At 41.3% G+C, this 268778-nt stretch overlaps 5 protein-coding genes across 15 annotated transcripts in view; 4 read left to right on the forward strand and 1 right to left on the reverse strand.

Annotated features, from left to right (window-relative positions):
- The window catches only part of rgcc (regulator of cell cycle), a 5711-nt gene extending 3305 nt beyond the window's left edge, over positions 1-2406 (forward strand). The window contains exons 3-5 of the mRNA XM_004572977.3: positions 1-17; positions 154-216; positions 1694-2406. The exon at positions 1-17 is cut by the window's left edge and continues 94 nt beyond it. Coding sequence (XP_004573034.1) covers positions 1-17; positions 154-216; positions 1694-1701 — 88 coding nt within the window. The 3' untranslated portion in view covers positions 1702-2406. The remainder of the gene's footprint in view (positions 18-153; positions 217-1693) is intronic.
- Positions 2407-27268: 24862 nt separating this feature from the next.
- On the reverse strand, positions 27269-120159 carry vwa8 (von Willebrand factor A domain containing 8). 2 transcript variants are annotated; one of them, XM_014410552.4, is made up of 45 exons: positions 119893-120159; positions 118189-118266; positions 117969-118099; positions 117092-117202; positions 103188-103355; positions 102340-102504; positions 101920-101969; positions 101723-101831; positions 101519-101623; positions 101265-101393; positions 93358-93492; positions 93196-93273; positions 90795-90955; positions 90432-90545; positions 80631-80814; positions 80265-80342; positions 79833-79948; positions 79523-79623; positions 76360-76466; positions 74999-75070; positions 74114-74190; positions 71026-71101; positions 69210-69345; positions 68607-68726; positions 68238-68443; positions 63198-63349; positions 60961-61069; positions 60484-60622; positions 58555-58742; positions 53223-53342; positions 52940-53004; positions 52733-52858; positions 52546-52655; positions 49805-49956; positions 49236-49440; positions 49065-49146; positions 48254-48458; positions 41172-41280; positions 40271-40427; positions 36208-36316; positions 33095-33220; positions 32442-32600; positions 30971-31069; positions 30508-30746; positions 27269-28669 (listed from the first exon to the last, which is right to left on the reverse strand). In XM_014410552.4, the coding sequence occupies exons 1-45, from the start codon at positions 120029-120031 to the stop codon at positions 28561-28563; spliced, it is 5706 nt and encodes a 1901-aa protein (XP_014266038.2). In that variant the 5' UTR covers positions 120032-120159; the 3' UTR covers positions 27269-28560. The 2 variants fall into 2 exon arrangements, with proteins under 2 accessions (XP_014266038.2, XP_076731490.1); XM_076875375.1 differs by lacking the exons at positions 102340-102504; positions 103188-103355; positions 117092-117202; ... (1 more) ...; positions 118189-118266; positions 119893-120159 and adding an exon at positions 102248-102312.
- Positions 120160-123191: 3032 nt separating this feature from the next.
- Positions 123192-203474, forward strand: dgkh (diacylglycerol kinase, eta). 6 transcript variants are annotated; one of them, XM_004572980.4, is made up of 30 exons: positions 123192-123560; positions 124603-124893; positions 137166-137276; positions 149546-149626; positions 166783-166887; positions 168050-168182; positions 174471-174577; positions 174813-174938; positions 176064-176166; positions 179037-179199; positions 179336-179444; positions 179785-180006; positions 180272-180363; positions 181016-181115; positions 181269-181578; positions 181717-181842; positions 183483-183617; positions 183737-183854; positions 184023-184133; positions 184781-184877; positions 185797-185904; positions 190022-190135; positions 190228-190362; positions 192883-193043; positions 193152-193257; positions 193921-194013; positions 194593-194712; positions 195265-195370; positions 196627-196757; positions 200216-203474. In XM_004572980.4, exons 2-30 carry the CDS (start codon positions 124615-124617, stop codon positions 200300-200302), a joined length of 3789 nt encoding a protein of 1262 aa, XP_004573037.1. In that variant the 5' UTR covers positions 123192-123560; positions 124603-124614; the 3' UTR covers positions 200303-203474. The 6 variants fall into 6 exon arrangements, with proteins under 6 accessions (XP_004573037.1, XP_076730710.1, XP_004573040.1 ...); XM_076874595.1 differs by having other exon boundaries at positions 124729-124893; XM_004572983.4 differs by lacking the exon at positions 196627-196757.
- A 2238-nt stretch (positions 203475-205712) lies between these two features.
- akap11 (A kinase (PRKA) anchor protein 11) lies at positions 205713-232557 on the forward strand. Of its 5 annotated transcripts, none has more exons than XM_004572984.3 (12): positions 205713-206013; positions 208871-208979; positions 210100-210210; positions 210296-210349; positions 210498-210629; positions 211587-211851; positions 213053-217406; positions 217653-217793; positions 221343-221429; positions 224835-224881; positions 225327-225526; positions 228997-232557. In XM_004572984.3, the coding sequence occupies exons 2-12, from the start codon at positions 208917-208919 to the stop codon at positions 229174-229176; spliced, it is 5634 nt and encodes a 1877-aa protein (XP_004573041.2). In that variant the 5' UTR covers positions 205713-206013; positions 208871-208916; the 3' UTR covers positions 229177-232557. The 5 variants fall into 5 exon arrangements, with proteins under 5 accessions (XP_004573041.2, XP_012780686.2, XP_004573042.2 ...); XM_012925232.3 differs by having other exon boundaries at positions 221346-221429; XM_012925231.4 differs by lacking the exon at positions 205713-206013 and adding an exon at positions 206102-206268.
- A 20986-nt stretch (positions 232558-253543) lies between these two features.
- Positions 253544-262423, forward strand: tnfsf11 (TNF superfamily member 11). The gene is made up of 4 exons (XM_004572987.3): positions 253544-253968; positions 256446-256481; positions 259734-259857; positions 260611-262423. The coding sequence occupies exons 1-4, from the start codon at positions 253765-253767 to the stop codon at positions 261042-261044; spliced, it is 798 nt and encodes a 265-aa protein (XP_004573044.1). The 5' UTR covers positions 253544-253764; the 3' UTR covers positions 261045-262423.
- The last annotated feature ends 6355 nt before the right edge of the window (positions 262424-268778 follow it).

A 268778-nucleotide genomic window follows, 5' to 3' on the forward strand; every position in this document is an offset into this window, starting at 1 on the left:
CCTAATGTCACCAAAACGTGAGTAAAAGCCCTTGAAAACTCATGGACATAAACAAGCTATGTATTGTACTGTATATGTGGTAATGAGTGATTGAAGAAGCTTATATTTAAACTGCTTCAAAATCGTGATTCTTTCTGCGTGTCTCCATTGCAGCCAAACTGGGCGACACTAAAGAGCTGGAGGACTTCATCGCTGACCTGGACAAGACACTAGAGAGTAAGCACTAATGCAATCTGGCTGTCAGAGCCCCATGATAAATTAGCCTGCATGCTGGCGCCACCCGCTACTCGGGATTAACCGGAGCGTTTGTTCCCTGTGTCGGCTGTGTTAACAACTGCTCATAAAATGCCATGAGAGCCACCCCGCAGGTTTCTATGAAACAATGATGTGTCAGGATTATGAAGTGGCTGAGGCTTGCTATATGGACCTCCAGGCCTCCAGGGCCACACTGGAGAGAAAGGCTGCGTATCCCTTTTCACCTGTCACTCAGCTTTGAAGTGCAGATCATACACAGTGGAACGCTGCTTTATAAATTTCATCCTGGTCTATTCTTCCCCTATCTCTTTCCGTGTATACAGTGCATGGTACATATACCCTGTACGGAGGCATTTTCCTCTGGGCTTTTGTTCTTTATCCAAATTGATCCTCTTAGTGTAGAGCAGGGGTGTCAAACTTATTTTAGTTTGTGGGTCACATACAGCCCAGTTCAACCCTCCAAATCATTCCTATTACTTTCTTTTCTTTTCATGTAAAGTGTAACTCCAATGTGAAAATATCTACAGGTAATAAAACATCTATTTGTAATGATAATGATGAGATGTCTTTAGAAAAACAAGTCAGTTTGAACAATATGTGGTGGTAGTGAAGCAAAGAAACCCCCACCTTACTCTCGTGTAGCCTTGAGTGATGTCAGGATAAACTGCAAACCCAGCAGTGACCTAAATAACAGCTGTCATCACACCATTCATTCTTATCAACTAGCAGCGCAGTTCTTCCAAATGTAAAAAGCAGTGAAAATTCCAAAATTTATGCCCTCCTTGTTGCAGTCTTTGCACTCTGCAAAGCCATTCAGTGGGCTGAATCTGGAACCTCTGCTGTATATTTGGCAACCCAGAGGTAGGGAATGTTCCGTGGTGTATGCAAATTTGTCATCTCTAGCCTACTGGGCTTTAATAATAATATTTGACCTGAGTTGACTTGGAATGCACAAATCTGTAACCTGAGAAGGCAATTTGGTAGCTTACACTATGTTAGGCTAATAGACGGCTGGTTTGTGCTGCGCCTCCTCTTTGCTCAGGCCTTGTCAGAGTTGGAACTTGCATCAGAGAATAAGGAATGTGTGCCGGGTAAACCCTGTCGGAAATTTCAACTTTAAATGTCAGTATTGGAAAGAGACAGGGGTGGGAGTGAGGAACTTTTCTTATTTCCATGTCTGTTCCTTGGGCTCCCTACTCTGTTTTAGCCACTGCACATCCGTCTTTCGCAGACATCCCGTCTGTCTGTAAAGTTGGACATTCAATTAGCCGTTCAGGCAGTCAGCCAGCTCCTCTGTTAGCAACGAAGTGTGGTGTGTTTATTGGGGCCACCAGTGTTTACGATGAGCAGCCTGTAAAGTTGAGCGTCCACCATTCTGAGAATAGAACCAGGAGCCAGGGAGTCCTGCTCTAACCGTGTCCGTCTCTGTCTGGTCTAGGCATGTGACACAGAGGCCCACAGTCAGCTTGGAGCCTGGCCATGAGGGAAGGAGGGAGTGTAAGTCTGGAGGACCCCCCTTGAACAGTTAACATGCACCTGCCCACCCCTCACAGAAAACCACCCAACAGGATGCAGCTGGATGGCGGAGCAGCTGCCAAGTAGCTCGACCACAGCATCAGTTCCAGCCGCTCAGCGCTCCCAAAGTTAACCCAGCACTAACTTCAGACCACATGGCTGTAAAGACTGCAGTCAGGGTTAAGATTAGCTTTGTAGGACAAGAATACTGCGCAGCCATGAAGTAATGGACTCCCATTAAAGGTGCATTCGTTGTTTGAATTACAATTCATCCTGCCACAGACCAGATTACACTCCCTCGTGCAAAACTTGAGCTGGAAGAGTTATTTTAAAAATGGCTTTTTATAACAGAAAGATATTTGTATTTTATAGAGCTTCTTATTGTAAATATATCTCTCTTTTATTGTGAAATCTATTTTTGTATCATATGTAAATAATAACTGCTTCAAATTCTATTTACCTTTGTTTTGACAGGACAGTCAGATTAAGATTTGACAAGTTGACTGGAATAAAGTTGATCAAATGTGAACTAAAGCCGTAACCCACTCTGAAAAAAACTGGAAAATAATGTGTGTATTTATACAGCTACTACCTGCCTGCGATAACATAAAACGATTAAAAATTGTTCTTTTATTAGCACGTGTCTTGTCTTTTTTTTTTTTATTCTGAGCTTCAGTTCACATCTGAAATTAATCTGCTTTTGGATTTAAAAAATCCTGGAAACTCCCCTGCAGGGAGGTGTTTCCAGAGGTAGGCAACCACACTAGGTGTACCTGCTGTCTTGCAAACTCTACTGGTAAAGCAGTGTCGATCTGTCAATGGAAGACCACCAACACCACATGCACAAATGGCCCTGTGTGTTTCAGTGACCTGATCACTCACTGTTTATCTCTGAAATTAAAGCCATTGTAGGCAAAACAAACAAGATCTACACTGAGTGTCAAATGTTTCTTGGAACATCGACATAGTTCTCTTAATGTGATCCATCAAAGTGAATCACAAACATAGACTACATAAAGAAGGGCAGGAAGAGCCTTCACTTCCTTCTAAGAATGTAATACCTACATGCAAAACTGCAGGCACAGTGAAAGATGTGTTACAAGTCTCTTGACTTCTGTGCGCATGAATCAACCACTCGGCAAAGCTGAGTGGTTGATAACTTCTTAAGCAACACTGTGTCTATTTCCAGAGGTGGAAGGAGATGGGAGGGCGTGACCCCTTTCTGGCTCAGTGGCAGCTGTGACTAAAGGAATCTGATGTCTGCTGACCAGTAGAGGTCAAAGGTCAATAACTACGAGTAGATATGCCTCCTTACTGATAGTGCCGCAGGTGTACACAGAAGCAAGTCTTTACACTTACTAGGCATCTCTGGGCAGTTAACTGGGCAGGTTTTTTGTTTAAAATTGGAGTCCCCAACTAAATGACTTCAGTGGTCAAACAGGCATAAAAAACACGTTCACTTGTATTCTTTGCTCAAGAAAATGTTTAAAAAGATTTTCCCATCAAGTTATACACAAGATTATATGATTAGGTTACACATTATGGCGTTATTTATGGGTCCGTTCAGAGCGCCATAATCAACAGACCACCAGAGCACTGAACAAATGCTGTGCTAATTCATGGTATGAATATAGAAAACCAAGACTAAAGCACTTCATGTTCTTTCTATAATATGGCTGCTACTACACAGTTATTGGCTCTTTAAGGGGACGGGGAGGATAACAGAATTCACCAAAAGATGTCTATTCAGGATTCCTCGAGTCCAGCCTTTCCCCCTCTCTGTCTTTGCCATTGAGATGATATTATTTTTTTCTATTCTGATCTCACATTTCCTATAATCTAACTAGTCTTTATTGCTAGCGGGTTTTTGATACAAGGTTTCTGTTATAAATTGTTACCTCCTGAGCCAAGGAAATCCTGCTTGCATTACTGCAACATCAAGATCCTTTCTGTGATTTGAGAACAGGATTACACAACAATATGAGGCTTAACTTTACCTCTAATGACCCATCTGGAACATGTTGCACAGCTACAAAGTCTAAATTAAAAAGACTTTTCAAAGTAAAGTCATTAAAAGATTTCATTTATTTTTCTAATACAAAGTGAAGTAAAGAGAAAAATTCTCAGAAAGTCAGCATTTAGTGTAAGACAACAGAGTTCTTCTGAACTCTGGGTTATCAGTCTTGGTTATCAAATCCACTTATCAGTCTGACTAGGACTATCTTTCACTCATGGTATGTTATCATGATAAGAATCTAAACATCTTAAGTAGCTAAAAGTTCAGCACAGAAGTCCACGCGCACACACGCAGGCTGTAGCTAAATGTAAAGAGATACGCCTATGCCCCCACTCCCACCTTCAAATAAGTGTGCGGATGTGACCAGACTACTGTCAGTCCATGCCAGTCTGTATTAATGTGATGGCAGGAAGCTGGCACTGCGACACCCGTCCATGTTGTTTTTTCAGTACAGTTGGCACTGGGAAGTTGCCACAGGGAAGCTGTGGGTACAGTGCCACTGCCACTGGATGGTGTTTGGAAGACAGCTGGCACTGATCTAGCAGTCCTTGTTGACATAACACATAAAACAACCTCCCCCCCTTGGCAGCAGCGAGCATCTTTTTGGCCACATGGGTCAATCCTGTAGAAATGTTGGCCTTGGCAGTGTGGACAGCAGTCATGTTCACAGGCCTGGAAGTGTGGGAAAGTCAGGGAGTCAGGAGCAAGGAGGACACAGCTGTGGAAAAGGGGCTAGAACAAGATAAGGCAACGTAGCAAGGTGAAAGGATTAAGAGGCTTCCAAAACAGAAAATTAAGATGAATAAAGAGGTGCATAGACAATGGGAGCAAGATGGGCAGCATCATATCAAACAAACTAAATCCTTCTGTATGACATCTATACATTCACACGGATTCCCATGGGAGGCCCCTCGAGCCTGCTCAAGTGGTTGGTCTATGAATAGGCTGGGCAGAGACCCACAGATGTGCATCCACATCACAAAGAGACAGAAATACACGAATCCAAATATCAGATTCAGCTTTCTACCGAGTCTTCACATTACTGGTGTCCAGATGTCACTGCTAACACTGCAAGAAGAGGGAAACATTAACTGATATGTTCAGATGTCTCTGTCTTTAATCTACCCATCCTGTTTGCACTGTTGCCTCATAAAAGAAAGGTTTGAGTCAGCTTTTTCTGAGTGTTGGTCACAGATTCTTTTTTGTATTCTGCTTTCCATCCAAACTAAGGAAAGTCAAGTGAATGAGATTTAATTTCCCCCATGTCTGGATAAGTCCTAGCCTATAATACAAGAAGTAATACAATCTCCCTTGGTTAGAATTTTTTTCAGTGATGTGACGTGGTTAAAAGATCCTCCTAAAAATTACTGTAAATGTCCCAGTTTACTTTTTTTTTTAGATATGACATGTTCGAGATATTAAAGGGATATCAGTCATTAAGGGATGTTCCCCAAATTTGGTGATGTTTTGAAAACAATGTGATGAACTTCATATGACAGAGGCATGCACTAAAGACCTCCCCTCCAATGACAAGCTTTCAAAATCATGAGCAAGTTCAGACTTCCTCAAATGAAGATGAACAACTAGGTTTAGCTGTCATTTGGGTAATTATGATTGCGTCTCTCTGACCTTATCATGTCCCCTAAATTGCACATTCATTATGATCATCACCACTATTACACTGACTCATCTATGACCTGAATGACAGTGTCCTTTGACTGCAGTCAACAGTGAGAAAGATTTTTCACAGATGGAGAACATTCAAGATAGTTTTTATTTTTCTCATGACTGGATGTCCCAGCTGGATGTCTGAAGAGAGAAAACGCAAAAAACTCAAAAGCTAAAAAACGCCCAAGAACAAACCCCTACATAGCTTCTGTCAATGTCTTAGGGCGGATGAGATGAAAGCGGAGATGTTTGGCCAAAAAGCACAAAGTCGCTATCGGTGAAAAACAAGCCAACATATCAGGATAAATAGCAACTGTTGATCACCATATTGGAGTAGGAAAATTTTGGCTTTGCAGTCAATGAGTTGACCAAAAGCTCCTCTGTTTATCAAAGTGTTCTAATGTTGAATCTCTCAAGCTTGGCCAAAATTGGGTCATGTAATACGACAAAGGTCCCAATCACAGCTAACAAGAAGAATGAAGGTGTTGCAATGGGCCACTCAAATTCGCAGACCCCAGCCTAATTGAAATGCTGTAGTACAGGGGTGTCGAACTCCAGGCCTCGAGGGCCGGTGTCCCGCAGGTTTTAGATATCACCCTGTTTCAACACACCTGAATCAAATTATTAGTTCGTTAACAGGCTTCTGGAGCACTTCAAGACATGTTGAGGTGATAATCTAGCCATGTAAATCAGCTATGTTGGATCAAGGACACATCTAAAACATGCAGGACACCGGCCCTCGAGGCCTGGAGTTCGACACCTGTGCTGTAGTAGGACCTTAAGAGACTACAAAACTATAATGAACTGAACCAGTGTCATTGTGATGAACTGAGCAGTGAAAGAAAGTCAGGCACAGGTTAAAATCCAAAAATGTTTTTTTTTTTTGTTGAACCCAAAAACATAGTTGGTTAAATCATACAAAAAAAAAATCAAAATCTTGGGCCCATAAGAGAGGTCAAAATAACAGAACTCTACTCATAGATCAATCAAATAATACTGATAACTCAAACAAACTGACCTCTCTAAACGAGCCAAAGGGGAAACTTAAATAGTGGCTGATCAGCCCACAAAAACACAAAAAGGGGTAGAACACACAAAACCTAACTGAAACTAACATAACAAATCCCAATTCCCCCCCCTCCATGATCAAGAGTTATGGTATGAGCCAATTTGCTGTCCTCCATATATGCTGGCTCCGCCCCTTTTCCACCTCTTGGCTCGTCAATCAAGGGACTGGAGTAGCTGCAACTCAGTTAACTCAGAAAACAAAGAGATTAAATCATACATAACAGTGTAAACTAAAATGTGCGCACTTATTTTAGAATGCAGTGTTATGTGGATACGTGAATTAATTCTAAACCAAAACCAGTTATTATCCTGTAAATTAAACCCTATTTAAAGAAAGAAAAATGTTAGTGTAGTGTTATGTATAAGCCTCTACACTAATATTTGGTGGATATTACCACTGTGGAGCTGTAACTGCAGCCATCACAGTTATATAGAAAAGTGTCCCAAAATTTCTCCACAATGATGTGAGTGACTGATAAAGTCACACAGAAAACGGTTACTGCTAAAGCTGGTTCTACGAGCTACTGAACTTGGCTTTAGTTTTTCACAGGGCTGTATGACTAAAATGACTTTGAATGGCCTATCCATGAAGATGGAGTCTTATCACCACCGTGGGAATTATGGGTCACTCTCTGGTATGAAGGCAGATATTTCACACATACAGAACAGAGGCACTGCCTGCTTGGAAATCGGAACAATATGTGGGTGTGTTGGTGCTGACAGATGAGTAAATTTACTGCTGTCAAAAGCTAAGCAGCAGACGGTTTTCTAGAGACTCACATATTAAGGAAGAATGAGACGTTTTGGCTTGTTTAGTTACTAAGAAACAATGTTGAGTGGAAAAAGAGTTAACATTTCAAATCTGACTAAACCCATAACACAAAGTATTATGACAACAGACTACAGTCAGTTATGTAATCGTTGTGGGCCTTCTACTTTTTTCTAATCTGGGTTTGAATGTTCTCTCATTGAGCTCTGTGAGAAGCTGAATCATGTTTCTTTTTTTTAGATGAATCCGTGTCCACTGGACAAATTTTGGGTGGCTGCAATTTAAGTGGTGCAAAGAATTGGCCATTTGCCTTCAGACTAGAGTTTTCTCTCTCACTCACTCGCTCACACACACACACACACACACACACAAACCCCAGTCGTTTTCATAGAAATATGTTTGTTAACTTATTAATTTTACATGCCAGGGCAGTTACAGCTTTCTATTCCACTGCAGTTCTTCAAGTGGCCACTTGAGACTGTGCACAAAAAACAGGTTAAAATTCCCAAATTTAGAGCAGAAATAAACATGTTTACAGAAAACAAGTTTTCTCTGTATAGCTATCTCAGTTTGTGTGTTTTCCCTGTTCTTCAACTTCGTCCCACAGTTCAAAGGTTAATTTGCTATCCTAAGTTAACCATAAATGTTAATGGTTGCCTGCGTCTCTCTGCATGCATCCTGCATCCTTGGGCGAGATACTAACCCCAAGTTGCGCCCTGATGCATCAACTGAAGTATTAATGTGTGTGAATGGTAAATAGGAAGTACTTGTGTGAATGGGTGAATGAGACAAGTTGTGCAAAGCACTTTGAGTGCTTTTAGATATGAACCAGTCCATTTACCATCTGTCATAGTTCTGCTTTTCAGGCAGACTGAATTAACCGTAATGTGGAAAACATAAATAAATTAAACATAAATAAAATAAAAAGCTGAACATTGGCTTCTCAGTGCTTTGTCTGCTTATGAATAATTTAATTTAAAATCTTACGTGACTTTAATATAAGCAAAAATGTGCTTATATTTTATTCAGTAACTGAAGTCTTAGCACATACAAAGCATTATAAATTTGCTCATCACTGCAGGTTGCATATGTGGCTGTAGCAAAGCACAACTAGCGAGTTATAAAGCTTTGGCACACTCTGATATCACTGGGATTCGAGCCCACCAAATCCCCAGCCAAATTTTAGGCACAGCTGCCTTCCTTGGCTGCTCTTAACTGAGTCTGTACTTCCTCTGAGCCTCAGACAAACTGGAAAGATTTAATGCAAGGAATGCAAATGACTGGTGTGTTTTAAAGTAATACTGAAGAGAACCAGTTTTGTAGTAGTTTTGCTTCACCTTCATTTTGATGGACTGTATCAAACTAATATTTTGTCCTATTGAAACAAAAACTTTTTCTAGTCTACAAAGAATCCAACTATCCAATTTGGTAATAAATACCAGATATGGCTCATGAATCACGCCGGATGCCTACGTGGCTGGTGGACCACAGTTCGCAGACAGACTCTGAGTCAGGGTGTATGACCATTACCATGAAGTGTGACCCTGTATTTCCATCTGATGAGTCACTGGAGTGTTGCACATATGCTGGATGGGCTATCCCAAAGAGCCAGTATGACGGCTGCATTCTGCATTCATCAGTTTACTTTGCAAACATTAATCAGAGGTTTGTTATTAAAGTGTTAGATATTTCCTTTCTCCCATGTGAAACACAGAAAAAGTCATTAATAAGCAAACACCAGAAAACACAATACATAGACAAAAACAGACAGATTCCAGATGGCCCTCTGTGACCATACAGCTCTTCCTATGTTGTCAGTTTATGCTGTCTGGTTCCCATCTGTTCCACTCTCTATTTCCTCCCATTTATCCATCTGTCTGTGTCCTAGATCCATAATGCATTTAACAAAACCCTTTCGTTCCCACTTCCTCTCATTTGCCACACCCCTTTTGTCATGCCCACTTTTGATAAGTAGATTTGGAGGGATCTCTGACAATGAAGAAGAAGAAGCAGATATGGGCAAGAAAATGGAAAGACCTTCAGAATGAGCAAAAGTAATTTGAAAGCAAGCGAGCAAAAACAAATGTGACATGCATGTCAATGTTTGCTGGAGTATGCAGCTTCGTTTCAGATGTCCCCATTTACCTGCACTTTGTTAGTTCTGTGTTCTTTTCTGTGTTGGAGGCAGAGTCATGCAGACAAATGCTTTTCTGCTGAAATGAACTGACTTCAATTCGGTTCATTTCACTTTCAATTCAATTTCATCATACTCATTATAATTTTCATCATATAGTGACAAATCACAACAACACTCACCTCACAGTGCTGTATAGTGTATGGTAAGAAAAGTCCATAAAACCGGGCTCAAGCAGAGGCAGCCATCTGCTGGGTGTGATAGGAAGGAGACAGGGCACAACACACACTGTGGAAGACTCACCAATTAATAATTGGAATAAAAGAAAAACAAAAAAAATATCCTTTAAAGTCAGGACTCTTAAAAGTAGTTCACGTGTAGCCACTGTTAGCAACTGATAACATTTTGTTACCACATGTCATACCAAGCAGCACAACAAGATACCAAGGACATGTTTCCACTCACTGTAGCTGACTACACCTTCCTCACTTTGACAAATACACAAGACTTTAAGAAACATTAGCAGCTATGTCAATAGCAGCTAAACTATAAACTAGCAGAAGAACAAATGTGTGTTCTGCAGGAGGAGTTATTGAAAGGGAGTGGCTGCAGGGGTAAAAGAGGATGCCTTTGTTGCTGCCCCATACTGTATCATATCATATTATGAATGTACTTCACTTATTACGCACATGACAAGTAAAACAACAAAGCAAAGAACATTACCCAAATGCCCGTCTGAACAGATGGGCTGTAAGCTGTTTTTTACATGATGCAAAGAGAGAGCAGCAAACACTTTCACAGATTTGGAGCTAAGGTCTGGAATGGACAATCCCTCTTACTTTTTAGACGGGTAGAAGGCTTCCAGGAGTGGAACTAAGGATCAGGCTTGGAGAGCAGGAGTGGAGTAAGTGATAAATGGGTGCCTCACCTTGTAAGGCCATAAAAGTAAGAACCAAGATTTTAAAATGATACCTAAACTTGAAGCATGTGCAGACACTTTTTAACATTTGGGTGATATGAGATAATTTATAAGGGTGAGTTAAAAGCCTTGAAGCAGCATTTTGGACAGACTGGAGGCGATTAATAGACACTTTAGACAGACAAGGAAATGGAGCATTGCAGTAATCCAAGCGGAAGGAGATGAAGGCATGAACAAGTTCACTTTTTGAGACAACAGTCCTGAGTTTAGCACTATATTTTTAATGGAAAAAGCAAGAGTGGGTCATAGACTCTATGTGAGCATCGACAGTCAAAAACTGATCAAAAATGAACCCAAGACCGAGTAAAATTTAGTATGAAGAGAACAAACAGACATTAGAGAGAAAATGCTCTGTTTAATGTTTGATCTGTATCATCTATACTCTGATGTTATCTAGTTGATTCTCAAATGAAAGCACATTTTTACTGTAATACGTTTTGTGAAGGCACACCAGGATCATTCACAAACATCTGCTGAAATAATGATAGCAAAGAAGTGTTTGTGAAAAGGCATCATATCAGAATTTTCTAATTGGTTTACATCCTGTTCATTAATTGGGAATCAGCATGTGCTGTGACTCGAAGACTAAATGCATACTTCAGATTAACACACTATAATTAGTTACAGCAACGGAACTGACAAAAACTACCCGTAATGCAATAATCTAGTGTCAAGCAGGGAAAAATGCTTAAATACAGGCTCTTTTATATGCCATATTTAAACTGTGCAAATGTGATGCACTGAAACATGTTTCTTTGAGCAGAGCTCTAATTTCCTTACACTAAATATTCATCAGCAAACACTGTGAATAATCATATTAATCTGATGCAAGTAAACGCTATTACATAGACAAAGGCCGCTGTTAATAATTAAGCATCAAAGAGATGCTAACTCCTCTAATCTCTCCTGCTTTCACTTCTCCTCCCATCTTTCTGTTCTGTCTGTGTATCCTCCACCTGCTCCTTTTCACAGCTCCTGCAAACATGTGTCTGTCTATTGTCTTCTTGTCACGCTTGCCTTTACCCACACTTATTCTCCTTTGGGATTTCTTAGAAGAGTTGACTCTGCTTCTGTTCCTCCATCTCAGACCTCGTTACTCCCGTCAGTATCTCTGTCTCTGTTCCTTTATACAACCTGCCCCTTAGCCAGATTAGAAATGTGGGTTAGTGTTTAGCTTTGGGCCTTCACCAGGACTCCTTCAGTAAGGGTTAGTTTACGTGAAACTGCACTTTCCTGATCACTAATATAAAACTGACCTCACAGCCCATTGTTCGTCAGTGGTGCTAGTTTCAGTCATTATGCAGATGCACTGTTTAAAAGGTTGGGGAAACCTGCAGTCAGCTCAGACTGAAGGAGTCACTTGGATGAGTGACAACACATTTCTCCCACTGAAAACGTTACGCCCAGGTGAGCAGAATCAACTTTTTGAGATGATCCTTTCTTGGATTAAGCAGGAAACAAGCTACTGGAAATACTCCTTGTAATTCAAGTGAGCCGCTTGAACATCCCTCCCCAAAATACTACATAATAACTATTGATTTACATCAGAAAGGGGAGCAATTTCCCCCAAAGTACTCATATCAGCACTTTGCACTTACCTAAAGCTCCTTCTTCACCTACTACCTCAGGACTTTTTTATTTTCCTAGACTGTTGCTGAACAAGTGACTTTCATCCTCAGGAGAGCTCAAGGGGAATCACCTCACACAAGGAGAATGCTGTCTTGTCTTTCACAAAAGGCAGATGCCTTCAAAGCCCTTTGCTTTCAACCTTAACCTGTTGTGTTTGTTTTATGCTTTCTTTCTTTGCTCTGTGATTCATTTTCTCCTCATTCTTGATGAAGTATTGTTTCCATTTTCTCAGGCAGTAAGGCGGAGTTAAACAGGATTTTAAAATGTGCATGAACTTGTGTTTAAATCTAGCTTTCTCTCTGTGTGTAGGTGCACATCCCAGTGCTTGTTATCATTCATAAATCAAATGAGAGAGGTGGTAGCCAGGATATGTCTCCAATCCCCTAGACTTCCTTTCTCAAATTCACTTTTTATTAAATAGATCTTGGCTGGAAGGATACTAAATGACTGTCAAATCAAAACATTTAATTACTGATAAGATAAGATAAGATAAGATAAGATAACCTTTGTTAGTCCCACACGTGGGAAATTTGTTTTGTCACAGCAGGAAGTGGACAGTGCAAAAATTATGAGGCAAAAATTAGAATACAATAAGAATAAATACAGTACACAGCTGTACAGAATAGAATAAAATAATATACTATATACAGTAGAATAAAATAGAATAAAAATATACAATAAGATAAAAATAGAATACAAATACAAATACTATATACAACTGAGTAAAAATACAACGATGCCAGAAAAGATTATTGCACTTAGTATTATTGCACATGTGTGGATGTGTGTGTTTGTTCAGTTAAAGTCTTTGTTGTGGAGTCTGACAGCAGTGGGGAGGAAAGACCTGCGAAATCTCTCCGTCCCACACCGTGGGTGCCGCAGTCTCCCACTGAAGGAGCTGCTCAGTGCTGTCACAGTCTGCTGCATGGGGTGGGAGATGTTGTCCATCAGGGATGACAGCTTAGCCGCCGTTCTCCTGTCACTCACCACCTCCACTGGGTCCAGAGGGCATCCTAGAACAGAGCTGGCCCTTCGGATCACCCTGTTCAGTCTCTTCCTGTCCCCAGCAGAGATGCTGCCGCCCCAGCAGACCACACCATAAAAGATAGCAGAAGCCACCACAGAGTCATAGAAGGTCTTCAGGAGTGGGCCCTCCACCCCAAACGACCTGAGTCTCCGCAGCAGGTACAGCCTGCTCTGCCCTTTCCTGTAGAGGGCGTCTGAGTTATGAGTCCAGTCCAGTCTGTTGTTCAGATGAACACCAAGGTACCTGTAGCTGTCCACAGCCTCAATGTCCATACCTTGGATGTTCAGTGGTTGCAGTGGAGAATGCTTGTGCCTGCGGAAGTCTACCACCAGCTCCTTGGTTTTACTGGCGTTGATCTGGAGGTAGTTCAGCTGGCACCAGTCCACAAAGTCTTGAGTCAGTCCTCTGTACTCCTTGTCGTCCCCATCAGTGATGAGGCCGACTATTGCAGAGTCATCAGAGAACTTCTGCAGGAAGCACTGGGTGGAATTGTGGGAGAAGTCTGCAGTGTAGATGGTGAAGAGGAACGGAGCCAGAACCGTTCCCTGTGGGGCCCCCGTACTGCAGACGACCCTGTCCGACACACAGCCCTGAGTCCTCACATACTGTGGTCGGTCGGTGAGGTAGTCCAAAATCCAGGTAGTGAGGTGATGGTCCACTCCAGAGTTCACCAGCTTGTCCTTCAGAACCGAGGGAAGAATAGTGTTGAAGGCACTGGAGAAATCAAAGAACATGATTCTCACAGTGCTTCCAGCGGTCTCCAGGTGAGCGAGGGAACGATGTAGGAGGTGAATGACGGCATCATCCGCTCCAATGCCAGGCTGGTAGGCAAACTGAAGTGGGTCCAGTGATGAGCTTGTTAGGCGCCGAAGCTGAGCCAGGACCAACCGCTCCAGGGTCTTCATCAGGTGGGATGTCAGAGCCACCGGCCTGTAGCTGTTGAGGTCCTTGGGGCGTGAAGTCTTTGGCACTGGTACAACACAGGAGGTTTTCCAGAGCTGTGGGACTCTTCCCAACCTCAGGCTCAGGTTGAAGAGGTGCTCCATCACCCCACACAGTTGGTCCGCGCAGGACCTGACGACCCTCGAGCTGATGCCATCTGGGCCCGCTGCCTTCTTGCCATTAATCCTCCTCAGTTCCCTCCTAACCTGGGTGGTTGAGAGAGACAGGCTGGAGCCTTGTGTTGAGTGTGTATTGGATGCTGTTGTTGGGGGTGGGGAGGAGTGAGCAGGGTGAATAGAGGAGGTGTGAAGTGTCTGAGGTGTCAGAGGTGGAACAGCAGCAGTGGGGGTGGGTGAGTCTGCAGCCGATGTTGTAGACTGTCTCATGGTTGAATCAAATCTGTTGAAGAAATGATTCAGTTCATTTGCCCATCTCACATCCCTCCCAGGCAGAGAGTTCTGCTGTTTGTGGCCTGAGATGGTTCTGAGGCCTCTCCAGACTTCACCAACGTTGTTTTGCTGAAGCTGGTTCTCCATCTTCTGCCTGTAGCTGTCCTTCCCATTCCTTATCAGTCCCCTCAACTCTCTCTGCACCCTTTTCAACTCCTCTTTGTCTTTGGATTTGAAGGCCCTCCTCTTCTGCTTGAGGACAGCTTTAATGTCATGGTCCTGGGTCGGTGACCCAGCGCTTTTAGTTATCATTTTCTAGTTTATGATGATGATGATTATTATTGTTTGAGTTCTGTGTGTTATATTTGGTCTGCCTTTGAGTCTGTCTCTGTCTATGGTGTCACCCCATCTGTTTGTGAATCTGTCTGTTTAGTTCAATGTCTTGCCTGGTTCCATGTGTCTGAGTTTCCTGTTTTATTGTGAAGGTTTGTGTCATATGTGAGTGTGCTCAGTTACGTTTCCCCTGTCTCGTCAGCTGTGATTTCTCCCAGGTGTGTTCCCCTTCTGTCTCTCATCCCTTGATTACTGCCGTCTGTGTATTTAAGCCCTGTGTTTCTCTGTGTCAGTGTCGCGTCATACCCTCAACTAGCTGTGTGTTCTGCTTCTATGTTCCTAGTGTTTGGTCTCCTGCTCCAGTTTAGTGTTTCTTTCCAGTGTTTCAGTCCTTGGTTCCTCTGTTCTGACTTTTGGTTTTCTTTTGGTGAGTTTAGTTGTACGAGGTTTTTCCCAGCAATAAAGCTGCGCCTTAAGTTTCACTTCCGTGTCTGAGTTCTGCATTTTGGGTCCACCACTCCTGCTTGCCTGCCACACAGCGATTCATGACATTTAATTTCTGGGGTAATCCAAGGTTTGTTGTTGGAGAAACACCGTACAGTCCTGGTAGGTACGGTGTTATCCACACAGAAATTAATATAGTCAGTAATGCATGTAGTAAGGCTGTCGATGTCCTCTCCATGGTCGTCACAGATCACCTCCCACACAGTCGACTCAAAACAGTCCTTAAGAGCCTCCTCGCTCTCCTCTGACCATCTCTGCACTGTGCGGGTGGCTGGTGGCACCCTGCGCACTAAGGGCTCATACACAGGGACAAGGTGCACCAGGTTGTGGTCAGATTTGCCCAGTGGAGGGAGAGGTGATGAACTGTATGCCTCTTCAGCATTGGCATACAGTAAGTCCAGTGTTTTATTGTCTCTGGTTGAGCAGGTCACATACTGGGTGAAGGTGGGCAGTGTGGAGTCCAAAGAGGCATGATTGAAGTCCCCTGATATTATGAGAAGGGCTCTCGGAGATTGTGTTTGCAGTCTGCTGACCACTGAGTGGAGAGTGTCACAGGCTGCATCCGCGTTGGCCGAGGGGGGGACATACGCTGTTGTTGCGATAACATGCGAGAACTCCCGGGGCAGATAGTACGGACGCATGCTAACGGCTAACAGCTCAATGTCTCTGCTGCAGAGTTGTTCTTTCACAGTGATGTGCCCAGGGTTACACCATCTGTCGTTCACAAAAACTGCCAGTCCCCCTCCTTTCCTCTTACCGCTGTCTCTCGTCCTGTCCGCTCGCAGCATCTGAAATCCCGGTAGTGTCACGCTTGTGTCCGGAGTTAGCGATGTTAGCCACGACTCCGTTAGCATCATGATGCTACATTGCCGGTACTCCCTCTGTGACCAGGTTAGCGACGTGAGCTCATCCATCTTATTGGGCAAAGATCTTACGTTTCCAATGATTACAGAAGGAAGAGATGGTCGATAACGTCTCCTTCTCGGGCGACGGCGCTCCTTCCCAGCACGACACCCCCGTCTTTTCCTCCTCAGCTCGCTGGGAATGTCGGGTCCAATGATCCAATAATAGCTTCTATCACCCGCTCCTCACTCCCAGCACAAATAAACAGAAGGTAGCTCAACAAGACACTGCATGTCTTTGAACTGTATGGAACATTTTTCATGAGCAGTAAATCATGTCGAGTTTAACTGAGAAAAGCTGTAAGTCAATAGCTGAAGGGACTTACAGATCTCTGATATAAAATATTGCTCAAGTCAAAGCAGATGCTTTTAAAGTGAAACTCAGAAGAGATTCATTGGACAGCACCATAAATCCAAGCAACTATCAATGGGGCTGAAAAATGAAGCTAATGCGGAGCAGCCAAAAACTGCAGTTCCTCAAGTGGCCACTTGAACTTGAAGTAAAAAAGCATGTTTCCAAACTGGTACAAAAATTCGCTTTGGACTCTGTGGATTGCACCCCTATTCATAAAAATTAGGAATGAGGCTGCTTTGATTGACAGGTGTGTTGACAGAGGCAGCTGTAGCTGCTAGTCATCTGCTAGGCTAGTCACTGGACCCTTTGTCCGTGTTTGTCCTGCTGGGACGATTTGGAACATTTTGGATTGAACAGTCTGATAATGTATCATTTTATGTGGAGTAGCTCATTCAATATACTTTGTATTCTACTTTACAAGACTCTAATTGTAGTGTTTTATTATTATGTCATTTAGCACTTGCTAGCAGGTATGTGTTGCAGCTAGTATAGCTTGCTAACATAAGCTTATAACGTAGCATTTTATCTTCTCATCCAAATATGATCCCTTCCAGGTCTAATATGTTGGCAAAGGAAACTACTCCAAAGTAGTATTTCATCCATTTTCCATATACATAGTGTATCTACACACTATAAACCTTATAAAGGTATTTTTGCAGGAATATTAAACTTGTTTTAATACCCCTTGACACGAAATGTTTTTTTTTAACTGTTTTACAGAGATTCATATTCATCATTTAATTTTTTTTTTCTGCTACTTTGATCAAGTTTTGTGGAAACTTGTTTTTAAGAATCTACACTTTTAGCACTGCATTAAAACGGAGAAGACTGCAGCCAGGAAGTTCAGAGCTGTGAACTGAAATGTGAAATTATGCCTTTTAAACAAATTAGAATGAGAATATTAGGCTCCATGTAGGGCAGCCAGTTGGAAACCAACAGGGGGTCATTACTTCCATTACATAAGCCACTGGCACAGAGGGGAAGTCCCCGTAAGCTACTTTGTTATATGCATCGATAATCACCAAAATCTCCAACTCTAGTCTGTTTCATTTGAAAGGAAACTGACTGATTTGGTTGACTATGATTGTTCTCATTGGTGTCATATCCAACAGCAGGCGGTTTTTGCATTCAGATAAATCTACTGCTTACTCACAGCATAGCAAAGAACAAAAACAAAGGACAGTAGAACATTTAGTTTCTAAAGCGTCACATGCAAGCTCTGGGAGTTGGTTTCTAAAGCTTGCAAAAGTGACTCCAAACAAATAATAACAATACTCCGTCTCCTGGTTGTCTATATAGAGAGCTCATATTACCAATATGTTTGCCAGCAAAATTTTAGGCAATAATTTCTCCTTGATTTAAACCTGACTGGATTTTTCTTTTCTTTTTTTCCTGGTAGCATCACTAATTTGTTATTAATAAAATAATAAAAATGTGTTATTTTGTCAACATGCTTCTGAAGCAGCCCTTGAAACACATGAACATGCAATACACAGTTAACAGCTGCTTGAATATTGCAGTCTGGCAATCTTCTCTCAGTAAAAACATAAATTCTGCATATCATTGCATTCCCCATACAACTTTCTAAAAAAAAAAAATCCCAAAGGCATCAGCGCATAAATTTGCAGTGTGATCACAATAAAGTGGAGTGAAAAACCTGTAGTCCAAAACAAGCTTTGACTCCGTTGTCAAAGCTAATTACCCCAATCAAGGCTCCAGCATGCAAGAACAACAGACTCTAACTGTGGATACACTAATTACTGTTCTCTCCCTCTCACTTTGAAGAACTGCAAGTGAGAGAACAGGAACACCCTATAACTGCTACTCCATTTTTTTTCTTTTCCCAGCCCATTAAGCAGCAGAATAATATTGCTGACTATTATTAGACAAGAAAGAACTTTTCAACAGGAATTACGTGGGTAATGACATTTAAGCAGGGAAGCTGAGAGGTGAAAAATATCTTCCCCTGTTATTCCAAAACAGGTCTGAATGCTGGTCTGTAATGAAGTTCCTGTCCTCAGTGGAGTAAGAGTCAGGAAACGCACGCACGCACGCAATCCACCACTATGTCTGCACTGTCTTGGAGAGGCAGATTCTTGAAAGGAATGCATGCGTGGGCTAAACTGTAGGGGTTTTTTATGATACAGAAGATGGGTGATAGGGCCTCCACAAATCTGCTCCTACCTGTCACAGTTTCAGAGCTTCATTCATCATCATTATGGCCATTACTGCGTTTTCCCTCAGGGCTCTTGCTGGCAAAAAAGCCAGCTCAGACACTGTCTGTGAGACACTGAGGCTGTGAGGTCAGCTGTGATACCTCCACCCTTGTTTTTTGTTTCTAGGAATCAAGATCGGAGAGACATGGATGAAGCATGAACACAATAGGTAAAGCCACAAGAGAGGCAGAGTGAGGAACCTCAGTTGCCTCTAGTGACATCAGTCCTTTCTTTGTCATTCATTATGACACTCCAACGGGTCTGAACCAGCTGAGTTATCGCATCAGATCTGTGGCACACAGTGGAATGTAGCTGGAGGAGAAAGTGACAGAGACAAAAGAGAGAAAGAGAGTACGGGAGAGAGAATGGTGGGGGTGGTTGAAGGTCTTGCCAGAGCAACTTGAGTTAGACAACGTGATGCAAGAGTGAAGCAGAAGGGAAAGAATGAGAGAGTGGAATGGGGGCAGAGAGAAAGGAGCAATCTGCAAAACAAATCAGGGTATATAGGCACACACACACACACACACACACACACACACACACACACACACACACACACACACACACACACACACACACACACACAAGCACACTTAAATCACCATGCAGGAAGTGGAACAGGCAACAAACAATAAACAGCAACAACCAAAAAAGTCAGTTCCAGCCTGTAGCCAAGGCAACAAGTCCCCAGCCAGATGTGCATCCACCACCATGTGCAAAGTCAGCAAGTATGCAATTCTCATATGACTATGAGCTGGCCTGTGGATGACTCTCCTGGCTCAATATTTTGAGCCTCTGATAAATTAAGCGTAGCCCACAGCTAACTCCACAGTGGGCTGATTTAGCCACAAAATAAACTTTCAGAAAGCATGGAGGAGACACATGGAGAGAATTATACTAATCAATACAACTAAACTGGAATAAATGTCAGGATTCTGCATTTCCAGAATAGTTGATTGGCAAAGACTTCTTTTTGTGCTCAGAAAGTTTTTTTTCCACAGGGCTCTATGCAGTCCTCTGAGGAAAAAAAAAAACCCCTTACAGTTTCCATTGCAATTAACAGGGCAAGTATCATCAAGGCGATGAGGCCACTTGTCTGACAGCTAACTCTTTGTCCACACTAGATCACACCGGACTGCCTGTAAATCTTAATGTACTGAAACAACGTTGCAAAAAATTCCTCCACACCAATGTGAGAGACTGATAAAGTCATATAGAGAAACTTAGCATATGTGTTTGTATTTCAAGTATCTAGCACAACAACAAGTCAACACATGGCAGCATACAGACAAACACTGTTTACTGGTAGTCATGGATGACAGCCTTATCAGATCTGTTTGGAGTGCTGACCACACTAACACTGTGCCAAAACCACATCCTCTGCATGACGTAAGATGCTTCATAGGACCATATGAAATTGGATGCATTACTAATGGGGGATTCACTGACTCTGATGTCTGATTTTACTGATGCCTTCATTTATTTCAGATCATATGATATCAGTAGCCACATGTACTGTATATAAGTGATGTGAATGTAGGATGTGTACAGATGTAGAGAGATTTCAAATAGCAGTCTGTGGTAGCAAGAAAACTAGAACAATGCCAGTTTTCCAAGCTTGCTCTCTTTGTGTTTCACTGGCCTGATATTACTTACACACTCATGCACAGAACCTTGCTTGTGTCTGAATCGGCTGTTATCATTACAAATGTTCCACTTTGGTCTGGCAAGACTTACCTGAGTTATTCAACAACTAAGCACATGGTTTCAGCAGAAACAAATAGCTTTTCCAGAGAGACTATGGAGTAATCTGTTCAAACTTTAACTACCTGACAAAGTCAGAGAAAACAGGGGCACTGTCTGAGTGCATGTTGTACATACAGTGTGTGAATGTGTGTGTGAATGGGTGGATGACTGGATATGTAAAGCGCTTTGGGGTCCTTAGGGACTAGTAAAGCGCTATATAAATACAGGCCATTTACCATTTTTACCATCTCTTCAGTATAGCTCATTTACTTACATATCAAGCTGTAATTTTACACAGCTCCCCGTGAGTTCATTACAGACCACAATTATGTTGCACCCTGCATTTTGTCCACTGTATCAAATAAGAGCGATGTGGCCGAAATACTTCTTTCCTTTAAATGCACTCTGATTAAGAGTTTGTGACACAGTTCAGGTAATTTTCCTTGGAGATCAGAGGACACTACCGTAAATTTCCTCATTGAAATAATCCATAAAATTTCATTTTGAACTCAGTCAGTGTAGTGATATCTGCTAACTATCAAACTAATCATTAATTGCGTGGCACACACAAAACAGCCGAATCACAAATGAACCGATCTACACACAGCAATTTTTCCCCGGGGAAGCACAGCATAGATACTAATGGGAAAGCACTGAACTGTATTCAGCAATGTAAATCTTAATCAGCGGACATAAGTGGATGAATATCACTAACTTGGTTTCCTCTTGGAAATATTTTTTTTTCATGCTGTATTTATACATTTAAAAACAGCTAACAGCAGGCCAAACAGTAAGTTAATTTCATTTAACTTAAGAAAAGTAGGAGATGACATTGCAACACTGGGGCAGGGAGTAGCCTTGACCTGATGATCTTCAGGTTTGGACAGTGCAGGCTTCTCCACTGCAGAATGCTGTTTTTAGGTTCCTGTTTTTAATTTACCCTCAGGCAGTCGATGAGGCTACCCAGTCAGATGCCAGAACTTAGAAGTCATCTGGCTCCTATCATATCCAAACCCCCAAATGTTTTTAACAGCATGGTAAGAGCTGGAGGATCCAGCTGATTGTCCAAAACACATGAGGCAAACCAAAAATGTAATAATATACCTAAAAAAACTCCAGTCCTTTTGGCTTTCCAGTACTTTCTTGGGTCTTAGCCAGGTATCTCTATTTGACCCTTAAAACACTTTTGGGTGTATTGGGTCTGTTTGATGTTCACCATAGATCAGGCGATCAAAAATCAAAGATGTTTGAGGATTAGCTACAACTACAAAGTCCTGCATATGACAACGTGGCACCTGTAATGGTGATCGATCACAAAATTCTGAGTTAAGGCATTTTTTAAATTTATTTATGATCAGGTAACAGAAAATAAACTGCTGTTCAAAAGCACAGACCCAAGCAGTGATACTAAGGAACCTAACCACCTGTTCAGGACGTTGAAACAAACAAGAAGCTGTCTCTTCCTGTGCCTGTCATGTAGTTATTCGTTCTCATTGTCTGGGAAAAATTCCTCTCTCCGTAATATATTGGCACTAAACCAGTGACTGGAAGTGACTGGGGCACTCTGGAAAAACAGAGACTATCCTTAGTTTTAAAATGTTGAGTTTCCTTCCATAACCACTAGAGACAGGAATCTATACTGACCAAGCGTTTCATTTCTGGAGCCACACTTCAGCACAGAGCTACTCCTTTGACTAACAGCCTGCTGAAAGTGAGATTCCTTAAAACCTTACCTTTGACCAGCAATCACTACAACAATGCGGTACTGACAGGGGTGGGATGTCCCAACTACATGGTAAAAAGAACATATTAATGCTGAAAAACTGCACTTAAAACTAATTTGTTTCCCACAAAAAGTACATTAAAACTAGTTAGCATTAATCGTATTTATATCTGCATATAACACTGACATACTGACATGCTAAAAACACATTGCCCGGGTTATATCAATAATAGGTTTGCCTTTAATCATTTCATCAACATACACTCATGTTTGGAACAAAAATTGTGTCAGGAGAACTTGAATGATGTGATGAAATAAAGACGTGTAATCCTCTCTGTACCGCAGTTTGTTTTTCATCACTGCTCCAACAGTCTGACTGGCGGCCCATGTGTCTCCGTATCAGCATTTCTATGTGTCAGGTGCTCCGCCACTCTGTCTTTGGGTCTGTCAGCAGCACAGCTCATAAAGCACCTCCCGAGATTTCATGTCCAACTCAATTAGGGCTTGACAGGGGTGGATGTCAGGTGGCTATTTGTCAGGATGTGTGTGTAAGGTGTGGGTGTGTGCCCAACCCAGGAGAGACCTTTTTTAGGCAGATGAGGCCTCTCTCTTGCTGTTTTTCTCCCTTCCCTTTACAACACAGACATTCTTGTCTCCGCAGACTCAGACATAGACTGATACTACCAGCTAATGAGTACCAGAAAATGTGCTACAACTTCACCTAATTCAAATGAGGAACGCACCCTGCTTCCATAAACAATAAGAAATGTGGCTGCACTGAAGCATAAGACTCACCTGCAAAGTAACAGACCAAACAGAATGCTATCTGTCTCACTGTTGATGGCTCTTCAGCCCCTGTACAATGTCTCTATAGGTTCTCAGTCATCCGCGTCATGGTAGTCTTAAGAGCTTGAAAAGAAGGAGTCCGTTGTTGGGTGCAGCCAAAAAAATAGAGGGTACCAGGTACCTATCTACAGGTATGCTTTTTTGCAGATGATGTAATTCTGTTGTCTTCAATCTCCAGTTTGGAATAGGCTGGTTTGTATTTCAGTGTGGAGTAGCTAGGATGAGATTCAGTATTAATTATCATTAGTCTGAGGCCATAGTTCCCAGTTGGAAAAATGTAGTGTTCACTCCACATTGGGAAAGAGCTGCTGTCCCCAGGACACGCTGAAGAGATTATGCCTCTCAGCTGCCTTGGGAATGCCTTGGTGTGCCTCCAGAAGAGCTGGATGAGATAGTTGTCTGGCATAAGGATTCTGCTTAAGAGCGCCCCAGTAAGGCAAAGTAAAGCTGCCATTGCACATATCGTTCACACAAAGATGTACATTTACAGCAATGTGTTTATTGAAACAAAAAACAGAGTCTGTGTTTTTGAGAAATGTTTCCATCTACTGAGCAGGTAACATTCCTGTGGGTACATTCCTAACATACAGGGCTGCAAGCAAGCTAGAAGACTGGCATCAATCACCCAGCAGCTACAATGAGCACATATGCCCCTGCTTTTAATGTTTATAGGGAAACACTAAAGCAGGGGTCCCCAATCCCAGTCCACGAGGGCCGGTGTCCCTGCAGGTTTTAGATGTGTCCTTGATCCAACACAGCTGATTTAAATGGATAAATTACCTTCTCAACATGTCTTGAAGTTCTCCAGAGGCCTGGTAATGAACTAATCATGTGATTCAGGTGTTGACCCAGGGTGAGATCTAAAACCTGCAGGACACCGGCCCTCGTGGACTGGGATTGGGGACCCCTGCACTAAAGCAATCACCCCACCTCATGTCTCCTGCTAGGCTGCCACAAGATCAGCAATCAATCACAGTCACAGTCAATCTCTCCCTGTGGTGTCCCTCCTGTGATCAGTCCCACTGTAGTTTAACCCAAAGCCAGCCATGCGAGTTGCTCACACTTATTACAGTACGTAGTGAACATGTATTTGTGTGCCCAGGCATGAAATGTAACAACATCAGCAAGAAGTAGCTGAAAATAGATTGCACATTTTGCCAACTGCAAAAAAATACAATGTGACTCATAGGGTATGCCAGCGTGTAAGAAGGGGGAAACACAAGATAAACACACATCTAACTGTGATTAATGAATGTAACGCCCCACTATACCACGTCTTATTTTGCGTTTGTAGAGGGACTTAGGATGAGTGTAACAGGTTAAGTGTGTGTCGGCACACAAAGTTATCCTAAAACCATTTGTGTTATAGAAAGGGCGCTTATTTTTCCTCACAGGCCCACTAAGAGTAAACAGAGGAAGCAGCATAGTCAGAGAAAGTCATGACAGCCATTGACTGAGAACATAAATAATCTTCTAAAACGTCATTACCCGAGCACCGGAGGAGGAAAGACTTCAAAGCAGCGAGAACTGTGTGGCAAATTATTTCTGGTGGTAAAGCACGGAAACCCAAAGAACACAATGAATGTAGCACCAGAGCTATCAGCATGCTGTGCGTATATGTGAACAACAGCACATAGCATGCAGACAGTTGTTTTGGCTACAGTGGGAGGGTGGGCCTGGTGATTGTGGTCCAATGAATGGATCATTGAGGCACACGGAAAAAGTGACCAGCAGGAAATGAGAGGAAAGCCGAGCGGTCTGGGATGCAAAGAACTGCCTCGGTTTCTAAGAATGGAGTTCTTGTGTTCCCTTGTAGAATTATACACAACACAGTAACGCATTATTGCCCACATATCATTCGTGGTTTTACTAAACATCCTAAATACGTTGCTGACACTGAATATGAAATTATAAATGTTGACTCTAACCAACACTTGCAAAATGTCCTTTAATCTGCTCACAATTACGGCTTGTGTCAAGCAAAAGCAAAAGGTTTTTTTTCTGAATGTATTATAAATGTTGGAAGATGATTGCATCAGGAAAAAAAGAGAGTCTAGTGCAAAATCTGTGCCAAATTAAAACATGCGGATCCATCAGCCGTGACAACCCACTGGAAGAAAGGGGCAGCCCGGAGCACTTTTACGAATTATGAACTAAAGAAGTCAGTTTTTGTGTTAATAGCAAGCAGTGGCCATTCTCCAACTGGAAGTTTTACTTCATTTCTTCTGTAAAATTACAATTTAGAGACTAGTCTCCACTTATTACCACCAGCAAACGCTTGTGTGTATCGCTGCCATTATTTCAGTCTGTAAACATGATAGGTCAGAAAGTTTTTAATGAATTCTGATTAAAAAATTTTTTTTTAAAAAAGGCGTGTAAAGTGGACTCATGTTAACAATCTATTAAAATCTGGCTTCTATCCACTGAAGTCTTCAAGGTCCTTTAATATCATGTCACATTTGACCTGTGACCTCTCCTTCAAGGTCAATCGATTGAACTGAATGTCAAAGTGATAATAAAACTATATAGACCTGTTGCCATTACTGTCATTGCTTATACTGACACCATAGGGGCATATAGGGGATGATATATGGGGATTCTAAATATCACTTACTTTGGACCTTTGACCTCTTCTTCAAGGTCAAATAATATCAAACTTTCATAAAATGTCTCATCTTTCAAGCTACACTTAAAAGCATTTATTGAACGAATCTGGTATATGGGGACTCTAAACATCACATTATAGTTTGCATCTAAATATATCACATTTGACCTCTGACCTCACTTTTACATTTCACATCTGCCTTTCTTTCAGGTTGACTTGTTTAAAGAAAGAGAATGAATTGCCTAGTTAAAAATACACTGCAGTATAATATTGCATTATAAAATAAAGCTATTTGTCCAGTTATTTACAAATCATACCATCGCCTACTCCTTCAGAAGGTTTCTGTAATCAAAGTAAACATCTTCATGCATCCCTTATCTGATTTTAACTGGACTACAAAGTTTTCAAAGTACATTTAAAAATGATTAATAATAATTATCAAAATTATTTAAAAATATTCCTGGATGGAGTAGAGCTTGAATTAGCTCCAGAATTTAAATATCTTGGGGTCATTCTAGACCCAACATTATCCTTCAAGAGTCACATAAATAAAGAGTCCCAGGTACTTAAATTTAATAATGGAAATTTTAATCATATACGTAATAATTTAAATATGAATGTTGCAAAAACTTATTTTTACTCAATGATCATCTCTCATATGGACTATTGTTTGACGTCCTGGTCACTTGCTTGTCCAACAACACTTAAAACTATTGAAAACATTTATAAAAGAAGTTTAAAACTACTTGACAAAAAACCAACTTCCCACCACCACTGCCATGTGTTAAAAAAACATAAATTACATGAACTTCAATAACTTAGTGAAACTTAAAAGATTGTGTTTAATATATAAAGTCTTACACTCCCTTGCTCCACCACCATTAAAGCAGTTCATTAGGCATAAAGAAAGCTCAGACAGGACCACTCAAGCTTCAACCCGAGGAGACTTGTTTATACCCCACAGACGGACAGCATTTGGGCAGAACGTCCTTTCTGTTTAGGGTGGCCATCTGTGGAACAGTCGTCCTCAACCAGTTAGAGAATGCTCTACACTCAATTTGTTTAAGGCAAAGGTTAAAAACTGGTTATGGACAAATCAAGTGTGTGATCATGTATGAGTTGTATAGTTTTAATGTTTTATTTGGGAACAGAATGGTGTGTATGTGTGAGTTTGGTGATGGAGTTTTTATTATGAATGAATTATGCATTTTTTATGAATTATTATGTCTATTTTTTATGGACAACAGATGGAAATTAAATGGCTATAATCTGGTATGTTTACATTCATGTAATTTTTTTACATTTATGTTCATTAACATGCACTGTTCTAAATAAATAACATAAAAAGAACAAAGAAAACCAAACAAAAATTTACAAAATATGAAATGATTTCCCTGAAAGTAAAACCTGCTCAGAGAGTGAGCTGCTTTGACGGAGGTTTGCGCTCTCTGACTGCTTCTTGTTAAGAAATACTTAATCTTCGTCCATTATCTCCACTTGTTTTTTAAAAAAAAAAAAACATCTGCAGATAAACGGTTTTCTTTTGCAACACCAGGAAGGACAGGAACGCTCGTCAGAAATGTGACTTATCGGATAATCGAGCAGCAGCAGAAATAGTCTTCAGAAGGGAAGTGATGGGGCAGAAATTGAATCAAATAGCAATGTTAACATTTATTAAAATGCTCTACATTACTTTTACAGTTTATTTCACCAGAAATTAACAATGTGAAAACTAGATACATGTATGAATTTTAATATACACTTTTTAATGCCTTCCCAACATGAGGTTCCACCCAGCAAATATCTTACATTTCCAACTAATCAGCAGCCCAGGAGCCAGAGGCAAATTAAAGTAGGTTAATAAAAAAATGGCATATGCCTCACTCACAGAAATCAATAGAGGCTGACAGCTGGACAGGCTTCTATTGATTCAACATAGTCAGGCATGAACAAAAACTATGACAACCAGGGAAGACACCGATATGATGTTTGATACACACTGACCCACTAGTCCTGTATTTTTCTCTTCATCTGTCTCGCAATGAAAGTATTTTGTGTTTGGGAGCTCTTGCAATGAAAGGCAGCTCTGAGCGCACACGAGGCAACACATGTTCCACCAGACAGGAAGAAAAGGGTCTGCACATGTTGACATAGATGCTCTAGGAAAATACACACACACACATACACGCACACTCACACAGCATGGGGGTGTACAACAGCGGCAGGCTTTAAAGTCCGCGTGCAGCCAGGTGGGAAATTCCCTGGTGGCAGTCCCAACATACCAAAGGCGCCAAGTTATTGCTGCTCGGCGCATCCTAGTGTCGGTCAGGTGGGGCTTTACTGTCGGCTTTCTTGTGTGTGTATGTGCATTTTTCTGCGTGACAGACAAGAAGTCAGGAGCTCTGACATAAATGGATGCTGTCACGACTCCATGGCCCTTCCCTTTGAGTTTCTCACAGCCCGATAGAGGACAAAGGTGTGTGTGTGTGTGTGTGTGTGTGTGTGTGTGTGTGTGTGTGTGTGTGTGTGTGTGTGTGTAGGGGCAAAAACACAATTAAAAAGAACAGCTGTTAGGCTGTGTTTGATCCCTAAATGGGATCTGAGACAGGCTCCAGGCATACGCGTCACCGATTACACAGCAGATTACAGTCACACTAAAAGAGATCACACACTTTGTGTACTGTAGCTGTTCCCAGAGGGACACAGCAAAATATCTAAACATTAGTTACTCTGTCATGCTAACAGGCTTCTTAACAATAACAAACTGTCAAACCCCCGGCTCGTGCTAATGCGACCCCTCCGGACCTGCTGCAGCCATGATAAAGTCATTTGATCTGACACAGAGTGTGAAGATTTTCAGCGCTTTCACAACAAACTTTTTGAAGTTTTGGGTGTGTGAGATAACAAGTGAGTGGACGGTATGTACTATGTGTTTGCATCAAGCACTCGATAACATTGTGGAGGTGAAGATCTGCTGCAGGATTTGGGGGATCTGCTTGGTGTCCATGGCGACAAAGGACCTCCCTGCTGGAAGGGTCTTTTGGAGTCTGAAACAAAAGAACACGAAGAGAGAATGAAGATAGAGGTCAAAGAAAGGAACTGAACTTTAGCACTGGAATTGTTTCCCAAAATTAAAAGAGACTACTTGTATTTGCTGTGTGAGCTGGCACTACATATTCCCATTAAAAGAATACAGTGTATGAGTGTGTGTGGATGAAAGAGATGCCTTTCACTCGGTGGAGCTCAGCAACAAGACAACAGAGCCACCTCCAATGCCTTTGAATCATTTGTATAAACCCATTTACTCTAATGAGCCTCTGCCTTTGTTCTTTCATTCAACCGTGTCCCTATGCATTTCTCCTCTCAGGACATACACACACATGGGCAGTCAACAGGGATATAAAATTAGCATTCCCAAAGTGTTGCTCAAGAAGGAAAATTATATAACTCTAAGGGCATCCATAACCAATTCCAGGGCTTCCAGGGCATGACAAGATATTATTTTAATTTCTATCTTCAAATTCTGACAGCCTGCCCTTAAAGAGTAGTTGACTTCTTGTCTCTTTCTATCTTTGCTTTTTTTCTGCTCTTCGTGAGCAAAGCATAGAACAGGTTTATTATCTTCTGAAGCTCCTGGAGCTAAAGACTGCATTAAGCCAGGCAGTTCTTCAACGAGTTTAAAGCTTCAAGGCCTGCAAGCCTCAACAGAGAGGATGTATGTCTGGTAAGGAGCTACAGTAGAAGCCTGCAGTAGAATGGCAATGAGGATGAGGAGGAGCAGGTTAACGAGTACACTTGTTGCGCTTTCATCTGGCCTGGAAACTTGATCTGAGACAGGACAGTAAGGACAGGCAGCAGATGGGGATGCTGATGTTTTAATACAGCCCAAAAGGAGCTACTTTAACATTCTGGAATTGAAATTGAAGATTTAAAACCTTAACTAAATAAAAATTGGTCAATCTCTTCTTCAGGGTTATCTCCTCATTCATCTCTGGGACTGCTTTCAGTGATAACCGCAGCACTGAAAGCACTGGAGGGCTCTTTCTGTCTCCTGGCCCTTCTGTCTCTAATATGCCACTAGATTCCCTCTGGTGTGTCAAAACAGTAACCCTGCACTTTGCTTTCAATCAGAGGGAGTGGACAAATTTTCAGCAACATGAATCTGTGGGAAACTAGGGATGGGAATTGAGAACCGTTTCTAGCAGTTCTATTCCTAGTATTTCTATTTGTTTAGTCTGCTTGCTTATCAGTTCCACTCGCACCTGCACTACAATCAGCTGATTTCAGATTGTGTGGCTGAGGAGGAAAATAGAGCCACGGTCTACAGCGTGGATAAGGACTTTTATTTTTATTGCACAAAAGCATGAGGGCGCAATGGTAAAGTGCAAACTGCATCCAGGACAGAAACAACCACATTATGCTGCTAACACAACTTAGGGTCTTTGCAAGGATCTGCACAGACAGCATGCTAACCCTTAGTTAGCCAAGAGCCTAGAGTGATGATATACATAAGTAAATACCGACCTCAGCCCTCAAAGTGGAGCCAATGAGATCATTATTAACAATAGTTCCAGATTTCAAAGCACTCACTGTGTAAATTTGAGGTCCATTTTTAAATTGCAACGACACAGGTGCAAGCAGACATAAGCAATCAGAAAAATAAAAGCAGTGTTGGAAGCAATACAGAGGTGCATGAGAAGATGACCTTGAAGAGCAAACTAACTAAATGCAACTGTTTGGAGCCCCAGAACTTAAGAATTGTCTCATGATGAGTTCTTTGCATCTTCATGTTCCTTCATCTACTCCTCTTTTCTTTCCATCTCTTTTGCACTTTGCTCGCTCTTAGTTAACTCCACCCAAGTTATCATCATCTTCACCTCCTTACCTTTCAGCCTGATCGCCAAGGGAGCCAATGAAAATGGCAAAGGCATTGACCTGTGGGTCAGAGGTCAAGACTTGGGCAAAGCGCTCGGGCCGAATGCCGTAGCGCTCCAGATTAGCGTCGCTCAGCACCACCACAAAGTGCTCATCTGCTTCTTCTCTCGCCAGCTCCTTGATGCTGGCCTCCGTCCCCTCCAGAGTGTAGTCACCACTCATGCAGAACTGAGAGTGGGCATGCATGACCTGAAGTGCAAGGAAAAGGCTGATTAATAAAGAGCAAGCCACAGATTTTATTTAGCTTCATACTTGCAGCCCCAAATGACATCGTTTGGAGATGTTCATCAGTTTGTGTGGCTACTTTGACTTAATGTACAATTTCATGTGAACACAGATGTTAAAGAGAAAGAAATGCATGCAAAACACTTTTTGCAGTCCAATTGGGTGAGCAAAACAAAGCATGAGAATACCTTCAGGACTTTAAGTCTCTGCTTGTTATTCTTGGGGATTTTGTCTGCCGTGACCAGTTCAATGTCGTAGCCATCGCCCGAGTGGCCCACTATGTCATACTGTGTAGAGAAAAGAGTTAAAAGACACAAAAGACACATTGTTACAACATTTAAGTAAAGACTGTAGTGATTTGACTTGTTACTTAACTTGTAATGTAACAGTCTCCCCGACAGAGGTGTGAAGGTGCAGAAAGGTCACATTGTAAATGCGAACATTGCAAGATGTTAACAGTGTCAGAGGTTTACATGTCTCCACCAGACCATCCATCATAACTGACTTACATAAGGCAGCTCACACTCAGCCTGACACTGTGAGCCCCCAGGCAGCTATTTGAAGACCCAGGTATTATGTATATGAGCCACATCTAATAAGGGCAGTTATGACTGTGGTGGTCAAAGGTATGCGACTGTGTGTCTCATGCATCCATATCACTGTTGCTGGGTAAGAAGACCTTTTGGTGCTGTCAATTTTGTATTGTTTTTCCAGGGTTTATTTTGCTACATGACTCATAAAGTCTAACACATAGCTCTAAATCTAACCAGGTTCAATGTCACCAAAATTAAGGCCATGTCAATCCACAGTGGGCGTCATCCACTTCAGGATTGTGAATGGGTGCCTAAAGAGTGTACTAAAAAAAGGCATCAAACTATAAAGTGACACGTTTGACTATCGATGGTGGATGATTGTAAGATGCAAACACGCATATAATGCGAAACTGCGGGCAGCACGGGCACATGGTGACAGTGTATATATCTTATGCGTTACCAGACGCTCTTTTATGTAAGGAGTGTTATTCAAAGACAGCAGTGAGACTGAAATGCCATGTGGAACACTGAAAAATGTGTATGCGAGTTTGTGTGATATGTGATCAGTATTAGGTTGGCTTGAGTGTCACTAAGGGGCCAAGAAGTCTGTCTCTCTCCAAAACTTTTTTTGTATGCACTCCCGTCTCCCCCTGTCTCTTTTCATGCTCCATCTCTGGACCGATTCCACTTCTCGTGGCTACAACGGACTCCTGATTTTCCATGAAAAGCGTCAACTGTATTACCAATTCCTACCCAATAAAGCACTGACAAATTAGATCACAGTGTGGCATGAGAAAGGCTTTAAAAGACACACTGCATGTTTTGATATACGAGGGTGCAATTCAGGAATTATGGCAATAATGAATTTCACACCAGAAACAAAAGCTTGAATAGTTATTATTATTTCATGTACGACTACTTGATACTTAAGTTAAAATAAAGATTTACACTAAGTATATAGGGTATGAAGTGTACTATATAAAAGTGTACTAACACAAAGGAAGCACAGTAATTGTTCATGTGAAGTAAACTCCATATACTGGACATGCAGCTGTTATCTATCACCTGACTTAGGAAAAGTCACATAGAATCTTCTGTATTGTGATGCGCGATGTAGCGTTTTCACCTTGAATTTGTGCTCATAGTTCTCAAGAGCTTCCATGACCATACAAACAGCTTCCATGGAGCGCTCCAGCCTGCCATCCACACCGTTGAAGCGGTACATGCTGCCCGACACGTCGGCCAACACCCGTAACCGCTTGGGCTTCTGCTGAGGGCTGCCCAGCTGTAAGCACACATAAGTTACTAAATAAATAAATACATCAGCAACTACTGATTAAATCGAGCTAAAATCCCTACTTTAGATGGTGTAGTTACATAAAAATAATATTTTACACAAGGTCGGGATTTCAAAACTGGGTGCAATTATTTCAATGTAGCTCAGCTCAGACCAAAACTATGTAAGACTTGGAGCTAAATACGTTAGAAAAACACAGTATTTATATTATGGGCTAGTGTGTGTTGGCATGATTAGTGTGGGAACTACTTTTCTGCTGTGTGCATGCGCGCACAGATGACAGCACAAGACGTAACTAGAAACTGAGTGAGCTGGAGCAGAAACAGCAGGGTGTAATAATAATCTCGCACACACACACACCGCTGGAATGTACCGCCTGACAGATAAAGGTCAAAATTATGTGTGACTGTGGGAGTGAGTGTAGCAGTCTTTGGAGGTGTGGCAGATTCAAAAATAAGAAAGTTTCAAGAAAAAACAAACACCTCTGGTTCCAGCTCTCCCCTGCGTTTATATATAGCCTTCTCTCCAGTCAGTCCATCGATGATCTTGGTGTCATCCAGCTCTCCCAGAGCCTGGTTCTTTAACCACTGCCGCTCCTTCCCTTTAGCCTGAAAGCACATCCACCAAATTAGAATAAGTAAGCCAAATATGCCTGGGAGAGATGATTTTGTTTTGATGGAGGTTTTTAAAGATGACAGAGGAGCTCAAAGTTCACCAATACCAACAACTAGCACTCACACCCAGCAAACAAAAAGAGGCTAAGGCTACATTGAAAAGGCTACACTGAATCTGTGGCCCCATTTCTTGTGATGTTACAAGGAGAAAACCTGAAAGGAAGAGCGCCATCACTCCGTCCTGCCCTCATCTTTCCCTCAGCGGAAGGAGATCTTTAGGGAGAAGACGTCAAACAAAGAGGAAACCCGATGTACCTCTCCCCATTCTCTTTAGGTCACTCCTGCAGTTACTGGTGAGTCAGGATATTTGGTTTCGTGTCTTGAGATTTTCTTTACACGGCAAATGACGTGTGAGCACACAAAGAAACAAAGAATAGCCAGCAATAACAAGGTTGTTTGACTTCACATCATTGATAAGTAGTAACAGATGTAACAACTACTTTCACCTTTCTGAATGCAGTGCACAGTAGAACAGCACAAACAAAGGTAACGGAACCAGATCCCTTTTTTCCTCACTATGACAAACGATTCTGACATAAATGGATGCACATTCTCTTCGTTCATGATGCAACAACATTTCTCAAAGCAGGCACAAAAATTACCTATCCAGAAATACAACAGACTGAAGTTATTACTTCTGGTGCTTAAGCGCATCTTATTTAAAATACAAGGTGTCAGCTTCAATTTAACTATTCAGTTCAATTTTGTTCACATGGTGCCAATTCACAACAACAGTTGGCTCAAGGCACTGTTTTTTTTTAACTATGTTGAACTGTAACTGAAAGAGGTGTTGTGTTAGTGCGGCACCTAAATGTCATATAGGGCTGCCACAAACGATTATTTTGATAGTCGACTAGTCACCGATTATTTTTGCAATTAGTCGACTAATCAGATCATCATCCATTGGACATACAGCGTACAGCTTATTGCACCAGCAGCATCTGGTCTTATATAACTATCATTAGCTTACAGCTTGAAGTGTTTGTGCTAACTAAAAATAAAGACAAGATGGTAGTTTATTAATTTTTAATGAAATTTGCAGATTGTTTCGGTGAAGTTTAATAAACTCCTTGCTTTCTAAAATATAACAGGACACCGGAGTATATTCTCCAGCATCTCACACTTCTGATAATCAGCTGTCTGCTTGACAGTTTTAGCTGTGCAAAAAACTATAACTTTAATCTCAGCCAAACCGATTTACTCAGGAACAAATAAAATACTAAAGAAAGCCAAACAATAACATTTTTAAGTTATCTAAGTGACTTATATATATGTTTAACCTGACTAGCGAAAGACGGCGGTGGGTTTGAAAACGATTTGCCGGGAGTCCGGTGTTCTCACGGCTCTAGTTAGCCTTGCCCCCGCCTAGCTAACGAGCTAGTGGGTAACAGACGTCTCCGAAAACGTCGGAGCGCTTTTGAAAATATGTGGTGTCTTGATAAACTGAGCAGATATTTGAGGTTTACACAGCTACATTCTCGCCTGAAAATATGTTAAACGTTTATTTTGTGACCCAGAAAGAATAATAAGAGTAAAGTTAAAACTAACTAGCTGCCGCCATTGTTGACAGCTGCGCTATGAATTCTGGGACACAGCTTCTTCTTCTTCGGGGTTTAACGGCAGCTGGCATCCTTGTACATGCAGTGCTGCCATCTTCTGTTTCAGTCCGTTATTACACTCTTAAATCCTACTACTCATTCCTGCGTCCTTTGTGATCTTACAAAGCTTCAAACGATGCGTCGACTATTAAATTAGTCGTCGACGATTTTAATAGTCGACATAATCGTGACTAGTCGACTAATCGTGGCAGCCCTAATGTCATATTAATGAAATGTCTTGACGCAAAAGCCAGGATACTCTTCCTCATCAATAACGTAAAATAAAAACACTTTGCGGTCAGCTCGGACTGATATCTTACTTTTAGAACTTCACAATGCGGGCTGAGGGTTTGTATGTTCCAAGCCAGTCTATTGTTGAGAGGTAAATAGAGAGGGTTTTCCCTGAGGAAAACCCCAGCAGATGGAAACAATACACTATCAGTTTATTGAAAGCTTGCCATTTATAGTTGTGTGCGTGTGTATGACTCCTTTCAGTCCCTCTGTAGGAATGGCATAAAAATTGACATGACTTCATAGCGTCTTGCCTGCTGGGTTTTAGTGGGATCTCCATCATCTTTCCAGTGAAGAAGCTGCCCAAGGCAATAAGGACAAACGCAAATTACAACCAAACTCATGTTCAAAGCCCACCTGGATGGAAAACAAAATCACACACCCTCCACAGCACAACACATGCAAAAAAACACCTTCACACCTGGATAGAAGAATAATAGAGCACAGTTCAGTGTCACTGCTCTGTAATCGTGGCTGCATGATTGCGTTCTTGTCAGATGCCCATGAACGCACACAAACAAGCACACCCACCAGAGACGCTCGCACTAAGACGCCCAAACAAAGGGCGGAAAGTGGAAACCAAAATAATGAAACGTAGACAATACCACCACTCCCTGTGATCTTAGTCCGCATTCTCTTTAACAAATCAGAGTGCTCCTGGGGGACAGCGCCCCCTCTTTCCGTGTCCAGCACCACGTGCGAGGATGTATAAGGTCAACCAATTGTCATCTGCTGACTTTATGACCCCATGACTTTTTTCAGTGTCAAGCCGTACAATAGAAGCTACTGCAGCCTGAGTTGGTGGTGTTTAAATAAACTGATCTGACAAAGACGAGCCTGTCATTACAAGCAACCACTTAAACCAGCAAATTGGGAATCCTGGCTTTCAATATTTTACTCATTTTATAATATTGGGACTGAGCAATAAATAAAAAAAGCTACTGCAGATGAACCTGGATGTTGCAAAAACACTGATACCTTCAAACAAGGAAACTTGTGTTAAACACAAACAGTGTGTGGTGTGACGCCAACCTGTAAACTGTCCAGGATGATGCGGAGTGACTGAACTTGTCTCCTCACGGCACTGGAGAAGCGCTCGTATGTAGCAGCATCGTATTCACTCATATCAATCTCCTTCAACCTGAGACAAAAAGTCAGACAAAAACAGAGGGGAGGGGGAGATGCATGGCATTAGCTATGACTAAACCTTTATTGTCCAAATTAACACCGTGTGCATCTTGAGGCAGTGAGATACAGAAAGAGTACAAACAGAGCCCTTTTTTCATTAGCCCAGGACACCTGAGAACAAACTGACAAAGGGTCAGTGTTTCTAAATATGAACCCATGTGCTCTCCAGAACACACCTGCGGGCATCAAGACACAGGTGCTCCTTTCTCCCCAAGTCATGCTTATCGGTGTAACGCCAGCGTGCAGGTACTTTAGTATTACTTATACACAAAGACACAGAACCTTCCTTAAGCGTGGTAAGGGTCCTTCATGCTGGTGTGTGTATGTGTGTGCAAAGTGGGTGAAATCCTCTGACACGCATTTGAAACCTTTGGTGACGACTAGACCGTCAACACTGCAGACATTCAGAGCAGTGACTTAAAAAAAACAATGCAGGGATGAGAGTAAGCCTTATCTATCACAGGCTGCAACAAATCTGTGTGGATCGGTTGTGTGTGAGCAGATTCAGACAAAATACTGACACAGACTGCACAGGCATCGGCTATGCAATCAAAACAGATCATGCATTCACACACACACACACACACACACACACACACACACACACACACACACACACACACACACACACACACACACACACACACACACACACAAACTCATAATCACCAACACTTGGATGGCAGTTTTAAAAAATGTTAATTCAGGTAAGTCATGCAGTATAAAGACAAGAATTTGTAGTTTGAAAAGCTAATATTTTTAATTTGCATCCACTCAATTTGTTACTTCCTATTAGAAAAAAAGAAACTGCATCTCAGGCTTCATTAACGGAGGCTTCAAAAACAGTATATAAGTGACAATAATGATATTTGTTTAATGAATGCAGTTTCATGATGCAAAGCATTTATAATTGATCTATGATCACTAATGTGACGACTGGGGCCTTGTAGTGAAAGGGTTGCTTATTGGAATATATTTTAATAAACGGGTTTGCTAAAGCCTAAACCTTATGACTAACCTTAATATATAATTTAATTTCTTTGAATTAATTCCATGAGCCTTTTTTGGTTTGTATTCTTCTGGAAAACAGTAAATAACGACAGAATTATTATTATGATTATTTATTTCTTTAAAACTAAATTGGATTGAATTAAAGGCCTTTATCACTTGTGCACATCTGATCTGAGACCAGTCTAAATTTGTTTGCAGAGTATCCCCTGTGCACATCCTCACTGTTTGTGAATGACCTTCCTACAACTTATATAAATAAATGATACTTCAAAGTTTTTACTACTCAGCTGTTAGGTATACCACTCATCATATCATATTAGTGTCCTCTTGGACTCTTGGAGTAGAATCTATGTCAAATGAATCTAAAAGGAAATTAAATAAAGGTAAATGTACAATAAACAAACTTGATCTGCATTAAGTAATATCGGACCTACACACACAGCCATTTTGTTTGTTTCTGTGTATTCTTACTGCGTCGCGTCAGTCCACAAAACAAGAGCAACGCCTTCCTCCACACATTCCTATGTGTGTGTATACGTGCATCAGTGTGAGGATGCATGCAATGGATGTGGCGAGCAGACACTCTGGCCAGCGGCCGGAGCTATTTCCTGCAAATTCCTGAACCTTGACTTATACGGGAGAGAGCAACAGAGGGTTTTTACTAAATAAGGTGGAGCCAGCACACTGAAAACTCACATACAACAACCACAAAAACAAAGACTTAAGGTTGACACTCCCTGCTACTAAACAAGCTGTCCTCCACTCAAAAAAGCTCCTTTTCCAAGGACAGAGACAGTTTTATTTTCCTATTTTTCATAGTGTTTTTTCACTCCTTTATTGTCATGCATTTAATTAGAGGAACTGAGCGGTTAAATAGGCCTTTGTGGTCGCCTGACTATTAACTGTCACATTATGTGAGCATTTCTTTACAGTCATTGCAATGAAACTTTGAAATACAGTCCTCACTAAACAATAACAGCTTTGTTAACACCCATTAAATCTTGAAGCGGGACACCCATTTTTTGGATTTGGATCTGTTACTCTGGTATTTAGGAAACCTCATTCTTGTGTATTTGCTTTGGATTTCCTTAAACATAACTACAATCGTGTTTCCAAGCTGAACCAGTGGGTGAAGTGTAAATTTAACAACAATGTGATTATTTGTAAACGAATCTCATTGAAACCACACTGGAAGACTTCGGGAAATGAGAGGAACAACTGCAACTCAAATGTTTTCCAGTTTTTCCAGCTTCCTTTCCTGCAGTTTTTGTTCATAATCCATCAAATGTTTTCAGTGTTTCCTGCAGCACAGGAAAAACTGTCTGCAGGCCAGACATGACATGCTGAGGTCTGATATCAGCGCTGATGTAATACATGCAGAATGTGATGTGGCTCTGTTTTGCAGAAATAAAACAAGAGGTCTCCAAAAAGGCGTCTGGATCTGTTGTTCATTTGTGGTGCATTTTCAAATATAAGTGTTAGTTATACCAGCTGCACTCAAACCCACCAATACCATTATGGATGCTGGCTTTTAACAGCAAGCTGGATACTCCTGCACCTATTTAGACCAAAGGATGCTTTTTCCATGATAACAAAGGGAAATTCAGATTTTGATTGGACCATCTTAAATAAACTGCATTGCAAACCAGCATTTCTTCTTGTTTATATATAACTTTTGCTTTTCTTGCATTTGAGGAGGCAGATCCTAAGGGCACGTCCATAAACCCACTATGGAATTCAAATAAAAAGTAAGGATGCAGCAAGAGTGAAACTGTAAAGAAGGGGATGACTGCAAAGAGGAAAGAACAAGGCCACAAAACACAGGGTCGAAATGGGAGTTTTACTATTTCTGGTGTCTTTCACCACCACTGAAAACAAGCAGAAGATCTTTGTGTGTGTGTGTGTGTGCGTGCGTGCGTGCGTGCGTGTGTGTGCGTGTGTGTGTGCGTGTGTCACTTAAAGGTTTCTGCAAAGATCTTAGTTTTACTGATGCTTAACTTAAAGCTAAGTAAACATATGACTTTGGACACACATTGGGAAGGAATAGGAAAAAGGCTGACAGTGTTGGCTTGTGGCATGGAAAAGAAAAATCAAGCAGCCCTTTATTTCTATGTCTGTGCTTACCTGTTAGAGTGACATGTGAGTGAATAGCAGAGCGTCAGCATGTAGCTACTAGATATTATCTGAGCTTAGTGATAGACAGGCTGAAGACAAGGCAGAGGAAAAAATCTGAAAAACAAGGCTATTAAAATGGGTAAAGACAGAGGGAAGAGAAGAGGGGGAAAGAGAGAGAGAGGAGAATCTGAGAGGTTGTCCTCTTGGGGTGAAAGCAGGCAGTGTATGAGAAGGGCAATGCAGGAAAGAGGGAGGGGGAAGGGGGGACTGTTTGAAGCTAAAGTGAACAGAGACGCCCTTCATGGATGAGCTGGTGAAAGGGATGCCCTCGCAACCTAACCTCCTCTGAAGTGAATATGGGCTCAACACGCGCGCACACACACACACACACACACACACACACACACACACACACACACACACACACACACACACACACACACACAGAGGTCGCCCAGTGGGATCTACCACTGTGCTTTACCATCCAGCTGGGACAGAGCACCCTGGAGTTGTTTGGTGCACCATACCTGGGGTGGCAGATGGCCCACACATGCGTATTGTTCACACACATCTGGTTCACATCACATTACATTATACACCTCAGACACTTCAGTTGTTGTTTTTTTGCAACAATCAGTGAACAAAAAACCAACAAAAAAAGTCTGCACACCTCTCCATGGTTTTGCACCTGTGGCGTTAACTCTATTTGGATATGGTTAAAGATCAAGCGTGCTTTCCAACACCGCACAGCTATTTTTAGCATGCATTTCATGCATATTACCTTTCTTTGAAGGCCTTTTCAGCCATTTCTCGGGCTGCCTTACGGACCTCTTCAGGAACCGCATCCTTCTCCACCTGTGAAACCTGATAGACCTTATGCCCTGCATCCAGACGATAGGGGCCTCCCTTGCCACCCAGCCCTGCTGTGTCTCTGCCACCTGTAGAGAAAGCGATTCAAACTGTTACAAAAGCTTTTGTCATTAATAAACGTTGACACAAAAGTATTGCCATACCTCACAAATATAAAACAGATCATTATCATTATAACTGACTATATAAAAGTTGTTAATTTTCTGTTGACAGACGATACATTAACTGACTGTTTCACCACTACGACTGATGACGATTTTTCCTGCTGCCTTCTAAATTTGACCACATCTTCTGACTATCAAAAGGACCTATAATGCTGCTAACAAGCTTGACATTTTTATTTTGGAGTTGTCTGTGCCTCTTTATCTTATACTAGGCCTCTGACTGAAAGAAGCCATTTCAGCTTTGTTCAGATTGGTTGCCATCATAAACGGGTTTGAACAGCAGGTGGGTGAGGCTTCTATCTTCACAGCCAGAGATTTGTGCCTGAGATGACGATACATAATCTATGTTGTGTCTATGATGCAGACTAACCAAGTTCAGCAATTTTGCTGCCAAAACACTAGTTGGTGGTGGAGTTTCTCACTTCCAGGGGATCCATTCTCTTCCAGTCAATTTAAAAAAAAAATGTTAGCAGAAGAAAGAGTCGAAAATGTGTACGTGTCATGCATGTAGTTACAATACTAGGGACATATTAATAGGTTACATTACAAGTTATGGCAATGGGTTTATAGAAGGGTCTGTGGATATATTTGGACACATGGATTTTTTTATTTCATGCATGTTACAATGTGGTCAGAAACAACTGTTACCTGTGCCTCCCGCCCACTGGTTACCCCCGACATGAGGAGCATTGTGGGGGTCGATCTTGCCATGTTTCGGGGCGCTGACATCCAGGCCACTGTCCCTCTGGATGGTGATCTGCAAGGATAGGATGAAGGGAAGCCATGTGGGTGATGTCATAAAAATGCCATAAACATCCAACAAAAACATGCTCATTTTTTGATACAAAATAACAAAAATGCACAAAATAATAATTCGGTATTTCTATTATTTTAGAGTAAATTGAACTGACAAGCTAAAAATGTATCCATATTATGAAAAAGAATCTAAGTATGTGTGTTCAAATAGCACCTAATGTAATCCGGTTTGAGATCAGCCATCATTTCTTGATAAGCCCAGATCATTTCTCTAAAACCTTTCTCTGCAATGTCATGATGCACTGAACTAGTATGTGAGGGCCATACACACAACCAAACAGTCAGTTACATAGCATTATCAGTCAAAGCATTATTAGAATTAAAGGAGTCTCTATCATTTAGTAGTGAGGTCTTAGCAGAATGGACAGAATAAGCTCTGTCTTTCTCTGCAGGGGGGATAATAGACGGAGGGAAGGAGACACAGAGGTTAAAACTTTGCTTTTTTAGGTCCATCTCAATGGCACCATCAGAGCCAAAATCAGCATGCTGCCTCTCACTCTGAGGCAGGGCGGCAGGCCAGAGTCTGGCACGCTTGAAGGACTGAGAGAGAAACGGGTAGTTCAGTGAGAGACTAAGTGTATCCCCTGTGGTTCAGCTGCATTCTTACATATTGCAGGAATTCAAATGGTATCTGTGGGGGGAAGAAGGTCTCTTGTAAACTGTGGAAAGCGCTGTGTGTATGTTCAAGTTATTATCTTTTCTGCTGTTGATTTTTTTATTGGTTTCTTGTGGTCTGAGCGGTTAACAGAGACTTATCTGAAGGGAGCGGCAGTTTGCTGAAAAGGACCCCTCCCCTCCCCGTCCTCACCCAGTATCCACGCATCACACTGACACACAGAGGAGCTCAGAGCTCAGGCTCTGTTCCCACACCTGCACGAAGCTGCTGGATCAGCAGTGCTCTCTATATTTAGTTCAGATTAGGAGCACCAGTCTGATACACAGCAAGTCAGATTATACGGACAAGATAATGCCCATTGTGGTACTGAGCTTAAACAGAGGCTCTATTATTGATGACGGGATTTACCAGACAGACAACAGATGTTTGGATCCTTGAACAGATTCACATTAACGTTTTAAATCAAGCTGCACCTCTAAACACGACTTACACAGCAGCAGCTTGTTGATCACAATATAAGGTCCTTCTAAATCATATCCTGTGTTGTCAACCTTTGAGACACCAATGGGGAGCATAGTTTAAAATGAACATCAAGTTGCTTTCAATAAGAACTGAAAATAGCGATTAAGACCATGAACTCATCTTCAAAGTGTCTGCTAAATTCACAAAATGAGAGTCATTTTTCCACAGTCTATACAAATGCAACCAGATGAATCGCCCCTGCTGGCCATTAGAAAGAATGTATACAGAATGTATAATAAATTCCAATTTTAAATTTAAGACAACTAACTGTTAAAGTGTGTCTAAAAGTAGATTTGACATTTCTGATATTATTTTATTGCAGACAAAGTCACTCGTCAGCCTTAAAATAATAAGACAGAGGGAGACTGGAGGTAATGTAGAGCATGTGTCACCATTACAACGTGAGAGCACAGATGGAGGGAACCCTGCGAGCTAGTTCGGGCAGACAACTGGAGTTGCTCTGCGTCACACACACATAACCTGACCCTCTCTTCACATCACATCACAAACACACCCTCTAAGTTTGGCAGCCTATTTTAGCTCCCATCACCATCTGTGAAATGTCTCTCTGCCTGCTGCTTCAAACCATCCACCTCTACCACGTCTACTCATCAGTCCCAATTTTCATACGTAGCATACTGTGAAGTTATGAGTTCACATATGAGTAACATAGTGACAAATGAACAAACCCGGGAGAATATCTTTAAAAAAAACCAAATAAAGATCAAAATATTTTATTCACTTTTTCCTTTTCCCAAGGGGAGATGTCCCCAAACCAATCACTGGAGCCAAAATGATGCTTTTTCATGTTGATGCTGATGTGTAGCCTTGCCAAGACCAGCCTCAAAGGTTGCAGAAAACAATTGAGGCCTGGCTATTTAAAGCCATGTTATGGTACTTAGCTTGATGCGCTTGATTACAGTTGGACAACAACATGCGTGACTGGACCAATGTTTTTGATTTTTCATTGATAAATAGCTAATCAAGCCATACATGCAAAGCACAACTTTAAACACTCTCCTTTCCTACAAATAGACACAGACTCAAAGAGTGAGGCACAATCACAGCAGAACTCCAGCTGTGTGGGCTGCCTTACACAACAGACTGACATGAGGATTGCCTATACTGGCCGACAGTAAAAATGTCTTTAAAAAAATTAAGAAGAAACTAGTGTTAACCTAAGTAAGTAGTGAGACCTTGGTCAATAACCAAAGCTCACCTCCACTACTGTAACTGATCTCTGATTACACACTAACGTGCCTCTCAGAAACCTCTGCATAACATGAGCTGTGCTGCACACAGCTGTGTCATGTTGAGGAGTGGGTGTGTGCACTTGATCCACAGGAATATGACTTTAAGGCTTACAGTTGCTATACAAGTGTTTTTGAATGAGATTGCAATCACTCGATAAAAGTTAGTGCCACCAACCTAGCACCATCTCCATCAGGTTAACATCACCTGGTCCCCGATGCTCATTTTGTGCCTGTCATTCACAGAGGAAGTTGAGCTATGGGATTTTCTCAGCGTCGGCTTATTTCAGTACTTCACCCTTGTCATCACACTGTATATAGATATAACACTCTCTCTGCGTCGCAGCATAATTATGAATGTATCACCACACTGCTAATGCACTCTAATCTGACTCTGTCAAACCAGGAAAAGGGTTGAGTTCTTAGAACTCAACTAGTGTTGAGTTCTAATCTAATATAAAATCCATTATAAAAGCTATATTTTGATGTATTAACACAAATTGTTCTCCTTTAATTCCATAAAAGATATTTATGCACACAAAAATATTTGTATCATCTTTAGCTGTAATAAAAGGTCATGTCTAAAATCATTCCCTGTTTGCTACATGGTGTGTTACATATAATTTGCATCAACTGATCAGAATGTCTTAATTAAGGATGAGAACTTATCCGTGTAGTGCCCTTAAAACTGGAACGACAGAACAGAAAAGAAGAGAAAAGAAAAACGTACTTACAGTCTCACAAATGTGCTGAATTTAGAGTTTCCAGAATGATTGTTAAAGTCTGAACAGCCTATGGTAATGACACAATGTGCAAGCGTGTGTTCATTATGTCAGTTACTGTTCAGCTTTGAGTGAACTATCGGCTGTCTATTATACCAGGATTAGTAAATGAGTGATTTCAGACACAGCTAATGTTGGCTAAACTATAACTGTTCCAGTAGATCTTGCTACAGCAACTGAATGCTCATTGTCTTTGAAAAACACAACCGATGACCTCCCAGGCTGAAAAATAGATGTCATGGAAAGGTGAAAAAAACATGGACTTTCATGTTAAAATTCACTGAAAAAATGGTTTTAACCTCTATGCATCATCTCACATAAAACTGTACATTCTCTTTTTTATAATTCCTCCATTTGAATGGATTAGAAGGTCGTTGGGGCATTGCTTTACCTCCACATATCAGAGCCACTGAACTGGACCTCTTGAGCATGTTTAAAATAACAGATTTTATAAAGTTTATAACCAGATATGAAGTACAGAAGCTTAAACACATATGGAATCTCTTACTTATGTTCATATGAAAAAAAATAACACAATATTTAATCCACAGTACATCTCAGTTTTTCAACACGATGAAGAAATTCTGCTGTAGTAAATGAAAAGAAATCTGTCAGGATGACTCTTTGGGACTAAATTGTAATTAATAGATCTGTAAAATTACATAAAAAGTACCTCATTTCCCAAAATGTCTTGTAATAAGAAAACAGTTTTTGCTTCTTCTTTTTTTCTGTATAGACAAATAGATCAGTAGGAAAAACTGTAAAATAAAGTCCCAAACATATGCCCTTCTTCACATTTTCCAAAGCCGTCCAGTGGGATTTTAAGATATTGGGAGTCTCTGTCGGGCTAATTTGGCCCCCAGGCCTTCTGTTTGACACCACTGATTTAAACAATGACACACAATTGAATTAAAACCCTCGCTTTTTTTGTTTTTTTTAATACTGGCGTCTTTAGCATAAAAGGATTTAAGGATGGATGATTCTTACCAGTCACGCGAAACTGATAAAACCACACACTGTAATGAATGAAATTAAGAGTTGAATGCTTCATGCGTAGAGATGTTTGCTTAGATTAGAATGAATATTCCAAGATTGTATCACGCTTAAGGCAAAGCTTTGATGCAGTTTAAGCAGCTCCATAAGAGCAGGAAAACACCTTTGAAGAACATGCTGAACTGTAAATACCTTATAATACCTGCATTGATGCCAATTTTCATTTATTTCTCCACAGAGTCTGGGTATGTTTGGACAGCATGCTTGATTGGTGCTTGTCTCATGCTAAAGTAATTTTGAATTTCCTGCTCCAAACAAAAGACAGATTACTACGCTCCGTAACCACAATTTGGGGTTTAAAGAAGCACCACAGAACTGAATGGTTGATGTCAAATTACTGCGTAAATCTTGGATAAATGTGTTTGTGTGCTGCTGTTGCTGCATGTCCCACTCATAAACAGTAAGCTAATGATGGCACGTTAGCGCTGAGAGACAGGCAGAAACCAAAAGAAGGAATTAAGGGAAAAAGGACGGCAATGTCAGTGGAGAAAACTTCATTTTTAATGACAGTGGGAATCAACGTTTTTACCCCTCCCTTTTTCTTTCTTTTGCTTTCTACCAGTATATGTCTCTGTCTGTCTCTTATCTGCGGTCCACGCCTTGTCTTCTAGGATAAATAACCTCATAAATTTCTTATTCTCCTTCAGACCACTACAGACAGACAGTGATATAAGAGCGATGGTGTAAGTGTGAATACACACTTTTGAATGTGTGTATGCAGTCATACATAGTGCATGAGGTCAGCCCTTTTCTTGAGTAAATACATGTCCCAGTGTGATGCTGGGCGCACGCTAGTGTGTGGGTGTCAGCATAAATGCGTGCCCGTACACGAACGTTCAAAAATATTCTGTGTGTTATATAAAGGTCTCAGTGATTCAGTGTATCTGCAGATTGATGAAGCTGTGTTATGTTGTGTGTGTGCGTGCAGGTTCTGAATGACCTGAAATTAATGGTGTAGGAAACACTGCACCATTAATCAATGGCTTTTCAGTAAAATGAACATATAGATGGATGCATGAATGGATGGGCATAAAGAGATTTCGGAAACTATTATTAAGATCGACTAATTTATGAAGTGAGCAATGTGGTTAGAAAGCTTTGTCTCAGAGTTCAACATGCCATATTTTTATGACTTGTATTAACATACTTGGCCCTATACTTTACAACTGGTACAGCATACAAATATGTCCATTAAGGTGGGACAAAGCATCTGTAGACACTTCTACAGATGCTTTAAACTTTGAGGGAGCAAGCATGTGCATGCATGAATATGAGTGAAACTGAAGAGCTTGTGTCAGTGGGGAAAGGCCAGGTAGATGGAAAAGTGGCACCTGGCCAAACCTGCCGAAAACAGGGAAGTGTAAAAACAACAAATCACACAATTAAGTGTCAGGTTGAGTGACTATAACTGGTTGCAATATGCAGGATAGCTGCAGACACCAATCTGGCACCATGCGTGCAGATAGATGATGAGTGATGTCTCCTATGTATCTTTGTCTGCAGGAATGATGTCAGCTATGCTGTAATGGAGCAAAGTCAGAGCGACGTGTGGAGGCGCCACGCTTACTTGGGCACACACACATAGCTCATTGCGTGCTTTTCCAGAAGTATACAGTAGAGGTATTAATGAGTATTACGAAGGCAATAAGCCATCATGACATGAGCTTTGTTTATTAAACCTGTTAACCACTTCCAGCATGAACAGATTTCCTTCTTTTTTCCACTTCACACTTTAGTCAGAACCCATTTTGTTATGCTCTATAACCATGTCATAAAAACAAGGTACTTGGCACATACTGTTCAAACATCTACGCCCATATAGAGCTAACGTAGTATGTACACTGTTTGGCAAAGCAGATATAGAGAGCCTTTTAGGCGGCTGTGAACAAACTCAGTAGAGCCCATGCTGTTTGCTGAGACTGAGCACAGGGAGAGTCTGTCCAAGTCTAACCTACAGTGGACTCAAGGTGACCCACCAAAGAAGATATGACTATTGACAAATCTAAACCAGAAACAGGCAGAAACGGTGAGCTATGGGTGTTTTCGAGTCTATAATCTCACACAAAGACGCTTGGGATAGCCTTGTGATATGTTTTACAGCAACCAATGCAAATAGCTCAGACTCCAAAAATTAGTCACTGATATTATACAACTTCATGATTGGTCTCCTTGTTACCATTTTTTCAGGCCATGTTGCATCTTCTATCTTCATGCCTGGTGCAACAAACACAGATCTGCAGCTAATGCTCTCTGCATGTGGACGACTCCAATATGCCAAGAATGTTTGTGTCTATGTGCACATGTGGGCACCTAAACAATGCTGTCTCAGTGCTCTGGTCTGAATGTTCTGACACTAAGGGTCAAAGCTATTGCATCATCAGCACGACAGCCAGCCATTCATAACCACCCACCCTGGGTACAGCTGGGTCATGAATTATGGAGCTGAAAATATTCCCTTTAGCACAAAAACAGAAATGTTTCAGCTAATGTCTTCTGCCAGAGTGAGGCGAGCATGCAGAGCAACTTCCAATGGAGAGTTGCTTTAAAATAGAGGTGCTGCCCCTCTGTGGTGTGGAGATTAACTGCAGGCTGCAAGCGTTTCTAGTCATTGTATTTGCCACTTTGTGGAATTCTATAGAGAAACTTATCAATGAGCCATGTAATGTGCTCAAAGACACTCTGTTGTATTACCTGTATGGGTCTGCCGTCCTCTGAGCCAATCATATTCCTCCATTCCATCAGTGAGCGCTGCAAGGTGTCTAATCCTGTCTCCCAGAGACGGATGTACCCGCCCATATCCACCGTGACGACACCTCCAGAACCAAGAGCAGCTATCAGCACATCACACTCTGACACCTTGGACACCCAGTTGGTGTAGGGCGACACAGTCATTGACCTGCCAATTACAGATACAAGAAAAGGTCACAACACAGAACACAGAAAAAGAAGTTGATTTAGATAAGCAGGGACCATTGAGTTTTTATTCCACTCTTTTCTATTCCAGATCCTATGCAATTATAGTAATGATATTTATTCATGGTCTGTACAGATCTTATACTGGGCCTTGGGGCAGGCCTTCAGATCATCCTCTGAAACAAATGTTTTATCTCTTTCCACCCTTTAAAGCTGCCCCTCTTAAATAGATGATGGGAGGGGCTTCTGCGCTTACCGGCAGAATGGTGTACTTGAAATGACAATTTTCACATATGCTGGGTTAATTTTTTTGGAACCTGGTCCATGTTAAATATGAGTATCCATTTGTCTAAGAGACAAAAATTAGGGGGAAAAAAGCGTAATATGTCCTCTAAAAAAATTACAAGTTTCCAAGGTTGAACACATGTAAGATGCAGAGAAGATATATTAGCACTTTTGGGTTTTTTTTTCTTTTATAGTGCAATGCTGTCACTGACCTCTAGCTGGAGCCAAAGGATGTAAAGTTACATTCTTGTTCTGAAAGTACTGCAGAATGAGGTAGTGAGGTAGTAAGACACCAGCGGTTTACCTTGGAACAGGAATATATTTGAGCTTCTTGGAGTTGAGATCAGTCACCTCTAGGTATGCTGCTATCATTGGAGGTGTGACGTCTGCGTGGCAAAGAAAACTAATCTTTAAACTTTTGAAAACTTTCAAAACTTATATTTCCTGAAAACCTTTATGTAAGGTGAACTCTGACCTTTGGGGTACAGCTCTTTTAGGGGGACTTTGTTAGGTGGAAGAGCTCGAACCACCTGATTGACCGGGATCAGACCGACACAATTCTCCTGTTTGGCCGTGGCGCTCCGAAGCCCTCCTCTGAAGAATGCTTGAGCCCCGCTGTCACCACTCTTTATCGCTGATAGGTTGACGGGTCTTTTAAAGCTGTACACTTCATTAGGTGACTCATCAAGAGAAGAAATCCGAAGGAAAACGTCACTCTTAAGCCATCGGTCATACGCATTAGAGTAACTCACTCACAATGCTCTTTGTTTTCAATTAACATCTTCTCTAACGCTTTCATTTTTTCATACATGAATCAGGCAGATAAAATACAGACTCAAAGCTAGGCCTTGTCTTAGCTTTGACTTTCAAATAGGTTCCAAAAAAATGTTAACGCCACATGACCCCGCTTCCCTTCAAGCTCTATAGAGTTAAACTAGATATTTCTACTTCTAGTAGAAACATAAAAAGAAAGAAGACAGGAAACTGGAAAAAGAATTATTATTGTCACACAAATTTCTTCACCAAATTCCCTCATAATCTCACCATGAGATCTGGGAAGCCGACGATGAGCCGCGCGTAGGAATCTGTGTCAACCAGCACACGGTTAGGGGAAACAATCTTCTGGTTCAGAGCGGCACTCAGGTTCTCGTTGGGTAGCTGCTCACATGACAGCATCTGGGGTATAGACAACTCGGCTGCAGTGATGGACCAGCATGAGTTTGGTGGAACAGAAACATGAAAGAAAGCAGTGAGAAAAAGAAAGAAATAGAAACTTGTCCATTGGGGGAAACTGGGACTGAGTGTTGTCGAGGGTCACATCAATAAGCTGAACTCACTCGTGCTCAATATTAATTTTTATTTCTTTATAAGCCCTCGCTCCTTGGGAAATCAATTGCCCTACTTCTGAACTCAACTCTACTCAATCTTTGTACTTCATGTGAAGAATGCAGAAATGACATCATTTAGAAACCTGTCAAGAAGCTCCCGTATTTCCTCTTAAGAATACAATCCACTGAAGTGTGACAACTATGAGCTATAGACTTTTCAAATGACTAAACATTTGAAAATGTATTTAACTTATGGCCATTTAATGTATAAACTTAGAGGTCTGAAATACAGCTGTTATTAGTTTAATTCTCTCTATTTCAGTCTCCATGTTAATTGGGTCTTTAAGAACTGCTACACAGCAATACAGAAGAACATGAAAATCTGTTAAATAAACATAGGGAGATTGCGGTTTGCCATTAGGTGCGATTTTCCGAAAACACAAAATTTCATTTCATCTATATGGTGACGATTGCCAGCTTTATCTATCTTTTAATCACTCTGACAGCTCCTCGGTTGGAGTCCTGCTTGATTGTCTTAGCGATGTTAAGTCAAAATTTCTAAAATTTTAACAAACGGAAAACTGAAGGAATTTTATTCGGTCTCAGTCGTTCTTTTGGTACCCCAGATGTTGACTTTGCTGCTCTGACCCCTGAAAAGCTCGGTTACTAATCTTGGGGTAAAAATCGACAGTGCGCTTTGTTTTGATGCCCACGTAAATGGCTTGGTGAAATCTTCATTCTTTTACCTCAGACGTCTGTCAGAGGTAAGCCTCTTCTCTCCAGGCGTGACTTGGAAACTGTCATCCATTCTTTTATAACCTCACGCTTGGATTACTGGAACTCCCTTTTAATAGGGGTTGGCCAGGGCGCTCTGTCACACCTGCAACTGGTGCATAATGCTGCAGCACGGTTTTTAACTGGTAAAAGAAAATTTGAGCAAATTACTCCAGTTCTGGCCTTCTTACAAAGGCTTCCAATTTAAAATCATTTTAAATTGTAAATCCTTAAACAGTTTGGCGCCTGTATATTTGTCCAATCTGCTGAAGCCCCCCTCGTTTACTCCGGTCAGCTGAGCAGCTGTTGCTCTCAGCCCCTAAATCGCGGCTGAAACTTGGAGGAGACTGAGAGTTCTTCTTCTTCCTCGTCACATTAGGCAATCTACTTCAGTATTGGTCTTTAAATCCAGGTTAAAAACAAATTTTTATCCGCTGGCTTTTGACTCAGTGAGTAACTGCCATTGTTAATTTATTGTTATTGATTTATTGTACTTTTTATATTTCTGCTGTACAGCACTTTGGCTGCCCATGTGCTGTTTTTAAAGTGCTATATCAATAAATTATGGTACGGTACAAAGATTATTTCAAAAGAGATTTCACTAATTACGATCAAAACGTGCAAACCTTTTAAGCGCAGTAGGACCCGCTTTGTTTGTTTGTTCTTTTTAGTTTCTTTGTGGCTTTTTTAGTCCATTTAAAAATGTGATGAATATAATGTTGGAGAAAAAAAAACAGTATATCCCACAAGTGGATATTTGACATATTTAAATAAGCAAACACTTTGAAACAGTCTCTAAAAGTTAAAGGTGATCTACATGAGCAACATCACAAGTTATTAGCTTTTCAATTATTTATTGATAAAAATATAAATGGATATTCTTGAATGGAAAAAGTAAGTGCATATTTGGCCTCCAGACGCTAGCATTGAACAACATCTTGAAGTTGTTTTGCATATTTGTCCACCAGTTACTGACATCAGCTTTCTAAGATTTATGACCACAAGAAGTCAAAACTTGTAGAGAACATATCTTTATTGCTGGACTGACGTGTTTAGGCTTGTGGCTTTCATCAGTCAGGGTCATCAGGATCATGATGACCACGAAAACCCCGAAGACACGTCTTGTGGCCATCAGAGCTAAAGGCCACTAGTCAATACAGATTACATCTATCATTACAGCCCTCTTCCTCTGCTTGTCTACCACCACTATGTCCAGTTGATTAGCCGCCACCACTTTGCCTGTCTGTAACTGGAAGTCCTACAGGATCATAACTCGGTTGTTCTCAACAACTCAAAGGGGCATTTTCCATTTTGACCTTGGGACAGGCCATACTCAGCACAGGTATTCCTGTATATTATACAGGCTACCTGGTTCTGCTATTCCATGTATGCCCTGCCTGCTAGCATCCTGGACACTGTTGTTATGTGCTGGATTGTCTCTGGGTATCTTTGCACAGCCAGCACCAAGGATCTTGCTTGGTGTGATAGACCACAACATCCCAGGAACGACATCAGATCTGTGTCCAGAAGAGCACCAGTCTAGTTAAAGCTAAGATACTGCGCAGGACCATTAAGCTCCCAGACCTCTGGTAGAGGTCCCAAGCTTGAATGATAAAGACAAGAAAAGTAAGATTTTTCATTTCGACTCTGTGTGTGTGTGTGTCTGTGTGTATAAATATATACCTGAGCTTGTTCCATGGCCTGAGTTGACTGAGTCCTCACTGATGCTGTGAAGCTGACAGACTCCAGAGTCTTCAGCTGCCATGTGCATGGGCTTGGTCAGCAGGAACTTCCTATACAGTCAGACATGCACAATTATTTTAAAGTTCAAGCCAGAGACCTGGACAGATATTTGAGATCCATTACTTACTTGTTAGAGTTGCTCTCCAGCAGCAGCCAGCGGTCCTCTGCCACCAGGAAGACAGACTTTAGGTTGATCGGAAGGGAGATGGAGTGAACTCGTCCCTCAAGCACATCCAGGACCTCCAGCTGGTTGCTGCACATGCAAAAGCAGCGACTGATACCACAGGACTTCAGGATGCTGGTGCTGTGTAACAATGTCATGGATGTAGTTTACCTGTCCTCCTTATAGAACAGAAGCCAGTTTTTGTGGGAGAAGTCACGACACATTTTATACCCTGCCTGCAGGCAACAATCACAGAAACAAAAACACATTAAGTTCAAATCTTTTCACGGAATGATCAGATGAATAATTGACAAGTCTTTTCATAATGCAGTCTAGTTCAATGTCAGATTTAAATCTAGTCACGTGGAAAAAATAAAGCCTTGAATGAAAAGCAAAGAGTTTACGAGCCACAAGTGAATTTAAATTTGTCTCTGGAGACACAGAGTCTTCTGACCTGTTGTTCCTTACTGTTCCACCAGTTCGACGATCTGCTGGAAGACTGATCACTGTCGGGGGAAATCATGAGCCTCCGCAAGGCGCCTGTCACCAAGTCCAAATGGAGCACTGTGTTACCCTAAAGAGACAGAAAGAGGAATTAAAACTGGAGAATACAACTGAGAGGAGCCTGAATTCTGGCTGGTTTTCAGGGGATCAAACACTTTTCTCACTCGGTGCAAATTATAACTTTTGTATAATATGTTTTTTGGTATGTGTTTTTTAAATGATATTCTGTCTCTCCATTAAAATTAAACCATAAAAATTAGAGTGTTAATTTGTCTATTTGGATGCCATTCACCACTACACCACAACGCACCACTGCAGGACTTTCCTAACTACAACTACACAGTTTTCAAACAAAGCTTGCTGACAAGAAAATACAAGCTCACTACACCAGCACTAGTAGTGTCATTCAGGACACTGATTTTAACATACAGCTGCTTGTCTACAAATCACTCGGCAGCTCTGTGCCTAAACACATGTCCAAAAAGCTAAATACATATTATATGAAATATTTTGTTATTTGAAAGACCTAGGAGTGTCTTCTCATGTTTTAAGGTTCAAAGGAAACCTGTAGTGAGGTGGGCAGCATTTTTACAGCCTAATCACTTGGAGATCCAACACTTTTGTATAACACAAAACTGTCAACACTGAATACAGTTGTCAGCAAGCGTACTTGGAAGATTGATGGAAAAGGTTGGTTATTAGTCTGCTAAGACAGCGGTCCCCAACCTTTTTTGCGCCACGGACCGGTTTATGCTCGACAATATTTTCATGGACCGGCCTTTAAGGTGGGTCATTCCCCTCATCCCCAGACTCTGCTTCCTCCTCGGAAGACGTGTCAGTGGGATTAAGGAGGTCCTCGAAGTATTCCTTCCACCGCCTGACAATTTTCCGGGGGCGAGGTCGCTGAGGCAGTTAAACAACTCCTTGGTGGCAGAGCCCCTGGTGTTGATGAGGTCCGCCCCGAGTTCCTGAAGGCTCTGGACGTTGTAGGGCTGTCCTGGTTGACACGCCTCTGCAATGTTGCGTGGAGATCAGGGGCAGTACCTGTGGACTGGCAGACCGGGGTGGTGGTCCCCATCTTTAAGAAGGGGGACCGGAGGGTGTGTTCAAACTACAGGGGGATCACACTCCTCAGCCTCCCTGGGAAAGTCTATGCCAGGGTGCTGGAAAGGAGAGTTCGTCCGTTAGTCGAACCTCGGATACAGGAGGAACAATGCGGTTTTCGTCCTGGTCGCAGAACACTGGACCAGCTCTTTATCCTCTCCAGGATACTTGAGGGTGCATGGGAGTTTGCCCAACCAGTCTACATGTGTTTTGTGGACTTGGAGAAGGCATTCGACCGTGTCCCTCGGGGTGTCCTGTGGGAGGTGTTGCGGGAATATGGGGTGTCTGGCCCATTGCTACGGGCCATTCGATCCCTATACAACCGTTGCAAGAGCTTGGTTCGCATTGCCGGCAATAAGTCGGACTCGTTCCCGGTGGGTGATGGGCTCCGCCAGGGCTGCCCTTTGTCTCCGGTTCTGTTCATAATTTTTATGGACAGGATTTCTAGGCGCAGCCAAGTGGCGGAGGGCTTTCACTTTGGTGGCCTCAGAATCTCATCTCTGATTTTTGCAGATGATGTGGTTCTGTTGGCTTCATTGGGTGAGGGCCTCCAGCTCGCACTGGAACGGTTCGCAGCCGAGTGTGAAGCAGCGGGAATGAGGATCAGCACCTCCAAATCTGAGGCCATGGTTCTCAGCCGGAAAAGGGTGGAGTGCCCACTCCGGGTCGGGGATGAGTTCCTGCCCCAAGTGGAGGAGTTCAAGTATCTCGGGGTCTTGTTCGCGAGTGATGGGAGAAGGGAGCCGGAGATCGACAGACGGATTGGGGCTGCAGCTGCAGTAATGCGGACGCTGCACCGGTCCGTCGTGGTGAAGAGGGAGCTGAGTGTAAAAGCGAAGCTCTCAATTTACCGGTCGATCTACGTCCCTACCCTCACCTATGGCCACGAGCTGTGGGTAGTGACCGAAAGAACGAGATCGCGGATACAAGCGGCAGAAATGAGCTTCCTCCGAAGGGTGGCTGGCCTCTCCCTTAGAGATAGGGTGAGAAGGTCGGCCATCCGGGAGGGGCTCAGAGTAGAGCAGCTGCTGCTCCACATCGAAAGGAGCCAGCTGAGGTGGTTCGGGCATCTGACAAGGATGCCCCCTGGGCGCCTCCTGGGTGAGGTGTTCCAGGCATGTCCCACCGGGAGGAGGCCCCGGGGCAGACCCAGGACACGCTGGAGAGATTATATCTCTCGGCTGGCCTGGGAACGCCTTGGTATTCCCCCGGATAAGCTGGAGGAGGTGGCTGGGGAGAGGGAGGTCTGGGCCTCTTTGCTTAGGCTGCTGCCCCCGCGACCCGGGGGGATGAAGGATGAAGATGGATGGATGGATGGATGGACGGCCTTTAAGGTGTCGCGGATAAATACAACAAAATAAAACTAGTACCGGTACCGAAAAAAATACGATTTATTCATAACACACTGAAAAGACCCAGGAAAACCGAGTTAACAATAATAAAACAACGCTGAAAACCGATAAACTGTCCCTGAGCTCATCAGTGACTAGGATTGTCTTTTGCTTCCAATAACCTCCATCTGTGCTCTTTTACACCACCCACACAGCTGATCGACTTCTTCTTAATTAGTTTCACTGAATTAACTAAATATTTCTTGATTTCAACTTGTAATTCCCTGTGTGGTCTCCTGTTTTTGTTAATTATGAGACAGTTTATGACCATTTCTGTTTAATACTATAAATCCTAGTGTTTATTTCCTCCAGTACAGTTCCTCCATCAACAGAGGGTGCTCTTCTTCCAGTGGAACCCTCTGGTTTGGGTGCTGATGTTCCTCTACATTCAACAAATGTGCCTGCTGCACTTTCAACTAATTCAATTCAAAGATAAACCGATTGCCCGTATGGGCTTCTGTGTTTGTATGCAGGATATTTGTGTGTGTGTGTGCGTGTGTGTTTTGGATGAACTGTGCAAAAGGCTTTCGTTTGTGACGCACAAGGATTCATCTTCAATTGAGTTTTATGAGAAGGAGCCACAGGGGAGCTGGCCTCGGGCCCGGCTACCCTGCTTCACGCTAATGGTTTCCTTATGGCCTCCCATTCCTGACACTCACACAGTGATACTGAAGACAGAGAGGGCAAACCCCATTTCCTGATTCTAAACATACACTGCCATTGGAGGAAGTATGTACATCTGAGAACACACGTGTGCATCCTGCATGTGGATGTATCTGCACTAAGATTTTGTGTATCTGAGGGATAAAAATATAACTACTATGTTTTCATACCCTTAAATGTACCATTGTGATGTCTTTAAATACTTTCACAAGACTGTGGATGCATTCATTCATGTGTGTATGCTTAGCACAATCGGCCAACCTCTGTAGATTATGTATCGGAATTTCAGGAGCGGGACCACGCCTCCAAATACGCTCCTTCCGGTCGTCATCTATATAGGTTCCCACAGTTCTGCAAGCTGTTCATTCTCGTTTACGTGCCCCACCCTCCCTCCCTCCTTGTTCTCAATTCTTTAACTTCTTCACTCCTATTTAAGTACAAGGGGATCTGCCAGGCCCGGGAGCCATTGCCAGTCCCCTTCGGGGCCTTCCCCAAACCGCAGCTCACTTCATGTCCAAGCATTCACCTTTACCTACTAAAATGCTGTCAAACCTAATATGAGGACGTGGGCCCAGCTAGTGAAATGTGTGTGTGTGTGTGTGTGTGATGGTTTCCCTGATCTCCCTGGAAGGCCAATGACCTGCAAATGAACTTCATGTTGTCTGGACCTCTTCATTTTTAGACAGACGTAACATGATCCATCGCCACAGTATTTTTAGAAGTCCTCCTCTTGCCTAATATGCACCAGCTGTGGAAGTGTTCTGGTCGGAGAAACAGCCTACACACATTGTTCTTGTCTGACACTCTGCTGTCATAGGACAGGGTCTTACGGGGTAAGAGGGATTCAACGACCGACTCAACAACCACTAACCTCCAACCATTTTAAGAAGCGGACTTCTGCACAGCTATTTTAAATCTGTGAGGAATCTGTGGTTGTCCTCAAGAAATAAAAAAAAAAAGTTTAAATACCAGTGTTGTGTAAGTGTCCGGTTACTGGATTGTAAACAAGAACGTTAGACAAAAATGGTTAGACTAGGGTTCCTCAGTGAAGACCAACAGATGCAAGTGCACCCTTTCTATACCACTAAAACTACAAAACATACTTAATGGTGATTCTTTTCATTTATGTGTGTGTGTGTGTGTGTTTTTGGTTTTGTTGTTTTTGTTTTGACTCCCCTCCACTACCTTGAAGACACACTGTTGTGGGTTTTGACCACTGGGGGTGCTGTACAGCTTTGATGAATAAATCATCTTCTGGAACTCAGACGTTTATATCAATTGCAAAAGCCAGTCAAGTTTGATGCTGTTAAAGTTAGCAACACCCAAACGTATATTTGACCAGTCACGGAGGCTCCACTACCACCTGTCTAAGACAGACCAATCACTTCAAGGACACGAGGTTTCCTGACCACATTTATAAAAGCGCCTGGCACCATACCAGGTATTGTTGATAAATAAAGAAGAACGGTCTGTGGCCACCACCTGGAGTTGCTACTCCAGTGCACCTGCTGTCACCTTCATTTGCACCAAAGCAGGTGAAATAGATTCATAATGGTTTATGGTTCCTAACTGGACAGAGAGATATCCCTGAAGGTTAACTGACTTTGTGCTATACTGTGATGATCCAGTGTTTCCTTTTTATGGAGTACCTTGTGCTAGCACATCTATTTGTGTGATGCACTCATACTGTATATGAATCAACCTGCTAGCGAAGCCAGACACTTTGACATAATGACTTCAACCTCATGATGGTCGTCAAAATACTTTTGTATACAGTCTATGGTTGAAAACTGAAATCATGATAACATAGCAAAATGTACAAACTGATCAAAGTGGGCAAAAACTGAAAAATGTCACCTTGTCCATAGGTATGTTAAGTGTTACAAGCTACAAGCCTTTTAGGGAGTGTGTGAGAAATGTCAGCACAGAGCAAGCCCCAAACCCCACTTCCCTTTGAACAGGCATTTAGAGCAGTTTGGATAAACGGCCATTGGGCTGTGGTGAAAATGTGTAACATTAACAATGAAAATCTCATTGGGTACATTAATTTCATTCACTCGATCTAATGCAATCTAATCATGCAAACATGTCTTTGTGTACATGTGTATATATTTGTCTGCCAACCTGTTCCTCGTGCAGCACCACCTGTCCATCCAGTGGACTCCCAAGTGGAGCAACCGTAACAAAGGGCTGCCAGACACCACTGATGGTCCTGGGGAAGACATCGTAGAGCTCTATGCACTTGATAGTTTCCCCACGCTCCTTCATGGAGTACAGGGACACTGGGTTACAGGTGGCCACATACAGCACATCTGTCAAAACAAAGATTGAATGCATTCTCTGAATTGAGCTACTGCAACAGGCAGTACATTTCCCAGAATGCAAGGTGCTAATTAAATAGAGTAATGTTACTCTGCAGCTGTCGTGTCGATGCAAAATGGTGACAATCTGAAATTAGGGGTGGTCATCATTGATCGAATATATAGGGATTAATAAATACACTGTAGGGGTGATTTCTGACACAACCGATGTTATAATGGACACCCAGGCACTCAAGTGATTCTGGATTGAACTGATGAAAGAATTCTGCAGGAGACCAAAAACTTATTTGGGGGTGAATTCAGCAAACCTTTGAAGTTTAAAATCGGATTTTTAAGGAAATTCTGTAAATGTAAAGTTTGTAAATCCTGATGAATACTGAAATAAATCTAAATACACTTAGATAAAGTTTCAAAATAGCTACCCAACTGAGTGCATACAGGTGTTTTAAGATGGCTCGCTTGGTGTGAGGCTTGCTTTAAAGGTTTTTTTTTTTCTTTTTTACCTCCAATGTGAAGTCTGACAGGTGCTTTTCAGTATGCTTCTGATTAGGCCACCTAAAGCTGATATAAAGCTTCTATAAACTTCTATGTTTTCTTATATATTGGTTAGTTGATATCATCGGCCAATATGGACTTACTGCAAAGATATGAGGATATATGTTGTCCAGTATGTATGGACTGATTCTTATACAGCGCCTTTCTATTCTTCTAGAGCACTCAAAGCACCTAATATAAGATCCCTCATTCACCCATTCACTCCAGCACTTTTTTCTTCTATGTTTAAGTTCTTTTGTATCTAATGGGATTAGTATCTTGCCCGAGGATATTTGGCATGCAGACTGGAGCAGCCAGGAATCCAACCACCACTTTTCCGATTAGTAGATAGCCTGCTCTACCTCCTGTGCAACAGCCACCCTTGTGCATCAATGTAACACTTGTGATTGTCTCTTTTATAGAGCATGGTGCAGAAAAAGACATCTGGGGTGATTTACAAATGGTGTCATCACATAGTTTGTTAAGCAGAGTTACGTCCTCTCAGCACTGCCTGCAGCACATGTAGCAGAGTAGCACCACAGCTGAACAAACATGGCGCAAAGTCTAACCGTGTGTCCGTGGTAAGTTTCCAACTACTTTAAACTGTAAATTACTGAAAAGTTGTAACAGTAACTCCATCCTTAATAACTCAAGAACCAATAACTCAGGGGAAAAAAACAGTATTAAAAATCCAATCTCTTCTAATATCTTTTTGTTTTTAATTTTACTAAAAATTCTATAATTAGGAATTTTTAATTACCTTGTTAAATTTCCAGGTGTTTTTTTTTAAATGTTCTTCTGTCGTTAGTGATTTTCCTATTGGTCTAATTACTTTTTAAATACATGAATCCATTCTTCATTATGTCATGTTAATGGTATCCTGTCTTCTTCCAGTTTATGATCACTGTCACTGCATATCTTGTGCTTTTCCTCTCCCTTACACAGCTGCACACTGTTTCCAGTACATACTTCAAACAGTTTCCTTGCTTCATCCTGTACTGTCCACACACACACTGAGGCCTAGGGTAAACGTTTTTTATTGTTGTTATTCCTTCCTGTATATAGCACCTTATTTACTTCATGATGCTTCACCCACTGAAATCTCTAAAGCATCACAAAGAAAAGAACATCTGATAACACAGACTCGAGGAGGGACTGCTTAATAACGTGCGCAAGTTTGTGTTTGCTTGTATAATACCATCTTTGGTGGTGACGTCACAGATGATGTTAACTTCATTCATGGGAATCTGCCAGTGGGCTTTCTCTTCAGTGAAACTCAAAGCCCTGCTTTCCTGCCTGTTGCAGGGGTACTTCTGGACACGCAGAAACACTGGGCCCTGGAAACAGACGTCAGACACTTGTAGCAGTGCGCACGTACTCACAATATATCAAAACAAGTCATACTATTGCAACAACATGGCACACTCTAGTGTTCTGCTTGCAGCTTAAGTGCGAAAGAGTTAAAAGAGTACATTTGATAAGCAATGTAACCAGAGGAACCATTTGGGTTGTGGATGAACATCTTGATACATTTCTTACGTTAAAAACTCACTGCTGTCAGTCTTTTGTAGCTGGGAGGAATGTAAGATAACCACAGACACTCACTTTGAGTACTGGTCCAATACACGAGAAGTGTGGGGCATCACACTGTAATAACCTGTCTTCATGTGTATACCTTGACATCTATGGGCCGTGTGTCCGTGGGACACAGTAGTTTGCGTCGAGTGTTGCCACCTTGGTTTATGGTCCAATATCCTGTCATCTTGACCTCCGGCAGCGGAAACCTAAAAATTGAAGGTCACATGATAACTCCACTGTAAGGCCTGCAAAATGTAATTTATAATAAGAAAGTACTGGCACAGATGCATGGAAGTTTTTTGTTTTTTTCTGGGTGTGGGTACTGATGTTGTGATTTCTCATTTTGGAAATGGGAAACGATTTTGCTTGCCCACATCAATTAAGATGAACTCAGCCTACTTAAGGGCTCAACGTGGCTGCCACAAACTGACTTCAGATGTGAGCCTTATCCTGTTACAAGCTAGATTTTTAAAAGAAAGACTTTGAAATGTGATCCCATTGTCTCAAGAAAGGCTAAAGTCAACATATTCAGAACAAGCGTCTATGTGTTTGTGTCTGACCAGATGTCCACTGGTTTTCCCATGAATCTTATTGGCTGCAGGTGGAGTGAAAAATGCATCAGTACCACAAAAAATAATAATAATTCTGGAGGATAGACAGTTCTCTAATCATAAGCATTTCTATGAATGGAAAAGCAGAAAGAGAAATTACTCTTTGTTTTCCATTTCCAAATCTGAATGGACAAATGTTTGCTGTGATGTGGGCAGAGAAACTAGTCTGATAAGGTGTTTAAGATGGGTGATGACAGAAGAGTAATTTAACGACTTGGATTGATGTCGGTACAGACATAACAGGAAAATACTTGTTTCTGCCCTGTTTGTTTCAGGATTTACTTGTTAATGAGATATGAATGTGTATTTATAAATGTGATACTTAAATAAAACCACAGGAGACAGAAGAAACAAATATTTTCCTTTATTTAAAAGACAAAGCTGTACATTGTGAGGCAATGGGGTTGATTTCAGAATAGATTTTTCTTATAAATAGGTTTTAGAATAGATCTTTGTTTATTTAACACTTCAGGAAGCATTGTGGAGACTTCATGAAAGCCTAAAGATCTAATAGAAACCACTCATACAGTTCAAGTCAGCATCAACCGAGTTCAAGCCTTTCAGGAATTCAATGCCAACAGTCAACAACAGTTTAAAATTACAAAATGATGCCTGACAGTCACACACTCACGTGGAACAGTCCCTGAAACCGCTGACCTCTCAGAAGCCACTTTCAGTTGGCAAGTTTCTGGAAAGGTTCTTTGAAAGGCAACAACAAAACTACCAACACAACAAAAACCACTGGCATTAAGACAAACTCCGGGGGAACAATTATGCTGAAAAATCTATGCATTAAAAGATTGCATGGCCAGGATTACTACTGCATGTCTTCTGCATCTTTGAGTTGCTCAGCTCACTACAGAGTGCCTTCCACTCGCATCGCACTAATTTAGTGAAGTATTTCACTATATCTCTTTGTAATATGTAATAAGAGAGACATTTCTCTGTGATTCATTTGCAGCGTTCAGAGCCAGCTCCAAACCAGAAGACAGATTTGTGTGCCGGGGGCCTGTGTAGGAGGGGCAGCACCATGAAGAATGCACTAATGGAGAAGAGCATCTTGCATGCACGGCAAATATTGTACACTGTGCACGTCTGCCATCACTTTACCAGACTGAGGAAGCTAGCAGGGTTGATTATTCACATTTGAATGGGCATCATATTAGATTATATTTCCACTGTGTGTTAAGCATCGATAGTTTTTGATATATTTAAAATAGCTGACATGCTAAGATAAACTCTGAACAAATCAAGTAATGACAAGTTTAGGTTCCATTATTTAAAACCGCTTCTGACAGATTTCTAATTTTATGAGGGATAAAGGTTTGGATTAACAAGAAAAACGGATCCTCTGTGGAACTGATAAAGATCCGAGATAAGGCTCTACTCTGCGATCATTCTGAGCAGCGCCACACATCAGCTAGCACCTTTTATAGTATGACAAACCCCAAATCTTGATCTGCTCCATCGTTGACTATGTGTTCGTCATGTATTTTGGTCCATCCAGCTATTATTATCCCCCTGTGAGGCTCTGTGACCACAGTTCTAACAGTGCAACAATCTGATTCTGTCTGTGTGTGTGTCACGTAATTGATGTGCCTCTAATGTGTGTGTGTGTGTGTGTGTGTGTGTGTGTGTGTGTGTGTGTGTGTGTGTGTGTGTGTGTGTGTGTGTGTGTGTGTGCGCGTGTCTTGTCAAACATCTTGTGCTCCCGATGCCTTACTCCTTAGCCAGCTTGACAGAGCTGGGCTTGGCTCCAATGGGAATCCCGTGCTTGTGCAGTGCTTCAATTAGAACCTCCCGCATGTCTTTGTTGTATGAGTCAAAGTCAAAGACGTTTCTCACCACGTTGGCCAGACCCTCATCGGGAAATTTCTAGCGGGAGGTAAAGGAGAGTAGGAAGGAAAGGCCAGAGAAGAGGAAGTAAAAGAGGAAGGGTCACCAGGGAAAGAAAAGGAAGAGGAAGGAAGGACACAGAGAGTAGGAGGGGGAGAAACAATGATAATGACAGGTGGGAGGTGGGAGTTATGGAAAAGGGGGCAGAGACAAGGAAAATTTATATGATTTTCAGCTCCTTAACAGGGGTCAACGCAGGGAAAGTTTGGGATAAGACATAAGAAACGAAGATTAGTCATCTCTAAACTCTGAACAATGACAGACAACAGCATCTTTGCTCCGTCTTTGATGATAATTACAGACTCCAGTTCTAATGCCTAAAAGCATTTTCTGTATTACAAAGCAAACATGGTGGCACATTTGAGAATGATACTACCTACGTACTGTACAAGTGATGTTTCCTGGCAGCTTAGAGCAGTCCTTGGATTACTTGTATACATGCTGACTTCAATATTTGATACTTACGCCAGTTTAATATGAGAATCCACCACTGGAAGAATATATTTACAGTATGACAGACAATAGAGGAAAGAAGAAATGGTCTTTTTTAAAACAGCAGATTTCTGATGCTTTCTTTTATATAAGCAGACAACAACCTAAAACATTGTTGGAGTGAAGATTTTGGTGACAGACTTTCTTTTCTTTTTTTTTTACAATACCAAACCAGCACAGGGGTTTGGAACTGTTTGTGTGCACACTGAATATTTAACACCTTTACCAACATACTTATTTTTAAGATCTGTTTTTGGTAATGTAAAAAATATGAACAATAAGTGTAATATACCATGTTTGTCTGATTAGAGTATTATGAATAAGCAATGAAGGGAGAAGTAAAGACAGACATTACAAATCTAATTTGATAGCTGCTTTCAGTACTTGACAGTTATTGAATATTTCAGAAATTTTTCAGACTATATTTCCAGGCATAGAAGTGCTTGACAGCAAGGTGGAAATTAACATAATAGCTGCAAATACGAATGCATCCCCTGCCCTTTCAACTCCTTACTGCAATACATCTTCAGTTCTGATGTGAGTAATCTTCATGCCATTATTAGGACCATAATTGCACTTTTAAGCCTCCATATTACAGTGTACTTATACAGTCCAGTGAATCGCTGCACAGTCAATAGCAGTCTCTCCCAGTAGGTTACAGCTGACTATAGAGCACTGGGCTGCATCGATCACGATGGTATAAATTAAGGTTAAAATAGCAATGAAGGCATAAAACGAGCTATTTAGAGTACAGCTAAATTGAAATGATTCCCTGTCACACCCAGTCATTCAGACACCAATAATGGTGGTGATGGATGAAAGAACTGGGAGGTCACTCAAATATGAGCTGGTCTCTGTACACTAAACTGTTGATCTATAGTGCAAGCTTTAATGCTTAATCCCCTCTCCTTCTCTTCTTTTGGAGTCTGTCCTTTTTGTGCTCTATAGCGTGTACATTTCTGAAGAATGTAACCACAAGGAGGCATGGTAATGTGACAGCTCTGCATGCAGCCATTCACTTGCTTTTCTTTTTCCAGATGATTGAGCTGAGAGGATGATGGTAAACAGCAGCTTATAGCTATTGATGGTGGGAGACTGTTAATGTAAACAGCATGCGCTCTGTAATGTGGCTCCATACTGTTCGTCTGAAGGTGGAAAACGGAGTAGCTGCTCAAAAGACTATGGTATCAAAGGGATAAAAAAGATTTGAAAATATGGTGACAATCACTTCTAAAACCTTGTAAAATATCATTCTAAATGTAAAACAAAACATCTACTCATTGAAGAAAGTCTAGCAATTTTATACTATACAAATATGTCGCTTTGATGACATATTGATGATCATCTCGCCTATCTCCTAAGTCGGTTTGTGGTGCACATCTGTGGGCTCTGAATACTAGGAAATTAGAGGGTTAAAGAGAGGAATCGGTGGCCGGAGAAAGAAAGACATGACAAATGAGGGTGGAGGGACTTTTAAGCTCCTATGGAATGGACTGGAAAATTCCTTTTAAGAGCACAGCCAATGTAACATATGATACTAATTATTTTAATGTTGGAAACCACAGTCCTGCATCAGGCAATTTAAGGCGGAGCCATTATGCTTGTCTTTATGATATACACATCACAAATTACAAAAAGATTCGGTACACTGTGAAAAATGTATATTAAAAAAAATGCAGTGATTTGCATATCTTACCTAAGCCACATTTTACTTACAAGAGAATACAGAAAATATATTGAATGTTTCAACTGAGAAAAAGTATCATTTTAAGAAAAAAAATAAGAGCATTTTGAATTTGATGGCAGCTACAGGTCTCAAAAACAGTTGTGACTGGGCCATTTTTATCACAGTGTAGCATCGCCTCTTCTTTTAACATCAGTCTTTAAAAGTTTAGGAATTGAGAAGAGAGCTCTTGGACTTTTGGGAGAGGAACGCTATCCCATTCTTGTCTCATATAAGAGTTTAGCTGCTCAACGGTCCTGGTTCTTCTTGGTCCTATTTTTGTGTCACGATGCTTCATTTGATGAAAGCCCTCTGACTCTTCTATTATGAAGCCATGCCATTATAATATATATGGAGTATGCTTTCTATCATTGTCTAGCTGAAATACGCAAGGCTTTTCCTGAAAAAGACACCTGGATCTTGTGGTAAAACCTGTATTTACCTTATAGTATGGATGGTACCTTTCCAAGCTGCCAATAAATGAGCCATGATAAGATTCTACTTTTTAGTCCAGAGGACGCAGTGTCCATGTTTTCCAAAAAGAATTTCAAATTTTGATTTCTCTGACCACAGAACAGTTTTCACTTAAAAAAGCTTTGGCCCAGAGACAACAGTGGTGTGTAAGGATTTTGTTCACACGATAGAGCTTTAACCTGTATTTGTGGATGGCACAGTGAACTGTGTTACTGAACCCCAAGAATCACATCTGTTTTCACTGCAGTGCTGCCTGAGGGCCTGGAGATCATGTTCATTTATTATTGATTTTCAGCCTTATCCCTCGGGCAAAGAGATTTCCCCAGTTTCTCTGACTCTTCTGATGACATTATGTACTGAGGATGATGAGATATTAGCTTTTTGCACACTGGTACCCATCTTCACTTCTGAGAATCTCTGCCTCTCTGAGACGCTCTTTTTACACCCTAACATGTTACTAACCAATGAACCCAATTAGCTGCACAATGTTCCGCCAGCCGTCTGTTTCTACAATAGCACCACTTACCTTTCCAGCATTGCCCTAATCATAACTTTTAAAAGACGTGTTGCTGTTATCAAATTCAAAATGCCCTCATTTGTTTTCATTAAATAGTAAAATGTCTTAATTTAAAAATTTGATATATTTTCTGAATAAAATGATGATTTCTATTTTTAATTTCATTTTACACAGTATACAAACCATTTTGGATCCAAGGTTGTATATAACGCTCCAGTGGTGCATGCTCTTATAAAAACATGGTCAAGGTTTGAAGTAATGTGTTTAAGCTATGTACAAGTATATATATATATATATATTTTTTTTTTTTTTTTTTTTTTTTAATTTTTTTTTTTTTAATTTTTTTTTTTAACTACATGATGTTTATTTGTTTTCTTATAGGTTGTTTTATATTACGTTCCTTATTTAAAAACTGTATTTTCTTTGTTTCTGGGAAATTCTAAATTAAAAAAAAAAAAAAGCTATGTACAAGTAATCCACATGAGTCAAAGGTTCACACGTCAGACTGCTCTAAATGCTTTGTTTCACACTTCTGTAGCTCTGTCTGATGTAACAGAGGGGATGCCACGAACATCAATACTGCTATTTCTAGATACCAAAGTTCTATAATAATACTTTTTTTTGTTTTAGTACTACAGGTACAGTAGATAGTACATGTACCAGCTGGGGCAGCATAGTCTTCTCAATGTTCTAGTCATGCTGATGAATGAAAAGAAGGACACCCACAAGTTCAAGAAAAAGTGTGCAAGGAATAGCAATAACTGCAATGGAAGATGGTGACTAGTCCAGCTGTTGTCACAGCTCTGCTCTGACGTGGTTATAAGAAAGATAAGAGTTTAGTATGGAAGCACTTTTCATTTGAAGCAGATGACCAAGGGCAATATGCAAACAATCCTATCATGCTTCTCAGACCCAGGCAGGAAATACTTGCAGTATAGTGACAGACCTAAAACCATCTGTTCAAAGAATTCAAGTTGACAAAATTTCAGTTAGTAACATATAGTTACTATATGTTACTGAGTTAGTAACATATAGTAACTATATGTTACTGAGTTAGTAACATATGTTGTTACATATAGTAAGAACATCCAAAGTATTATCCTTCTTGTTTAGATGTTTTTTTCTTCAAAACAAAGTTCAGGTTTAAGTACATGCAATATCTTAATTATATTGGTAAAGGTACAGACTACTACATTTCCTGTATTGTGACATTCCTAGTAGAGAGGGGGCATATTTAATATGGTCATCTCAGGCATAGAGGTCTGGCTGGGGGCGCGGAAGCCCCACCCACCTGTTACTCAAACCTCTTTTTTTTATATCATTGATAGCCAATCAGAAGAAACCTGGCTTAAAGGAACAGAGCTAAAACATAGATTCGATTTTTTTGAACTCTCAGTCAAGTAACGCCACTTTACAAGAGGATAAAAACATGGAGATACCGTTGATCCCTTTAACTGACAGTTAGCTGTATGTTTAAGCTGTAAGCTTCTGAAAGTGGACCAAAGCACAGACACCCTCTCTCCTCTCGGAGACAGCTATATTTTGAGGAGACTCTCTTACATTATTAAAGCACTAGCAGTTCAGGATTCAGGTCGCATAAATGTTATGAATTATTAATAAAAGGTAGTCAGTATGTACCGTATTTCAGTGTGTCTTCCTACCTGGAGGTGTTTGACAATGTTGACCACCTCTCTAGTAGAATAGGGGTAGTTGATGGTACCCTGGTCGGCCAAGGACCTGAGCTCTCCAAAGGCTGCCACGAGCTTTTGCAACGTAGCATCGGGAACATCGGGGCCATACTGTTTTAGCATAGCCAGCTCCGCTTTGGGCTTCGGGTTGTCCACAGCATGGCAGCTAAAAATATCGCCTGGTACAAAATACAAGACAGAATTTAATGTGTTTCTCTCCATATACAATATTCGATACCCAGGGCAAAAAAAAAAGTTAAGTGTTTATCTATTTTTAATGTGTTGGGGTATTAATGTTGTAGGAAAAGCCTCAGTTTCAGTTGTGCGTGTGTTTTTGGGTACCTAGAGCTCCAAAGAAGTCATTGCCCAGAAAAGGAAAACCAGGTCTGTTAGCGAGGACGATCATCCTGAAGTCTGGGTGCATAATTATGGTGTCAGGCCTCCCCTCGGCTTCACGTGGACCTGTGGAACAGACAGTTGTTGTCTACACATGACCAAAACAAGCACAGTTTCATCTCAGTCTGTTTCTGTATGAATCTCCTTTTTTACTCTCAGTGTTTTAATTTGTGTCACAGATTTTCACACACACCTCTACTACGCTGACAGCCTGAAGGTCGTGTTTATGAAGTCTCAAGATTGCGTTTACATTCCACTAGGAGGATGAGCCTCTCAGGAATGGAGTAGCTGTCAGCAGCCCATGTGATTACATGGGAATATGTGGAAAAACTAAATGTTTACAGAGCAGCGTGATCCAAAATCTGTTGGTACCTGTCCATAAAGGCTTTTATCCTAAGCTTCCTTCAGTGGCCTGCATCTGATGTTCCACTCGTGTTTGCCTTGTAGTACATGCAGTCGTTAATTCGTCGTAAAAACAGTTCTCGTTCTGAATCTGGGACATGTCTGCTGTCAAGGTGTGTGCATGCATGAATGTGCGTATGAGTGCACCTGAGATGATTCTGCGTCCATCAGCCAGGATCATCTCTCCGCTCTCCACCAGGGTTTTGAGAATGCAGGTGACGTTTGTAGGAGCTTTGTCGGCCTCATCTATCACTAACACATGGCCAAACTTCACTGCCTTTACCTGAACACAGACAACACACACAAACATACACACACATGCCATTTGACTAACAAAAAAGCACAACTGCTGTTACAGTTGGGAAAAAGCTGATGATGAAGATGCTGTCCCAGATAGAAAGAGTTCATGTGGTGAATACATATATCAAACTGGCCTACACATTCACAATCCACCCTCACAGGTTTTTTCACTTATTTTGACTAAGTAGTCCTAATTTTGGGATTGTGTAGGTGTGCATCACAATGTACTAAAAGCTCTGGACACTGTGTTCTGAGAAGTCATCAGATATGCTCCTATGAAAGCTGCTTATTCGACACATAAGTTGAGAAAGTTCTTAGGCATATGGGAGACACAAATACCACAGTTTCTTCTCTGCTGGCGATTAGAACAACAAAGCTACTATTATGTATTTTTATTTTCATGTATTTCATGGAGTAAACCATTAAGAAGCCTGCCATTGTCAAGCAAAATAATCCTTTTTTAAAATCTTGATCTAAAATGGCCAAGATGGATATCTTTCTCTGAGATTAAAAAACAACAAATAATGTTCACACACAACTCTGTGCCACTGCACCCAGAAACGTAATACACTATTGATGATTTTGTATCTTTCACTAAAAAGTCCAGAAAATAAGACAAATCACTGGTAATCATAAGTGGAATCCAATGACAGTCCCTGAGCATTCACATACTGTTATACATAATATTATATATTTACATGTATGAGTCCTCAAGGCTCCATCCTTGGATCTTTCATACTTACATATACACCCTTTCTCTATCTCAGATGTTGCATTCATATTACATTTCATTCTTATTCACACCGCACACATCAGTGTCACCTCAGGACTACTGAGCCCTACACTTGAAATTAATGAGTGGATGTGCCCAAAATTCCTGAAATTGAAAGAAAGGACTGAGGTATATTTTTTCCACCTCTAAAGAAAAAAGAATTAAAGTCTCTAACCTATCTAGACGAATGTTGCTTAAATTCTCAAACCAGGCAAGAAATCTTGAAATAATTATTGACTGACCTAAATATCGATAGTCATATAAAGACAATTAAAAAAAAATCAGCCTATTAACCTTAATCTTAAAACTATAGCAAAAATGTATGGATGTCTGTTGTTACAGTTGTGAAAAAGCTGATGATGAAGATGCTGTCCCAGATAGAAAGAGTTCATGTGGTGAATACATATATCAAACTGGCCTACACATTCATAATCCGCAGGATGTCTGTCTAAAACTGATACAAAAATAAATAAATATGTGCACAGATTTCTTTTTAGTGGACTATTGTAACAGTGTCTTTATGGGTCTTACTAAAACTCCATCAGACAGCTCATTTAGATTCCTGTAATTACACAAAAACAGTTGAGCACATTAGTCCAATTCTCAAATCTCTGCACAGGCTTTCTTCATCACAAAAGATGGCTTTTAGAACACTTCTAATAGTTCACACTAAGAATTAAACTGACTGAGTTACATTTCAAATGTACTTGTACCTTACAAAACATCCAGAACTCTCAGGTAAATAAGAACATGCTTTCTATGTGGCAAAAACAAATAAAACCATACAGAATAAAACGATTCCAACACAACTTGATTTGTGGTGATGATCATGTCTACCACAATATACATCTGTGGCATCTGTGAACATGGGGGAAAAAAAAACTAACTGACCAGAGGGGAGTCCTCATATGTAATGATGCCATCTCGCACCGAGGGCTGTAAGGTCAGAGTCTGGACTGTTGTATCCCTGCAGAGGCAAAAGAAAACGAAAAAAGAAGATGGTTACAACAGAGCCATTACATAAGAGGAAACAGGCTCAAAGAATTCTGAGCAGAAATCCATGTGGACAGTAAAGACGGCTAGGTAATGGGAAACATATCTGCTGTCATGTTGTTGCTCTAACCCGTAAGCACAGCACTAATTATGGTAGTAAAAATGTGGGTAAAGGTACTTAAAAAAAAACTTTTTAAGCCTTGCTGTAATGTGAATTACTTCTACACCTGTTCAGTGCTTTGGTGCAACAAGCCACAATGCACACCAGTCAACAATCTGCCTTGACTTTGGACTCTCTAATGCGCGGTTTACACCCTTGTTAGCATCCAAATGAATGTTTACCCTCTCTCCTCATTCATTCAGCGTTTCAAGATAACAGCCCAGGCATGTTTCAAAGATGGCTGCTGAGTAGCAAGACTGGCATTAGAAGGACTTTAGCTACACGTACATGCACAGCAGGGGAGAAGCACAGCACATCTTTATTAGACAAACAAATTGTACTTTTTCTTTTAATTATATAGTGCTAGAAAAAAAGTGCACCCTTAGAAATGCTTTCTATTTCTTAAGGACCTTTTTGGGGACTTTTCCTTCATTAGATAGTGGAATGGAGAGTGGAGAGGAAAGCAAGGGGACTCGGGCCGCATGTGAACCCATGGTGCCTCATTTCAGCCTGGTTGCATGTGCTCACCTGCTTGCCCCATAAGCTTAAGTTACACTCAGAAATGCTTTGTATTAAGAACAAAAAGGGCAAAACAGGTTCTGGTTACTAATTCTTCTACAAAGTAACTCCTAACTGAAATGGCTAAACTTAGTCTTGTTGAACTGAAAGGGTAACTCTGGTGATCAGATCTTGCACATGTTTCTCGTAGTGCTTTTTTACTTGAACATTTGTTACTATCATTTGATGTAGATGCAGTGCAGCTAAAAAAAAAGGTGTCAGTGACACTGTACTTGGTTTCCACAGGCCAGCCACACAATCATAACACTGAACATTTCCCCGACAACTATAACTCCCTGGGGTCGCCCAAAATTTTCTCTTCCTCTGAACATCTCCTCTCGCTTGCTCTTCGATATCTCACAATATCTGACCCAGGAGCTGTCCTAGTTTCCTTCCTGGCCGGCTGCACGTGTCTTGCTTTTTCTGAGCCACATCTCTGTAGGCCTTCAGTCACACAGGCTCCCAATAGCCACAGGCAGATATTTCTGCCTCTGCCCTGGTCTAATATTAGCTACTGCTACAGTAGCAAACCAGGCCACATCCATGCTCAGCTCCACTTTGACTTTCACATGACTTTAAACAACTACACACGCACAGGCAGTAGAAAAATCTGGCCTTAAGAATGATATTGAATATGTTATTGATCTAGAATTGACCGGCGTCAAAATTAAACTTTTCTCCAGTAAATTGCTCGGCTTCCATCAGAGTCATTGATTTCTTATAAGTGCCGAGATCAAAATGAGGCCCATCTCTTGGCTCCATGATCTGAGCTACAGAACCTGACCTAAAATTCTTATGGTGTCACCATGTGAGTATTTATAGAACCAGGGGACCCGAATTAACAAAGACTGAAAAGGCTTTTCTTTAGTTTGTCCATGTAAAGTCGTCGTTCTGGGAAAGAAAGGCCTAATTTACTGAGGAAAAAAAGAGATTTTAATGCTCTTATATGAGAAGGTCAAGGCTGCCAAGGTAGTAAGAAAAATACTGGCTTTTTCCTTACAGCTTTTGGTGGAACAGGAAAGTTTAGTGATATCTTTAAAAAACATTAAAGCATCAAATTAAAAGTGGCATCAGACACACTGAGCAGGGAAGTCTTCTTTGTCCATCTGATTTATTCCAACAACTGTGTTGTAATAAAGAAGCTCTTCATTCACACCTCTCACGTTTGTCTGTCTTCCTTCACCCACAACCAGCCAGGCAGATCCCTGCCCCTCCCTGAGCCTGGTTCTGTTGGTAGTTTCTTCCTGTTAAAAAGGGAGCTTTTCCTTCCCCCTGTCCCGAGTGCTTGCTCATTGGATGGGTCCATCTGATTGTTGGAGTTTTCTCTCAATTATCGTAGAATCTTTACCATTACACAATAAAGCACTTTGAGGAAATTGGCGCAACTTGGAGCTATATAATGTACTAATTTTAAACTGGAGACTGCCACTGTGTTGGCTGGCCATTTCAACTCATTTCTTTGCCATTGCATATGTGTTTACAATTTTCATGTAACCCACAATAACAGAGAAAATCCAACAATCCAACGTCACCCTATGAACAAGCTTTTGGCAACAGTGGGAAGGAAAAACTCCCTTTTAACATGAAGAAACCAGGAAGAATCAGGCTGAGGGAGGGGGCAGCCATCTTTTTTGACCAGTTGGGGGTGAAGGGAGGGGGCCAGGTGAAAAGACACACTATGGAAGAGAGTCAGAGATTAATGACTAAATGTGAATGATAAGAGATAAGTGTCTCTTAACTGTTCTGCTGGTCAACTCGGTTCCTTGATTCAGTTAAAAAATGAATTTAAGATTACATAACATAATCTTTCCACATACCTCCTTGTTACTGCAGAAGTACCCTCTGAAGCAGAAAGTTGTTGGTTGGGAACCACTACTCTAAACATGAACCTCATAAAACTTTAACTTAGCTTCTGGAACTAAAAGTCTCCAGAATGACTTCGCTGCTTCCAAAAATAAGGCTACTTGTGCTGAAATCCATGGGAAAACAAAATTTAGGCTCTCTGATCTAATCAAACTGATGAGTTTATGGTCTCAGTAACTGGTTTTAGATCTTATCACTGGCAACATAAATCATTAGTAAATCATGATTTCAATTAGAGTCAAAAAGAAAAACACCGTAGGGTATGCTTAGTGGAGGAGCTACGCTGTGACTGGGGGTGCAGAGTACCTTTATTTCTCAGTGAGACTTCTTAGTTGGCTCATGAAGTTTGGTTTCAAAAAGGCTAGGACAGCAACAGAAAAATGATGCTATGGTGATTCTCCTCACCTGTGGAGCTGTAGATATTCTCTGGGCCTGTTGAGAAGGTGCAGGAACCGGTCCACAATTTTATTTTTGCCAACACCCTGTGGAGGGACATCATCATCAGTCTTTATATGTGGACTGTGTTTGTAGTTAGACCACAAAGATAGAAAGAAGCATCCATTTCAACTTTCAAAGAGGCAGGACTGAGAGGAAGACCCAACTGCATCCCTCTAATTTTGATGGTGCTTTGCTGTGACAGGGGCTGTTCTTCGGGACTCCCACCGGCATCCCACAGAGCCTGTCGGATCTCTCGGCCAGTCTGTCAGATGTCCAGTAAGTCGCTCTGACAGCTCGTAATGCCTCAGCGTGGACCGTGCATGGTCACACACTCAGATTTGCAAATGCCTTCTGCCACTCAGTCCCTCTCATATGCAAGCGCACAAATAAACACAAACACAGAAACACTCCTCTGGGCTCACAGCACACCATGTCCAGTCATCCATCCTCATCTATCCTCCCTTTAACCCAGCCCAGTTGGACAACGCTGGGGGCACAGAGTGTCCCCCAAGGAGTTGCTGCATGTGTCCTTATGTTACTTATGCCTTATGTGAACTGTGACTGCGCAGGGTTGGAGGGTGACATGAGGACGCAGGGAGTCTATTTCGTAACTCTTCCCTCCATGCTCGAACAGAGCTGACATGGGTGGCCTACTTCACTAAAAACCACTACTCCAGAAATTAGACAAAACCATGGTCTGCAAACACAGATCTGACCTCTGTTTATTTTACATGACAAAAAGTGGGTTTGTAATCCTGACCATAAATGGACCAAAGGTTGCCCAGGGTTCTTTTCTGTGGGCAGAGGAAATTATAATATGGTGAAATTAATACGCTTTCAAACATCACTCACCTGGTTTCCCACTAAGAGGAGGTGCTCTCCTAACAGAAAGTCTTTCAGCATGTCCTCCATCACCATCATGTGCTGCAGAGATATTTAAGCAAACACATATTCAGCTGAACAAGTAGCTCAGATTGTAATTTAACCCAGATGGATGTTGCAAAGAGCAATACTGCTTACAGTTGAGAATAAATCAGCTTAAAATGTATTAAAAACAACAAAGTTTGCTCAGAAAACAGGTCATTCATAAAGTAGGTCATCCTCGTTGCTTCCATCCTATCTCAACCTCTTCCACCTTTTTTATTTCGGACCAAAACACGGGCAGGCAGAGGAAAAAGCGCAAAATGGGGACATGAAGAAAGAGATAAATCATCAGTGTTGCCAGAGGATGTCACAGTATCATTACCATGGCTGGTTGTTTTTTGGATATACTGCAATTAATGTCACCAATAAGGCAAGGATTAGGCACAAGACACTAGCATTAAACCAAACAAAAACCTATTGATTTATCCGCTGAGGAAAGCGATCTGTGAACAGGATACCAAAGGCAAAATTTATGGAACTTGCTGCATTTAAAGATTTGATTCAGATTCAGCTGCTTGAGTTGTGATATTTGTTACCACTCAGCATCAATCAGCACAGAGCAACAGAAGTAGGACTGTGAAGAATCTGAAAAGAAAGATAAGCACTTGGAGTTCTGCCCATTTTCACCCCCACAGCATGTACCCTGAAGCCGATGTGACTTTTGTATTTTTGGCAACTGAACATTTTAAAAACTGAAAAACACAAAGTCCATCAGGAGGAAGCTTTTTAAAAATTTTTTGATCCTATTTAAACACCAAAACTCAATGTGTATCACACCAAACATTCAGCAGTAATCATGCCTGGCGTACACACGACGACACAGACAGTTAAGAATTTTATTATACCATAAAAAACCCCAATACCAACCAATCAGAGGTCGCTAACAGTGTATTGGGGCTGATGTTACTGCCAGGCCAGATTAGCATCTCTAAAACTATCTGATAAGGGTCCAACACAGATGAGAAAGAGCATGGCCAGAGGAAATATCAGCTAATACCGGAACTAAAAGCAAAATCCTTACACAATGAAAACTTTAATCTGACAAAGGCAAGTATGATAACGATGACAACAAGGGACAGAGCTGTGTTTTCATTGGTGTATGATTGCCTGAACTGGGTGGTGGTGAATCTGCAGAGCTAAGCTTTCTCAGTTTGAGGGAGAAAAAAAAAAGAGCAATTGAAATTCAGATTACGCTTTACAGGTTGTAATCTGCCTTAGCACTTATGTGATCAAATCTGGGTCATGTGCTGAGACTGAAAAAAGTCTTTTCCAGCCCTCTCACAGCTTACCTGGGGATTATCATAGAAGAGCACGTCAGGAACCTTCATTTTCTGGTCAGCATTGTAGATGGGAGCGGAGACACTCCCAATGGTCAACACACCGTCCTTTACCATACCTGTAGAAATACAGCAATGTGGGCCATAAACATGATGTCAATGGAAAATTGTATTTAGTAGTCAGTATAATCTTTTAGTGATATAAGTTTGCATATGGTAGAATACTGCATGTAGTTATTTGTATTAGGAAATATTCAACCATGTATACTTAGAGGCATATAATTAATTGTGTGTGATCTCTAACAGGCTGCAGGCTTGGGGTGCATCCCAGGAATGCACCCCCACGTCTGGGAGCATGAGAGCTCATACCTTGTTTTATTGTTTTACGGCAGGATTAACGTAGCTATGTCTGTTTTAGTTTAAGTGCTTCTTTACATATAGATGAACTGCTGGACTTCCTCACCATGTTATCTAGGGTGGGGGAGACTACCCCCTTTCCTGACCAAGGATGTACCTTTTGTGCTCTCATGACCCTTTGATCAGCAGGACACACACACACACACACACACACACACACACACACACCTACTGAAGTATAAATAAAGATTGGGGCAGTTTCTTAGTGCGAGTCTCAGTCTGGAGGCTGCCCTTGCTAGCAAGAAGTTCTGTGTGTTTCTCTTCTCTGAGTCTTTACTGAAGAAGTGTTTTAGAATATTTTCCCTAACACATGGGCTTCTTCATTTAGACTGACTAATGCTGGGAATGGTTCCTTTTACCCCAACTCAGACTTTGAGATGCAGTGATTTGACCGTACAAACTGCAATAAAACTGCATTTTCTCACATGCAGCCCATGCCCAAACCTTTCTGGACATGACAGAAACGCATGTGAGACAGAGGTGCCTCCAGAATTTTTTAATTATAGGGGTGGCCATATGGGAGCCACTAAAAATATTGGGGTGGGACACAAAAAAGAGAATTTACAGTTTTATTATGCTGTTGTCAAAAAAGAGAGAGTGCTTGCAGTACTGGTGCCTTCTGGAGCTGTTTAATTGAATTGTCTAAATAATAATCGGGCGTGCTGTGTGGTACAGCCAAGTTTGTGCTTTATCTTTGGTGAGTAAAATGTTATTATTATTATTAGCAGACACCTTAGGACTTCACCATCTTGTACAAATATTCTCACTTCTGGCTCAAAAATAAAATAAAATCCAAGTCTAACGCTCCAGAAACCTATGACGCCATGGTGGCTAGGTCTATCTTTTAAGTACAGTCTTTGATGAAAATATAACATTGGACACTTTAACCTGCTGCTGCTGAATACAAAGTTGGTGTGATGTCAGATTGTGCTGATGCACGACTATCAAAGCTAACAGGAAATATTCTTCCAGTGGAAAAGAAGAACTATCAACATTCATAACATAATGTGGATGAATAATGCATATCAGAAATCTGATACTGTCATTCATGTCTAGAAGATGTATCAGTGTAGTTGGCAAAAATTCGGAAACGTTACATTTCTATTGCTTTTTTGTTTTTGTTTAGGTACCTTGCCTGTACTGCAGGCAGCACGTGTATTGAAGCTGCAGTTCTCTCAGAACTGACAGGGACAGCATACTAGTGTCCTTAAATGCTGAAGAAGGAGCAATACACCCAAAAGCACAGGGGAAACTGCAGGCAGAAGATGGTAACTAATGCTGCTACTGCAAAATCTCTGCCCATGCTTTAAGAAAGGCAACAGGGCTATACACAAACAATGCTAATGTTGCTAATTTCAAAGCAAAGGAGAAAATACCTCAAATTTCATGAAGCAGCTAAAAGCATGGAATTACAGTTTCATTAAGAATTCCAGGTGGATGAGTTTCAATTCAACATTCAACAACATCCACAGAATTATCCTTCTTATGCTATCCTGAAATACACATTGGCGCTTTGTATGAGACAGCTGGCTGTGCCAGGTTAAAATCAGCTTTGCCCCATCAGTTACAATATTTGCAGTAGCTAATATAGAAATGCTTAACTGAGCATAATCTAATGAATGTCATACCTCATAGTGACATTAGCAAGCTACTAAGGAACCAACCCAACATTTCCTGCTAACAAAGCATTGTGCCAACATTTTAAGTAAACAACATGCCACCACCAAGTTAGTGGATTCAAACTACTTTTTTGACAAAGGAGGTTAAAAACATGGAAGAATCATTTTGTTTTGACATCAAATGAGCATCAAGAATCATGTACCAATATTAGTAACCCAGTAGTAAATATCCTGGATTGTGACATGTAATACAAAGAAAAATAATCCATGGAGTTCCACAGCATCCTTTTATTTTATGTTTTGATCTTACCTACAATAGCATCATTAGCTGCTTTGTCACTGAGCATTTTGTCACCAGCTTTTTAGTGATAATAATCCCACTCACTGGTTTACATGAGTGGTGCTCCTAGTTCTCACATGCCAACTCACAATCGAACACTAATCACACACTCAAGTGATCCACTGTTCAAATTATTAGTGCTTTGGAAAACATCCATTTTACCTGTAACCAGAATAATTGCATGCATGAGTCAAATGAGAGAGTCAAACCTGATTTTTGACAATGCTGAGAGGTGCTTGTGAGTCAGAAGACGAGATTATTTTGGGTTGAGCTGTTTGTTTTCTTTGAGGCCAGCTGAATCCTGCTTTCCATCTTTTAAATAATACATGTGCCTGCGCTACCAGTATGTCCACACAGTAGAAGTCGACATTTATTCTTTACAAGGAAACATCACAAGTTCAGAATGAATGCTAAGAGACAAAACTTTCCGGCTACCAGCTTTACAAGTTATTTGTCATTTATCGTGCATTGTTCCATTTCTGTAGAATAAGCGATTGAGGTTGCCTTTGGAGGGGGGTTACAGTTCTATATTCAGTTATTAACCTATGTTCCGTAATATTGGTACAATAAAGACTTTATTGCTGTATGTAAATGAAGCGAACTGATTTGTGCTTCTGCTGGTATACAGTGCTGTGCAGAAGTCTTGAGTCACAATCTTAATGGTCCTCTATGAATCATTCAAGAACAAAAAAGGCACCTAACTAAAGGGATGAGCCTGTGTTATGTCAACAACACATAACACACAATTTCGCATAATATACCATTTTAAATCTAATTGATCTAAGTGACTGGAACTCACAGGGATAATCAAGAGAGCGATCAGCGGGGTCTGTTGCATCCTGTATGGAGCAGTTCATGAGGTTTTTTTGAAGAGAGGAACGGGCCAGGCTGGGCAGGAATCTAAAACACACGCACACACACACAAAATAAAAACCCACACAGTTGCCTTGTTTTTATGACACACAAATCAAATATTAACATTAATTTCTGTGTATCCATATTGCTGAAACCTAACCCAGCCATCACAGAGTGAGATGTGGGGTCTACCCTGGACAGCTTGTGTGTGTGTGGGTGTGTGAGAGAGAGAGAAAGAGAGAGCGAGTGTGTACCTGGAGAGACAAGCCTTATTAACTGCGTGAGTGATGCTCTCCTCAGGGTGCTGAGAGAGACGGCGACAGATCCTTAGCAGCTGTCTAGTGGAGAGAGACGAGGCCAGAGACTGTGCCTAGCAACAGACACCATACATGAGTAGCCTCCAAACATCTCTACCTTTATATCTGCACGAAAAAATATCTGCAATCTGACACGTGACTGTTGGACTGTACACTTCTGACATCCATTTACACCACCTGGAACGAGAACAACACCTGTATTTTGGGAAGTTTCTCAAAACTCCACTACCATTTACCTGTGTCTGTAGTTTGTCACATGCTAGGTCTGGTGAAGTAAACCCAAAATTCTGTTGTAATAATGCAGTAATAATGTTCATGTCCCGCCCACCATTTGGGAACTGCTGCCATATGTAAAGCACACACACTTACTGTGGGGTCATTTGTCTTGCGGAGACTGTGTGCGAGGTGCAGTAGCTGCTCTGCTCCTTCCATCGGTACATTAGGAGCCTAAAAACAAAAGAAGAAAAAGAAGCCAAGAAGGACTTATGATGAGAGTGGAAACAGAGGCGTTGTCTTCCAGTTAGAAAAATACTGGCAAACACCAGTGCTACCCCTCAGCCTCCTAGAGACACATGTATGGGATCAATTTCAAAATCCTACGTCGCCTTGTTTTCCAGTTATCAAATTCAAAGGATTTTAACAAAACTTGACCACTGACCTTTGACCAAGGTCAAGGTCACTGAGATTGAAACCCATCCAAGATTTTTAGTAGGTCTCAGTATTTGCATGTCTCACCAGTCCCTGTATGAGGCCCATCTCCTCTTCTTTGGCCAGCGGCATGACATTGTGGTAAAGGAACATAGTGAGCACCTCGGGGCCCAACCACTGCTGAGCTCTGCTGTTGCTGCCTGCACTCCCCACGACAGGGGGTTCTGCTAGGGCCAGCACTCTGAACGATGGATGAATGGGGAAAACTGATCTAAAAAGACACAAAAATAAACACACACATTGGATCACGCTGGCACACAAGTTGAACATCTGTTCAAGTCGATGTGGAACGTAGGTGCACACAGTGTTGCTCACGGATGTATCCGTTTGCATGTGTGTCCTAGCCAATCGAGCTCAGGGTTAAGAGCATGACTTTTGACAGCTGCCCATGAAATCTTCTGATTCAAGAGGACAGCAATGTCCATTTCTATCAAACCACGGAGACACCCATGCTGCGGCAGGATATATTTACACTACTGTGGGCAAAGTGGGCGCTAACCATCATCCAAGTCACTGGATGAATGTGTGGGAAGATATTTTATGCATAAAAACACACTCCACTATCTGCTGTACTCCCTCTGTTTGGTTGTATAATGTAGTGAGTATGAAACATTTAATTGTGTGAGATCCTGTTTCTCTTTAAACTTTATTCTACCTTATTCTAGTTGCTCAGACCTTTGCTGGTTAACTACTCCCTCAGTTTTCAACCGATTTAAACTTTATACTGTTCTGCTCCTTCTGCTAATGCCAGCTATATCTTTTCATGCTAATAACGTTTATACTTTTTGAGATATTAAGCTTTTTATTCAATTTTTGGGCCAATTTTGCTTAATGGGACCACATTATCAGTGTGATCACCAGTTTTGCTTGCCAGGCTGAGCCATGTTTTAGCTCAGTGAGATGAGCAGCTGTTCTCAGAGCAGGAGTTCGAATCCCGCTTATGACAAAAAAAAAATCAGTTGACAGTTCAACTGTTTAAACTCTTTTCAACACAGCTTTTTCACCCCTTTTTAGCAGAATGTTCACTTTTTCCACTACTTTTCAGCACAAATTCCAGCTTCTTCAGCTGTTTTCAGCACAAACTTCAGCTTCTTTACCTCTTTTTTTTTTTTGCAGAAATTCTGCTAATTCACCTGTTTTCAGCACAAAGTTCTGCTTCTTAATCTCTTTTTAGGCAAGGCAAGGCAAGGCAATTTTATTTGTATAGCACACTATCAGCACAAGGCAATTCAAGGTGCTTTACATGATTAAAATAAAACACAAAACACTATAAAAGTAAAATACAGGAAAACATTTACAAGAAAGCATTTACAATAAAACAATAATCAAGACAATAATTTATATGAAAAAATTTAAACAAAGAAGTAGAGAGCCATAATAGGATCAGTTACTCATAAGCAAGTCTAAATAAGTAAGTTTTAATTTTAGACTTAAAAGAGTTCAGTGTCTCTGCAGCTTTAAATTCACCCGATAGTGTGTTCCAGATGTGAGGAGCATAGAAACTAAAAGCTGCTTCTCCATGTTTAGTTCTGGTTCAAGGGACGGTCAATAAACGAGAGCTGGAGGACCTGACTGATCTAGATGGTTTGTACCATGATAGCAGATCCCTAATGTACTCTGGTGCTAACCCATTCAAAGATTTATAAACTAATAAAAGCACTTTAAAGTCTATTCTCTGAACTACAGGGAGCCAGTGTAATGACTTTAGAACTGGAGTAATGTGCTCTATTTTCTTGGTTCTAGTGAGAACACGAGCAGCAGCGTTCTGAATCAGCTGCAGTTGTCTAATTGATTTTTTGGGTAAACTTGTGAAGATACTGTTACAGTAGTCAAGCCGGCTAGAGATAAATGCATGGATGAGTTTTTCTAGGTCTCCTTGTGTCATCAGTCCTTTAATCCTAGAAATGTTCCTCAGGTGACAGAAGGCTGACTTTGTTATAACTTTTATGTGGCCCTGGAGGTTCAGGTCTGAGTCCATTATTACACCTAAATTTCTGGCCTGATTGGTAGTTTCTAGTTGGACCAGTTTGAGCTGATTACTGATATTTAATCAATCTTTTTTGGGTCCAAAGATAAGTACTTCAGTTTTGTTATTGTTCAGTTGAAGGAAATTATGAGACATCCAATTATTAATTTGCTCAATGCATTTATTAAGAGTTTGGATAGGTTCAATATCACCTAGTGACATTGAGATATAAAGTTGAGTATCGTCTGCATAATTGTGGTAGTTAATATTATTGGTGGTTATAATCTGGCTTAACGGGAGCATGTAAATGCTAAATAAGAGGGGTCCTAGGATGGAACCCTGGGGGACCCCGCATGTGATTTCTATATTTTGTGATGAAAATTGGCTAATTGACACATAGAAGTTCCTGTTCTTAAGGTAGGACTTGAACCAGTCAAGTGCTGTACCAGAAAGTCCGGCCCAGCTCTCTAGACGCTCCAGTAATATATCATGATCAACGGTGTCAAACGCCACGCTAAGGTCCAGTAGTACCAATACTGTGGATTTCCCACGGTCAGCATTTATACGGATGTCATTAAACACTTTGACAAGGGCTGTCTCAGTGCTGTGGTGCCTACGAAAACCAGACTGATAAATATCAAAGCGGTTGTTCATTGTGGGAAAGCTGTTTAACTGCTGGAAAACAGCTTTTTCAATAATTTTACCGATACATGGAAGATTAGAGATTGGTCTGTAGTTCTGCATTAATGTGCTGTCTAGGTTCTTTTTCTTTAATATTGGTTTGATAACTGCTATTTTTAAGGCTTTGGGAAAGACACCTGATAGAAGGGATGCGTTAACTATTTGGATCAGATCCTCCCTGATGGCTGGGAGGACCTTTTTAAGAAATAATACTATATAATAATATATCCAAGCAGCAGGTGGCAGAGCTTAGATTCTCAATAATTTTATCGAGGCTTGATTGATTTATTGTTTGAAAGTGAGTCATTTTCTCTGCATAAGTGCTAATTGGGCTTAACGTCGGTATTGGGGTTGAAACTAATGTGCCAATCAATCTTCTGATTTTCAAGATCTTTTCAATAAAGAAGCTGGCAAATTCATTGCAGGCCCTGGTGGAGCTTAGTTCAGGGGTTATTGCCACTGGAGGAGTAATTAATCTCTCCACTGTAGCAAATAATGTCCTAGCATTATTGTTTTTTCTATGAATAATCTCAGAGAAAAATGACTCCCTTGCATCCTTCAGGGATAGTTGATACTTATTCAGCCTCTCTTTATCTCGCAGTGAACCTGGAGTTGAGTTTTCCGCCATTTTTTCTCAGCACGCCGGCACTCTCTTTTTTCATTACATACCAGTGGATCACTTCTCCACGGAGACTTCTTTTTACTAGAGACAGTTTTAACCTTGAATGGTGCAATCTTATCCATCATGTCTAAGATTTTGGATAGAAAATCATCTGTCAGTTTGTTTACTGAATGTGTGTTGGTGGATGTTGGTGATTTAAACAAGGTGGAAGTGTACATCAGTTTAAAATATTCAGCTGAGTTTTCTTTAAGGAAGCGTTTTTTAACAGTGATCTTACTCTGATTAGGTATATTGGCTAAGATGTTGCTATCAAATGAAATGCAGAAATGATCAGATAATGCAATATCAGTAATGGCAATGTTAGAGATATTTAGATCTTTGCTAATACGTAGGTCCAGAGTGTGTCCTCGATTATGCGTTGGCTCACTAATGTGCTGGATTAGATCAAAGTTATGGAGGACATAATTTATTGCTTTTGTTCTGCTATCTTGTGGCTTGTAAGTATGAATTTTAAAATCTCCCACAATTGCTATCTGGTCATAGTCTAGACATATTGCAGAGCAAAGGTCATTGAAATCATTAAAAAAGTTTGTATTAGATTTTGGTGGTCTATATATGTTTAGAAATAAAACTTTGTTTGGTTCATTTATTTCAATAACTAAATATTCAAATATATTTAGCACAATTTTCAGGTTCCTTATCTCTTTTTTGCTGAACATTCAGCATTTTCACCTCTTTTCAGCACAAATTCCAGATTCTTTTTTTAGCAGAAACCTCAGCTTCTCTTCCTCTTTTCAGCAGAAATTCTGCTGATTCACCTCTTTTTAGCGCAAAGTTCTGCTTCTTTACCCCTTTTCAGTAGAAACTTCTGAAAGTTTCACTGCCCTCTCTTACCATCGGAGTGAATTTGGGACAGACACAAAAAAAAAATGTCTAGTGACAATTTCTGAATAATATAAAGAATTTCACAACACAGTGAACTAGAAAAACCTTCATAAAAACAAGAGAAGACATTTTTTCAGCCACATGAAAATATCTTGAACAACAAAGAGTGGAAGAACTGAAAGGCCTTGTTATTGTTACGCACTGTTTTTTGCATGGTGAGGTGCTCGTTGCCAAGATCTAGCTCCTCTGTCAGATGATGTTGTGTATGTGATGAACTTTGTCAGGACAAGACCTCTGAGAAGCTGCATACATCCATCTTCATGTGACGAAATGGAAGCAGACGCACAACAGCTTTATTATCCATACGGAGGTCTGAAAGTTGTCGAGGGGCAAAGCCTGTCTATATGAGCTGCAGAAGGAACAAAAACTGTTTTTGACTGCTGAGAGGAACAGTGATGAGTGGTGTGTGCGGCTGCCATACAAGGAGACATCAACACTGCCGCACTGTGTGACATAACAGGTAAACATCTGGAAAGTCTTAGAGAGAAGTTGTCATTTTATTTCCTTTGAACTTTCGCTGAATGCCTTCACTGGGATATGAACAACAATAGATCAGCAGCAGTTTTTGGAAAGGAAGTGATTTGGTAAGAGCAGGAGGAACTAACTGAACTGAGACAAGCTAAGCTCTGCTGATCTACCTTTGGACAGTTTTTAGCCGACTACACTCCACCCTTTTCCGGCTGAGAACCATGGCCTCAGATTTGGAGGTGCTGATCCTCATTCCCGCTGCTCCAAACTCGGCTGGGACCACCACCCCGGTCTGCCAGTCCACAGGTACTGCCCCTGATCTCCACGCAACATTGTAGAGGCGTGTCAACCAGGACAGCCCTACAACGTCCAGAGCCTTCAGGAACTCGGGGCGGACCTCATCAACACCAGGGGCTCTGCCACCAAGGAGTTGTTTAACTGCCTCAGTGACCTCGCCTCCAGAAATTGGGGGGGTCATTCCCCTCATCCCCAGACTGTGCTTTCTCCTCGGAAGTCGTGTCAGTGGGATTAAGGAGGTCCTCGAAGTATTCCTTCCACCGCCTGACAATTTTCTCAGTCGAAACCAAACCGATTTGCTCAGTTGTAAATAAAACAGCAAAGTAAACGTGACCCGACAAACAAAACCTGAGTGAATTAAGTCCAGTTAAACACTGGACCACTGAACCACTGAGTGCTAACACTCAGGTGAGGTTTCAAAGCAGTGTGCCGGTGATTGGACATAAGCCGCTGATAAAGTGGGTTCACCAATAAAGTGCTCTGTTGGGAAACAAGCTCCAGCAGCTCTGCACTCAGGGAAAAAACTATATTTACTTATCTTGTGCAGAAAAATGTGCCGACATTGCGTTAAATCGAGCACCGGCTGCCCAGTTAAACTGTGACTATCACCAGGTAACGTGGGCGTGTTTCTTGAATTAGCAGCAGGTGTTAAACAGCTGACAAGTGAGGAGGAGGATGCATGCAAGTAAACTGAGGGTCTGTTGAGCTGATCGCTGGTGTCGTGAGAAAAATGTCAGCTCGTTCTTCATGTTACAGAAGCACAGAGACACAAGACCAGGCGGAAAGAGACGATCGTTCCGTGCAAATGAGAATCTGCGAATGCAACATGTGGAACACGGAGAGTGGAATATGTAAACAAACCGGTTAACGTAACCCCCCCCCCCCCTGCCTTTTTCCCCGAAAAACAAACAAGCTAAAAAAAAAACCAAAAAAAAACTGTCAAGATGGAACACCGGGGCTGTGAGCTTGGTACACTCTGTCAGCTGACTGTTAGCAGAGCTAGTGACATCTCTGAAAACACCTGAGCACTTTTGTAAACATGTTCTATGTTGACAACCTGACCAGACATGTGAAGATTAGTCTTGACTTACTTGGCACGGCAACCAATCAAATGTTAGAGAAGCTGCAGTGGCAGCGTTAACCCCGCCCACTTAGTTTGATGGGTGAGGCTGACAGATAAAATTATTTCAAGGTGAGACATGAAGGGGACAATAGTGCCATAATGAATTAAATAAATAAATTATTAAATAATTCATTAAAATGGTCAATAATTAATTAAATGTGTCAATAATTAATTAAATGTGTCGTATATATTTATTAAATTAATTATTTCCAATTTTAATTAATTATTGCCACATTTAATTAATGATTTAATGGTGTATTTAATTAATTCATTATGTCAGTCCTGGTGTTCCATACTTGTGCAGACGTATACTGCGAGAAAAGTACTGAAACACGACTAATTTGCATGAGCATGTACATGTCCTCCATCTGGCTGTGTATGCTAGGCTATCACCAGCTTCTGCAGCTCCATCAACAAGCATTTGGGCGCACTCTGAGGAGGGTGCATTTGCTCGCAGATGAAAGAGGGTGTTGTTAAAACAGCGCTATTATTATTATTTTTTCTGTTGACTAGTTGTATTAGCTCCATCATTATTAGCAAACTTACTCATGGGCAAATAAATAAATCGCCCTTGTAAAAACTTTCAACGATAGGCTCGATATATTCGTCCAAACGCCCAACCCTAACACACACACACACACACACACACACACACACACACAAACTAGAAGGTTCTTTCTTCTTGCTCTGACTTTGTCAAATCTATGTTTCCTACTGGATACACTTCATCTGAGCCACAGGAGTGGGAGAAGTGGAAGTGGGTTTATTTAAGCCCAGACACCCCACCACAAACATCCTTCCTGCCAGCTTCGGTGGGGGGTTTTAAAAAGTGCATGCTCATACATACACACAGAGGCACTTCACGAGTTACATGCAGGGTCAAAACCATCAACAGTTGTTCACATGTAAAATATGCAAGATTGTTGCCCCCACTCCCTCACACCACCCCCAAAGAGGTTTTAACGGAGTTGGGAAAACTGGGAGAAAAATAAGTATACCTGAAAACTGGAAATCATGCCTTTGACTTCCAGCAGTCACTGTCAACACACATTGTCACACTCAACCCACTCCCAGTACCACTGCTCTAACGCAGTTTGTCTTTTTGTTGTTACCAGTTTTGTTAATTAGGAAGCACAATGGGCAGTCAGAAAATAAGAAGAAAATGGATGTGTAGTGTATAAAAAGTGTCTGATCTTATGAGAATGTTCTCAAATGCTGCAGATCCAAGCATTCTTCTTTACTTTGGGCTATTTTAAGAACCAATGTAACCCAGCCATAAATTACATATTGTTATAATTACACAAAATGTGTTCCTTATACCTGACTGTTAGGACCTCCAAGCCTGTAGTTATATTCATTATTAGTTGGAGCCCCTCCTCATTGTTCTTCTTCTTCTTTGGTGCAACCCTATAAATACAGTGCACCCCTTTGGCCTCTCCCCTTTTCTACAATTCCCCTGTGGGAGAGGTGGGTGTCATTTCTTTCCAGACACTGTATAACACACATATAATGTATATTTATCCACCCTGATGCTTCTGATTGTGATTTTAGTTCAATTATTGCCATCATTGTGCTTTTTTTTGTGAGATGCTATAAATGTGTAGTATGTGTGTGTCACAAATGTGTTTTAGGCGCCATTAACGCTAGCATGATATATAATTATAATATAATTCTGGCTAGCTTGGAAGTTGTGATGGGTTGAGCTAACCCTCTCCCCCACTGTTTGTATTTGGTCGTAGGAGCTGGAGCGAGCAAGTTATTTACTCGGAGGTCTTTCTTTCTTTTACCTTTCTTTGTCAGGTATGTCGGATTTTGTGTTGGTGTTTTTTTTTAATCTTATGTCAAATATGTCCCATGTAAGTTCGTACTTTATGTTTAATGTAAAAATAAATGCAGCCCTTTTTCTACAATTCCCCTGTGGGAGAGGAGCTTTCTTTCTTTTACCTTTCTTTGTCAGACACAACGCAGAAACACACCGGTTACACTAACATCTTGTAAGACAGTCTCTGTGATATTATCCTCAGAATATGTTAGATGAAAGAGATCCAAAAGAGAGATACAACTCAAACACACGCACCTATTACAAGTCCTACAGTGAGTTTCAGTATCAAACCAATGAAACCAACAAAAATCAGCTTCTCACTCTCTTTTAATTTTTATGGAATAATGTTTTGTCTTCACTCTCTGCTCCCCACATGTTTAAAACAAAGAAAACTTCACATACACTACTGTGCAATAGTCTTGAGCTCCCCCTGATTTCTTTATATTTTGCCTACAATGAGCCTGACTTTAGTCATCTGTAGTCAAGTGGTCTGAAAAGAAAGACATTGGCTGCCTTTTCTATCATATTCAGTTCAGTCTTTGTGCCTGACCATTTACAGAGAAATGTCTTTGTTTGTTATCGTTTTTCCCTAAACCGCTTAACACTGACCTATGAATCATTCAAGCATTTTAAAAAAGCACTGAACTTATGAGATACATCACTATTGGGTCGACACAAAACAGGCAACCTAAGACAGAACCCATTTTAAATTATATCTTTAGTCACTTTGTTACTAGCAACCTGTTAAAAAAACATACAATGTATGTAATACATGTGTGTAATGTATCCTATTTCTTTGGTTGAATCTACAAAAAAGGAGTTGGCATAAAATAGTATTCCTGCACCAACAACGCATGTTTCAGCATGGTGTGCAGTGCATCCTCAAAAAATAAGAAGTGGTAGGCATGAAAAAAAATCCAACTGTAGTAGACGAGGAGTATATGACTCATGAGAGGGGGAAAAAATACAGTAAGACCCAACACAGTACCTGAGAGATGCATCTGGACCTTCAGTTTACAACCTGGGTTATAATAAAACTGTAAACTGTGAAAACTGTTTTTACTCACTTGGAGTTTAGGTGGGTTACACAAAGTTGGGATGCACAGTCAGCCAAGAGTAGATGTCATTAGATATGTTATCAAGCAGACACAGGAGCTAAGGACATTTAGTGATGGGGACAGGATTGGCAGTAAAACAGGTATCAGCCACCAAAAATAATAAATCTAATATTTTCTATTAATTCTATTTTTTATATGATATTCGTTTGTTTCAGACAGTTGTTCCAACAAGGAACTTAAACTCCTGCACTCTTAGCAAACACGGCTAAATTTTTTGATTTATAAAAAACACTAGAGCTGTACTTCTTCTGCTTCCTCAGTAGGTTGGTAAGTTTGTGTTACTGTGTCACTAAGGTGCTAGTTTTTGTTATTTCAGTAAGTATCCTGTGCCAGTACCCTCACTTCTTGTACTCTTGTTGAAACGACAGCTACATTTTTTAGCTTATTCTTTCTCATCCTTGTTGACTGGTGCCACACAAACAATGCTCCTCTGAAGGCTTTTGAATCTAAAATTTAAGAGAAGGTGAACTACAACTTTACTTTTACACTTGAATATATTATTTATTTTATCACTCCATTCCATCACTTTAAGCGTGAGCCTGGAAGCTGAAATAGACAAGGGACAGTGGAGATTTGGGATTTCACGAGTGTGCTGTTAGAGAAGAGGTGAAAGCACTGCCATGGCTTTATTGTCTTTAAGAATTCAAACATAGGTCAAACTTGTGATATTTGTTACTGTCTTTAAAAAAACAAAACAAAAAAACACTGTCACATTTCCAAGTGTGATCACCTTTCGTACAATTAACCCAAATGTGTGTGATAACCTGTGTGCATGCATGTGTGTACCTCTCTTGCAGTTCCTGGTCACTTAAATGTAGTTGTTCCTTTAGAGTCTGGTATCTGTCCCACCTCAGCAGCCTGGTCCCATCATACAGATCTATCTCCCTGTCATGGAGTAACCTGGGGCAAGAAAATAAAATCTGAGAAATGAGCTGAGTGGTGTGTGTTTGTTTGTTATTTTACAGCACCGGCTTCCTTTATTAAGAAACTGAAACAATAAGAAATACATTAAAGCAGAACCTTAGCTGCTGTGGAGCGTTCTGAAAGGAGAACACAGAGTACAGATGGCACAGATAACAAAAAACCCAATATCAACAGAGCATTTGGAAAATATCACAGCAGCTACATCCAGGAAATGAGCCAAAGCACCTGGATAGTACAGCCAAGGTTCCCAGGTTGACTCTGTGTATGCCGTCAAGAAGCAGCAGCTTGCCCTCCATGGCAGCAGTGACCAGTGGAGATGGCCTCCATGCTGTGTCCCCATTTGGGAGCGTGTACCTCTGTTGGAGAAGGTCCCTGACTGTCATGTCCTGGGAATCAAACACAATGGAGGGAGGTGTGTGATAAAGGCAAGAAAGTGGGAGATGGAAAATGAACAGCAGAGACAGATGTGTACAGCAGGTTGGCAGAGCAAAAAAGATCTAAAAATAGTCAGAAGTGATTCTGTCTGCGATTGCGTTTAGTAACTGTGAAGACAAGATGACAAATGCACCAGCTTTCCATTTTTCCCTCCTTTAACTCTGTTCCCAGATGGTTTGGCCCAGCTGCTAAATGCAATATCTCTACTTTACAGATAACACTGTCTGTTAAGCAAGACTGTCATATTCACTATCATGCTGCCATGTCATGGTAAAGACAGGGGGTAGACGAGGGAGGACAAGTGCAGAATTTGTTCTAGGCAGTGATTACTGCAATCCTAACAGCTTCACAGCAACATACTACTCATTGCTTTCTTGAATTAAAGAGAATTAGGTACAGCTGTAACAGCAGCTGGTATGAGAGAGCTTCATTTTGTCACAATATCAAGTTCAAACATTAAAAGACTCAGAGGAAGTGTCATTCGTCCTAGATCTGGTGACATTTATCATTTCTACGCATCATAAACCCCTCAAGTCCTGTCTATTATTTTCACATTTTTATCTAACAGAACAGACAGTGATGCATTCAGTCAGAGCTCCAACAAGTAAGCCACACTGATAAACATGGGACATAACAATACTATATCTCCCCATCACCAGGCTGGAGTGAAAGCCTGAAAGCCTTATAATAAATCAGAGAGACTGGTGCTATTGAACCAGGTTAATTTTTTTTAAAATGTCATCAAAAAAAAAAACATCAACAGTGCCCATGCGAAGGATGGTATTCTATACATATGCTCTTTAAAAGATTTTCTGCAAACTGTTTTATGACGATCCTGATGAAGGTCATGAGTCAACCCCCCCCACACACACACACACACACACACACTCAGCTTGTTGAAGGACACAATCTATATTCTGTTCTCTAGCCTGACATGTCACTTTGCTTTCCCAAAAATGGGGTTTTCAGAGTTGACCAGATGAATTGTGTGGTGAAGGATTCCACAATTCCCGCAGCACAGGTCACCCCTGACCTCAGCTAGCTAAGAATAGCAGCTACATGATGCATTCATACATACAGAGCTGCAGCACACCCGCTTCCTTCACAATTATCACCGAGCTGACTACATTCCCCACACACACATATTGCACACATGCACTGTACACTCATTCAAAATTCTAAAAGCAATAAAAAAATCAAAATAAATTAACCAACTGAGCATGCACTTCAACTTATGCTTTTCCCTATTTTCTCTCATATATACATATTGCTCAAAAAATTTACACGAACACTTTTTCATCAGAGAACAGCATCAAGTCCATTAAAATTCTGGGATTTTGATCTGATTGGTTAGGTATCGGGATGATGCCCTGGTCCAGATCTGGGTGGGCACCATCCATCATCTCAGAAGGCCAGAACAGCTCCAATATAAGATACATAAGCATTATATTTACCTGTCAATCATGCAAAGTTAATCTAGTAAAGTCCAAATTTTTAAATATGAAGCTGGAAATTAGCATAACAGAGCCACTTAAATCTAAGAAGACTTTTAATAAAATACCCTCATAGCAACATTTGCTTGCCTCTCCACCCTACTGGTTGGGGTTCTCTATGGCAGTATCACACTGGGGCCTACACATTCCAGAGAAATAACTGACGCAACAGTTAAATGAATAAGCAATCTCATGCTGAGTGTGCACGGTCATGCCGGGCTGTGCCAAGGTGCAAAAGCATCTGGACATCAGTGCCAGAGTATAAATTGTTGTTAACAAAATGCTGTGTCCGCATGTAGTGCTGGGAGCCCAAGGTAGACAGAACAGTGCTACACCCTCTTCATGACATATCTGAGTTATCTGAGCCACTGGTAATAATATTTTTCCCTGACATTATAAATACATTATTAGATTAGCATATATTTACTGCCTAAGTGATACTGCTTTAATTTGCAAACTAAGACAGATATATACATGATGCACAGAAGTATCTGTAAAAAGAAATACTGCAAAATCTTTTACAATGTAGGTCAAAGGGATGACAGATGGTGAAAGATATGACTGTGGCATTAATTATTCGGGGTCTGTGACGCAAATGTTTGGTGGTTACATTCGTACTTCCCCTCATGCTCTGCAGACAACTCAAAACTTCAGAAATAATCATATTTTTGAACATTTTAAAGACCAGACGTTTTTACCTGGTAGAGCATGACAGGCTCCATGCTGTAACCCAGCATCTCAGCAAACTCTCTGGCAATCACCGACTTGCCGCAACCCTAGAAATAAAAGAAGGTATTCGTTATTAAAATCAGATTCACTATGTGCATTGTATGTGTATATGTATATCAAGTGTTAGCCACCTTAGGTCCTATCAGACATATGTCCTTAACCATGTGCGACTGTATCATCTCGGCCAACAACTGGGAGTGGCTTGGTGTATGAATGTAGGTGGGACTGCTTTTGGGTGGACGTGGCTCCTTAACGCCTGCTGGAACCTGAAGTTTCATAAACAGGAGAAACAAGCATGAAGGAGGCAAACAACAGCAGCGGCATCTGGTGAAGCCTGACATTTTACCCTGTGTGGGAAGAAAAAAAAAGTAAAAAAGAAAGTAAAAATATGTTTAGCTCCCTTTATGGTTACTTTCTTATGACTGGCTGCCCCTCACAGACAAGTTTGCACAGCTGGTGTGCAGAGTTTTGTGCTTGCAGCCAGCACTGTGTGCATATTAAGGATGTTTCCCTTTATTGACTTAGTACAAAAACTAGAAAAAACACACATACCACTCCCTCAGTGGGTGAGAGTGGTATGTGTGTGATGGTTTATATCGATATTTTGGTTTTGCTGCCCCCAGACTCTGGTCATTCCACCACGGTCATCCAGACATCACCTGGAGTGGCTCTGTGCCCCACAGATTAAGAACCACTGCCCTAAACAAACCCGTGATTCACAGATTCACGGCCGAACAGCTGGAAACAAAATTCATTATTTTTTAAGAACTCTGCGTTAAACAAGCAAAAAAAACCCCACTACATATTAGGAGCCAACACAGTTCCTGCCACACATGAAGAAAGTGCAGCCTCAAAGAGTTAACCAGAGTGATATCATTTGTTTACCTGCAGGATCCACACCACTATTTTTAGTAGTCTGAAAGGATGTCTGTTTTTCCAAACACTATGCAGTAACATTCACACGCACTGCTGCTTTTTTATCTAACATGAAAAATTAATGACTGATAAACATGTTGCCTTAACAAAATTTACATTCAGCTACAGAGTGTCAGTGAGAGATAAGACGGTCAAGCTACTGATACAGTGTGTCTGCCTGTCTGTCCGTGTGTGGTCTGCGACGTGATAATGGGCATCTCTATAAAAGGATGACTTAATCACTCTGCATGTTTTTTGATTCATAATGAAGCCTAATGCTTGCACTCATTAGGATCGATTACACTATAGATTTGCTTTATGCATTTTTTTTTATACATTAAATGCTTTTTATTGTTAATGTTTGAATGGACTAATGGAAATTTAATACAGTGACTTTTATCTGAAAAATGCAGGATGGGTTTTCTGCAAAATCTAACCCGTCAATGCAACGCTTCAGTGACTCTCACATTGTCAAACGTGAGAAACGCTAGCTAACAGTTGCTTAGTAAATGAGCCTGCTAATCATAAATATCAATAATGACTAACTGTGACTATTGTAAACGACTCACGACTCCAGCTAGCACAGAAAAATTACACAGTATCTTAAGAAAAAAAAACCCAGTGAAATAAGTACATAAGGCTGGCTAATTTAAGACTGACACATAGTTGTAATGAATTTGACCAAATTATAAGCCATATCAATGTTGTACGATTTGTGTTAGTCAGAGCTGGCTGGCTAACCGCGTAATATGTATGCTAACCTTGCCAGACAGTTAAATCTGCACAGCGTGCAAACTAGACTTTAGCTTAAATGTTTACTGCAAACGGTGACCAAAAAATAAAACCAACAAGGACGTATTTAAAACTGCTGTTCCTTTGATGACCACTTGAGGTCAGCTCCAAAGACACTAATCTCCACTGACTCACATATCAAAATGCTCAACTTTACAGCAGAAATACAGTATGTCTATGTCATGGTATTGTAACGATGGTTAAGTGTTATTGTACATGTTGGTTATCTTTGCACACTGTTGTTGTTCTTTTAAGATTCATGTTTGGTTGTGCTGCAGGAAGTAGGGAGGGTGGTGTGGAGGAAGGGGAGGGGGGACCTGGGTTCTGTGTTGTGTGGGTGCCAGGCTGAAGAGAGGTGTAGCACGAGGGCGCTCTCCCCTGAGTTAGCAACCCGCTTGCTTATGTGCGAATAAACGGACAAACTGAGACCCAACCGTCTGGTTCTTGTGAACGTTACATTGGTGTCAGAAGTGAAGAAAGAAAAAAGAACCCCAGAACGCCCGACACCCTGTTGCTGGCGACGCTTGCCGTTACGAGACGAGGATGTTGCCGGGCAGGATTAAGAAGGAGACGGAGGAGAAGGAGGTTCGTCCGCGCTCGCCCGCCCATGGAGTGAGGGAAACGGCGCTGCGGCTGTCTGCCGAGGCTGGATTTTCTCCAGGTTTGACTAGGCTCGGGAACTGTTCGCACAGCGGCCGCGATTCCGGCGGGAAGGAGTCGACCTCGCTTGGCGCGCCGTCACGTGATGTAAACAAACATGGCGGCGCCCAGCAAGCTGCAGCGCATATAAAAACGCCTAAGTTCAGCGGCAAGACGCCATGGGAAGTGTTTATCGCACAGTTCGAGCTGTTAGCTGTTGCAGCTGGCTGGTCTGAGGAACATAAAGCTCTCCAGTTGGCTTTGTGCCTGTGTGAGGATGCAGCTGCATGCCTGCTGCTGCTAACCGAGGAGCAGAGGGGAGATTATAATGCTCTGGTCGGAGCACTTCAGAGGCGCTTCGGGCAGTATAACCAACCAGTGCTGCTGAGGTCGGAGTTCCACAACAGACGCAGATTGCCAGGTGAGCCCCTCCGCATTTTGGCCCATGAAGTCGAGTGCCTTTGCCGGAGGGCGTATGACAGCATGCCACCATCAGTGCAGGCGGAGTTAGCTCGGGACCAGTTCCTGCAGGCCCTGAGCCCTAAAGAGCTCCGTATGCAAACTCAGCTTGCTCGTCCGGCCACACTCAGTGCAGCCCTGGAGCTAGCGTTGGAGAGGGAGATGCTTGCGGGATCCTCTGGGGGCGCTGATGACGCACACGTGGTGAGGGCTGTGTCAGCACCTGTGGAACAGACGGAGACGCCAGCGGGCCTGTGCAGTTTGGTGCAGGCGGCTTCGCTGCAGTCGCCTTCCCCTCGGGCTGGCCCACACCGCCGACCGCAGAGCTGCTGGGGATGTGGACAAGTCGGACACCTCATCAGGCAGTGCCCCAAGCTTGCAGCGGTTCAGGGAAACGCCCATGGGCCCGTGTAGGCGGGAGTACACGGGCCTGGGAGAACGACATCCCCACTCCACCGCCACCCCCACCTGGTGCGGCCATCGCTGTGGGCTGGACCCAGGTTGGCGGCTTTTGCCATGTTCCAGTGACGATTGCGGGGGTGTCCTGTACGGCCCTGCTGGACACGGGGTCCAATGCAACGCTGGTCCGACCCGATGTTGTCCCACCCGGAGCTGCTGTGCAACCAACTAATGTGCAACTTAAGACTGTGACCGGTGATCTGGCCCCAATGAGAGGGAGGGGAGTGTTCCAGTTCAAGGTGGGGGACCTCGGTGTGTCTTATGCTGCCTGGGTGGCTGACGTGCAGGACGCCTGCATCCTTGGGCTGGATTTTTTACGAGCCATTGGTGGTGTACTGGACTTAGGCAAAGGCTTCCTCGCACTCCCTGATGGGAAGAAGGTGCCGCTTATTCCTCCCCCGGTCTGCACAGCATCTGCCGCGGCGTCCACCTCCACCGCAGAGACCCCTGCAGACCCGCCAGCAGAACAGCGAGCGGAGGAGGAGGAGAGGCTCTCAGCAGTGAGGAGTATCTGGTCAAAGAACTGTGAGGGGCTGACTCCACAGCAGCAAGAGAGTCTATGGCAGGTACTAAAAGAGTTTAGTGACATTTTTGCCCTGAAAGAAAGTGATGTTGGCTTGACACACTTGGTAGAGCACGTCATTGAGACCGGGGATGCCCAGCCTATTAAAGTGCGCCCCCGCCGCCTGCCCCTGGCTCATCAGGAGGCTGCAGACAGAGAGTTGTGTGAAATGATGAAGGCGGGCATCATAGAGCCATCTGATAGCCTGTGGGCCTCCGCGGTGGTGATGGTGCCTAAGAAAAAAAGTCCTAGGATGCGTTTCTGTGTGGACTACAGACCACTCAACAAAGTGACGAAGAAGGACTCTTACCCCCTTCCCAGGATTGATGAGTCTCTCGACTTAGTAGCCGGGTCCTCCTGGTTCTCCACCCTGGACCTGCGGAGTGGCTACTGGCAGGTGCCACTGTCCCCGGAATCCAGACCGAAGACAGCCTTCTGCACTAACAGGGGACTATGGCAGTTCAAAGTCCTGAGCTTTGGTCTTTGCAACGCTCCTGCGACCTTCGAGAGGCTTATGGACAGTGTGCTGGCTGGCGTCCCACGGCAACGGTGTCTGGTTTACCTGGATGATCTTCTAGTGCACGGGAGCTCCTTTGATGCTGCCCTGGATGCCCTGAGACAAGTGTTGGAGAGGGTGGCGGCTGCAGGCCTGAAGCTGCATCCCGACAGGTGCCACTTCATGAGGAGGGAGGTGGAGTTTCTGGGCCACAAGCTGGGTCGTGAGGGCATCAGCACTTTGGAGGAAAAAATTCACACCATTACCGAGTGGCCCACACCAGCAGACCAGAAACAGCTCAAAAGCTTCCTAGGACTGGCGTCTTATTACAGGAGGTTTGTGAAGGGCTTTTCCTCCATAGCCGCACCACTCTTCCACCTGCTGCAGAAGGACCGTGACTTCATCTGGACCCAGGACTGTCAGCAGGCGTTCAACACCCTCCGCAAATCGCTGACAGAGTCCCCAGTCCTCGCCCCCCCCTGACCCCACCCTGCCTTTTGTCCTGGACACTGACGCAAGTAATGTGGGGCTGGGAGCTGTGTTGTCGCAGGTTGGGCCGGAAGGTGAGAAGGTGGTGGCGTACTTCAGTCGGGTCCTGAACAGGAGTGAGCGGCGCTACTGTGTCACACGACGAGAGCTGCTGGCTGTGGTGGCAGGGGTGAGACACTTTAAGTACTACCTGTGCGGCACAGCATTTGTTATCAGAACTGATCATGCTGCCCTTCAGTGGCTGATGTCTTTCAGGGAGCCAGAGGGACAGGTGGCTCGCTGGCTGGAGGAGCTCCAAGCCTTCAATTTCACTGTGGAGCACAGAGCAGGGACGCACCATTCTAACGCAGACGCCCTCTCTCGCCGCCCATGTGCTGCAGCTGGCTGCCGTTACTGTGAGAAGCGAGAGGAAATAGAGCGGGAACTCACGACAATAGACGGAGCAGCACAGCTCGCCTGCAGGGCTCTTCTGGTGGTGGATGCAGCGGAGTGGAGGGCACGGCAGGAACAAGACACAGACCTGCTGCCGGTCCTGCAGTGGCTGGAGAAGGGGGAGCAACCCCTTTGGGATGAGGTCACTGGGTTTTCCATCTGTACCAGGGGGCTATGGGCCAAGTTTGCAGCTCTCAGGCTGAAGGAGGGGGTGTTGGAGCGTGCCTGGAAGGATCCTGCCACGGGGGAGGAGAGGTGGCAGGTTGTGGTGCTAAGGTCGCTGAGGTCGGCGGTGCTGGAAGCCTGCCATGGGAGCACTGGCTCCGGCCACTTTGGGGTCTCTAAGACTCTCCGCCGCCTCCGCCAGGGCTATTACTGGGGTCAACAGCGGAGGGATGTGGAGGACTTTTGCCGGAGCTGTGATGCATGTTCCTCACACAAAGGGCCACAGGACCAGTCCCGGGCTCAGCTTCAGCAGCAACCAGCAGGGGCTCCAATGGAGCGAGTAGCTGTGGACGTCATGGGCCCATTTCCTCGCACAGACAGAGGAAACCGCTATGTTCTTGTGGCCATGGACTATTTTACCAAGTGGCCGGAAGCATACGCCATCCCAGATCAGGAGGCTGAGACTGTCGCTGATGTATTAGTGGAGGGGATGTTCAGCCGCTTTGGAACAGCAGAGACCCTCCACAGTGACCAGGGGCGTAACTTTGAGTCCAAGGTATTTGCTGCCATGTGTGAACGCCTTGGGATCAAGAAGACCCGCACCACCCCACTTCACCCCCAAAGCGATGGACTGGTGGAAAGGTTTAACAGGACGCTGGCCCAGCAGCTAGCCATCCTTACCTCAGAACACCAACGGGACTGGGACTACCATCTTCCCCTTATCCTCATGGCCTACAGGTCGGCAGTGCAAGACTCCACCCAATGTACGCCTGCCCTGCTCATGTTAGGGAGAGAGCTGAGAACTCCTGCAGAGTTGGCTTTTGGGAAGCCCCCGGACGCGCCAGAAGCACCACCAGGCCGGGACTACGCAAGGAAGCTGCAGGACCGGCTGGATTCTGCACATTCCTACGCCCGGGAGCAGCTGGCGAAGGCAGGCCTGCGCCAAAAGAGGAATTATGACATCACCACTAAGGGGAGGCACTTCCGTGCTGGGGAGCTGGTGTGGGTCTACAGCCCAAAGAGAAAGAAGGGACGGTGTCCTAAACTGGATAGCAGCTGGGTGGGGCCTTGCAGCGTCCTAGAGCGAGTGGGGGAGGTTGTTTACAGGGTGCAGTTGCCTCCTAGGGGGAGGATAGTAGCGCTGCACAGAGACCGGATGGCCCCCTACAGAGGGCAGTCCCTCCCCTCCTTTCCAGAGGGACGTGTACAGAGCGTCCATGACCCTGCTCAGAGGGGCCCCCGACCGGGGCTGCGTTCCCCTCCCTCGGACTCTTCACCCCAAAGCCCCGACGCTCCGCGCCCACCTCAGGGGCTCAGGAGGTCAAGGAGGGAACGTAGGCTACCACCCCGCCTCAGAGACTGTGTCGTTCCCTCGGGGACGAGGAACTTATTGCTGGGGGGGCAGTGTAACGATGGTTAAGTGTTATTGTACATGTTGGTTATCTTTGCACACTGTTGTTGTTCTTTTAAGATTCATGTTTGGTTGTGCTGCAGGAAGTAGGGAGGGTGGTGTGGAGGAAGGGGAGGGGGGACCTGGGTTCTGTGTTGTGTGGGTGTCAGGCTGAAGAGAGGTGTAGCACGAGGGCGCTCTCCCCTGAGTTAGCAACCCGCTTGCTTATGTGCGAATAAACGGACAAACTGAGACCCAACCGTCTGGTTCTTGTGAACGTTACAGTATTAAAAGAAATGGTATTTAAAAAAAGAAGAAAAAATTGCTATCTTGAAATTAGGGTGTTTTTTTCTTCACTCATTGTATTAAGGTCTAAAGGTTGGTCTTGATGCATACTCAATTTGGCCGTAGCGTTTTCAGTGGGAGAAACATTTCGTCACTCATCCAAGTGACGTCTTCAGTCTCAGCTGACCACTGATCTTTGACCACTGATCTTTGGCGGAGTCATTTACATGAAACGGGAAAGACCATCTCTGAAATGAGGAGGGGGCCTAAGTGTACATCTTTTCCCATCTTACTTTGCCGTGATTGCAGCCATTCCCCAACTCTCTGTGAATGGTACTCATTGCCATCAATCAATGATCACTGATCAATGGTCTTTGATGAGTGGTTATGACAATTTGCAGATCAAGGAACTGACCTCACATCCCACTGTTCATTCAGTGGGCTAGATTTGTGCAAATGTGCTGTTTATAAAGTTGGGGAAACCTGCAGTCAGCTGAGACCGAAGAAGTCACTTGGATGATGACGCAGCGTTTCTCCCACTGAAAACGCTACATCCAGAATCAGTCTTTTGGGGTCTAAAGGTTGGGTAATAATTGCGCTGTCCACAGAGGTTGCTTGACTTTATGTGTTCTGCTCGTCCCTCTGGAGCATCTTTGAAATGCTTATTTGAAGAAATACAACTTGATTTGTTTATGTCTAATTAGTGAATTAAATTATATCCTTCATTGATTTCTAACATCGTGATACTAATTGGGTATCTGTGTCTTTGCAATGATCCCAACTTGCAAACCAAGCTGGTTAGCTGATAAGCTACAGTCCAATAAACAAGAAGGCAACTACCACACCTCTAAATTCAAGGCTTCAAAATAAAAGTTCACAAAGCAGTGGGCGATGTCATGCTGGCTATGTCTGTCTTTTATATGTAGTCTATGGTGTACACCCAGACTGCTGGTACCTGAAAGGTGATGTCTTTGTCCACTACATGTAAAGTGATGTCTGCATGGCCTTCTACATCTTTTGCCGTGGACACACTCAAAATGGTGGTGGGTGCTGGCTGACGATGACCATCCAGAAGCTCAAATCGCTGTGAAAGAATGCATATAAAGCAAAACTGATGCCTTCAATCAACCATATGATGTTCAGGTTATATCAAGCATGCACCTGAGGTAAAACCATATACAGACACTTTAACATCACATCTTGACTTACACTGAGTACACCCTCAACAGCAGTGCGACCGTCCTTGCCCAACATACTGTTATATGGATAAAGCCTATGGAGCAGTTGCTGGGAGGATAGCATTGGGAAAGAGTTCTGGAAAAGGACAGAAAAGTCACACAGGCACTAGTAACTTTAAAACAAATTCTCCTTTAAATTTTTGGCTTTCATTTTTCTATCTCGCTCCTGTCTCACCAGGACATGAAGGACAGGAAGCAGGTTGTCCACAGGAAAGTCAGGAAGGCCTAGGCTGGATGATTCCTGGGAGCATAGCGTAGTAGCTAGTGAGAGCAGCTGGGAAACTCTGACACACAGGAAACAACACAATACTGCATGAAGACACAGACCATCAAAGAATACTCGCACTTCAGTATGCATCTACCTAAATGTACCTTTCTGCAGCGACATTTGGTCCTGCTGAGTACAGCAACTCCAACTGGTCCTGAAAATATACAGAAGAAAACAAGACTTGAATATCCTCAAAGTCTCACAAATTTACCGCAGAACACTGTTGGCTGAGAGGCCAGAGAGAAAGAAAACAAAAGCTCAATACTTAAATTCCAGAACAAATCCAAAACTAATATATCCTCTAGTATTATCGCTAATTTTCTTCAGTATAATAACATTTCAGTATGTTGTACAAAGTGTGTTATGTTTATTATCAGAGTGCATAAAAGGAAAATTTGTATCGGTTCGTCTCTTTCTCCCCCACAGCCACACCTTTCTTATCTTATTGAAGCTTTCAGATCTTATTGAAGCTTTCAGCTTGCAGATTACTTTCTTTTAAGTAATCCATAAATTCCTGGATTGACCTTGAATGGTAGGTAATAGACGTCTCTAGCCTGGAAGCGAGAGCGGAGAGGAGGATCCAGCGGATTGCCTTTGTACTTGGGTACAGGAAGACCAAGCGCGATGACCCGAAAGTCCTCGCTTACGCGGACAATCTTCCAGCTGTCCAGCTCTTCTTTGGTGTGCTCCTGAAATGCATCAAGGTAAGAAATGGCCTATAACTTTCTTTCATCTCACACATTTGATATTAAATGCTATTTTTATCCAAAAGGCTGCAGCTCCAAAGCTCCATGTGACAAGTACAGACTCTGAATGTCGCACAGCAGCAGGATTTATAGCAACAGCATTTTTTTCCCTCAAAACACAACAAGAGCACTGTAGGAGTAGTGTGGAAATTCACTGCTTAAGTGGGAATTTACATATAGACATGACTCCATAAACAACAGCCAGCATTATAAAAAATAATAACAGCGCCCCCTGAGGCTCCCAGTAGATGAACCTGTGCTAGAAATGTGAAAATCCGAGGTAATATCCTTCTTGAGTTATCGCATTTTCACCTTGACCTGGAAGTTAAGATGACCAATATTTGAACGTGTCTGACATTTTTAGTGAATGCACCTAAGTGTCAATTTGAAAATCGTATGTCGCCTTGATCTTGAATTATCATGTTCACAAACTTGGGTGCCCACACTGCCCAGGGATTCGTCCAGCGTGGCAACAATAGCCCATCAAACTTTTACAGCTGAGGGGTTAAAAAAAGTTAATGCCTCAGCTGTTGTTACCTAAAAAGATTAGTCCCATGTGTAAGTTCTAGTTTAGAAATTAGCCGTGGGAAGTGTTTGACTTGTGCAGGCGAGTGTGCTGCTCTGACCTGCAGCAGCTTGTCATAACGCTCCGCTGACATGAGGAAGCGGCCATCCTCCAGCTGCATCTCTCGATTCTCCAGCAGGTTGTTAAGAACAGGCAGGACGTTCCTCTCAGCTTTCTCCAGCCCCTCCAGGACCAGGACTCGGCCTCTTATTGCGGCCCTTACAGCACACTAGGAAAAAGCATTAAAAGTCAAGACAAAGCGATGAAGTCAATCAATACTTCAGAAATAATAGGAGAGGAAGGGGAAGGATGTTGTAAACTCTTCCAACACATGATGAGTTTTGCCTCAGGTCAAATCTGTCGCTCCACTGTACAGGATGACCTCTGATCTCTGGGCTAAAAGCTTTTGTACAGACAGGGAATCTGACCTTCCACCAGTCCTCATTGTGCATACTCTATATAAGACAGTATAAGCTTCCGATAAAGCTTTTCCTGAGGTTGTCCTCATCTGTGTTTGTCCTCCAAGCTACTCAGAAACTTTCAAACCAGTCTCTGCTGTTTTAAGAACCTCTATTTTCTCCCACCAAATGTGGGATAAAACATCTCAAGTTTATACAGTGTGTGTGCAAATGCATGTGTCTGCGCACATTTCTGCAGAAATCAAAAAGCACGTCTGACGTCAAGAGGCAGGAAACTTTAGCTGTCTGGGTGGACCGCAGAGCGAGCGGCTATGTAATTAGGTTAACATGTAAATGCGTGGCAGGTTGTGTGGGAAGCAGAGCCATAAAACTATAGTGAGGACCAGATGCTCTATATTTAACTCTTGATCCATTTTCGGCACCAACGCTGTAATCAGATAATTGTTAGAAATGTAAATGACGCAGGATGTAGAGTAGGAGAGAGAGAAAGAGAGAGGCAGGGAAGCACAGAGGGGCCTTGTGCTATGTCTGACACCAGCCATGCGGAAAAAAAGAAAACATCCCACCAAATGCTTTTAGCCACTTAGAAATGTTAGAAATGTCACAGAACAGTGAATGTGTAATATTAATGTAGCTAGAACTATTAAAAAAAAAGAAAAAAAAGAGTTAAAAGTCTACAGAGACATCACTTCCTATAACATCTCTTTGTGTTATATGTGATGTTTCATTTTTTTTTCATAATGCTATGTGTATGAATCAAAAAGCTTCTGTTCCTAATTTACCTACTTCATGCACATACAGAAGCATGTTTTCCCCAATGTGTTTGCAGGTCACAACATAGACTGTATACAAACGCTAGATGCAGCATCAGGTACGTCCAAGTTCATTAAACCTGCATTCTTTGAAATGACCAGTAAAGGGCAACTACCTAGTGGCAATTTCTCTAGTGATTTATGACCTCAGTAAGTATTTTCCTAATAGATTTATTGTCAGTAGTTTCCAGTCTTAATGAATGCAATATGATGTTCATAGTACGCTGTATTTTGAATAAGAAAAGACTACAAAGAAGGGAATCCTTCAGAGCTTGTGACTGAAAAGTCGCTACTACACAAGTGTGCAGTCTGCTCATTTTCTCAGACAGGTCTACCTATGCCCATCATGTCACATCAGTTTAAAAAACAATAAAACAAACCAGAATGGCGATGGCAAACACAAACTCTTAAGTTGAGACTTTCAAAACAAGAGTCCACAAACCAAAATGGGTCAAGACTCCAGTTAACAAGGGTCCAAAACCATTTTAAGCTTTAATGGTAGGTTGAGAACCTAAAAAAGAACAAATTTAACACAACTCAAGCTGAAAATAAATTTGAATGATTTTTTAATAAATGGCCTAGCATGATATAAAAAAAAGTTTTAAAAAATCAACCCTAGATAATATTTTTAATGTCACATAATATCCAATAAAATAATTTTAAATGTCCCACAAACCAGATTTTTAGAGTCTGATGTCTTCAGGCTCTGCTCTTGTTCCAGAACCTTTCAAATTAAATCAATTAGACTGCTTGAGTCCTGAACAAAAAGGTTTTCCATTATTTCCGGATTTTTGGCTTCTAATTTGACAACAAACCTCTATTTATTCTGTGGTAATTCAGCCACAGCAGTGAGTTTTGTTTCCCCCATGGGGCCAGCCCTTTAACTTTAACTAGTGGAAATAAGAGAATCCAGTTTTCTTGTGGATACCTTTGAATTATATTTATATTTAATTATAACTACATGTGATATTTAATTGCAAGTTTTTTTGTTTTTGTTTAATTTTTTGTGTTGGAAAAAATTTTGTACTTTAAAAAGACTTTTCCAACATGTAACTCTGCCTAGAAAGTGTAGAAAGTGCATCCTGTCAAATGATTTCAGCACAGCTGTACGTTTGGGTTCAGATTCAGCTCCAGTGGAGGTGGAAGGCTTTTTATTACTGTAATAGAGACTTATTTGTAGACTGGGTTTGAGGTAAGCTGCCTTACATAAGAGCCAGCTAAATGAAGAAGGGTGACTGGGAAATGTCAAAAATATAACAAGCATGCGATTACATCCATGTGACTCCTTCATGCATACTTTGAGGGTAGGGTGATGCTTGGAATGAAGGAGGAAGGGTGAAAAAAAGGAAAAAAAAGAAAAAAGACCAAGAACCAGAGATAGAAAATGAAGTGGAAGGATGGGAGGGGAGGGACAGCTTAAGCTCAGGGACTGACACGTTAAGCCTGAATATAGGGCTCCAAATCAGCACAGACCCCTGAGGAATACTTGGATGTTCTAGTTAACACACAAACGCACACCTCCTACAAAACTATTCTCAAAGAGAAAAGCTCTCTAATTTGCACCCACACATCTCCAGTCCATAAAACAAATGTTGGAAAATATAATATGTACACAGTGTTATTGCACCAGACACATGGCACAGGACTCATAATCCACAACATCCCAACAACATAAAACCTTTCCACTGGACATTTGAATGTAGGAAAGCCCACAAATAAGCAATCTTTCACCCCATTTATTAACATCAATAATGCTGTTTCTATGGAAACAATGGACAATGTTTTGATTTAGATAAAGAGGTGGGAGGAAGATGAGCCTCAGGCAGAGGAAGTTGGATGAGTTGGCTAGCTTTTCTTGTTCCAGGGAAAGATGTGCACTGATAGAAACAAAACTATTAAAGTCATTAAGGGATGAAAACTGTTTAATCAAACAACTTGATCATGCATATTTTTCACAAATGGTTATTCCCAGTTTCAGTTTGTGTCTATGGTTAAATGATTTTCCATGAAAACTCTCAAAACTGATTTTCTAATGTTCTAACAGAGCAGATGATCCGACTATACAATGCTACCTTACTTAAGTTACGGGGAAGTGTTGCAGCCCTAATCCAGGGTTTGAGTCCATGTTTGGTTTATCACTGAACCAGTGATACAAGTGAATATGCAGATATTCATAAAACAGTTACAGCATTTTCAACAACTCTGTTGGAGCTTTGATGGACTGGCGACCTGTCCAACAGCCTTTTGTGCTACGGATTGGTAGCCACTAAAATATAGCAGTTTCCTTTATGAACTTGACCATTTATCTACATTACATGCACATCTAGGATTCAGAATCACCAGTTAACCTAACATTCATGTCTTTGGACTGTGGGAGAGCGCTAGAGCACCCAGAGGAAACCCAAGTAGGCACAAGGAGAACGTGCAAACTCCACATAGAAAAGCTGAGCCAGCTGCTGGGTTTGAACCAGGAAACCTCTTGCTGTGAGTACTAGTTACTTCATAGCAAACCTAGGAAAATAGGTGGATAGACATATGGATAACAGTTAAAAATTTCAGCATGACTTCAGCATCCCTTCCATATCCAGTCATATAAAAGGACCAATGCTGGAAGAAAATTCCCTCAACATGACTAAATGCTGTTAATTTCAACTAATGAAGAGTGTGTGTTGGGACTACTTCCTATTTCAGTACATTGTGTTGACAATTATAAAATGTGAAAAATAAACTTAAATTGAACATATTAATAAAGTACCTAGTATCTCAAATCCAATCATTTGCCCCAGTTGTTATATGTAATTTAGGCATTTTGTCATGGTAAACAAACCCAGGTTGTAAGATTTGCAACGGCTGTTGAAACTGATTCTACTCTCATCAGAGAGTACAAAGCTCCGAATTCATGAGTTATTTTTCAAAGGCGTCTGGATTCTATTAATGCTAAAGCTTGGGGAAGGGGAATCATAGCTGCACTGGTAAAATATGGAGGAGTGCACTGATGCATGCTATTTCTATAACTGCCCAATAAACAGTTAAGCTGTATTAGCCTGAGGTCATGCTAATAATAACATAGTCAACCTGGTACCTTCTACATTAAGGTGCCCACAACGGCCCGGTGTCGAGGCCAGCCAAACATCTTTATTGTAGGTCACACCTGTTTTAATCTCTTAATTTCCTGTCATCTCTCTACTGACAGACTCAAATAAAAGCTTAGTTCATGCAGAAGACGCTACTGATAACAGTCAATATTGCTTCTAGTGTTTGTTTAGTGTGGCACACCAAAGCACCTTTTCCCTCTTAAATTTGCTTACAGTTGTGTGTGACATCTAAAAATAGTCTATTCCTCTTATCTGGACTACATTGTACGCATGAATGTTGGATTGCTTTGGTTATGAAAAATAAAAAACAAGTCTGGTTTTATAGAAGTCACGTTATGGGATAAGAGCTCTTTTTTCCCCACGGTCTACACCCTGAGTAAATCCTTTACTGATAAGTTTGGTCTCTGTCACCAGTTTCAAGTCACTGATTATAATATGACTTTCATTGTCTAAACCATGGTCCAGGGATATATATACACACACATATAACAATTGTTGTAATCCTATATAATTTTGATAATTTTTTCCACAGGTAGTTCACAGAGCGTACAGAGCCGTTTATACTTCATTCACATTGAGACCTTCTGGTAAAATATCTTTTTAAATTTCTGCTCTGTAAGTATCCCTTAACTGGATGCCCCATTCTCTAATTATTTTTTTCTTGTAAGTTGATCAAATGTCTTAAAACATTTTCCCTCTATGAGTGGAGTGGTCTGGAAGAGCCACAGGCAAACATTTTATAATGAAATTGCATTGTGTCACATAGATGGAACCCTGCCATTCAATTTAGTAAAAGGAGTCACAAGCATCAAAATGATAAACTTAACAAAATCTGCTGGAGGTGAACAAAACTACCACGTCAGCAGTGTGAAGGCACTAATGGCTGATTTGTGCTGGAACACAAACAAGCTGCCTCGCTTTATCAAACCATAAAACTGCTCAGTACACTGCTCATGTGTAGGAAATGCTGCTTCTTTGATGTGTTTACTCCTGATGCATTAACAAGGAACTCAATGCATATACATATTCATAAAACCACTTTCTCAGAGCACTAAGAGCAGTGAAGACAGTGGAGTAGCACTACAGTAAGTGGACTCCCTTCCAGCTGCAGTCTAATTATAAGAAAGCCTAATAAGCTGCAAGTCTGTTCCAGGAGAGCAGCTTTCTGAGTAAAGTTTAAGGAATAAATGTGCTGAAAATAAAACGTGAAAAACTTCCCCGTTTCCATGGAGCTGATGTCTGAACTGTTACACAACTGATTTATTTTTTACGCAGATGAAGCCATGTGCTAATTAGTCATGGATAATGACATGACTGACTAAATGTTAATTATCACAGCTTATTATCAGTTGTGACTCTTTGAAGCCCAATGCCACAGTTTAATGATCAGCCTAATCTGGATGTAACAGTGCGGCCCTTAGCGGCTGGAAACACAGTGAGATGGACCAAGGCAAGTGTAGTGGAACAAAGTATTTATTTGCTATACAGCTCTCCTTACAACAATTAACTTGTCGAGCTTCTTCACAGCACAAAAATCCATCCTCTAATGAGGACTGGCAGCCTTAAATATGTTCAGCTGTCACAGACTTAACCATTATTCCACTCTCAGGTAAATTCTTAAATCCCAACCTTCCACCACAGTATACAATATATCAATAAGAATAAATAAATACATTTTCACATTTACATATTAATAAATATTTCACACTTTAATGTTACACCAAACCCAATATTATAAAAACCCAGAAACCCAAGCACAAAAAGATTCACCACACTCTCTTTACCAATGGTCTCTCCCGGAACCTTTAAATGGTGTCTGGACCCCCGGGGAAACATTTGCCCAAACACCTTAAAGAGGACACAGGCAAGAAAGGTGAGTAATCATTATCTTACAAACACCTATTTGCACCACTTTTATCCCTAGATTTCACACACACACTTGCATTAGTTTTCCTTACTGGTAAACCTTGATCACAATCACCATTCTTCTCTCCTGACAGACAACCACCACATTCCTTGATGAGGAGCGGCTGTGCCGGATCTGAAATAAGGCTACCAACTGATTTTAGAATTCCCAATAAATAGTCAATAAATATTTAAACTTCTTGTGTGCAAATCCATGCTTAAAGTGCAATGCTAAATAAAGTGCTTGATAAGGTGAAAGGTGTGCTCTAAAGTGCTATACAGATAATATAATATAAATAAATGCAGTAAGGGAGTCCTCTTCCTTACACTGGACTTAGCTTTTCTTCCCATTTCATAATTCGTTTTTCTGTAGCTGTGAGACAATAAATGGAGATGGATGGAAAACACAAAGTTCTCCTTAGAGAAACTGGCCTGGATAATGAGGAACTGCTGGTTTCTATGAGGTGCCGTAAGGGACATTATTACTGAAACGCTCTCACACACACAACTGAAACGCTCTCACACACACTACTGAAATTTTAGCTCTCACGCACACTACTGAAACGCTCTCACACACACTACTGAAATTTTAGCTCTCACACACACTACTGAAACGCTCTCACACACACACACAACTGAAATTTTAGCTCTCACACACACAACTGAAATTTTAGCTCTCACACACACTACTGAAACGCTCTCACACACACTACTGAAATTTTAGCTCTCACACACACTACTGAAACGCTCTCACACACACTACTGAAATTTTAGCTCTCACACACACAACTGAAACGCTCTAACACACACTACTGAAACGCTCTCACACACACAACTGAAACGCTCTCACACACACCACTGAAACCAGAGGCATTTCTGCTGAACAGGAAGTTGTTTCCTGACAAGGAAACTGATGGAAAAAGTGGTATATTTCAAAACACTACAAGGATTTCTACTCAGCAACCTGCTAGTACAGCAGTCCCCAACCTTTTTTGCACCACGTAAACAATATAAAAAATAAAAAAACGATAAATACCATGAAAACCATAAATAGAAATGTGTTCGAATTTTTGTGGAGGAATAAAACCCATTACATAGAAAGATCTCAGCTTGTGAAGGGATACAATAAAGGTGGTATCAAAACTCCAGAATTGGAATTTATGGTTGGCACCCTTAGAATTAAATGGTTAAAATCTTGTCTGTCACAGCCAGACTCTACTTAGCTCCACATCCCATGATTCTTGTTTAATAAAATAGTATAAAGGATTAGACTTTATTTTGAAATGTGATTTTGCGGCAAATAAAATCCCCATAAAGATATCAAACTTTCCAAAACAGACGTTGCATTTTTGGGAAAATGAGATTTACCCACAACTTCTCCCCATAATTCAACCTTATGGAATAATAGGGTAATAACACTTAATCAAAAATCAATTTTCAAGAGTGACTGGTTTGAACAAAAATATTATATTCATAACAGATTTGTTGGATGATAACGGTGTCATTCTAAGTTACACAGACTTTTCAGAAAAATATTGTCTAAACTGTTCTCAAAGAGAATATAACAAATTTTGTGAACTGGTCCCACTGCCTCTGCTTCATTTGATTAAAATTTTTATGATATACAATAATTTCTCATCAGTGCTCCCAAATTTATTGCTAGGGCAATGTCAGCTGTTTGATAAAAATGCAATAAGAAATTTGTTAGTAGTTTCTTCAAAGACAAAATATTTCATAGTTACAACAGAATGGTTACATGGCATGGTTCTAATTTAGTTATTTCATATACACTGGATAAAGCATACTAAAAATTTATGAAATAGCCTATTCTACCTAAAGTTAAAGAAACACACTTTAAACAAAACTAATACTGTGGCAGAATTTCTAAAAAAAGAGATTTGGCTTTGAGGTGGATCAGTGTTCTTTTTGTACTGATGAAAATGAAACCCTAGAACATCTTTTTTTTTCCTATGCCCTATCACACAATGTATTTGGTGCAACTTAAAAAATTGGATTTCCCTAAATATTAATGATGTGCCACTGTTTGAATTACATCATAATTTTTTTTATATGGATCATCTAGCATTGGATGTCTCAGACATTATTAACATCATCATACTTGTTGAGTATTGCAGCATCGACAGCGATCAACTCGAAGGAAAATGACGACGGAGGCAAAAATGTCCTTAATATTTTTGGGAACTTTATTCCTCATCAACATGCGGCAAAACTTTTCTCATGGGTGCCATTTTCGTTGTGGTATACTTTTTTTTTTTCTTAGGGGCGTGATGACGCAGCATCCGTGCTCTTACAATGAAACAGTGCCTCCTTGTGGTGGCAACTAAAATACTGTCTCTGTTAAACCACAGTAACCATAATGCAGTTAAACACTGTACAACATGAGTACACACAATGAATATCTTAACAATACTTTTGAGTAAATATCATATCCATTGTGCTAAATGGAGGAACGCTAAGCCTTCTCTCCCTGGTTTTTTTGATGATTTTAAGATATTTTTCTTTGCTAAAAAAAAGACAAAAAGCACATATGCCAAAAAAATAACCAGGATAATGCACGTCTCCCGCTATTCTAAATTTTGACTTATGCTGAGGCTAATATATTGTTAAGTAATGCAGCTGTCTCACTAAGGTCCAGAATCGATTTGTTCCACGATTCGATTCAATTCAATTCGATTTGATTATGGGGAATTTTGACAGTCAGAAATATTATAATTCAGATCAGTACATTTACATATTTTTGTATTTAAAAAAAGGAAGCTGACACACGCAAGACTTTATCAAAGGTGTGAGCATCACAGCAGATGCCTTTGTGTCAAAGTAGCTGAAGATAAAACACATAAAAACATGAAGGTGGTTTTCCTGGCCTGGGATTTTATAAAAATATTCTGCAGTACATCAAAAACGAAAGAAAACCATTAATCAACATATGAACATTACCTCTGACGTTACAGCGGTTTTATTAGAGACACGGCTAACGTTTTGCATTTTGCATAATTTTAAAAAGTTTAAATTTATTCAGTATTGAACGGCAGAAATTAGGTTTTCTTTTCGGAAGTATGTAAAATGAAAAAAAAAAAAAAACAGCGGCCGACTGCGCTGTAAACAACAGTAGACTTGTGCATAACAAGCAAGCGAATAATACAGAAAACAGATTTTTAGACGGGAAACTGTTCTTGAAGTACAGAGAGAGAGAGAGAGAGAGAGAGAGAGGGCTGTGCATGACGTGCGATTTTATCGTGGTGGAAGCAAAACAGTGAGGGAATTCATGACGATGTTTATGTGAAGCGCAGTTTGGATCTTCTTTTGCTGCTGGTTCAGTCAATATTGTTTGGAGAGAGATAAAACTAACAGCTTTAGAATCGGCGCAAAAACGGCGTGAAAACAAAGCGCGGACCTGCCGACAGATCAGAGTCAGCGAGCTGTCGGCTTTCAGCCCCGACCGTGTCCGTGCTGTCGGGTGAGAAAGGCGACATCTCACTGATTCTGATCCGCGGGTCCGCGCTGTGTGTTTACGTCTTTGTGCAGAAGCCGTGCCTGCTCTCATTTACTGTCTTAGCTGTTTGGTGGTTGTTGAAATTTTGTGAGGTTTCACCAGAGATTCTGGCATTTCGGGTAAAATAAATTTATATTAAAAAATCGATTCAGGATTTTAATGAATCGATTTCACGTTATCCAAGCCAGAATCGATTTTAATCAATAAATCGATTATAAAAACCCACCCCTAACTAACAGGTTGCTGAGTAGACATCTGTGTGGTGGTTTGTTTGAAATCTAACACTTTTTCCTTCAGTTTCCTTGTCAAGAATTAACTTCCTGTTTAACTGAAATGCCTTCCTGTTCAACTGAAATGCCTTCCTGTTTAACTGAAATGCCTTCCTGTTTAACTGAAATGCCTTCCTGTTCGACTGAAACGCCTTCCTGTTCGACTGAAATGCCTTGGGTTTTCAGTAGTGTGTGTGAGAGCGTTTCAGTTGTGTGTGTGAGAGCTAAAATTTCAGTAGTGTGTGTGAGAGCGTTTCAGTAGTGTGTGTGAGAGCGTTTCAGTAGTGTGTGTGAGAGCGTTTCAGTAGTGTGTGTGAGAGCTAAAATTTCAGTAGTGTGTGTGAGAGCGTTTCAGTAGTGTGTGTGAGAGCGTTTCAGTAGTGTGTGTGAGAGCGTTTCAGTAGTGTGTGTGAGAGCGTTTCAGTAGTGTGTGTGAGAGCTAAAATTTCAGTAGTGTGTGTGAGAGCGTTTCAGTAGTGTGTGTGAGGGCTAAAATTTCAGTAGTGTGTGTGAGAGCGTTTCAGTAGTGTGTGTGAGAGCTAAAATTTCAGTAGTGTGTGTGAGAGCGTTTCAGTAGTGTGTGTGTGAGGGCTAAAATTTCAGTAGTGTGTGTGAGAGCGTTTCAGTAGTGTGTGTGAGAGCTAAAATTTCAGTAGTGTGTGTGAGAGCGTTTCAGTAGTGTGTGTGAGAGCGTTTCAGTTGTGTGTGTGAGAGCGTTTCAGTAGTGTGTGTGAGAGCGTTTCAGTAGTGTGTGTGAGAGCGTTTCAGTAGTGTGTGTGAGAGCGTTTCAGTTGTGTGTGTGAGAGCGTTTCAGTAGTGTGTGTGAGAGCGTTTCAGTTGTGTGTGTGAGAGCTAAAATTTCAGTAGTGTGTGTGAGAGCGTTTCAGTTGTGTGTGTGAGAGCTAAAATTTCAGTAGTGTGTGTGAGAGCGTTTCAGTAGTGTGTGTGAGAGCTAAAATTTCAGTAGTGTGTGTGAGAGCGTTTCAGTAGTGTGTGTGAGAGCGTTTCAGTAGTGTGTGTGAGAGCGTTTCAGTTGTGTGTGTGAGAGCTAAAATTTCAGTAGTGTGTGTGAGAGCGTTTCAGTAGTGTGTGTGAGAGCGTTTCAGTAGTGTGTGTGAGAGCTAAAATTTCAGTAGTGTGTGTGAGAGCGTTTCAGTAGTGTGTGTGAGAGCTAAAATTTCAGTAGTGTGTGTGAGAGCGTTTCAGTAGTGTGTGTGAGAGCTAAAATTTCAGTAGTGTGTGTGAGAGCTAAAATTTCAGTAGTGTGTGTGAGAGCGTTTCAGTAGTGTGTGTGAGAGCTAAAATTTCAGTAGTGTGTGTGAGAGCGTTTCAGTAGTGTGTGTGAGAGCGTTTCAGTTGTGTGCGTGAGAGCGTTTCAGTTGTGTGTGTGAGAGCGTTTCAGTTGTGTGTGTGAGAGCGTTTCAGTAGTGTGTGTGAGAGCTAAAATTTCAGTAGTGTGTGTGAGAGCGTTTCAGTAGTGTGTGTGAGAGCTAAAATTTCAGTAGTGTGTGTGAGAGCGTTTCAGTAGTGTGTGTGAGAGCGTTTCAGTAGTGTGTGTGAGAGCTAAAATTTCAGTAGTGTGTGTGAGAGCGTTTCAGTAATAATGTCCCTTACGGCACCTCATAGGTTTCTATGGTTACTCAACTTACAGAGTCCACACAGAATGGAGGCATATGTTTGCCGAAAGCCTCGATCGATCAAAAAGGAGCATGGAAAGCAAGAGAATGAAATTTGGAAGAGTGCAAAACTGTGGTGAAGCAACATTTTGTGTTACTATGTTTCATGCGAGGACAAGGCGCACTCAGTTAATGTTCTACTCACACTCCAAGCTGTGTTTGCCTTCAACTGTGGTTTTAATGGTTCTGTCGTATTACACAAACACATAGCCAGAAACTCATGACTGTACATTTTTATTATTGTAATTAATGCAGAAAACGCAATCCCAAATCTTTCAGTTGTATTTAGCACACAGGCCATGCACCTAGCATACATCCAGGCACGTGCAGAGGGGGGGGGCTAGAGGGGCTTGAGCACCCGCCCCTTTCCTGATGGATGCCCAAAGTGCCCTTTTGTTGAGGCAACTTTTTTTTTTAAATTATTTAAAAAAAATTTTAATGTGTGTGTGCGTGCGGAGTCCTGTCTGTGCCCCTCAACAATAATATTTAACTATTAATCACAGTTTTGCTAAATAAAAGGATCTGGCTTGCATCAGTCACATGATCACATTTATCCAATGACTGCCCTTGACGGCAGAACGCGCTGGTTACGAGCCGGGAACGAGCTCACAAAGAGCACGCGCATTTTTTGCGGTCCGGAGCTGTAGGAGAAACACAAGTTAACTCAGAGACACAGACTGATGCGACAAAATCATTTAGTAGGTGTACAGCGTACACTGTAGTGTGTAGCACACAGGAGTATTAGCTTATTACGTACACGTTGGTAAGCTGTCTTGTTGCAACTGACGAACTGAAACAAACGAGTGTGCTGTGTGTGCAACAGCGTGACAAACATCACCTGTCCTTTTATTAACTGCACAAGTAGTGCTGGTCATAGCTGCTGGCTACCTGTGTAAGGCTGTCATGGGTCTGTAGCTCTGTCCACCGTTTTAGGGAACATATTTAGTTTTAAAGTATTTAGAAACATATTTAGTTTTAAAGCAAGTTTCCGGGCTTTTCCTGCCTTTCTGGAGGGATTATATTTCACTAAAAAACGATCTAATATGCATGTCCACATAATTATGCATTATTATAATTATAATATATTAAAAACACACGCTGTATTTTAAAGAACATACATTAAGAAGCAGATTATATTAGATTTATATTTTAAATAAGACAAAATTTGGATTTTACAGCAGTAAGATTATTGTATCTCTACAGTTTAAAAATGTAATAAGCTTTCTCCCTGCACAGAGTGGATAGTGAAACAAATGGAATCATCATAATGACATTATTTCATATTTATTACTTCCCCCTACTCATTGCTTTATTATTGTAGCTCTAGTAATAAATAATAATGTAAGGATTCTGGATCAGCACAGTGATGCCCATAGTATATACAGTATTCTGAAGAAGGTCTAAAATGTCCCTGTGTGTGCGTGCATGTGTGTGTTTTATTTAGATGGATTTTTTAAAAAAAATATTACTCATGATATAATATTGTCCAGACATGCCTGGTAAGGACATGAGGAGGAAACAGTAGGAGCTGTGTGAGGCTACTAAAGGCAGTGCTATAACATTTTTCTGTCATCACTTTATTATAGATTAAGTGCAAGAGTTGTTAGGTGTGGATAATTAGATTATAGTTTATTGCAATAGCAAGTTGTCCCTTGTTCTCAGATAGACAGCAAGTGGAGAGTGATATATGAAATGATGGGATGGAAGGAAGAAGAGAAGCAAAGAGTGATTCACAGTCTAGTTTATTTCTCAGTTTTTTTGTTGCCTTATGGTTCCAAGTGCTGTCACCAATCTTTGCATTTTGTTATTATCTCATGACACTTGTTTAATCAGCTACCATCTCTCCTATGGACTTTTTACTGTCTACAGTCTCAGATCAACACAGCCCCGCCCTCCAGCACTATCAGCAGCAACCCCTCAACAGCAACATTGTACCATCAGGTAAAACATTGGCTACGTTTGCTTTGCCTTGTTGCCCATATTAGATTCTTGATGAATGTGTGTTGTTGTTATTCAGCCTGGTTCAATGTGCCCCTTTTTAACTTTGAGCACCCGCCCCTTTAAACCTCTCTGCACGGCCCTGCATACATCCAGCTGTTGTGGCAATTGATTTGGCTTTGTGATGCATAATGCACAACTAAAATAAAACAATATTTCAGAAAACACAATATTATACTTTACAGCTTTCATCAAAAATAATTCAAATGTCGATGTAAAGTGGATTTATGTCGAAGCCTGCATATTAGACTGTGTACAATCCATTAAATAAGCTTACCTGGTCTATGTAGAAGGCCGTCCCCGATCGAATCTCTCTCCTCTGTTTGAGGTCGGTCTCTGTGGTGTCCCTGGACAAAGCGACATACTCCACTTCCCGTTTAGTCAACTCCTAGTCAAGAGCAAGAGAACAAGTTTGGCTTGTTAAAAGTTAAAAGCATATTCTCTGGCTTATCTGATGCCAAATAATATGATAGAATTGTAAAAATAAATCAAATTACTATGCGTATCCTGCAAAGACACTCCTAGTCCATCGTTTATTAGAACAAACCTGGTAGAGCACAATTTACTCTTTACTTTGGTGCCGAATTTGTATAAAAGTTTCCATCGCACTATTAGAATGATACAACTTTATATTTATCTTATTAAAGCTATGCAATGTTTTAAAACTGCATTTACATTTCACTACTTTTGACTGTATGAACTTCTGCACTTTCTGAATTTTGCCACTTTGACAAATAATCGTTCTAAGGATGCTGCACTAGAATAAGACCTGTGTGGGAGTTACTGTGAGCCATGTACACATTTCCACAAAGGTCAGTGAATTTACTTTAGGCAAGCCACACGGTCAAGCTCAGCCACGATCCCTGAAAATCAGCAAGTGCTTAGTTACTCCACATCTGCAAGTCGCTTTGCAACCAAAGCCAAAACTATGGCATCTACAATACTGAACCGCAGTTCCATCTTCCATATCACGGTAATGTTTAATGATTGTTTAGCAACAAGTGAGCAGGAAAAACATCAGAATAATGGAGTTTTTAATTTTTGTTCATGGTTCAGTCCTAATCACATGATCAAAACTGTGGTTTAAAGAAAAAAAAGAAAAAGATACTCCTCTTTTATATTGAGTGTTTCAGTGTGTAACATGGAGGACTCACAAGGTACTGCATAGCTATGGATCTTCTCAGGGGTCCTGGGGGGCCAATGAGGAACACATCCTGACCCAAAAGGTCTTTCTGCATAATCCATCGGAGGTGTTGAGCCACCGTCTGAGGTAGGGAGTCTGAAACTGGCCAAAGAAAAAAGCAAAAAGGAAACGTTTTATGCTGACATACCTATAGGCTTTGTTGTGACATACACACACAGAAGATTACCTACTGTGTTTCACAGGAACAAGCTCTGGATTCTGGGGTGGCTTGAGTTTGTAAGTGATCTCACCAATCTTCACTGTGTCACCTGTAAAGGAACAGGATGACCAATGCATGCACGATGGTTTTTGACAGACAAGTCAAGTCATAATCACAACAGTAGAGTTGATTTTATATTCACATTAGTGTTAGTCTTTGATGAAGGTACAATAAAAAATAAAGATATAAAAAAAAAAACACTTCTCAAACAGTTTCGGTTTAACAATATGGTTTTATTAGATTTGCAAATCACTGCATTCTGTTTTTATTCAAATTTTACAGTGTCACAATCTTTTTGGAAACTGTTCACTTACTTAACTTTTGACTTGCATAAGTTTCAAGTATATAAAAGGCAGCTGACTCAGGGGTATGAATCAGTGTTGTGCACTGTGTTGTCCCCCTCCCCCTGGCAAGACTGTCCTATGTTGGTAATAATGTAGTAAGGTTCCAGAAAACCTGGTGCGAATCCCTGTGGTGCATCTCAGGGTGAACATAGAGACAGGCAACAGTTCACACTCTTGCATGATCTAATAATTATTTGTCTTTCCTGAAGTTTGTCAATGCTGTCATTTTTCTGTAAAGCAAATTTACCTTGCCTTTAGGTATAAATAAAGTTACCTTACCTTTGCTCTCAAACTTAAGATTTACTCTCCCAGAATGGAATTAAGCTGCTTCTGCTCAGCTCTGCTGAGAATCAATAAAGCAATGGTCGGGACTTCCAGTCAATCAATCAATAAATAAATTAAAACATGATTATAGAAATCAAAATCTTATTTGCTTTTCATATATCCTATTTTCAGTGATATCAACTTTAATAGCAGAAAATTAACTAGGCATATAATTATTTTTTCTCTCTTTTTTGCCATATTTTTCAAGTATCCTTCGTGAAGCCTGGAGAACTATTCCTGAAGACTATTTAAAGAATTTACATGAAAGTTGCCCAAGAGAGTTATGGCTAATGAATGAAGGTGATCATACACACTTTGGTTTTGCCTTAAATACTGTCTGTATAATTTCCTTTCCCATTTTCCTATCAAATTTCTAAAGAAATGAGCGGCAGCCCAGGACTTTTGCACAGCACTGTAAATATAAAATTGAGTTATTTGTATTAACTATTACAAAAGGTTGATATTAAGATGCAAGTTTCAGCTTCAGGTTTAATTAGCATACATCGTTAACTAAGATTTTGATGTAAATCAGGTTTTAAAAGGTGTCCGGAAAAAAAACAATACATTTAAAATGGTGTTTGGAACTAAATGTGACAGAAGTATTGCCGTTATTTCAGCATGCTCCAGTTTAAAGAGCAACACGTGTGTTATACGTGGCTAAGTACCATGTTCCAACCTTTCACCTAGTGCAAGGTAAATGCATCGACTGTCTCACTAGATCACTTCTCACTTCAGATGCTGAGCTTACACCGTTTTCCTCTACGTGGAACAAACTATATATTCAACAGTATTTTTGCTACCAAGGAGCCACCGCAGTGTGATTCCTGCCCCATTAGACAACAGCTATTTATTTAGCCAGTTAGCTGTCACCAGACACATGTGTTCCTATTTCCAGCTGAAAACAAACTGAAAACACCTGTTCACTGGCTGTATACGTGGCATTACAACTTAAATGAAACAATGAAATGAAACAAGTGAAATGGCATTACAACTTAAAGGCCGGTTACCTGAGGCTGTGTTCAGAAGTTTGACCTCATGAGTTCTGAACATCCAGCCGTCTCTTCCCAGGACACAACCCAAAATATACCGCACCCTTCTTGCAGCAACAGCCGCAGCTGTGCCGCCACATAAAATTTGGGAGTGCATGTTCAAAATGTCTACGTTATCATACAAAACCTAACAATGAAAAAAATTAGCAGGCTGTCTTTTAAAACGGTCTGACCCGCGGCCTTATTCCCATTTCACAACAAGCGTCAGCTCATTTTTTCGGAGTCGGAAATAAATAACAGAAGGACCAAATGGTCCGACAAACAAGTCTTCCGTGGGAATACCATTTTAATTGAAAAGTGTTCCGTTCGCGCCGATAATTTTTGCAATATTACTAAGATTCTGTTGTTTAAAAAAAGCATAGTTTTGTTTAGTAATATTTTAGGTTATTAATTTGGCACCTGGTTGTTTCAACTGGCTTTGGCTAATAAAGAAGGCTACAAATATTGTTTATTGAAAATAACATTTTTTTGTCTTTTGGAATATGTTATGCCCAAATAACTCTTTACAATATATTCTAATTTTAGTGGCTTTATTAATCTGAATCTATTCATTTATTTGCTGATTCTGCTGTCCCCTCTTCAAATAAAATCCATTCTTGGATTCAAGTTTTTAAAGTAGAAGTGGACATAACAAATAAACACATGCTGAACCATCTAACAAGGTAAATACCAATTTAACATTGGTGATGTTAAGTGGTAAATCCTGCATGATTAACCATGCAACTCCTCCAATTCTCTAAACGTAAATTTTAAGAAATCGCTGCTAAAAATTATAGAAAGTTCTGGAAGTTCATTGTCGAGATTATCCCATAGTTATAACCATTTTTGTTAACTCACAGAAATGTCCTTTTTTAAATTTATTTATTTTACTGTGGATGCATTGTATTAAAAAAAATAAAACAACATTAAAGTAGATAGTGAAAAAACAGGAACTTTTCTCTCATTTAATTATTTTTTTTTCTCTTTCTTCATCACTGTGCTGTAGTATGAATGGCTTGGAGAAGATCTTTATCAGGAGGACAAACTTTAAAATGTACCAAAATACAGTTGAAAGTACTAAATTTATCCCCTCCTTCACATTTTCCATAGACTACAAATGGGACGGATTGGAGTCTTTGCTGTCCAATTCTGGCCCCCTGGGCCTTATGTTTGAAAGCCTAGAATTAGATTATCAATATAGCATATTTAGAAACAAAACTTTACAGAAAACACAACAATAACAATATTATAACAGAACAAAATTGATCCGGGAGGAGATAGAAACCCAGCCTCAGAGAGTCTCAAGCTAGTGCACTCCTTCTGTGCCAAATCAAACACGTGGCAACCCCTTGGGAGATAAGGAAACAGCCAAAGCACCTCTTTATATTTACAAAGCAAAGCACTGGCCGAAGCTGTGGCGAAGGGCAAGGGTGGCACCAGCGCCATGTGAAATATTCAATTCAATTCAATTCAATCTTTACGTCCATATTTTAAAAAGAACAATAACACAACATATAAACCATAATAAAAATGATAAAATCTTTTTTAAAATATAAAACCATAATATACATAAAAACCACAGTTACTTAAAAAGAAATCAATAAATACACAAACAACCAGTCCTTCCTCATGCTGGATGAGTAATGGGAACCACTCACTGTCTGATCTGTGAGTGCTAAAATTATACTCTTAGCCATCCAGTCGTTCTCTAAAAGTAAACATTAACTTTCTTAAAAGTGCTTTAAAAGTGCAAACACCCACAGCTACAAATATCTGCATGTTATATGATGGCCCATCGTTCACATCTGCACGTAGCTGGACTGGCCATCGGGCATACAGGGCATTTGCCTGGTGGGCCGATGGTTTTTTTATTGTTTTACTCTGATGTTTGGTGGTGGCTATGGCGGAGCTTCCACAGAGGCCAGCAGGTGGATGAGGGAAAGTGGAGGAAGGGACCCGTTTCGGCCGCGTTTCGTATTGGGCTGAAAAGGAACGCGATCTGTCGCGTACTTCAGCTAGAATGAAAAAAAGACACAAGTTACGAGTTATTCTGTGTCTTTAGGCTGTCAGCTGCCTCTACTTCTCTCATTCTCTCTCCCTTTCTCTGCTGTTGCTACTTCAGTCATGAAACTGGCTTTTCTCTCTTGTTTGTTTATTGCCCACTTCGCGCCAGAAACAGGAAACCAGCAGTGGTTGCGCTAAACAACAGCAGCACGTTTAACCTTGATCAGCTGTTGTTAGAATTTATTAAATATTACTCTCTAGTATCAGCTGATGTTTGCTGGAGCCACAGCTGTAAAAGCTGCTGGTCATGATATGTGGTGAGAGGGAAACATGAAGATGAAAACAGGAGATGTCCTTACTGAATCATCAGAGCTGTAAAGGTGATGGAGAAACAGGTTTACCTTTTAGGTGACATGAATGAGTTGAAGGGAAGTTATAAACTGTTTCTGAGAGACAACTTACACCAGGATCCTTTTTTACGTAGCTGACAGCTGGTAACTGTGCAGGGGCGGGTCTAGCAAAGTTTTGCCAGGGGGCCAGGTAGGGCATTAACAGGGAAAAGTGGGCATAAAGAAATACTTTACTTTCTTATATTCATTTAAAATGTCTAGCTTTTAACAAATAATTATCTGAATCTTACGACCAAAGTTTTTATCAGATGTAAAATGTATAGAATTCATACATATATACCAACAAGACACTGTACATTAGTGTCACAACAGCATTTTGTTTTTATTTTATTCTTTTACCTGGTGGGCCGGTCTCGAGTCAAAATGCCCGGGCCGATTTTTTGTCCCAGTCCAGCCCTGCATCTGTACCATTACTTCAGTACAATTATGACCTTCCTCTAGGTAAAGTACATAATGTACCCTTTGTACTTGTAAGTAATGCTTAATGCTTTCAAAAAAATCCGAAATATTCGGAATTCCTCTTGGAGTTGTTGTAGGTACTCCCTCTGTAACACTGTAGTGTGTATGGTCCAGGTTACATATTTATTCTTCCTATGAAACTAAACAATGCTTTCCATAAAGCAACCTACAACATTATCATCAAACTAACGTCAAACGAAGTGTTCGGAGCTGCCAGAGAGTAACTGGAGGGGCGTGGGTTTTACTGGACTGAAATGACACGAAGAGTGGGGGAAAATCTGAGAACACTGAGAAAAAAAATCTATGCTAACTAAATCCGGACCGGCAATGATTATAGATGACGTCATTGAAACTACCCTCACAATTGTGCTCACACGTGCACACAGTTGGATTACACACATTCGCGCCCCCCCCTCGCGAGCGAGCGGTGCCGAACGAGCCCCGGCAGTTTAAATCGCTTTGACATTTATCACGTGTAACGCCAATAAGCCCGGTTCTTGAAAGAAGAGAGAGAACGTCGCGGAGGAGGAGGAGAAGGAAAGGAGCGGACAGGAGGAGGAGAGGAGAGCGGTGGGAGGACGAGGCGAGTGTGTAGTCCAATCTGTTCGGTGTGCACATGAGTGGCGTAGCGAGGCCAGTGAGCGCGAGGCAGGTTGTGAATTCCTCCACCTTCCTTCCCTAATTTCGTTTCTTTTCTCTCCGGAGCGGACGCTGAGGTCTGGGACTATGGAAGATGTCTACCCTTACAGCCGCAGCCCAGCCTGGGAGGAACTGGTTAGTAACGTTCAAAACTGGTGGAGACTTTGTTTTGAATCGCTCCGCATCCCATTCTACTTTGAGTTTTTCCAGAGAAAGGAAAACAGTGAGACGTCTTGCGTGGTCTGTTTGTGAGTTTGCACACTTTGGCGGTGTTTGGTCCGCTAAAGACTGCGCGCGCGCCTTTACCCCCTCATTGGCGTTATTACGACGGGCTGTCATTCTGTTAAATAAATAAATAAATAACTAAATAAGTGGCCCGTTTAAATTGTGTCGTGGGACGTTCGTAAGTCTTAGTTAACAGTTCTCAGATAAACGACAGTTTTTGATTCTTTTTTCACCCACACAGTCTGTCCATTTCCTTTAGTTTTAAATCGAAGTAAAACTGTTGTCCGCTTCATGGAAATTCAATTTAACGCTGTCTTGTCAAATCAGTTTAGCGGTTTAGTTACATACATAAAAGTGAGTTATTTGGACTTGGATTATAACACGGAAAAAATTGTATATTTATAGAAAAATATTGAAAAAAATACAGAAAATATGCCTTTGTGGCCTATATGTTCATAACTCCTATATAGCTCTCATTAGGCCCACAACAGCAGCTATAAATAGAAACAAATATTATGAGACTATTTCTATGAATTACAGTGCCACTACCATATAACTCTTAGCTAGTTATCACTGTGATGTGTATATTAGAAACCTACTTATAATAGTCTTTGTGTGCATATTAGTTATTCAACATCACATCAGGCAAAAACAACAACTCAAAAGTAGTTTAATTTCTCTCGTGTTTGTGTCAGACAGCCGCTAGGGTCTGCCATTCCATGGCCAAGTTCCCCGGTTTACGGAGTGGATGAGGCGGTCTGTAGCCTCAGTCTGGACTGGCCGTGCAGGCTGGAACCATAACCAGCAACAAAACAGAGACTCGGCTCCTTTTTTAATATCTATATATAAACGCCGTGTAGCCCATCCCCGCTGTGCCGCGACATGCTACATCCCCTATGCGTTTCCCGGCCCACACACACTCCAGCAAACACAGCCGTCTTTATTGTCATAGAGGCAGTGAGAGATGACAGCGAGGAGAGACGCTTCCCAGCCGCTGAGCAGCTCTCGCCTCCAGGAGAGGAAGGGGACGGCGGAGGCGAAGGCTAACCCCGATTGGTTTTATCCCTCCCCTCGACAGGAGCCGGAGAAAGGGCCGCCGTCCGCGGCGGGGATCCATGCCCATGTGGTGGGCGCTGTCGCCGGCTCCGGCGCTACGGAGGAGTCCTCCGATAGCGAGGCAGAGCAGGAAGGCCCCCAGAAACTCATCCGGAAAGTGTCCACCTCAGGGCAGATCAGGAGCAAGGTAAGGCAACTGTCGCTTCTCTGCTTGTATTGATATCTGATTTAGTGTGTGTGTTTGCTGGGACTAGCTGCTCCCTGGCTGCTGGGTTATCCTCAAGCAACGTTTGCTATGACAGCACCAAGGATCTACCTGCTGCTTTGGACATTCAACAGTTTCATTTGTGCGCAGAGCTTTATTGTCTTTCAGCCTTACTGATGCCTAAGATACCAGTAAAGCGAAGTAAGAAGCAAGGATAGACTTATATTTAAGCATTTACATGTAACATGAAAGCTCCGTCTTTCTATGGAAGGTGTGAAATAAAAATCAGTAATAGGGGGTTATTTGGGCAAAATTGCAGATGTAATTATTCTCTTTACGTTAAGGTTTAAGATTATTTAATCATAACTTATCGAATCTGTTGCTGGCAACAAAGTCTACTCAAGCAAAAGAAAGCAAGTATTCCTTATGATAGCAACATCTTTTTGTGTGTTAAATTTTCATCTATGGTGTGCACAGTTCTTTAGCCTTGAATGTCATTCTGGCCTTAAAGTCAGTTTGACCTGATAGAAAATGAAGTAAACATTTCAGCCTTTATGATAAAACATTTTGTTTCGCATCTGTTTGCAATCTGTTGCATCTCTCTGCTTAACACGCAGGACTAAGTGAGAGTATGTTGTGCAGATTCTTCGTCTCTGACACCCAAGCTTTCTTGGCTCACACGCTTAATGAGGGCCACCCTCCCACATCAAGGGATCCACTTAATTATTGACTGCTCCGCTCCACCCCATCTTCATTATTCAACATGGGGATATATTTAGAGACTTGGGGCTCAGGAATGTCTGGACATTTATTTTTTATGCAAAATCTCCTAAAATGCTACCTAGAGGAAACACTTTAAGAGATATTTGTGCAGATTTAATTAAGAAGTTACTAAAAAAAAATCAAAAATTTGATGCTGATTGTTATGTTATGAATAATAATGTTATAAATAATGATAAAATGTTATCAGAAGTTACTAAATTCAAACAGTTTTGCTTAGAGTGACTAGTAAGAAACAAAAAGCTCATTATTCTGCGAGAAAAGATTTGAGAAGCTTAAAGCCATAAATGTTTGCAGTTGCAACATTATTATGTCAGGCAAGGGCTGACCTAAAGGGTGATATAATATATAGTCTTAAGTGTAAACAGAGGTGAATGACTGTCTCATCAGCTAATGTTTGTTGAATTTTCCTCAAGGACTGTTTGCTGTAGGCTGATTTTTCCATCAGTCATTCTTTATTCGCCTGTCATCCATTAAGTTTGGCTGGAGTTTGAAAAAGTGAATAAAAGGCAGGTTGATATGATGTACGCTCCTGACTGCAGCAATGTATATACTGAAGGTGATGCTAATTGCATCGGTTGGCAGACAGCCCAGATAGCCCTAATCTGTTCTGCCACACTATATTCAGCAGGCTCCATGTCACTGTAGAATTATCAGTGGTATAAAGCACTTCTGTTGTAATTGCATCAGTTTGCCTAGCATGTTGACTTAGCGCTAACAGAGGTCTCAGACTTGTTTTCGTGTGGGTCATTGAGTTTTCTCTTGGTGTGTGTGTCTGTGCTGAGAGTTCCTAATGGATCATGCAGGCACTGACTCACTGAGTGTTGTTCCACTGGGTTGTTTGCACAGCTCTGGATCTGTGTGTGCATGCATGTATGTGCATACGCTTGCCCGTCACATTGTCTGTGTCCATCCCTCTGTCTGTCCACTATCTCTCTGGTTCTTTGGTTGCTACAGACAACGGCATCTTCCGTCCCTTATTGGTCAACTCCATGGTAATGCCTGCCTGTTAGACCGGTTTAGTTACAGGGGGCACATATGGCACGGAGTAAATCTCATCCCATAATTACCTCCGATATGCCCTCTCTGCGTATGTTTGAAATTTTCCAAAAATTCCAAGAAAGGCTTGTCAGTAAACCAAAACGCAGACAGAATGTAAAAATGGGAAAGACAGCTAACTTGAATCGGAAATGTCCAAGTTAACAACTCATATAATGTAACACGAAAGCTCTCAAAAGCTTTTAGAGTAGGAGGAATGAAAGAAAAGAGTCAACAGGGGGGTTGTTCAGGCAGAATTAGATAAGCTATTAAGCTCATATAACAACATCTCATGCAATCTACTGTGGGCAACAAAGTCAATTTAAGGAAAAATGGACGCTCATATGGTAACATTGATATTGATTTCAATGAAAGTCTTGACTCGTGACAGAAGAACACTGAATAATGCAGCTGAAGTCACTGCAGCTGTTTTTCTGACTAATATCAATTATTATTGATATAAGCCCACTGTTGTTGTTCCGGGAGCTCTTCTTTTATACAAAAACTAATGGGATTGGACTGTACATGGGAGGGATTAGAAATAGAAATAGAAATTAGAAATGGATATTTCTCTCTATGGTGATAAACATACATTGCTGTGCAATGCATTTCAGCCATTAAGTGAGTTTATGACAATAATCGCACAAAAGATCCAGTATACTTGGGCTACATATTTATTATTATAGCCAAAATGTAAGGATGCATAATAATCTTTTCATAGCCTCTTTGCTGTCATCTCCACTCTCAGCCCCCTCTGTTTTTTTTTGTTTGTTTTTTTTTTGGAGGAGGTGCTGTTGCAGTTGAAGAGAGCTTATAAACGTGTGACTAATGCTGTAGCTGTGTGATTGAAAGCAGAGCTGATGGCATGTCAGAACCTGCTGCTGTTGCGCTGCTGTTACTGCTGTCCGGGGAATCGGGATAGCTCTGCAAGCTTGACATAAAATAATCCAGAGCAGATATGCTGAGTTAGTGGGAGTGGGGTGGAGATATAGCAGAGAGATGTGACACACTGTGGTTTCCTTTTATGGAAAGTGTAGGACTGGCTTTTTGGATATGAGATATATAAGTTGGCCCTGCGACAGACTGGCGACCTGTCCAGGGTGTACCCTGCCTCTCGCCCTATGACAGCTGGGATAGGCTCCAGCGCCCCCTGCGACCCTGAAAAGGATAAGCGGAAGCGAATGGATGGATGGGATGGATGGATGGATATATAAGTTGTTGGAGATTTTTTTGTTTTTTGTTTTTTTCCCCTAAATTTAACTGGCATTTATTAGGAAGTCTCTCTGGATGTATTGTCTAACTTTGCAAGAAGGGGCTACTCAGTTTCTTTCTTTTTTTTTTTAAGTACTTCATCTTGATAACAGTGTAAACCTGAATAAGTTAACATGACCATAAAAGAATTAGGGCAATCAATTTATTTTTATGTTAATGCAAAGCCAAGTATTACAGTAACAGTGTTTGCATATTTGGATAACATGCATTTTCTGACTCCAGTAAATCAAAGTGCTTGTTGAGTTAACGTAGACATTTTCGGTTTCATTTTCAGCCACAGAACATAAATACACAAACACACTCTTTCAGGATAAGTTCAATATTTTCTTTTGATATAACTGATGTGATATAAATGGGATTGCTATTTGTTCCGCTATTTGTTTTTGAGATGTTCCACTCTTCAGCAAGACAACTTGAGTTTTGCATGACATCAAGCCAGCAACCTACTGCACTCATGGTGTCACAGCTTTGTTAAATATAAATTACATAACTTCCTTAGTGATTAACCTCTTAAACCCCAAGCCTAACTCATCTCCTGCCTTTTTCCCCCGTATCAGGGGGCGTTGGGGCTTAAGAGGTTAATAAAGCATGGGGCGATCGTGGCTCAAGAGTTGGCAGTTTGTCTTGTAATCGGAGGGTTGCCGGTTCGAGCCCCAGCTCGGACAGTCTCGGTCGTTGTGTCCTTGGTCAAGACACTTCATCCGTTGCCTACTGGTGGTGGTCAGAGAGCCTGGTGGCACCAGTGTCCGGCAGCCTCACCTCTGTCAGTGCGCCCCAGGGCAGCTGTGGCTACAATGTAGCTTGCCATCACCAGTGTGTGTGAATGGGTGGATGACTGAACATGTAAAGCGCTTTGGGGTCCTTGGGGACTAAGTAAAGCCCTATACAAATACAGGCCATTTACCATTTACCATTCTGATGGTTACTTTAACATGAAGAGAAATAAAGGACAGCTTGAGTAACTCAACTGTAAACATAAAGGAGCAAATATAAAATGACAGAGTATTGCAGAACATATATAATATTGTAGCTAAAGTCCCTTTAGCTGAAGAATTACTGATGTAGAACCTGAACTTTTATCACCTGGGAAGTGCTGACGTAGCAGAAAAACTGACCTGGTGTCTTGTCTCAAGGCTTACTTAACAAAAACTAAATAACTCAAAAACAAAAATCAGTTTCTTCAACTCAAAGAGGAAGTAAAGAAAAACAATATATTTATTACATTGCTATTATTATATTGCTTACTTTGGGTGTATGCGATTATGTATATATGATTATGAATTTAAGTAATACTTAAATTGGTAAAGACAAAAGACACCATACTTTTACATTTGCCTTCCACTTTCAGATAACCTATATCTCACTTGCTCCCAAATGTACATAATTATGTTCTCTGAAGTAAGTTGCTAAGTTGAGGCTTCTTCTGTTCAAAGCTTGTAGCTAAATCTACTGAGATAATTGTGTGGAAATTACTGGCCTCAATAACATCCCGTGTGCCCACTTGACACATGTATAACTCCCCATATATGTGGTCCAGTTGCACAAAGGAAATCACAAGGGAATTGCCCTGTCCCAACTACACGTTGGATTGTAATTTTCCCTTCACTATGGTGAAATTTTAGCATGTGGTGGGAGTTTGAGGAGGAAGACTACAGAGTTGCAATTACACCCACAAGAGAGGACAGTATGCCAAGACAGTTGCAGGAGAGTGGCGGATGTGTAGGAAGAAATGGAGAGATTCAGCACTGGTGCCCAAAAGACTTGCTTCCCCAAGAACTCCAGCCTTTTTCAGCAATGACAAATGATTTGGTAATGGATGTATAACAGAGCCTGACTGCATGGAGTGATGGTTGAAACAGTGGGCTTCTCTTAGCTGCCAGCCAGTTTCCAAGAAGACTAAAGGCAGATAACCAAAGAGTCTTTTAACAGGAATTAGTTTTGAAACTCAACTTTATTTCTTTAATTTGGTTTGTTTTTTTTATGGTGGTTGTGTTTTTACTTGTAGTTGGTGCAAGAGCAAACATGTTCCCACAGAGTGCTAACAAAACCAAATATTAAAAAAATGGAGTGGCAACAGTGGGAAGAATAAAGAAAGGTACAAGACTACTGTTGGCACATATTTCCTGCACAGTGGTTTACAAGCTATGGTACTTTTTTAGGTTTGCTTCACTGATGCTTCTTATGTTTGTTAAAAGCATAATTACACATAATGGTAAATACAGCAATTGGACAGAAACATTAAAGCCGATACATTTATATATTGTTTGGACATAAAAATAGTGTAAAAGATTGCCGATTCACAGGACTTTGCAAGCGAGGCACAGTGGTTTCTTGGGAGTCACAACCTTGTTATGGTGACAGTACTCTAATAACACTATGGAATAAAGTGATCAGAAACATTTTTAACAAAAAATCTACCAATATCAAGCAAACTTCAGTGAGGTTGAGAAGAGACTTATAGTTGGTATAAAACACGCTGCTCTGGGCTTTAAGATAAGAAACATAAAAGACCAGCTAGTCACAGCTTAAGTTCATAAGGTCTTACTCGAACTGCCTCTGTGTGAGTTAAGTGTCTGACTGTTTGTCTGGGTATTGTCAAAGACAGGACGTAGGTCTGCTCTGCTCTCTTCGTTTAGCCTCCTAGGGAACTCCTGCTCTGCTCTTATCCACCAACCACAGCTGCTGAATTCATTTGAACTGCTTGTGCCTTTGTCCATTGTATCAGTTTGTGTGTGTGTGTTTTTTGTGTGTGTATGTCTGTGCATGTTGTTTGTAGCCTGTGCTGTGTGTCCCGCTGTCAGTGGCCAGGCAAAGTGTGGGTGTAAGGTACATGGTGCTCAGGTTACTCATTTCTCTCTGGCACAGGACCCACTCTCTCTCACAGTTTAGCCAAAGAGAGAAGCCGTGTACAGAGGCAAGCAGGGGGACTATTTATAGATCACTTCTGGCCTACTTGGCAACAGGAAGGAGATGAAGACAAGGAAAGGAACTATGGAGGCCAAGGAGGAACAAAATAGAAACTAGAACGGCCAACTAGAGCAAAGTCATTTCTTTTGCTGTGGATGAACTTCAAGTTCCACTTTGCCACTCTCTGCTAAAAGTCAAAAAGTCGAAAGGTTTTCTCTGGATTTGTGAAACACACTGGGATATACAATACACATACTGATGAGGACAAAATTATTAGCCCCCTGTGAAATTTAAAGTTTTTGTTAAATTTTTTTTAACAGAGTGTGGGGTTTTCAACATAGCATTTCTAAACATACAAGTTTTCTTTAGAAAATCATTCTTTCAGAAAAAACTAAAATGACCAGGGTCAGCATTATATACTGACCTTATTTTATCCACTCATAGACCAAACCACTGCTGTGCAATGATGTGCTTTAACTTTGTAATGCTCAAACCTTCTAAAATCAAGTTCAAACTGAAAGTTATCTAACACACAGTATAAAAACTTCAGAAAGGCTTTAAGCTCTTATGTCAGAAAACATCATGTCAAAAACAAAAAACATCGGTTTAAACTCGAGAAGAAGAATTGTTGATGTTCACACTTCAGGAAATGGATATACAAAGTTCCCAGTCTAAAAAACTGGAGTGAGAAGTACTATTAACAAATTCAGAGAGAGACACACAGTAAAGGAGTGGTAGAGAACAGGCCTGGAAGACTGAAGTATGCTAAGGACAACCTTGAGAAAGATTATGTATACTCTTATGTATGTATGTATACCAAGTTCATCTTTTGGTCAGATGAGATGGGTCTGGGTTGTTGCTTTGTCTTTCAACACAACGACGAAACAAACACAAAGAAATGTCGCTCCTGGTGAAGAACTACATCTGTGGATTGAACTGAACACCAAGGTCCATGCCAGAAGACCATCAAATCTGGAGAATCTTGAGAGATCTGTCAAAGAAGAATGGGCTTTGCCCAGGAGGCATGTGTGGGACTTGGTACACAACTGACTTTTTGCATTGGGTGTGTGTGTATTGAATCTTAATAAAATAGGTGTTCATTATGCTCCTCAGTCATCACCTGGCTCTCCCCTTTCCCTTTTACAGCTCACAATATGTGCACACGCTCGTGTCAACAGTGGTCCTCCAAAGGACATTGCTGTACTGTATGATGTACTAACAACAGTTATGTTCACATGAGATTTTGTGGAAGAGATCCCCAAACCTTGGTGTGTTGTCAGTACCTCAAAAAGGTTTAAATGTGGAGATGACCTCAACTGCTATGTCTGTGATACAGCCCCCCTTTGACTGTAATTATGCAGCAAGCTGCTAAGGCCTTATAGGGAAGTCAGCTTTGAGATATTGCATCTTAATCTGCTGCAAGAATTTAGTCTTCAGGCCATAACTTATGGAAAAGGAAGGACAGAATTAATGTAAGTGGACATATGTTTTTAGAAAATGAACAGTGTTTCTCTTTCCTGTTGTTTTCCTGCTTCAGTCACCACCAATGGCAAAGGAGACTAGAGCCAGACAAATGAGAAGAGAATAATGTTGAGGTGTAGTCATATCAGTTTTAATGAATCTAAAGTAGTAAAGAAAATTGCAGTGTTACTTAACTAATCTCAGTTTGGGTTCAGGAAGATAGTAATAGAAAGTTGTTCAAGTGCTGCAGAGCTACAGAAGGACTTGAGTAATGATTTCACAATGTTAAGGATTCATCATTTCTAATAATCTATATTTTTGTTTCCCAACATCACATGCCTACTTCTTGCAGTATGACATAACCAGTCTGTGTGATGTTCATCCACAGTGAGCTTTTATTCTACAGCCGTGTTTTCTGTGTTTAAGTTGACACAGCTGGTGGGCAGGATGTCAGCTTCAGGCCTCCGTGTCTGTTTGTAATTCTCCCCTAAGAGAGCAGCTTTCCTTTGCTATAAATAGCCTTGCATGTGTGTGTGTGTGTGTGTGTGCACATTTCATTTTGTATGTGTGTGCACACATGTGTGTGTGGGGCCCACCTCTCCTCTGTGAGCCCAGAGAGAATGATGTCCTTCCATGCAGCATTTCCATCTGTGTGCGTACAGAGCTGCGAAGAAGGATTTGCCTCCTCCCTGATTTCTTTTTTGCATATTTGTCACACTTACATGCTTCAGATTATCAAAGACACTTTAATATTAGACAAAGACAATCTGAGAAAATACAAAATGCAGTTTGTATTGCAGTTATCCAAACCCACCTGGCCCTGTGTAAAAAAGTTATTCCCCAGTAAACCTAATAACTGGTTGTGCTACCTTTGGGAGCAAGAACTTCAGTCAAGCGTTTGCGATATGTATGCAGTTGTTTCCCAGTCCATTTCTTATTGTTGAATCATGAACACTGACCTTAACTGAGACAAGCGAGATCAGTGCAGTTCCTTAGATTTCTCCTGCATGAGTCATTGATGCCTCTCATCACGGTTCACTGGAATAACAAAGCTTTAGAAACATCTTTGCAACCCTTTTCGGACTGATACATGTCTATAACATTTCTATAATATTTTTGTCATTAGCTCTTGAGTTTCTTTAGATCATAGCATGATGTGTTGATGTTTGAGATCTTTTAGCTTACTTCACCGTTTTAGACAGATTCTATTTAAATGAGTTGATATGTGAAAAAAGTAATTACGTGAATTACTTTTTCAGGGCCAGGCAGGCTTGGATTGGTTTTTGGCTTTAATAAATGAAGTCATCATTTAAAAAGTGTGTTTTCTATTTACTCTGGTTATTTTAGTTACTATTAATATTTGTTTGATGACCTGAAATGTGTGGGAAATGCAAAAAACAAGAAATTAGGAAGTGACAGTTTTTTTCATAGCTCGTACTATATTGAGCCTTTTAAAAGCTCAACACTATAAAACCTAAGTACTGAGGACAAAGTGAAATATTCTGCTTGCTCAGGAAATTTGTTAGTCATGTGGAAGAAATGACTCAGTGAAGTTTCTATTATAAAACTGCTTTTTAAAAAACATCTAAATTAAAACTAGCTGACATGAGCAAACTGCATAATCTGCCCAAAACCTGTTCTATAAACATTTTTCAATGATAGTAATGTTAGCGCCACTTTACCTCACTGGGATGGGCAAGTGCCCATATGGCTGAGAGTGGCTGGCCCGGGTTCAAGTCCAACCTGCGGCCCTTTACCACAAGTCTTCATCCCTCTCCACTTTCCTGTCAGTCTTCACTGTCCCTATCTAATTAGGCAAAAAACAACAAAAAAAGTAAGGTTAGAGCTACAGATGCCTTACAAAGATGATGTAGATAACACATAATCTTAAAAATATCTGCAGTTAAAATTTCATATTAGCAAAGAAAGATTTGTGCTTCAGATTAGAACCGCTTTCAGTCTTCTTTAAAACTCATTACATGGGAAGTTATAGTAAGTTACAAAGCACTATGGAACAATTAAAATATTATTAATATCAACAGAGAACTATGTTAAAACAGTATAAATATAAAGTTATTTTTAGGCCCCCAAGTCAATGATGAGATCCTCATTGTAAATGTAACTAAAAAAAACAGAGATCCTGGAAAACATAGTGAAATCTTATTAAAAAATATATTGAAACAGTTAGTGGCTTTGTCTTAAAGTAGGTTTCAAAACTTTCCCCCCATAAGGTGACCTTCTAAAAGGATAAATCAGTGTCAGTTACCTAACACCTCATGGAAACTCTGACAAAATCTCTGTCAAATATACGCGATTTGTGTGACACCAGGCAATGGTAGGTGCTTCTTTTAGGCATTTAACAAAAAACCCTCCTTGACTCTGATATGGTATTCATAACTTGAGACTTGACTTTAAATAGATTTGAATAAACTTTAAATAAGTTGACTTATTTTTTTCTTGTAATTAAATATTTGGATGATTTTAGAGGCTGTAATCCCAACAAAACCAAAACCCTTAGCTTGTTTTTGTTATGGCAAATGCAGATGGACCCAGGAAGCAGAACACACGGAGGCAGAGTTGCGGTGAAGACAGTTTATTTACAGTGAGGGGGAGGTATTTACAAGGACAAAATATATACAACATTGTATGAATGGGGACGCGGAGCCAGGACGTGCAGGTGACGAAAACACACACAGGTAGTGCACTCGATCTAAAAAAGGAGAGGGACGAGAATTAGGAGGGTCTTGCCCGATAACCGAGAAAAGCTTAAAGTAAACTTTACAGACAGTTGGAGAGCTTATTTGGTACCAAGGTATCCAAGGGCTCCAGCAGGCAGGGGCAGAATTTCAGATGCTCCAAAAAAACGCCAATACTCCGACACTAGTCTTCTTTCAGGTAGCTCCTAAAGAACACTTTTGAGGAAAGCATCTGATGAGTAACAGGTGTGCCAGGTTCAGTGACTCACTGCCCCGCCTACCTATACAAAAAGGGAGGCACCAAAAAACACATACAGACAAAAGCACCACATAACCAGAACCCAACTCCTAACAGTTTTGTAGCTAAGGGTTATTCTAAAGTTCGCCAAAGTGCAATTAATGTTGATAGGAGGTTTGTAAATGTTTCATATTAGTACGTGGTATTGTAATGGTATTCCCATTAGTAAGTAAGTAAGTAAAATTTATTTATATAGCGCTTTTCGCAGATAAAAATCACATCATCTGCAACTCAAGTGAAGAAAAGGAGTCCGAGTTCATCAGCCTGCATGTGAATCTGTTCTAGTGCACAACAGCGAGTCCTCCGCCACGTCCCGAAAGACGTGGAGTTCCGATGACGGAGCAGCCAGCCGGGCAGATTTCCTTCAAGTGAATATAATCCATGCTTTGCTGCCACATCTCAGTTAAACACATGAAGTTTAGGGATTCCTTCATGAAGAGATCGCTTAAAATAAACGATTTGTTTGTAACTGGAAATATAAAAATTTCCCAGGTTTTCGTGAGCATTTTTTTCTCTAAATGTAAATGGGGGAGATGAGACTGCATACAGAGCTGAAGTTCAGAGGCTGTCAGATTGGTGTGCAGACAACAACCTGGACCTCAATACCACCAAAACAAAAGAACTGGTAGTTGACTTCAGAAGGAGGAAGTCCGAGCTGCAGCCTGTCAGCATCAACGGGGAGTGCGTGGAAAGGGTCTCCAGTTTCAAGTTTCTGGGTGTGCACATAGACACAGACCTCCAATGGAGCTCTAACACCTCTGCGGTCTTAAAGAAGGCCCAACAGCGTCTCCACTTTCTGAGAATCCTCAGAAAAATGGACCTGAAGAAGGAGCTGCTGACCGTCTTCTACCGCTGCTCCATTGAAAGTGTGCTGACATATTGCATCGGTGTGTGGTTCTCCAGCTGCACCACAGCACACAGAAAGGCACTCCAGAGGGTCATCAATATGGCCCAAAAACTCATTGGACATCCTCTTCCCTCCCTGAAGGACCTGTACAGCACTCGCTGTCTCAAGAGGGCACGCAGCATCCTACGGGACTGCACACACCCAGGACACGGGGTGTTTAAGCTGCTGCCGTCTGGCAGGAGGTTCAGGCTGCTGAGGTCCCGAACAAATAGACTCAAGGACAGCTTTTACAACAGGGCAATAGCCCTGATCAATGTAAATAGCTGTAAAGGTGCAATAATAATTAATGTGCAATAATAACAGTGTGCAATACACATACACTTATTCTTCTTTTTTATACTAAGTTAATATACTGTGTTGTGTTGTTTGTTACGTTGTGATGTGTCATATCGTGTCGTGTTGTGTTATATGTAGTGCCGACGTAGGACAGTTTTTCCAATTTCATTGTACTACTGTACTATGTATGACTGTGCAATGACAATAAAGAGTTATCTTATCTTATCTTATCTTAATACTTGAAAAAGCTGGCCACACTTAAGCAGTCAGTGGGTTACTGTTCTTTCTATCTTTCCTTCTTTCTTTTCCCTTTAATCTTTCTTTCCTTTTACTTCTTTGTTTCCTCTGGTGTGTGTGTAATGGGTTTCCTTTCTTCTCTACTTTTGTCCTATTCCTTGTCTCCCATGCATAAAATTGCTGTTCACATTCACACACATGCACACACGATCACAGACAGTAGGCACATTTTATCTAATCAGTTTCCTGTAGATAAATCAAAGAGTGCCTTCTACATTTGTAAAAGAGAGAGAGAGAGAGAGAAGGTCTGTGCTACTTTTTGACTGAAGGTTCCTCTGATATATATGTTTTATTTCTGTGATGTCTTTCTGTCTCCCTGCAGACAAGTATAAAGGAGGGATTGCTGTTGAAACAGACTAGCTCATTCCAGAGGTGGAAAAAGCGCTACTTCAAACTGAGAGGACGAACTCTCTACTACGCCAAAGATGCCAAGGTAGGTTTACTGAGTGTTTCCTCACATGGCGCACATGCTCTAGTGGCCACTGGGGATGAATTGCTAATTGCTTTTACTGTTACTGTTATTCTAACGCCACAAATGACTGAGAAACACAGTCCGGCATTAAGGATGCAATGCGCTTATTTATTTTCTTAAGGAACTGTAGATAAGACAATAAATACCCATCTCATGTCTGTATGGTGAATACATATCTTGAAATTGCACCTGATTAGCTTAGCTTAGCATAAACGCTAGATACAGGAAGCCTTTGCTCATACCTCAAACCTCATTTGTTTAACCTGTGAAAAAATCAACAGGGAGAAAAGACATTTTGCTGTTTTACAGGGGATTATGCACCATATTGTGTTTTGGCTTGGACCAGTCAGTCAGTCCTTTTACCTATAAAGACTTGCAGGTTAGCACTGCAAAGCACTTCACAGATGACTAACAAGCTGACAACAAGGCAGAGCAAAACCCCACCAAATAATAAAAATAAGCACTACTTCTTATAAATGAAAAACATAAAACATCCATCCATTCATCCATCCATCTTCTTCCGCTTGTCCGGGGCCGGGGCAGCAGCCCAAGCAGAGATCCCTCTCCCCAGCCACCTGCTTCAGCTTGTCCGGGGCAACACCAAGGCGTTCCCCGGACAAGCCGAGAGATATAATCTCTCCAGTGGGTCCTGGGTCTGCCCCAGGGCCTCCTTCTGGTGGGACATACCCAGAACACCTCACCCAGGAGGCACCCTGGAGACATCTTTGTCAGATGCCTGAACCACCTCGGCTCCTTTCGATGTGGAGGAGCAGCGGCTCTACTCTGAGCCCCTCCCGGATGGCCGAACTTCTCACCCTATCTCAAAGGGAGAGGCCAGTCACCCTTCGGAGGAAGCCCATTTCCGCCGCTTGTATCCACGATCTCGTTCTTTTGGTCACTACCCACAGCTTGTGACCATAGGTGAGGATAGGGATGTAGGTTGACAGTTAAATTGAGAGCTTCGCTTTTGCAGCGTCCACATCACTGCAGCTGCAGCACCAGTCCGTCTGTCGATCTCCCGCTCCCTTCTCCTGTCACAAGACCCCGAGATACTTAAACTTTTTTACTTGGGGCAAGAACTCGTCCCTGACCCAGAGTGGGCACTCCACCCCTTTCCGGCTGAGGACCATAAAACTTGATAAGATATAATATAACTATATTGATATTAGCTTATAACTACCCAGATAGCAAAATTGGTATGGCCCAGATCTGCCCACACAATGTGCTTACACATGGCCCACATACCGCAAAGAATGATGGCCCTTTGGTAGCCCAGATCTGGTTTGCCAGAGGTGGCCCACACATGGGCCAGCACAAAGCCAGTTGCAGACACACTGCTGGCCCAGAACAGTTTCAACTCTGGCCCCAGATGTCAGCCTAATGTGTACCTTAATCAAGCCATGTAATAACAACATGCGCTGGAACATAATAGTGCAAAAGTAACATGACAAAACTCTGTTCAGACAGTGACTGGACTGATTCTTATATAGCACTTTTCTACTCTCCCGGATTACTCTATACAACATTCACCCAATCACACACTTTCTCTAAACTGAGGGCTTCCTAACTACATGCATACACATTCACACTTTTGACATGCAGACTGGAAGAGCCAGGGATCCACTAACCTTCTAATCAGTAGGTGACCTGCTTTACCTTCTGAGCTACAGCCACCCAGTAGTAAACATGAGTAAACCCTCACTAGGTTTTGGATAAAGTGTTCACTCACAAACCTGTCAAACCTGCATTTGAAATGTTGGCTACCATAGCAGTATACAGGGTGGGCCATTTATATGGATACACCGTAATAACATGGGAATGGTTGGTGATATTAAAGTCCTGTTTGTGGCACATTAGTATATGTGAGGGGGCAAACTCCTCAAGATGGGTGGTGACTATGGTGGCCATTTAGAAGTCGGCCATCTTGGATACAACTTTTATTTTTTCAATAGGAAGAGGGCCATGTGACACATCAAACTTATTGGTAATGTCACAAGAAAAACAATGGTGTGCTTGGTTTCAACATAACTTTATTCTTTCATGAGTTATTTACAAGTTTCTGACCACTTATAAAATGTGTTCAATGCCCATTGTGTTGGATTGTCAATGCAACCCTCTTCTCCCACTCTTCACACACTGATAGCAACACCGCAGGAGAAATGCCAGCACAGGCATCCAGTATCCGTAGTTTCAGGTGCTGCACATCTCGTATCTTCACACCATAGACCATTGCCTTCAGATGACCCCAAAGATAAAAGTCTAAGGGGGTCAGATCGGGAGACCTTGGCGGCCATTCAACTGGCCCGCGACGACCAATCCACTTTCCAGGAAACTGTTCATCTAGGAATGCTCGGACCTGGCACCCATAATGTGGTGGTGCACCATCCTGCTGGAAAAACTCAGGGAACGTGCCAGCTTCAGTGCATAAAGAGGGAAACACATCATCATGTAGCAATTTCAAATATCCAGTGGCCTTGAGGTTTCCATTGATGAAGAATGGACCCACTATCGATGTACCCCATATACCATACCAAACCATCACTTTTGTTGTTCCAACAGTCTTGGAGGGATCCATTCAATGTGGGTTAGTGTCAGACCAATAGCGGTGGTTTTGTTTGTTAACTTCACCATTCACATAAAAGTTTGCCTCATCACTGAACAAAATCTTCTGCGTGAACTGAGGGTCCTGTTCCAATCTTTGTTTTGCCCATTCTGCAAATTCTGTGCACCGATCTGGGTCATCCTCGTTGAGATGCTGTCACGGTCTGCGGACCATGTGTGGGAGTATGAGGTTCCAGGTGCAGACATAGATGAGGAGACAGTATTGAACTTGAAACGAAAAGCGAGCCTTTATTTGGGCTGATTAATGTGGCAAACAACAGAAAGCACAGAGGCAAAACTAAACTAGAAGCTGAACTGGGAAAACTAAGAACTGACACTAAACTCAGACAGCAGGGAAAGCAAAGACAGGGTGACAACGATGCATATGGGAGACTACTATGAACCGGACTCTGTGCTGGAACAACAAAGGACTATGAAACGTATACACGTAAGCAACATGACCAGCACAGAGTCCTGAAACCTGGCGTAACATGGGTGAAGTTGAACAGACGACGCGGCGACAAACAAAGGAAGACTGATGACTTAAATACACACGAGGTGATCATGGGAAGTGGAGACACATGAGAACACAGCTGACTAGAAGGAAACATAATGACAATACAGGGGAGAGTAAGGCTGTATCCCAATTCAGGGTCTGCAGCCTTAAAGTACGCAGCCTCAACGATCCTCAAGGGCCGCGTACTTAAAGACCGCTAAGGCCGGAAGTGCGAGGCTTGTGAAATGGGACGGTCTAGCCTCCGTTGCGCTCCCAGGTTGCCTAGCAACCATGATACTAACAGCTGGAAACGTTACATACAGCATTGTTTGACAGAAATGAAGGAGAACATATTTTGTTCATTTGTTTGTTTGTTTCTACATGAGCTTTGATCATTCTCTGTAAGATTAAGGTCAGCTATTGAACGGCGTATATTTTAAAGTAAAGGCTTTAAAACCAAGTTTGTACAAACGTCACTAATGTCACATAACTTTGCCGACATGTGGCCAACAGTAATGTTTTCATGTTCTTCGTTATTAAACATTTGCACATAAATAAGTGACATAATATTCAGTACTTACTTAAAGTTTACTCTTCGGGCGCCCCTCGTCCGCCGTTTTTTTCGGCAAAATTATCCACACCCACCGCCGCGCTATGCATTCTGGGATATGTTGGGTCACGAAGTCTACACCGCCACGTCCTTAAAATTCAGGGAAATGAAGGATGCATTTGAGGGCCGCATTTCGAGCAGCCTTCGAATTGGGACAGCCTTTGTCGCGTTGCGGTGACGTAATCGGCCTTAAAATGTGGCCTTTAAGGCTGCAGACCCTGAATTGGGATACAGCCTAACACTAACTACAATGAACAAAGAACACCATACTCTTTCAAAATAAAACAGGAAACACAGAGACATAGACATGGAGATAGAACATGAACTTAACCTAACCAGAGACATGAAACATGACAGGTAGACACATGGACCAGGGAGAGATGACAAAAGGGACTAAGAAACCAAGGACTAAACTGCAAACTAGAAAACAACTAGATGCGTTAAACTACACATGTGGATACAAAAATATGCATTAGAACTTAAACCCTGGGCCTCATGGCCCTGTACCGTGACAGATGCTACAGTAGCTGGAGTTTGTAAGGGTGCCATTTGTGAGTAGCTAATATCCGCCGAAGGGATGTTCGACTAATGCCACTCTCCAGTGACATGCGGCGAGTGCTATGCTGTGGGCTCTTGCTGAATGAAGCTAGGACAGCCACTGATGTTTCTTCATTAGTGACAGTTTTCTTGCGTCCACATTTTGGCAAATCCAACACTGAACCAGTTTCATGAAACTTAGCAAGCAGTTTGCTAACTGTAGCATGGGAGATGGGTGGTCTCGTAGGGTGTCTTGCATTGAAATATGCTGCAATGACCCGGTTACTGCGTTCACCAGATATCAACACAATTTCGATCTGCTCCTCACGTGTTAACCTCTTCAACATGTCAATGGCTGTGAACAAAGAGAAACTTGTAAATTACAACTCATAAAAGAATAACGTTACGTTGAAACCAAGCACACCATTGTTTTTCTTGTGACAGTACCAATAAGTTTGATGTGTCACATGGCCCTCTTCCTATTGAAAAAACAAAAGTTGTATCCAAGATGGCCGACTTCTAAATGGCCACCATGGTCACCACCCATCTTGAGGAGTTTGCCCCCTCACATATACTAATGTGCCACAAACAGGACTTTAATATCACCAACCATTCCCATGTTATTACGGTGTATCCATATAAATGGCCCACCCTGTAGTATTGCAGCATGGCATTTGGGTCTTCTAACTAAAATAGGAAAATAGAAACATAAATAGTGTCATCATTGCCAGAGCTGGCCCACATCTGGTTCACATACACCCTACCATGACACCAGTCAGTCAGAAGTGCGAGCTTGATGCCGGATCAGGGCCAGACCTGTTTTCTATGAGCGTGGGCCACATAAACCAAACCACAGTTGGGCCAGATGTGGCATGCCATCACATAAACAGTGCCATCTACGCCAGGCCTGGCCCATATCTTACTATGCCAGAAGTCAGCTAGCAGGCCCGGCTTGACACCAGATCCGGGCCAGACCTGTCTGCTATGTGGGTATGTATGTCAAAATGTATGTCATAATTAATAAGAGCTAAAAACAGTAATAATTAATAGTGGTAAAAGTACATTGAAAGGACAAAGTATCATAATTTAAAATGTACATAAATAGGTCTTATTTATTGAATTAAATAATGCTATATGGGCCGAAAAGTCAAATAATTATAAAAACCAAAAGCATAAAATAGCATAAAGTCATTTCTATAAAGCATGGTCTATGAAAAGCCTGGTTGAAACGGCTGGTTCTAAATTGAATGATTTCAGTATTTATTGCTGCTATCAGCTCCTCCTGCAGCCTGCACCAGCGGCTTGGAGCATTAAAGCCAAAAGGTATCGCCAAATTAATGTTCTGGTCCTACACTTTGGAATAGTTAGAAAATTTGAGCTGGAATACCAGACAGGTGTGCGAGTGAAAAAATGTAAATGGCCTGTATTTATATAGCACTTTACTTAGTCCCCAAGGACCCCAAAGCGCTTTACGCTACATTCAGTCATCCACGCATTCACACAGTGGTGTGATGGCAAGCTACATTGTAGCCACAGCTGCCCTGGGGCGCACTGACAGAGGCAAGGCTGCCGGTCACTGGCGCCACCAGGCCCTCTGACCACCACCAGTAGGCAACGGGTGAAGTGTCTTGCCCAAGGACACAACGACCGAGACTGTCGGAGCCGGGGCTCGAACCGGCAACCTTCCGATTACAAGACTAACTGCCAACTCTTGAGCCACGCTCAAGAGTTGTGCAATAATGTAGTGCTTTAAAAACAAGTAAACTTTAACATGATACAGAAGGCAGGGCGGTTTAAAATCAGGTGCATTGTATCATCTCCTTGATCAAGCTCTCTGGACACAGTTCTGAATGGGACTTGTCACATCCTGGAGCCTCTGGTGGTTGCTTAGCAAGGAGTCCCACCCTGGTGATACACTGTGTTAATTACTGAGCTTTATGAGGTGTGTCTTGTTACCTTTGGACAGAGCCAGGATAGCTGCTTTCTCTCTGTTCTCAGTCTTTATGCTAGGCTAAGCTAAGCGAGCGGCTGTTCATATTTATGTACCGGTATGAGAATGACACTGTTATTCAGTGTTTAATTATTACTTTTATTTACATCCCTGCTCTCATTTTTGACCTATCAAATTCTGTTAGATCAGTTATTTCTCTACCTGTAAGCACTTCAATTAATTTTCCATTAATGTGTTTAATTTTCCTCTAAACATTTATTTTATTTTAAGGAGATCTTAACCTTTTAACCTTTGATATTCTGACTCTTGTTGACATTTTTTCCCCATTTACCTCTAATCTAACCTCCTCGGTCTGGAACTTGTGTGTGTATGTGCACCTCTGTGTGTATGCGTTTGTCTGCACTCGCACTAGTCTGGCAGTGCCTTGGCACACTGGCAGGAGCGGGCGCTACGCAGAGTGTCCAGGAGTCGCGTGTGCTGGCGAGTTCTGTCCGTGTGCTGGACGGGCGCACGACGCTCCCCCCCACCCCTGGGTGCCAGCGGATCTGAGGAAGGCCTAGTGAGAATTCGGGTCAGCACAGCACAGCCAGGGGCCAGACCACCAGGACAGCTTAACCACTTACCAGTATAAAACAGTGCTGCATTCATGCCATATTGCTTTAAAGGCTCAAGATGGATTGAATATCCTCTATTATTTTTCTTGAGTCACTTTAAATTTTTGCTGACACAAAATAATGATTTGGGTGGGATATTTTATGGATAAAATAAGATGAAAAAAATTCTTCCCATCAACAATGCAGCAAAGGAGGTTGCAAGAACTCACTACTATATGACATGAATGTGCTTTATATAATCTGAGGTTGGGCAGAGACTGTAAAGCCACGCCTAGTTTAGCCTGTTAATTAAAGTTAGTGATAGCCCTAACTAGGGCTATATATAAGTTATCTTCAGTGAGGAGTGTGGCTTTCATTGCTTTACAGTGTGTGTTATTTGTCATGCCTTGAGTGTCTTGATGGCTGTGCTGGAAGAAGGAAAAATAAGTTAAACTTAAAGGTGACCTGTTATGGATTTCCTTATTTCCTGAGTCAAGTAGACATTTATTCATACAGCACCTTTGAACACTTTTCACAAAATGTTTCACAACCCATGACATAAAAACATGACAGCAAAAAAATCAGCTCAGATTTAACTGCTTTTTAAGAGAAGATCAAATCCAAAGAGCTCAACATCAGAAGATCCAGAGACTCGAATCCACTTCTCCCAAAGCCCTGTCATCTTTAGTTCTCAGCCTTGTGTGATGCACAGCCAGAAGGTCCTGATCACAGGACTTTGGCTATGTGTCAAGCCAAATGCATGCCGAGTTTAAAAGGATACTGGTAAAACTTCTAGCGAAGAGGTCAGAGTGATTCATCAAATAATCATGTTAAAATCACCAACTGTAACCAATCTGGACAACTTCATAGTAGAGGAAAAAATAAAATTCCAGAATTATTTACTGATGGGAGTATGTCTAAGTCATACTGCCTGGTTTCAGTAGGTAATAAGAAATCTAAATTCTTGAATAGTAGTCAATTATTTAACATGAAGTTTTTTGTAGTCAAAGACTTAAATAGAGCCACGCTCCACGAGGTGGTAGTCTGAAACGGCCTGATTTGGAGAGCCTAGGAACTGAAGGTTTGACACATTATGCTTGTAAAGTCCACTCACCAAGGGGAAACACGGCAAAGCATCTGGAATGTCTGGAAGAACATTCCTGAGGCAAGAAGGCCTCATAAATCCAGGCTTTGTGTATTCATGCAAGGATGAGGAAGGAAAATCAACTTTAAAGAAAGTGTATGAGCACAGCTAATCAGAAAACAGCAACATTGTTTACCAGCCACTCCCACAATGAGCTGAGTGTCACCTGGACCCCTGCTCATGTCCCTGTCCTGCTTGTGGTCTGCACGAACCCAAGAGAAGACAGCTAAGGATACCAGACAAGTACACAGGAGGACAAGGCATCTGGATCCATCATAGATAATCCAAGAGATAGAAGCATAAGCATGAGCAACTGAAGCATCATTAAAAAAAGGACAAACAACATAATGGTAAAAACAGCTCTTAAAAGAGTATAATTTCCATATTAGGTTTGTTGTTATTATATTAACCATGATTTATAATGACATCATCATATGAGCCAAAAGCTCATGTTTTCAGGATGCTTTGATGCTCCATTTCACACTCTCTTTATTGACTCTGTATTATGTCAGTTCCTGCGGCGGTGGCTCCAAAGTGAGTCAATCCCCATAGACTGCCATGTTAAAATTCTGAACTGGCAGAGTTGCTTTAAATCACAGATGTGCTCACACAGGTAGCTGCAGCTAATATTTGTCTTTTCAACGTCACCTCCACCACTATGAGATGCTGACATGGACTCGTGCTTTTGTTGAACTTGTTTGAACGTTGCACCCCTACCACTTGTAAATGCAACGTGCTAACCAACTGTACATTTGCTGATAAATCCACCCTCTGGACTAAATTTGGTTACTTTTGGCGCTAAAAATATGATGGTAGTACACTTAACATTGAAGTTTCAAACGCAGAATCCAAAGCCAACAGCTCATGACTCAGTAGCTACTTCTGTTTTTTATATGCTGTCTATGGGATTTCCTAAATAAGGCTGTGCACATATGCCCCACCCATCTGTTGTTTAATAGTGTGTTCCAGATTAAGTCAGAAGTCAGAATTTCTGAGTTCCCAGTTGGAATTTCTTTCTGGAATGCTCCCTCAACTTTGATTACCAACTTGGAAAGTCAGAGCAACCCCAGCCAAACCCAAGTAATAATCTAAGATGTTGCCAGTGAAGGTAAACAGTACTAAAGCTGTGAAACTTTTGATCTCTTCTGCCACTGTTGTGCATTTGTGACTTGCTAAATAAGCTATGCACAGACACACTGACTCTACCCATGAATGCACTGCGGCTGAGTTTTAAGTGCAAAACAACAAGTTCGGAATATTGGGTTGGAAATAAGCATAACAGGTTCCATTTAATAATCCAAAATGTTAAAGTAAACATGTTCTTTGTGTCACAGCCAGACAAGATGTTCTTATCTATAAATAAGTGCTCATTGTCCCCTACATGTCCATCACTACACTCTGGTGTTTCCAAGGTTGCCTGGCTGGCTGTGCTGCCCTGTGCTTAAGAAGCCTGGCCTCCTCATTGATCCATCCGTAAGGCCACATCTCAGCATCACATTTTGTAAAACAAGCTATGCTCTTCTCCTTGGATGGCTTATTTAATGCACCCTAGAGGACACCAGAGCCTCTGTATGAAGTAAACTCATACACAGAACGATCACCAAGACAGGTGGAAAAAAATACCAATTACAAACAAAATTATTCCAAAAAGTGACAAAAACACAATTACATTAAAGATCCAGAATGAGCACAAAGACAGACAAAATGTGACAGTCGTTTGTTTTTGGTTTGGACTCATAGTCCTGATTTGAAGACTGAAAATATCAGAGTTAAAAGTTAAGTGTGTCATAGGTAGATTTCTGGATTGTGTGCTAGATTAAACAATCAGTTATGAAACAATCTGTAAGTCATTACATGACCTGCTGTGAGAAGGACAGGGTACAGGGATTGGAGGCTTGTTGAAGCTGCTGAGATGCTGCCACTGAGCAAAGCTCTGGATCTATGGGTAACAGAGGATGCTCGCCTTTGTCCACCATTCACTGTCGGCTTTCATTACAGCTTACCTCAAGACAGTTAGGTACACAAAGTTGCGTTTGTGTGTGTTAGCGTGTGTATTGGGATGGTGTGGTGAATGTGAGAGAGGGAGAAAGAGTATGTCAACAAAACACGCACACACAAACATTCGGTACACACACGTGATGTAAAGGGAGAGCAGCACAGAGTGCTGTGACAGGGGGACAGTATTTGTGTTGGCATGCCATTCACACTTAGGTCGCATGCATTTGTAGGCATATGTGTAAATGCTGTCACACACACCCACACAGTAAGCCTTGGCTAGTAGCCCTCTCCAGCCAGGCCCGTGGAGTGTTGTTAGCTGGGCATTCCCTCTGACAGCTGCAGCAAGGCACTCCTCCCACACACACACACACACACACACACACACACACACACACACACACACACACACACACACACACACAAGCAGTCAGAGGGCATTCCTTTGACGCCATTGGTTTTTGGCCTGTGGCTCTTTAAGAGCTCAGCTGCATGCCTTACACATCACAGCTCTGTTAGGATATCATGTTCCTGTTTGCAGACTCTGGCTCTCCTCTCCGTCTGGCTCCAGCTCCTCTACCACACAGAAATTCAATAAAGCACATTAACATCAACCATCATGTCATTCATACTATTTTCATTTAGGTGGAGAAAGGAAAACACAAGAGGGAAAGCCTGTTGATAGCCTCATACTGTATCTGTGTTGTGGTGATGTGTTTCCAGGGACATGAAAAGAAACCGAGTTAACTTTATGGGTCCCAGAAAAATTAGGCTTATTGTTTGACCATAAGCTTTTTCCCTGTTCAGAATCGCTCACTGTGATGAAATGCAATAAAATCAATTTATAAAAATCTACACAATAACTAAAAAGTCCACCTTAATAACATTGTAGTTTACTGGAAACATCTGTATCACATCTGTAGACTAATTACTGTCTAAACCAGTATATGGAGCACACTATTCCAGTGACTTTCTTGTTCTAAATGTAAAGAAGAAAAATCCAGATTATGCTATATAAGTCATTTTAAATTATTTTAAACAAAAAAATTATACCAGAAGTAGACGAGCTAAATGCAATAAACATGAATGTTGGTCAAATATCCTAACACTCAGACGTTAGCTTAATGCTTTTAATTTTGCTCTAATAGGCACAAACTGTAATATAACACAATTGTTTTCAAGTGCAATGGAACTGCACGGTTAGGATGAGCATATTTCCAGTCAGGTTCCTAAGCTTGAATCTCCAATGTTACACTCATCTCTGACAATTGTGATACTTATCAATGAAGTATACATCAATGAAGCATAAGGAAATCTCAGTTCAATCTGATTATCATACTGGAAAACGGATCATTGCAGATAAACGAGGAGGAACAATTTAAAAATTGGTTTCAAAATTGCCTCCAAACTGCTCTGCTGTTTGGTGTTTGATGTGATCACACATTATCAACAGACCTGCATGCTGTGCAGATTTTCAGGGGAAATAAAAATCAGTAAGGTATTTTACATGCTCCCAATCATTGTTTCTATTATAGTGGAAATGAAAATACTTTTTAGGTGATAGCTGACGATGTAGGGTCTTTACCTCACAATACTAGGTGTCTTGAGGCAACCGTAGTTGTGATTTGGCACTATATAAATAAAACTTAATTTAATTGAATTGAATTAAATTTAGTGTCATTTCAATGTAAGAATATAAGAAACAGCTTTTCTTGAGTGGAAAGCATTTAGGTTGGCTGGCCAAAGTATTTAGGTGGGTGTTAAAGGCGGTATCTCCCAGGATGTCAATTCCTAAATGCCTGTTATAAAAACAGCTCACCAAATGGTCTATGATGTTTATTTAGTCATGTCATAATGACCCACACGTGTCATGTAGGAAACCAGAGCTGATGGGTGGCACATCTGTTTTTTCCTCCTTCTTAAATTCCCTGAGCGTCACATTTACATTTAAAACTGAATTCAAAAGTAAATCCATCTGCTTTTCTCAGCTTTGAAGCATTTTGGAAGTTTCAGTGTTAGAAAGCAAGTTTGTCCTTTTATGTTTTTCATGACTTTTACAGTTGCTTCCATTTTACACTAGAAGGTTTAACTAATTCATTTTAGGACTGCTTTGGTGTGGCCATGAAACAACATTTACCTCACAGCCAGTCACCGCTGTCTTCATGATGTAGTATACAAGTAACAATAGGCTACGTTCGGCCTTGTGCATTTCCAGAGACTCACTCTCGTGTTCTCTTCTGTGTCCTTTCCTGCTTTTTGGATCTTCCTCTCCTCCACCACCACCACACGTCTCTTCTCTGCAGTCTCTTATCTTTGATGAGGTGGATCTGTCAGATGCCAGTGTTGCAGAGTCCAGCACTAAGAATGTCAACAACAGCTTCACAGTAAGTGTTGATCGACAACACATGTGCACACACACACTCAATACACACACCTACATTTTTGGTAATGACCAGTAGGAGGCGACTCCTCTGGTTGCAAAAAGAATTCCAGCAGTAGCTAGATCTTTGAAAAAACTGTCCTCATGTCCCGTGGTTTATGATGAAAGCTACTGAGTTCACATCTTATTGAATAAGATATTCATTTTGTAAATGATGGTGCCTGTTATAGTGAAACAGGGTGATTTATCATGGGACTCACATATCACCAACCTATGAGCATGCGGCACCCCTTGTTCAAATCCATCAGTCATTCATCACATCAGGTTTCAGAACACCTAGATGAAGGCAAAGGGTTCACAACAGGACTGTGCTAAGTAAACAATATTGGCACATAGTAGTCAGTAGGGTTTGGCACTTAGTTGAGAATCTTTATCTCAGATTTAAGAAGTTTGGAAATTTTTTAATGTCAATAAATGTTTTCAAAGTTCAAAAAATGGAGCTGGCAGCAGTGACTGTTGGGAAATCTTTGGTAATAGAGAACAACTTTTAGCCAAAATATGAGAATTGCTCCTCCAAATGACGTCAAACTACGACTGTTTTTACACTGCATACCTGCCAACAAGCATTTCTCTCCTTTATTTTAAGACCATCTCTCAGGGACTTTCCATCTCCCACTGATGCAACACTGAAAAACACTGAAACATAGTGTAATAGTATCGCCAGAATCAGTTTAAACATCACGGAAAACAGTGAAAGAAAGGATGTTGCAATCCAGTCTCCATACTTCTCCAAACCCCTTTACTTTGCAAATCTCATAGTTTTGAAACGTAAATGTTGGCAAGTTAAATTGTGCTCCATGACATCACACCAGCAAGATTTTATGAAGAATTTGTAAATGGTTGTCGAAACAGGAGAAGAGCACAGATGGATGCATATGTACGGATTGTCTGAATTATTAATAAGAAGATGATTGTTTCTTAACCTAGACTAACAGTCTTTGTGTATTTAGCTGGAAAGCTAGCTATCAGGGTTAACAAAACATGGGATATGCCCTTTAAGGGAAGTTATTCACCTGACAAGCTTTACACCTGAAAAGGTCAGTCTTAGTTATAAATAGAAAACATTACCATAGATTGCTAATTAGCATTGCTCCTTGTGTTTTTGTCAAATGCCTCTCAACACGGCACATCCAAACGGGTGATGTGGTTGTGAATGGACGGCTGAAAAGAACGAGAAGCTGTGAGTGTGAGTGTGTGTGAATGAGAGTATTACAAGCAGCAAGGATAAAAACAGAAAATAAAAGAGCTTGTGTCCTTTCTATAAATGTCTCTTCTCTCCTCGGTTGTTGCTATAATAAGAAACACAGAGGCGGAGGGGGTAGGCAGGAGAATGGTGCCCAGAGGAGAATACGGAGCTATTTTTAGCATCGGCTTGAAACGCTTCATTGGCTGGCTGGCAAAGCTTAAACCCCTGCCATATTCATAAATAAGATTATATGTGTGGAGTTGTGATAGGATGTGAAACGCTGCCTTATGAGCATCAGCATCCTATTAAGAAGGTGAGTGCAAGGAGGCAGAAAGAGAGGAGGAAGGAAGGAAGGAGAGAGGGGAGATAAAAATATAAAAAGGACTAAATACTGTGGAGATGTGAAGAAAGAGGGGAAAGAAGGTCCTGACAAAAAAATAAATAAAAAATGCTTTACACTTATTATTGATTGAGGATGACTGACTCAAGATGGAAAGGCAGAAGGAAATCCTGGAGTGATGTCACACCACTGCTGACTGCATCCGCACACATTCTCCCAGGGGAAAAGAGGGGGAAAAGAGGGCAGCGAGCGAGAGATTGAGGCAAGAGCGAGCGCTGAGAGGAGGAGGAAGACGGAAGGGAGCGCGAGAACGGAGAAGAAATGAAAATAGGGTGGACCACAGTAGAGGGGCAGTGAAAGAAAAACCTAAAGGTAGTTCACCTGAAGCTGTAACACTCTTGACTTGTGGTTACGTGTGTCAACCCAGACACGGTCACACACACCAACCGGGGGATACCAGGATTCATCAGACAGGTTGTGCAAGCACGACTTAGAGAGAGAAAGAGAGAGCGGTGCTGCAGAGGACGCACTGCAGGACTTTGACTGTGCAGTCTCTGTGTCCGTCTGTCTGTCTGTGTGGTCTCTTGTTGTTTTCTGTCTGTCAGTTGGTCCCCCGAGGATGAATGATGTTGCTGACGCCTTCTGTGCAGGTTGGTGCTAATTGGTTGAAAGGCTTGAAACATAAATGATTCGCTTCATCGTGCATGTTCGTGTAGGCGCTCTGCACATGACTCCTCGGTGTGCCTAATGTGCATGGTTGTATTTTAGCTGAGCGGACCTCTTAGAAACCTACCAGCAACATAAAGAAAAATGTTATGGTCACAAAAAAACTGAGAAAAAGGAATATTTTTCACTTGCATTCTTATAAATTCTTCAGCTGTTTTTTTTACAAATTGCCTTATTTGAATGAAAAGATTAATGCACGAAGGATATAGGAGTAAAAAAGGATTTAAAAAAATCAAGAATGCATCCATCTGTGTATTTTTATGAGTGGTTATGCTCTAACACAGAGTTGTACAAGTGTATATGTTGGAATACACTTGTGTGTGTATATGTTTAGGTCTTTGTGGTGAATATGTGCTTGTGTGAATGTATAATGAGGCTGTCGTTGTCGCGCAGACAGGGAGCACCTTGAAGTCCACGTGAGGCTCAACCCAACCCGAACCCACAAACTCGTTCCATCCTCTGCAGGAACAGCCGCCTCTCACGCTGACTTACTCGTGCTTATTTGCTCGGCTCTCTTTTTAATGTTTCCTTTGAATCCATACGAGGAATCTTTAGGAAATTCACTTTAGCTTAATTTTGGGTGTTTGCAGAATGTGAATTTAATCAGTTTATGCATTGGTCTGTGCGTGTGTTGTAGGGAGTGAGCAGCCTGATTTTCTACTGCGTTGTGTATGAAAGTGTCTAAAGCGTGACTTGTGTTCCAGATTATTGGGTCATTGTTGCTGATTACCTCTCTACCAAATGAAAATAGCTTACTAGAATCAGTTTCCTGGTGCAGAGTGGATGGTAGAAGCTGAACGATCTTGCCCTATAAGACTGTAACTGCAGTAAAATGCAATTGTGTTGGAAGCTAAAGTTCATACCTAGAGAAATCATTTGCAGAACATTATAGACTTCTTATATTTTGTATTATTTACTCTCATGTATACGCTGTTACAATGATGGATGCTTATACTAAACTTGGCCAAAGTTTCAAATAATGAGGTCTGTGTATGTACAAGTCATATTTATGAGCCAGTAGCTCCGAGTTCTTTAAACACTTCATTTAGGAAATGTTTTCTACTCCTGGCCATAGAGAGAGGATATCAGAAGTAGCAGCCTCTTGGGCTGAAAAAGAGACCAACACCAAGATTTTAAAAACTGCAGTTTATGGAGTGGTTGAGGCTGGCTACAAAAAGCAAGTCAGTCCCCACAGACTTCCATGTTAAAATGTTAACATTAGAGTATTAACAAGCTTGTTACAGCCTGGTACAGGAAACGCCCCATTTCCTATCCCAAAATATAATTATCTGCTATGAGGTATAGGCTGGATGCTCATATTAAAGATGCAGACACAATTGAAAATGCACATATTGAAAATGCAGACACAATTTTAAACAATGAGGTTGGTGTATGTGTTTTGCAATATTTTGTTTAACAGGAATAACCAGTCAAAGTAAGTAGAGATGAGAGTACCATGTTTTAGGCAGAAAATGAACAAAGCCCATTATAAGATAAATGAGGATTATTTTAAACAGTGAATCATCCAGGTTCCCTTTATAGAGCCACTTCTTTTTGTCACATGATGACCAGTTAGTCAGTCAGAGGGATGCCAGGAACCATTTTTGGAAACAGCCATTCCCGTTCCCCCTGGCAACAAATCTTATCACTATCTGAAAGACACAGATACACACACAAATACACATACACACACATGGATATAGTACCAGCAGATAGAAGATGATCTAAGACCAAAGAGATCAATTTTCCCATGTGCATGTGAGTGCACACTCCAGAGCACAAATGGACACCCATACTCATGCTATTTTTTTCAGCTCCTGGGGGGTAATGAAGATGTATAGTGCTTAAAAGCATACAATATACTGTTGATTGAGCTTCCAAGACAAAAGTTATAGAGTCAGAGTTGCAGTGGGGAGAGAGAAGAGAGAAGAGATTTTCTCTTGTTGAACATGCAGAATAATTTATAAATGGACGATTGATTCAGTTAAACATGCACTGCAAACAAACAAGCAAGCATGGGAATACACACCAAATGCTTTCAGTAATTTGGGTGTTTTCTCCACTTAAGAGGAGAGGAAGAATCCTAATGTCATTAACTTTATTACTGGGTGAGGGCAAGGAGAGGACAATATTCAACATACACAAAAACACATTAATGCAGATAAGCATGTTTGACAGAGCTGGTACGATTTTTCATCATGGCTTCATTTTTCAGAACATGTTGTTCAGTTCTCAGCAACCCCCCCTCCAAAAAAAACAGATATTGACTCAAGGTCCTGAGACAGATTGATTACATGAGTGATTAAGTTGACTGATGAGGAAATGAGAGTCAGGGAGCTTTTACTCCACACTTTTATTAATTAGGACTGCAGCTTTCAGTTATTTTTTATTTTTTTTGCTTTACCAATTGTTGAATCTATAAAATGTTTATAAGTTGTATCTTTTAAAGTGTTTTAGATGGAACATGCTAACCTTAATAAAATTCCATCCATCCATTCTATTCCACTTATCCAGTTCAGGTGTTCCTCCCTTAATAAAAACAATAAAGAAAATAACCTGATTTTAACATCTTTGAATGAACTTTGTTTCCATAGCTTTTACATAATTTGTGAATTGCTAGAATTTATTCTGTTAAAATAAACATCTGCTAGTGTTCCAGTCAACTTGGCAACACATAACTTTGTTAACTTGACAATAACCACATTCAGTGTGAAAAATATTATGCTTCAGTTGTGCATTTAGCAGAACTGTTGGGCAGTGTTCTCGCCAGAAGGATTCCCACAGAAGAACATCTGTTAGAGCTAAAAGCTATATACAGAAATAAGGCTTATTAGGAAACAGAAGGTAAAGGCTATGAACTATCAGAGTTGGGTTAAAATGCACATTTCTGAATAATTTTTTAAAATAAACAAAAAAAAACCCCCACACAAAATAACATGCAGCAGCAAGTCATATTTTACTATTTACAAAAAAGGCGCTATTAAATGCAGTTCATGTCTAAGTTTGTCTGTTTTCAAATTTGTTTGTTGATGAAAGACCTAGAACTTGGGTTATTGTGAATACTACTACCATTAAATTTAGAATTTCAGGATCATGTTTTCATTCCAGACTGATTGATAGCAGGGGTATTAGAGTGCAGACTTAAAGAGCCTGGCATGGAAACATTCAGAGCTAATACAAATTCATCATAAGTCTTCCATAGGCACCACTTAAAATTGATTGTAAGCCATCTCAAGCAATACAAAGTAATTCTTTTTTTTTTTTTTTTTTTACTTTTATGGCCAAAAGTAACAAGGCAATTCACAGCAACAACATAACCTGAGACCAAATTTGCAGTATATAATAGTGAGGATTATTCAAAAACTTAATTTCAAAGGAAAAACATACATACACATATACATATACATACATACCAATACTTACATTCCTTAGCACAGATGTAACAGTGTTAAGGCCTGAGTGTCCTGTCAAGATATTTTATAATTGGAGCCCATTTTTCTCGAAGGTTGGCACTTTTAGTTGTAGTTGAGCTGTTATCCGTTCCATTGTATAGACATGTGACATCATCCAAGTTCCATGAAATCGTTTTCTAACCCGATTGGTTCTCTTCTAATATTGTCCCAATTCTTATGCTTTGTAATTTAGTCCCTTAACTGGAAATATCTATAGTGGTCCCTGGGGATAAAGCATATTTGGCCCTTAGATGGGCAAAACTTTTAAGAGTATTCTTTTCAAACAGCTGATTGACTGTAATCAATCCTTTCTCCGCCTACCTCTCAAAACTCTAATCTGACAATGATGGAAGAAACTTGACATTTCCATTTATGGGAACAGCTCGAGACATGGTCAAATTCCCTTTTAGCATTTTTAACACTTGGTTCCAAATATTTACAGTGTGCTTGACCCATGGGTTAGTTATTTAAATTTTTTTCTGTGATTTTGGATTGAGAAATGGGAGACTCCGAAGGGAGATACCTGGTAAGGAATACTCTTCCATAGATACCCACTGCATTTCTGAATCATGAATAATCCAGGCAGCCATTGATTTTAATTGAGCTGCCCAGTAGTACATTCTGTAGTTAATACAAAGTAATTTTGTTTATCTTTTATTTAATTTATGTTATGATACAAGGTTCATGGAAACTCTGTGTTTTACACTTTGTTTCACTTGAGATTCATGCAATTTTAACATTTTTTTTCTGTGTCAGCATACTTGTGTTCAGGAGTGATTCTAGAATCAGAGCTTTGGGGGTGCTGAGCACCCAGAGAGCTGCCCAGCCAGGCAAGATAAACTTTACTCGTCACGATGAGACTTCTTCCCTGGCTCTGTCAGTCCCTGCATCCTTAAATATCTCCAGTTGTCCTGAATTCCCTCTGACTGTCTACTTGGTGCATTTAAACCCCTGTTCCTCCCTGTCCTCATTGTCTGTTGTCTTCATCAGTCATCATAATTTTACCATCTCTGTGCAAGTCGGCAAATTTCTTTATTAAATCATAAGATTCTTAAATTCATCAAGTCTCTCTGTGCCTGGGTCCTCGTCACAAAACATGACATCACTTTTTTGAAAAGTCTGTAACAAAACCATCAAATCTGATCAAGGTTATGTAAATGCTGTTAAAGACTACTACTGCCAAAGAACAATGGATTGGAATTAAAAAAAAAAAAAAAAAATCCTAACCTTAATTACTGCGGGAGAATAATGAACGATGCTCATAGTGAGTAAAAAGTAGACTGAGTGCATTTTTTGGACAGAGATTCACTTTTAATGTGTATGTATAATATAATACAGATACATAAAAAATACACTCCAAAAATAGAAGAGTCCTTGAAATGTACAAAATACTATTAAAAAATTAGAAAAATGGAGACACCTTGGCCTTTGGTATGAAGTATACAATATATGAAAAGATGTTTACTGCAGATACTACTATGGCTCTGCAGTTTTTTTCTTTTCTTTTAACCTATGTCGCCTCACCTTGAGGTTGGCAAATCTGTCTATCACATTTTGGTGTTCAAGTCTCTCAAGCATCTCTTTCTCAACTGACATCACAGCCAGGTGCTGGAGTCTGCTTTGACCCATGGTTCTTCTCAGCCAGGTATGGAGCTGACTTAAGACACTAAATGACCTCTCACAGCTACAGCTGCTAACTGGGTTTGTTAGGGCAACCTGAATTACAGTTTTCACTGTGGGGAAGATCTGATTATCCAGAAGATTGTACAATGTTAACGTATCTGGGATGGCACCAGCCTCACTCTTGAGCTTCAAAAAGTTTTTGGCAACCGTGACTTCCTCTGACTGAAGTTCGCTATGGTAATGCAGTGCCAGGGCTGACAACCCAGTTTGTTTTGCAAATTCTGTATAGCAGCTTTAATATGGGACAACATAACTTCCAGATTGTATGAGTAAAATTAGTTGGGGGGTTTTTTCTTTGCCGGTTTAACAGTTTCTGTTTTGCCTGTTAGTATTCCCTGTCTGTTTTCTTACCTGGTTCTTGCTGAACTTGTACTTTCTCCTCATGTTCCCCTCTTTCCTCTCTCCCTCTTTGGACTGACAATCATACACAAATAGTTTGTATTCAATTAGATTAAAAAAAACTATTAAGATCACTAATAAAAAAGTCCTCTCTCAGTGTAATTTCAACCAAAAGGCAAATAACCAAACCACATGTACATCTAATAAAAGATATGAATATTGAAACACTGATCTAACATTATCCTTTATTGACGGATCATTTAATTTTACACTTTTACCTGAATGTGGCTCCGTTTTTTGAAAAAAACTTCCTCATATCCATTATGAACCTGGCTGTCTATACTTTTGTTGTTAAAATGTTCCATCTCAATTAAGTAATGTATGCTTTTTGTATTTTTAGTAGTGTGTCCCACAAACAGCAAATATTGTCAAAAAAAGTAAGAAATCTTTGGGGGTGCTTTGATTCATTCCCAAAAATGGGCTAAAATCGCCCCTGCTTGTGTCCCATTAGAAAACTAAAACAACTGAAAGTGAAACTTATGAACCTCTTAAGACAAAGAGCAAGCTTTAACACAGTGAGTCACTGAAGACTGGTGTTATTGAACCTGTAATGCAACAGAAATGAAGTATAACAAATGCTACTTCCATTTTAGTAACAGTATTGCTAGGTGGCCTTTTCTGTGGGTATTCCAAAGTTGACAGCCTTTTGGAAATGGTGGTGGGGTGTTCACATTCAATCTGATTGCAATAGTTGGACCTCCTATGTGGAAGGGATTCTGTGAAGACAAGAATTTGCACTGGTAAATGCATACACTGATCAGGCATTGCATTATAACCACCTGTCTGTTGTGGTGTGTATAATATTGTGTTGGTCCATTCCTGACTTGTTGAGGCATGGACTCCACTGAAAGTGTGCTATAGTATCTGCACTGAGATTATAGCAACATATTCTTTAAGTCTTGTAAGTTGCGAGGTGGGGCCTCCATAGTTTGGACTTGTTTGTCCACCACATCCCACAGATGCTTGATTGGAGTGAGATCTGAGGAATTTGGAGGCCAAGTCAACACCTCCTCCTTCTGCTTTTCAAACTGTTCCTGAAACATTTTTGCTTTTCTTCATGATGCATTAGCCTACTGAAAAAGGCCACAGACGTCAGGCAATACTGCATCCATGAATGGGTGTACATGGTCTGCAACAATGCTTAGGTAGGTGGTGTGTGCCAAAGTGACATCCACAAGGATTACAGGACCCAAGGTTTCCCAGCAGAATATTTCCTAAAGCATCACATTGCCTCTGTCTGCTTGCATTCTTCCCATAGTGCATCCGGGTATGGTATGTAAAAAAAAATTGCCCATTGTTGGGGCTTTCGGCAGTGGACAGCACGGGGTCAGCATGGACACCCTGACTGGTCTCCATCTCTAGTCACATGCATTCCAACAAACTATGATGGACTGTGTACACCTTTCTATCAGAACCAGCATTAACCTTTTAGGCAGCTTTGAGCTAAAGTAGCTCATCTGTTGGATCTGACCACATGGGCCAGCCTTCACTCGCTCATCAATGAGCCTGACCACTGCAGAATTTTGACCCTTGTCAGACTCACTTAAATCCTTATGCGTCCCCATTTTCCTTGCTTCTAACACATAAACTTTGAGGATAAAATGTTCACCTGCTTTAATATGTCCCAGCCAGTAACAGGTGCCACGATAAAGAGATAATCAGTGTTATTTATTTTACCTGTCAATGTTAGTAATTTTGCCCGATCGGTGTATAAACTTTCTTTAGCATGTTCAACTCAAAGTGACTTTCCTAGAGAACTGGAGAGTTAAAAGTGGGTAGGGCTGCTCGATTATGGCAAAAATGATAATCACGATTATTTTCACTGAAATTGAGATCACGATTATTTGACGATATTTATTTAACCCTTTAAGACCTACTATAGAACCAAGTCCACCAGAGCTTATATTATTTTTTTTACATGCTGTAGTGCCATTTGTGGGAGCATTTCAAGTTGCTATACAACTGTTATAGCCCATATTTTACTAATATGTATGCATTAAGTCCATAGTAACTACATTAATTGCAAAAAAGTGCAATAAACTACAAAAAAAATTTAAAATCGCTTTTGTTTTGTTTACATATATTTCTACTTGGAGAAATTTAAGAGGTTTATCCCTCAAAACTTTAAATACAAAAAAGTTGCAAAAAATAGTTTACAACAACAGGAAATTTATTTTGAGTGTCTTCATAGTTTTATTTTGGAGATACAGCAATTTTTATATATTGCAGGAAAAACAAAAAACAATCCTATGATGCAGATTTGCAAAGAAAACAGCAGGTGCATCATTTTACTGTGGGAAGTGTTACGAACAGCTGATCAGATCGGCAAAGCGTGTTTCTGGAATATTATGTTTTTGTTCCTGCAAGCGCTTTTTATGCAATTTTTGCAAAGCTATATGTGGAACGAAACCGTGACCGAGGACAAGCTGATGGCATCAGATGTAAGTACAACTCCTCCCGTTTCATATGCAAAACAAATTATTGCGCTAGCTTACACGGTTCAGGTTCTACAGGGATTTAAAAATAGTTACGCAAAACTGAGCATGCTGCTCTGACCGGCTTTAAAGGGTTAACAATGACTTTTAAAAAATAATATAAAATAGTGTGCAACACCACTGAAGTTTTTTTTACCTCTCTTTTCAACCAGCGGCAGTCACTCTCCTCTCCAAATAACTTCTGCTTAGCTTTCCGAGCTTCCCTCGGGTCCTCTTAATCAGCGGTCTCCAACCTTTTTTGCACCACGGACTGGTTTATGCCCGACAATATTTTCACGGACCGGCCTTTAAGGTGTCGCGGATAAATGAGGGAGGGGCTAATAATCGGCTCAGTCATTTTTAATGATCGTTGAAAGCCCAGATCGTAATCGTGATTAAAATTCGATTAATTGAGCAGCCCTAAAAGTGGGTATCATGTAAGCTTTGTCATGCCATCCATTTTTATATAACTCTGCTGCACTGCATGTGCATTCACACATGGTTGACCCTTAATATGTAATGAACATATTGTCACTGGGCAGTCAGCTGCTTTATAGGGTTTAGTAGCCTCCTACTAAAGTGTGTCTAATGAGAATAACTGACTACTTGATGTTTCATGTTTCTTTGTAGCTTAATGTTGAGATGCATCCAAATGTGTGCATGTGTGCATTAGTACTAAATAGCAATAGACTACAAGCTGTGTTAAATTGTAAGAATTTGGTGTTTTTGTGAGGTAATTGATTAAACAGAAATTCATTTTGGTCTCACTGCTGAGAAAACTACAGTCGCATTCTTATGAGTCAGTCTGAGAAGCATTTTAATAGTATTTGTGTTGAGTTGTCTGCCCTATAAGTCCAACGAGATGTTTTTTTTTATTATGTAGTGTGTAGATTCAGTCTTTTATTACTCAGTTCCTATTGAGCCACACTCACCCTGTAAATGCACTCCATGGTTCACTTGTTTTATATATCCAAAGCAATAAAATATAGAACCAAAAAAGTCTTAGTTTATCAGTTTAGGACATTTCATTTTGTAGCTTAAAGAAAATAATGTTGTTATATAGGTAACAAAGTACATAAGTTTACCTCCACCAGAGCTTTGGCTATTTGAAACATGTTGATGCAAACCAGATGGTCAGTGAGCAACAGAAACCTTTCTACAGAAAGAAAGGCAGTGCAGCACCAGATGTATCATTAAAACCCTAAAATACACATACCCTAATAAACATTGCACACTATACACACTTGCAGCCATAGTGACACGGGTTTGTTGTGCACCTGCTGTTTTCCACACCTTGTAATAGCCTCGGTTGCTACAGGTCTAAACAGGCCTGCAATCAGAAAGACAGAGGGGGAGTTAGGGGTAGTGTCTCACTCATTTTTTCTTTGATGGATGCATTTAGCCCAAAGGCTGTGTGGACTGCACTGTAACACATTTGTCATCTTATTGCTAAAAAGGATGCAATTTAAGAAAGGATTGGAGCTCCACAGCAGTGTATTGCTTACAAGTGGTGTGCATTTGAAATGGTGCATCAAAAATCAGGGAGAGAGCGAGAGGCTAATCAGCTGAAGTCTATGAATATTTGGAGACATTAATAAGTTAGAGGAAAAGCTGCAAAGCTATGTATTTTTCCTCGTGCAGTTTTTACACTGAACCTGGAAAGTATTCACAACACTTCACTTGTTCCATATTTTGTCATGGTACAGCCTTATTCCAATTCCAGCATTGTAAATAAATCAACCACCAGGAACCTTCATAGAGCTGGTTGCCTGGCCAATCTGAGGGATCAGCGTAGAATGGCCCTAGTCATGGAGGTGACAAAGCGCACAATAATAATGGATTGGATTTATATAGCGCTTTTCCAGGCACCCAAAGCGCTTTACAATGCCACTAGTCATTCACTCTCACACACTGGTGGAGGAAAGCTACACTTGTAGCCACAGCTACCCTGGGGCAGACTGACAGAAACGAGGCTGCCATATCACGCCATCGGCCCCTCTAGCCAACACCAGTAGGCGGTAGGGAAAAGTGTCTTACAGAGACAGAGAGCCCGGGGATCGAACCAGCAACCTTTCGGTTACAGATGTGCTTCCCAACCCCCTGAGCCACAGTCGTGCGCTTACTCCAGTGTTGCTTTGTGGAAAGACGAGAACCTTTCAGAAACACAACCATTTCTGTTGCACACCACCAATCAAACGTGTATGAGTGGCAATATGGAAACTACTCCTAATGAAAAAGGTTCATGAAGCGTGGTGGTGGCAGAATCATGCTGTAGGGATGTTTTTTGGCAGCAGGAATTGGGACACTAGTCAAGGTTGAGGGAAAGATAAATACAGCTATATGTCTGTGTAGGTTCTTGGAAAGAAAGCAACCGGATTTCATTACATTTTATGAAGACAAGAGGTGAAATGTCTTTACAAAGCTAAAAAAAATCCATAGCCAAGATAAGAAAATGTTTGGCTACGAAACCACGCTGTGATTGTCCTTGAGTGGCCCAGCCTGAGCCCAGACGTGAACCTGATTGAACATCTCTGGAGAAATCTGAAAACAAGCTGATGTTCCCCATTCATTATTATTGAGCTTCTCAAAAAGACTTGAGGCTGTAATTGCTACCAAAGGTGCCTCAACAAAACGCTGAGCAAAGGCTTGGTATATACATGTAATATTTTTGTTTTTCATTGTTAATAAATTTGAAATAATTTCACTTTGTCAATTTTCGGTATTGTGTGTAAAATTGTGAAGGCGAAAAGGTGAAAAATGAATTTAATACATTTTGGAATAAGACTGTAAAATGATAAAATGTGGACCAAGTGATGTGTTGTGAATACATTCCAGATGCACTATATTATAGGCTGCTTCTTCTTAAATTATTGAAGAAGGGAACAGAAACTTAATAACTGACTGCTTGTGAACTATCCTTCCTAAGATTAGCTCCAGCAGAGCAAACTACACCTAAAAATGTAACATGTGGATGAAAGCAGGTGTAAAATCTGAGGCTGTTTTATTAGACACAATGCGACACAGTGAGTCAGAGAGAGAGGGGAGGGAGTAATAAGACAGTGCTGTTTCTTCTGAGTAATGGATAATGAAAACACTTGATGATGGCAATGAAGAATGTAACAGTAAATTAAAATATGCACATGAGGTGACCTCAAAGAGAAGCACCAGAACAGAAGATAAAGACACAGCGGAGATGCAGACCTTTATTTATGTTCCTGATTTCCATTTCTGCGTTTTTACAGTATGTGATTGCAAAATATAAGTGCATAGAATTGTATATGTATATCAAAAAGAGATTAATTATGTCTGCACTGTTTTGGTCAAAGTTAGTCTCCAGTAGATTTCTGTTCAGAATTCCTTAAGTGCCTTGTCTCCTCCCTATATAACATCTGTGTCAATGATCTTTTGTTTAGAGGCTAGTATTTCCTCACATATAGATTTCACTGACTAAGGTCCTTAACTGTATACAGAATACATCATTGGACTATTGTTCACACAAGTCTGAGCTGATAAAATAATGGACAGAGGTAGATGCTGCCTCTGGGTTTGAAAGTTACGTTGTGGGCATTGAAGCTCATCTGCTCATTCACAGCTGTATGTATGACCGAAACGGTATGGAGCTCTTTCTAGACCGGAAGCAGCAACATGGAGCTTGGTCTGGGTAGCAGCTGGATGAAGGAAAAACATCACCATCAATAAAATTTCAAAATATATGTTGCTTGATGACAGCAGATACTTTGCTGATACACATGAGCATAGCTAGAAGCAAAGAAAATCTTGTGGGTTTGGGGTTTTTTTTAAACAGCTTCTGAAATGCAAGAGTGTGATCATGACTGGATACCACTTCGGCATCTGATATACCTCGGACACAGAAGATGTTGTTGTTCCCTCGGACTAGTATCAACAGAGATCCTGCACCTGCTGCAAGAACACAAAGTGTTGCAATGAAACATTTTGCCATCATAAAAGACAGAAAATTATTTTCACATCTAAAAAAATTTTATTTTTCAGATTCACAGTACAGTTTAACTACAAGGTAGAGCATGTTAAGTTATTATTACATAGCAAAACATTATGCTACACAGTAAAGTATTAAATATGAAGTAAAACAAAGTATATACAAGGTGTAAAGACACCTTGTATATACTTTTCTGCATCTTTTCCCCTGCAATCTTTGTGTGTACCACAGAGCCATGGCTCAGTGGCTGAATGTCTGAGTCCCACATCAATGCAAGCTTCAAGCAATTTATAATTCTTAGCTTTTTTTTGATGTATCATAATTCACCACAAACTGTTTCTGAGAAAATGTTGGGGAACAAGAGCAAGAGCTCCTAAAACTAAAGTGACCATTCTTTGTGTTTATATGGATCTATCCTTCCTAATAACACTCCTTAGCCTAATTGTTTAGCATCTGTCTGTGTCCTATTGTGTTGTTAATCTCCCAGGTCATTTGGATGTTTTGTTTCACCATTTGTTAGTGTGTTTTCCTCCTTGTTACCTGTTGGCGTTATGATTCCCAAGCTCTTTAAAAGCATGTGAAGCCAACATGAAAGTCATTTAAACCTAAATCCTTCCAATGGAATCGGAATCGGAAACCCAGTTGTCTCAGTCTGTGACCTCTTTCTTGGTGATTTGTAATTTTAGTTGCTAGTTTTCTGTGTCTTTCAACATAGCTTCATTTTCACTTTGTGAATTATGGGCCCATTTAGAGTGAAAAAGCTTTAGGATAGAGATACCTTGTGAGTAGGGATGGGTACCGGTGTCCGGTGCCATCATGGCACCGGTTCTGACATAAACGGTAGTAACCAGACCGAAAAGCAGCGCACATTTCGGTGCTTTATTTCGGTGCTTTTTTTTCCTGAGCTGTGATACACTTCTAGCCAATCATTTTACGTTTCCCAGGATAGTAGGCGGGGCCAGGTACGTACGTTCAGTTAGAGCAGAGCTACAGATTAAAAATGTCCAAGGCGAAGCGGTCAAAAGTCTGGCTGTACTTCACAGCAAAAGATGCAAACTCAGCAGCAACAAGTGCTTTAAGCTGATACTGTGATACTGTCAAAGGAGGTAACACCTCGAATCCGATGAAACACCTGGCGACGCATAGCGTTTTTTTTAAAAGCCGAGAAATGCGCCGTATTTGATAGCTTGCTGCGAGACCTCACACTGTGCACGTTGGGTGGGTTGCCAGTTATCGGACCCGGAGCAACATCCCCCAAAAACCCGAAGAATAGAGTCCTGGCCCCTAGCCCTGCCAGTGTAGCAGAAATGATGAGGATGATGATGGCAGCAGCCGTTCTTCTCTGCGTGAGTAGCTTCATGTTGTTCGTGTGTAATTTACGTTGAGTAGGCTAACCACGTTATTACATTAATGCACGTAAGGTGAACTAGCAAACATCATCATAGCTACATGCGGCTGTCCTCTTGTTTGATGGCAGATACTCCCTTCACCCTGGCCAAAAAGGCTAAAATGACCAAAGAAAAAGTGGGAAACAGTTAAACATGAGAGGTTTTTGGACAAAGTTTGTGTTTTTTTTCCATTGTTTAAGCACTGCTTCCAGCCAAGAGTGATACCATATATGCCCCATAGCTGCAGAAAAGGCTAACATTGTTATCTTTTTACAAAAAAAACAAACAAACAGCTGAACATGAGAGGTTTTTGGACAAATTTTGTGTTCTCCATTCTTTAAGCACCGGTTTGAGCACCGTTTAAGCACCGGCACCGTTTCAAAAGTACCGATTTGGCACCGGTATCGGATAAAACCTAAACGATACCCATCCCTACTTGTGAGTAATAAGTTCCTACTAATGATGCACTAGTATTGCTTGTTTGTCACAGTTGGTTTTAAAAATCAAAAATAACAATGAATAAAACATTTAACTAGAGGCAGTATCAGACAAGTAATGCTGTGCCAATTTTCAAGTTATTGTGGCTATGACCATCTTATCTATACAGTCTGCAGATTTCACAAGCAGCTTCTCTGTAGACAGTATTTTAAATTTAGCTCTTTATTTTTACACTTTGTTTTCCACACTTGTCCAAAAAGCAGACTGGATAGCTCAATAAATGAATTACATGGTTTTAATTATTATCTCATTTGGTAATACAGTCCACTTAAAATATGGCATTTGTATTTAGTGACCTGCTTTAGACAAAGCATTTCTTGGAGATAGAAAGCTAGTGGTTGGAGCAGTTTTAGTGCTGTGAGATTATCTTGTGTACGTGTGTGTGAGCCGTGCCTGTATTTCAACTCTCTCCTCTCACTAATGTAAATCAAGATAACACACTGTGGGAAAACAATGACTTGGAAAGAAATGGAGAGAAGGAATTTTTAAGATGAGTGAGCATAAATAAGTGATGGGCTGTTGAAAGGGTGCTGTTTGTCTGTAGGGTTATCTACAGGCACTGTCCTTTAAACACACGAACACACACACACATGCTCACAAGTAGAGGACGAGAGAGGAGGAGGCAACGGGAGAGAGAGAGGCTCTTTGCCTTTAGTGAGGCTCTTTGCCTGTCAGCACATATCTGCCTCAAAGCCTCATGAAGAGCTGGGAAGAGACTTAACTGAAGAAGGTGTGAGTGAGCTAGAGTTAATGAGAGACAAAGAGAGTGTATGTATGTAAGAGAGAGAGAGAGCGAAGGAGAGAGAGAAAGAGGGAGGGGGGCTTTACATCCTTGCTCTCTCTTAAAGACAGAGCCGGTTGTTCTCCACTCAGAGGTACCGCAGGCTGAAGAGGAAAGAGCTGGAAACATTAAGCTCTGTTTCGCTTGCGCTGTCTCGCTGTTTAGCCACAGTATCTGTCTCACTCTCTCGTACCTCCTCCCCCCTTTGCCTCCAGGTGATCACTCCGTTCCGTAGGCTCATCCTCTGTGCTGAGAACAGGAAAGAGATGGAGGACTGGATCAGCTCGCTCAAGTCCGTCCAGTCCAGAGAGCATTACGAGGTAAGGTCCAGTTCAACAGATTAAAGTGTGTGTGTGTGCGTGTGTGTGTGTTTGTGGAGGGGAGGGGGGGGGGGTTGTTTGGCAGTTTTGGGGATGGGATAGATAGAAATGCGGAGTTCAGATAGGGCTGCAGCACATGCATAAGCACGCCTCCACCCGCATGTTGTCACATGTTCGACACTGGGCAGAGTAACAGTAAGAAAAACTGTATTGGCACATCCTATTCTCCCAAGTGTTTTTTCTCCTTATGACTTTCTAACACAGAACATACTCGGTAGATGCCTATTTGAAAGCTTTTTTTTTTCACTTCAAGCCAGTATTTCTTGAAGAATCTAGAAAACATGTTACCAGCATCAAAACTGATCGTAACTGCTCAGCGTATTCCACTGTCAACAGAATATGTTAAGAAGACTGTAAATCCTGGCTGTGCACTGACAGCGAGGTGATGTGGCGAGCACAGGAAGAAAGCTGTGCTGCATTTTAATGCCTTTGATTTGAGAGGGAAATCTTATATAAGACCCCATCCCTCACCCCCTTACTGCACTGCAGTGCTGCAGCAACCCCAGAGCTCACACAACACAGGGAACACACATGTTCACACAAACACACGCACACACACAGACACACAAGCATGCGCACTCCTGCCAATATGTCCACACAGCAGCATTTAATTGCTGTATCCTTTTATGTGACACTGTTAAAGAATGCAAGTACCCCAGTTTGTAAGCACCTGTTACAGTTGTACTTGTGAAAAACCAATTATATCCAGGACTGCGCCAACTACTGCAGATGCAACACCCACATGGGTACACTACACTGTGGCTCCACAGTAGGACCTCTCCATATACTAATGTGTAGAGGCATCCAGTTCATCTGACCTGGGTGTGTAGCTTTTTGTAAAAGTCGTCACTCTAACAACTCTAAGGAAGTGGAGGCTCTCTCTCTCCTGTGGAGGCTCTTTTCTTATACCAGGCACTTTCCTAACTAATGTTGTCATGGTGTTAGGGGAAAATGAATAATAGTTATTCTAAAAGAAAGCTAGTATACCACAAAGGAGTCGAGTATCAATTGTGTGTCTGTAAATCAATGTTCAATGTTTTTTCTTTTTGATCATGCTTACATTTGTGACATGTGACTGCTGTTTTCACCTCTCCTTTGCCAGACAGCACAGTTTAATGTGGAACATTTCTCAGGGATGCACAACTGGTACGCCTGCTCCCATGCACGGCCCACCTTTTGCAATGTTTGTAAGGATAGTTTGTCTGGGGTCACATCTCACGGCCTCTCTTGTGAAGGTGAGTACAAATACACTCAAAACTACACATGTTTACTATCACAAGTGTGAAACTCAAAAAGGATCATTATTTCATGTATTTCACTTTAAATTTGGGGTAAGCCAACATGTTTTTGTCATCACTGGATGAAAAATCAAAAGATTTTTGGCACTAGCACATAGACTACTCAATACTCCATTTGCAGTCCGCTAGTTTCTCCTGTCCCTGTTCTCACTGTAAGTGCATCTCCTCACACAAATGATAGGTCCTGTGCAGTAGAGCTATCTAACAACAAAAAGGTGAAGTGAAATAATGTTAAGTTAGTACTGAGTTGACAGTAACATAGTGTTAGCCTAAGTGCACTAAAAGCTTCAGAAGATGGCACGAGTGCAAACAAGAGAGAGGAGGACAGAGAGACAACGGAAAAAATTTGTCATCTACCGGTAAGCTTTTCACTCGTGCCACAAACTACTGCAGACAATGAAGAAAATTGTTGGTGTAGGAGGTATGACATCCATCCAAACTTCCAAAGAACCGCTGCACTGTTGCTAACTGCATGGCTCTCAACAGCTATGAGGTCACTAAAGACCATGGTACTTGTTTTTGTTGTTGTTTTTTTTGGGGGTTTTTTAGGTTGCAAAAAAGGTCGCAAAAATTGTCACATATGTAATACTTAAAATGTCTTAAAATGCATTTTACTTCTCCAACACAAACACCTACACTGATTGGAGAGCTAACCGCAGCCTCACAGAGTAAACAAATATGTGACGTATGATCAAAAAGATTCCAGAACTCTGCCCATCCCAACACACCAGATGTAAATTTGGCTGCTTTTCCTCTCAGATTGACGTGGACATTCCATGTCTCGTCCTACATTTCAGTCACCATGGACTTAGGTGTAATTATGGTGATTATTAGGTCAGCTGGCAAGTATCTCCAGGTAGAGTAAAAATCCTTTTTTAACAGAAGGGAGCTCATGGTAGTTGCCCTAATATGAGCTGTTTTGCGTAAGTCTGTGCTTCACTATATCTATATCAAATAATAATGTGAGCATATGTACTAAGCCAGCGGTCTCCAACCTTTTTTGCGCCACGGACCGACAATATTTTCACGGACCGGCCTTTAAGGTGTCGCGGATAAATACAACAAAATAAAAGTAGTACTGGTACCGAAAAAAATAAGATTTATTCATAACACACGTGAAAAGACCCAGGAAAACCGAGTTAACAATAAAAATGATAACAAAATAACGCTGAAAACCGATAAAAACCCTGAAAACTACACATTTCACACCTGAGCCTCAACTCACAGACCGGTACCGCTGTACTAAGTAATCCCTATGAAACTAAAGCTCAGGCTTCAGATTGCTTTTTTAAAATGTTTTTTAACTTGTGTCTGTGTCATGTCGGTGAGAGTGGTTACTCCTAATATGGTCGTCTCATGTGGAACAGGCAAGGAAGCTAAAACTACTTGCTTCACACAGAGGATCAACTCGCATCAAGACTCAGCATAGGACAAATAAAGATAGGTTTGAATTCTGAAGCACACAAAGCTAGTCTAGTAGAGTCTAAGCATATCATGATAGAGATGGAAATGGGCACATTAAGTCTTCTTTAATGAGAATGAGGCAGGTTGAAATGATGCTGAATTATCTTGTGAAGAATTTGTTTTTAGACACATAGTGTTTTCTTACATAACTCTCTTTCCTGGCTCCTACTTCAAATAGCCACTCTTTTAAGATCAGACACCCTATAGTATTGCAACAGATGATTTTGCTTTGGAAGCAAAGCCTGTGAGTTGGCAGGTCTATAGGCACTTTGGGAAGGCTATATTGCTATTTTACGTAAGGACTGGTGAATCACTGAAGTGAGAAAAGCCTTTTCTTGTGTCTGCCCAAGTGCAGCAGATTGGATATACCTGAGCCAGCAAGAGTCTTTGAAATGCACTGGGTTGTGGAGCAGGATGCCCACCAAGCTCACAGCCAGCATATCAGTGCATGTCACCCTGTATTCATATGCTTTTATGCCATATTGCGCGTTAGATAAGCGTTGACTTAGACTGCATTTTTAAAAAATAGCATTTCACTTGCCTCCAATTGCCCTTAACAGGGAAAAAACTGTTAAAGGATCACGAATGACACCATATCTCCTCACCTCATGTGTGAAAGAACAGAGAAGTGGGGTGTTATGAGGAAGGTGTTTGACATGGGGGGCTGACACTATTTTTTTTTCTTTTTTGTACTTTCTTTTAGCTGGTGTAAAGTGTTATTGACAGGCAGCAGGCCATAATGAGCACCATCTGCATATCCTCTCACTCTAATTTTGCTAATGTTCCCCTGTGAGCATGTGCATGTGTAACTCAGTCCTGTGTGTGTGCCTACATGTGCGCTGGGTTTGCTGTATACGTGTGGAGGCAGTGAGAGCCTCGCCACTCAGTGCTCATTATCCTCTCATTTCCAGAGCAGAAGGCAAAAGAGAGAGACGTAGAGAGAAAGACCAAATCATTAGAGCAGTATCTAATGGTTGTTATTTGAATCGGCTTATTTTGCGCCACGCATAGACAAGCAACAATAGGAAGGTGCATTGAGATTATGGGGTTTTCATTATACATCACTGAGAGAAGCCTTCCATTGGGCACAAGGTACCTACAGGCAGACATTCATGGACATTGTTTTTTGGGCTAAATCACCATGAAGCAAAGTGAAAGTTACATATGGATATACAGTAATGGCATAAAAATGCTTATATGTTTATTTTAATTTTTAAAATGGCCAGTGCCACTTTTTAACATATCAGTAAAAGATTTCATATATTTTTTTATTGTCTGCTAACGTGCAAAATGATTGTAAGTACTGAAGTAGATCCACAACCTTATTTCTTTATATTTTTTTAGGATAACACTGTGTTGTCATCAACTCAGTAATAACTTTCACTTCACCTTTCTGAGTTAGATAACTCAGAGTGAGACAACAGAGCTCTTCGCTAAATTGTATGTATAGACAACACTGGCTCATACACTGTATTAGATGCCTTTTTTATGCTTGAGTGATTCATGGGACAGTGTTAAGTGGCATAACAATCAAAACAACATTCCTCTGAAAATGGTCATGTAAAATGAGTGGACTGAAAATAAGAGAAAAAGCAGCCAATATTAAAAGAAACACTTGGAAAGACCTTCAGAAAGTCTGGAGAGCTATTATCCAAGATACATCCACCCATCCATCCAATTCCTTCCAATGATGCAATTAAGGTCGTAGCTGTTCCAGCTGTCTTGCTCAAGACTACAGTTAAGGTCTCCCTTCTTGAAAGCAAAATAGAAAGAAATGAGAGGTGGTTCAAGAGTTTTGGACAATACTGCTGTAATTTGTAAATGTTTTGGTGATACAAAGCAGTTGTAAAGCACCTGTGGCTCAGGAGGTAGATCTACAACCTGGAAAGTCAGTGGTTTGATCTCTGGTGTCCTTGGATAAGATGTTGAACCCCAAGTTGTCCACAGTCCAATTTTAGTGAATGTGTGGAAGTGTGTGTGTGATAGGTACAAAGCTGTAAAAATGAATGTCTGTCAATGGACAAATGTGGCAAATGTAGTGTCAAAGTCTTTTGAGTCCTCAGTAAGAGTAGAAAATTTGCGGTAAATTATTCAATTTACTGCACAAATAAACTATGTCATAACTTTTGTGATAACACAGGGCTTTATCTAGCTTTGACATAGCCGTACCATTCAGGTGTGCATGTTACAACAGTTGTTACTGTGTTCACACATCTTTAGCACAGAGTTGGAGTGGTTAGCACCTGCTGACTGGCTAGGGAATTTTACTGTAAGGAACTTATCTGCAGGGACACGCTCCACCCTGACAACCATAGCTGGATAAGCACTGAAGATTAAAAAGATTTCAAAGACATTTAGCTATAAAAGGGCATTGTTTTAACCAAATCGTTGCATTTTTTAAAATGTGATGTTTGGCACACATTATTTAAATGTGTGCTAAGCATGCCTACATGTTCCTGTATGTTCTGCAGAATGGCTAATTCATTGGAGTTATTTCAAAATACTTTCATTGTCAGCAGCGACAGTGAGAATGGGAGGATCACCCGTGGGAATATGAGAACCAGTATGTGAGAATGGGAGAGAGTGGGAGACAAGAAAATAGAGAGGCTATCATAGAATGCAGTCTTTATTAAACTTTGAGGGCAGCCTGCCAAACAGTTTCACAGCAATCAGCGTGGCTTAAATTTCCCTTCGATTTCCTGCACGGGACAGTCAGTGGGGATTGATTTGTGCTACCTACCCATAAACACACACACAAACCGTAAAAGCAGTTTGCCTTTCCGTCTGTATTTCACCCTCACACAGACACTCACAGTCTGAGACAATGTTTTCTTCTAGTCTGGTTTGTATGACGGCTCTGTGTTTGGCCATTAACAGGCAGTGGCATTATGTCCTGAGAATTCTCTTAACGTCCTACTAATGCTCTCTAACAGCATTTAGTGGTAGACGAGATTGAAACATTGATTTTGCTCCCGGATATGACTTTGGCTCAGTTTGTAGTGTATCTGTGTGGCATGCCTAATGATGAGGTTTTGCGTGTTTAGAGAGAGAGAGGACAACAAGGTGGGGTAGCTGGAAGCAAAGCTCCCCATATCACAGACATTATTCATGAGTCTGCTAAGTGCCTCATCTTTACAGGAGAAAAAGTCGAGAGCAGTCTCCGTCTGTCTGTGCCACTGTACTGTTTCTTAAGAGACATTTATGTTGTATTTACACTTCACTCTTCATTCCTGTTCAAAGCAGCCAGCATTAAACGCATTCAAGTCCATGCTTCTGCTTCTCATTTATATGGACTAAAGCTTGATGGACTGGATGTTAAAGTTGTACAATGACTTTGTCAGCACTGATCATCTTTAGTAAAAATGATGTAAGATCCCTCCATCACCACACCTACTTGTAGCTCTGTGTTTACACTGATCAAGTAACAAAAATCTTACCAGGCTTAAGCCCTGTGAAGCTCCAGATCTCTCTTTGTTAAGTGAATGTCCATTCAAGGTTCCTTCTTTTTTTTCTTTGTTTCGATCACTCTTTACCTCCTTTGACACCAGAGCAACATTTCGTTTGCCCGGTAGACCTTCCACAATCATTCCCATTGCTGAACCATGCAGCATTTGATTAACCTGGGAGAACTACTCAATCTCTCCAACAGTCTAGGAAAAAAATGCTGTCCTCTTCCAGTTTTGGTTGCTTTTTTCAGCCTTCATTTTCTTGATTTTCTGGTAGACAGTAAACGCATAGTGAAAGTAAGGTTAGCAATGTAACACTGCTAAAAACCATTGTTCTCTAACTACGACATTACTTCTTAAATCAAGAAGCGTCTGACGTTTCAGTTGAATAGTTAGGTATTTGATAGGCGAATTGATAGCACTCTAATACTCTCTTAGCTTAATTTAGCACAGACAATGGAGACAGACAACACCTAGCATGACTCTGTTGCAAACTACCTCTCAAATGGAGGTAGTCAAGTTCATGAGTTGAATAGTTTTGTCTCACATAGGGTGCTGCAGGAGGTAGAACAGGTCATGTACCAGCCAGAAGGTTGCCAGGTCAATCCCTTGCCCCAATCTGCAGTTTGAAATGCAAATGTCAGGTTGTAAACTGGGCTAATATGGCTCACGATGAACAGTGTTTTCAGAACTTTTTTGAGAATTTACGCACACAGTAGTCCTCTCATTTGGACTAATTTATTAAAACACTGGGTGTGTCTGTTTCTGAGGTCTTCATTTGTGTTTTCAGTCAAGAAAAATAATTCATATTATGTTGCTGCCATTTTTTTTTGTTCCTGTGCAATATTTCGGCAGATGTGCAATTTCCATCCCTATCCTTAACAACCATAGCCCTTCCACCCTATTATTATTTATTGCATTTTATTATGATGCCCTTGTACACACCCCCACAATGCTTCTTGCAACCCAAACAACGTGTATATAGTGTACATAGTATTCTTATATTGTTTCTCTTTCTTTTCTTGTATATTGTTTTCTTTACTTTCGCACCTTTGTGGTCTTGCTACCTAATTTGACTGTGCAAGCAAGTGTACAATGACAATAAAAGTTCTAAATTTTATCAAATTAGAAAAAAATAACAATTCAATTCAAACTGAATTGATCTTAAATTGGCTAGAAATACATGGTTTATAGTCTTTGGAGGAAGATTATCTGGATCACTGTTTGATTCATAAATAACTGTCATAATCATCAAAGTGACAGTTGAAAGGTGGAAACCATTGTCAGACTCAGGTGTGATATTTGTGTTTTACAGTGTGCAAATTCAAAGCGCACAAACGCTGTGCTGTCAGAGCCACCAACAATTGTAAATGGACCACCCTGGCCTCCATAGGGAAGGATATCATTGAGGATGAGGATGGGGTAAGTTTGTTCAAAAGCAGTCTTCTTTGAAAGGCAGAATGTTCATGTAATTTTTTAATAAGATTTTGAGCTGGTTGGGAATTTCCTCAGCCTGGTTTTCTGCAAAGAGTTTCTAAAATGTAATGTGGGAGTCAATATAGAAAACTGTCCTAGTTCAAGTGAACGGAAGCCGACATTATTAACCATTTTTAATTTTGTGTGTGTGTGTGTGTGTGTGTGTGTTTGAAACCTACAGATTGCAATGCCTCACCAGTGGTTGGAAGGCAACCTGCCTGTCAGTGCCAAGTGTGCTGTGTGTGATAAGACGTGTGGCAGCGTGCTGAGACTGCAGGATTGGCGCTGCCTCTGGTGCAAAGCTATGGTAAGGCATCTATCACATGCACATCGCACATAACAATAAAACCATCTGGTTAATTTTATGTAGGTTCCCTGTTGTCGTGCCAAGGCTCTGATCCAAGCATGGACAGTGGATGTTTGGAGGTTTCCTTTTTCGCTGGGCTGATCGCAGCACTTGGGCTTGTCCTGGCACTCACCACAAACTCGTGAATGATTGGAATCTGAGAAATCTGGAGAGCCAGCTGGAACAATCTGGGAACTCAACTTGTAGTCATCCTCTGGAGGCAGCTGTCAGTTACTCCTGGCTTTCTTTATTGCAGACAATAAATATCTGGTTGATCAATACAGATGAATTACAAAAGGTAATAAAAACCTTAATAACAATATCTGATGGTTTTAAGATTGTATTTTGGGAAATACAGTCCCTCTTTTTACACTTCAGAAGGACTTTACCCAAATGCTATCAGAGCCTGCAAACCAGCTTCCAGTACAAAACTCTTTTCCTTTGTTTACAAATTCTGCATATTTACCATGATCAGGTATAACATTGTTACCATTATGACCATGATATAGTGTTGCTCCCCATTTTGCTGCCAAAATGACACAAGGTATACATGGCGTTACGTAAATGGACTGATTCTTATATGGCGCTTTTCTACTCTCCTGGAGTACTCCAAGTGCTCTATACAATACCCTGCATTCACCCATACACACCCATTCACACAAGTACTGTTGTCTATGCTTTGTCAGTGCTTTCTAACTAACATACATTCATACGCATTCAAACGCCGATGGATGCATCAGAGAGCAAGTGGGGGTTAGTATCTTGCCTAAGGATATTTGGCATGAAGACTGGGGGAGCCAGGAATTGAACCACCAACCTTCTGATCAGCAGATGACCTGCTCTACCTCCTGAGTCTCCAAAGGTGGATTCTGTTCATATGGACGTAGCATTTTCATGGGAGAAACATTTCATCACTCATCCAAGTGACTTCTTCAGTCTTAGCTGACTGCAGGTTTCCCCAATCTTATAAACAGTACATTTGCATAATGACTGAAACCAGCCCACTAAATTATGGAAAAATCAATAATCTTATATCTAAAATCTGCTTAGAGTTTTAATTCCCTGTATTTGGTGTTGTTCTTTTAGGTGCACACAGCCTGCATGGACTTATATCCACGCAAGTGTCCCCTAGGTCAATGCAAAGTCTCCATCATCCCCCCTACTGCTCTCAACAGCATCGACTCAGATGGTAGGCAACACACACGTGATCAGCCGTGCAATCGTGCTGACTCACTCTGAGGGTCAGAGGTTGCACCTGTCATTAGTTTTCAGAGGTGAATTCATGAGATTTTGCTCTTATTTGTTCAGCTGATGACTTCTCATTGAACTTTGACCTTTTGCTCTATCGTATGAAAAGATAGTGGCAGGGAGGATGTTTCATTTTGGTTTAGTCAGCATCCACTCAGGGACACAGCCACTGACACTTTCCTTTTCTCAATACCTTCTTCTCTGAAGAAATAAAAAATGATAAAATTATTTTCCCCTCTGATCTTAGCACCAAACAGACCCAAAGCAAGTTTATTAAACTGCGGCATAAGTGGTTCAACCATGTATATATGACTATATGACTAGATTTTTTGGCGGTGTTAAATGAATGACAGTGTAAAATTATTTTGTTTTTTGTTAAACTGTTCTTTTCAAACCATCACTACTAAACTCTTCATTATTGTGTGTGTGCTTTATCGCTCCAACAAATGTACAAAGTTCATATATTCTGTAAAAACCCATGGATGCACTTTTAAAAAAAGAGCAGACCCAAAACATAAACTGTATGCAGCAGGAAATGTTTAGGTTTTATTCACAAGTTATCCACATTTATGTCTCACATTCTGATTTACTCAAGAGTGCCTCCCTTTTACATATTAAATTACTGAGACATAGAATAGACAAAAATGACAAACTGTTGCTATAAATTCCCTCTTCCATTTCTTTTTATATGGAGTTCAGTATAGAGTGTTAATACAGGATCATGACAAGGTATGTGTTCCAGGACACTGCCTGTTTCTCATATAGCGAGGTGGTTAAAAATAGACCCATGTGACAGTTTGAAACACACGTTTCTTAAAATAGATCCTCTCACAAGACGTGTGCATGTGATAAAAACCCAATTTGATAATGATACAACTGTGCAAGAGGCTTCATAATACCCTCAGACTCTACTTATGATCTCAACATAAAGACAGACTTTATACAGGTGTGTGTGTGTGTGTGTGTGTGTGTGTGTGTGTGTGTGTGTGTGTGTGTGTGTGTGTTTGCCAGTGCTTAAATCCGTTTTAGATGAAGATCAGCACCTGAGAGGCAGACTCACATTAACATGTGGGATAGGGAGAGGGCTAACAAAAGGGGAGATATATGCTTCGTTAGGCTCTCTCTCTCTCTCTGTCTCTCTGTCTCTCTCTCTCTTTCTCTTTCTTGCGCTCTTTCTGTCCTTCTCTCGCCGTCATCTCGGCACGTGCCAGGATCCCCTCTGCTCGAACACTGGCTGAAAAGAGGGGGAGTTTGGTTGTAATTGGCTGGGGGGGCTGACTGTAGCACGTGCCAGAGTATCGTGACTCCCTGCTTGTCCTTTCTCTCTCCTCCACTTTCATGTGCTCTCCCTCTGTTCATCCTTTACAGAAACAGTCACAAAGAGAGTGACCCAGAAAGGACGATAAATCAAAAGATTGTAGAGGAAGAGATTAAAGAGAATGAGAAAGATATGAAGAAGGACGATTGTGTCCATGCTGCCAGAGATGGTATTCCCATATATTTAAGGTTGAAGCCTTAATATGCGCAAAGCTTTCACCACAGAGGCAGTGTTCAGATTACAGCTGGTAGTTACATTACCTCCCTGAGACCAGAGTATGTATATGTGTTTTGTCCTCTACTGCACAGCAAAACACGTGTTTGTGGCATGTGTTAAGCCCGTCCTATGCATTATTATGCTTGGTGTCACACACACACACACACAGACACACACACACAGGAATTTGATGAGGCTGTTTAGCGATGACAGAGCTGGCTCACACCTCCTGCTGCATCTAGCACTGCTGCTCAAGTTTAAGTCATAACATGGTAAGATATTTAAAACACTAAAGCATCAAGTTAAGACAGTTTTATTTAAACATTCTAGTAGCACAAATCAAAGGTTTTACCTGATATTTTTTTTTCTTCAATCCAATCCAATTTGAATTAGATGAAAATGTTAAAAAAAACAAAACAAAAAAGCTTGATGGATAAAGTTTTAGGATGTGTAACACACAGAGAATGCATACAGAACATTTATTGCAGATATAAGATGATCATTCAATTCAATTCAGTTTTATTTATATGGCATTAAAAACAATAGTTACCTCAAGGCACTAAATATTATAAGATAAACACCCTACAATAATACAGAGAAACCACAGCATGTTGCGCACCAAAATGGAAGCATAGGCTTCTTAGATGGGCTACGTCACACAGTAGGGCCTATTATCAGTAAGACAGTAACATTATATTGCTCAAAAAGGTGTCAACTGCAAAAAAATCAAGCGCTCCACTACAATGACCTCAGTTAGTGGAACAGACACCAGTCAGCTTGTGTTGACACACAGCAACACCCCTAATCTTAAAGTGCTTACAAAAATCGAACAGGTGATATATTACTTTTATAATAATATTAGATTAGATTAGATAAAACTTTATTAATCCCTCAGGTGGGTTCCTCCGGGAAATTCAGTATAGAGTTGATATCGAGGTTGAAGCTAACCATAGACACCAAAAATGTTTTTCTTACCAGGTTGTGAAGATGTGTTTTTTTAGTGCTGGAAAGTTGTGCATTTAAAAGTGGGCAATAAACTCAAGTGGCCATTAGAGGAAATCCCGTTTATAGACCTGGCATAGAACTGAGCAAAAAAGATTGATTAGGCAGATCTGCTATGTGACTCCTTCTCCACTTTGGACACTCTATACACAAAAAAATTTCAATTCAAACAGCAATAAAACAGTCATTTATGTTCTTTTTCCATGTAAATTTCAGTCTGATGAAACAGAGCCATGTTGACTTTTGTTGTTCTTACTGCTGCCATGACTCCTCAGGCTTCTGGAAGGCCACCTGTCCCCCGTCATGTGCCAGTCCCCTCCTGGTCTTTGTCAACTCCAAAAGTGGCGACAACCAGGGAGTGAAGTTCCTACGGCGCTTCAAGCAGCTTCTGAACCCAGCTCAAGTCTTTGACCTGGTCAACGGTGGGCCACACCTTGGGTGAGGAAAACACTTGCAAACAAATCTGCTGTAAATATCCATAAATATCAAAGTGCACCAGTTTTGTTATTAGGCTTTAGTTGAAAGCTGATCCTGCAGAATAAGTACATGAGTGGCTTTGTTGTGTTTTTTCCAGTTTGCGCCTGTTTCAGAAGTTTGACAACTTCCGAATCTTGGTGTGCGGAGGTGATGGCAGCGTGGGATGGGTCCTCTCAGAGATCGACAAACTCAATCTACACAAACAAGTAGTGCACAGTAACATAAGCGTTATTTTAACAATGACAATGAAAACACTATTAGGATTTGTTTCTCTTCTACTGAAAATGAATGATAATCACAAACTATCATAAACATATTGGATAGAAAGTCTTTTTAAACAGGTTTTGCACAGCTTTCCAGAACAAGTACACAGACGATAATTTGTCTTTGGCCAGTGTTCCAATTGCGCTTTTTGCCTTTGCTCTGAGCAAGCTCACATAAAGATACAAAGTCATTCCACACTCACAGGCAGGAATGTACAGACAAACAGCTCATTTTGAGTATAGCAGACACTGATGCCAAATAAACCCTGTGCCTGCCTTTCAGTGCCAGCTGGGGGTGTTGCCCTTGGGCACCGGCAATGATCTGGCGCGAGTGCTTGGCTGGGGCCCGTCATGTGACGATGACACCCAGCTGCCTCAGATTCTGGAGAAGCTAGAGAGGGCCAGCACCAAGATGTTGGACCGCTGGAGCATCATGACCTACGAGATTAAGATCCCACCCAAACACAGCTGCCCTACCACGCCTGAGGGAGCTGACGACTGCCAGGTACTCACAGGAGTTGACAGATATTCACATGCATCAGTAGACCCAATAAAAGCCAGCAGGGGATTCCAGACAGACAGACATGGGGAGGAGGTAGTTGCAGGGAATAGCACCTGACATTTTGAATTCATGTTCACCTTACCTCCAGTTTAAACATGGGCAAATAAGCATTTTAGCACTTATACCTTATTAACTGTAGTGCCTATAAGATTGCGTTTAACAGTTGTTTTCTGAATAGAAATAAACAGTTTCATTGTTTTCTCAACAGTTTCACATTTCAACCTATGAAGACTCAGTAGCTACTCACCTCACAAAGATCCTCAACTCTGAGCAGCACTCTGTGGTCATCTCCTCTGCCAAGTAAGTGTTTATAACACCGCCGTTACCCAGAATAAGAAGTCTAAAATCAACCCAAACAGCAATGTAATCAACTACAGGCTAAAAACCATGATGTGCAAGTCGTGGTGATATTGCATTGTAATTGCTGCAGCATTATTGCAGCTGCTCCAGCAATCACACTAATAATTCTGACATTTTTAAATATGTGAGCAGTCCACTTGGGGACACATTTGACAAAAGTACATTTAAGCAACTGTTCTTGTATTGATTTTGTCCTAGTCACAAATAACCAATGTACCCCTCCCTTCACATAAGTAATGAATCTTTTGTTTTTGGCTGGAATAAAAATGTATTTATAAAGCACAACTCTACAACAATAGTTTTCTCAAGGTGTTTTTTTTATAGTAAGAAAGAACCGCTATGAGCAGCAGTTGGCAACAGTGGGAAGCAAGAACATCCTTTTAACAGGCTCAGGGAGGGGCAGCCATGTGCCACATTCTAGAATAAAGAACAAAGAGGAGAACAAAAATTTACTTTTGTGAAAAATAAATTATTTCCATATAGTGAAAATAGTAAATGAAGTATGTAAAAAGATACAAAAGGAGGTAAATAATTAGCTTTTCTCAGATTACGTTATGTCAGGAAGAACTTGTGTTTTCTCCCCGTTTCTTAGAATTCTGTGTGAGACAGTGAAGGATTTTGTTGCCAAAGTGGGGAAGGCGTATGAGAAAAGCACTGAGAATGCTGAGGAGTGCGACTCTATGTCTCTCAAAGTAAGCCTCAAAAACAATGCAGTAAACATCCATTATCTGCTTGTGCTGAAAGCCAACTCCATATATATTAAATTTCTGCTAATTCACTGTCCTGTGAATGCTGCTGCAGCACTCCATCTGGTCCTTAAGTGTCTCTTCCTCTGTGCCCTCCAGTGTGCCATCCTCAATGAGAAACTGGACTCCCTCCTCCAGACCCTCAACACAGAGTGCCAAGCTCTACCTCCGCTCCCCCTCTCCACTCCACCTATTGTAGAGGAGGAACAGGAGGAGGAGGAAGAGGAGGAGGAGGAGGCCAGTGAAGAAAGCCTGACAGAGCTGAAGGAGAAATTGGAGGAGGAGGAGACGGAGAAAGGAGTGGCAGGAGGTTCGCCGCACCAGCTGTTCAAAAGCAGGGAGCAGTTGATGCTCAGGGCCGACAGTCTGAAGAAAGCGGTTCGACAGGTCATAGAACAGGCAGAGAGAGGTACGTGTAGTGAGCTACAGGATAAGGATTCTGCCTCGTGATGATGAATGGAATTATCAAAATGTTTTTGAAACAAAAACATGCGGTTATTAAATGCAACTTATTGTGTTATGGCCAACCCATTTATGCCCTGTTTAGTGGTTGATGAGCAGAATGCCCATACGGAGGACACAGAGCTTCCATCCCCTCTGGAGAAGGACAGCGAGGATGAGAACAGAGACAGTGAGAAAGATGAGGACACTAAGGAACTGGAAGCAGTGTCATGTAAGTGTTTCTGCTGCTTTTTGGCCTGTTCCCCTTCTACATTTGCGAGGTACTTCCAAACATTCACTTACTTGGCCCGCTACATTTCATAAAAGGCTAGTTCCAGAGAACTTAACCTGCCCAGCTTTGCATGTCCACTGTGCAAGTCTTCCAGCTTGCATTGTTCTTGTAGCTGACACATATTGTTTTTGGGCTGAATTAAGAAAATAAGTCAGCAGTGGTCGGTGTAAAAACATGTTTCCTCACTCTTTTCTCTACTGAGAGAAGGAAACACAGCTATCTCTATAATTTAGGCAAGTTTAAGAACAACAAAGATGCCTTAAAGGCATAGATTTTTGTACACATGATTTTAATGTTGCCACCTGGTGGGTATTGCAGTCATTGCACCACAGTGGACCAGAGACATAGCTAATGGGAAAAAAAAGCCTGCTGACGCAAATCAAGTTTCCTGTCATAAATAAACTCCGGGATTAGTGCTAAAAGTGCTTGGAGCAACTTTTCCTCCTGTGATATTCCACCTCTTACACCAGGCTGAGCTGCTTAGGTTCTAATCTTCAGACTGTGGCAACTTCTTTAATAATAAATCAGTGTACCTGTTGAAAGTACACAGGCAGGCCAGCTGTTTCAACATGCAGGTTACTGTGAAATGTCCACTGCGCTTCTTTGTGTGTGTGTGTGGATGGGCCACAGGATATGTTATTGTCTTAGGGGCAGAAGTTCTTCCTGTTTATCATTGGGCTGCTTCCTTCCTTCCACACATTTTCCAAGTATTAGAAGACTAGGAGGAATCAGTCAAACCCTCTGCTTTGTGTCCTCTCCTTGTTTCCGTCTTTCGTCCTGTTTCTCCTTCCTGACCAGGAAGCACTCCGAGGAAGTAGAGCAGAAGAGATTGCTGCCCATGGTCTGGTTCAAATATAGCTATCAGTAATTGTCAGCCTTCTAACCAATTGCTCTTGAAGTCATACAATGAAAGCAAAAATAATGTCAAATCCAGGATGCAACACCAGAATAAACCCCGAGCAACCAGTCTTTCAAAGTAAACGTGTGTAATTTTACTGTATGCAAAAGTAATCATGTTGTTAGACAGTGGGACTCACTCACAAGCAATGCATTTTGATTCATCAGTATATTCTTACCTGAAATTAAATTCGATGTAGAGAAGAAAAAATATTAACTGGAAATTTGTTGGCCAAAGCCTCAACTTGTTCAGACAGTCCTTGTACAGATCACAGGTAGCGTGTGCAAGGTAGGAAAAAGATGACCATTGCATACCTTTGATGAATTGATGTTGATTTTGTGTATGTTCTTAATTTATGAGCAAGGTATGAGGAAGGTAATAACATTGTTAGCCACATCTTGGTGAATGAGGCCCTTGTGAGTACTGTCTATTGGACACATAGACCCCAAATGTTATTATTTGTACCTGCACCCAGCCTTACTGTATAAATATTATATTCCTAAAATTGCATTAATATGTTCATATTTTTGTTCATATGTGGATGCATGATGCATGTCTATGGATGTGCATCTCTGTGTTAATAAGTACCCTCTGACACAGCTGAAGCGCATTTTGTTTTGCTTTATACTTTCCATCATATCTGTCCCTAAATTCAAAGTAAGTTTTTCTCTCCTTGGCCCAGCTGCTAAGAGTCCCTGTTCTCCAACGGAGAGGAGAGTGAGCCGTAGCACCCAGTCCTATAGCTCCTTCACCATCACACCCTTCACCACCAGCAAGGAGAATCTCCCTGTACTCAACACACGCATCATCTGCCCAGGTAAACACACATAAACAGGCACCAAACTCATCACATTGGATCAACAAGGGCACAATCAGTCAGGCATTGCAGTTCAGTATTGTGTGACACAGACGATGTGTGTTTGTGTGTATGTGCAGGTTTGCGAGCAGGTCTGGCTGCCTCTATTGCTGGCAGCTCTATCATTAGCAAGATGCTGCTGGCTAACATCGACCCTTTCGGGGCCACATCATTCATCGACCCTGACCTGGACTCTCTGTAAGAGCCATGTCTTTTTCTAATGCCTTCTTCCATCTTTGTCACTGTGATGTTGTTTGTTGTTCACATTCTACACTGTTGCTTTGTCTTTCTCTCACTTCATGTATTTGTGTGCAATCTAACTACCTTTTTTGTGTGTGCGTTTGTGTTGACTGCTTGTTCATCCAGAGAGGGCTATATGGAGAAGTGTGTTATGAACAACTACTTTGGCATTGGCTTGGATGCAAAGATCTCGCTGGAGTTTAACAACAAGCGAGAGGAGCATCCAGAGAAATGCAGGTGAGTCTCATTTCCAATGAACACAGCATATTTGTGTGGGTTTTTTTATAATTTCATTTTATTTGCTTTGTTTATACATAAACAAGCACATGAACTTTTGAACAGTCCTAAGCTGGCAGCGTTGGAGCAAATCTGCCTCTTTTGATAACTGAAGTTACTTACCAGTCAAGTATTCTCATTTTTTCAGTCTGTATGTGAGTTTTTCTATTTTCAGGACCTCGTCAAACACAATCACCAACTGTCTAGAACTGAGTGTTGCAGTCCTTAGCCAGTTTTAAGTTATCTTTTTTTTTGTGTGCTGCTAACAGGATAACCTTAAACAGGTGTTGGTCCTTGAATAAAGACAAGTAAATATGTCACCAAGAGCTGCCAAGATGCCATCCCAGAAGGTTTTATTTTCCCACGTGTCTAAAAAAAAAATTGTGAAAATGTGATCACTTAATCTTCTGCAAGGCTGTTGTACATTTATTTGTTTGCTTGTAATTTGGGGCATTACAAAATACAGAGTCTGACTTTTCCAGGCACATTCCCTCCATTTCAGTGATTGTGTTGCAGGTGATGTGTTGTCCACGTATTTGTGTGTTTTAAAGTTGAAGTGACACAACAGTCTTTTTCCTGCACACCGCCTCTGCACCTTCCCCACACAGGAGTCGTACCAAGAATATGATGTGGTACGGTGTTCTGGGCACTAAGGAGCTGCTGCAAAGAACCTACAAGAACCTGGAGCAGAAGGTCCAGCTGGAGGTGAGACATGGAGAAAATCAGGCATTTAAGGCTTTGGATTAAAAAAGAAACGAGAAAATTTTTAATTGAAAACACTGCATGTTACACACTCGCATTTCACCAGCGCTTAAATCTTTATAATCACTTAAATTACGCATGACAGAATAAGGAACACGTGACAAAAATTAGAGTTCACCTCTCCTTTTACTCACAAAGATTTTTATTTTTTTTAAAGTTAATAAAAAAAGTTTTAATATTAAAAAAAATTCTATTGTTTGTTATTATGTAAAAACATTTAGAGAATAACTGTCCTTAATAATATGCCCTTAAAAAAATTCCATGATTATGTGTATATTTGAACGAACTCCAGGTTTCTTAGGCAGTGACGATGTTGGTCTGGTAAGAGTAAAAACCACCCTGTTCTGTGAGATTGCTTATTTACACAGCCAGAAAACTGATAACGTGTAATAAAAAAAACACCAGTTTTTTTTGTGTCAGTTTTTCAATGAAATAGTTCTGAAAGCTCAGTAAAGGCAGAAGCAAAAATGTGGTTAAATGTTTATAGAACCAGCAAACAGCCTTAATTTAGACACACAGAGTATATGTGGCTGTAGCTCAGGTGGTAGAGCGGGTCATCTATTGATTGGAAGGTTCGTGGTTCGATCCCTGGCTTCCCCAGTCTGCATGCCAAACATCCTTGGGCAAGATACTAACCCCAAATTGCTCTCCGATGCATCCATTGGAGTGTGAATGTTACTTAGTAAGCACTTAGAAAAATGTGCTTGGGTGAATGTACAAGTTGTGTACAGCGCTTTGAGTGCTCAGAAAGAGTAGAAAAGCGCTATATAAGAACCAGTCCTTTTTTTTTTTTTTTTCACCATGTTCTCTTTTCTTTTGCTTTACTGGTCCAACTTAACTTTGTTATTTGGGTCTTTCCCAGTGTGATGGACAGTACATCCCACTGCCCAGCCTTCAAGGCATAGCAGTGTTGAACATTCCTAGCTACGCAGGCGGAACCAACTTCTGGGGCGGCACCAAGGAGGATGATGTAAGTACATTTACTGTTCTCAAGCTGTTCACTGTAATAAAACTGCTCTCTGTGTGATGTTCCATCCTACTTGGCATGGCCCTGGTAGGAAACTCAGATCATCTTTGAGGGATGAAAACAGGTGTGTTTTCCGCTCTGCTTGGAGCTTTTTTCTTTTTGTCTTCTTTTTCTTTTTGTCTTCTTTTTGTCTTCTCTGATATTACCTAAAGAATGACAGTGTGGACGCCTGTTTGACATGACCCCAATAGCCTGGATGTGCAGGGGGAAGGATGGCTAGAGAGACGTCTCTGCTTGTATGTTTAAGGCTCAGAGCACACTGGCTGAGGGATTAGAGTGTCAGTTTGCACACACTGCAGAGGGCTCACTCAGGGGTGTGTGTGGGGGGGCACACACACACACACACACACACACATATACAGCAATGTGCATGGGGTGTTGTGTAACTGTTTTTGCTGGAGAGGAGGAAGCAGAAACAGAGACAGTATATACACGACTGCACAAACACAGGCACAGATTATCATCAGAGTTTTGCCTTTGTTTGGAATAAATCATTCATTTTGACACGTGGGAGTAAATATAGTTTTTTATACATATACATATATATGGAGAGAGAGAGAGAGAAGATAATATACATCTTAGTAATTGTAAAAGCTAATGATAAAATGACCCTGCTAACACACAGATCAGTGCCCTCCCACTGGCTGTGTCCATCTAGTGGCTGGTGCCCCACAAGACAACTGAGAGGGTCACCTGATCGCTTTTCAGCAGTTTCTAAGTTTTTTTTGTTTGTTTGTTTGTTTGTTTGTTTTAGAAGTACAAATATGTGTAAAAGAAAATTCAGGAATAAATTTGACAATTTTTCATTTTTTTTAATTTATTTATTTTTACAACATACACATATGATCTACTCCTCAAAATCTTGGGGTCCCTTGGAAATTAAGTCTATTATTTTATGTTATATATAAGTGATGGATCAAAAATGTTGTCAAAACAATTAGATTTCTACGTTAGATCTACAGAGGCCTGTTTCAGCACCCCTCACTGCTGTGTCGCATTATGTTACCTTATATCCTACTAATGATCATTAGGCTTGGGATCTCTTTGTCTAGTTATGTTAGCACTGCTGACAGCAGTCATGTTCACTTAATCAGTCTGTCTAGTTGAGTTTCTGAAACTCGTCAGAGGTTTCTATTTTAAGGAATAAAGTTATTTTAAGAAGTTGTGCGTGTATTATTCTCTTCACAAGTCCGCACAATCTCTCACTGTAATAAAAAAAAAGTCTGACGCTGAATTCATGTTCAAGTCTGCAAGCTAGAACATGAATTCATTGTCAGTGAGTTTCAGAAAAGAAGCCTCTTTCTTTGGCCCTTTTCAAACCTACACAGACGCTTAACCGACTAAATGAATTACTTCTTTCATCAGCATAACAGTTGTCAGCAGTGCTAACATGATTGAAAATACTTTTCTAATAATCTTTCAGCCTATAAATTGAATGTGCAGCTAACACGGTGTTCCACAGGAGCATGGGTGTGATAGTGTCTGAAAATGGGCCCCTATGGCAGTATGCTGCCTTTTGCACATGGCTCTGTGGACCTCCTTTACAGGTTGGGTTGCTTCATTTTGTAAACACTGTGAATAGATTTAGAGGTTTCATAGGGCAATTTTGGAAATCTACTTCATTTTCTCATTTTAAGGAAACGGTAAAATACAACTAAATCTATATTTCAACAATCCAGCTCAATGTTGGGATGGCTGGTGTGTTTGTGGAGCGTCAACTTGGAGCAACTAAATTACTACGATAACTAAAACAAGAAACTGAACACGTACATGCAAAACATGAAGATGAACATGAAAAAAACCTGAGCAATCGAAAGAAAACGCTGACCTGGTATTACCTGACATGGAAACAACAGACAACCCAACAAAGAACAGAAGAAGTCAGAGGACTTAAATACACAGAAGGGTGATGAGAGAAGTGGAAACACCTGGGAAAACACAGCTGACACAAATGAACCTGACGCCACAGGGAACACAAGACACATAATAGAATGTAGACAAGACAACACAGTCAAAGCGTGTTGCTGGGTCTGAAATACACCGGGATGTCAATGTATTTCAGACCCAGCAACACGCTCAGACAGAAACTGGTTCACCCGAAAGACAAAACGCCAAAACACAGACTTAACAATGTGGTGTATGCTGTACAGTGCAGTGAGGAATGCTCAGACCTCTACATTGGAGAGACCAAACAGCCACTTCACAAGCGCATGGCACAACACAGAAGAGCCACCTCCACAGAACAAGACTCAGCAGTCCATCTGCATCTTAAGGATAAAGGACACTCTTTCGAGGATGCCAATGTTCACATTTTGGACAGAGAGGACAGATGGTTTGAAAGAGGAGTGAAAGAAGCCATCTATGTCCACTGTGAGCGACCATCTTTGAACAGAGGCGGGGGTTTACGACACCAACTCTCTGCCATCTATAATCCAGTTTTGAGATCCCTTCCCAGACGCCTTAACGCCCACTCACATCCTGGGCCATCTGACCTCAGGAATTCGCATGATAAGGTGGGGCCAAGTTTCACAATGAACACACCCGAAACCCTGGCTGATTGGGACCCACACCCAGTTTCACACCTTGGCTCAGGCGATTAGAGGATCATCAGGGGGTCCTTTTGTCCCTCTGTGGGGGGAAACTCCCACTAGGTTTATATCTGGGACTCTCCACCATTTGACCTTAGAACTGAAGAAGCTTCTCGGATGAGAGGTGAAACGTCTTCAAGCAACTTAAAGAAGTCCAGACGCTTTTCTTTGCAAGCTCCTTTGACTACGATGACCTGGATGACTGAGAACCTTCACAGACACAAGACAACACAAGCTTGACAACGTAAGCACACAGACATTTACACATGACAGAGGACAGGAAAAGACTCATAAATCAGGAGACATAGAAGAACCATAAACTAGACTGGAACTCAACTAAACCATCCATCCATCCATTTTCTTCCGCTTATCCGGGGCCAGGTCGCGGGGTCAGCAGCCCAAGCAGAGAAGCCCAGACCTCCCTCTCCCCAGCCACCTCCTCCAGCTTATCCAGGGGAACACCAAGGCGTTCCCAGGCCAGCCAAGAGATATAAACTCTCCAGCGTGTCCTGGGTCTGCCCCGGGGCATCCTCCCAGTGGGACATGCCCGGAAAACCTTGCCCAGGAGGCATCCTTGTCGGATGCACGAACCACCTCAACTGGCTCCTTTCGATGTGGAGGAGCAGCGGCTCTACTCTGAGCCGCTCCCGAATGTTGTCTGGGGGCTTTTGCCCCCTGGTCGGGTCTCCCATGGCAAATTGGTCCTGGGTGAGGGACCAGACAAAGAGCGATTCAGAAAACCCCTATGAAAAGACCATCTAGGGAACAGTTTACCCTGCCTGGGATAGGGTTACCGGGGCCCCGCCCTGGAGCCAGGCCCAGCGAGGGTGCCCAAGTGCGAGCGTCTGGCGGCCGGGTCTTAGTCCATGGGGCCCGGCCAGGCACAGCCCGAAAAAGGGACATGGGCCCATCTTCCTGCAGGCCCACCACCCGCAGGTGGCACCGTAGGGGTCGGGTGCAATGTGAGCCGGGCGGAGGTCCTGGTGGATTGATCCCCGGCTACCAAGACTGGCAATTGGGACATGGAATGTTAACTAAACCCTAACTAATAATAATACCAGACCTGAACATTATCTCATTAATCACTAATCAAAAATACAAAATAACTCAACTACACCCTAAACTAAGAAAAACGCACAAATCTAACATAGGAAATCAACAGTACTAAATAAACTCGAGATGCTGGGTCACAGACAAACTGACCAGGCCCCTGATACTGGGTCTTTAACTGTCCCTTATTTTAAAACCACATCCTCGATGTAGCTCATAAACCTCCTCAGGTTGGCTGAGTCTGTAGTTTGTTTTAAAGGGCTGCTGAAAACAAATTTTTGAATATGTTAGCTTTTCTTTTATTTATGTTTATGTGGAATATTTACATAAATTTGAAATAGCGGCAACTGTATCCTTTTAGGATCCTTCCAGCTACATTACATTGACATAGATTTCATTATTGCCAAAATGTTTTTATGCAGATATTCTGTGCTCCATCTTTCGATGACAAGATCCTGGAAGTGGTTGCTGTTTTTGGGAGCATGCAAATGGCTGTGTCCAGAGTCATCAAATTGCAACACCACCGCATAGCACAGGTGAGCAGATGCGTTAAAACCGTATGAAGTGCAAATTGTGTCTCTGTGTCTGTACACTGTGTGATTCTAATCCAAGCGTCTTCCTCAATCAGTGTCGAACTGTGAAGATTACAATCCTGGGTGATGAGGGGGTTCCCATTCAGGTAGATGGTGAGGCCTGGATCCAACCGCCTGGAGTCATCAAGATCCAGCACAAGAACAGAGCACAGATGCTCACCAGAGACCGGGTGAGGAAGGGTGCTGCTGTTGCTGAGTGAAAAGCAATTTGTGTAGATATATATATATCAGGGGTCGGCAAGCCACAGTTGGCACGCGAAGGGTTAACTGATGGCACGACCATAGCTGGACTGGCCATCGGGCATACCAGGCATTTGCTCGGTGGGCCGATGTTTTTTTTTTTGTAACGGTATAAACAATGAAAGGTGTTGGATTGGCCAGATGCTGGTCGGTGTGTAAAAATAACTCAGTTGTTTGGTGGTGGCTATAGTGGAGCTTCCACAGATTCAGTAAAATTAACAAGTGGTGGAGGCCAGCAGGTGGATGAGGGAGAGGGGAGGCAGGAGGAGGAGAGACCCGAGGCGGCCGCCGGTTCAAGTGTCAGGTGAACTGAACTTCAGGTAAGAAGTTATGACCTGCAGTCTATCTGGGTCAGATATAAACCAAGTTTAGGTGGAGTTTATTTTCGTTGTGGTGACTTTTTACCATCAGTTACAATAACTATGCATGACGGAGTTTCTATACAGCTGGGTGGGTGCTATGATGTTACTGATAGTGAACTTTATTTTATTCATAAGGTTAGTTAGTAGAGTTGCCAACCATCCCGTACAAACGGAATCGTCCCGCATTCAGAGAAATTATTACCCGTTTCGTGTTGAGCTGAGAAGGGACGCAGTTTGTCTAGGATGGAAAAAGACACAAAGGTGGATTTATTCTGTCGTTACGCTGCACAGCTGCCTCTTCTTCTCTCATCCTCCCTCTCCTGTTGCTACTTTAATCATGAAACTGATCAATGATCAGCTGATCGGCTTTTCTCTCGAGTTTGTTTATCGCCCACTTTGCGCCAGAAAGAGGAAACCAGCCGAGGTTGCGCTAAATAGCAGCACGTTTAAGCTTGATCAGCTGTTGTTAGAATTTATTTAATATTTATTTCTAGTATCAGCTGAGGTTTGCTGGAGCCACAGCTGTAAAGCTGCTGGTCATGATGTCTGTTTAGATATGTGGTGAGAGGGAAACATGAAGATGAAACCAGGAGATGTCCTTACTGAATCATCAGAGCTGAACAGGTGATGGAGAAACAGGTTTACCTTTTAGGTGACATGAATGAGTTGAAGGGACGTTATGAACTGTTTCTGAGAGACAAATAACACCAGAAAGAGAAACCATAAGAAACACTTTCTTATTCTCATTTAAAATGTCTGGCTGTTATTAAATAATTATCTGAAGCTTACAACCAAAGTTTTTATCTGACATAAAATGTATAGAAATCATACATATACCAACAAGACAGTGTACATCACTGTCACAACAGTGTTTGTTTTCATTCAAAGGCTTTATGGCTTTAATACCTGGTGGGCCGGTCTCTAGTCAAAATGCCCGGGCTGTTTTTTTGTCCCAGTCCAGCCCTGGGCACGACACGCAGTGAATTAATCTGAGAAGGTGGATCAAAAAATAAATGGCCGCAGCAGCGGTGCACATCGTAAATCAGCTCGCAGCCTGGTTCTGCCGGAGGATTCTTCCTGTTAGAAGAGGGTTTTTCCTTCCCACTGTCACCAAAGTGCTGCTCATCGGGGGGTTTTCTCTGTATCTATGAAGCGCCTTGAGGCGACTTTTGTTGTGATTTGGCGCTATATAAATAAAATTGAATTGAATTGAATTAATTGGCTAAAAATAACTTAGCCTACTGGTGAGAGGGACGTTGTTAGCTTTCCACATTCCGACACTTCAAAAGCTTCAGGAACTGTCCGCTCAGCACAGCATCAGCACCACGGAGATACATGGATACACAATGCACTTTTGGGCCTTTCAGGTGTATGGACCAATGTTTTATTTTCTGATCAAACCAGAAAGCTTTAATGAGCAGCTAGATTTGTCTCGCATTAACTGGCTGAGTTAATGCCAGTTAATGCAACATCGAAGCAGCTGGAATCCACAGCTGTGCATTTTCACCTGCTGGACATCACTACCTGACAAGTTTAACTGTCTTCAGAACATTGCAGAGGCCTTATTGACAGTATTTGGCTCTACATATCTGTGTGAGCAGATTTTCTCTCACATGAGTGTCCTCAGGTAGCCGTCTGAATGCTGGACACTCGGAGACCTGTGTCTCTGAGTGGGAGACCAGAGATCACATTAACATGTGTGTCTCTGTATTAACAGACATGCCATATTGGCTTAGTTTATTTTTCCTTATCATTGTTGTGAGGAGACCATAAATAGCATTTGTATTTTCTGTTGTACAGTCCATCTGCTGTTATGGATAAAAAGTGTCTTTTTTTGTTTCAAAATAGCTGATAACTATTCGCTGATAGCTGCCAACATCTGCAAACAAATATGATTCTATAAAGTGGTTCTATATATTGTGTAACTGTTCATATAGAGCGTTATTAAATTTATTGCTAATGCAATCATATGACACACTGACTTCTGAGGAAATTTTAAATGGCACTCGCCATCAGAAAGGTTGCCTACCCCTGATATATATATATATGTATATACTTATCTGTGTTTTCTTCAAAATTACCCCGCAGGCTTTTGAGAACACACTGAAGTCATGGGAGGACAAGCTCAAGTATGATAAGCCTCCTTTGCGACCTCACCTCTACCCTCAGCAGTCTGTGGATCTAGCCACAGAGGAGGAGGCAGGCCTGGTGCAGATGTGTGCCCGGGCTGCAGAAGAGCTCATTACAAGGTAAACTTGAATTGATGTGAATATCAGGTATCAGTCGCCGTGTGGACAGGCTTCCCAGACTTTGTTACCTTGAGCTAAGCTCACTGACTGCGCTCTGTCTAATCACAGGATATGTGAGGCTGCAAAGACGAACGGGCTCTTAGAGCAGGAACTGGCTCACGCTGTTAATGCTGCATCACACGCCATCAACAAAACACACCCGAAGTTCCCCGAGGTGAGCTGGGTTTAGCCTGATTTTTGAGACATTGACTTTGTCTTGAGAAAGTCTTTTACAACTCACTGTTCCATCCTTAAAACTGCCGTTTAAAATAATTAATTCTTGTAAAATAAAAATGACTTTTTCTTGCCATTAGAGGTCACTGAAGTCAAAGCTTACATTTAAGATGTACCACTTATTGTTTTAAGGAGACTAATGAGCACTGTTCCAGGTGCAATTTCTTGCTCTTGAGATATTTGAATCTTTAAAAGCTAGGCACTGTGTTTCAGACAAATCTTTTAAAATGTGGTATTTTCTGCCATATTTCAAAATGACAAAGTCAAGTACTTGAGTACTTGAGTCCAGTTTACAGCATCCACAGTTTTAGTTGAACTGCTGCTAAAAGTTAAGCTAAGTTTATTTCTTCATTGGCCATTAATATAATAATAAAAGTGCCCTTTAAGTAATTACTATATGTGGCAATGTGTGAATTTCCTCCATTGTTAATTGATGTTTTAAGGGTTGTTTAACTTGTTCTGATTCTGATTATAAGCACTTACTTTATATTATATTAAACCCCTGAAGAGAGGCTAAGCTACTAAAATAGCATCTAGAACTGTGTGAAATATGTGCACTCTGCTTCTGTTTTTCATGGTGTGTAACATTGAATTCTTTTTACAGAGCCTTACTCGGAACACAGCCATTGAGGTGGCCAGCACTATGAAGGCACTCCACAATGAGACCGAGTCTCTTCTGTTGGGCCGAGTCTCTCTGGTGAGTTATCATGGCTGAAATAGATTGTTTCAATCCTACTTTCTTTTTATATGTTTATGAAACAAAGACTTGAAGGCAGTGTACTTTAAAACTAGATTATTTCTAATGGTGAAAGAATCTTGGTGGAGGGGATCACAGACAGAAGTCTTGTTATGGAAAACAGCCCCTGGCTCACTTGCTCTGTGCCCTTCGTAAATACTTTCCTGATCAGTTTATAGTTTAAGTCACCAGTTTCTGGTCTTGCTGAATACAACATGATGTTGTTTTTGTAAGTCGTGGTGTCCACTGCAGCCAAGAAAGTCAAGTGGGCTATGCTTTAAGGCAGACCTGTTTTGTGATGAATTAGTCACTGGTCCTCTTAGGGTGCTGTGTAAAATATATACCTAGATCCATCTCTCGCTCATCTGGCATAGGGGGAATGCAAGAATGCTTACTCTGAGACTTCATAACAGGATTTTGCCATTTGCTGCTACATCCATCTTGTATTTACAGTCTGTGGTTTTATTATAACTTGGGGTCCTGATGTTAAGGTTGCATTATGGTGTGTTAAATTCACCTTGTTCTCTGTCATCCTTACAGCAACTGGACCCACCAGAGGAGGAGCAGCTGTCCAGCGCTCTGCAGAGCGTGGAGCTGGAACTTGGGAAACTGGGAGAAATCCCCTGGCTTTACCACATCCTGCAGCCCAATGATGAGGAGGTAAGCAGCCTCAGTAAATATGCGTTTGCATGCACATGCTCCATTGTGTGTGGTATCTTTGTAAAATAGAAGACATTAGGTACATTGTGTACTCCTGCAACTCAAAGCTAAAAGTGAACACTATGGAGTTATCTGCAATAACAGTGCCTTCAAATATGGTTACATTGTCACTGAAAGTACAAATATGAGCTTCAAATTTAACACACAAATCATTGTGCTGTTCTTGTCCATCCCTAGTATTCTGACAGGGAAAAATATTTGGAAAACAAAAACTCAGAACAACAAAAGCTAATTGGAGGCTGTCACTAAGTAACTTTCCCACCAGGACTGAAAGATAATAATAGTTTGTTATCGGTTTAAGCATAGTGTGCATACATATTAATACTTGTGGCTTAGATGACTGACTGATCAGTTACTGACCAGCTAAATCCAAAGTGTTCACACAGCTGTCTTGCAGCTGTCCTGTATGTCTTCAGTGTAGCATGGCTTCAGGTAACAGGAGAGTCGAGTAGCTAAATAAAAGGCTATAGGTTGACTGTGCTTATGTACCAGGATCACTCTCTGGGTTACGGCAAGAGGAACAGTCGCAGCAGCATGTTTCGCATAGTGCCCAAGTTCAAGAAGGAGAAGGCCACCAAGAAGACAAGCCCTCAATCAGGTAGGGCTGTGTCCACTTTTCCTCAGTACTGAGCAAACTGGAAAAACTCAGGATAAGGAATCAGTAAGTCCCTCCCATCTGCCTTGGGAGGGACTTACTTACCAGCTGCCTTATTTGTATTTACACTGTATAATTGTTTCCACCTCTTATTAAAAAGGATGATAACAATAAAATCATAGTAATTTTTGACTTGTTAATCATAACTTGAAGTTAGTTGAATTGAAAGGGTACAGATGTTATTTCACTTGCTAATGGCAAGCAAGATGTTTAGCGGGAAGTGGTACCATACTTTATTCTTCAGTAATGTAAAGCTGACCACTGCTCCATCACACACACAAGAACAGCTTGTTTCTGCCCAGAGTCATCACGGTTACCTTTCATGATGGTTATCTTGCCCCTCACTCCTGTTGTTTTTGAAGCCCATGCATAAATGTTGTACTCCATTGTCGTCCCCTAGTAGAAACACAAAGAATGTGTTTGAATGTGTTTGAGGTGTTAACATCCCACACCCTGACCATCAACTTGCATACTCCCCTCTTTTCATGCTCTTATCCAGCTGTCAGTATGTTTTCAGAAGGTACAAAGTCGGGAGAAGAACAAGTCTGTGCACCAAGGACACATGTGCAGAGATGGAAGAGTTCATATGAACACAAAAAAGAAAAACTGAGTAGAAAAGGCAATATAGGATTTGTAGATGAGGAGACAGTGAGATTACAATGTTGCTGTGTACAAATAAGTATACTGAGAAGCCCTTCCTTCTATCTGGGGCATTTTCCTGGGTAGTTGAGCTGTATTTCCTGCAGATTGCACAGGCTTCCGCCTCCCTTTACCTCCTACTTTTCTCTGTGTGCGCTGATATTGGTCAATGATGTGCATGCTCCCAGCCTGCCGTGAACGCCATTGGTCACTGCCTTGTTCTGACCAACCTTTGGCCTCTGTCCCACTCCTTCCTCATCTACCAGCTGCCGTCATTGTTCTTTCTCCTCCCTTCTTCTCTCTCTTCCCTTCCTCCCCTCCATCTCTCTCTTCAATGATTTACCACAATCTGTGTCCATTGGTGAGGTTGTGTGTGTGTGTGTTTGAAGACACATTCACAGAGTATATGTGGTTAAAAGAAGTGAGAGTGTGACAGTTTGTGGAATGTGGCAGTGCGTTTGCATACCTGTGAGGCACTCTGAGCCTCTCTCTGCTCTGCTCTGTGTGTGCATTTTTGTGCGTGTGTGTGCGTGTGCACACATGTGTGTGTGCGTGTACAGTGGAAAGATGGGGCACAGAGGAGGTGGGCATCTGGCTGGAACAGCTGAGTCTGGGGGAGTACAGAGACACCTTCATCCGACACGACATCCGAGGCTCAGAGCTGCTGCACCTGGAGAGGAGGGACCTGAAGGTACTCTCTCACTCACACACACATATACACACGCACACACACACACACACACACTGGTACCCACTTGTTGTCACATCTCAGTGAATCTGTGTGAACCCCCTCCTCCAATCCAAAATCAACTCTTTCTCTCTGTACCCTCTTGGTGTGCTGCGTTTCTTTCGCTCTGTTAGATGTCTCCCTGTTTTTGCCACCTCTCGTGCTGCGCTGCATCGCTCTGCTTGGCTTTTACCGTCTGATCGTGGCTTGTTGAAAAAGACTTGCTGTAACCCACTAACACTGTATACCTGCTGAAAAGGGGGGGAAGCCTTCAGGTCAAGGAGGGGCTCGGTGTGGATAGACCAAACTGAGTTAGGCTTAGGGCAAAAGTGAGAAAAAAACGAATGCATATAGTGGCAGTCTTGAAAAAACTGTGTTGCAACATGAACGTGGAGCGAACAAAGGGAGCAGAAACATAGCCTTTCTAGGAACTGTTCGAAAGCTTGTGCAGTCTCTACTGTCTTCAGTCGTATGCATATAAACACTTGTTAAACAAAACAGCTTGCAGTTTCAGATTATACTGTCAACGTGTATATCAGAACATGAGGACTAGAGCATTCTACTTTAAAACAATCTGTCAAAAAAAGTCAAAAGCACATTCTTTACTGTGTAACGTAAGTTAGAACATGACTGTGGTTTTTGATGCTATTTTCATAATACACTGTAGTGAAGTGTATAAGGCAACTCGTAATAATAATAATAATAATGTTGATCTGGGTTGTGTAATATCCACTGAACCTCCAGGTAACGATCTTAAAATAGAAGGACACTGGAAGCCAAGCACAGGTGCACAAGAAGACAAACTTGAAGTTATTATGAACCACATTTAAATCAAGTATGGACTTTTTTTCCCTCAATCTTCTCAGTTGCACAGTTAATGCTTCGTGGGTTTTTTTGTGCTCAGATGAAAACTGATGATGAGGGTGTTTTTATCCTAGAGACCACTCCCATAAAAATACAAATGTTTCATCATAGGGTAAACGTTATCACTCAGAATAACTTTGATTTGACCTTTCAGTGACTCTTTTCTCTACACAGAGAGGTGGACATAAACCAATAGCATCAAAATACCCCCCACACCATATCAGGTCAAGGTTTAAGGTTATTTTCCTTTGATTTCTCGACCATCTCTTTACACATGTTAAGCTGAAACACTGGTAAGCAACAACTATGTATCTTTAGATATCCTATAATAATTGGCTGATATTTGCATTGATAATATATCTGTCATAAGCTGGTATTGCCAAGTAAAATCAATCTACCTGTTTGATTTGTTAAAAATATCAGTACAAGAAAATTGAATACCATTGTTTATGCAAACACACACAAGATATCCAGGTTCACATTTGTATGGCAATATACTTGTGTTCGTTCTATATCTGTGCCCCTCATTTCATTGTCTTACAATTTATCACTCAGTCATACTGTGGCTAGCTGTCTATGTTGCTTGGTAGTTTATATTTGAATGGATAAAAGTACAGATTCAGTGACTGATATATATTGTTTATTGATATACATTGATTGTTTTGAGTCATTTAAAGGCCAACCGACTCTGATTCCTTTGTCTTAAATACATCGTGGCTCAAGAGTTGGGAGTTCGCCTTGTAATCGGAAGGTTGCCGGTTCGAGCCCCGGCTTGGACAGTCTCGGTCGTTGTGTCCTTGGGCAAGACACTTCACCCGTTGCCTACTGGTGGTGGTCAGAGGGCCCGGTGGCGCCAGTGTCCGGCAGCCTCGCCTCTGTCAGTGTGCCCCAGGGTGGCTGTGGCTACAATGTAGCTTGCCATCACCAGTGTGTGAATGTGTATGTGAATGGGTGGATGACTGGATATGTAAAGCGCTTTGGGATCCTTAGGGACTAGTAAAGCGCTATATAAATACAGGCCATTTACCATTTACCATTACATATTTGCTAGTTGTTTGAGCCTCCAAGTCTGAGGCCATGGAAGAGGATGGAGTGCCGACTCTGGGTCAGGGAGGAGTCACCGCCCCACAGTTTAAGCATCTCAGGTTCTTGTTCACAAGTGAGGGGAGAGTGGAGCTGGAGACTGATAGATGTATTGGTGCCACGTCTGCAGTAATGCAACGCTGTACCAGTTTGTTGTGGTGAAGAGAGAGCTGAGCGTATAAGCAAAACTGTCAGTTTGCTTGTTGATTGTCTTCCCCAGTTTCCCCTATGGCCATGTGCTCTGGGTAGTGACAAGGCTTTTCTGGGAAGAGGCCCTAGGGACAGACCCTAGACAGCTGTCCCCCCTCCCATTCTGCCTCCCGTTTGAGCTGGAGGAGTTGTTATGGTTTGTTATGGTTAGAAAACATAACAAATTGCCGATGCTTGTGTCCAATGCACAAAGTTGCATCTAATAAGATCAGAAAAGACAAGGTTACATTTTGGTTTACTAATTTGAAGCCTTGGGTTTTTTTCCAGGTCTTTTAAAATTACTCATAACATATTTGTAGCTAATTTTGTAGCTAATAAGCTAACAATAGTACTAGTGCTAGTAAGCTAGGTTTGGGAGCATACTGAAACTAATGTGATTATGATATTTATTTGGATTTTAGGTTTTCACTAGTTGACTTCAGGCTTTAAATGAACATACTTACCGGGGAATTTGAACAGTCAAACATGAACTGAACATCTGAGGGTTGGATCTTTATGAAAATCTGAAGACACTGGAGGCAACTTCTTTATTAAAAGCTATCCACCTTTTTTTTTATTTGGTTACTCTATATCGTATCATTACAGACAATATTAATGCCATATGATGTATTGAAGCTGTTGTGCTTAGTGATAGATACTGGCAATTGAGAGCTCATTTTCTCAGAGACTTTTCTAAAATCAGTTTTCCTCTCCCTTCAACAAGAGGGATTTAAGTCTGTATTATACAGTCTATGGCTTTTAGCTGCCAAAGCAATAGATCATTTTCACAGAAGGTGCTGACCAAAACCAGAGCAAAAAATATGGCAAGTTAACCATCAAACCATTTTCACAGTCTTAGTTTGGTACATTAGTATCTATTCATTAACACATTGCTCATGATGTCAGTGGAAATTTATATTCAGTTTACATTTTTCTGCAAATGATAACTATATCATAATTTATCTCAAATGTGACATGAATGGCAGCCCACCTTATAGCTTTTAGTAGCTTCTAAAGAAAATTTGATTAAAGATATATTTCTGTGGACATGATTTGCCTATCACTATGAAATGTTTTAATTATTAATATTTTATAGTTTTGACACTATTAATACTGATTTCTCCCACTATAGATTATGAAGCAACCTGGTGTGTAGCCTTTAAACGTTTGATTTCTAGTGCTGTTCATACCAGACTGTTTATATCACCCACTCGACATTTATTTATGATGGTGTGAAACAGACCTCTCTCAGCGTGTTTTTAATTCCTGTCTTTGTTGGCCCTCAGGATCTGGGGATATCGAAAGTGGGTCATATGAAGAGAATTCTCCAGGGAACTAAAGACCTGGCCAAGGCCTCCATGATTGACCTCTAACCCAGGAGCAAACGCTACCAGAAAGGGGAAACGTGCATTCCTCCTGACTTAGTGGAAGTGTTTGGGAGCACCATAGGCAGTGGCGGAAGAGATATGTATTGAAGGAGAGATGGATATTTGATCCCTCTGCTGAGAAAGTCTGTGTGATGTCGTGATCAAGATACATGTGCGTGTGTTTGTTTGTTCTTTGGTGCCAAAATGACAATCGAGAACGCTGATGGAAGTCACACACACAAAAAAGCCATTTCTTATTTAATAACCATTCATAGCACATAATCAGGTATGCAACTAACCTTACTGTTGACAGCTTGTTGTCTGAGTTGTGATAACAAACTAGTAGCAAAACTAAGACTTCCATAGGTGTGGGGTTCTGCTTCAGTTGAGTCTGTGTAAAAAATGTATTTGCTGGCTCTCTGCCTCACATTACAGAGCTGCACATGCAGAACAGAATAATCTGGACCATGCAGGTGGTTGTCTGGAAGCTTTGTTTGAAAACAGTGGGATACTGTTGCATGCTATGCTTGCTCAACCTTAGATGTGTTTAATTGCATGATTTTTTTTGTGTGTATGCGTGTGTGTGTGGGTGTGTGTGTCTGTGTGTGTGTGTGCAAAATGACACTTGAACAAGTTTTACATAACTTAAGTATTATAATGCCATTTGTTACTACTGAAAACATCATTTTTGGTCTAAATCCAACTTTTTATTCTAGCTTTAAATTATTTTGTTTGCATGATAATGACATGTTTAAAAGGTTTCTGTCAAGTGCCATATTTTGAGTCATTTCGTGTAAGACGTGCTTTAATGGTAGACATCGTAAGAAATCTTTAAACAAGTTATCGATGAGTTATGATTATATGAAATTAATAAGTTGACACGTTCTCTGTGGATGTGAAAAATCTGTACCAAAGTGAATGTCGAAGAAATCATCAGACAGTTTTGTCTTTATTTAATAAGCCAGTAGGTTTTAAGTCTTAATTTCATTTTAGGTGGGAAAAAGCTGTATTAGTCAGGAAGAGAGTAAAACTGTTGGTCAGACGCCAACCACCTATACTATAGGGTTGTAGAGATTTTTTAAAGGAATTCTTAAACAGGCACTTTCTACTTCTTGCTTCATGCAAGTGCAAATCCTCATATCATTGCATAGAGTTAACAGTTCACCTCAACTTTTTACCTTTTGGCAACTTAATACAGTATTTAACACTATTGAGGAGTTAGATATGAGTTTTGAATAGAGCAGTTGATCTGCAGTCTGCTTAACATTGTTCAAGTGCAGCTTTTTCAGTTTTTTTCTCCTTCAAATTCCAAGTGAGACTTTGCTAGAATGCTACTTCTAATTGTTAGTTTCATTTAAGACTGGTGGCATTACAGGGTATATTTCTATATGTGATGCTAAGTTTGTATATAATTATGCACTGTATATACAGTAAACCAGTGTATGCAAACAATGTTTGTAAGTGTAATCTGATGCGTTTGTAGACATGGCATGCATTGTCGACAGCCCACACATTCGATTGTGTACATTACGCCATACCAGTTGTTGTTGATTTTGTTCTAATCTCTTGTACATGATGATGCTGTTGTATTCTAATGATGGTGCAATATTTTAATCTCTTGTTTTGATACTGTCTCTGAAACTTTCCAAACATGATGTTCCTCGGTGGGTAAAAAAAAACACCACAGAAAAACCTTGTAAACGTTCTTTTGTACTCTTCCTCGAGGTTTGAGGATTTTCAAAGTTAGACCCAGAGACAGACAGACAGCTTTTTACTCCAGATTTCTTCCAGGGGTTCAGTAGTTTATAGTTTTGCTCCTTTGTGCTTCCAAGATGATACACTAAAGTAAGACTGTGCCAGCGAATGGGAGAGATTAGGCAGGCATGACTGTTGTGTTCACTTCATGTATCCTGTTGTAACGTGTGCATTCAAGTGTGTGTACTACAACAGTGGCATATTGTACAGTTGTATACTTTTCATTGCCAGCTAATTTTACAGTATAATTGAAAATTTTGCCACACCCATAGACTAATATGCCACCCTAGCAGAATGTGAACGAAACTTTGGAATTGTGTGTTCCCTCCACCAGGGGGCAATCTATCACATCTCACACCTCTACAGGCCTGGATTACACCATTAAACTGCATTATCTTCCAGCTCCTTATGCTGACAATCAGGTGCTCATTGGCATAAATAAAGTTACAGTCCAATTTGAGTTTTTATCATTCAGTGTTCATAAAACTACAAATTTGTCAGACCTTCCCATCTTTTTAGTCTCATATGCCTTTTATCCATTAAATAGATGAGACTAATGACAGTTAGCCTTTTGTAAACCAGAACCCTTTGTTATAGAAGCCTTTCTGTTAGTATGTGCTTTATACAGTGCTAGGGTGCTCTACGCTGCTTCTTTGCTGCAGCGCTCTTGAAGTTTGGCCTCACATCCATGTACTCTCATCACGCCAGTCACCAAACGCAAGTTGTGAATGATGCTGTTGCAGTTCATGAGCTGTGTCTGTCTGCATTAATGGCGTCTGCATGTCCAGGGTGTCTGCCAGGTTCTGTTAATCTGAAGCATTTTGGCCCCAGGCTCCAGCTTGACCTTGCCATATACAGTGGAAGTTGCCACCTTTCTCCCTTGCTGTGTTTTCCAGTGGTCTGTAAATAATGCTGCAAACTGCCTGGTTTTCAAAAACCAATGAAACCCATGCAAGGATCTCTAAAAGATGGATTTAACACTTGGTGTGGTTATCGAAGCGTTGGGAGAAAAGTGAGTTTCATTTGTTTACATTATGTTTACAATGGCACAGTTTTACTTTTTAAGGAGATATATGTAGGTATAGACAATATTTGCATATTTATTGCCTAAGGTTAAATGATATGATGTGTATTGTGTTTTCACATTTGGAATATAATGTTACAGTTGTCACCTGTATTACTATCTGGATGATTTTGGTAAAGTAGTTGATCATTTTTATGACTACTAAGTGACTGTTTTCTGTGCCTTTTTATGGTTAGAATGCATGGTTAACTATTTATTACAATTTGGAGTCACTGAGATGTGTATTTTTGTATTCTGAATAAATAAATGGTTCAGCTTTTGTTGTACATTTTTAAGGTGCCTTGAAACAGGCTACCTATTCATATCTCTCTTCTTCAATAAAATCGGATACATATGCAATCTGACAGGCTCTTCTTTTTTCATTAACACTTTAAACAAAAGGATTGTGTCTTATAATTTCAAAATATGTCGAGAAAATGGAACACGTTAGTGCCATTCTATCTCCTTTAATGCAACACAGCCCTTTTTAAATGGGGTGGCACGAAGGTGGTGACCAGAAAATGTATATCAGCCATTAATTTTTCTTAGACAAGAACAACAAAACATACTCAAATTTCCTAAATAAACTGGCTGGTTTGTTTACTCTTTTATGCTCTCTCTGCTTTGATCAGCTTGTTTGTTGTTTTTGTGGCATTCCAAACAGGTGTTTTGCCAATGGGAACGTTTCAAAGTGCCCTCTGGTGGGCAAACTATGCATTGTTAACACTCATAACTTTTTAATTTTTCAAATGTATTTTGCGACTGTTGTACATGGCACCAGATACACTGGTACATGTCTGCTGATAATACTATTCAGCTTAAATCAGTCAAGTTCTCAACAATAGAAGAAAAAAGTGACTGAAGTTTTGAGTCCAGTCTGAAACCTGAACATTTATCTCAAATGGATTACTTGCACATACACTACACTCATTATTTGAAACGTTGGTTGCGTTTAACAGGAGCATCCAACACTGGAACAGTATACAGGTGTGCCACAGAAAATTTAAAAGGGGTAAATTTGAATATATCCAGGCACATACAAACAACAATGCCTACAAAGACATTTTCTATTTTCATTTTGATAATTGTGACCTGCAGTACAGAAAATAAAGCAAATAAAATCATATCAATCATATCAGAGTTTGAATAAATTATTGTTCAAATAGTATGACTACAATACATCTCTTATTGTAGGTCAGTACACACAACCACAGTCATGGGGAAGACCAGTTGTGGTTGTCCAGATGATCATCAACAGGGCTGCAGAACATCACTGCTAAAAAAGTTGCCTGTTTGCAGAGAGCTGTATTAATCAATTTTCCTCGTTGGAAGTGAAAAGTGTGGTAGTAAAAGGCGCACAAGCAACTGGGATGACCAGGAGTAAAACCTTCGGTTGTTACATTCCTAATATCACAATATAACTGGAGACATTATAAGCATCTTTCCTGGGCTAAGAAAAAAAAAAGAACCACACTGTTGCACTCTGGTCCTAGTCCACTTTTCAGATGAAAGTAAATGTTGCATTTCATTTAGAAATCAGCATCCAAGAGTCAGGAAGGAAAGAGGAACAGTGGAGAGTGTTTGAAGTCCAGTGTGAAGTTTCCACATGCTAATTTGGGGGGTCAGCAGCTGTTGTTGCTGCTTTTGGTCCAAAGTCAGTGCTGCTGTTTACCAGGAAGGGAACTTCATGATGCTATCTACTGACAAGCTTCATGGAGACGTCCATTTCTTTTTCCAGCAGAATTTAGCTCCTGCCCACAGTTCCTAAACTACTACTTAATGGTTTGCAAACCATGTTACTGTTGTGCTCTGACCCGACCTGTGTGTGGTAGATGACAAACACAGATGAGTTGATGTTTGCTATCAAAGCAACCTTAGCTTGAGATGATGATGACTGTAGCAACAGGTTAGCAGGTCTGTTTGCTGTAAGCCCACAGTATCTCAACATAACACAGCCGGTGGGCCTAGAATTCCACCTGTTAACACCCCAAACCTTTCCAAGTGAAGCTAATATGTTTTGGGAATTTACACTTTACAGTTTCTTTGTTGTGCTGTGAGATTAATCACTCGTGTCAAACAAAAGAATAGCTACATTGTGACTTCAGACTTTTGTGGCATTTAGAGAACTATTTTATACGACCAGACCCCCGAGCATTTCCTTCCGCATCCACTCTTATGATTAGACTTTTCTTTACTGAGATATTCTCTCTTTGTAGTATTGCTGTAGCTCACTTCTACTTTTCTGCTTAAAATTCCTCCTGATATTTATTTTTATCCCAAGAAGCTAAAACCAACAGAAAGACTGTCCAGCTATATTATTGGTGTTGATGTTCACATGATAAGTAAAGGTATCCAGAACGATGAAGGGTGGGTGGTCAAACAAGAAGGCAATATATATCTATGCCAGGTATATGTCAAAATCGGTTTGCTATGATGATGCATTTTATTGTTATTGTTGTTGTTTTTAAATAATACTCAGTGTATGTGTGTGTGTGCGCGCCTGTGTTTTCATTGTTCTGTCTTCAGCGGCAGTGCGACACTTATATATTTTTTTTCGGTGTGCGATTGATTATGCCTCATTCTTGTTTTCATGGGAAGAACGGCAGCACGCAGTAGATGGGGATTTCGAGTCAGGTTTAGGAGCTGTCTAAATTAATCTGTAATTTGCCTGAACTCCTCACGGTGACTTTTGGGCTGTGTTTTGGCGATTGGGAAGAATTGACATAGTTATGGTATTTAATCACAGAGGTCCTAAACACTGCTGTGCTCAGTGTGACTTGAAAGTTCACGTTTTCATTTTGTGGTCGGAAGAGTTCCAAACGGGTGAATCGTTTACGAATCGCGCATCAAACACAGCGGCTACCGTCAGCGCTGCTGGAGTCCGACACTGAGCGAAGAGGTAAAAATGACTTACTAATAGCAATTGCGACGTATATGCTAAACGAAAAATGACCACAAACTGCTGCCGGTTTATCTGGATGTGTCGTAGCGCTGTCATTAGCTTGGTGGCTAGGTGCTAGCTGGCGACGTTAAGGTGACAACAGACCGAGCGGACCGCGGCCTGGTTCTGCTGCTAACATAGTGATTGACAGCCTGTCAACTAACAAAGAGGTTTATTTTGCTGTGGTCGACAGTCTTTTTAAGTGTGCCCAAGGTTTGTTGTGTACTCTGTATGTCTATGTATAATGTGCCTTTGCTAGCTAGCTGGTTAGGCGTTTGTGTGTTCTGGCCATGATTTCACAGAGCCTGAGTAGTCGTGAATCAGCCTCAGCATCCACGGTGTGTGGCTCTTCTGCGGCCTGCTGCTGCGGGGGGTACCAGCCCCGCGAACTGTAAATTAGCCAGCTTTCTTCCTCCAAAGCACCCCAATGCTTTTTTACGTCTATTAAAAATCTAGCAGTGTTTACAGGCATTTATTCATCCATAAAGACGACAAGCATGCAGTGTTCAGGGGGAGTTGTCAATGCCAACAAGTCATGTTATGCGAAATGTTTACATGTAAATGGTTCGAATAGCAGTTAACATGCAGATCAAGTTATCATTTTGTTGAAAAGAAATTTTACATAGAAAATGGCAAATGTGTTATTTTGTCTATAAAATAACACATTTGCACGTGTTATTTCGGAACATCACAGTGGTGGCTATTAAAGGAAAGGCCACTGGAACTGAACATTTGCATTGTGCTGTTCCGAAATGTTTTTAAAAAGTCGAGTCCTGACCTAAAACCAACATCGAAACTAAAATAATTAGTGAAAGTTGTGAGAATTATTGAGTTAATGTTTATATAAACTGCATTGTCATATGATTAGCTGTACAGTAGGGCTGTAATTAAATAGTTGTTTTCGTCCTACCTTTTTCTTCTCTTTATATCAATGTATTTGTGTTTTGCACCACATAAAAAGCACAAGTGCAACATTCCTCAGAACAACATTAAAAAACAACTGCATTTCATTTAGATGAAATGAAGTATGTTTAACTACACTGTGAGCAAAAGATGAATAGGTTATTGAGGTAATGATGAGCCTAAAGCTGTGCAACATTAAGGCTTAATACTTTGACCTGTTTTGTCTACCAATCAAAAAGTAGCTCATTGTGAATAAATTAAATTTGCTGCCCTCCCATTGCAGTATATAAACCTTAATTTCTCTTCCTGCTAAGAGTGGGATAAATAACCCCCCCCCCCCCCCCCCCCCACACACACACACACACACACACACACACCTGTTTTGTCCTTCTGTGGTCAGAGTTGCACATATTTGTTCTGCAGCTGCCATGTCTGAAATGTACTGGCCTCCACGTGATTGTCTTTTTGCAATAATGACAGATATTGGAGAACAAAAAGTCAGTTTATCTCTAACCATAGTGGTACCTGTGCCTCAGTAGAAGCTGGTGTCAGATCTCACAGTGAGCTGTGAGTTTTCTTCTCTCCCTGTCTCTGTTTATCCACCCTTCCGGCCACCCACACTCACCCTCAGAATTTGGCCCACAACCAGATCCCTACATAGCCCTCCACAGGTTGTTTTTTTGGGGTTTTTTTTTTTCCCCCCTGCCACCCATTTTAGATCATCAGCTCCCCCCACCAGACAATCCTCTCGCTGGCTTGACTTAGCTTCATAATTTTTGTTTTTTGTTTTGTCCAAACATTGATAATTGACTTTTATGAATCAGCCCTGGAGGATTTGTGTAAGCCTAAACTTAGTTACCCTTAATTGTAGTTTTTCCTGTAACATGACTAATGCTGAATCCATTTTGCATTATGTGACCACGCTGGTTGCATAAGGTGGTGATGTAGGCCTCCTGAGTCGATTCTCACAAACTGTACCACTGAATGACAAGTCTGTGAGCTAAACATGAAACATAAACAGATTAACAATCTACTTATGCAAATTAGTCACCGCCATAATATACATCACTGTGGCTGCTTTTGTTGTGAGTGAAGTGGGGTGTGTTGCATAGTTGATTTTTAGGCAGCAGTAGCTGCGAAGCTAGGAGGTCCTGGATCACCAGAGGAAGCCTGTGGCATGCACTCTACCCCTCTGGTTCTCAGGATGCAGGATGGGCTGATCAGTAGGACCGCCTGCCTGCGTCTAGACTCAACTAGCCACTTTGGCCCGTACCTCAAAGGAGAGGCTTGGATTTCTTGGGAAACTTTTCCTTCTTGTACACTGTAAATATTTTGCTTCCATCACTCGCGCTCTCATGCTGCTTACCAAATGTGGTCGTCCTGCTCTAAGCGCATACACCCCTCTGTTCTTTTGCCTTGCTGTTTGATCTTTGATGCAGGCCTGGCTGTTTAAAGAATAGCAAAGAGAAAGAAAAGAAGCATTGCCAGTACAATACAATAGCTTAGCTTCACAAGCAGGGTAAGTCTAGGTAAGTCCTGCTTTGAGGCACTTGATTCATGTTAGTGGAACTATCATCTTCACAGCCCACTGACTTTGTTGCATCATGCTTCTTATTTTGGCATCTGTATTTATGTGCAACACTAGATAGGGACATAGCTTCTTGCTAATAACACTGAGACTGTCATTGCTTTGTCATGTGATTGTTGCTGTGGTCAGGGGGGTGGGAAAGTGGAGTGGAATGTAAGCGCACCAGAGAGATCACACTGAGCTGCTCTCTTTTACTTGCAGAGGATTGTAGATTAAAATAGAAAAAGACTTAGCTGTGGTATTCAAAGTGACAATAGAAGTCGTTAAAGAAGTTGAACTTCACACTTTAACATATTTTTTATCCACTTTTCTTACTCCTTACAGGTGAAAGGCCAGCCGGCCAACCAGCCACGTACAGCTAGCTGTCACTATGGATGCCTGTGCCCGTATTCGAGGAGTCCCAATCAGGTCCAGATCCTCAGTGCGGAAAGAGGTCTGTCTGTCAGGATGTATTTGCATTTAATTTTGCACACATGTGCAGTACACTCAGGGCTCCACCTATTGAATTGCCCAGTGGCTAAGGACTAGCAGAAAGGTATGGTGAACAAGTTGGTGGGCCAGCCACTGGCCCACTGGGAGTTTCACAGTGCTGAGTTCACCTGTGAACCAAACCAGCTGACTTGCTGCTATCAAGTTGTTTTTCTTGCAGTCAAGAATTAGTTGCACATTAAAGGAGTTTGATGAAGGCTATGACCTTTCAAACATTGCAACTCTCTTTCACAGTTCAAAGACTAATTGATGATTCCTGTGTGTGATTGTAAGTGTGAACAGTTGTCAGCCGCGTAAGTTTTGGCCCCCCAACAGTCTGCCGACCTCTCCAGAGCATACCCTGCCTCTTGTTCTATGACAGCTGGGAGGAGTCAGCATGGCACAGTATTTATTCCACTAAAATGTATTTAAAGTTTTGTTTTTTAAGTATGCTGAGGATTAAGATTATTAATATATACATCTACTAAGAAATTACATGATATACTTAAAGATTCAGCTGCTTAGTAGTCTATTAAGTAATGAATAAATGAACTGCTTTAATGTTACTAGTAAAAGTTTTGCCTCCTGGCCTTGGAGATCACTGCCAGTAAGATGCCTGCTTGGTAAGTGTTCACTTTTTCTTAGCTTCAAGTCGGTGTGATGGTTGAGGAATGAAGACACAAGTATAAATACAAACAACAATGCTATGTAGACTCCACTGGATTTCAGTACAAAACTCAGTAACTATATGTTGCGCTTTTTAAAAGAATTTTGTTGCAAAGATATTTAATTTCCTCTCTTATCCCCGCTTGATTTTCATTGTAGTTTCTAATGCAGTTAATTCATTTTCATTTGAAAATGCACAGTCCTGTAGAACCTTATCAGGCATTTTAAAATAATGGGATTGCTTAGGATCTGCGCGTGTACGAGAAGGCAGATGCACACAGTCAAGTTCTTTTTTTTTTTTTGCATTCCTCGGTGCACGGTGCAGAGATGAATAAAAGTATACTCACTGAGGCTGTAGGCCAGTGTGTACTTCTATTTAAAACAAACAAACAAAAAAAAAGCTGCATGTCTGTTTGCAGACTGTGCGAGACAGTGGGGCGCAGAATGTGAAGAGCCTCTTCAGGAATAAAAAGGAGCTCTGTGGCATTGGTTTAGAGCTGCCAGCAAGAGACGCCACCAGGCTGACAGAGGTATGTCACACAAACGCACCAGTGAAGCTCAGCCATGTTTAAACACATGACACATCAATATTGACCATCAGCTGTGCTTTTTCAGATTCACTTTGTGTGTCTGCCTGATGTAAGTGAAGGAGAAGATGTCACCCAGCAGGTACAACATGTTAGTTATGGACAGTAGGTCATACTTTGATGGTAGAGGACACAAAACTCAAAAACTAAATCTCTGAGTTCTATCCTGGTCTTTTAGTTACCACTTTGGCCTTCAAACTGGGGTGATTCTGAGTGTTCTTGTCCACCAGGCTCTGTCTTCTCTGTCAGGGGGGCTGTGTGAGCTTCTCAGGTCCCTCCACGTCCACAGCATTAAGAACGATGAAGTCCTGCTGCTCAAAGACTCTCGCAGGCTGCCAGAGCACAAGGATGCCGGACCTCAGGTATGTAAACGACCGTTTTTGTGTTAAATTAATTTGTTTTGTCAGCATGTCAAACAAAGCAGAAGTGATTGGAGAGAATAGCAGGAAATAAGAGTGGGTAAGTGTACAGCACTTACTGCCTATCCTAGTAAGTACAGTCGATTGGAAAAGGAGCTCTCTAAACTGACGACAGACACTTTCTCTTGTTTAACATTCTGGTGTTGTATCTTTTTAAATGCATAAAATTTTTGTTTTAGCCTCTCATTCTGGTCTTTAAAAATGTATTGACTAAAAGAGTACTGCAATGTTTCACTATGCTTATTCAGACCCCAGCTTAGCTGCATTCCTTTTGCTGTCCTCGGGATGTGTTGGGATCTGAATTTATATGTGTAGGGTTAATGATACTTGAAACATGTCCAAACACAGTAAATGTTTAATTTTAAGAAGATGTATTTTTAACAACCGCTAATCCAGTTCTAGCAGTTGTTGATTAAAAGTTTTCCCACATGAGGGCTATGTAAGCAGATGTATGAGTCTCTCTCACGCTTCCAAAGAAACACAGGTGTGGGATAGGCTGACAGAGAAGTTGCTTTTGCAGCCGCCACTTTCCTGTTCCTGTGTGCCATGTTTGGGTTCACACAGACCCTGCAGCTCATTCTGTGGCTCTCTCGCCCCAGCTTTGTGAATTAAAGAGTGGGCTAGCACTAAAGGATTTTTGCGTTCTGCATATGCATCAATTTGCAATCAGGACACAGACATAACAATATACTTCCAGCCATCTCCCTCCTCCTGTGAGATAAAAAAAAAATGCCCATGTGAATTTAATTTACAAAAGTGATTGCTTTGACTGTCTGTCTGCTTGCTGGGTAAAAATGATTTTCTTCAAATGAGCTGAAAAATCACCAGCCAAACCATGCTGTCAGCAATTCTCATTTCCCCCTTATTCCCCTTTCTCATGCCATTTTCCTCTTCCTCCAGTATTGGTTAAAGACAGTGTGTGTTCTGAGGAATAGTTCCAGCACCAACGTTTACCCTCAAGCCAGTGTTCCAACTTTGGTGGGCCTGCTGGGGTGCTACATGGCAGGTCTCCGCTATACGCTGGAGCTTCAGGCTCTTCAGAGGGGCGCAGCTGAGCCCAACCAGCCAGACGAAGACGACACCAACCAGTCGGTCTCATCAATCGAGGATGACTTTGTCACAGCTCTAGAACATCTGGAGGAGGACGACACAGCAGACAATACCTGTAGGTTTAGCAGCCAATGCTTATTGGCATTTAGTGGCCTCTGGTTTTTGAGTCATGTGCAGAAAAGGATTTCTTTTTATTTTAATGCTCTCATAATGCTTTGTGGTATACCACTTGTAATTTCATGTATAATATAGACATTCCTATATTTTCCAAGTAGCACCAACTGGTAAAAAACTCCATAGTTGCGCTTAGTACGGGGAAGAGGAGAGAAGAGAGCAAAGATGCCCCCCCAAAAAAGTGTGACCAAACAAGGACCCGTGTCTGCTTTTTGGAACCTTGTTTGGTTTTTGAGGGGGAATAAAAGCTCTTTTGCAAGTATTTCTGCTTCTGTGGTCGGCTCTCCTCTGAGAAGGACTTTCGCAGCAGGCAGAGATTAGCAGGCCTGACACACACACACACACACACACACGTCCGCGCGCGCACACACAGACTGAGACTGGCAGGACAGTTGAATACTTGAAAATACTCAAATCTGAAAATACTTGAAGATTTTTGCCCTCAAACTTTGGAGGAAAAAAGTGACATTATACAGCAAAATGTAAAACACAGTCTGTTTAAAAACTCTAGTCCCGTGGCAGATATTTCATTTTTGATAATACAGCCTAAGAGTAGATTATTTGTTATTTTGCATATTGTTTTGAAATGTAGGGTTCAAATCAGCCAGAGGTGTGAATGTAAGTGTGGAAGGTTGTCTTTCTCTCCGGATTAGTCCTGCGACAGAGTGGTGACCTGTCCAGGGCGTACCCTGCCTCTCATTCAGCATTGGTCGGAAATTAATCAAACATATAGACAGTGATTACTTAATAGGTCTTCAGCCAAATTGTGCTCAAGGTCATAGTTATCATTTTTTCTACATTCTCAACACATCTAGCCCTATGGGAAGACTTACATAGAATTATTAATATTGTGATTTAATGTGAAACAATTAGAATCTTACAAGAATAATGTAATATGTATTTTTTCCATCCGCAGCACTATGCTGTCATAATCTGTGCAAACTTTAATTAAAACGTCTCTAGAATGTAAATGGTTTCAGTTCACTGCTAGATGGCACTAATTAGCTATTTACTAGTTTTACTTGTCTGTTATTTTTCCACAGTGCCATGAGCACTGTGGAAAATCATCTTATAATCCCCTCTTTGCAATTGTTGCATCTAACCACTTTTCTCCTCTTTCTCCTTCATGTCCATCTCCACAGCTGCAGCTCCATTTAGTCATTTTAAAAGGCGTGATGTGGCTTCACAGACAGTCCCAGCCCACAAGAGAAAAAAGGAATTATCAGGCTCCCGCGTTATCATAAGCTCGTCTTCGAAGAAGTATTCAGCCAAACACAGATCTGGTCCTGACGTATCTGTCACAGTGCAGAGGTCATCGGGTGTGGAATCCCAGTGGACTTACTGCAGTCCTGGAGCTCGTCTCCCCTCACCTTTGATTCATGTCAGTGAATCAGAAGAGTCAGACTGTTCCAGCCCCAGCCCTATCATTTTCCTGGATGAAGTGGGCTACCAGAAGAGCCTGCTGGCCAAACTGGACATTCCTCAAGTGCCAGGGGGGCCCAGAGAGCGAGTTGAAGACTCAGATTCCGAAGTTAGTGAGTTTTTTGACAGCTTTGACCAGTTTGATGATCTGGATGAGCTCAACTCTGAGAGCTGTACTCTTACTCTGCCTCTGGATGCGATTAGTGTCCCAGCAGCACAGAAAGAGGCTGATGAATCTGGCATAAGTACATCATCTTTAAAATATGTTTCTAGGGGCTGCTCAACCAAGGGAATGAATCCTCACCGCTTTGATCAGCCCACTCTCCCAGCCAATGTGAAAAAACCCACGCCCCTGAAACCAGGCTCTCCTTACTCAATTCCCTCTGAGGTGCCGGATTCCCCTCGGCCTGTACAGACTCCCTCTGAGGAGAACGGTGGTCCCCTCTTCAGTCCTTTGAGCTCCTCTGCCTTCAGTCCCCTGGTGGACTCCAGCGGGCCACTGGAATACTTCTGGAATACAGAGGCAGATGGACAAGATGACTCTGAGCTACGCAAACCTCAGGATCTCTGTTCTTTGTATAAGACCTACTCAGACTTTGCTAGCAGTCTGTCCAAAGAAATTCTCGGATCTGTCTGTGGCTACCAGTCTGCTGTCGACATCAGTGACAACAAGAATCTCTCCTGTGTCTGCCACAAGGAATTTAAGAACCCTTCAGGATACCTGATGAAACTCTCAGAAATACAGGAGACTGTGACGGTGGCCAAGCTGCAGAAGAAATCCCAGTCTCTGAAAGATGGTATTCAGAGGTTTGCCAGTGACCTTGTGGAAATGAGCTTGGGCAGCGCTTTGCGAGACCTCCAAAAAGGGGTGTCCTCCTGCACCACCACCTTGTGCCACCTAGCTGCTCGACTTACCTCCTCAGTATTTCAAATGGCCTTCCATGAGATTGGCATGCGACGTGCATATGTACTGAAGGAGCGGGCAATCAACGGGCTGGCCACTTTCCTGGTTGGAGAGGCCGTGTCCGCAGCGCTCAAAGAGTTCCTGACTGTGAAGAAGCAGATTTTCCACAGCACTGTATCACGCTTTGCTGCTGATCTGGCTGAAGAGCTTGTTTTTGAAGGTATAATGGAAGTATGTCAGTTCTCCCACCCCTCAACGCCTCTCACCCCAAGTGATTGGTCTTTTGGCCATGGGCAAGAGGAAGAAGAGGAGGAGGTGGTGGTGTCCTCCTATGCTTCAGACCTTTCTGAGTCTGTCATCCAGGAGGCCTTCATAGAGCTCTCTCAGGCAGATGTTGCCTTCACAAGCCAAGCAGCTATAAGTGTGTCTGTGGACAACATCTGTTATGTCAGTGCAGATAACACCTGCACTCATACCTGCAGCACCTTTGCTAACCAGCAGGTTTTAAGTGTAGCGGTCCCAGCGGAGGATGCTTCTTGTACTGTGAAGAAAGCCCTGTTCACTGTATCAGGAATGGCCAGCTGTATTCCTGTGCCCCAAGCAGGGCACGCCCTCTCCAACCTCCAGGATTCCGAGGAGACCACTCAGCAGAGGTCTAGCTTGTCACATACCCCACCGACCAGCCCCAAAAGATCAACTGTGTCATCCTCTGACAATGCCACGTCTCCACTAACGGCCCTTTACAGTCATGGAACTCAGACCTCTCTACCAGCAGGAGAGCCCTCCCAAAAACAGTCTTCATTCCAAAACTTCTCTGGCAACATGGTGGATATGATAGTAACTGAGGCTTGTGAGCTAATAACTGCCTCTAAAATGAAGAAGGGTTTGGGCGACTGTGCTGACTTCCTCACAAAGACAATCAGGAGCCGCAGGGACTCTTACGATGCTCTGGATTCCCCTTCAAAGCAAGGAGTTGTCAGGGAAAGTTTTAGATATGACTATACAGATTCTGGGCATGTTAGGCTAGGTGGCCCTATGGGACAAGAAAATAATCCTCCCATTTCCTTTCAGACAGGCACTCTAAACCAGGGGAGTTACCGATGTGAGCGAGGCCCCAGGACCAGGGGTGTGTCTGAAACACATCCTGTGATGAATACTTTGGAAGTGCCGGGTAATGAGACGGGTGGACAAAGGAGGATATCCGCTACTGTGGATGATTCAGCTCCAAACTCTGGACAGAAGTCTGCTGCGACTCCTGGTACTCCTCCGTCCACCCCCCAGCAGCCCAGTGAGGTGTCCAAGGAGAGACAGATAAAGCAGTTCTCCAAAAAGCTGAAAAGCAAGCTGGCTAAAGAATTTTCCCCTGCAACACCACCTCCAACCCCTCACTATCAGCCTGAGCTGGGCCCGGGACCAAAAGACACCATCCCAGATGCAGACAAGGCAGAGTTTATGCTCAAACTGATGAGATCTCTCTCTGAGGAGGCTGATGGAAATGAGGAAGAAGAGGAGGAAGAACCGGCAGAAGAAGGCGGTGTTGGAGTCATTAACACATGTTCAGAGAGAGGGGGCGGCCGACACACACCCAGCCCGATGTGCGCTCGTGTAATGTCCAACAAGGAAGCTCTCCACTATGCTGAGCGGTTGGCGTGCCACATAGTCTCGATGGCAACAGAGATGGACACCCTAGGAGGGGCGGAAGAGGAGCAGGGAGAGATGAACCAGGGCAGTGAGAAGAGGAGAGACAGTGTGGCTCAGTTTTCAGAGCAGACCCTCAACTCATTGTGGGTGTATGCAGGAGAAGTGGCGGGAGAGGTAATTAGTGATGTGAAGAGGATGGTGAGCTCTGGACAGCAGTGCCCGTATCACAGAGCTCTCAGAAGAAGAAGCTGGGACAGATCTAGCTCCGAATGTTTGCATTACCACCACAGACATCACTCTCAACCCGGTACAGATCAGAGCAGAGACTGGAGGTTAGGAAGGCTGGCTGAGCAGTGGTCCAATGACATGATTGCCTCGGTCTCCCAGTCTTCCACCTCTGCTTCGAGCACTGTGTCTAGCTCCAGCTCTGGTCTATCCTCTGAGTATCCCAGCTGTGAGAGCGTGACAGATGAGTATGCCAGCTACCTCATTAGGGTGCTGAAAAAGGAAGGGGGGAGTAGGGAGTTAGTCCTGGACCAGTATGCAAGCCGTTTGGCTTATCGTTCTATAAAACTTGGCTTGGCTCACGCCAGTCGTAAAATAAAGCAGAGATCCTCTAGTGCACGTCTTCGTTCCTCTAAGTCTCTGCCAGATGAATGGAAATCGTCTTGTAGTAGTAAAACGTCATCAGCCAAGGATCGAACAGAGATGGATAGAAACACCCAGTGTTGTTGCAGGGACTCTGAAGAGCAGAGTAAGAGGGAGTACATGGATCTAGTCCACTTTGCTGAATCTTTAGCATATAATATCACCTGTGATGTCACACGCAAGCTCCATCTCTCCTCTGTACGGCTGCCAAAGTCTTTCACTGACTCCTGTCTTTATAAAAAATCCAAACTGGAAGACATGGCAGAGAATCTCATCAGGAACTCCTTCTCCTGCCCTGTGTTATCCAAGGAGGGTAAGAGCAAGCACTACCACAGCACAGGGAGTCTCTACGATCAAGGTTACAGTAGCAAGGTGATGCAAGTCATTGAGCATTATGCCAGGAAAATAGTGGATGACACGCTGAAGATAAGCGTGGCTTCAGTTGGCCATTCATCACGGGAGCACCAAGACCATGACAGACACACTCACACACAGAGGTTGTCTGAGGGCCCAGTTCTGGTCCGGGCAATGGGGGAGAGGCCATGTTGTTGCTGTCAAGTCCAGGAGTGTCCATACTGCAGCAAGCACAGCAGGCACCACTACCAACCTGTGCTGCAGAGGAGGAAAAGGGGAGGAGACTGTCAAGCAAGAGTGCTCTCTAGTCTGGAGATTCCAAAAATCCACATCGACCTGGACCACAGGGTGGCATTTGCAGAGGAGATGGTGTCCATGGCAATGGATACAGCAAAGCGCGAGCTGAGCAACACCAGCCTTAATGCTGACAGCGGGATCGGCCATGATGGCACCAGCTACGCCGAGAGCCTCACTGCTGAGATCATGACATCAGCCCTGTCCAACATATGCCAGGCTGCCCTTACCAGGTACACACTTCCCAGTTCACATCAGGAAGAGTGTCTGTTTGCCCCGAAATTCATTCCATGCATACGTTTAATCAATGGCCAGGCCATAAACATGTGTTGTAACCTATAATCAGCTTTGTTTCACTTCTTTTGACAAACATTTTAATGTTTTATTTTCCCAGTTTTACTGCACTGACATGTGACTATTTGCATTGTTAGTGAGGCTTTTTTTTTTCTTTCTCTCTCCTTTGGTTTCTTTGTATTTAGTGCTTCGGGTAGGGAAACCACTGAGTCCACTGTATCCCAGCAGCTGAGTGTTGGAGATGACAGCCTGGGAAGCTGGTCTAACCTGAGCTTTGAAGATGAGCACCCAGATGATAACAGCAGCTTCCTCCACCTCAGCGACAGGTAAACACACCTAACTTTATATCTATCACCTCTAGAGCACAGTCCAACTTGGTGCTTTAAAATATACGTTAGAATGGGGTCTGAGAACATTTGTAGTGCATTCCTTATTATACACTTATTTATGCACAGCTTTTTAACCAGAATTTGAAAGAAAGAATCAGATTGTGATTTATGGAGTGGCTAGCTACTAGTTACACTCCATAAATGTGTATATATGTATATATATATATATATGTATATATGTTATACTAACATATAAAGATTTTTTCCTATGGATGATTTTTAGCTTCAAACTTTTGTTTGTGGCAATAAAAAACCTACCTAAGGCACTTTCACTAAAACATCTGAAGAATCCTTGAGAGTAAATAAACTACATACAGGGGCGCTCCCCTTGAGAATTAAAGGTTTGGTTGTTTTTTTTTTCCCTGTTTTGCATTCACACCCACAATAGGAACTCTAATGTCACATAAGAACCAGCTGGTGGTTGGGTTAGCAACTATAGCAACCACAACAAGTCTGAGAACAAAGTGATCATAGCTGTGTGTCGTGGGTTTCATGATTAGCTTAGTTGGAAAGCAGACATGCAGATTTTGACTTTATGGTTGAAATCACCCAGTTTGTGCTCCTTGAGGTGACATTACCAGTAACTGTCTTTGTGTGTTGTTATACCTTGAATGTGTAATGACACAGAAGTCTCTGCAGCTCCCAATAACCCTCATGATCACCACCAGATCCCAGACTAATAGATCATTTGTGCCTGTTTTAACATATGCCAGTGGCACAGTGGTTAGCACAGTTGCCTCACAGCAAAAATGTCCTAAGCTCAATTCCATCATCAGGTTGGAGTCTTTCTGTGTGTGATGCATGTTGTAGGATAGGCTGGATAGGCTCCAGCCCCCCTGCGGCCCTGTAAAGGATAAGCGGAACCACAAGCAGAAGCAATCAAGAAAAGAGAAACAGAAAAGAACTTCATAGAGACCAAATTATGCTTTATAAACTGCTTACTGTATTATGGGAAATCTCCCAGTAGTCTGATACTATAGAAGCATAACTAAGGGGTGGTTCAGGGTTCCTTGATCCTGTAAGCATTAAAAAGGAACATTTTAAGCCCATTTTTCAAAGCTGAGGGTCTGTCTCCAGACTTTGTCAAAAATTCCCTTTTTTGATAGAAGGTAAACGAGGCGCGACAAAATGCGACGCACAGCACATTCTAGGAACTTTGATTGTTGCTGGTTGCCGATACACTGAAAACATCATTTCTCAGATGGTGTAATGTTCAGTACCAATTATTTTGTATATGATTTAACCCACATTTAATTACCTAACGTTAAATGGAAGAGGTTTACTACTCAGAATAAATGCTAATATTAATATGGGAGAAAAAAAAAACCAAAAATTAGTAGACAGTGGAGCTCTTTAATGGTTTATTATTGCATTTCACTGTTTAGCTAACAAAACTGAAATGGTGCAAGCATCATCCTGAGAAGTTTCCGACAGGTAAGCTGAAATAAACCTTGCTGTACAAACATGAACATAAATACTTATTTATTTTTCATGTTCCAAACTCTGCACCATGGCCAAGACTAAAGAGCTTTCCAATGATGTCAAGGACAAGATTGTGGGCCTACACAAGGCTGGAATGAGCAACAACTGTGACGCACTAACACTAACTGACCTTACTGCTCCAGGGTGCCGGCGTTTTAGTGCTGTCGTGGAAGGAAAGCACCGGTTTGCACAATCTGCATTGAACTTTGTTTTCTGTGGAATGCTTTCAAAATGTTTAAAATCTCAGTTTCTATTTTCTTCAGTCCTCCTGTTTTGCTGTTTGTGCTACATTCTTCTTCAGTATTGTCTAGTCTTGGCAGACGATATAGGCAATACTGCCCCCACAGTTTCCTGTAGTGTATTGCAGTTACAACACATTTATTAGCATATGAAAATGTTAACAATAAAATTCCACGTCAAATAATTTTTATAGTCGTTGCAGCTCTGCTTGGTACAGACTGATACTGCATGTCTTGTATGCAGTATCAGTCTACATGTGGGTATGCAGTAAAATGTTTTTTCATGTTTTTGTGACAGCTGCTACCATTTCTTTTGTCACAGCAAGTAGTATCCTTTTTTTCAGCAGGTTATCTATCATATGTTTCTGTATTTAGTTGTTTCAGAATGGACAGTCTGTTAATGTCCAAGCAGAAGACATTGAATGTAATCTATTGTTCTTAATTGGTTTGGGTTCAGAATTTAAAGCCTGAGGTTATACTTTGATCATACTGTGTCACTTTATGTTTTTGGGTTTTTTTGGAGGGTTTTTTGCTCCCGTTGGAGCCATTTAGGAGTGTTTTCTGCAGTTCATTGTAGATGTAAGGTTTCCCAAAGACAGTGCAGATTGTATGTTTTTCCAAAATCATTTAAACTTGACTGCCAGAGTGCAAGTTTTCTCTGATTTATGTTGCATTATATGTGAAGGCTAAAGGATAAGTATTTTAGATTACTGTCTATGTTACCAAGTTCTAAGTAGTTGTAGGCATGACCGATTTGGTCTTCTTGTCTTGGATGGACATGACCTATGTTTGTGTGTGTCAATTTAAAAAAGAAAAAAAAAGTGAGTGAGTCTGATAAAGTCTCTGGGAAATGGGCTGTTGACAGTTCTGGCAGGGGTTGATATCTCTATGGAAGCAAACCTGACAATGGGTTTGTTCCCAACATGCTAAAAGAGCATATTGTGTTAGCATTAAGTTATTTTGGCCATCAGGGCAAAGTTAATGTGTCATAATATTTTCTAAAGGTGTGTCTTTAAGTGCTCACCTCTCTTCAAGTGCTGTTTCTACTGGAACAAAGTCCACCATGTGTAATTCATAAGACATTTCAAAGGCCTGCTGCTACTATTTCCGCTCAGCAGATGAAATAACGGGGGGAAAATTCCTTTATGAGTTTAGCGAGACAGAGATCAGGCTGACTGACTAGATGAATCACCTCTCAGTATGCCATTCAGACCACACCTGCCGCTGAGGTAATGCAGATTAATAGAGGTATTTTTAGATATCAGAAACATCTCTCCCTTTTAGTTAGGCTATAGCATGCCACAGTATGCAGGTTCCAGCCAGCAAGGCTAATCATTCACTAATTATAGCGAGAGTGTATGTTGTTATGCTTCTGTTGCCAGCTGGTTGTCCCGCTGGAAGCCACATGATTAACGAGATTATGTGAGAACAAAAATGTAATGATCTCACATTTCAGGACTTTAGCAACAAATGGGCCCAGTCAACATTAAAGCTGATTCAGGGAGGTGTACAGTGGAAAAAACCTGCATCATTTGAAGAATCCTCCTCTGTTTTTTTTCAACCTCACCTGACATTTAAAGGATTACCAGAAATGGTCATCCACCTCCGTGTTGTTTGTTGACGATACATGACAGTAAGCTCTTATAGCAAATGTGATGAAACTGCTTATTACTTCCTGATCTTTTGTTGCATTTTGGTAGCTCTCTGTGTTAGCCACTTACTGTGTCAGTGTTACAGCGGTGTGTTACCTGCCTTCTGTGTCCAGCAGTAATGGGAATAGCAGTAGCTGGAGCAGTCTGGGCCTGGAGGGGGAGGCGTGTGAAGAGCACTTGTCATTCTCCCCCTCTGACAGGTTGGTCAGCACCCGATTGGCATGGCTATCCTTGGAAAAGAAATGCACACAAGACATGGGGGTTTACCTAGAATGTGACAAAGAATGAACTGAATTTGCTATGAAAGCACCACAAAGTACTGAAGTATGTGATAGATCCACCAGTGGAAAATCTTTCTTCATCATATGAAAATGATTTAAACTGCCACTCTACAATATTCTGATTTATACTTTGTCTCATACTAGGAACCACCAGCCCCCTAACATGACCATACTTGAGCTTTAAACATTAATAGGCTTGACATGGCAAATGCTTGTTGATGCTAATCTTAGCATGCAATGTGTTGCTTAAGTTTTGTTGGTTCTGCATTGCTTGCATGCAATTTTTTGTCTTTGTGGGAAATATGTAGTGTTATTATTTTGTCCATGTTGTATTACCTCTGAACAGCCAACCAGTCCCTGAAGAACAACGTGGAGGGTTATTTTTCATTTAATTTCATAGTTTTAGAAACTATAATATATTAACTTTCAAATTAAGTCTCTTGCATGCATTATGACCGGGCATCCATTTTCCCCCCCACTTATCTAAAGTCTAGTCACAGAGCAGGTTTCCTTTTGGAAAATCCCGAGATAGACCCAAGCTAGTGAATTCTAGATATACCCTGTGGTCTCCTCCTACTTGGGTGTCCCTGAAAAACCTCTAAGTTAAGCCTCAAGGCACCTTGATCAAATACCCAAAACACCTCACCTGCCTTAAGCATTGGGAGTACTCTGGGCTCCTTCTGGATGTCCAAGCTCCTCAGCCAGTCTTTTCGCCAAGCCTAAACTCATTTTTCTTGCTTCTTTCCTAACATTATTTTTTCAGTGACCACCCAGAGCTCATGATTGTAAGTGAGAGTTAAAATGTAGATCAAAAGCTCTGTGGCTGGTGCGCCAGTTTACCTGTTTCTCTCACACCCCACATACTTTTTTTTCTTGTGAACGAAATCCGAAGATACCCAACCTTTTTAGACTAGGGCGGGGTCTCTCCCCAAACTTTGAGGTAGCAATCTGTCTTACTTTGTGTTTTGCCGTTTCATGAATGCAAGTGATTCATGAAACTGTAAGGATATGTAAAATAGTTGGAAATGTCATACAAAGGGAAACCTAAAGCTAATCTTAAACAGGTAGTAGACATGGTGGATGTTTAGAGGTGGCTGCATATATCAGTCTTGCAGCTGTTGCAACTAGAGATACCACTTTTTTATGTCTGATACCAATATCATAAATTTGGATATCAGCCGATACCAATATGAATCCTATAGTGTTTTTTAATCAACAAAACTGTTTTTTTTTAATATTTTGTATAAGTTCATACTCAAGTTAAAAAAAACAACAAAAAAACCCCCACAAAAATACAGTATGCACCCAAAATATTTCATAGTTCAGCAATACTGATCAATCTAATAAACTTAGACCTACTCCATCCTCCCTATTCTGGTATTTTAAAGAGTAAGCACCATAACTAATAGGGTTCTAAAACTCCCAGCAAAAAAAAATTAATAAATAAGGAACCGCCCTCCACCACATGATGCTTAATTGACGTAATCAACTTCAATTTGATGCAGTGTGGAAAAAAATGCAAAGATGTATTGCCATGTACTACCCAACTGACAGTACTACCAACCATTTATTTAGTCTTCCTTTCTCAGGCTGATGAATGGATTTTCTTTCAGCTTGTTTAGCAGCTTCAACTCAAAATGTGCTTTTAGAAAATTCCAGTATCATTTCAGCTCTAGGTGCTACCACTGAACGGCTGTATTGAAAATCTAAAAAGCTAACACATTCAGTTGTCCTTTTATAAGATATTATTTGACCGGATATATTAACATAGCCGGTCTGTTTGATATTTGAGACCTCTGAGAACAGAGTATCTCTGCATCTTGTCATTCCCTTATTAGTCCATGATCAGAGCTGGCAATAAATATTCACAGGTTTGTGCATTTTGATAGTCATAACATCAACTAAAGCTGATGGCTTCCAAGATTATATCAAAAGTGCAACAGATTTTCCAATATGAAACATGTCAAAACTTTTAGTTAAACAAAGGTGTTACAGGTCAGAAAAAAGAAGAAAGGATAACTTGAAGCTATTCTGAATCCACATTGATGTGTCTTGCTGATTAAAGCAGAGCACAAGGTTGACTTACAGATTTGTATTTTGTATTAGTTCTTATATTAGCAATTGTGCTTTTACTTTGATTTTAGTTAGTGTAGTTTTCATCAGCTTACAGTGGTGTAAAATGTATAATATATTGTAATTTCTTCTGTCTAGAAATAATGTTTATAGTAACAGAATATAATGTCAGTATATAATGACTAGCATTCATAAAATATTTAATAAGTTTCCGTACTGTTTTAGTGGTAATAAATCCCAAGACGATTATTGGTTAATAATTTCTTTGTGATCTAATTAATATTCAGTTACTTGTTAATAATATAACTACTAAAAGTATTTTTTAAATTCAGTTTATTAACATTATAGTTTTGTTTTAATAATAAGCTATTTTTATATATGTTGCTCACACCCACAGTTACTTGATGTTGAGCGTAGTAAATAGCAGTTTTGTGGCTACCAACAGGTGGCAGATTTCTCACAGAGTCACATTTGTGGTTTAGTTCTTTTTAAAGAATTCAAGAGATGTTAAAATGGAGGGAAAAAGGTTTGATTCATGCATTGTGTGAGTGAAACCTCAAGTAGACAGACACACAAAGATTTTCTAACTAGGAAGTACTCCACACCTATAGGTTTATACTGTTCAGGCACCTCCATTGATGCCCATATATATTTTGAGTGCATAGCTTTATCGCCCTCCTTCTTAGTTCGCCTCCTCTCCCTACTTTTTCAGTGCCGTCGCTCCTTTGCAGTCTCAAACAGTGAAACACCTTAAACGGTTTTCCTTTCTGAAAAGAAAATGATATCCTTATATCCTAACGTGCAGAGCCTGAGTGTCTGTAGCTGTGGGCTGTGTCAACAGGCCTGTGATTAACAACCTTATAAAGTGGTGAAATGACTGTTTACCTGCTGGCACGTCACACAGCAAATATTTGCACAATTGACAGAATGGATATCAAGTAGCTTTTCAGAAGGGAAAAATCAACTTTCACACTGATCAAGATCTCCTCTTCATCACTGCGCATTAACTGACAAAAGACACCTGATCAGAAAAGTCAATTTACAGGAATTCAGGAAAGATATACGGCATCACCGTGTCTAAGACGTCTTTTGATCAGAATTGCTTTGGTTGCAGTGTTTGTGTGCTTTGCTTTTGTCAAAGGCTATTAGCTTTAGTGTGCTTATTGCCATTTCTATATCTTTGCATGCATCCTTGTGTGTCCGACCTGTTCTGGCTTCTTACTAACCTGTGTGGCGTTTCTCATCCAACAGTGACAATACAGAGGACAAGGAGGCTGAGGTCAAAGAGGAATCAAGTGGTAAGCACGTTTTATTGCCTGCAGCATCTTTCTTTCTTTAATGTTTTTAAGTAGACTGTGGCAGTGCTACAGGTTAATACTTGGAGTTTTTGGGACATCTAATGGAAAAAAAAAAAATTTTGTGCTCTTGCTCTTTGCTGTCCGAGACACAGTTGGATTCCAGCTGACTGTGTTAGTCTGTCTGTGTTGTTGCTGGGGATTTAACCACCCCCACATTCAGCCACACTAATACTCATGCATGCACTCCATCCACAGTCAGTCACTCTGCCTTCTGTATGTCTCAGACTACAATTGCCTCCACTTAAAGGGGTCCCCTTATTGTGTTTGCTGTGCTATGGAAACCTGGGTTTGAGCAGATCAGGACATAGTGTTCTAAAGAAGGAGCGCTAGAAAACTGAAAAGGTGTGGCTGACGGCTGAGTGAATCTTTTTTCTCTGTGCTGCAGGGACACTCTGTGTGGACAGGACTCAAGTGCAAACTCCCAGGACTGTGCTTGTCATAGCAAACTCAGATGTCAGAGATCCTGGGAGTGGCCCTAAGCACGTCACCCTCGACCCCCAGCTCAGGAGCATGCTACAGTGGCTGGCAGCCTCCATGGCCGACATCCCTCAGATTCAGCTAAGTCCTGACAGAGAACTGCAGCAGGTGATTGTGGCTATATTCCTCACAAACAGGTTCCCTCTGTGGTCTTCATTAGTCAGCACTAAAACTCTTTTTAAACCACGTCATGTCGCTTCAGTGAAAGAAGTCATTCTTTCCGTGATTGTCTGTTTTGAAGGTCAACAATCCTGTAAAGTTCTGTGCTGGTTCCCACCATACTGTGCTTTGCTATGGAGACAAACAGCTGAGAAGCACCAGCTACTGTGACGATTGAGCTGTAGATTTTTTTTGGAAAAATCACCAGTAATTTCACCAGTTTGTTCCTGTTTTCTGCATTTCAGTAAAGGTCATAGTCATCGCTGTTACCTGACAAAACTTAATGGTATATATTGTTATACAATTTCCAAAGCCTGCACAGCCAGTAAAATTGTGGGGTGATACAGATCCTGATGTTTAAATATGGCCATGTGCAATGTTCATATACTAATTTTACTCTTTTTGCTTTTTTTGTTTTTCTTATTTAAAAACCCTGTGTTTGAACAAAAGCACAATCTCAAACATTTAACACTGTAATATTATAATAATACAGCAAAACATCTGCTACTGGGATGAGATTCTCTTTGCTTTATTTGATGGATTTTGGTCTAATGACGCCAGTATATGGATATGTGACCTACACATATTAAAATGAGCCCCTTTTCTATTAGTACCTACTCTGATTGACTTGCCACAGTTTTCAGGTTTCCATTAGGTCATAGTACCTGGTACTAAGTAATAAAATAGTACCTTCTCGGCTGGGGTTCCAAGCAACACATACTAAAATGTGACATCGTCAGACTGCATGCCACCGATTGGCCTGGTCATTGGCATCACTCGATGGGTCATGAGAACATAAATCGCTACAAAGAAACAAGTCTGACAAAAAGCCACAGATCGAGCAGCAGATTGATCGTACTCGATTTTAATGGAAAACCAGTCGATCTGAGTCGAGTCGTGGTGAGCCGTGGAGAGTCAATCCGAGTAGATACTAATGGAAAAGGGGCTTAAGTGTGTTTCAACTTGGGAACGGTACAAGCATTCAAGAGTTTCGTGTTTCAGGAGTGTGTTACAATGACTGTTTAGGCATTACATTTACTTTAGTAAACATGATTACATTACATCATGTTTAATTTCAAACCCTTACAATTCTAATTTAACTGTCTATTATTATTATTATTATTATTATTATTGTTTTATTTTGTTTTTTTGAAGCACGGCTCTCTGCTTAGGTTATATTCAGAAAATTTTTGAGTTCCTTTTTTCCCCAGGCAGGAAGAAGTATTAACTAACACCCTTTCACTACTACTTCAGTAGTCAGCTTGTAAGGAAATCCTAAAGATTCTGAAAGTACAGGGTGGGCCATTTATATGGGTACACCGTAATAACATGGGAATGGTTGGTGAGGGTTAGGGGTGATATTAAAGTCCTGTTTGTGGCACATTAGTATATGTGAGGGGGCAAACTCCTCAAGATGGGTGGTGACCATGGTGGCCATTTAGAAGTCGGCCATCTTGGATACAACTTTTGTTTTTTCAATAGGAAGAGGGCCATGTGACACATCAAACTTATTGGTAATGTCACAAGAAAAACAATGGTGTGCTTGGTTTCAACGTAACTTTATTCTTTCATGAGTTATTTACAAGTTTCTGACCACTTATAAAATGTGTTCAATGCCCATTGTGTTGGATTGTCAATGCAACCCTCTTCTCCCACTCTTCACACTCTGATAGCAACACCGCAGGAGAAATGCCAGCACAGGCATCCAGTATCCGCAGTTTCAGGTGCTGCACATCTCGTATCTTCACACCATAGACCATTGCCTTCAGATGACCCCAAAGATAAAAGTCTAAGGGGGTCAGATCGGGAGACCTTGGCGGCCATTCAACTGGCCCACGACGACCAATCCACTTTCCAGGAAACTGTTCATCTAGAAATGCTCGGACCTGGCACCCATAATGTGGTGGTGCACCATCCTGCTGGAAAAACTCAGGGAACGTGCCAGCTTCAGTGCATAAAGAGGGAAACACATCATCATGTAGCAATTTCAAATATCCAGTGGCCTTGAGGTTTCCATTGATGAAGAATGGACCCACTATCGTTGTACCCCATATACCATACCAAACCATCACTTTTGTTGTGCCAACAGTCTTGGAGGGATCCATCCAATGTGGGTTAGTGTCAGACCAATAGCGGTAGTTTTGTTTGTTAACTTCACCATTCACATAAAAGTTTGCCTCATCACTGAACAAAATCTTCTCCGTGAACTGAGGGTCCTGTTCCAGTTTTTTTTTTTTTTTTTTTTTTTTTTTTTTTTTGCCCATTCTGCAAATTCTGTGCACCGATCTGGGTCATCCTCGTTGAGATGCTGCAGTAGCTGGAGTTTGTAAGGGTGCCATTTGTGAGTAGCTAATATCCGCCGAAGGGATGTTCGATTAATGCCACTCTCCAGTGACATGCAGCGAGTGCTACGCTGTGGGCTCTTGCTGAATGAAGCTAGGACAGCCACTGATGTTTCTTCATTAGTGACAGTTTTCTTGCGTCCACATTTTGGCAAATCCAACACTGAACCAGTTTCATGAAACTTAGCAAGCAGTTTGCTGACTGTAGCATGGGAGATGGGTGGTCTCGTAGGGTGTCTTGCATTGAAATCTGCTGCAATGACCCGGTTACTGCGTTCACCAGATATCAACACAATTTCGATCCGCTCCTCATGTGTTAACCTCTTCAACATGTCAATGGCTGTGAACAAAGAGAAACTTGCAAATAACTCATGAAAGAATAAAGTTACGTTGAAACCAAGCACACCATTGTTTTTCTTGTGACAGTACCAATAAGTTTGATGTGTCACATGGCCCTCTTCCTATTGAAAAAACAAAAGTTGTATCCAAGATGGCCGACTTCTAAATGGCCACCATGGTCACCACCCATCTTAAGGAGTTTGCCCCTCACATATACTAATGTGCCACAAACAGGACTTTAATATCACCAACCATTCCCATTTTAATACGGTGTATCCATATAAATGGCCCACCCTGTAGAATGGAAGGCAGAGCCTTCAGTTGTCAGGCCTCCCATGAAACCAGGTTCCAGTTTAAATTTAGGACAGAGTCCCTTTCTACAAACCCAGCTTACTGTGGTTCAGGTGACCCTGAACATCCCCCTTAGTTGTGCTGCAGTAGGCTTGGGCTGCTTGGGGACTTCCCATGCTGCGCTCAGCAATTCTCCTTCAATCCCCACATTTCACACTCTGTTTTTATGCCACTATTGCATCTCATTAACTTTTATTTACTCTCTCCTGTAAGTTATGTTTTGTTCAGTTTGTTGCTCGCTATCTCTCCTTTTTCCTGTCACTCCACAAAAAGAGGGAGTTCTTCCTCCCTCACATTGCCAAGCATTTGCTCTTTCTAATATTATGAAGTCTTTTCAATACAAGATAAATGCCTTGAGATGACTGTATAATCAATGTGTCCTTTCAGCTCCCAGCGGTAGTCCAGAGGCTTCGAGAGAGGAAGTGGAAGGTGGGTGAGCTGCTGCACATGCTGCTGCGCTACTGTGATGTGAGCCACAGTCAGCCCGAGGCCAGAGAAGAGGCACTTGAGGCCAGCAAAGAACCTCACTGCATCTCCCTCTTCCAGTGGCTTCTGGAGCGCACCTAAGGCCTCTGCTTTTTTCCCTCCTTGCTCTCCTCTCATTATTTCCAAACAGGGCTTTGCAACCTCTGTGAGCCCCATAAATCTGAACTCCCTCTCACAAATGTGGGCAGCACGTGTGTTGCATTGCGTGTATGGCATGCCATCTTTTCCCGTTTTTTTTTTTTTGTTTGTTTTTTTTGTTTTTTTCCTCCCCAGTTTCTGTTTTGTTGCTGCAGTTTCATCAGTTATCAGGCCTGTATGTGTAACCTGTGTTGATTTAATGAGGTGTCTCCTTTGCTTGCCTACACTCTTGAATCGAAGGCCTCACACCTTGCTGTGCTTAAGCTACAATAAGTGGGGGAAGACCCACCCGGTGTGTTTCCAGAGGGAGATGCAGTGTGTTGGGAGAAAAGACAGACTGGGAATCCCCACAGCTGCTGGGTGGATGATGTCATCACACCCACACCTCACCTCTCTGGTGGTATTTCCACATGCTGAGAGACCAACTGTACACGCGCACATATGCACACACAAACACATTTAGATTATTAGAACCAATTCAAGAGAAAAATTTGCATTTCCTGCAAAAATGCTGTGTGGATGCTGTAACGCTGAAGCTGTCTGCTGAAAATAGCTGAAAAAGATGAAAAGTTGCAAAAATTGTATGGTGGTGAAGAAACTGAAAATTCTGCTGAAAACAGCTGAAGAAGTAGAAATCTTTGCTGAAAAGAGGTGAACTGTTGCCATGAGCAGGATTCAAACCTGGCCCTCCTGGCCTCAAGGCGGCTACTCATCTCACTGACCCAAACTCGTTCTCACAAAAAAGAGATGGAGAAACTGACAATTCTGCTAAAATGAGCAAAAGATGCTGAGATTTGTGCTGATAAGAGGTGAAAAGGCTGAAAATTCTGCTGAAAATAGGTGAATGAGCAGAATTTCTGCTGAAAATAGTTTTTTTTTCTGAAAACAGCTGAAAAAGCTGGGATTTGTGCTGAAAAGGGGTGAAGAAGATAAAATTTCTGTTGAAAAGAGTTAAAAATGTTTAACTGTTAACTGAAAGAATTGTTGCCATTAGCAAGATTTGAACCCAGGCCTCCCAGTCTGAGGACTGGGTGGATGGGATGCTTTACAGCATCCACACAAATACATGAACACAATTCCGTTACTGTCTTGATCCACTAGAGTTGTGCTGCAGTAAGTACATTTAGCTTTTCTCTAAATGATTCACTACGCTGCCATACAGAGAGGTTGATAAAACTCTGTTAAGCCCACCTCTGTAGTTTAATGAACTGTGCCGTCATTTTTGCAATGATGATCATGAGCAAATTTATTTGGCCACAGAATAAATAAGAGTTTTACCTAATACTGTAACCCTGCTTCTTCTAGTAGCAATCTACTTGGTTGTCATACTTAGTAAAATATTAAAGAGGAGAATGAGTCATAGTGAGGATTTATTAAAAAAGAAAAGAAAAAATAATCTTTGTATGTATGTACAAGGATTATTTTTCTATTTCTTTTTATAGATGTAAATATAAATATGCCTTATTTTTTTGAAGGTAGAGTATCTAATCCAACATGAAATGCTGCTTTTACTTGTGGAGGAAATGGTCACTTTGGCTTACCGCTACTAAGCCGGGTGACTGATCACCCTCTGCAGTTCAGTAGTTAATTGCGTATGGCGGTCAGCTGTGTCAGTGGCCCTCGTCCAGTCTTGGGGAAGATCCAGTGACGCAGATAGCAGATCGTTGAGTAATTAAAGACACCGGCTCTGTCTGCACGTCGTAAAACCGCAGGCTAGCAACATCTGCGTAGCTCAGGCCTGGACTCACACATTCTGTCACCCACACTCCACAGTCACCTCGAGGAGTCGACGAGTATGAATACCACAACTTCCGTACAGTAACCTGCCCCCCTACCCCCACCTCATCGGTGCAACACACACACACACACACACCCTCATTACTCACCAGCCCCCACATGCACAGCACTACCAGCTACTTGCTGAGAAGCACTTTTTTTTTTCTTCCCCCCCCCCCTTTTTGGACTTAGCCTGAGGAGAGACTGGGTGTTTCCTATCCCTCCTGTGTGGACCTAAAATCAATCTACAAATTAATGGGATACATTTGGATGTTTGTATTTATTTATTGTTGTTGTTGTTTGTTTGGTTTTTTTTGTTATGTTCTGTTTTTCCCCAAATGAGGGACTGAAGGATGACATGATGCTGCAAGGTCGTCAAATTTAAGTTTGAAACACTGTAATATACCACAGTCTCACATGTATTATTATAAAACTACGTGTTGTCGGTGGTGTTTGCCTGCATGGCTCAATCTAACTTTTAAAGCTTAACATTGTTACTCTCCTCCTTGTGCTGGCCTACAGTAATGGTGCAGCAGTGATTCATGTGTGTCCACACTGCCTCACAGTATGCTAGAGGCCTCTGCAGATGCCTTCTTTGTTCCTGCTTAAATCTCTAGGCTGCCATATGGTCATATAATCTTAAAGGTGTTTGTTCTGTATGAATTGTTTACACATTACAATATTAATAGAAAAAAAATAACAATGGAATATATATATAAAAAAAAACCACCCAGCACGCCCCTGCGGGCGGTTTATCCTTCAAGCTCGGGTCCTCTACCAGAGGCCTGGGAGCTTGAGGGTCCTGCGCAGTATCTTAGCTGTTCCCAGGACTGCGCTCTTCTGGACAGAGAATATATATATATATATATATATATATTTTTTTTTTTTTTTTTTTTAAATGGGAGCAGAAATCACACATTGAAGTATTAACCTGAGAGGTGAGGGACAGTATATATATTGGTTTACATTAAAGGAATGTATTAAAAGTCACAGACACTTGAGTGCTTCACTGTATAGATTCTCTCCTGATGTGACTGCCTAGTTTGTAGGACTTTCCCAGGTTTTTCCCAGCACCCTGCCCCTCTTCTTTTATTTTCATTCTTGATCTACTTTACATTCCTGCTCACCCCACATGACCTACAGTAGCGCTAATGTTGTCGTGTTTGTGAAAGCTGAATCTGAACCCGCTGAGACTGCTGTTTAGAAGCAGATGCTGTAAAATCTGTTTTTGTTACACTCGTTCCCATTGTTGTTTTCTGCCTCCCTCTTTAACTCTTATTTTGGGGCGTTTGTACAAGGAAAAAAACAACAAAAAAGATTCGAGAGTTGTACCTTACTTCTTCTCACTTGTGTATTTTCCTGCTTCCTTGTAAGATCCTGCCAAACAAAGATATTTAATAAATTATAATAAGTCATATAACAGTGAGTTCACTACTTGTTCTCCCAGTGGCATTGCTAAATAGTTTGCACATTCTAAGCTTGAAATCAGAAACTATACATTTATTTGTCAAAGCTTGGTGTGACAATAAAGCTTTTTCATGTGCTCTAGTTTTGTTTTTGTTTTGATTAATGTCTTAATGGTGAGAACACATCCGTGTATCAGCACGCAGAGTATCGTTTCACATTGCTGAAGTGTTGTATTACAGGTATTACAGGTAAAGTCTGCCAGTTTTCCGAAAAGGAAATGAACATATTTTTTTGGTAGAAACATGCAGCCATTATGCTCTTTACTCGTGTTGTAAATTTTTTTTGTCTTAAATAATGTCACGATGTATTGTTCTACATCTAGAATTAGCATGAGAACTTTAATTTCAATGTTATTTTATCTGAAGGAGGGGTCCCTGCAATTTCCACCCTCTATTTGTTAACTTCAACAGCTTGTGGTACCAAAAAAAAAGGAAACCCACTTTAATAGAAGTAATTCCTCAAGAACCACACTGCAAACAATCTTTGACCAGATATCCTTCCTGTATATCTGAGCTTGGGACCAGCACTAGCAGTTTGCTAGCAGGAGTCCGCTCGTGTCTCTTCCAGGTGTTGAACTGGGGATCGTTTAAACCTAGGCTGACTACATTAACCACTGCGCCACAGAACCTTTTTTATTTTTCCAAGCTGCAACTAATCATTTAAAATCAAAAAACAATCTCACTGTCAGCAAAGCACCTTACCAATTTGTTTCAAGCACTTGGATGAAAAGCATTTCTTGGATGCTGATTAAGGGTGAGTTTCTCACTGATGACAACCTTTACTGCTGTTAAACTGCAGCTTCCTCCAGACCTAAAATAAAGGTGTCACTTTACTAGGCGAGGCAGCTCTCCTCCTCCTCATTATCTGTGCTGCATGTCTCAAAGAAAACAGAAGGGCTGTGTATCTATTGAATGATGGCTTCAATAACAGTTCATGGTTATGCCTGGATACGGCAGCACAAAACAACCATTGTTGCTGTGCGATTAGATCGTACCACACACACATGGATAATTGGGTAATGTTTGGTACAATGGCCAGAGCCTGTCAGGATACAGCTCTCTTAGCAGCAGATGAATGGAGATGTCTGTCTGACACAGAGGAAGAAAAAAGACGAAAGAGAGAGGGAGGAGGGAAGGTGGGAATACCTAATTGCAGGCTTTATCGTGATAGATAGGGAGAGGAATGCGTCTGACAAGCACATCTTTGATCTCTTGAGTGTTGGCAAGCCTACTGACAGACAACAAGAGGCTCTTAGACCAACCATAGAAACATATGGGCTGCTCAGCTTGTGGGTGACCTGACTGAGTGATGTCATTTCCAGGAGGTTTCTTGAAATTAGGGAATAACTGTATGGGGGTAAAAAAAAAAAAGAGAGAGATGGCATACTGAGAAAGACAGCATCCTTCCTATATTAGAAGTGACATGCCTTTCTATCACTCCTAATATTTCAGATCATCAAACAAATTTCAATATTAGACAAAAATAAGGTGATTAAACACAAAATGCAGCTGTCAAATTATGATTGTATTTATTAGGGCAAAAAAAAGCAATCCAAACCTACCTAGTCCTAGGTGAAAAACTCATTGCCCCATAAACCTAATGGGTGGTTGTGCCACCCTTTGCATCAATAACTGCAATCTGAAAAAGAACTCTTTCATATCCTTTTGGAGGAATTTTGGCTTATTGGAACATGAAATTTCAAAGGATCTCAATCTGACTTAAGTCTTAAGTTTTTGTTATGCAGGTCTCACTACCATCTTGTGAACCTTCCCTTTCGCTCTTGTTGCTATCCCTCTGTCACATATCAGCCCTAACACTTGTCTCCACCTACTCCACCCTGCCTGCGTTCTCTTCTTCACCTCTCGTGTGCACTGCCCGTTGTTCCCTGTAATTTAAACTCATCTACCTTAAGGCCCTCTGCTCTTTACAACTTCACTTTCCTACCTGCCTCCCTCTCATTCTTTCACATGTATTTTTTTTCATTCCTCTGCTCTCCTCCACCTCCTCCCTACTCTCACTACAGATCACAATACCATCTGCAAACATCATAGTCCACGAAGACTCCTTCCTGAACTCATCAGCCAGCCTGTCCATCACCATCACAAGCAAGAAGGAGCTCAGAGGCGATCCCTGATGTGATCCCACCCCCATCTTGTACATAAACGGCTTCATCAACATACTTCATCAACACTTTTTAGCGATTTAAGTATCTGTTCATTCGTTACATTTAAATTTACCTTACAGGTGTTTGTCATGATTTGTTTTGCTAATCATTACGCATTAGCAATAGTTTCAGCCATTTATCTATGCCTGCATGTTTTTAATGCAGTCTGTGTCTGGGATGCCTGATTTTACTTCATGAATAAGTCAAGATGAATTAATCCATAGATTTTTTTTAAATTAATTTAACAGTACAAAAACCCATGTAGACTAACACCACCATTTCACAGTATGCCTGTTAATATTATCCTACTTATAACATTTTAAACCCTTTCTTTCTCTTCTCGACAGTGGAAGCTATAGAAATGTTATCGGTTTATGTACTGGATATGTGAGAAAGCAACACCATGGTTAGGTGACACACATTATTCTTACGTACAATGCGTCAGTTTAAGGTGACCACATGCAGCTGGGATGAAACTTGGTTACGGATAAGACTCATGCTAAAACATGACCACAAAAACCTCAATCATAGATTGCAACAGAGATGAGGCCGCAGGAATGTCATTCTGACACAAAAGCAGAAAATCAGATGCTTTTATTAATCAGTTCTGAGAAGTGCACACACACACACACACACACACACACACACACACACACACACACACACACACACACACAATGTTGTCAGCGTAGCAATATGTATAGCAGTTACTGTGTAGAATATAATCACTCAGCAATGTAGGGAGACAGACAGGAGCCCAGTACCATAATACCCTCTGTCTGTTCCACAGTAGTGTGGGCTGATGTCTGACACACACACAGTCTCTGACATCATATAGGCAGGGTTCTGGCTGGGTGCATCCTCTCGGGTTCCCCCCACTGTGTCGACTTGTAATTCACTGACATCACTTCCCTCTCAACAGCAACAAACGGCTGGGTTGTTGGGAGAGTCCACTGGGTGAGGGGAGAGGAGGGGGTACGTTTGACTCAGACCCATGGAATCCATGATATACTGTACTAGGCTTTGTGCTGGAAAGGGGAAAACCAGCTACATCATCTAGTCTTTTGTTTACTTCAGTCTTTTTTCTTATTGATGCATCTGCTCTTTCTTTCATCACCATGGACTAATAGGTGTGCTTGCCTAATGGGCCAAGAAGCTGAATCACTGAGGTGGGTCTAAGGTCACGCTGGAGAGCAATGAAGCATTTCAACAGATTCTGACATGATAATTCAGAAATTAATTTTCTCCTGGATCGTGAGATCAATTGTTTTTAGGCAGAGGTTGCAGTCTTGCTATCCAAAAAGCTCAGAATCCAAGTGTAATACTGAAAATGTTTATGGATTGGAAGATGTAATCATTTGGATCTTATTGCAGCTTTTCTACTGGATGTCTGAAAGAGGCCCATTCAAACTATTTACATTGCACACAACTTGCTTGCACCTGTCTACATACAGCCACCACCTGTATTGGAATTAATATATTTTCTCATACTTTAACACCTTCTTTATGGTGGGCAATGAGCTTCTTCTCATTGTTTGTTACTGTTTGAACTGATTTTGAAGAAGATGTAAAGTATTAGTTTTTCACAATTATTTTGACTCACATAGCAAATACTTCACTTATTTCAGTGTTTTCCATCTACAACCTGTGATTCAGTAGCTTGTTGAACCACCCGTAGCAGCAGTAACTTGAAGTAATCACTTTCTGCATGACTCTCATATCACTGTGGAGGACTTTTGGCACACTCTACTTTCTTTCTTGTCCTTTCTTCAGTTTATAGAGGTTTGTGTATGTGCAGCTCTCTAAAGGTCCAGCCACAGCATTTCAGTAAGGTAGGTATCTGGATTTTGACTGATCCATAATGTCACCTGCATTGTTTTCTTTCAGACATTCTGTTGTAGATTCGCTGCTGTGCTTGGGATCATTGTCCTGGTGCATGACCTAATATTGGTGAAGCTTTAGCTGCTTCAGCTCTGTTATACAGATGTGTTCATGGTCAACTCAGTGCCTGCTAGGTGCCCAGTCGCTGCAAAAACAGGCCCAAATCTGGATCTCTCCACCACCGTGCTTCACAGTTCTTGTGCTGATATGTTGTATTTAGTTTCCTCCAGACATGATAATGTGTATTATGGCCAAACATCTCCATTCTGACCTGCAAACTGGCAAACCATCTGATTTTGATAAGCTAATTGAGTGCATTTGATTACTGTGTAGTGATAACACGTTAGACTTACATGAAAAATCCAGAAACTGTCATTCTGAGACACAACCTAAACCTTGCCTCAGGGGGAACAAGCCACCCTACAGTCTCATAATGACTTTCCTATAATGGGAAAGTTGTGTTAGAGAGAGCATAATAACCACAGGGATCTATCTGCTCTGGTGACCCCTTCGGAAACCTCTTTAAGAGGGTAATATCATTTTCTAATTTTATGAAATACCTACATCTTCACAGGGTGACCTAAAAGGATCCTGTGCAAGAAAGCAACATGGCACAGCAGTGGTTACTCTATAAATTATTCATGACTTTATGCAGAGATGGTATCCTGCTGGTGTATCACAGTCTTTACTTTTCAGCACAGTCACAGTTTTATATTAAATCACACTAAGGTCGAATTTTGCTCACAATTTTGCAGTTAAAGTACTGCAAAGCTCCAACACCTCCCCATGCACACACACCACTCCCAGCCCCTACCGTCTGACTCCCATTGATAAATGAAACTTGGCAGCCTTGTAAACATATTGGATATCCTGTAAAACATATTGGATATCCTGCTGTGATGTTTTTGCTGATGTCATGGTAACACAAATTGCGGCAGACCTCTTTAATCCTTTTGACTTCATGACTAAGGTCACAACTAATGAAAGATCCCATGGAGTCACTGCCAGGGAGTTGGAAATGTTCATTTTTCAAAACGTGAGCACAACACTACCCATGACATTTCCCTGCTATTGTCTGCTTATTTCCAGGAGTGACCACACAGTGATGCTGTAACTATGAGTGTGTGTGTGCATAAGCTGGACAATAACTCCGGCACATCAACTCCCAGGGCACCTCAGACCCTGGCAGAATGAAAACAATCAGCGTGGGAGCGAAGGGATGGAGACAATTATGAAAGAGAGAGGGGGGAACAGCGAGAGATAAGAGTTTATGTCAGAAGGAACAGCTGAATCATGTTGGAATTGAGTGTTTATCTGAAAATGAGCAGACAGAGCAGACCTTGGGTGGAGGGGAAATATCATAGTCAAGAGGGGCCGCCGGTGTTTCCCAAACCGATAGCTCTGTTTTGACTCGTTGAAGATTGAAAACAGCCGCTGGAGCTCTGTGTGGACCTGGTAACATGGTAAATAAAATTAGATATTATCTGTGAAGACGAGTAGTAAGTCTGTCTGACTCATAAAAACAACAAACACCTCACAACTGCACATGCACACTACACGTCGTTGTTCCCACTTTGGAGGAAAGGAAAACAGCAGGAGCAGGTTTTCAGTGTTAATCTAAGAGGTGTTGCTTCATCTGCTGTTGTGTCTCTCCTCATTTTCTGTCAGTTCACACCCACTGCTGTATTGACTCAGTAGTGAGCACAAGTTCAGCTTTGAAAGACAACACACGAATGAGGAAACATCTTGACAAATCATATCTTCCTTCCTGATGGCCTCGGGGAGTTCCGAATACACACCTTACCCTGGAGATAACAGTTTGCTGTGGCTTATTTGGGCAAAGCTGAGCCACTCTGATGACCACAGAGAGGAAGTGAAGGTCAAGTCTGGGAGAGCCTTGCAAAATGGCCAAATGAATAAAAGTTGTCTCATGCTGATGTCACGGCTGGTGCACATCGGTGCTTTTCCTCTTCCCCCATTGTCTTCCTCCACCCCTTCTGAGCTTAACTCGACTGCAGCCAGACTGGCAGTTGATCTTTTATTGTGTTGGATTGAATGCTTTGCAAGAGAGATGTGGTTTGGAGATCAAGAAAGTTCTAGCGAACATCCAAAATGTCAGTTTTGCTGTTTATGCTTCATTTTTGCATTACTTTTTACCGTCTTCAACAATTTATTCAAATATCTCAAAATGTTTTATATCAATAAATTTGTGATTGCATTTAGTTATGGAGGGAGGTCTATGCTAAATATCAAATGCAACAATTCAACTATTATCACTTACTAGCTGCCAAAATTATTGTCAGTTACATGAAAGTTTGCAAAAACAGGAAATCTCATTATGATAATTCAATGAACTGCGAGAAATCAGTGGAAATCACAAAGAAATTTATGTTAAACAACTTCTATTCACACAACAGCATAGATCTGAAACACAAATTTATAAATTCCTCCATAGACAGTGAAGTAATTGCTGCAAGATTATTCAAATGTGCAAAATGACAGGCACTTATTTAGCAATATAGCACTGAGACTCAGACTGATTGCAGCATGTTGGCAATCTGGCTCTGTTTATAAATTAGACCGCAAACTCTTGTCAATCTGTCTGAGAGTGATTGCAGTCAGTGTGAGTCCTACCATGATTGTTTTAATACCTTCCCACTGAAACTAAAAGTGGTTGCTGCAACTACTGGCAATCTGGAGAAAGATGGAAGAAATATAGGGCAAAAGAAGAGCCTGTTCTTAATTTTCAAATTTCAGGGCGGAGCAGCAAATTCCCTTTTATCATTACAGATCTAGACAAAGCTTACAATGAGTCATATCATTAATCAGACTGTAGATCTGTAATGATATCTTGTTGAAGTTACTAATTTATAAGATACTCACATACCAAATGGTGATGATGATTTAAAGGCTGTGTGAGAATACTGGACAGTATAAACATATGCTAGCTATGGAATTATAACATTTCCAGTATTATGGAAAAGTTTACATTAATGGACTCATTTGGCTTAATAATAATAATAATAATGGATTGGATTTATATAGCGCTTTTCTAGGCACCCAAAGCGCTTTACAATACCACTATTCATTCACTCTCACATTCATACACTGGTGGAGGCAGCTACAGTTGTAGCCACAGCTGCCCTGGGGCAGACTGACAGAAGCGAGGCTGCCATATCGCGCCATCGGCCCCTCTGGCCATCACCAGTAGGCAAGTAGGGTAAAGTGTCTTGCCCAAGGACACAACGACCAGGACAGAGAGCCCAGGGATCGAACCGGCGACCTTCCGGTTACAGATGCGATTCCCAACCCCCTGAGCCACAGTCGCTTAGTACAGGATGGGCTCACTGTCAGTTTAGGTCAAAGATAATGATCATCAGTTTAGATTCTTTAGCATCGCTTGCCAAATTCCTAAATGACTGGGCTTGGTTGGAAAGCAGCCATGGCAGTAAGTCATGTAACATCAGCTAATATGTTTTAGAATTAAGCTGGCCAAATACTCAAAGAGAAAGCTTTGTAGTCCCTGTCCAATATGAAACAAATCTACCAAATCAACAAACCAGTCTTGGGAGATATTTAGAACTGAGTCATTTTTCCATGCTACACAGCTCCACTAGATCCCATTGTTCCCGCACTCCCACTCTTTATCGGCTTATACTAACCACCTGACTACATTATAATAATAAGCATAATAGTTAATGCTTATCATGGCAGGTTAGACAGTTCTCTAGCTAGCATTACCGTTAAGTATACCAACATGACTAGACATTTAAATAAAGAAACCACCTTACCTTAAGGCTAACATTAATAAAATACTGGCTAATGTTATACAGGAATATTACATTGCATTAACTGTGAAGATCAAATTTAAGCTTATGAGCTTAGAGCTCATTACCTGATGTTAAATAGTGGAATCATATTTTATTTTTTTCAAAGTTTTATACTCACCAGCTATGTTGTTAGCTACCTCAGTTCACATGACAGCAACTCAATGCATTTAGGCATGAAGACATGGTCAAGATGGCCTGTGGAAGATCAACTCGAGCATCAGAATGTGGAAGAAAGGTGTTGTGCCCATACAAGACAAGCTGGTCTGAGCATTTCAGAAACTTGTAGTAAAAAGTGCTCAGTTAGAGTAAAAAAGTACTGCTTAAACTGACCCACAGCTAAAGAAATATCAGAGTCTGAGGCTGGCAGTAGTGGTGCAATAGTGTGGTTAATATTTTTTTGGCAGACTTAGTACCAGTTGGGTAATGTTTAAACACCACAACCACCTTAGCAGTTTCTGCCCATATCCACCTCTTTATGACCACAGTGTACCCACCTTCTAATGGCTGCTTCCAGCTGCATAACATCAATAATGCCACTCAAATCATCTCAAACTGGTTTCTTGAACACAGCAATGAGTTCACCATGCTCAGATGGCCTCCACAGTCACCATAATCGCAATCCGACAGAGCTCCTTTGGGGTGTGGTGGAATAGGAGATACATATCACGGATGTGTAGGTGTTTTATTAATCTTAACTTACTACTGCACCCATTTATCTACCATATTTATTTAATTATTCTGATCAATTGTTGCATTTTGCTAACTAGAAAGTGGTTCTGTCTTTTATTGAAATTCAATGTGACCATACCTGATAAATACAGGCTAATCTTTATGTCGATCAAAAATCATGACCAGTGCCATTTCTTTTCGTATTTTCACTGGAAAATACTCCACTGGTATCTCTGTTTAGAAAAGAAAACTGTTGACATTTAAGACTGAGAGCTGGGATGAAAGATGGAGGCAGGGCAGGAAAGTGGAAGCAGCTCAGGATGAAAGCATTTAGGAGTGCTAGTGTCTGTATCATAGATAATTACTGGTCTTTGAAAATCATATTGGCATTGGCTTTCCTCTCCTGACAAAGCATGAAGGCTCCATCTGGGTTTTTCTGTCCTTATGAATTTTTGTTGATTCTATGGGAGGTTTGTTTCACAGACCGGTTTGTTTTCTCTTGTTACACATTTGCAGTGGCAAAAAAGTAGCGTATTACACTCTGCTCATCACTTTTCCTAAAAGTAATGTAGTATGTTATTTAATTACTTCCAGGAGAAATTAATTTTTGACATTGCTTGATACATTACTTTTTTAGTCCATAACATGATCTGAATTGCACTGTCACAACTGTCTGCTGTTGGTACCCTCTGGAACATATTTATAATAGCTATAAATACGCCTACCTTTAAGTGGCAATGCTTCATTCATGAAACACTTTAAAATAAATAACACTTTGCTGTGCATTGATCTGTGCTGCAGATTCTGCTGGTGTCGCTTGTCATTTTAGTGTTTCCCTCCACACAGTGCAGAAGTGCCTGCTCTTATAGTCTGCTAAGTCTTTACCCCGACTCTCCCACACTCCCCAGCCCACTCACATCAACTGAAACAGGATCTGCCTAATGGTCTGGAATATCCCTGTTTGGGCTGATCATCACTCCAATTTTCTTTTCAAATATGTAGTTTTGATAAAACCGCAGCCTGGTGTGATGTGAGGGCCGGGGGAGGGGGGGGGGGGGGGGGGGGGGGTGTAAACACTGGGGTTGCTATGGAGGCGGCAGCCCAAAAAGTTCTTGAGCTACGAGCAAAGCAATCAGAAAGGCAGTGTGTGTGTGTTTGACTGTGTCCATGTGTGTGTGTTTTATTGCAGACTTGGAGTGACCTTCTTACCACAGAGGATGTGGGAGTGAGGGGAAAGAGACAATTCTTTGCTCTTCGTGTGTCTTAAAGAGCAGTCTCTCGATCAGATAAAAGAGCCCAAAAAATAAACAGTGGAAAAATCCAGCCTTGTTATATCCTTGGTGTTCAGGGTCTCTCTAAAGTCTGAATGACCTCGAGAAGATAAGTTGTTGTCAATCAAATCCTACTACAACAGCTGTGCTCAGGATGCGTGCCATCAGATATTTATGCCAGGCAGCAGTGCAACCATTTCCTCATATCTGGCTTCTCTAATTTATGCATTTCTACCCTTCTGGTTTGAAAAACAGGCTGAATCCAGTGGAATCTTTCTGGTTGCTTTGAAGTTGAAATAGCAATGGGCAGAACCATATTGACCAGACCCTGCTCACTGTGACTCCACAGTCCTGCAGTTTCTGAACCCTGCACTTTAACCCATGACCCTTCCCTCCAATGGGATAAGTTGCCGACGTCACAGTTTCACAAAAAAGTGTGAGGTTGCAGAGTTCAGTATCATAGTGAGTATACAGACACGTTTTACTAGTAATGCACTTAAAACCAGAGATAATGAGTTGCTCATAACAATGTAAGAGTTGGCTGGTGGCAAAGGTAAACACCCCGTCTCAAGTTTTATCTTTGCATGCAGTTATATTGGCACTTTTGGGTTTCTCTTTCTCTTCCTCTCTTTGTCTCTCATTCATGTTTCCTCTCATTTTTCTTCTTCTTTGTAGCAGCTACGGGGCTTTTGGCCGTCTTTCAGCATCTGAAAGAGCATCCAAATCCACTCTGTGGCTGTAGGCTTACATAGCAAAACACAGGGGTATGGATATCACTCAAACACACATTCATGCATGTGCACGCGCACTTGAGAACCAGACCGACATGAATAAAAGTGTGGGCTTACAGTCCAAACAAACACACGTTAACCTGAACACTGCTGTTTCTCTACTGCAGCGGCGAGCTTGTGACTCCTGGAGGAAATTGCTGAGGGCACAGGAAACCCACAGCTAAACACAGGTTCTCACGGTGTATTAATGAGCCCCTGACTGAGAGATGAGCACTTTATACCACAGAGCCGATACCAAGAGCAGTCGACGGCCAGCCAAGTGTGGGAGGTTGCTGGAGCCCTGACACGGGGTTCGAAAGGTCTCGTAGGTGAAGTCTACGTCGCTGCTGGTTTTGCTCTGACGCAGCATCAGGAGAAACTCCAGTCCTTGTGCTACATTTCAGAAGCAAAACATCAACAGAGGCAGTTCTATACAAGCATCGTAAAAACAAGAGTAATAGTAAGAGAGGGGGGAATGTGGTTACACTACAACATAACCAAAATCATGTGTGTGGTTTTATGAAGTTAGACAGCCCAATAATGATGGAGTATTAAATGATTGTAGCGCCATGGTTTGATGGTTTGAGCGTGGGGGGGTGAAGGGAACATGGGGGTGTGTGGGCACATATGAAAAAGCCAGCCTTCTCCCATGAACTCCTCTGGCACCCAGAACTTGGATTTCGCAAACGCGTCCAACCTACTACAACCACCCCTTCCCTTCTATTGTCACTACTGGTGCCTAAAATAACTCATGTTCCTAAAGGAGGCTCGTTTTCTGCTGGGTTTTCAAATACTACAGTGTTGTTCTGCTGGCACTAGGAAAACAGGAGAGGTTAGGGAGGTCACCCTCTGGGCTAACAGGAGCCACTGCCGTGTTTAGATGCTGCAACAACCACGATATATAACCACTGGACCGTCTGTGGACACACAGCCTTAATGAGGTGGTCCAACCGTAGCATATACCATTATCCCATTGTGCATGTTTTTAGAGAACGCTGTTGCAAGTGGATTATAATAGAGCACGAAGAGGAATTAATAGCATTCTCATATTTTTTTTTAGATGCATAGCTAAAGTGACATTGCTTGGCATTTCCACAGCTAGACGATGCCCATACTGTAGAATCACTTTTTCAGTCACTGAAAGCTGCAGTAATCAACACTGAGTGTTAGAAGTGTATCATAAACTATGTTTAATGGTAGAAGTGGATGCTCGGAAAGGAAAAAATAGGAGAGTAATTTGCCAGTTAATGTTTGGGTTTTAGGCCCATAGTGCTCGTGTTGTGATTCATTCCTCCAATGCTTATCGAGTTACCAGCTTGAATGAGCTTTTTTAGGAAAAAAAAAAAGCTTTGACAAAGTAACATGTCCAGAGCTAAGTTAGTAACAGGCGGGTAAATAGAGTGATACATGTAATAGCTAGGTAGACAAATATTACTCTCTGAGTTTTTGAAACCAAAACAGAGCTAATATTGGCCTTTCATTCATTGGGTGGTCAGAAACAGGACCCAAAGTAAATGTTAGCATTCATCTGTCACTGCTAGATATGGAATATATGTTGTAAATGTGGTCTGCAAAGCAAGTGTCACAGTCACTGTGTGGCTAAAAATCGATTAATATAGCTTTAAATAAATAGTTTGACATTTTAGAACTTGTGTTTACTCTCTTTCTTCAACACCACTATGTAGTGCTGTGAAAAAGCAATTGCCCGACTCCTGTTTTCTTCTTCTTCTTTGTCTGGCACACACAAATGTTTCAGATAATCAAACAAAGTTTAATATTAGACAAAAAATAATCAGAGTAAATACAAAATGTAGATTATAAAAGCTGATGTCATTTATTAGGGGAAAGAAGCTATCTAAACTCACCTAGCCTTGTGTGAGAAAGTAATTGCCCCATAAACCTAATAAGTGGTTGTATCACCCTTGGCAGCAAGAACTATAATCAAATATTTATGGTAACTGTAAATTTGTCATTCTTCTTTGCAAAATTGTTATAATTTAGCAGCAAAACAACCCCAGACCATCACACTACCACCACCATGTTTGATTGTCCATCTTCCAGATCTTAAAGATGTTTTTTCACCTCAGGATTCTTCCATGGATGTCATTTTTGCCCAGTGTCTTTCTTACTGTTGAATCATGAACACGAGGCCTACAGTTCTTTAGATGTTCTTTTGTGACCTCTTGGATGAATCTCGAAAAATAAAGTGTTTTGGACTCTTCTGGCAGATGTGAGAGTGCTAATAATCATCTAACCTGAAGAAAAATCATTACAAATTTGATGAGCTAGATGTACAAAAGAGAAGAAAAATTACACATACAAATTATACATCAAACTTCAGAGCAATTACAGCAATCTAACTTCACCATCAGGAAGGAGAATATTTTCAAAAGTCATGACAGAAACACGTATCAACTACTAGCTGAAAAAGAATTGCTTCATTTATGTCATCTGACAAACAGCTGTAAATTGCGACCTTTGTTGTATCAATGGTGATAGTGTAGAAAGCTTTTGTTTACTGTTCAAAACTCTGGATTGTTATAGGAGGTGCACATAATTAAAAGGCTGAACACTGATTCCCTTCATACAACTGTGGTAAGTGTCACAGTACCTGAATGGTGAGAGGAAATTTGAAATAAGTTTGTTCATGCAGGAAGGCCTATTATGGATATTTGTGGTCAGACTTATGAATCACTATGACACTGTGTTTTTGTATTAGTTATTCCACTGCTGCAATAGTGGAAATCCAGACTTGCTGTCATCTGTCTTCTGTGTCCAATTAATTTTCATAAAAATTCTATCTTTTTTAAACAAGCTTTTTAGATAAAACAAATCATTTTACTAAGCAAGTTCTTTTTGGAAAAGAAGGGGGAATGCCTGTTTTGGTCAAATCAGGAAGAATGTCTGTTCTGAATGTTTGAATGAGACAAAAATGTGTTCAATGTAAGTATTAAAAATAGAGAATAAACACTTAATGGTTTCTTGTTCACAAACATATGCATGAATTTAAAAGATGTTTAAGCTATTAAAGAACTCCAGATCTAAAAACACTGCTGTTGTCACTGCTGGGAATTACAAATCATTGGAAAGTGTAATCCATTTCTTGAATGTAATTCTTTTAGAAGGACAACAATGACGTCTAGGCAACATTGAAGATTTAAAGTGATGATGTGGTTCAATTTTCTTTTTGGAACTACTTTTCAACCATGACTAGACTTCATTAAAACACCACCAGCCAGTGGTTGTTCAGTCGAAATGTTTGCTCGTTCCATTGCTCGTAAACTCAATTCTGTCATTTTCACTCTGGTCCAATAATTTCCTTACCCATCTTCTTCGAGCCATTCAAACTCTGCTCTCAGTGCTTTATACTAGGGCTGCTCGATTATGGCAAAAATGATAATCACGATTATTTTCACTGAAATTGAGATCACGATTATTTGACGATATTTATTTAACCCTTTAAGACCTACTATAGAACCAAGTCCACCAGAGCTTATATTATTTTTTTTACATGCTGTAGTGCCATTTGTGGGAGCATTTCAAGTTGCTATACATCAATACAACTGTTATAGCCCATATTTTAATAATATGTATGCATTAAGTGCATAGTAATTACATAAATTGCAAAAAAGTGCAATAAACTACAAAAAAAATTGAAAATCGCTTTTGTTTTGTTTACATATATTTCTACTTGGAGAAGTTTAAGAGGTTTATCCCTCAAAACTTTAAATACAATAAAGTTGCAAAAAATAGTTTCCCACCACAGGAAATTTATTTTGAGTGTCTTCATAGTTTTATTTTGGAGATACAGCAATTTTTATATATTGCAGGAAAAACAAAAAACAATCCTATGATGCAAATTTGCAAAGAAAACAGCATGTGCATCATTTCACTGTGGGAAGTGTTACGAACAGCTGATAGGAACGGCAAAGCGTGTTTCTGGAATATTATGTTTTTGTTCCTGCAAGCGCTTTTTATGCAGTTTTTGCAAAGCTATATGTGGAACGAAACCGTGACCGAGGACAAGCTGATGGCATCAGATGTAAGTACAACTCCTCCGGTTTCATATGCAAAACAAATTATTGCGCTAGCTTACACGGTTCAGGTTCTACAGGGATTTAAAAATAGTTACGCAAAACGGAGCGTGCTGCTCTGACCGGCTTTAAAGGGTTAACAATGACTTTAAAAAAATAATATAAAATAGTGTGCAACACCACTGAAGTTTTTTTTAACCTGTCTTTTCAACCAACAGCAGTCACTCTCCTCTCCAAATAACTTCTGCTTAGCTTTCCGAGCTTCCCTCGGGTCCTCTTAATCAGCGGTCTCCAACCTTTTTTGCGCCACGGACCGGTTTATGCCCGACAATATTTTCACGGACCGGCCTTTAAGGTGTCGCGGATAAATGAGGGAGGGGCTAATAATCGGCTCAGTCATTTTTAATGATCGTTGAAAGCCCAGATCGTAATCGTGATTAAAATTCGATTAATTGAGCAGCCCTACTTTATACATCATTCTGTCATTCTGCCTATTAGACTGTTTGGCTTTTCAATTATGCTGAAACTCTCCCAGATCAGCGTGTCACCAGCTATCTGTCAGTGGATCACCTCTGACACTCGGTCCCTCAGTATTGGTGCCCCTCAAGGATGTGTCCTCTCACCACTATTGTTCTCTCTCTACACCAATGACTGCACCTCCAAGAACTCGGCTGTTAAACTCCTAAAGTCTGCAGATGACATAACCGTCATTGGCCTCATTCAGGATGGTGATGAGTCTGCATATCGGCAGGAAGTTGAGCGGCTGGTACTCTGGTGCAGTCAGCACAATCTGGAGCTGAACACGCTTAAGACTGTAGAGATGACAGTGGACTTCAGGAGACATCCCTCAACACCCCTCCCCTTCACTATATCAGACAGTCTGGTGTTGACTGTGGAGATCTTCAAGTTCCTGGGTACCACCATCTCCCAGGACCTGAAGTGGGAAACCAACATCTCCTCCATCCTCAAAAAGACCCAGCAGAGGATGTACTTCCTGAGACAACTTTGAAGTACAGTCTTCCACAGGAGCTGCTGATCCAGTTCTACACTGCAGTCATTGAGTCTGTCCTGTGCTCCTCCATCACAGTCTGGTATGGAGCAGCCACTAAACAGGACAGGCGCAGACTGCAGCGGACTGTACGGGCAGCAGAAAGGATCATTGGCGCCCCCCTGCCCTCCATCCAGGACCTGTACCTCTCAAGAACCAGGAAATGGGCAGGGAAAACCATCACAGATCCCTCACACCCTGGATACAGACTTTTTGACCTGCTGCCTCTGGCAGACGGTATAGAAGACCAGGACCACCCGTCATAGGAACAGTTTCTTTCCCCTCGCCATCTCCCTCCTAAACAGTTGCTAGACTGCAACTGCACTTTATGTACATTCTGTGGCATTTATTCACTTCTGCCATCCTGTATTTTATGTATATAAGATTTAGACTGGTTATTTAGGGTTGGTTTACACGCCTTTGTGTATGTATGTGTGCATATGTGCATACTTATACATCTATCCATATATATGTGAATATGTGTGTGTATTGTGCTATTTACATATAGTTACATATTGTTGTAATTGACATTGCTGTGCTTGAGAGTCACCATCTATCGGAACCAAATTCCTTGTATGAGTTTGCGCACATACATGGCCAATAAACGTGATTCTGATTGTGATTCCAGTGGTGACATCCTACATGGCGCCACATTCATATGGATTTGCCTGGATCCCTTTCAGCAGAAGAAGGAGAAGCCACATTCATCTGTACTACAACCAGTTCTACTCACAGTAGCTTCAAGAAACCACCACTCCTATTGACACAGCTACTGACATCTACTGGTGGGATTTTACACACTGTAACTTCATATGGTAAAAGGGCTGATTCCTATGTAATGCTTTTATACCAGGAGCAATCAAAGTGCTTTATATAACATGACTCATTCACAATGATACTCACAAGCACTTTTTTCACTTAAGTGCTATCTATCATTTTTTTGTTATATTTCTAACATTCAGATACATTCATACTCTGATGGAGGCGTTGGAGAGCAAGTTGTCGTATCTTGTCCAAGGATATTTGGCATGCAGACTGGAACAGCCAGTCCACCAACCTTCTGATCAGTAGATGACCTGCTCGCTCTACCCCCTGAACTTCAGCCACCCACTCATGACTTGTGTTCTCCCAAGTCTAGGACTAGAGTGGAATCACTGACAAGAATTCACAACTATTTACATTGCCCAAACTATAGTATCAAAAGTACTTTCTGCATGTCTCCAAAATATAGGGTTAGTTTGGGACTAAGGCTTGGACAGTCACTGATTAAGAGTTAGACCACAGAGGGTTAAAAGAGAAATAGTTGATCTGCAGTTCCAGATGAAATGGAAAAAAATGTGAAAATGTTTTCTTACATGTTGTTTCATGTCTCCTCCATTGCAGTTTTTACACACAAGCCCAAATGGCATTGAAACCCGCGAATACACATACTCAAATTCTTGCTCCATTATGTTTCGGTCGATCTGGCATCAAGCTGATAAACTTATCTGATATCACTCTTGCATTGATGCCCCCATCCATCTAAGTGGCATCTTTTTGGCATGACATGGGATTGTTTTGCAATCAGATTAATGAAGTCTTTGAAGTTCTTCATGTTAAACCAATACTGAAACTGACAGAGCATCAGGAGGATGCTAAAGCTTGATTCCAGACACCATGGGATGCCCTGCTTGCCTGTGTTGACATATCAGCACTGTCTTGCGAAAATTTTTTGGAAGAACAGACCCAACTATACCTTAAACAGCAGCTTGAAATAACTAGATTATGCAGAAAAAATGCTTACATATGCACTAAAATAACACTTCAAACAATATTTATTACAGAGTAAGAAACACAGGGCTTGACCATAATGTAACACGTGGGAATGAGGCTGGGGAAGATGAAGCTACAGGAAGTATGAAGTCTCTAAAGACGTTAATAGTTTAAATCAGTGCACACTGGAAAATTACCAACCCTAGCTAATGTTGTCTAATGTTGTTTTGCTAAACAATAATGTGAATTTGCCTCTAACGTGTTTCAGTTTAACAAAACTGACAATTTAATAGCGTATTAAGGCATCTCTAAACAAAATTAATGAGAGGATCAACTGTTGTCGATCAACAATACAAAGTGACATGTCTTTATGGAAGAGAAAACAGCAGAATAACAGCTAATTTCCAATATTTTTTTAAGACAATGAATCAATATCACCCCTTGCTTCAGCTGCACAGAACACCCGGGCAGGAAAAAAAGCTCTTTTCCTTTTCCTATCAGGAAAACTGTGGAATCAAAGTCCTGTAAGGCCCGGGTTTGTCCAATCTGCACATACACATAATTCACCATGATGAAACTCCGATTAAAAAACACCAACTCACTGCCCCGCCAACTCATCAAATTACTACAGGGACAGAGACAACTTCCTAGTGTGATAAGATAAGATAAGATAAGATAGAACTTTATTAATCCCTCGGGTGGGTTCCTCTGGGAAATTCGACTTCCAAAAAGCACAGCAACGACCGAAGTTACAGTTACAGAATTGTTATATATATATACACACACACACACACACACACACACACACACACACACACACACACACACACACACACACACACACACACACACATATATAAATACAGAGACAAATATAAATAAAATATACAAAGGGGATAAATAGAATAAATAGGAATAAAAAATAAAAATACAAGTGAATTGCACATTTCAAGTATTGAGTCTATTGCACTGTTGACTATTTACAAAAAGTATTGCACAAGGTATTGTACAGTGAGGTGAAGAGGCACTACAGCTTAGTTGTTCCCCCCTCCTTTGTCCTCCTGTTTCCCCTCCCTCTCCCCTCCAGAGAGGAGTTAAACAGTTTGATGGCGTGTGGGACAAAGGAGTTTTTAAGTCTGTTAGTTCTTGTCTTGGGGAGAAGCAACCTGTCACTGAACAGACTCTTCTGATTGTTTATGGCCGTGTGCAGAGGATGCCTGGCATTGTTCATAATGTCCATCAGTTTCTTTAATGTCCTTTTCTCTGCCACTGTCACCAGAGTGTCCAGCTTCATGCCGACCACAGAGCTAGCCCTCCTGATCAGTTTCTCCAGCCTGGATGAGTCCTTCTTTGCTGTGCTGCTCTCCCAGCACACCACAGCATAGAAAAGTACTCCAGCAACCACCGACTGGTAAAACATCCTCAGGAGCTTCCTGCAGATGTTAAAAGACCTCAGCCTCCTGAGGAAGTACAGTCGGCTTTGGGCTTTTTTATACAGGTGCTCTGTGTTGCATGACCAGTCCAGTTTATTGTCCACCCACAGCCCGAGGTACTTGTACTTGTTGACCACCTCCACCTCCTCCCCCTCTATCTGAACCGGCAGTGGACCTGGTCTGGACCTCCCGAAATCCACAACTAGTTCCTTAGTCTTTGAGGTGTTGAGTTGCAGGTGGTTTGTGTGACTCCATGCGACAAAGTTCCTCACCAGACTTCTGTACTCCTCTTCCTGATCATCCCAGATACACCCCATGATGGCCGTGTCATCTGCAAACTTCTGAATGTGGCATAATTCAGAGTTGTAGCAGAAGTCAGAGGTGTACAGGGTGAAGAGAAGAGGGGACAGCACAGTTCCCTGTGGTGCTCCTGTGCTGCTGACCACAGTGTCAGACGTGATGTCCTTCAGCCTGACGTACTGTGGTCTGTCGGTGAGGTAGTCGGAGATCCAAGCCACCAGGCAGGGGTCCACCTCAATCCTGTTCAGTTTTTCCTGAAGCATACAGGGCCGGATGGTATTAAAGGCACTGGAAAAGTCAAGAAACAGTATCCTGACCGTGCCTTTTCCCCCATCCATCCATGATGTAATATGATGCATGTTCACAAAAAAAGCGTAAGAGCTCTGCTTCAAATTCACTTTTTCATCTAAATTTTAGCCTTTATGTTTCGCAAAACATGTCAAATCAAAAGTACATTTCCAAGAAATATTATGCATGACTCAAAATAAAAAAAAAAGACTTACAAGCTGCTCTTTACCATAACAAATATACTGAAAAAACACATCTGATTCACAATTCACAAGAAGTGAAGGGTTGCGTTTAGTGGGCTGATTTCACAAGTTTACTGTCGTGGTGCATTTCTGTGGTGCCAACCAGGAACTTACAAAAAAACAACAAAATTCCAATGCAGAGATGTGATAAATGCATGATTAAGAGTTTCCGTGCATTTTACACAAAGGAATGTCTTCAAATGTGACCTCTTTCCTGTGTTACAAGAAACAAAACCACATCACTTTATCAGTTATGCTGGCCCAGCCAGAGACCTCTGTGCACACAGACCCTAGGTTATTACATTAGACTAAAGCAGGACTAAAGCATATGGTTAAACACCACCAACAAGTGAGGGACCAAGAAAAAATCAGTTAGGTAACCATGGGAAATCAGAAACTGCTAATAGAAATAAAACACCAAACTGCGTATACATGCGTCCGGGACATGGTTGCCCAATAGTAATGTGGCGGCAGCAATGAAGCACAGGATTCACAGAATGTTATACTTCATTCAGCCAGTAATCTGCACCACTGTTCATCAGAACTCCCTCTCTGAAAGACATGACGATGGCTGAACAGGACCAAAAAGCACCACTGAATCTGTTGAGCTAATGAGATCTGACACACAAAGACTCACTATCTTAAAGCAGAATGTGTCTTGTATATGTTTGACTTCACTGAGGTGCTGGAGCTTAGTTAACTGTTTAAGTTCAAGAACTTTTTGCCCCTCAGTCCGGACCCATTATGCAACTTCCATAAGTGGATGTGAGACATTGAAGCCTCCCTCTACTGGATAAGGAAACATCTTATATATCCAGTAGGTCAGAATAGACTCTGCATTAAAAGCTATTCTCGGGTTCTCCCTTTTATTCCGAAGGCGTCGGCACAGCAGGCAGCTTTGCCTGTTTTGTTTTGGACAGATTTTTATGCCGGTTGCATTTCCTGTCGCTACCCCCAGGGAACCTTTGGCTCCTCTTGAGATCAACCCAGAGAGCTTTCACTTTTTAGGTGACTGTGTAAACCAGTACACGTGGAAACATAGCGGTGTAAAAACGAGGAAGATCATATCTGAATACTTTTAAAATCACTAAGACAAGTTTTTTCTAAGCAAAGCAGCATTTTTTTTAGTATTTATGTCAAAAATTAATGAATGAATGAATGTATGGCTGAATATGTTTGTATTTTATTTGATCTTTTTCTCGGTTTTCTTTAAAAAACAAAACAGGAGTGCCCACTGATCACTGATGGGTTGGATTTTTTTCTTTTTTAAACCCATCCTCTTTGCATCCCTGCTGTGCGCCTAATTCATGTTCACGGGGTGTAGACGGGAAGGGGAGGATCACACATTAACGCGTCTCCACAAAGGGCCAGACATAAAGGGCTCGCTTTACCTGTCATGCGCTCAGGTCGATCCGGTTGACAGTCCTGCTCGAGTCTGTTTCTCTCCGGCTACCGGAGGATCCCTCTGATTGGCTGCAGACGCAAACGCGCTCTCTCAGCCCACCCACTGCTGATTATAGGGACTCTTGCAAACTCGGTTTCCTTCCTTGCATTGAGTCTGGGACCTGGCCCCGGGGCTGAACGGCACACACACAAAGCGCGCAGCATGGCAGCTACCCACAGCGAGTACAGAGGCTACCTGCGGAACACCGTCGACATCGAGGTGGGGCAGCAGCACCGCTTCCACCCGGTGCAGAGTTCGGAACCCACATACCGGCCGCTCCTATTCGGGACCCTCGCTGTTATGGGATTGCTTCAGGTGGCCTCCAGCGTGGCGATCTTATTACACCTGACAGGTTATCTCCAAGAGGTAAGAATCTCAGAGCAACAGCGTGGTGTGATCTACTGCATAGTTCGCTCCTATACTGCTTTCATTGTGTGTGTAGCTTCACTCAAACTTGGGGTTTGTGTGTAAATATTTACTTCTAAAAGACTGTCAACAATTGCTGGCCGTGAGCGAGGTAGGACCGGGTCCAGGGATGTTTGCGCAACTTTACAATACCTATAAAATGTCAGATAACCTTTCTAGCTCTACATGTAAAGCAACCTGTGAAGATAAAAAGAGAGAGAGAGAGAGAGAGAGGGGGGGGAAGCAGCTTTCAGATCGAGCCACTTGTGCTGTTCTCCGCGCAAAGCTTTGGTGCACTTTGGTGTTCCTTTGAAGGTGCTGCGCCTCGGCGGCACGCAGTTAAACTGCTGCCTCGCTGCAGAAACACCCTGACTCGCTGATAGCATCTCACGAACCCCCCTTAAAGATTTTTTTTTCCCTTTCCACGAAGATTACCTGTTTTTGAGACGATAACATCTCAGCAACTGAGGCTCGGCTGCGAATCCAAATGTCAGTCTCCATGATGTCTTGTTTGCAAAATACAGATGTTTTCACTTGAGGCTGCCGCTGCTGCCGCTGAAGTTCTTCGTGCAGCGTGTTTACATGCCGTCCGCGAGCTGTATTTGTAATCTGTGTGTGACATTAGCTGTAAACGTTTGAGGATAAGCAGAAACGCAGTGGAGGCAGGGGAGTATGGCAAAGTTCAAGCAGGACCCTGTGGATGTTCCGACGTGCTGCCATGTGTGACAGCGCAGTGACATATGATCTGGGATCGCTCATATTCCTTGAAGACGCGTGTGTGGCATCTTGTAGGTTGCGTGTCTGCGATGATGTGAAATAATAATAATAATAATAGTATTAATAATTGTTTTTTCTACTTGATGGCGGTTTTAGAGTTGAATAATCGTCGTGTTTGAACAAGCCGAGAGGGCAGACCGCATCTCTGCTCTGTCAGGATGCACTAAGTTCACCTGGCGAGCATCTCTCTTCCTCCTTTCTCCCTTTTCCCATCTCTTCCACCTGTTTATGTGTGAATTTCGGGGGCGTTTTACAGGGCTCATAAAATCGTAATCCTATAAAAGTAATGGTACAAAAATTATGGCAGGTACTAATTATGCAATATCATACAGTTCATCAAAGTCTATATAATCTTAATGCTGCAGCTGGAAATGATTTAAAATACTCGCACTGTTGGATAGCTTTAGCTCTAACAACACAGCTACATATATTTGTACATTTATTGGAGAAATTGTATAAGATAATAATTCAGTTCAGTTTTAATTATATAGCGTGGAATTACAACAGTCGCCTTAAGGCACTTTATATTCTAAGGTAAAAACCCTAAAGTAATACAGAGAAAATCCTAACAATCAGATGATCCCCTATGAGCAAGCACTGGAGGACAGTGGGAAGGAAAAACTCCCTTTTAACAGGAAGAAACATCCTGCTGAACCAGGATCAGGGAGGGGCGGCTATCTGCCAAGACCGGTTACAAGTGAGATGAGGAAAGTATAAGTAATAAGTAACTAAAGTTTTAAAATAAACAAGGTGGTACCTCAGGGATACAGTGGAGTATAAAGTAGCATAGCATGAAAATACTGAAAGTGGTAGTTTGAGAGCCAATCATATTTCCAGAGGGGGCCAGTGCCACCCTATGCCTCCATTCTCTAGAGACACCCCTGATTATTATTTTTTGGCTTGTCAATAAAGGAACACTAAAGAAAGGCAGGGTTTTTATTATACAGATATGGATTTAATTCCATAGCTGTACAATAAAAGTGTGTGGAATTGTCTGAGAAGATGACAAGAGGGGAAGGCTGTCTTAAGTACCCAGCAGCACAAGAGGCCCTGTGGTTGGTCAGGGCTTTTTTCCGATGACAGATGCATATAGCAGCAGTCTGTGTGAGTCATCAGTATGGTGCTGGGCCATCATCTGACCACAACACCTGTAAAACTTCCTGGAGATGGTGAGGAGACCTGGGATCGGCACAGTGTCATGCAGAGATAGGAATGTGCTGAAGAGACTATTTTTAATTTAAAACAGCTGATTGGAATGTGAAGGTTAAAGTGTGTTTGCGTGCATGGGAGACTATTGGTTGTTATTACACACAGATAACAGAACAGCAGCAACTGAGAGCCAAAGCTCAAGTTACAAAACAGACTTTTTTTTCCCCTCCTGTTGCGGTGGAATGCAGAATGACATGCGGAAAATAGCCTCCCACTCTCTTGTACTCTCGCAGACACACACACACACACACACACACACACACACTGATGTGTACTGTATGCGTGAGTCTTAATCTCATCTTACAGGACAGCCTGTAGAGCCTGAGATATATCTCCTATCTTGACCTGTCAGAGAACCATTCTTGAGATAGATTCGGCTCATTAAATATGATGTTATCACTGCATTAAAAACAAAACAAAATCTCTATAACCGTTTTTGTTTCTTTCTTCAGGTAGATTTGTCCACAACTCCACATCGGCCCATGGAGGTGAGTCTGACCCCTGGGTGACCCCAGGCAACATGCCCTCTGACACATTCCACTCAGATATTGTGCATTTTCACACGTCCCTCCTGCTGCAACATTATACACATGCTACACGCACACATGCACTTAGTTAATCAGACTTGATCATCTGTAGATTTTGATTTCCTCCAATCAACTCTGAAATTGTCATTAAAGTAAAGCTTAAGAAAGAAGTAGTTACACTGCTGCTAATTAGAGATAATGCCACAGAGGCTAAAAGTAATCTGCTTTAAGAATACGCCAACGCTTGCAAGGTATTTCCTTTTGTCACTGCAAAGGGGGAAGTACATGTTTTTTGTTTTTTTTTTAACAGAGAAGAACCTAAAGCACTTGGAAAACAGGATAATCATGTGCAATTTCTGCAGTGACAGGAGTTATGATTTTCCCATGGGTATGTTTTTCAGTGCACACCACAGCTTCTGTAAAGCAAGCACAAAAACCCTAGGTGGTCACACAGGCTGGAGAGAGGTCAGACCACAGCAGGAAAAACACCTCTCTGCCTTTGATATAGCATTGAATAGCTTCTTGGGGTTTTTTCCCCCCACAAGTTTGATTAATCTTCGATGTAGAATGTAGTTTACAGCATTGGCCATTACTGAGTCACCCATTGGCGTCAGTGGTCGCAGAGTGTTTGTTCGATGATCGGGAGAAGCACGAGGGAGTTGTAAAATGGAAATTCTTAATCGCTGAAGTCATATTTTCTAATCCCTCTATAGAAGTTGCCGCCCATTTTTTTTTAAAGTAGAGCAATAGCAAAAAAACAGTCCAGGAAGTAAAATAACACTGGGTTCCCATAATGTTTTAATTTCCTTTGAAATTATGTATTTGTGTTTGATATCCCTGGCGGAGTGCTTGCACAAACCACCCAGCCTGTCTTGTACTGAGGAGTTCATTGTGTCAGCCCTGTGGCTGTTTCCCATGTAGCACAGGAAGACATGCTGGGAGTTTTTATGAGGTGTCAGGATGACAGGTCCTCATGGCCAGTGCTGTGTTGTGTCGGGGTCAGCACCGAGACTGTTGGTGATCCCTGCAGACTATAGAAGAGAGTTGGTGCTCTCAGGCCTCAGCTGGACAGCTATCGGCTCATTTTTGATGTGAGACAGGATGTTCAGGCTTGGCCTGCACTGGGGCTGGGCCTGTGGTCAGTAAGATCTGGGGAGTGGTGAGAACACAGTGCCATGAATCAGACATAGCTCATGATCTGAATGTTTAGAGATCTGTTTTAGGAGTCAGATGCAGTACGAAATACAAAGAGACAATCTGCTTTGGTGGCCAAGTTCTGAGTGAGAGGACTTTTGTTCTAGTGTAGCATCACAGAAACCACTCATCAACATAATAGACATGGGGAAGGATGGATGCGGTGTGTTGTTAAAAGGCTGAACTGAAGCCTGCATTCACTGTGGTGTTGCAGGACCAAGCATGTGAAATCCAGTCAGCCTTAGCTGCATGAATATTTTCTAAGCACGTCTTCATCGTGTAGCAGCTTAGCCTGGTGCAGAGTGGCTGCCATCCTGCACACTTTACTTCTAGGTCCCTGTGTCGCTCAGGTAGCTGCCAAGCTGCTGTTAACTTTGTTTAAATAATCTCTTCACTATGGTTAAAGAGGTATGACTTGGTCTCACCACAAATCAAGATAGATCCCACAATGTAGGGCCAACTGGGAGAGCATTCACAATTGCTTTGTAGCCTTGGCAAGGCCTTGTTTACCCCTGTCTCATTCCAGGGCGCTGCACTATAAACATGTTTGTGCAGCAAATTGTTTTTGGGGGACAGAGACTGCTAATCTTAGCTTGAGATCTGTGCAAATTTGTCTAGACTTAGGCTGTGAATAAATACTTAAGAGCAATATTAGAGCGTTAAAGGTGTGACGTTGCCAGACTGGCTTTGTACTGGAGTTTATTTGGAATGTGCAACTGTGCTCATGTGTGGTTTCACAACTGGTATGTTTAAAACTTTCAACACTCTCCTTTTCATTAGATTTTTTTTTTTTTTTAATCTTGGCTCAGAGTTGAGGTGAGATAATCCTGCCATTATACCTGCATTCTTCCAATCAGAGGAAACTGCTTAAAAAGTTTAATAATCTTCACCCCAGTGTTTTGCGGCAAAGCCCTATCTGTTACACAGAGCATGTGAATAAATACTCAATTTAAAAACAAGTGATAGTGGCATAACACTACACACTAACACTATATATATCTATGTCTATCTATTTATCTATATATATATATATTCCACCTTATCCCTGGGATGTCTTGAGTAAGAGCAGTCAGAAAACAACACTCACACCTGATATTTTAATTTCATGCCAGATGTGTAGGAGAGTTGGCAGCTCCTTTGCAACTGTTTACTTGCTTGGAAACCATGTTTTCCTTGACTGTATATGCTCTGTCTTGCCTGAGGACAGCCCGGTTCAGACAGTGGATGGCGGCGTCATCGCGGCCTTGAATAGAATCAGCAGTCAGTGACTGAATTCAGTCCAGACACTATTGCTGCCAAATCCCTGAGAAGAACAATCTTTCTGAAAGTTTACACTCACCAGGAGGTCACACACATCTTCAAGTATACACACATGCTCAGCTCCATGGAAAGAAGCAGTTATTCAAACAGACAGCAGAATAAAGCTGTGGGTAAAAAAATGTCAAAATCTTTTTAAAAACATTACAGCTTTATAGTGGGCCTATAATCGGATCTTTATTTTATGTCATATATATATGTATATATATATACTGTGTACTGTTCCAGTGGTCAATGTTTATAGTAAACTTGGCTAAAGTTTCATATAGTGAGGTCATTGTATGTACAAATAGTCTCTCTTAGCCAAAAGTTCAGGCTCCAGACTGCTCTGTTTCAGTCATCTTTTTCTACTCTTAGCTTTGTATGATGTCATCAAGAGTGGATGCACTTAATACGGTCATCACAAGCACTCATCCTCACCCACCTTTAACTTTCTGTTTACTAGAGGCAGCCAATCACAAGAAACCTTGCTCAGCTCACATGGCTCGCTTTCAGACCGAAGATTGACTGAGAGGCTGTATACTGATAGCATCATGTAATAGGCCCTGCTTAGTTCTAACCATGCTGGTGCAAGTTAATTGTGACTGATTATATGAGAGGTCGCTAAGTTCAAAACCTCACGATGATAAGCTCAGGAACACTTTCATGTTTGATCTGTAAATCTGTCAGTTTGTTATGTCAGCTTTTCCACTTTTTCTGCAGGAGGTGCAGACAGAGCCAATGCTGAATGCACTGAAAGATCCAAAGAAAAAAGGACGATGCAAGAATAAAGATGGCATGGCTTCAGCCCATCTACCAATCAGAACGGATCAGGATTTCTCAAAGAGTGAGTCTTAATCGAAATGTCTTTTTTTTTTTTTTTTTTTTACAGTTTCACATTTATAATAAATAAAATGTAAACGAAATATGTTATTTGCCCCATATGGGTTGATATAACTATTATATATAATATATGATTCATATTGTATGCATCATCCAGTTTAAAAAAAAAATCGCCAAATGAAATGATTTGTTTTTAAACACTAACCAAAGTGCTCAACAAATGAAACATTAGCTTGCTACTATATGGCATATACTTGTCCTCTGCCTCATCAGAGGCTTCTCAAATAACTCTCTGAAGCCGTTACCAAGATGCCCCATGAGTGGCGAGACTTGCTCATACTTTTCCATTATGTTTTACTTTCTACTCATTGTAAACTGTGTAAATCTTAGTTGTACAAAAATAGCTACAGCTATGGTTGAATTCATAGCTTTTTACCCTTGTTCAGTAGTACAGCATTAAACGTCCTTTAGAAATTACTTTGCATTGGGATACAAAGATGACTTCCTGTTTTAAGTGTTGAGTCTCTTGATGGTGCTATAATGTTAATGCTTAACAGAGTTGCAACGAATATAAGTTTTACAATAGAGAGGTTAAGTTTTAATGTTGTGACCTGATTTACTGAACCTTTAGTTTGAAACTAGGTTAGTTAAACTAGATTACTGCAAATATAGAAAGGATGTTCTTGATAAACAACAAAAGTTCTCTAAAGGTGAAGTAATTCATCCAGTTTTTCTGTTGTTCTTTGTCATCACACAGAGAGTGAGCTGGCGGCCATCACCATTGAATGGGATGATACACATGCGCACCTCCATAACATGGGTTACCACAAGGGGAAACTGCTGGTGAGGGAAGCCGGTTCCTACTACGTTTACGCCAAAACTTGCTTTCGCTATTACAATTTCAAAGGGCCAATTTCAGACGACAATCCCCCAGTGGATGTTAAAAACACCCAGCTCTTCCAGTACTTGTGCCATGAGAGCATCAAACACAACAGCAAGGCTGTGGTATTAAGCAAGATGGGCAGCACTATGCGGTGGAACGGCACAACCTATAATATGTACTGTGCCCAGCAGGGACGAGGGGTCCAGCTGGATGTCGGAGATGCCTTGTTTGTCAATGTGTCCAACGCCTTCATGCTGGACCTGGCAGGAGAAGCGACGTATTTTGGGGCCATAAAGTGGGGTATCTGAAACTTAAATACATGGGGAGCGGACATGCTACTGAACATTTGATATGCCAAAGAACCACTGTTAGTGATGTTAATTTGTCAAAAGAGTTTTTTTTTTGTTTTTGTTTTTTTTTAATTGTTTTGTTTTTTGTGTCACATTGTTTTGCATCAGATAGCCTTTTTAGACTCTTATTATGAGGAAAAACTTATGCAAAACGTAAACACCTTTCAAAAAACAAACTTGTCTTTCCACTTTCTGTTTTTCCTTTCCCAAAAAGCAGAACTAGCACTCTCTACTTCACCCAAAATAGCACTTGAGTTTTATTGGACTTTTTTGTGGTTTGTGTTGGGGAATTTAAATACATTCAGTTTAGATTACAACATTTAGACTTAAGGATTGACATGTGTTTATGCACTAATTAAACGATTCACAAGGGAGCAACTAAGGAAGTAAGTTTGTTGGGAGGAGGTGCAGCAAGAAAGGATTTATCAGTGCTGATTGTTGGAGAAAAATGTCCAAAGAGAGAATTGGAGTTGATAGAGCATCTGCTTGTACTTAGCAGATTATCATAGGATAAAAATAAGGCCTTGGTATAAGTGTTTTCTTGAAAGTCTTTGGAAGTCAGATCAAGGCAGGCAGTGAAGCATCCTTGCAGTTTAGCAACTTTAGCGGATAGTGACAGTAATAGGTAATTTCACCCAAAAATTAAAATTAAAATTTAGGTTTAGTATGAGTTTGACTTGGGGCCATGGGGTTGTTGCTCCAAAAACATTTATTATCCATCTTTCCGCCCCAAGTGGTCATTTGAAGGTTACAACATGACAATGTCATAAATGACATGTTTGTTTCATTTATGACGATCAGCAAGTGAAGCAGATAGCAGGACTGTCTGACCATGAATGACAGGAATAGACTCCTGTCTCTTCTTTCACTAGACGGACCAAGTTGAGTTTGGTTCATCTTTAACTTAACTTTTTTTTTTTGTTTGTTTGTTTTTCATTTGGCTCTTAGTGAGGTAAATGGGAATATGCACTAAATATTTATTTATTAGCTAGAAAAGTACAGAGACGGGCCACTGTTAAAGTGACCTTTCGGCTGTAAAATCATTTATATTTTATGTCTGTATGACATTCATTAAGCAGCACTTAGAGGAAATAGTAGGCACGCTTTTTGTTATTAAAACACAGGGGCTTCCTTTTAAATTCTATATTTATGTATCTCGATTTTTGACAATTCTGTGTGTACTTGCCTAGCCAAAAGCAATATGGTTATATTGTTTCTTCTACAAGATTGTAGCACACCTGTAAGACCTTCATCTGTTTTCATCTGCTAGATTTTTCTATTCAGTGTTCTTTTTATTTATGTTTGTGTATGTTTTAATAAAAAAAACCTACTTTTTTACAATTGTTTCAAGTGTATTGGAAAAGACCCGATCCAGGCTGTTGTTTGGTGTGGCTGAACTTCACAGGATTAGCTGCCTCAAGCTGTAAGGTGATGAACAGGCCACCCTGACTGTGATATGATTGCAATGTGAAATTTGATCATCTCCAAAATCTTTGGAAAATTCAACACCGCTGTTGCCAAAGAATGATGTCACGTTGTTCCTTTACCTCTGCACACCCGGTCACAGTGGCCCACTAGAAACCGCCCACTACTGCTAACTCACAGCAGATATTTGGAGACCCGGCTCGAAACGACCTGCAAAATAAACAAGAAACAGCCTGTATGTAATATGTAGGAGTCGTTTTGATCATCGTTGTAATGGGTCTCCCATGAAGCCCTGCGGCACGCAAGAGAAAGAGAAACTCTTAATGTTAGACCCAAAGCCAAACAATTCCTCTATTGTGTGATCTTGGGTGTTCACCAGCATATGGCCAGAGAATGACTGGGGTTCACACGTTTGTTCTGCATGCTGGGACCTCACACGACTCTCAGCTCATTGTTCAAACACTACTTACTGAGGGTCTGAAATTAAATCTGGGGGTGGAATAAAAATACTTGGCTGAGGTGGGTGAGGAGCTAATTAGTTTTTGAGTTTTGACTTGATTGGCATTGCCGTATTTCATTTCTGACTGCGGAAAGTATAATATAGAATTTCCCTTAATGAAAGTTCACAGAACAATAATACATCTTAAAGGCAAAAATGGGAATGCTATTTTTTTTAGAAAGCTGTTTTATACAAATAAACAATACTTGTACAAAGTTTTGCAACAACAAAGTAATTCAGCTGTGCTCAGATTTAGCTGAAGCCATAAGTGTAAACAATGGACTTCCGCTGTGTGCCACCCTTTTGATGTGACTTGATTTCTCAATTCTTGGCTCTTAGCTAAAACCATTAAAATGTGTTGTGTCAATAAACATTATGGATAGCCTGGCATTCACTGGACCCCCACCCTGAGCATGCATCCACGCACACATACACACACGTGCGCGCGCGCACACACACACCCATATATGTACGCTGACAAAGAAGTCTCGCCTGCTGCGCTCAGAGGTTCATAAAATAGGTCATTTTTGGTACACGTGGAGAACTTATTTCATTACTCACATATTTTAAAACGCAAGGGGCCACAGCAACCAATATTAATGTCATATAGGTTTCAACGTACACTACAGGGCACAAGCTGCATCGCTTTCTTCTATTTTCCCTGGTGCCAGTCAGGGGTGTTTATAGAATTTTTTAAATGGGGAGGCACTGGGCCAAGAACCAGTCAGGATGAGGGCTGGGTGTTGAAAATGAATCAGATCACAAGGACTTTCATAGATGTGAGGCCTCCTGCCTCCATAAAGTCACATTAGGTTGCCATGTAGCAATATGGCAAAACTAGGTTCAACCACAGAGTAACAAAATACAAGGCTGTCCAGCTGTACATGAGTTTTATTGTACTGAGTGGTTGTTGGTAAACCCCCCCCCCACACACACACACACACACACACACAAAAACAAAAAACTATGTCTTAGACATCACTGTGAGTCAAAGGGGGAGTCCATATTTCAACTTAACAGCTTAAGAAATGTATTTTCTAGCATCTTGCATTAGTTATATGAGCATGCAGACATAATGTTTTAGTATTTGTCATTATATAGTTACATTTACAATGATGCCCTGAAGATGACAATGCTGTTTTTCCCAGAAAGGGAATCCAGACCCCATGTGTTCCCATGTGAATAAAAGTTTGCGGAGGCTCTTGGGTTCAAATCAAATTTCAGACAGTGGTGGTGCCAGCCCAGACCCTAGCCACACCCCTGCTGCCAACAGGTTTTCACATATTCCATGACAGTGTGTCGCAGATGAGCTCCAGCAAACACAAAGTGGATTTTATTTCCATCTTCTGCCGTTTTACGATGCATCTCCATCAGACGTGATTTCAGAGTTATTATTTCCCCATGGTTCAGAGAAGAGGTGGAGCTGTTGATTCAGAAAAACAAAGTCATGTGCTGGAAAATATATCAGGGTGTTTTCCCCCAATAAGCAGCACCAGAGGCATCGGTACTGAAGTTAATGCCATTAGCTAAGTATGGCTGCCTAGTTTTATGAGGCTTTGTGGTTTGGAGGAAATGGAGCTCTGAGAAGTCCGTTTTTACCGAGCAGCTGCAGGGCTTTGTTCTGTGCAGGTCGCTTGGCTCTCTTACATGCACTGAACTATCCACGCACTTACACAATTGCACTATCAGTATACAAATTTGTGCCTACTACTGCCCTTCCTGCTTCATGCACGCATACACACACACACACACACACACACACACACACACACACACACACACACACACACACACACACACACACACACACACACACACACACACACACACACACACACTCCTTTGCTGAGTCAGCACAGTCAGCTATTTTCACAAGCTGGGCCCTCGCCCTTTGTCTTCACCCCAATATAGCTCAGATGTTTCAGGCTTTTGATGTCTGACGTTTTTACCGCTTGGCTAATACTAACATTAGTGTTATTAAAACAATAACAGAGTGAGATTTACAGGCTATACTGCAGACGCATGGGCGTGAGATAGCTGGAACGGTTATTACTGTAACCAGGCCTGTCATCTCCTGCTTAAGCTGTCGGCAAAGTATGTGTGTCTGTGTGTGCCAGACTGTCTATGTCTCTGTGTAGGTCAGCAGACCTTTGAGGGGTCTTCAATTAAAGGGAACCCCATAATAAATTAAAAAGTCAAAAGGTCTAAAGGGCATTGTAATGGGTCAGCTGGTCCAAGTAATAATGGATTGCATTTATATAGCGCTTTTCAAGGCACCCAAAGCGCTTTACAATTCCACTATTCATTCACACACTGGTGGAGGCAAGCTACAGTTGTAGCCACAGCTGCCCTGGGGCAGACTGACAGAAGCGAGGCTGCCATATCGCGCCATCGGCCCCTCTGGCCATCACCAGTAGGCGGTAGGGTAAAGTGTCTTGCCCAAGGACACAACGACCAGGACAGAGAGCCCGGGGATCGAACCGGCAACCTTCCTGTTACCTTCATAACCATTACAGATGAGCTTCCCAACCGACCGTGGCTCAGGGGGCGACTGTGATTGTGATCGGCATTGTACCGATTGCCCAAGTACAATGTCAGAACAAAGAGATGAAGTCCATGAGTCCTCTCTATCCTTCTTTCTTTTCTCCTCTGTACCAAATGCTAAATTTTGCAATTTTCTATGGAGACTCTCAAAGGTAATCCCACTTTGGCTATAACTGAGACTCCAGTGAGCTTGTTAATAATCGTTTTTGACAATTTTTCAGAACCATGGAGAGCAAATCTAAAATTTGAACCCCCAAAACGAATGCCTTATTAATGCCTTAGCAAGCTCAAAATAAGGGAAATGTGTTATACGGCTAAGGTCCTTCAAGAAGCAGGTCATGCAAGATGGGAGCCATTTTGGTTTCACTATTTGGCAGTCATTTTGAAGGTCCTAACTAAACGAAAGGGGAGAGAGCTTCCAACAGACCTATGGCGACATCAAAACTGCAAGTAAAGGATTACATGTTAAATTTAATCAAAAACCAAACTTAGAAAGATTTTTCCCCCCAAACACAAATTTAATACAATTCATACGTTTACTCTACATGTGCACAGATTCACAACATGATGACTTCAGTAATGGCTCAGTCCAGAGTGCCACGATGAGCAGTATCTCTGCTCTTCCCACTGGAGCATGGACAATTGCAATGCAGTCAGTATGTAAGCCAAGAAAAAGCACTAAAGCACTCTTGCATCTACACTGCAAAAATGAATGGAGAGACATGCATGGCACAACACTGCAGAAAATATACCAAACCTTTTCTGTGCGCTAATACAATGAAGCCAATGCCGAAGTGCAAAGTTAAACTGCAGTTTCTCAAAAGGCCACTTACGGCTGAGCCTCTTTTCTGCTATTTTTGCGCTCGTAATGCCTTTCAGAGCATTTTTAATGGACTATTTGACAAAGACCATGACTTACTGTGTGCTACAGACTGCCAAAGAATTTTGTGCTTCAGTTATGATGAGTTAAATTCTATTATCTAAATTGTTTAATGCCTAGCACTCGCTAGCACTACATGACAACTTAGTGCACCTTCTCAACCATACAGTGTATGTGTCACATTGGATTAGGCAGGATTCAGAGCTATGCAATCAAAGGGGCATTTATTTACAACACCACGTGAGTTATGTATATATATATATATATATACAGTGATCAAGGGATGAGGGCTCCAGGGGTTCCAAAAAAGGGGTCCAGGGCAGGGGATAACAGGCTCACACTCCTCTTTGTACCAGAGTGACACAAACACACTCAATCCGATCCCATGCAGTGACTCACTCTCACTCACGCTCATCCAGGTCAGGTCCAAGGGAAACAGGCAAGGACCCAGGTAGATCTGTACAGGGAGATGGAGACAGCTGTTAGGAGAGAAACAGGAAACACAAAGAAATTTGCTACACTAACAGAGGTAAGTATAACAATCCAGCGAGGAACAGTCCTCCACCAGGGTCCTAAGTACTGGCTGGAACAATCAGAGGAGATTAGCAGCAGGTGAGAGTAGCGTGGATGTGGAGATCAGTCGGAGACCAGCTGCCACCTTGGTGCGAGGAGTGAAGACAGCACACCGGGGCAAAAATGGAGGACCATGACAATATGGTCCCAACTAAGCGTAAAAGATATTATTTGCACCCAAAGAAGAGCTTTGCAATGTCCTTTAAGAAGCCTGGAGAACTATTCATGAAGACTGTTTAAATAAATTACAAGTGAGCTTGTCTGAGAGAGTTTAGGCGTTTAGGCTGTGTCAAGGAATAAAGGTGCGTGTTTTTGACTTACATACTGTATTCCCATGAATGATTTACATTTTTCTAAAAGTCACTGAGACCATTTCCAACGATTCTAGAAGGAAAAGGATTGAGGGGCAGCTCAAACTTTTGCACAATACTGTTTGTGCCCAGAAATATCTAGCAACATGTTGACTGAAAGGTGCAAGTTACTACTACTTAGGTCCTCCTTAGCAAGGAACTCAACTTCCAGCTGACAAGTAGACCAGACTGTGGTTATACTGGGCAGCTTCCAGGTGTCAGAGAGTGTGTAACTGTGCCCAGAATATGCACATCTGTGGCCGCAGGGGTCAGTCAAAATAATGAGTTTCCATATGAGCCGTAGTTTGAAACTAACATTAATCAACTCCAAGCACTGAAAAAGGCCTATTATTATATTGCTTGTCATAAACAAACTCATCATTGTGTTAAGAAATACCCAGTACTGAGTTCAATTTACTGCTGGCACAGTAGAAAAGCCACCAAGCAAACTGAGTCTGAAAAGCCTTGAGCCAGCAGCTGACCATTGGTGGTGAAACCAAAACAAATATGTCTCAATCCGAGCTCTGATTTATGGAAGCTTTTGGGAAAATTTGAAGTACTTCCATACTAACCATTCCATTGTTAAATGAACTAATAAAATACACCAAAACATTACTATTGTAAGCAGATTAAGAAGAATTACAGTTTTTTTAAAATTGGTTTGGTACTATTTTCACAACTAAAGTGTGCATTTTCAAATCTCTCAGTACAAAACTCACATTTGATCACATTTGTATATATATATATATACACATATACATATACATATATATACATATACACAGTGTTGGGAAGGTTACTTTTAAAATGTATTCCGTTACAGAATACAGAATACATGCCCCAAAATGTATTCTGTAACGTATTCCGTTACGTTACTCAATGAGAGTAACGTATTCTGAATACTTTGGATTACTTAATATATTATCGTGCTTTTTACAACAACGTGAATGTACTATTGCTGTGTGATTTATTACTATTACTGAAGGTCCGCGACTCCGAACTGTAGTAAAGGGACCTCTGACTTATACGACGGGGTCCCTGTCGGCTCATAGCCGAAAAATAGCTTTACTTTGTTGTGTGGGTCAATTTTTCTTGCGAGAGACAGAGAGAGGCGTTGAAAGACTGCTCCAACGGAACTTATTGTTTTCGGAGGAAAACACGAACACGGTGTACAGTCGAGTCTTAATAGCTTACTTACAACTGGGCTCGTCAGGCACTCTTCTTGGCTGCAGTGGTTATTATTATATTTACATGTTTCCAGCTCCCGTTTTTCCTCGACGACAACTCGTACCTTTCCACTCGCCTTTTTCTCCCTCCTCGCGCTCACAGACACATAACGTGTATGGCAGTCCATTCTCCCTGCAGCACGGACTACACTGCCCATGATGCTACATTCTTTAGAGCTATGCTTGTAGCATTCT

This window comes from Maylandia zebra, linkage group LG16 (assembly GCF_041146795.1).
Source record: "Maylandia zebra isolate NMK-2024a linkage group LG16, Mzebra_GT3a, whole genome shotgun sequence".
NCBI lineage: Eukaryota > Metazoa > Chordata > Actinopteri > Cichliformes > Cichlidae > Maylandia > Maylandia zebra.

What these genes read in the sequence shown, in the direction of transcription:
- tnfsf11 (XM_004572987.3), top strand. Translation starts at nt 253,765, where the DNA reads ATGGCAGCTACCCACAGCGAGTACAGAGGCTACCTGCGGAACACCGTC. An exon ending in CTCCACATCGGCCCATGGAG is followed by an intron (nt 256,482 to 259,733) that starts GTGAGTCTGACC and finishes CTTTTTCTGCAG; the next exon opens with GAGGTGCAGACAGAGCCAAT. An exon ending in GGATCAGGATTTCTCAAAGA is followed by an intron (nt 259,858 to 260,610) that starts GTGAGTCTTAAT and finishes GTCATCACACAG; the next exon opens with AGAGTGAGCTGGCGGCCATC.
- dgkh (XM_004572980.4), top strand. Translation starts at nt 124,615, where the DNA reads ATGACAGCGAGGAGAGACGCTTCCCAGCCGCTGAGCAGCTCTCGCCTC. An exon ending in GCAGAAGAGCTCATTACAAG is followed by an intron (nt 193,044 to 193,151) that starts GTAAACTTGAAT and finishes GTCTAATCACAG; the next exon opens with GATATGTGAGGCTGCAAAGA. An exon ending in GAAGACAAGCCCTCAATCAG is followed by an intron (nt 195,371 to 196,626) that starts GTAGGGCTGTGT and finishes GTGCGTGTACAG; the next exon opens with TGGAAAGATGGGGCACAGAG.
- akap11 (XM_004572984.3), top strand. Translation starts at nt 208,917, where the DNA reads ATGGATGCCTGTGCCCGTATTCGAGGAGTCCCAATCAGGTCCAGATCC. An exon ending in GATCCTCAGTGCGGAAAGAG is followed by an intron (nt 208,980 to 210,099) that starts GTCTGTCTGTCA and finishes GTCTGTTTGCAG; the next exon opens with ACTGTGCGAGACAGTGGGGC. An exon ending in TTCCTCCACCTCAGCGACAG is followed by an intron (nt 217,794 to 221,342) that starts GTAAACACACCT and finishes TTCTGTGTCCAG; the next exon opens with CAGTAATGGGAATAGCAGTA.
- vwa8 (XM_014410552.4), bottom strand. Translation starts at nt 120,031, where the DNA reads ATGCACTCCCAAATTTTATGTGGCGGCACAGCTGCGGCTGTTGCTGCA. An exon ending in GTTATGACAAGCTGCTGCAG is followed by an intron (nt 102,505 to 103,187) that starts GTCAGAGCAGCA and finishes GATGCATTTCAG; the next exon opens with GAGCACACCAAAGAAGAGCT. An exon ending in TGACGTCACCACCAAAGATG is followed by an intron (nt 58,743 to 60,483) that starts GTATTATACAAG and finishes TTGTTTTGACAG; the next exon opens with ATGTGCTGTATGTGGCCACC.